At 30.9% G+C, this 288358-nt stretch overlaps 8 protein-coding genes across 35 annotated transcripts; 4 read left to right on the top strand and 4 right to left on the bottom strand.

Annotated features, from left to right (window-relative positions):
- Positions 1–389: 389 nt before the first annotated feature.
- Positions 390–11438, bottom strand: LOC134705204 (uncharacterized). The gene is made up of 7 exons (XM_063563967.1): positions 11332–11438; positions 9901–9943; positions 7055–7247; positions 3325–3478; positions 2057–2271; positions 1092–1249; positions 390–554 (listed from the first exon to the last, which is right to left on the bottom strand). Exons 1-7 carry the CDS (start codon positions 11372–11374, stop codon positions 410–412), a joined length of 951 nt encoding a protein of 316 aa, XP_063420037.1. The 5' UTR covers positions 11375–11438; the 3' UTR covers positions 390–409.
- A 7007-nt stretch (positions 11439–18445) lies between these two features.
- LOC134705830 (perlucin-like) lies at positions 18446–24997 on the top strand. Its single transcript, XM_063564546.1, has 5 exons — positions 18446–18497; positions 18627–18721; positions 22969–23061; positions 23463–23480; positions 24749–24997. Exons 1-5 carry the CDS (start codon positions 18446–18448, stop codon positions 24965–24967), a joined length of 477 nt encoding a protein of 158 aa, XP_063420616.1. The 3' UTR covers positions 24968–24997.
- Positions 24998–49847: 24850 nt separating this feature from the next.
- On the bottom strand, positions 49848–213203 carry LOC134707504 (thrombospondin type-1 domain-containing protein 7B-like). Of its 23 annotated transcripts, none has more exons than XM_063567304.1 (32): positions 203458–203753; positions 194121–194216; positions 180862–180936; positions 159298–159366; positions 156625–156696; positions 152768–152838; positions 129608–129662; positions 99422–99583; positions 91049–91724; positions 89830–90099; positions 87794–87900; positions 85648–85830; positions 82341–82558; positions 78206–78413; positions 77266–77467; positions 76613–76728; positions 73618–73827; positions 72633–72827; positions 70601–70909; positions 70155–70333; positions 69675–69799; positions 67909–68062; positions 66911–67168; positions 66410–66524; positions 66080–66225; positions 64978–65091; positions 64522–64621; positions 63325–63534; positions 62801–62998; positions 61968–62058; positions 60161–60362; positions 49848–52939 (listed from the first exon to the last, which is right to left on the bottom strand). In XM_063567304.1, the coding sequence occupies exons 8-32, from the start codon at positions 99525–99527 to the stop codon at positions 52913–52915; spliced, it is 4719 nt and encodes a 1572-aa protein (XP_063423374.1). In that variant the 5' UTR covers positions 99528–99583; positions 129608–129662; positions 152768–152838; positions 156625–156696; positions 159298–159366; positions 180862–180936; positions 194121–194216; positions 203458–203753; the 3' UTR covers positions 49848–52912. The 23 variants fall into 23 exon arrangements, with proteins under 23 accessions (XP_063423374.1, XP_063423377.1, XP_063423376.1 ...); XM_063567307.1 differs by having other exon boundaries at positions 60239–60362; XM_063567287.1 differs by lacking the exon at positions 49848–52939 and adding an exon at positions 165060–165139 and having other exon boundaries at positions 58015–60362.
- Positions 55001–57228, top strand: LOC134707506 (uncharacterized). Its single transcript, XM_063567308.1, has 2 exons — positions 55001–55135; positions 56801–57228. The coding sequence occupies exons 1-2, from the start codon at positions 55060–55062 to the stop codon at positions 57202–57204; spliced, it is 480 nt and encodes a 159-aa protein (XP_063423378.1). The 5' UTR covers positions 55001–55059; the 3' UTR covers positions 57205–57228.
- Positions 213204–220718: 7515 nt separating the features above from the next.
- Positions 220719–226615, bottom strand: LOC134707503 (uncharacterized). Its single transcript, XM_063567283.1, has 3 exons — positions 226447–226615; positions 224713–224828; positions 220719–223458 (listed from the first exon to the last, which is right to left on the bottom strand). The coding sequence occupies exons 2-3, from the start codon at positions 224822–224824 to the stop codon at positions 222653–222655; spliced, it is 918 nt and encodes a 305-aa protein (XP_063423353.1). The 5' UTR covers positions 224825–224828; positions 226447–226615; the 3' UTR covers positions 220719–222652.
- Positions 226616–230134: 3519 nt separating this feature from the next.
- LOC134707502 (succinate dehydrogenase assembly factor 3, mitochondrial-like) lies at positions 230135–234308 on the top strand. The gene is made up of 3 exons (XM_063567282.1): positions 230135–230214; positions 232476–232682; positions 234088–234308. The coding sequence occupies exons 2-3, from the start codon at positions 232500–232502 to the stop codon at positions 234253–234255; spliced, it is 351 nt and encodes a 116-aa protein (XP_063423352.1). The 5' UTR covers positions 230135–230214; positions 232476–232499; the 3' UTR covers positions 234256–234308.
- A 2180-nt stretch (positions 234309–236488) lies between these two features.
- LOC134707494 (ataxin-7-like protein 3) lies at positions 236489–251078 on the bottom strand. Its single transcript, XM_063567275.1, has 12 exons — positions 250909–251078; positions 248730–248845; positions 248375–248391; positions 247596–247800; positions 245240–245328; positions 244486–244551; positions 242950–243009; positions 242570–242595; positions 240291–240334; positions 238824–238883; positions 238463–238593; positions 236489–237784 (listed from the first exon to the last, which is right to left on the bottom strand). Exons 1-12 carry the CDS (start codon positions 250945–250947, stop codon positions 237645–237647), a joined length of 993 nt encoding a protein of 330 aa, XP_063423345.1. The 5' UTR covers positions 250948–251078; the 3' UTR covers positions 236489–237644.
- A 1-nt stretch (position 251079) lies between these two features.
- LOC134707483 (cytoplasmic dynein 1 intermediate chain 2-like) lies at positions 251080–286135 on the top strand. 6 transcript variants are annotated; one of them, XM_063567246.1, is made up of 18 exons: positions 251080–251268; positions 255139–255226; positions 257827–257911; positions 263235–263356; positions 265300–265323; positions 271272–271304; positions 271954–272049; positions 275408–275536; positions 276285–276441; positions 276821–276917; positions 277631–277756; positions 278619–278765; positions 279495–279608; positions 280174–280307; positions 281422–281566; positions 283485–283625; positions 283970–284095; positions 284978–286135. In XM_063567246.1, exons 1-18 carry the CDS (start codon positions 251170–251172, stop codon positions 285104–285106), a joined length of 1992 nt encoding a protein of 663 aa, XP_063423316.1. In that variant the 5' UTR covers positions 251080–251169; the 3' UTR covers positions 285107–286135. The 6 variants fall into 6 exon arrangements, with proteins under 6 accessions (XP_063423316.1, XP_063423317.1, XP_063423318.1 ...); XM_063567247.1 differs by lacking the exon at positions 271272–271304; XM_063567248.1 differs by lacking the exon at positions 271954–272049 and having other exon boundaries at positions 275375–275536.
- The last annotated feature ends 2223 nt before the right edge of the window (positions 286136–288358 follow it).

Below are 288358 nucleotides of genomic sequence, written 5' to 3'. Positions count from 1 at the left end.
TGATTGTTACCTCCCGTTTAGTATAAAACTTTCAAAGTAGGATAAACCGTCCTTGGGAAGTAAATAGTTTTAAATTGTTCATAACCTTATCATATGTCTATATATGTCACAACATACAAATATAGCTTAACATTTAAAGGATGATTCTGTCAGCATTATATGAGACGTTATAGTAAAAAAAATATATTCAGATTAAGAAAGATAGTAATAGATTAAAGTGAAACACATTTAAATAATAATAAAAAATTAAGTACAATTGGTAAACATCGACAGTCTGTTGAAATATCATTACACCAAACTTTTGTTAATGAAGCTGTGCATGAACGATTTAACTTCTTAAGGTATAAGTTCTTTGCTTTTAAGTCCTATAAATGAGAGTAAAAATAATGTTAACTGATCCTTTCAATTTTTATTGACACACTTTTAATCCACTGAGAACTGAAGGTCTATTATTTGTGTAAATCTTTGCTAATAAGTTGTATAAAGATGGGTCGTGCTTTTTAATCCATTCCCTATTTTCCTGCTCGGTCCTACATACATGGGTAAGGTCACAGCTAAAACAGAAAAAAACTTTTTTTTAGAAAATTGTCAATTATATTAGAAATAATTTTTGAATAATAATATGTCAAAAAACATAATTCTGATTTTTCACTGACACGTCAACGAAAACATATACATATATATATATAAATTTGATTTTTACCATGACATGAGCTTAACCTTACAGCTATTAATAATTTGAACTGTTTTATCCAGATACAATTTTCCCAAATATCAAAGCCTTTTATAAAAAGCCACACCAGGAATTGAAAGATACAGAAGAGCCATAATATTAGTTGATTATGTCACATCTTTAAGTTATCCGGGTTAGCACTTTATGTTATATATCCATTCGTTTTCAAAGTAAAGCATTAACGGTACCAAGAGAGAAGTTGGTATACATAAGTCAGGAACGTATGTTAATAATCCATTCAGCGCTACAGTGTAAAATTCGTTATAGAAATAAATGTGAAACGTTCTTTAAAGATGAGGTTAAGTCATATGTACACATAAAAACAAGATCATATTTAAGAATTAAAGTAAGAATTTACATATTCAATCCACCAGTTGCACTAGTCGTTCTTGGTCGTATGACTACACGGAAGAAACTTGCAGAAGCTTCCGCCCAAAACTCTCTTGCATTTGAGGTAGCATAAGTATTGTCATGCCATGTATGATGTTGCTTGTCTTTGTTATAGATATATGTAACCTACAGAAATATTAGTAGTATTAACCTTGAATCATATCATATTTCTTCTTTTAAAACATTGGTTATGAACATAAAAGATACAGGTTATTCCTAAAACACGTGTTTTACTTCCACTTGGTCGAACTCGCTGGGTTTTTTGTTATCTTCTCTGTTTCTCAGCCATCAAGTTTTGACACATTTTTGGTTTTGTAAACTTTTTTTTTTTAACGTCAATTTGTACTAACATGTACCTTCTGAAGATTATTCAAGCAAAATTGTATTTCACGAGTAAGTTTGATATATAAGACTAGTATTTACCTTGACCTATAATGGTTTACTTTAATAGATTGTTACTTGGATGGAGAGTTGTCTCATAGGCACTCATACCACATCTTCCTATATATATGTGTGTTCTGGAAAAGTTGCCCTATAAAGATCTCCATAACGAGGCTCAAACGATCAATACCTTATTTCACTAAGCTTGTAATGCTTAAATAAATGGAAGAGATTTTTCAATAATGATTTAGTATGCACGAGATTTCCTTTCAATTAAATCTTAAAGTTTTTTTTACTAGCTGTATTCAATAAACATTCATGAATGCTTACAGAAAATCAAAGGAACAAAGTGGAGTTATTACTGTTTTCCCAGACGCCAGTGTTAACTGATAACTTTTGTGAGAGAATTCAGTTGTTTTGTAAGTAAACTGCATGTAGCTATAGCCTAAACCAATCTAGTATGATGTTACCAGCCTTGCATTACTAATGCACCGTCTCTTTTTTTAAATAGGATATATATTATATACTGAAACATATAATCCACAGTCTTACCTGGTGTCTATCACTGGATGGCATGTAGTTATAAACTTGATGTGCAAATTCGTGTACCAAAATATTCTCTAGACCATGATGTGGGTCGTGTGAATTACACAAAATGTTATCGTCAACAATGCCCGATATACTGTTTGTAAGACCGTGCATATCTTCGTACTTTCTTCCGTCACTGTAACACGACTTTGAACATACAGAACCAGAACATGAGCCACCTTCAATATGAAAACGAAGATTGTTTTTTAATAAATAGTTAAAAATACAATATGGCAGTTGGTAGAGATAAACAAATGTACTTATCAGACAGCATGCATTTTTTAAACAAGGAATTTGCAAATATCTGGAAAATATACAAACAAAGCTAAAAAATAACAAGAACAAAATTTGATACCGAAAAATGACAAACTAATCGATTTAAGAATGAAAAAAATAATGTATCACTTTACGGAGTTATCACACCAAGTGACCAACACAATATAAAAGAGGATAAGACAAAAAGAGCATAAGAAAAACTATCAATTCTATAAATACTTTTAAAAAAAATTGAAATACTATTGCTTTTCTACCTTAGGAATTATAGATTACTTAAGCTGTATTTGGCAAAACCTTTTTTCCTTATGTCAGGAATTTTCAGTCCTAATACTCTACAACTTCTTACTTTCTTTGGCCTTTTTTTATTCGAGCGCCACTGGTTAGTCTTTTGTAGACAAAACGCGCGACTGGCACAAAAACAAAATTTCAATCTGGTATATATGGTGAGTTTATTTAGTGTAATCAAATATAAGACGCTCAAAATAAATACAGGTTGAACCTAAATGTTGACACCGCCTACAATTGAATAAAGGATTGGGTCTCATTTCGCGGCATTAATGTTGCATGCCCGACAAATATATCCTCAGATCTGCCCTTTGTTTTCCTTAAAGAGTTCATGTCAATTTCCCCAGTACAGGATAAACAGTAGAAGGTTACTCAACGTTGATGCTATTCGAATTATAAAACTAAGCCTAAATGATATAAATTAATGCCTATTTCAAAACATATTGTTCAAATTAAATCGGCATTTGAATTAAATAAATTACTGTCAATATAAACATAATTATAATGCTTTCATTTTTGTTTCAGTGACATGCTACATGTATTATAAATCTCCAGTTGTATGAATAATGAGACATAAGTTGGACATGCTATCATTATTGGCTCCCACATTATTTCATCAATATGTAACAGAAAATCGTAAAATAGTATACCCATGATAAACACAAACTTACTACATCCAGAGGGAGACTTAAGATAATTAAATTCAGGAAACACCGTAATTTTTTCAGGGTCAGTAAATACACCAACGCCATGTCCTTTGGATGCAACACTGGTAAAAACTGAACTTGGCATGTGACGTGTCATTAGTCCAATTATTGTGGCTGCCTATAATTGGAAATTTATGTTTACTGTTATTTTACTGTATTTTATGTAAGTGTCGCATTAGATGGCAGAAAAGAGAAACAACTCGAACTTGAATTATGTCATATCGAAACCTATCTACCGTATATCTGTGTTTGATAATTGATCATATCAAACTGTTTTCATTTTATGCGAAAGAATCAGGGGTGGGGTGATGTTATTTTGAAGTCCTTTTTATTATTATCTATAATGATCAACACTATATATAGAGAAAAGAAATATTTGTTCGACCATGTACATGTACTAGGTCAAATTTTCGAAATTTTCTTTAACCTGTGATACAGACGATTCGTTCATTACAACCTTCAATTTAAGAATCTACTAAGCTCTCCATCAGAGTATTTATATTAAAAATTATATTAAAAACATGCTTTAATTAATCATGGAAAGGTTTTAAATATCAGTCACAATAGTTTTTTTATCTCAAGTTTTGGAATCATTTTTTCTAAATTTTCCTATGATCGATACATTGTACGTCGATGCAGACGATTCGCACACTTTACACCCCTCAATTTCAGAATCGACTAAGATATCTAGCGTATTTATATTAAAAACATGTTTCAAATAATGATAGAAATGTCTTAAATATCAGTCACAATAGGTTTCTTTCCAGTTCGGTAATACATTAGTATCATTTAATTTATAATAGTTATGATATTTGTATTTTTTCTAAATATCATAACTATAATAAATAAAACCTATTGCGATCTTCTGCTTCTTTAATGAAATCTCTCCAAGGTTGTGGCTCACTCAGCTAGCTGTGTTCCATTAACGGATCATTTTAAAAAATGATATATATATATTCAAAAAGAAGCTTTTCCAAAGTTAAGATGTTGAAAAGAAAATCCACAATGGAACGTTGCGCATGCACAAAATTTAATTACAGAAACGTGCATATTTATATACACGAAGCAAATTGGACAATATGTGGATTTGATATAAAAAGCAATGTCTAACTAAAAACATTCTATGATCGGTTCGCACTGATTTGAATTAGCATTTTCTCCATGACAATCTTGAATATTAAAATTAAATATTAAATAAAAGACACTGCTATAGTTAGTATTTGGTACAGGTTTAATGTCACTGTGCAACACAGTTCAACATAGAACCCTATGGGAGAAAAATATATACTCTGTTATGTCAGAAAACACTATCAAACATTCAAACATTATATCTACACTGATCTTCACTTGTCAAATAAACAATTCAATTAATAGATTTTACACGAATGCGTTTCTAATTTTTCCGTGATACAATCCAAGAAGGTCAACATAAAAAAAGAAAAGACAGCAATCGTTAGCTTGTACTCAGGCTAGCGAACAGTAACCTAACCTTGGACATTAGACATAAGTGTAACAGTACAACATGAAAACAAACCATAATTACCAGTTAAAAAGGATTTAACTCAACAGATCAATAAAAAGCAGAAAACATCTATAAAAAAACGCGTGGCACTCTGGCAGGGTACTAATACATCACCACAACAAAATGAAACCAAGTACAGATATAAGATTACTCGCAATTACTGACAGCTAGGTCAATCCAATATCAAATAATTATAAAAACCAAGCATCTTAGACTATATTATCACTCACTTACTTACTAATCTCACACTCGTCTCAATACTCTTCTCACTTCCTCACTATTATCACACTCTCTTCATACTCGTCTCACTTCCTCAATCTGCTCTCACTTTTCTCTTACTTATCTCCTCTCACTCGTCTCATTTCATTTCTCTCGTCTCAATCTCCTCTCACTCGTCTTAGTATTCTACTCTCACTCGTCTCACACTCCTCTCCTTTCCTTTCACTGGTCTCGCACTCTCCTCTCCTCTTACTCGTCTCACAGTCGTCTCATACTCATCTGTCACTGATCACTCACTTGTCTCATACTCATCTGTCACTGATCACTCACTCATCTGACACTCGTCCGCTCACTCATCTGACACTCGTCCGCTCACCGCTCACTCATCTGACACTCGTCCGCTCACTCATCTTACACTTCCCTCTACCGTCCCAGTGAAATTTCTGTACAATTTACCCGGATTAACCTATCCGGGTGTTATACGAAACATTTCAAATGGTTGTAGCAGTACATTGGTTCATGTCCTCAAGGGCTGCGATTGTCACAGTCTATTAGATTGAACACGTCTCTGTCTACGTTTACCATTGTCTGGCATGGTTAGGTACTCATACCTTCAGTTTACCTTCATTAGGTATGAGTACAATAGTTTAAATAAAAAACATATTCACTTTATTGCTTTATAAATTACATTGGGTGGCGGTATTCTAACATTTTATGTTTTACAATTATATTTGTTATGAAGAACCAACTTTATATTGTTTTCAGTTGCATTTCAACTGTTTGATATTCCTATTCATTTTTATTGTAAAGTTATTTATAAAATTACTCATATTTGTGTATCCTTAAAAAACATTTATCGCGATGAACTAATGGGTGCTAACTGTGATGATCCGTTATATTTCATTGTGTATGTATGATACTCATTTATAAATTCAGTTCACTTGTAATCAGTGAAGGGAAAAATATTAACTGGGATTAAATAATAACGATTTTTTATACCGAATTAAAGGAGACAATTTCAAGGAGAAAACATATTTTATATCACAACATCTTAACGGAAAATAAGTACTCAAATGAAAGTGTCTAGGATGGAATTCTTGTCAACAAAATTGGGTAATATTTTTTTTTATCTTATTGAAAACATAATAACTCCATATTGTTTAACCTCCCCCACCTTTATTACCTGTGTTATAACCCCCTTATAAAAATGGCTAGACCCGCACTTGTTTTCGACATAAGTAAATGCCTGTACCAAATCAGGAATATGACAGTTATTTTCCATTCTGGGGTATTTGAGCTTTAGCTTTTGCCATTTGGGAAGGGTCTCTCCGTTTTTAATTTTCCGTGGAGAAAGATTGAATTGCAAAATACGACCCTTTAATTTTGCAAGCCATTAAAAATTCTTATATCAAGTACACGTCAACTTTGAAAATAACCATACAGACACTAATTTTGTACAAGAAAAGTAAATTGTCCTTAAAGTGTATTTATATGTAATACTTATACCGTAAACAGTAGGACTGCAGTATCAATTTAATATCTGTTATTGAAACATGAACACACTTTATAGTGCATTAAAATATTTTACATTTTAGATATGACATTAACAAAAATTCAAAATATTCGTGACTCTCTTTGCATGAGTAATATAATTCCATAGCTTCCCAAAAGTTCTCTTGTGTAATCAACTATAAATTTAAAAAATCAATAGAAATGACTTTCTGAGAAAACAAATAAGGAAAAGGTTCATTTATTTAACAAATGTAAGAATATAATTTATTACAACCAATACTGAGTCTTCAATCCAGAATGCTTTAAGAGCACTTATTTTGTCTCTTCAGTTTACAAATCAGAACTTTGATGATATTTTCGTTTTAAAAAAAGGTTTTAAAAATTCTGTATGATCTTTGAAATTCTGTCTTTTGAAAATTTTGTAATGTATATTTTTGTTACCTTATGGAATGCTAAAGATCCGACAGCTTGAGTTGCAGCAATAGTGATACTCGGTGAGCTAATATGAGAAGAATGGGTTCGCCCACTACTGTCCACATATAGGTGTTTAAAACCGGCACGAGATCCATGTAAGAATAACGACTTTGGGGGCACGTAGGGCTTCAGTTCTACCCTCCCATCATCAAAAATTTCACTGAAAATGAAATAAAGTTGAATTTTGAAATAAAGAAATATAATGCTTAATAGTTTTACAGTGTATTGCGTTAATATCAATTATATCCTATATGCATATTTGTGATAGGCAAAACTATCCATTTTTATGTATGGTAACGCATTACGGCAATCATGGTGTGTTGAAATAAAATAATTTATCTTTCTGGGTGATTTTTTCATCGTACGATACCAACACGCCATAGAATGGAGTAAAGACATATCGCACTCGGTTAGGGTAAATAGAACAAAATCATCCTTATCCGGTCGAAATGGTGATTTTCAAGTTGCTTGTTGTCAAGCAAAATGTCTACCCCCAATACAAAATACCCTTTTTTCCGGTTGCAGCCTAAGTTTCATACCCTTCATGCTGGTAGACCGTCTATGTAATTTGTTCTTGTCCTGAATAAGCATGAAATATTTGCCACTGTAAGTTTAAAAACAAAACAGTAACCAGTTAATCAACGAGTTTTAACTCTATCTTATGTTATAAATAAGCCGATGTGGTATATTAGCCAATGAAACAATAGGGTGAAAACATCACCAAGTGCATTTGAATAACTATATATAAGGTCATCTTTCTAAATCAAACGTGTGTTTCTGTCCAATTCAAAAACCTGGTCAGTGCATGGTATACATTGAGTATTTTCGTAGGTTTTTTTTTATGGAATAGTATCGGTCTGTTAAGATTAATATCTTATTTGAACTCAGGGGAGAGGTTTATAAATATACAAGTATATTGGTACAGATACATGTAGAATATTGAATTCTGAATGTATTCAAGTGGTGTCGTCAGTTTGCTGTTTCCTTTACCTTTGCTCCACATCTCCTTTTATCTGGTTGTTTATTCTTTTTACACAATAGCGCCCAATGGTGGTGCCAATACGTTAATACTATAGTAAATACTATGGTTTATCAATATTCATGATGCATCATAAAAAAATTAACATAGAAGACAAAAGTGACATACTTAACCCCTCGTCAGTAATACTACTGCATACTTTTGTAGTTGATTACCGAATACATCTATAATACTAAAATTACGAGGTCAAATTTGTCAGCCGTCATCACGTAAAAACGACGAATCAAAGAATTCAACTTTATATAGAACTAATATAGTACAAAGGTGTAGATTAAAAATTACACCACTCCAGGCCCTTTTGTTTTCCACGTAATTAATATTGCCAATAATTAAGAAGTTCCGGGTCGAGTCCGATACCGATACCAATAGTATATTCACCTGTTACCTATTACCTTATCTGTACGTTCCGCATCTGACAGGCGCACCAACAAACGGTGTATTCAGAATAAATATGCTATATACACGGGTCATTATCACAGGATTGACACTACTAAATTGTCAAATTGTTACCTATTGTAAATCTGGACTAAAAATAAGGCGTATAGGTACAGTTTTCAATTTGTTAGCGGGCATGACGTAAAACAGTGAATCAAAGAATTCAACTTTATTTATAACTAATATAGGACAATGCTGATGATTAAAAAATACTCCATTCCAGGACCTTTTGTTTTCCAAATAATTAATATTACCAAAAATTGATAAGTTCCAGTTCGACGGGTTCAAACAGAAAGATTTGAAAGCAGATAAAACTGTGTATCTTATAATCGGCATGATTTTATCAGATGACAATACTAATACTAAAATAAGGCTTGCGCATAGTTGTATACTTTAATTCAGTCACGGACCCCCGATATCACGGGTGTGTTCTAGTTTTTTCTAAAGTTTCCACATCTCAATTATAATATTGTTACATTAGTTACTTTGGATAAGATTGTATTGTTTTTCAATTTCGTTTAAGTTTTATATATTATATATGTTCTCTATTAGTGGAGATGAATTTCATTTTATTCTTCAATGTAGAAGATATAGTACTGATTTGCGAAAAAAATATATATAAATATATAAAAAAAAATATAACTGGTCTAGGCCATCAACTTTTAAATTAATAGAATTATTATCAGGTGAACACACATCACAGATTTGTAACTTGGGAAAGTATATACATTTCTCTTTTAAATTAAGAAACAGTTTATTGTAATAAAAGATATTTTGTATTGATGAAACTTCTGACGTCACCTATTGTTTATTATGCATATTGTTTATAGTGTTTGTAATATGCTATATGTATATCCGGTACAAGTACTGGATTACACTGATGAGCCGTAAGGCTCAAAGTTAATAAAGAATTTGAATTTAGTGGGTTGGTTTCAGATTCGCAATTATCTTGTTCATTTATATAGTGCGACTTCTTTTTCGTTTATCATTTTAATCAGCAAACATTTATGGTATCAATAAACTCATCATAGATACAAACTGTAACATGAATAAAATTGTGTACGTCAGCCACTCATTTTGTCTTCAAAAGACTCATTAGTAACACTCGAATCAAAAAACGGTTCAAAAGGCCAAGTACAAAGTTGAAGAACGTTGAAAACTTAAAATGACTCAATAAGTTTACATGATTTTTTGAAGTTGATAAAAAAGAGAGATAATACAATATATTATAAAGATAAGGATTTGTGATAAATATTTGATTCAATAAGACATCTTTTTAATTCAGAATGTGCACCAGATTTAACGACTGCCTTGATAATGAATTAAGATATAACAATACCGCAATTCTTCTTCAGTAATTGGAGGTGATATCCCATACGTGCCTGAAAAAAAAGGAATATGCAATTTTAGAATTATGTGTTTAAGGCAGACCTCTCACAGTCTTTCTTCAGAGATTGAATATCTCATAGGTTTCTTTCGTCCCTCTTTTTTATATGAATTATCAAATAAAATTGTCTAGATCGTTGAGAGTTATTTATAATATTGCCTTATCTTTAACTAGATTATAACAGTTTTTAAAAGAAAAATTAGAGAATTACTTTTTGCTAACTAGCTTTGAAACTGGTCCATTAAAAAAAAATACACTGACAAATCAAAACAAAGGCCATGAACTGGATGTAGGAATCTTAAAATTGACCTGGTGTTTTGATTAAAGAGTTATTTAGTTTCTTTGCCTGCAAATAAGCATGATTATCAATCATTCATATGGTGTGATTGATTGATATTTGCTTTACGCCACCACGGCACAGAACAGATAAGTTACACCGCGGCTATTATTTATATGTAGTAATAGTAAGTACACTTCACTTAAGGTAGCTATACATATATGGAAGTTTTTAACGACCTTAACTGGCTGGTAGTCGGTTGACTTCCAACATATTGGAGTTGTAAAAAATACCAGATAACAATCGGTCTAGATCTTTTATGCAATGTGCAAATTTCGAGAGTAGAAGGTGATTCATATGTTAAACTTTTTAATTTGATACAGAAAATGACATGTTTTATCATATTTGCGGATGTTTTTCTCTGAAAAACATAATATTTCTGTTTGAGTTAGTGTCATTTAACTAAACTACATAAGGATAGACAACTCAAATGTAGGGGGAGATAATTAAGTTAGAGTAACTTTTACAATAGATTGTGTAAGGAAAAAACCTATTGTATTATGTAGCAAAAAAACAAGTTCCGTGACCCCATTTTCTTTTTCTTTTTAGAAAACATAGTATTAGATCTATCTTCTCATATTTTATCTTAAAATTCTATGGCGTACTTTTAAGTTTTATGAGACAAAATTAGGGTTAACTTTCCTTGCATTGTCTACACAAAATATTACAATTTTGCACAACCTGCAGCGTGAAAAAAAACAAACCTGGAACCATATTTTTTATTATCTTTGAAAAAAAGAATGATATAAACTACATTTTGACAAATTAATTTAAAAAAAATATGAATTTTAATTTAATCCCCAAGCTAAAGACTTAATTTAGATTCCAACAACAACTCCCTTCTAAAGCAATACTAATATTCATCTAACAATTATATGTTAAATTATTCTTAAATACAAATGTCCAACTTGATAGAACAAATCGTTCGAATTTGTTAGATAAGAAATTATGTTCAGTTGTGTAAGGTTTGCGGTTGAAAAATATAACGCAGTTTGCATTGTATTCTTAAAAACAAAAATATATGACTGAACAAAATAAAACCTTACCAAGAAACAACAATGTTACCAGAAACCATATAGAGGTAAACATTGCTGTGTACGTCTACGTTTACAGATACTCCTGGTTCTTTATCATAACTTCACTAGTTTCTTATCAATAAGCTAAAATTAGGTTAAGATATGCACCTTTTATTAACCAAGTTCAGGTGTCAGACAACCATTTCGAAATCTCTATATATTCAATAATTTATTTTTTTACGTAATCAGAGATCAATATTTTAATTAGATTGACGTCGTTCTATTGTTGTATTGTACCTGTACCATCATTTACCCGTGAGAAACCATAATGTTACCTTTAACTTCCAATATTTTTAAGAAGAGTCCTCTTCTTTCTTAAAAATATTGGACAGCTGGAGGTAGCATGACTGATTCTTACAAGTAAACAATACTTCAAGAACTGGAAAAAAACCAATTCCAACAATAATTTTCTTTATGTGAAAAAATACCACCATTGAAAGAAAAAGTGACAATTGCACAAAAATAACATATAATTAAAGTCACCTTCAATAAAATAACTTTTCACTCATTAAGTTGTTGAGAGAAAACAATCCCTTTCAAATTAATTATAATAACCAATACCATGTTTCTTATCATTTGAGTTGTTTCCTTTAGCACCAATTTGGTTGATACTGATCGTTGTAATTCCCGTTTTTATTGCCTTTAGGTAATTCTTTTTTTCAGAAGATTTATTCAGACCTCGCCTGTATGGATATCAAAATCGACCTCTTGTATTGCTGTTATTCGTCCTAACATCATTTTCAGCTGCAATTTAAAAACATTTACTTCAGAGGAACAGTTATCTTTCATTTCTTTTCATTACTATTAACCGATCAATTTACTTATGGTCCTTGTATTGCGGCATGATCTATCAAACATCAGTAGCATCATTTATTTAATGATGCTACTGATGTTTGATAGATCATGCCGCAATACAAGGACCATAAGTAAATTGATTGGTTAATAGTAATGAAAAGAAATGAAAGATAACTGCTCATCTGAAGTAAATGTTTTTACAAGGTGTCGATGTGGAAGCCACATATTGTTCCTTGGACAAAAATAGATAATCATGAATTTGATTAACAACCTATACCTCACACTGTGCACATCGAGAATTTGATTAACAACCTAGACCTCACATTGTGCACAGAGTGCAAATCGAGAATCTACGAGACTACAATAGCTCTTATAATATTTAGGTGTCTGTGTCGTTCATTTACAAGTTTTGTTTTTATTTTTATCTGATAGTATTTGAATAGGAATGAATATTACACTTCGCTTATCAACGACGCTAAATATGGGAAGCAGAATAAAAGAACTCGTCACCGCAGGTTATCTGTTAAATAAATCAATAATATGTCCGATTCGCACTTCGTTCGTAGTGATCTCTTGAATTTTTGAAATTAAATGAACGTAGGTGCTAGATTTAATCATACTATGGTAGTATGTAATTAAACCACTAATACAAAGTGTATATAGTTTAAATAAAATGTAGTGTTAATATACAGTCCGCCAAAAGTTATGCACCACCTAAATATACATCGCAATATTTTTTTAACTATTGCAAAACAAATATTTATGTTTGGTGTTAATAATTGCCTATAAAAGAGGGACGAAAGATACCAAAGGGACAGTCAAACTCATAAATCTAAAATAAACTGACAACGCCATGGCTAAAAATGAAAAAGACAAACAGACAAACAATAGTACGCATGACACAACATAGAAAACTAAAGAATAAACAACACGAACCCCACCAAATACTAGGGGTGATCTCAGGTGCTCCGGAAGGGAATTATTTAGTGAAAGAACATCATCTATATAGCGGAATTATTAAGAGTTAAAATATTGCTAACTTCTTATCTTTCTTCCTAAGAAGTTCCTGCATGAAGTCAGCCCCATAATAATAAAGAAACGAGTCTGCAAGTAGAGGGGCACAGTTTGTTCCCTTTAAAATGCCGACAGTCTGTTGAAAAACACGTCCTCCGAACGTAATAAATATGTTGTCAATCAAGAAATCAAGCATCTTGACAATATCAGTTTCAGAGATTTTTTTGTTTGAATAAGAGTGATCCTTTACAAAGTAGGATGTATCCCTCCCTAAGACAAGATGCTTGTATCTACGTTGGTCATTCTTTTTTATGAATCAAAGCAATACCAACTCTTTCAATTTGTCTTTTAGTTTGGAATGTGGAATACTCAGAGTAGAACAGTCAAATGTTTTAATACTGTTACAAGATGAAAGAGAGTTAGATTTTATGTACTCTAAAAGATCTTTGTAATTTTTAAGTATCCACATCTGATTCACGCCACCTCTAGAATAGGCAGTATCACAATAACTTTGAAGGTGGTCGCGTTAGTGTTCGAACATTTCTCTGACGACTTCATAGAGGCTAAGAGCACGGTTTGTTTATGGTATATGTTAAGCAATATTGCTACATGAATATCTTCTATTTTTCGAGGATATACTGATTTTTTTAAATGAAAAAAAATCGATACAATAAAAATAGGTTGTGCTTAACTTTTGGCGGACTGTATATATAACAAAACAATACAGTTTAGATACAGTCATGTACGTTTTTTCTACTGTTTGTCACATCAAAATAGGAACTCAATTGTTTCTTTCCACTGTAGATTGTTTGCACAACTGTTTGTCACATCAAAATAGGAACTCAATTGTTTCTTTCCACTGTAGATTGTTTGCACATCGTCTAAAAATCGTTAGGGAAACAGATTACACCACAAAATCTTGTGTAATACGATATGTATCCACTCTCGGCGAACCTCGCGTTTTAAGTTTAAAAATTAAACTGTCTCAGGTGGAAAAATGTAGTATCCAACTCGATGTAGTGGCAGAATCTATCTATATATATACATCCTTTACTTAACTTCATGGAAATCAGGTATATCATGAATTGTATATGTATCAATTCCAATGTTCAACCAATGATTTAAGTCTTTCAAAGTTGTAGTGAAATGCCATCGTTCGGAAGACAATAATATATTTTCTTGAATTATTAAATAAGACTAAGTATTCAATGGAGCGCACCAATCCTCAATTTCTAACTGTAAGCTCGTGGACAATTGGCTCAACATGGTCCAAAATATTTCTCTTTCAACAAAAGTTTCATTTCCGCAAATATTTTGGTTAGTAAAATAAACAATGACATTTAAAGCATTACCTTTTGTCTGTTGAAGGCTAATTTTAGATTTATATGATCTAAATTGGAATATTTCAGTTTCTACTTGTCAAATGTTTCTGTACACAGACTGTGCTCTAAAATTGTCTTCGTCCGTACTCAGAAATACAACTATAGGTATTGGTGAATTTGATGGTGTAAATGTTCATAGTATCGTTCTGAAGTCAACAATGAACGATAAGGTGTGTATTGTTTTGTAATTGATTGAAGAGTTCTGTCATCGAGGTTGATATATATGTAATAGCACATTTAATAAAAGAATTATCTGCTAATTATGGTGGCGGCTTAAGACCATTTCGCGTTTTCGCGGTTTTCGCCCTCCATATTATCTATAGGGCGAAAACGCGAAATTGCGAAGTTGAAAACGCGAAAACGCGAAGTCAAAAACGCATTTTCGCAATTTCACCTTTCGCGTTTTTACGATATACATGTTATTATAACATCACATTTTAAATATAATTGGAGACAAGACTACAACAAAAGTCGGGAAAGGAAATGGGGAATGTGTAAAAGCGACAACAACCTGACCATAGAGCAAACGACAGCCGAAGGCCACCAATAGGTCTTTAATGTAGCGAGAAATTCCCGCAACCGGAAGCGTCCTTCAGCTGGCCCCTTAAAAAATGTTCAGTGATAATGGACGTCATACTAAACTCCGAATTATACACAAGAAACTAAAATTAAATAGCATACAAGACTAACAAAGGCCAGAGACTCCTGACTTGTGACAGGCGCAAATTTGCGGCGGGGTTAAACATGTTTATGAGATCTCAATCCTCCCCCTATACCTCTAACCAATTTAGAAAAGTAAACGTATAGCAATATGCACATTAAAATTCAGTTCAAGAGAAGTCCGAGTCTGATGTCAGAAGTACTGTGGTTTACTTTAAATATCTTCATAAATTAGATAATTTCTTTACATTCTTTGTTGACAATTACTGAACAAATTTCGCGCTTTCGACTTCGCGTTTTCGACTTTTCAACTCCGTGTTTTCGAGTTTTCGACTTCGCTTTTTCGCGTTTTCGCATTTTCGACTTCGCGATATAATAATAATAATAATAATAATAATAATAATAGCTTTATTTAAAGAGAGTAACTTATTTGGATTAAACCAATTTTCAATAAGGCTCTCTATAATATACATACAATGTTAACAATATGAATAAAACATAATTAATCTACTATTACACACATGTTAAGAATAGATGTATAGAAAGTAATATAACAACAACAACAACAACAAAAACACCTATGGTATACATTGTGGCTTAACTTAAAAATTTAACACTTTTCAAAATAAAATGACTTGTAAGAGTTTTTAAATGCAGATATACTTTTTGATTTTTTAATTTCACTGGACAATGAATTCCACACTTTTGGACCACTAAAAGAAAAACTTGATTTGTATAATTCTGTATTTGATTTAGGGACAATAAAATTATCCGATGATGAAAGTCGAGTATTGTATGATTGTTTACTACTTGTAGGCACAATAAGACTTGATAAATATTTTGGTGCCAGTTGGTGTTTTGATTTAAACATTAATAATGATTTGTGGTAAAATATTCTCTTAGTAACAGGAATAATTCCAGATTCCTTAAATAGTTCACTGGATGGTTTACGAATATCGTGTTCGTTTAAAATAATTCTAGCTGCCCTTTTTTGCAATTTTAGTAAACTGTCAACTAAAAACTTGTTACAGTTTCCCCATACTGAACAACAGTAATCCAAATGTGAAAGAATATACGCATTGTAAAATAGAATTCGTGCATTGTGATTCAAGAATTTCTTGATTCTTTTTAATAAAGCTAATGAAGAATTAACTTTTTTGATTATATGATTAATTTGATCATACCAAGAAAGAGTTTTGTCAACAAAAATACCTAGGACTTTCTCACAGTGACTTTCATTAATCTTTTGGCCATTAATGGATACATTTAATGTGTCATTACACATCACAGACAGTTTTTGTTTTGAACCTATACACATTGTCTTAGTTTTTGACACATTAACTAACATTTTGTTTTCATCAACCCATTGACAAATATTTTCTAATACAACATTAAGTGTCTGACTTATATACATTTTGTCTTTTCCAATTACAGAAATAGTGCTATCATCAGCAAAAAGATCAAGATTATGATTAGGATTACACAAATGCAAATCATTAATAAATATCAAGAATAATATAGGACCTAAAACGGACCCTTGAGGTACACCTGCTTTTAATGTAGATACATCTGAAAAAGTATTTGAAATTGATACGACTTGATGTCTATCAGCTAAATACGAAGTAAACCAATGAATAGAATTATAAGAACATTTATATTTTTGTAATTTTTGAAGGAGCAGTTTGTGATTTAGAAGATCAAAAGCTTTACACAGATCTAAAAATACTGCTCCTACTAAATTTCCTTCATCAATGGCTTTTAACCATTTATCTAACAAAGAAGTCATAGCAGTTTGACAGGAATGGTTTGCACGAAAGCCTGATTGCATGACATACAATAGATTATATTTGTTTAGAAAATTCATCAAATGAGTTTTTACGTGTCGCTCAAGGATCTTAGATAGTAATGGTAAAATTGCGATAGGTCTGTAGTTAAAAACATCATTTTTTGAACCTTTATTTTTAAATACTGGTAGAACTTTAGCCAGTTTGAATAACGATGGATATACTGATTTTCTGATGCTTAAATTAAAAATGTGGCATAATGGAACTGAAATTAGGTGTGATGACATTTTTCAAAACTTTGCACTGATATTATCAAGACCTGTTGCTTTTTTCTCATCAAGTGTGATTAATTGATGGAGAACAAATTCACTAGTTATTTGTGGTATGGTAAAAAAGACATTTTCTGGTACACGAAATGAAATATAATTATCAAGTTTTCCAGAACAACTGGTGCTTGAGTTTGAATTAAGATTAACATTTTCAGTAATATTTGTAAAATAATTATTGAAAGTATCAGCAATGCTTTTAGGGTCTGTAATTGGTTTATTGCTACAGTTATTTAAGATTGCATGGTTATGATGATTTTCACTACCATTTACATTATGCAAGTGCTTCCATAATTTGCTGCTATTTCCTTTTTCTTGTTCTAATACTTCAGTATAAAAGTTTTGTTTTGAATTTTCTATGAGGTATTTAACCTTGTTTCTCCAAAATTTATAGTTATATGCGTCTTTTTTCTTATGATAATAATCACGTTTTTTCATGCCCTCCATAATTTCATCATTTATCCACTGATTTTGATAAACATGCTTAACTCGCTTTTTAATGAGAGGAGCATGATGATTTAACACTTCAGTAAAAATATTTATAAAACTTAGTAGCGCTTCATCAGGGTCATCAATTTCTAGTATACTGTCAAAGGGACACTGAGATAAATGGTGAATAAAATCAGTCTCGTTGAAATATTTTTTAGATCTATAAGTTATATAATCATGGATTTGCTTTTTCGTTTTAAACCCTCTTTTATGAGAAATACATACTGGATAGTGATCACTGATTGAATATTTTCGCGTTTCCGCCCTATAGAATATGAAAGGCGAAAACGCGAATTGGCCTTAACCGGCCACCATAGATAATCGATAAATTATTATACAATAAATTGTATTAGGAGGATCATGGATGGATGTGATAAAGACAGTATAATACTTCCATGATAGGCTTACAATTAAGCTTCTTGTTTATCTTTAACCTTTCAACAATCGCTATGCGGTACCATTCCTTGATCTACTTTGGTCTCCATACCAGTTTTTAAACTTGACCAAACACTTCATTAACTAGAACGGTATGCTTCATCTGTTTTTGGAGTAATCTGAAGAAATAAAATTTGTTGTTATATAAACGACAGTCAATCTATGTTTGGTTACATAACATAACTTAATATACAATACAATGGAAAAACTATGTTTAGCCATTGGTTTGATTTTAACATTAGGATTAATAGGTAAACATTTCCATAATGTTTTGTAAAGAACCGCTCGCTCGCTCGTAACTGCCTGAATAGTGATCCCAATAGGACAAACTGATAAACGTTTTCTTCTTACAAGACTAATTGATTGTTTGTTTATTCCAGATAGTATAAATGCAGCATGTCCTCAGGGCTGGACCAACATGGGTGGCTCATGTTATATCTTTAATGACGAGAAAATGACATGGCATGATGCTATGGTATGTACGTTTTCAAGTTATATATAGTGTTTACTTATAGCGGAGGAATACTGTATCCTTTAAACGGGACGACATTGTCTTCATTTCACTTTGGTATTTTGTTTCGTTTTTACGTGTGTATAAACAGGCAATTTATGTTGTCTGTCATAGCAAATGTGACCGATACATTTATTAAAGATTTGAAAGGTTTGAAGCAAATAAACAAGTTAAATCTTGTTTCAATTTCATGAATAATGTTGAATATTGAAGTCATGTTTCTTTAGAAGTTAAAATTGTACAAATAATCGTTTTATTGTTTTTTCATTTGTCGCTATTTCCATTCTACAATTTTTGTGCTCTTTTCTTATTTTTGATCGGTGTGAGAAAAACATTTCTAATCACTTCTGAGGTATCTGTTGGTAAATGATTGGTCAAAATCTAATTAAGTCTACAAATTTAAGTTTCTTCTGAATAATCCTATTGAGACGTCATAAAAAAAGGCGACCATGCCTGAAGACATCACATGTGAAGAACACAACTTTCAGCTAATCTTTCATAAGGAAGGATAAATAGTAATCAAAGGAACCAGGATTATAGTTTTTTTACGCCAGACGCGCGTTTCGTCTACATAAAACTCATTAGTGACGCTCAGATCAAAAAAGTTATAAAGTCAAACAAGTACAAAGTTGAAGAGCATTGAGGACCCAAAATTCCCAAAAAGTTGTGCCAAATACGGCTAAGGTAATCTATGCCTGCCTGGGGTACGAAAATAATTATTTTTTCGAAAAATTAAAAGTTTTGTAAACAGGAAATTTATTAAAAAATTACCATATAATTGATATTCATATCAACACCTACATGTAAGTGCTGACTTCTGGGCCGGTGATACCCTCGGGGACGAAATATCCACTAGCAGTGGCATCGACCCAGTAATGTGAATAGTTATCAAAGGTATCAGGATTATAATTCATTATTATTTTATGAACATCATAACATTAGAAATGTAGATTCCATAACTGCAACAAGTATGTTACGATATTTCTCCATTCGAGACAGTTAAATTTTGATATTTAAAGCACGAGGCTTGCCGAGCTTTTAAAATAATCAAAATTTAAAACTATCGACATTGGAGAAATATCGTAATACACGAGTTAAAGTTGTGGAATCTGTTTCTCTAATGATTTTATCCTTCTGTTTCAAAGATTTGAAGAAAGCTGTGTACTTTTTATGTGACGTCATCAGGCATGGTCGCCTTTTTTCATGACGTCACAATATAAAAATTATGAAGAAACCAAGAAAATTTATCGTCAGTGAATTAGATTTCGACCAATCACTTGCTGAGAATAGATTGTTCACTAGTGAGGAGAAATATTTTTCTGACACCGATCAAGAAATTTGAAAATATCGCAAACATTAGATAATATTTATTACTCAGCATAGTACAATGATACAAAAAAAATCGCTAGAAACCATGGGCGCACGTGCCACATTGTCAATGTAGGCCACAACGTCGTAATGGGCAAAATAGCGATAAAGCTGTTACCGACTTTAGCGAGAAAATCTATTTCGATGGTTAACAATAATCTATAAATATGTCAATTTTATTTGTGTTAAAATCATTGACAATACTGTTCAGACATTGTAGTTGGTTTAAATCAAATACTGTCAGTCACTTTTCAGACACGTTAGTCTTATTGTATTTCACACATTAATAACTGTTACTATACATTCTGATATTATAGTGCTCGGTGTTCGAATATGTCATAATTCGACAACATGATAACAATGTGCTCAATAACGTGCCTTAATAAGACCTTCAACAATGAATAAAATCAATACCTATTGTAAGCCATAAAAGGTTACGGAATGACGTCACGAAGTGTGAGAAAAGTCAAAAGAGAGAAAAATACAACGGCCAGATTTTACCTAAATTAATATAAAAGACACACTAACCTAAACAATAACGAAAAAATAAATAATGCAGACAACAACTAACAGCAACTGTGTGACTCCATGTCCATATAGAATAGGCTAGTTATGTTACAACACAACCTAAGAACAAACAAATAAAATAGGGAGCAAAAGTTTTACCTCGGAAATAAACACAGAAAACAAACAGTAATAATAAAAGATTAAAAGTATCGATCTACGAGCACTTGGTGCTACTAAAGTTACTTTAATGCCTAATTTCAACTTTAAGGTGGTATGGGTGTCTTTCGCCATCTTGGATTGTAAAAAACAGAGAAACTAAGGTCCATATTTTCTATCAAGTTAGCAAAATTTGATGCTGGAATGCAGATATTTAATGTGAATTTTTATTTAAAAGAACCAATTTATAAGAATATAACTTATAAATATTAATATTTTTACAAGTATAGATTATTTTTGATTGTTTTGAATATTTTCAAATTGGCAATTTAAGGGAAAGTAACTCTATAACAGTGCATTTTCTGAAGGACTCTACATGAAATTTTTCTATTTTGTCTTTTAGCCTGAAAAAACGTACGGTGACCCTATCTTTTCTTTTGATATTCCCAAAGCATTGTTTGAAAGCAATCTTTTCCTAATTTATTTTACAATTCTATCATTTTGTTTAGTTTCTATTCACAAAATGTTGTTTTTTCCTGTATAATCAATACAAAATTTGTCATTTTGTCACAACCTGTAGCTTGAGAAAATGCGCGGTGACCTATCATTTTTATAATATTTTTGAACATGTATCAATAGATACTAACTTTTGATAAAGTATGAACAAATTATATCATTTTTATTTTAGACTCCCATACCCCCTTAACACCGGCAACCTATTATGTGTCATCGCACAGAAAAGGGACACTGGCTAAAGAAAATGAAAACGATTGAAAAGAATATAAGATAGAATTAAAAACCAATTCTTCAGAGAACAATTAAAGGTTTTTCCATCTCGATAATAAGAATGAAATTTTTTTTTAAATGTTAGAAAATGTCGTCCCTTGTTGATGTAACTTGGTACTTCAAACTGATATAAAAAAAAATAGATTAATAGGTATATGCAGAAGACTTAATTGTCATATAATGATCAAGGAAGGATTGAAGTTGCGCCTTACACAGCTGCTTTTGCACAGGTACTTTTTCTATACTAAAAAAATGCAGTACTTGAAATTTACTTTAAATATTTAGTACTATTTATTTACTTTAAAATATTGTAATATTTAGGTACTTGTATTTCACAGTACTTGATTTGTACTAAATAATTTGGTACATAAATAATGCAATATTTCATGTTTGAAAATCATAACTTTAAGAGATTTGAAATAGAAAAACTTTCAAAATGCTGAAAATGTAACGATAGTACTAACCAAAAATCTGTAGTACCTAAAATTCAAGTACAAATAAATACTGTAAAATACAGGTACCTAAATGTCACAATAGTTTTAGAGTAACAAAATAGTACTAAATATTAAAAGTAGATTTCCAGTACTACATTTTTTAAGTACAGAAATAGAACCTATGCAAAAGTAGCTGTGTATTGAAAACAGTTATTTGGAAAACACATCATATCATTGACTGTTACAGTTTCTTTTGAATAACGATAACAAGAAAAAATTCAAAATTGAGAACATGACCTTGACCGTTTAACCTTGACCTCAATTTTCTTCAAATGGACCTAGGACTCTATATCAAAAGACTTTAGGCCTCCATGACTTATAATGTGTGAATTCATCCAGCATATCCCCTATCTTAAATAATAAACCAAATCCTTCTTAAGAGTAGACGAACAATTTGGTGAAAACAGTTTGTTAAAATCTTTTACCGTTTAAGAGATATATCGATAACAAGAAAAAGGGGACGCGGGGAGATAACTCCTATAAGAATAAGTGTTCGGTCACATCGGGTGAGTACATTACTGTACAACATCATTGGCCAAACATCTATTTGATATGTTGTAAAACAAAAACACATCTCAGACGGCAGAAAAAAGAATAATCAGAAGAAAAACAAAAGGTCTTTCCACGAAAAGTCATACAAATTCACTAATTCATCAAAGAAAATGACCAAACCTACTTTGATGTTCACAAAGATTATACTTATAGAAAATCGCAGATTGATTACTTTATTTGAGTTTATTAACCTAGTCATTATAGTTAATGGCTTTCATAACTTTCTTTTCCAAACATGATGGTTTACTTTTATTAATTGTTACTTGGAAGGAGATTTGTCTCATTGGCACTCATACCGCATCTTCCTATATCTAAATATGATCCATGTATATGAAACTCTACTTTCAGGATTGGTGTAAATCTAAGGGAGGATACCTGGCTGAAATAAACGACAAACAAGAAAGCGATCAGCTCGAAAAAGTAGCAGCTGGTTTGCATGTGGTAACTAACTTTCAATCGTACTTAAACATGCTGTGTACCTTACTTCTAGTTGCTTACCGAATATAAATATGTGAGGGTACCGTGGTTTTTTTTTTATTATTATCTAATTTATTTCCTTTTACTATCAGTATATATTGTATTTAGTTTAACCATTATTATTATTAATAGAAGTAGTAGTATATATCGAGTCAGTATGAATCCCTAAACATCGACATTTGTCGGGGTTTGTTTGTTGTTGTTTTGTTTGTTAAGGTTGGGGTTTTTTTTGGAAGGGGGTTGTATTGTTGGTTTTTATTTGTATACAGAAAGTAGTGTTCTCACGTCAATGTATATTTGCTACCATCTTGTCAGTTTGTAAATCGTTGAACATTACTTAGCTTAATATTTCATTTGTTTTACAGAGAAATATCACACAATTTGTAAGTAAAATTATACAAACTAGTCTAATATAGAAAAGATATTTGCAAAAACGGGACAATTTCTAAATATTTTTCTTTTTTTTTTCTTTTTGCTTATTTTATCTATAAATGCATCGAAAGGGTTTTTATTTTGGGTATTTGAAAAATCAACTGAACGATGTTTTGTTTGATGATTATTCATTTTCAAATACAATTTTAAAAGTTTTATCCCATTTCCTCTTTTATAAAAGAGGGACGAAAGATACCAAAGGGACAGTCAAACTCATAAATCTAAAACAAACTGACAACGCCATGGCTAAAAATGAAAAAGACAAACAGAAAAAAAAATAGTACATATATAACTATATATAATTGCTATATTGTAAATAGGTGTATATAATTTGATTGATAATTTATGTACATATTTGAGTATTCATTTTACTATCAAACTATTATAACTGTTGGTGTTATGCTTGTTTTACTATTTTTAACAAATACCGTCAGATGAAAGAATGTGTTCATTTTGTCAATATGCAATAGAATTAAGAAAAGATACTCGTTATAATTATCTGTGACATTTACAGTGACTTGGGGTCACAGAGTTATTGACTTGGATAATTATTTTTTTTACAAAGTCAGATGTTTGTCAATTTGTATTTCAAATACAGTATGCTGAATAACAATACGAGTTTTCTAACTTATTTTTTTATATGATAAGAAGACGCCTCGCATTGAAACCAATTTGCACTCTTGATTGTATACTTCCGTATAAGTAAAAGTTACATTTTATTTTATTTTTATGATTTTTTTTCTCCATTTTGTATTTTAATTGAGAGGCTATTTAAAAAAAGATGCATTTTTTATTCGCAAACTGTTGATATAACCTCTTTTTTCTTCATACTCAATTGTGTCGCGTTTGTTTTTAAAGTTTATTTGTTTATGTTTTCGTTTATGTTAACAATTTAGATAATATAAAACATTTTGACTTTTTACTTTTTTTCCCAATTTGTATTTTAGATTTTTATTAACAATTTATGTAGTTGTAAACCTATTTAAGCTGTGTATGATTTATTTTTTTATCATTGTCAAACTTCTTTTATATATCTGTAGATACAATGTAAGTATGTGACACTTTGATGAAGTAAATTAATTATTATTATAGAATATTCACGTCTTCACAACTATGCAGGTATCGTTTTAGTACACATTTCACTCCCACTATTGTTTGAATTCCAGTCATATAGAATTTAGGTTTTTACATGTATTGAACACACGTGTTTCTACTTTAGGAATTCTTTTGGTTAGGAGCTCATGATGAACAAACAGAAGGCGTTTGGGTTTGGGAAACAAGTCAGAAAAGACTTACGTATACCGACTGGTATCCTGGTGAACCAAATAGTTATGCTGGACACGAAGAAGATTGTTTAGCACTATTCAGTCTCACAAGTTTTCAATGGGTGGATTATGAATGTCAAAAATTGACAAATTTTATTTGTGAAAGTCCGTAAGTCATACATTATATTAACCATGGTTGTTTCCAATTAACCATAATTTTCTTGAGATTTAAGAAACTGGACACGGTTTAATTGCAGGAACTATTTTAGTTAAATGAATTAAAAGAACTATAATACACCTAATTGGTTGATTGTCTGATATTTCACGGCCAATTAGTACACATAAAATTTTGTCTAGAAATGACCAAGTAAATGTCAAAATGAAATTATATTAATCAAAATAAAGATTTACCAGAATTCTACATTCCTTTATTATTATTTTTTTGAATTGTAAAAGAAAAAAGAATAAACGACCATATGATGATAACGGTGAGATGCTTGATTAAAACGCTACTGATTAGTCTTATGTAGGCAAAACACACATCTTACGTACTAGATTCTAAACCTGGGCCCGTATGCATAAAAACGCTTAGGATAAGAACTCCAATTTTACTAGTACTAATTTATCATTAGACATGTAGAAAAATTCGTCCTTTCGGAATAAATCTTAACTAGAGTATATGTTTGCCTTCTTTGATTGAAACCTTGCAATATTTTTTTTATAAAAAAAAAACACATTAAAAGTACAGAAATTAATTCAATGTGTACTTATCAACTCAAAGATTATTGAAAAAAAGCATCAAGTATTGAAATTAACCATTTCTACCGTTCAGAAATTTAAATTATTAATGATTGTCATGAATATATTATAAAATGATGCAGGGAATTGCCTGATAGAAACTTCAGTATTAGGTGCTTAAGATGTTTTCAATAAAGATTTAATTAATATACAAGTTCTTTTTTTTATATTTCAGCTCTACGGTGACATCAACAGCGGCGTCGACTGAAGGGAATTAAGATAAAATGCATTCGTTTGGTTCTGTCTTTAGTTGTTTCTGGTGTTGCTTTTTTATTTTTTCTTGGGGGGGGGGGTGGCTTTCTTATCAAATTTCTCTCCTATATTTATAGTTTCGATGATAAATAGAACACGTTTATTATAGCATCTTAATTTCACCTTTTGTATGGAAATGCTGAGATCTCTATTTTGATTACAAAATTTAACTTAAAAAAAGTATATTGAAAAAAAAAATCGTATATGAGTACACTTTGGAGAAGTACTCAGTTCGTTTATCCAATGAAATAACAATAAGAGGATTAAAAGAAATCGCAATAAACGTCAATCGAACCGCAACCTAACGAAAAAAATGAAATTTTTAACAAGTCCATGTCAAGCTCTGATTCGTACTGATTGTGGATAGCCTTAAAAAATATACCAGAACTATCAAATAAAGGCAACAGTAGTATACCGCTGTTCGAAAATATTAAATCGATTGAAAGATAACAAATCCGGGTTACAAACTAGAATTGAGGGAACCACATCAAATATAATAGGAAAACAACGAAACAACAGAAACACTACAGCGAAAAACAAAGGACAATGCAACACACTCGAACTATAAGATAACAATTGCCATTTTTCTGACTTGGTACGTTTGAAGAAAAACATATAAGTCAAAGCTCTGACATCGACTCAAAATGCCAAAGAGAATGAATACAATTAGATATAAACACAGTCAAGTAAAATTGACAAAGGAAATGGGGAATATGCCAAAGAGACAACAACCCGACCAAAGAGCAGATTACAGCCGATTGCCACGAATGGGTCTTCAACGTAATTCATTATCATCTAACATGTTTATTTTAATTTGTCAATTTTCATACTTATACCCTGCCATATATCCAGTATTTTTCAGACAGTTCGCTTGCAGTCAATTATGAACTGTCAAATCTGTGTTCATATTATTTAGTAGTTGTTTTCTTTACATGTAGACATCAACATTATACTAAATTGTCTAAACCAGCTAATGAACAGAACTGAATTTACTGCAGTAATAATCGCAGACGTTGATTGACAGGCTGACCACAACTAAATAACTAGTTGTTCAAACTTATATACCTTAAAGTTATTTATTAGCTGTGAGTAACTAAGTCAATCTAAATAGAGCCACTGAAGACGTTCCTTATTTGGGTAACGGTATGACCATATGGTAGAAACATGTGTTGTTATTTCAGATAGTCATGTTCGCAGAGATGAATTTCGTCCGTTTGATTTATCAATTGTTTGAAACCATTGCTAGCAAATTCTATTGAGTTGTATTTATAGCAATAATACCACATTTTCTTTTTTCATTTGGACTAATTGATGTTTTAAAATTAAATGTGGTGGTAGCACAGAATATAAATTACAATCTTTTGAATGTTATGATAAACGTTAGAATGAACAAGAAAGATTCTTTATTTAAGACTCAAAATGTCCTTATATATACATGACACAAAATATTCTGTCTAAAAAGGATACAATGTTAAAATATTAACAGTGTGAACAAAAGTTTAAAAAAAACTAGATATACCTCATTATATCATAATCTTAATATGTTGAATACAATAAATCACTTCTGAGAATTGTAAAAAAAAATCATTTTCAGATATGTTCAAGCTTCTTTAAGAACTAAACGTTGACTTTCGCATAACTTCATTCCAGTATAACTTCATCTACGATACATACATTACTAACACTTCATTTATATAGAGATCCCATTATAATTCTAAATGCATAAATAATACATTAATCGCACTTAACTTAAATTAAGACCATATAAATTTACAACATACAATCTTAAAATAAGACTGAAATAGTTGCATCATAACGCTAGTAGATTATTTGCTAAATTTTCCTGGATATACTTTGATATTGTCTCATTATGTTACAATCATTATTTAAAATCATTATACAACATATGTCCAAAACATCTAAATTAATCAACGAATTCTAATAAATTGTCACTTACCGGTAAATAAGTTTTGGACACATATATTTGACTTTAGATTAATTTCATTTTCATAAGCAAATTCTTCTCCAATAAATAACAAAATCCTCAAACCAGGAACTAACGGACTTGTTATACAATGTACAAATATCATTAGCATACCTATAGTTATTTATTGGTGTTTTATTTTAATAACAACCCAATTTTGCAATGTCCACTCATTTGTATGAAAATTAAACAAGGTGATGCAGCAACATACTGTACCGTTGTTTAATTTCTCTTTAATATTTAATAAAAATTAATATACTGGAATTTTAAACGAATGCACTAGAAAACGAATAACATAGTTTGGAAAGTCTCATTTGAACATTTTTTTAAGGATTGTTCAATGAATTACTCTGACTAAGCTTTTACTTATAACTGAAAAGAAAAGCATGCAAAACCTGGACTTCAGTGATTAACATTAAAAGTTACAATTACTTCTATTGTAAGTAAACACTTGTGAGTAGAGTGACTACCTATTAACCCAAACTGCGGATAATATTATGCTAATTTATGATTTAATAAATTTGAGAATAGAAATGGAGGATATGTCAAAGTGACAACAACCCGACCAAAGAGCCAAACAACATCCTTTACTCGTTTCGTGTGGAACAAATATATATAAAGTATACAGATAATGCAACACCAAAAAGAACATACGAAATAATGAGGAACATTATGTCTATTATTTTGACTAAATCTTGTACTGATACGTCGTCAATTGCTTCTGGTTTATCCTCATCCGATAGTTGAATACATTTTTTCTGACGAAAACAAACAGCTAAGTATTCTACAAATACATTTATATCATTTACGTCTTTAATGTAATAGTTGTTGATGCTGCAGATAACGCCTATAACAATTCCTCCGCTGATCATCATTACTATAACTAATATCAACAAAAGTAAGCAAATTGGATTAGACGAAGCAGGAACCGAATTAGAAACAAGTGTCAGAAATATCTCATAAGACAATAAAATTGTCATTCCAAGAGATACACGCTCACCAGATTCAACCGGCAGTAGGAAAACGAGTGGATTCATTAGCGCAAACACAAATGTTGGAAGAATCACGACTACAACATTATACAAGGGTTGTCTTTTGATTGATATTTCAAAAATAAACTCGACTGTGATGTTTTTATAACGTACAAACTGACGATTTGCCGTTACAGTCCAGTCAGAATTTTTGGTGAAATAAGTCATTATAGCCTCATCTGCAACCGGAATATATCTTACATCATTAACTTCAACACCCCACATTGCAAAAATAAATTGACATGTTTGTGTGTCAAAGGGAAATCTACGAATGTCTGATGGACATTTTGCTCTTAGTATTCCACCGGGTGTCCATTTAACCCTTCCATTGTGAGTAATATGGGCATAGAACTGAGAGCCATGACCGATTGCTTTTAATTCATCTACACTATTTTCCATGTGTATGTATGGTAGCCATATATCGTTCGTCGTAATTGTTATACTTTTCTTATTTCCGTAAAGGAGAGGATCCCATGTTAATCTCAAATCATCCCACATAAAATATATTGCCGTTGTCAAAGAAATCGTTTCCTCAGTTGCATAAAATGAATTTAGAACCAATGGAGCAAGAGTAAAATATATATCCAGTGGCTGTGTTTGATTCCACGTCGGTAATACCTCCTTTTGATAACCATTTGTGATGTTTTTGTATAGACTTGCAATGTCCGGTAAAATGTTGCATGTTGCATGAACCACTATAAACATAAAAATATACAACAAAACATGTGAATTCTTCGGCGTCATTTCTAAATCTATACCAATTAAGATACTGAATTAGGTTGAGTTGTCCTTATTATTTCTTAATTTTTCAACTTATTCTTGTAGAAGCAAAATGATTGTGGTGTAAATGTAACCATGGAACTGATTTTAAATGATGCGTTCTGTAAAAACGTAACATTAATTTGTGATCGACATGGTCTCTTCTTGGCCATAAAAAGGGTTATTTTAGTTTTGAGTTCTTGATTAATTTGCATGTTTTGATTACTATCAAAATAGAGTGTATAGGAATGTAATTGTTCTATAAAAACGTATGTTATTCACATTAATATTCGTTTATTCAAACATTTAATTAATGAATTTTTCCGAATGCTCCCAATTGCTATATTATTTCAATAATGATGTTTTTGAAAATTTCGTTTAGGGATTAAATCTGATTATCTTCGTTTATTTGGTTCTAACCGACTGGAACCATTTTCAAATAAAAACCTTAGCAAGACGTCAGCATCTAATTCCACAATCATATTTGTTTAGTTATTTTTGTGCTCGCTGATATAAATAAAAATTTGTAAGGTAGCAAAATTACTGTATTAAACTATTGGTACCTGATCAAATAAAGGTCAATACCCTAACAAATCAAAATAGTTGAATTGTAGTATTGTATTAATCTTTCTGAAAGTATTTAGCCTATTGTTATCTAGAAACCGATTGAAAGTCATGTATGCCACTCAGTCTGTTTTGTTTTCATAAGGTTGTTATATTAGTTTGAGAAGTACTGACCGCCTCTTGACTTATGACCGATACAACGGGTAAGTTTTAACTTAGAGCGTAAAACCAGCCAAGATGTCAAATTACACATAACATGTATAAATCTGGTGTTGATATGAACTCTATCATTGAGAACGTCATTTCTGTGAATTTACTGTTCGGAAAATCCTCATAGAAATATCATATATTGCTGTAGCCAGATTTGTTTTTTATTCTCTTAAATGCATTGATTTTAGCGCAATGGTTGCCTCTTATATCGACAAATCACGTGTCTGGTCATCCATAGAACATTGGTCTTATGTTTGTGTTTACAAAGTTTTCGTCTACACAACAGTTGATCTAAGCTTACGCCATAGCCTTGCTAATGATTATTGTTGTCTTTTCAAATCAATATCTGTATTTAAATAATATTACTGTCTCTACATCCCCTCACACCAATCGAAAGGGTATATCGGGAGTTTTAATGAAATGATATGACAAAAAGACAGATTCAAAGAACTACCCCTATGCTTGTTAGCTTTACCAATTTATAAAATCTTTATCATCCGCCATGAATATCTATACTCAGTCCAAATGTAACGATCAGTTGAGTAATAAATCAAAGAGTCACTCTGGTAACTTAAGATCTCAGGAGAAAAAGAAAAAAAACACATTTTGAACATTTCATACGTCAAACGCCATTTTCTGTACTAACTGTCTCAAACATGCTCTATGTTTGAAGGTTTTGAGATAAAAATTTAAAACAGCATATAGCTTAAAATCAATAATGCTAGCTTATATATAGAACATTCTAAAAGATCATCTAATAGAAAAGGAACGAATGCGAAGCATTGAAAATAATTCCTTCCCATTCATGGACTATAAAACTAAAAAGTGTCTGGCGTATATATAAAATTTAGTCCTGGTTTCTATGATGAGTTTATTTACAACCACTGGGTCGATGCCACTGCTGGTGGAGATTTATTACCCCGAGGGTATCACAGGCCCAGTAGTCTGCTGACATTGAATTATCATTGATATTGTTATATTTATAAATTAACTGTTTACAAAATTTAGAACTTTTTGAAATACTAAGGCTTTTCTACCTAAAGCATAGATTACCTTAGCTGTATTTGGCAAAAATTTTAGGAATTTTGGTCCTCAATGCTCTTCAACTTCGTACTTTATTTGGCCTTTTTAACTTATTTGGATTCGAGCGTCAATTAAGTAGACGAAACACGCGTCTGGCGTATATATAAAATTTAGTCCTGGTATATATGATGAGTTTATTCACAATTCTATACTCATACCTGAAAATCTTAATCATTGTGGAAATTGTCGAATTTTTCATTGAAACCACTATAAAACCTATTTTATAGTGTATTATACGCATACTACAACACTTATAAATGCTCTTGGAACTAAAGGGAATTTCAGAAGAAATAAAAAAAATAACATTATAAGTATAAAATTGCTAAAACAAATGAGCTCATCTTATTCAAAACATAAAAGTTGACTTCGTGGTATAAAACTTATAATTACAAAAAAATCTATCTTCTTTTCCTAAAGTTCCTTGGTAAACCTCTACTTAATTGGAAATTACAGACATATATGAATATATCTATTTGTCTTTATATCCAGGTGATGCAAGATGTTTTATTTACTGTGGAGTCACTCTTTGCATGAAAAGAGATGATATTTTGATTGACATTACAATTTTCTAGTCGTGCTTAGTATTCATGAATACAATTTTGTAATCAGTCTTTTGGTTTTTTAACAAGCGAACTTATTAATCTTTTTCTAAATATTCTATTATTTATGAAAAATATACCCTTCAAGGAGAAATTCGTGCAACTTTTAATAAACTCTTCTTTTATAACATTGTTTTAGTCACTCGTTAAGGATTAATCCTTTTTCTTGAAACTGCAAACAGTATAACCAGAGGCACATCCTTTCAATTTACTATAAAACTTAGGTGAGTTATTATTTTACGAGTATTTCGTAAGCTTAATCAATACCTCAACACTGTAATGATATTTATTGTAATCCATAGAAAGTAAACCATCCTTTTTGTGAAACCAAACTTCGTCATTTACAATAAGGATATTCTTATTGATAATAGATAGTCCACCACTATTAATTTAGTAATGCTGAAATAAATCAAATCCACATAGAATTCCTAGAAATTATTCTTTTTGTTCTAAATGTCAATATTCCATCAACACTAAAATTTTACAAACATTTACATACATTTTTGTTAATTGATTTCTTCAGCATTTCAACCAATATCACTTAAATCCTGTAAATATTTATTTAATCTGTCATTCTATAACAATGTATTCAGAGATGATATTATCACCAACTTTGGTATTTGAATAGATACATTTAGAACATATTTCAATGTTAGTTCGAATTCAATTTTATATGTTTCGATCATTCATCTTTTTGAAGTTACTTGTGTGATATTGTCTGTGTTCTAAAAAAAATTCATGTTTGTAATGTAATTCTTAGAACTTTAAGATAGTCATCGAACCTGTAAGTTTACCAATTGTATCTTTTTTCCGATTGGATTTTTTTTACAGGGAGTTTTTTTTATCCCTTCGTTTGATGTGTTTGAGCATTTGATTTTGCCATTTCATAATGAACTTTCCGTTTTGAGCATTCCTCCTAAGTTCGGTATTCTTGTTATTTAATTTTTCATTCACAATGAAAGTGACGCATATATAGCAGGGACCATTTACCATCTCGACGAAACCGTACACGCTCGTTTTTGTGTTTATGGATTCAACCTCCCAGTTTTGAATTGTATCTTACAACTGGTTTTGTAAGACTTGAAAATTAGTAAACTTCTACGGCTTTAAATCTGTATCTAAAATTAGGTACCGACGGGAAACAAAATTGTTTTTCTTGATTTGATTTTTGTGTTAATGCAGATTTATAATGGAGTTTATATTGTTGCCAATCAACACACTCACACTTCTTGTTAAATTGTTGATAGGTTAGTGTATAATGTAAACTACTTGACAGATTATGAAGTGAATGCTGTATCCTTATTCCTTTAAAACGTCATGTCGCACAACATATTTTCTTTCCAAATTTAGCAATCCACAAGTTTAATTTAAAACCAAACTCCCATTGCAAAAGAAGTTATCTCGTTACTTATACATATTTATGCCGGTCTCGGTACAGTTTTACGAAGTTAACTGTAACTGATGTTGTAAGTTTAAAACATGTCTCTATCTTACAAAGAGCAAATGTACATTCCAAACAAAAAAAAATAATTACAAAAAAAAAATCCTACAAATAATAATAATAATTTTACTGATAAGAAATACAGCTCTAAGAATAAACACATCAACATATTCAAATCACAATACTATCAGTGTCCAGCCAGTAAATAATTAATAGTAATATGAATTCACAACAAAAAAAATATACAATACAATCGACAAGTCCGGATTTTTTTCTGCAAGATATAAATATTTTCCTTACTTATCTATATTTTACATTATAGACATACTAAAGTTGTACAGATCGGAATCTGGATGGTCTTTTCCAATAATAGTTTATAATAAATCTTTTAAGCGTGGCATCTGTTTCACAACCTAAAGATAAAATTATCCACTTCCAGTTATAAGCTTTAAAAATATTAACGGCTTTAGCAAATGAACATGTGTACATATAATTCAAAGGACGATCTCAATAAAATTGCAATCCATATGGTCCCTTAACTGATATGTTAAAGCGGCATATCAAGGAATTTAAAAACAAACATTCGTTTCAGTCACACAATTATTCTTAGCACTTTCATGCTGTCATTATGTTTGAAAATACACCTTTCAAACAGTTTCTTTTTATAGGAACACTTAAAATACAATCATCAATACACAAAAGTGTAATTCAATAGTCTTGCATTTTATAATATATATTGGCAAAAAAGGAATTTTCAAAACTCACAATGAAGTTTATAGGTTACAGTTGCTGTTTTAATTTTTTTAACAACTTTTACAAAAAACAGACTGCATGCATTGTTTTATTGGCCTACATTTTGTTGTGTGCACACAAATAACTGAACAATACACCAATATACACAAATAAATTAATCACATATATATAACTTTTTATATGTTAACTATTTAAAAACTACTTCTAATTGACCCTAAATAAGCCCTCTATTTCTAAAAAAACAACTAAGAACAGTGAAATAAAACATTACACATGAAATCGAAAATTTAAAAATTACAACATTTCGTCAAATGACCTCCGCGAATGACATCAAACAAACTTGTATAGTGGGAAGCATTTGTAAATAAAAAAAATGTATCCTCTTTACATATTTAAATTTTGACGGAGTATGGTTTAATATTTATAATCGCACGAAAAATGAGGCTGGAGGTAGAAATACGACAACGCTGTGGAAAAACGAATAGTTCAAGAAGTCTATAGACATACAACAGACTTCACAACACACCAGAAAAAAATGACTGAGGCACCGCACTACCAGGAAGGTGTGTGTGTGTATGTGTTTGTGTGTGGTTTAAACAGATATTGAAGGGTAAGTAGAAGCTGTTCCACATGTGTTGTGGCACACGTCGTGTTGTGTTGCTCATTAATGTACACATTCGTTGAAAATGATATTCAACAAAGTCACGTTCAAGGAAAAGTGGACGAAATTGTAATAACGACAGAGCGTGACATAAAAGTTTTGTTTTTATATTATAGAGATTATTCTACTTTTTCTCGGAGTTTTCTCTTTGTTTGTCGTATCCAATGTCATATTCATGACATCACATATATAAAATATGTTGATAGAATTACTACCAATAAAAAGTAGGATAAAACTGCAAAAATAATATCAAGACCTTTTGATACACTTTTCCCTGATAAACGTTGCGTATTTCGTCCATTACATTCATATGTATTGCTTTTCGATTGGCAACATACGCTTAACCATTTTAAGCAGGAATTAACCTCGTTTATATTCTCCTTATGATAAAAATGGGCAGTTATGATAACAAAAATAACTATCATGGCACTTACTAACATAATTAAAACTAACACAAAAATAAGCACACATATCGGGTTGGATTTTGCAGGGATCGAGGCAGCAACTATAGTAAGAAATATTGTGTACGCTAACAAAATTGTCATTCCAAGAGAAATTCGTTCTCCAGATTCCACGGGTAGACAAAATACAAGTGGATTCATCAAAGAAAACATCAATGTTGGTAAAATGACGGTTACTACATAATATAATGGTTGTCGTTCAAAGGATATTTCAACTATGTAAATAGGAAAATCCATTTGTGAAATACTTTGACGTATTTTTTTTACACTCCAATCTGAATTTGGAGAAAAATATTTCATTATAGGGTATTCCGATTCAACAGTAAGTTCAACTATACCTGGTACTGATATCCACATCATGAACATAAATTTACAAGTGTGTGAATCAAACGGAAATTTTGAAACATCAGTGTTACATTTGGATTGAAAAATGTCGCCTGGTGACCAATATACTTGCCCTTGTGCAGTTATAACAGCATAAAAATCTGAGTTATATCCAACTGGTTTTATTCCATCTACACTGTCCATATGGTAAACATAGGGAAGGCATATTTCCTTCGTTGTTACAATAATGAAGTTATCATACTTATCCTTAGGTATCCACGTCAATCGTGGATCTGTCCAATTCATCATTAGTGTCATTGTGATGCCAATTTTCTCCTCTACTTCAACAAAAGAAATTAAAGCACCTGGTGCAGAATCGAAATGTATCTCCAGTGGTATTGATAGATTCCAAGTCGGAAGCAATTCCTTTTCATAATTTTCTAAAATATCCTGAAAGAATTTGGCTGAGACAAAAATGTTCGATCCGATAACTAAAACTGAAGTACACAGTATGCAAAACTGCATCATTGTTTCAAATTTACGCCAAGTTAACGTAAAATAAAAAGTACAGGTTATCAAATATATGTGCTAATAGTAAATATTGTTTTCATGTATCGCTCAACAATTATGTCATTCCTAATGTAAATATGTTAAAGCAAATATTTGCAATAGAGAACGCACAGATATGATTTGAATTAAAACAAATTGCTTTTTGCATAACGCAACTACACTTCTAGAAACGTTCAACATTTTATCCTTTGTGTCGTCTCTGTGCGTTTTCCGATTGCACCGTGTGTTCATCATGTGCTACATTTGCAAACTCTTTGCGTGTTACTTGTACAGTTATGTTCATTGAGTGTACTATTTACCTTTTATGTATTTGTCTATGGTGAACTGTGTACACGTGTGCCTTGTGATACTAAATAGTAACATGACGTCAATATCATTTCTCAAAATAGTAAGGTCGAGTCCGTATGTCAAAATGGTTACTTACGATGGAAACACTTGGTTGAAATCCCCGGACTTTATCATCAGTCAATATGATCGAAACATGTCCATTTATGACGTATTGACCTAAGTTAATAAAATTAATAAAAGTCCACAGTTGATAAATTTAAGTACATTGGAATCAAGGACAACCCTACGACAGATTTTATCAATCAGATTGGCAGTGTTGGTGAAACGATGCTGAAAACTAATCCTGTATATATAATTCATCTATATATATATTAGCCCAGCAATATAAGGTCTGTATATTTGCGAAAGCAAATTTTCTCTTTCTCTGGCGGGGATTCGAACACATGCTACTGAAATATCGTTTATTATTATAGTTTATAGTGCAACCTGACTATATACTATATGAAGTACATTGAGAATTAACGTAATGATTCACACTCACGTTAAGCACGTTATTGCGTCAATGTCGTGAAATGCGACAGAGCAATTTCATAAATAGCTCTTCTATGAAAACTTAATAGCTTTATCAAATTTATATCCATAGATTATGCAGGTATTACTGTTTCCAAAAACATAATTAAATATTCTTTAACTTTTTATAATAGTTTCAAATAATGATACAAATATTACCAAAACGTCAAAAATATCCGTGTCAGACGTAACAAATTATTTGCAAAATAACTTTTGCGGGAATTTTTGTGGTCTAATAAAAAGTTTAAAATCCGCGAAAATTCGCATGAATGATAAATGTCTAATATTATTTAAGACGGCATTGCTGTTTTTTGTGTTGATCGAACGGTAAAAGCTGATTTTTTTAAAAAATGAATAATCCTCGCCATGGTCAGGTTTCTGAAAATGGTAAGTTATCAAAATTCATCGCTTTTTAAAATATCAGATGATATAAAATTTTGTTTTCATAAATTATTCCTTCAAATGTGCTGAGATAGACCATTTCAAATCCGGAATTTTACAGCACTCGCACCACAAATAAAAACGCATTGGTTTCGGGAAAATGTCTTGCAAGTTTGTCCAACGTCGAATTTCGCCGCTTTTTACAAAAACACTGTCAGTGTCAACGTCATTACATTAAATATTCAATTTGTAGCATGTAAATCAGTGCTTTTTCGTAATTGTGCTTTCACCCCACAATACATACTTTTTGATAAGCTGTTAAGTCGAAATGACTTCGTTTTTTCACAAATCAAATGTCTTGCAAGTTTCTCCACTGTGCAATTTCTTACGTTTTGAACGTTTTCGAATCGGGACGCTATACATATGTGTATTTTCAAATTATTTCTTAAGGTTTGTTCTTTGTTTTTGGTGTTTAACACCACTACATGTATTTATAAGCGACATTTGTTGTATTTTATTGACCTGTCGTCAAAGGTAGGAGAAGCAGGACATCAGGCGACCTTAAGTTAAAATAGTTGCAATAACTGTCGACTAGGATCGGAGTCGAACAAATCTCGCCGAGAGCGTATCTTAAAATTACCATGCTTTTTATCACTTTATATGAACTCATTAGGCCAATCATCCCCCTAGGCCATCGAATTTGAAAGCAGTTCATATTATCATATGATATCTGAACGATATTTCATTGTTTTTAAATAACAAGTACGGTTCGATTTCATGTTTTAAGATCAGAGGACGAAACAAAATAACCACATTACAAATTTCGAAAATAGATAGAATCATAGAAACCACGATAAGAACTGCAATAGATAAAAGTATTTATAATCAATGGTTTGAAATAATTATCTAAAATGAAAAAAAAAACATATGGTAATTTGTCAATAAATAGGTAAAATATTAATTACAGAAAAGAAGAATTTCAAATTCGAGACAGAGAGAATTAAATATTGTAGAGAGATAAAGAAACTAAAAAGAAAAGAGCAAAAAAAATAAAAGTTGCAATAAATATAAAGAAAAATACAACACAAGCCGAATCAGAAGTCCGAAAAGTTCATTTGCTTGCGTATCTACCAGTAGAAATATCTCATACATATTCAAGACTTTGAAGTATCCATATCGATCAAAAATGATTACAAACAAAACGAACAAAGTATACTCAATTACCGACGTAAAACGGCAAATTTTGACGTTACCAATTGGACGCAATATCGTGCGGAACGTCACTATAAATAAATGTAGACATATGATGCACTATATAAAACCAATATATCTAAACTCAAAATGCAATCAACCGGTTCCTCTACCAAGTCAGGAATATTACATTGTTGTCTAATAGTTCGTTTCTATGTATGTTTCGTTGATATTTCTTTTGTTGTTGCACTTCTGTTTCTGTTATTCCGTTGTTTTCCTATCATAATTTATGTGTTTATCTCTGTTTATGTTTATAGCCCGGATTTGTTATCTCTTAATCGATTTATGACTTTTTAACATCTGTACACTACTGTTGTCTTTATTTACAACTTCTATAACCAGTTTTAAATATATTCAACTATATTTAAAACAGGAGATATCCTAAATTCAAACGAACAGTAATATTTTGGGTTATTCTCTTTCCATTATGTTTACCTTTATGTTTGAATAGGTGAACAAATTCATACATTCTCTTTTAAAACATCAAAACAAAGTGGATTCAATAAAGTGCTATATTTCTTTTATTTCTCAAATAACTAACTTCATCTCTTTATTTGTATTTGTTCACTCAACCTTCTATTTAGGTACACAATACTATTTAACCCAATAATTGGATCAAGTAATTCATCAAACCGCGTTCAATTTACAGGGTTAGAACGATTATGTTTTGTTAAAATAAAGTTAGAAGGCCGCTCACCATTCATACATTGTAACTTGATCTAGGAACTTCTTAACAGTAAAACTGATATGATTATTCATAATTTTAACCAACGAGGCGGTACTTATTAAACTATTTTTGACTGGATTATTAAACCTAGGAATTTCTGAACAGTAAAAATCATATGATTACATCATAATTTTAACCAACGAGTGGATGCTTACTATACTATTTTTGATCGAATTATTAAAACTCATTCTAGTATAATGGAAGTTAACCGGAAACAGTTTTATATTCTTTGAATTCAGTTTAAGGCTACCGTTTTACCCAAAAGTATCACGTTCATCATGTGTTGTACTTTCCTTTATGTCGTGTGCCTAATTGTCGTTTCAATTGACGTAGAATGTCAAACTGTTCATGATATTGCAAATCTTTATAACAACTTAACAGGTTCATACCAGAAGGAAGTAATACCTACATGGAATCAGTCGCTGCCGCTTGAGATTAATTTTGGGGTAGCACCGCTGGTCATGAATTCATTTCATGAAACGGAGGAGACTATTTCTCTCACAGCAGCAATCAACTTCGTCTGGAATGATAGAAGGCTTACATGGGACCCTAAGATATATGGAAATAAAGAACACATCACAATAACGACAAACGACATATGGGTACCTTATGTTTATTTGGAGAACGGTGTTGATGAGTTAAAACCTATTGGAGACGATTCTCAATTCTATGCTATACTGGCATACAGTGGAAACGTAAGTTGGACACCTGGGGGAATATTCAAAGCAAAATGTCCTTCGAATATGCTGAAATTCCCATTTGATTCTCAAACTTGTGAATTCGTATTTGCCATGTGGGGTGTACAGGTTACTGACACCATGTATGTACCAATGGGAGACACCGGCATAATGACATACTTCACTCAAAATTCTAATTGGTATATAACAAATAATCGACAATATATCAGATATAAAGAAGTCATCACTGAAATTATTTTCGAACTGTCAATTAAACGACAACCGGTTTATTATATTGTAGTTATTATTGTTCCTACTATCTTGTTTGCGTTGATGAACCCATTAGTGTTTCTACTTCCGGTTGACTCTGGTGAGCGAGTCTCACTTGGAATGACAATTTTGTTATCATATGCTATATTTCTTACGATAGTTGCAAGCTCTCTCCCAGCTTCGTCAAATCCAATGTGTCTCTTGCTTTTCGTAATGATTCTGATAATGGTACTCAGTGGTGTAATTGTAATCGGTGTCATTATGACTGTGTATTGTCACCATGAGGGTGATATAGGGTCAATCAACTCGTATCTTGTTCGATTTGTGTCATGTTGTTGTTGTGTATTTTATTCTAGTGAAGTTGTAGGTACGGATGAGGAATATCCGGAAAAGAAACAGAAATTGACTGTTAAACACATAGTGAAAACTCTTGACATTTTATTTATGATAATTTCATATATACTTCTCATTGCATTGCTTTTAGCGTATTTGATTTATGTTATTGTGAAATAAACATAATACTGTGGATTAGTTATTATTCGTGGTATTCAAATTTATGTGGATTGCGTAGGAACACCCGAATTTAAATATTATTTCTGTTAAAGTTATCTGAAGGCTTGCATAAAGACTTCAGATAACTGAAGTTTTGGGATTATTCCCTTTTACTAATGCACGCAATATTTTTTTATCAATTGCGCGCAGTTATTTACAGGAAACCCGAAATCTGTAAATATATATTTATATGTGTGATAACGAATATTACGTTGTTTTAAAATTATGAATATAAAACAGAATGTACTCAATATTTTTATATTTTGAACGTAAACGATTTTAAGGAAAGATAAGTTCCCGAACGGCCTTCGTCAATGAGAACAACCATACCGTATATTCAGCTATAAAATGTACTGACAAGAAATTTGAAACTATTCAAATCAAAAAGCAGCTTGACTTATAAAACAATAATAATCAATAAACGAGAAAAAAATTTGATAGACAGCAACCACTGCATAAAATGCCTCTACCTAGGGAATATATAGTATACAACAAATGCATAAACTTTAAAAATCATTTAGAAATGACTTGAGCCATGTGATGAGCGGAAAGCACGACATAAAATATTATCAGCAAGGCAAAATCCACAAAATATCGACCCAAGAGTACTTGCAATTACTGTAATAAAAAAAGTCAATGAGACAACTCTCCACAAGAGACATAATGAAACAAAAATTTATGATTATAGGTCACCATACTGCATTCTGTTCGTTGTTATCCTCTCATATGTAATGCTTTTCCCTCAGTTTTAGTTTGTAACCCGGATTTTTTTTTTTCTATCGATATGCGAGTTTCGAACAGCGGTATACTACTGTTGCCTTTATTCACCAATGAACAAAGTTCATACAGCATAGTAAGCTATTAAAGGCCCCGAAATGACAATGTTAAACAACTCAAACAAGAAAACTACCGGTCTAAGTTATGTACAAAAAATGAATGAACGAAAACAAACATGTAACACATTAAAAAACGACAACAACTGAATTACAGGCTCCTGACTTGGGACAGGCACATACAGAATGGGGCGGAGTTAAACATGTTAGCAGGATCACAACTCTCCCCCTAACTTGGGCCAGTGTTGTAACAGTACAAAATAAGAACGACCTATAAAAATCATTTGAAAAAGGCTTACGTCGCTTACATCAGACGTGAGTATAGATAATAATACTCCCTTAACTTGAAACTGTGAATCGTCGAAGTTTAGATATGTTCCCTATGGCCATGTTATATCAGGGTCCTCAATATCGTTCAAGAAAGAGAGGTTAAAAACTTTTTGAAAAAAGGACCAAACTATCGTCCTTCATCTAGAACAGATTGTAAAGAGTGTCGTCAAGTCACCAAAGATGCTCTTTTTTCGTTTTGTAAAAAGTGGTGTAAACAGGAAAAATCTGATAAAAAAATCACTTGATTCTTATTTAAATAAATGTAGGAATGTAGTAGATAAGAGAATATCACATTATGAAAATAATTTAGAACTAAACAAGAGTACATGATACACCTATTTCCAGAATAAGAAATAAACTTAAAGAACTTCCAAAGCGGTTTGTTTTTGTACCAGCCGACAAAGCAGCTAACAATGTGGTGGCGGTATGCCGTAAATACACTTTTCTGTCAGAGCTTTTAACAAGTTTATTAACTACTATTAAACATGTTAAAGAACTTATCATAACTATTGTGATAAAATATATGAACATAGTGGTATAAACATTTTTTGGAGTGTAAAAAAATCTTTGGATGTTTTAGATAAATTACGTGCTTTAGATGGTCCTTTTGATTCTATGGACAGTTTTGATTTTTCTACTCTTTATATTACACTTTCACACTATCTTATTTAATAAAAGTTTTCCTATTTAATTAAATGGTCGTTTGGTAAAGCTGAATGCAAATATATTTGCTGCAACTCATTTAAAGCCTTCTTCTCTAATGAGAAAGGTAAATACGCTAGATATACTTACTGGAGGTGTGATGAGATGATTGAAGCTGTTAATTTTCTCCTTGATAATATGTATGTACGTTTCGGCAACAAAGTTTATCGACAGGTTGTAGGTATCCCCATGGGCACTAATTGTGACCTTTTAATAGCAAACTTGTTGTTGTACCGTTACGAATCACACTTTATGACTAAACTCAGTAAAGACCCGTCGAGATTGCACTTAATTGATAAATTCAACAACACTTACCGTTATCTTGATGATACTTTTTCTTTAAATGATCAAGATTTTTTTCAATATACTGCTGAAACTTACCACACGGAACTCACTTTAAATAAATTAAATTTATACGGAAATAACTGTCCTTTCCTGGATTTAGATATTTCGGTTTTAAACGGGAAACTCCATACTAAAATTTACGACAAAAGGGACGAATTTTCGTTCCCTATTGCTATTTTCCATGTTTAGATGGTGATGTTCCTTTGGCACTATCTTACGGTGTTTACATTTCACAGCTCGTTCGCTATGCCCGTGTCTGTTGTGACGTTTTTGATTTTAACGAAATTACTGGTAAATTATTAAACCAGGGATATCGTTACCATAAATTACTTAAAACCTTTACGAATTTTTTTCATAGATATAAAGATTTGGTTTTGAAGTTTGGTTGTACCAAAATGACACAGAAAATAACAATTATAAGTCACCGTACGGCCTTCAACAATGAGCAAAGCCCATACCGCATAGTCAGCTATGAAAGTCCCCGAAATAATGTAAAACAATTCAAACGAGAAAACTAACGACTTTATTTATATAATTTTTTTTTTACTAAATTGTCAATCAGTAAAACCCAACACCCAATGGATGTAGTGTAAAAACGTCATTTACAGTCAGAAAAAAACATGACCTTGTACAATGCCAAGATACATGTATCGACAGAGTGTAGATCAATGAATGAGAACATGTATATAACAATAACCTTAGTGTGCTTTCAATTAACTGAAAACAAAATCAATCTTAAACTACTTAGTAGTTTAAAACCCATAAAAGTTAATTAAAAGCAAAAATTCCCATTCTAAAGTATTAATCAGTACACATTCAACAAATTTAGTACAAAGGGATCATAATCAGTCTTAGAAAAATAATGATTTTGTGCATAACCAAAATATGAGTAAAAACAATATTCAAAAGATCTATTTACTGTCGAATTTGTATCCTCTTAGAACAGGTTTATTCAAACGCTTAATGAGTTAACAGGTTTAGTTTCTAAATGTATACTATTACGGACTACATAAACAACATTTCTGTAATAGAAGATATTATATCATGTTGTAATAAAACTATCTACAAGTATTGAAATCTATAGTTCAGTCAAAAAAAATTCTAAGTCATATTTGTATAGAATTTTTGCAGTCAGTTTAATTTTCAGGACGCAGTTTTGATATTCATCATGAACTGAACTACTCAATCCCCTTTCTGTTTTACATGTTTTCAATAGGTTTTGATTGTTTATTGATGATAAACAGAAAAATCACTATATAAGTACTCCATGACCCGGTCAAACATCAATAGCTACAAAAACAAACAGTGCTCATCGTACGAACTATTCGAAACGTGAGTATTCAACATCAAAATTAAGCATACTTTTAGAAGCTTTATTTCCCGTAAATTGATTACGTTATTTTTTTGAAAAATCACTGAAAGCCTTTAATTGTATATAACTTTTTTATTACATGTATGTTATGTTCAATATTTAAATGTAAAATTTAATTAAAGATCGACATCTAAAAACTAAATGTATGGTAAACATTTATGCATTTGAAATAATCAAGAGCTGTAACAGAAACAATATTATTTAAACACCCAATTTAGTATATTACGGAAGTTTGCCAATCATATATATGATCTATGTTATTTTGGAATATCCATAATAGATGAAATAGTGGATTTTCGTTTATTGTACTGGAAAACCGAAGGTATATACATATGGGTCCTAATAACAAACAACGTTGTTTTTATTCATTTTTTTTTTTTTTTGGGGGGGGGGGGGGGGGGATATCAAACGCTCTATGAGACCCTTTTCATATCATTGTACAATATTTGTTTTATCACCAATCAAATTCAAAGTAGTTATAGACGTCTTTCTTAGGAGAGGTGTCGATTTTCAAAAGTGGATATTCAAAAACTCCTTATAAATGCTAGAAAACATACAAACTAAGTTGTTTTAATCGTGCAGTAGCATTTGTGAAAAAAACGTTTGAGATCCGTACAATATACACTAGTAATTCTCAACTTGAACCCGGATTGAAGGACTTAGTCTAATGATAATTAAAAAAAGGTTGCATTATACACTAACTTGACGTTCTGCTATATCGGTTACGATCTTAATATTATGACCAAAATAGAGAATTTTTAGATTTCCTGTTTTGATTATTTTAGTTCTGTGTACATTGTACCAGTATTCCAGCAATGTCTTTATATGGCGTGTATATATTTATACGATATTACAATGTTTGGGTTTCTACTAAAGATTTCCTGCATAGAGGATTATTCCTCATTAGGAAGCTGTTGAACCAAAGGTTACTAGTGATTAATAAGTTGAAATGGTTCCCCACGCCATAAAACTATTCATAATTGATGTAGCCATAATCAATTAATTTTTACCTATATGCAACAAGTGAGTGTTTTCTCCGAATCAGTTCATGCAATGAGGAACACGCATAAGTAATCTATAAGGAACATGGTCTTTTAAATCTTCAGGAGCACCTGCGATTCCTTATTATGGTGAGGTTTCCTGTTACTAAGTTTTTAATTGTCTAGGTAGTGGTTTTTTTTAACGATTTGATTGCCTTTTGTAGTTTATTGTCCCTTTAGTGTCGTCAGATTTCTTTCTGTAAAATGTTAAAAAGTTTAATCACATGTTAACTTCTAACACATACACAATACATCATTTCGCTTAAAACCATAAACAATACACAAATCTCCTTTCCTTACTAGAAAATGATGCACTTTCGTTCCATTCAAAGTTAGCAAATATTCCAATGTTTATTTAGCCGATAGATGTTTAAAGTATCGTGAAAATAATGAAAACATGAATGAATGTGTTTCTATATGATATATTAGATATTGTTTTCATAAGAGTATGTGGTATTTGAATTCAATGTTTTATTTATAATATAACACAAACATGATATTTAAGTTAACAGAACCTCAATTGAAGATACTTCAACTTGTATTAAGATTTGACCATACACTTTATCGCGATTTGGGAATATGTGCCGGCTGAAACGAAATCTGCGCCGGTTGAACTATTAACGTCATACATCTATCACTTTTCAAGTGTGGCGTCAAATATTTGTAATTATGACGTAAAAAAAATACGGGACTTTTATGAGGTCCAGTAGTGGTGGATAAATAGCGATAAGTTGTATTGAATTAAAGTTGTTAAACCATAAACTTATACAACAGTAAATACTGATGTTCAAATGTCATAAAATTCAACAAGGATAAAAGCAAGGTAACAAACGAACAATAAGGAACACCTGGTTCGTTGAGAAGGTAAACATATCCTGAAATGCATCTATAATCCGCCATGTGAATCCACGTTTAGGCGATTCTTGTATCCCAAGATAGATTGCAATATATGGCGGTAGAGAGTTGCTACAGGTACATCGTATTGGTCAACAAATTATAATTTGACCATAAAACTTATATAGTGTCGATTTCAGTCGTTCTTCTCCTCTTGTTGAATTCTTGTGTAAGCAGTTCATCCCTGTTTATGAAGTCAGTTTAAGGTGACTATGCGTAGCGTAACGTATTTGGTGAAACATGTGAACACCATACGATTAGGCAAACTGCAGGTTACTGCTTAGAAAAATGTTTTGTTGGGAAGTTGAAATAGTTACGTTTGTCATAGATTCTTGTTAGCATTTGTCAATCTATATCGTTATCAAGGTTGTTCCAAAATAAGAATCAGACCTTCTTATTTCCAAAGTATCCTTTATTATAAATTTACTAGTTACGAGATTCGAGCATTGAAATGTGGGTTATTGAGTGACAGGACATGCTCAATATATCAGAAACGCTTATTAAAGAAATTGGCAAGAATTTTGTTCTGCTTGTCTTTGAGAATTGAATTCTGCTTCACATGAGTACAACAGTCTTTAAGCTGGGAGCACATTTATAATCATTGGAATTTCGTGGTGCATAAAAAAAATCCAGCCGTTGATGCTATTGTCGTCAATGTTTTTGTTGATATAATAACATGCACGAAAATAAGGAATGAACATGTTCCACTTCTGTAGAAAAAGCTCCATTTAATGTGACGATGAGTCAATCACTAAATTGAGTATGGGTACGTGTAAAGCGTACACAATCAAAACTTTTGTTTAATGCTTATCGTAAAGATTATACATCTTTAAAATACACCTAATCGCTATTTGAAAATATGTCCCGCTTGAACATTTAACGTCATACAACAATCACTTGTCCATTTAACGTCACACAACAATCACTTGTCCATTTAACGTCATACAACAATCATTTGTCCATTGTGGCGTAAGATATTTTCTATTACGTCAAAATTTTACGGGAACTTTTGTGTGTTATTTTTGTCTAGTAATTGGGGACCTGGTACCTTTGTCGAGTGTTTGTTACCAATTTGTTGAGTCCAAATGTTCAAATATTCATATCACTAAGGTTTTTCTACCGCATATATAGATTGCCTTTGTCGTTTTTGGCACTTCATTATTTTTCGGTAAACCAGTCTTCATATATCTCAACTTGTACGGTGTTTATATATCTCAACGTGTACGATTCGCTCGTGTGTGTAACAATGTTTTAGGTTTTAACGACAGAAATTTGTGTATTACTGAAAAATTATTACACCAGGGTTTTCGATATCACAAACTGGTCAAAACATTTACTAAATTTTATCATCGGTATAAGGACATCATTTGTAAATATAGCTCAACATGCAGACTTCTTATACGTTCAGGTATTTCACATCCAATTATTTATGGAAATATTCTTTATAAAGCACAAAGGTGTCAGTATTCAACTCAGAAACTAACAAAACCTTTGAATAGACTTATTAAGAAGGGATATAGTTACGATACTGTTGTCAGGTCGTTAAAGATTGCATATTTTGGCGTTAATATTGATTCACTTATAGGGTCTTTGCATCGGAACTAAACACATTTATTCAAAAAACAGTTATTGGCATGACACGGGTTATGTTCTTCTCATATATGTTATGATGGTATGATACTAAACCTCTAACGGGAAGGATTGTGACTGATGTACATATGATGAAATCATAATCTTTCAGTAAGTTTAATTGAAGTCTGGAGCTGGCATGTCAGTTAACTGCTAGTAGTCTGTTGTTATTTATGTATTATTGTCATTTTGTTTATTTTCTTTGGTTACATCTTCTGACATCAGACTCGGACTTCTCTTGAACTGAAATTTTAATGTATGTATTGTTATTCGTTTACTTTTCTACATTGGCTAGAGGTATAGGGGGAGGGTTGAGATCTCACAAACATGTTTAACCCCGCCGCATTTTTGCGCCTGTCCCAAGTCAGGAGCCTCTGGCCTTTGTTAGTCTTGTATTATTTTAATTTTAGTTTCTTGTGTACAATTTGGAAATTAGTATGGCGTTCATTATCACTGAACTAGTATATATTTGTTTAGGGGCCAGCTGAAGGACGCCTCCGGGTGCGGGAATTTCTCGCTACATTGAAGACCTGTTGGTGACCTTCTGCTGTTGATTTTTTCTATAGTCGGGTTGTTGTCTCTTTGACACATTCCCCATTTCCATTCTCAATTTTATTCAACTCTGTATTTGATTAATGTATACCAGCTCTTCTGAATCGAACATCACTGATGAGTTTCCGGTAGATGAAACGCAAGGATTGTGAACCAAATTATAAGCCTTCAATCTTTGATGAGATTTGCAAACTTCTGATTGAAATTTAAAAAATATATATTCCAATTCATTTGGAAGCCATCTATTTAAGTATCAGAAAAAGAATGTCACTGGTACGAAGGATGCCCAACTCGCATTATCATTTTTCTATGTTTAGTCGACCATGAAATCAAGGTAAAAACTCAGATTTTGCATAACGATCATGTCATAGGGAACAGGTTTTCTAAGTTTCAAGTTGATTGGACTTAATCTTCATCATCAACTTCCTTCACCGCTAACTTTAACATTAAGCGGGACAGACGGACAAACGTACGTATGGACGAATATATCAAAATAATAATGCACCTAGGTGGGGCAACAATGGAGGTAAACACTTTTAAAAGATGTTTTAATTAGTTGAACACCTTGCAATTGACGACCCGGCTATTTATCGATATGTATATAGATTTTTGTGAAATATAGGTATCAAGCATAAAGGAACGATTTCTTTCGTCCTTTTTTATGTAAATGAAAAACTAGAAAAAGAACTGATATGCGATAGAACAATAGAGAAAAAAGTTTGCTCACATCCTAAATGGGGAGAGACGCCGAAGCATATTCGAATAAACTTTCATTCGTAATTTTAACATGGCTAGAGACTGAAAAGACAAACTACCACAATGTGACAAGTATGACGACCATTACGTCGAGTGGGAGATAAAGTAAGTCTGTAATCATTTTGCTGTAACATGAATTCTACACAATTAAATAATTTATAGCTAGCTATAAAAACAGATTTGATCCACTATTTAGAAAATGCCTGTACCAAGTCAGGAATATGACAGTTGTTATTTATCCATTCGTTTGATGTGTTTGAGCTTTTCATTTTGCCATTTTATTAGGGACTTTCCGTTTTTGGATTTTCTTTGTTCAGTATTTTTGTGATTTTACATTTTTCCTGAAATATCTTCAATCATCTCTATAATAAGTCAAAAGTACAAATTGAAACTATTGATAATAATTTTTTTATAACAAAACAATGAATTATTTTGAGAATGATTTGATGATAATGTACATTGCATGATAACTATGAACAATAAATAAAAATGAAAAATATATTCATCCATTTTAAATTTGTACAAACAATAAATGCCATTACTGATAACATATAAAATCACACATTACCATTTCAAATACAGTATTTTTCAGAGAAGGCAATCTTTAAAAGACAAGCGCATTACATTTGTGCGAACTTGGCTAGTATTATTTTTTTTACAATACATGTAGCAACAAGATTTTTATCGGATTTGTGCGTATCTATTATTCAGCTAAAACAGGGGAAAATACATATACAATTGAGGATAAATACGTGGGGGGAAAAAGAGAACTTATGTTATATATTTTTCATATTTATGATTATGATTCCAAAAGATGCTTATCATTTAATAAACTACATTTTCCATTCGCTTCGCTTTAATTTCCATGTTTAAAAGTAGAAATTTGTTTGAGGCATCCCTATACTCAACAAAAGTATTATGATCTTCCAAAGACCGGGAATAATTTATCCTTCGTATTAAGCCATTAAGTTTATACTCTTGAAATTATCTTGAAAATTCAAATAAACAACATACCAAGTTTAAAAGATTTAACAAATTAGCTGTTTTACGCCGAAATTGGAAAGGGAAAAAACATTTATACATTGATATATTAAATTCATACTTTATATTCTGATATATAATAAATTTTAACTTTATTAACCTTTGAAATGAATGCACTCACATATAATTAAAGCTTCGTGTAAATGTGTTGCTTTTTATGCCCAATATAATAGTAATACATGCTCATATTCTGCACCGTACAAGATGATAAACAAATGTTCTAGTTCAAAGTCAAATATTCATGGTTACATGGTTTAGTATATATAAAATAAACCTCAACAAACAATATTCCATGTAAAGTCTAGTAAACGTTTCACAGAGGTCAGTTAAAAATTTAAGTGTATAGTATTAAAAATATATATGTGCGCTTTAGTCATTTGACTCGGGTTTCTGGTTTATATAATGTTTAGGAAATTATTAAACAATACATGCATTATACTAAATTGAGTCATCTATGCACTTTACTTCACATTTATTTCGAATCAATAAAGTATAACCACCGAAATAAATTCCATTTTGTGATTATTGGAGGAGAACTTCAGATACTTATTTACTTTCGGGTTTTTCTGGTCGTAGTTCATCAAACCACGACCTTGATAAACAATTAAAGCAGATTGTGGCAAAAATATGGAGCATGTGAGAAACAAATCAATGAAAGAGGGATGTTCAGATGCTTTTTCTTTTCATGCGTTCCCATTTAAAACAAAACAATTATTATATAGGTTGTTTATTGGTTTGGTGTTTTTATATATTTTTTCGTTACAAATTGTAGAAGAAATATATATATATATATTTTTAAATGTTAATTAAAGCTCACGGGAAGTCAATAGTCCAATATGAGTAGAACTTGATAAATTGATCTACGTAAAAGTAAAACCTTTTTAATTTTAAAGTATTATGTAACTTAAATGTGGAAAACCTACAGATCTCTATTGTGATATTGTCTTTAGAATCACCCAAAAAACCCAACTAAAAGTAGCAAGAAAAAAGAAATGCCGTAACCCCAATACTCCAATTAAGAAATCACATGATGGCGATACATCGATTGCAAGAAGACAATATGTTAGCATTCAACAAGTATAGGAGTCTCCAATTCATCATTCTATAAAATGCTTAACATAAATCTAAAAACAAATCGTTCTTTTTTCTCACCTTCGAAAAAATTACAACGTATTAATGTCGACAACAACACACAAGGTCGAACCCTATATGTTATTGTACACCAAATGTACATAGAATTTGTTTTACCTTTTCTATGTATGTCCTTCTAAACGATTAAAGCTGACTGTATTTGAAAGAGAGAGTATTTCAATATCAAATATTTTGTCTGAAAACATTTCCAAAGTTTACACGTTTAACCTTTTGAGTAAAACAGCTTATGCATTTTATTTTAGTTTATATTCGACATAGAAATACAACTTCTAATGGTACATTAGACTGTTAAGATAAACGTGAACTCACGTATACCGAGACATATTTGTTTAAAGCAACTTTGTCTTCGAAGGTTTACTTGTATATACGAACAGTTCCAAAACATGTGTAAACAGTCAATGAACAAACCTTATGAATAAAAGAGCAATATAATTAATGCATGATTTGAATCATAATAAGTGATCACCTTTTACAGATATTCACATCTTATTGTAAAGATGAGTTTTGTGGTTAAATGCATTTTTTTTACAAATGGGGAAATAAGTTACAATCAAATATTCTAATAAAGAAATATACATTGTATTTAAATTCGAAATAACCGTATAACGTTTTCAATTATTCAATGAAAATAAAAATATACTAAATGAAACAAATAGAAATGTTTCGATCTAAATAGATAAATGTATGATAACACTTCCTGTTGATGACATAATCGAGGGAGATGCCTCGGATCACAAGTATGTCGAGTGTGAGACAAGATCCAAGGCTAATATTATTATAATTCTTCACTCTTTTCAGCGTAAATGCACGCTGGTGACTCATTAATTACGACAAACATGAACGCTTGAATATGTTCAGATGTATTCGTTTTTTCTTAAAACTTATACGAAATCACATGTAAAAGTACATTTTTCATATGTTATAAATCAGATCACAAAATTACATCAAATTACAGTAAATCATTTTGAAGACTCCAACAAGACTATCATGCTGCCCCGCAGTAAAATTATTGATGTTAAGTTGAAAAGCTATAGTATTTTCATACTTTTTCACTTCACTTGAGATTATATCATATTATAATGTTTGCTTGTGTATTATATTACACTTTGTTTCCCAGTGAACATTGAACCCTTTTCAAAATCCGAATCAATGTATGTAGTTGTCACGAGTTTGTCACCGGAAACATGGCCATTTTGGTCCTTACTTGATCTATTATCCCCTAAAGAATCAAGTGATCCTGACCGTTTTACTACCATTCTTTTCGACTTAGCTCTCTCCTTCCGTAAGTTCCGACTGAAATAAAGAATGTCTTAAAAATTATAACAAATTCATTTGTACAAAACTCTAGGGCTCTCAAAATAGTACAGAAATTGGGGAGTATCCGTTAAATATATTCATAACTATTCAGAATAGGGACATGTTATAGTTTTCCATATTGGAAAGACCCGTCTAATTTGGAAGACTGAATTATGACTCTCGCTGTATCGTTTGGTTGTTGTGTCATTGGTGTCAAATCCAATACTACCTTCATCACAGATTTTGCATGGACTGATTCAATTTTTTGTCTTTAAAATAGCAGTTGAAACCACTCCCGGTTGTGGTTGGAGTTGTGTTTCTCATTCTTATATGGTGTACTAAGTCTGCCTTAAAATATCCAATAGACACCATAAAGGCTTCGGTTTTATGTTGTGGTGTGTACTGTTCTTGTCTTTTCGTCGTGTTTTTTGTGTTTTGCAACGACGTTATCCATTTGATTTGGACTTGTGAGTTTGAATAGTCCTTTGGTGTCTTTCACGTGTCTTATAAAAAACTGAACGTCAATAAAAAGGATGAAGGTGTTTCATTTGAAGTTTGTAGGAATAATGTTTAGTTGTTTTCGAGATAAATAGCTGTACCAATGTAAAGCTTAGCATTACTGACTATGAGGCACAATTAAGTTTGGTTTTTATACACAATAATTAAAATTTAATCAGAATCATTAAAATTCGATGACATATCTGAACATTTGAGAGAAAATAAAACTGGTGCAGTTTATTTACATCACTTGTAACAAGCGACGATCGATGTTTAGAATGCGTTTTTAACTTACTCATTTTTTATGAGATGTGTTGTTTCACATGGCACATGACAACACGTTGATTCAAGTAAAATACCTACCAACGACTGAATCAGCTGTTATTCTTTATCAGTTTTAAAATACAACGTTATTTGGGGTACTCATCATTTTCAAGAAGTCCCTAATCAATATTTTGCGATACCACTAGTTTAACTAAATGTTTTCTTTGCTATCTGCGATTATTTTTCCCCATATAGATTCATATCTTAGAGCTTCGATGTTTTTTTCAATTTTAGTTAAAATAACCCTTTTAAAACAAAATCTGTGAAAGTCGGAATTAAATACTGAAAATCTTCGGATATGACCACTTACACTGTGACATATTTTGTAACATACTTAATTAAGATATTCAAATGATTGTCGCGAAAGCAAATGTGTTCTCTTCATTGAAGCGACTTGACAATGTTTAAAACCATATTTCTATTCACATTTCACATACATGTAAAGCTAACGTCTGATACATAATTAGCAGGGAATCATAGGCATGTGCATACCTTTTTGGAAGCCTTATTTTCCAATTTGCTTTTTTATGGTATTCTACATAACAATTCCTATATTGTCATGTGTTTCGGGAAAGCTATTTCACCCAAGTTTGTTTAATCTGCAGCAAATGACATATTAAGGGTCACGAAAACTGACAAGTCAGAAGTATGACAATTTTAATTCATTTGTTTGATGTTTGAGCTTCTGATTTGGCAATTAATTTGATTAGAGACTTCCCGTTTTGAATTTTCCTTGGAGTTCGGTATATTTGTGATTTTAATTATCGCTACACACCAACTGTGATGACGTTGTTGTTTCGGTCAGTTGTGCAGTTATAATTAGGGTCAACAACTTAAAGCTGTACTTGAGTTTACACTGTCCCAAAAGTTATCAATTTAATACATCTACACGAGCTGTTTTCAATATCTATTTTGCATTGAAAATTTGCTCGATAATCGTGATACTATACTTTTACAAACCCAATTGTATTATGGCAATGGTCATAGAAATGTAAAATAATATTTGCTCGGATTTAAGTATGTACCAATGGTTGTGTATAAAAGTCCTTTGTATGACTGATAAAACCGAGGTCTTAAGTTAAGCATTGGAAATTTAACGGCAGACTCAGTACAACAATATTCACAGGGAGCACGTATAAAAACAAAACCAGTATTGTCAAGAAAAGGTAACATCGAAAATATTTTTTATGAAAATCCAAAATCATTGACGACATTTGATCTATGATTTATCTCCATTCTTATCACTAGTTTTGCGTCATAACTTATCAAGGTAAATAAGTTCGGCGTCTTAAAGCATGGCTTCAAATTGTTTAGGATTCACTTTTTTCAAAGCCTCCATTAGTCTTTTGATATTGTTAATAGAAACAAACGGTAAGTAAAAGTATTCATTGAAAATAAAAATACTTTTAATTAAAAGTAAAACATGTATTTGTTCGTTATTTCCTGCTATCGTCTGGGGGAGCAGCTGTGGTAAAATGTAAAATGTAATTCTATTGTATAGACATTGTTTCATTTAAACAAAACAAAATTCAATGGAGTTAATATCATGCTTTGGACTATCTAATATGTATTTGTGATGCTACATGCAGAAGTACATTGCAATAATATTAACACAGGAACATCCATTTTGACATTTGTCAGATAAAGTGTTCCAAGATAACGGATTGTTCTGCATCAGATGCGCATTTCGGCAATTAATGTATCTAAATGTGAAGTTCAAACGTAAAATATAAAACAGCCATAAAAAGAAGGACAACAATAAATGGGTTTATAAATCACAGGTGACACAAAATATTTCCTTTTTTCTCAAATAAAAAGGAATTACAAGCTTGAATTGGTAGAAAAATTGGTCTTCGGTTATTATTTTCAATTTTCCTCAAAACTGAACTGTATAAAGGATATTTCTACAATAATTTTATGCGATCTCCGACTTCATTATCAAGGCTTAAGGCTGTAAGTGTTCCATAAACGTCTGTTTTAAAATGCAGATGGCTTCCACATTCAAAGGAGATGTATGGATGCACCGGTAATCTTAACTAAAAAAAATCTGTAATGTCCATTTTGTTTTTACAGAACATCAATAATTTTAGAATTTATATATTTTTTTTCTACTGTTTATTTTCACTGCAATCATATTGGAAGGAAACATGCCTTAAAAAGTTGGGTATAAAATTTTGAAATCAAACCGTTATATATACCATGCGTCCGATTTGCTTTTCTTGATTTACCTTCATCAGGAATGTTCAAAACCAAATATTTCAAAGCCCAAGGTTTTATAAGAATCTTAACAGTTGAAGAGTTATATAATCAAAACAGATCTTATATAATAGCCAAATCCATCTAAGGTCAATTGGGATATCGATACAACTCTGCCTGTACTGTGTCCAGAGCTCTAGAACTATATGTGTATATATGAATCAAGAACATGTGCACAGCTATACTTTTGCTTTGGTACTATGTCTGTACTAAAAATCTGTAGTACTGGACATCTCATTTTAATATTCAGTACTATTTTGTTCCTATAAAATAATTGTAATAATTAGGTACCTGTATTTTACAGTACTTTATTTGTACTTGGAATTTAAGTACTAGATTTGTGGTAACACTGTTGCCTTTTCAGCATTTTGAAAGTTTGTCTATTTCAAATCTCTTAAAGCTATGATTTTTAAACATGGATAATATTTTGATTTCTGTTGGTATTATTTTTGTACTAAAATTTTTAGTAAAAATAAAGTACTGTTAAATAAAGGTATCTTAATATTACAATAGTTTTAAAGTAAAGAAATAGTACTAAATATTAAAAGTAAATGTCCAGTACTTCATATGTTTAGTAAAGAAAAAGTACCAATGCAAAAGTAGCAGTGTATAAGACAAAACAAGAATTCTAAAGATCACATACAACAATTACAAATTGCTAAGCATATAATAAGTTGATTTTTTTTTCATTTTAAGTTTCCAATGCTGTTCTGTGAAAAAAAAGTTGGGTTCATGAATATAAATGCTGTAACTTAAATTTCAATAACATTAATGTTTTAGGGATTCCACTGATCAATAGAGAACTTCCAACACCCAGGCCAGCTATAAAATGCCAATACAAAGGAACAACATATCTTGAAGGAGCAACAATAAAGAGTGGTGTTACAGTGGACGGTTGCAAATATGCATTGGTTTGCAACCCTGGTACTGGAACAGTATCAACTCTGCATGAGCCAGACTATCCTAGGCCAACAACAACTACAACAACTCTTGGTGGACCTATTGGTTATTGCTTCTTCAATGGACATCATTATAGTCCTGGACAAGAGATTAGTCATGGTCAGTCAGGGAACTGGTGTTATTCCACATACTGTAGTTACGATGGGCAAATTTTAAATGCTGACAACTTTAACTGTTCTCCCAAACCAACACAGACCACTATAGCAGTGATCCAAGTTGGTTAATTTTAGATTAAAATGTTATATTACCTTTTTGTCACTTACTTGTCATAATAATTCACAATTTCTAAGAAAATTGGTCCATTAATATATGAATTGAAGTTACTTGGTTCTGCAACCTGACTTCAAATTAAAAACTAGAATGCTATCATTCGTGTGTGTTTACATTTAGAACTGGTGCGATAAATGCCTTCGATATAATGAGAATTACTAAGTTAGATGACCCAATTTGAATACGACATTGGTATCACTTATCCAATTGTAGGGAAAAAATAGTTAATTTCAAGTAGCTTTTATTTAAATTGATAGAGAGCACCAGCACCATAGAAATAAGTTTTGTAGACAAGTAAATAAAAAGTTTGAAGTTTCAGAGTGAATATATTTGAAAATTGGCACTTCAGAATCTTAAACTATGCAGCATGTCTTTCATCTCTTCATAACAAAATGAGATTTGATTAAAGACAATATGCTGTTTGGCTACGATTTGTCAAGTGGTCAACAGATAATGATGAAAATGAATTTCCAAAGGAATATATTTTCCACCCTATCACCATAAAATTGCTTTTGTAAAGGGTCCCAAGGTTATTAATGTGGTGAACACTATTACTGTATAAACAAGAATTGTGAAGATACAATTGTCACCAAAAAAATGGTGCCCCATTCAGGTTGCCAAGATTTACTGAAATACATTTCCAACTTAAATGTAAGCCTACTATAACAAATTTTGATCAGATTTCATTGAAAATGGGAAAAATACACTGAAAAACATCTGTCTTGTCTGTAAACACTATGGAAAAAAGACTAATAAAAAAAATATCTGTACCACAAAATGCATGTTAATTTATTCTACCACATGAAATACTCAACAAACATATAATGCTTATTTCAATGCATATAGTATATGGTAATTACAAATACGATGTAAATATAAACAAAAAAAACTAAATGTAATCAATAACTGATTGCATTCATAAACAAAACATAAGTGATAAATAATGTGCCAGTTCAAGTAATCAAAATATAAAAGTGCAATAACCCAGTTTTGTTTGTTGTTTGAGTATATGAACTGATTCCTAGTAGTCCGACACAATTTCAACACAGACAAAAAACTCTGGGCATTTAAATCAAATAGTCAATTTTGATAGTCAATCACAGTACATTTGTACAACTCAAAATCAGATGAACACGGATATAATATTTGATAAGTAAATAACTCACCATCTATAAAACATAAGAACTTCATCTTGCACTTTTAAAAAACTTTGATAACTTGTTTTTGCAACATGAAAATAAAAGACTGGCTTTCAAATTAAAACATAAATATATATAGTGAAACATTTCATGCAAACATCTACCAACATGCAAACATTAACCTATCAAATCTATGTATCTAAAAAATATATAATTATCTAATACTTATATTACATACTCCTTTCTAATGCTGTTTATTTTTTCTAGAACATTAGTATTTTGTAAAATACATGCTGTTAAGGTTCAACCTAATAAAGCATTTGGTTTAAGAAATGACAACACTTGTTCAAAATGTAGTGTTCAATGAAAATAATAACCATTATCATTTCTTTACATTTGCTTGAAATTTCATGATTTTAAAAGAATACAATTCATGAAAATTCCATTAACAAACAATGAAATGCTCATGTAAAATCAAAGTTTGATGAGCGAATTTTTATAAAATTGAAAATGAGTTTAATGAATGAATTTATAAAAATCAATGAGTCAACATACTATGAAGATGATAGTATATAACTTATTTTACAATTCAAGTATCTGCATACAACTAAATATTCTACACGGTTGTATTCTTAGACAATTTATTCTTCTTACGCCCATTGATGCATTTATGACTTATCAAATCTTTAAAGGTATCATATGAATCAGTTCGTCCTTCAAGAGATAATGCACTTACGTCATTTCTTCCAAAGTTATCACTTTGACCTTCACTTTTTGATCTATTTCCTTTTTTATTTCTTGCTTCAGATTCATTCTCATTTATATCCAAGTCATTCAAATTAATTTTTGATATACTACCTTCATCAGTTTCATCAAGGTTACCCAACAACCTTTGTTTATTTTGACTTTCATCACTGTCACTTATTTTAGTTTGTCTTTGAAGTTTAGGTTTTTTGCTCAGTAAAGGCTTTTCTTCCTGTATAACTTCATCATTATAGTCTTTCGAATCTGAGTCTTCTGAATTATACTGCTTAGAAAAAAGCAACTTTGACAAGTTGTTCATTTCACTAAACAAACTGAGATCAGATTCACTTTTATGAGCAGATGGTCGTCTGCTGTCTTGATCTGAGTCAGTATGGTGTACAGAGAAGAGCCCACTTCCACTGTCTAGGAATAGACATTGTTGACAGTCGTCCTCTGTGTCGTTAATATCTGGTTCTCCTCCAAAACTAAAAAAGTTGGTTTTGGAATCATTGGAGAGTGCAGATTTAGGCGTGTATATCTCTGAGCTTGTAGGTACATGCTCTAACTGTACAAATTGGATAATATTATTTCCATCTTCTGTCTCGTGACCATCACATTCAGCAATAGTATAACTATCAAATGACCTTTGTTTGTCAAAGGAATTTTTATTTTTTAAACGTTTATTTGACGTAGGAACAGCTGAAGTATAAGACTCAATTGTTCTGCCACTGTCATTAGAACTATTTTGAACAGATATAGCAGAATCTGACCCATTACCTGTAAATTTCTTTGGTAGTTCTATTAATTCAATATCAACAGAACTTCCATTGCTTATTGTAGGTTTATCACTATAGTCAACTTCAGGGACACGTTTGAATGAACCATTATCTATATTGTTATCTACATAAGCAGTATATGTTTCCTTGCAATCCGTTTCATGCACATGCTTACTACACCCACAAAAATACAACATAGAATAAAACTTTCTAACTACACGACTGCGAACACTTTTGGAAGATGCCCTCACCCATAACGCATTAGTTGTGCTATTTTCATACAGGTAATTAGTATTGGTTGGTGTGGGAGCAGAAAGATGGGTGTTTACATTTGGACAATGTTCTCTCTCTATCCCATTTTCTCGTCTACTTTCTATAGTCCCAGTATTCAGTTTCTCTGCAGCTTCCTCATCTTCAGCCTCTCGAGGACGAGGGCCTGAACGAAAGTGTTCGCTGTGCAGAAAAGATAAACATAAAAACGTGAGAAAAATAAATTTAACTAAAATTATAAAAAAAAAGTAAAGCAAGTATTTTTTCCTTAGAACATTTCAAGTCATCCATAAAAATTTCCCTTCAATGAATTTTCAATTTCTTTCAATATTGCTTCTATGAAGATTTCTTTATCCCTTCAACAATTTTTTAGATGTTTTCAGTTTAAATACCTGCTTTACTACAGTTTACAACAAATTTACAATATGAACCGAATAATATTTTAACATTTTAGTTTCAATCAAGATAAGAGTATGCCCTTCCAAAGATTTTAAGCATTGAATTTTAAGGAGTGAACAGTATTATATTGTTTGCCCTGTACAAAGCTGTCACCATTGATTTTTAAGGAATGACCATTACTATGTTACTAAGTTTGCCATCTTCATGTATCCAGTGTTGATTAGGTTATCAATACTGCCCCAGCATGGAAATTTTAGATTACAGTTGAGCAGATAGAGTTTGCTACATATATAAAAGCAAAAGCAGTCATGTATAACATGGACAATTTCAAGATCAATGACTACCCTCTGTACAATTTCCATAACAGTTAAAATCCAGATACTTTAATACTATGCAAATTAGTGGTTTGAATATTTGATTAGGTAAAATTATTTTTCTTCTCTTGATCAGCTAACAAAAATTCATTCTGACAATTTGCACATTCCAATACCAGAAAAAAAGAGTTCAGCCAAAAAATACTTTTATAGATAAAAATTTCTGAAAAGACAAATTGTGTTCCTGTTCAGTTTAAAGAAGGAAGATTGGCAAATACAAGGACACACAGACAGGTACAACACAATACTCCCCTCCAAACTTTGTGTGACATACAAGGGTGCATTATAATAACATTTATCTGTTTAACATAATATTTTCTAGCTGAAAATGAAACTGTATGATATGGCTAAAGTGCTTTGTGACTTACAACAGTAAACAAATAAATATTCAAAATAATAAACATTAAATGTTATCTCTCTGTACAATGCAAGGGGCTTAACTCTAATTCCATTTTAATGTCATATTATCAAAATACAAAATATCCTGAACTTTCTCTCACTGTCTGATTATTAGATACAATGTTATCCCATTATAGGTTGTAAAAGCAAATGTTGAAATGTTAAACTGCAGCCTGAACAATGATATTAAACAGCCTTCAATACAGATCTAAAGTTGAATATTGCATGGCCATATGACAAGTCTGCAGTAGTTTAATTAAATAACTATTTTAGTAATTACCGTATGTAAGGTCAATGTATGGACCAAATTTTGTACAGACTATTCATATATTTCTGTCGGTCCATTCAATCACATTTCAACCTCATACAAAAACTGTAGTTTGACTTTTAATAAATCTTTTATCTTGAGCCAAAAGTGTAATACAGACAGGCAGATGATTGTAAACTAATACAATGACTTAAAGTTTTTTACTCAAAGAGTATCAAGTAGAGATAAACTTTTTGCCTTGCATTTCAATTTATAGTACAGAGAAATAACACATCTAAACATCTAACATTTATATAAGAGAACATCTTTTTTAACAACAACTTTCACTGAAAAATCCAATTAAATTACCTCATGTTATAGAAAGCTAGAGCCACAAATATAATAAAGACAGTTCCAGCAGCTAACACTGCATACATCCATATGCTGGTCGCTTCTTTTTCTAAAAACCAACAAATAAATTCAATAAAATTTAAAAATGTAACTCCTGACATTAGTGTATATGAATTGCATATGTACCAGTTGGCTGAGAATGCAGGTTGATCTCAGATACCGAGTTTTATCATGTCAATTTATTATGTAAATGTACCAAGGCAGGATCCAGTGATTGTTTCTTGTGCTTTAATGTCACTTGGAGAATTATGAGTAGATGACAGATCTCTGATCGTCTCAGTCTCTGTTAATTAATTCCTTTTTTAAAGACATATGACAATTAGGAGTTTGACATATTGTAAAGTGACCCATCTTTTTTTAAAGAAATTTTGTCAACCTCTATATGTTTTTGGGTTGCTGTGTACCAGATATGAGGTCCAACTCCCAGTATAAAAGATTAAAAGATAATCCAGTGATCAGAATGGAATGATATTGGTATATAGAAATGGGATAAATTCAAATATAATTTCTACATCTGACAGAAGATAACATATTTAATGAGAGTTCTTAACTTTATTTTAAAATGATTGTCAAAATTGAAATAAGCATATCAAGGCTCTGTGTTGAAGATTGTACCTTCACCTATAATGGTTTACTTTTAATAAATTGTGACTTGATTGGAAAGTTGTCTCATTGGCACTCATATCACATCTTCCTTTATCTATATTAATTAAATTAGTTTGAAGAATAATGTGTATTCATTGAATAACAAACACTCCCATACCTTATAATTTTTAAACTGTATAACTTACTTTGGCCTGTTTCTTGAGCATCTTTTTCCACAGTAACATTAGCTTCTAAACAGGCCTGAAGACTACCTCTGTAGTTAGTTTGTGCTACATAACCTTCATGACATATGCAGATATTTGTATCGTTACAATGACTTTGTACCGGACAAACTGGTTCACATCTCAAGTTTGTTGAGGGACGGTTCTCAATGTCACATCCACCTAAAATCATAAATTTACAAAACACTCTTTTTAAATAAATTTTATTTTATGATTCTGTACTTTCACAAAATATGATTCCTATTTTGTATTACTAAAATTCATAAAAGAACATGTCATTTCATCTATATGGATATTCCACTTCAATAAGAATACTTATTTCTAACTTGCCCTCAGTGATTTTGACATAAAAATCCAATAAAAATATGTTTATTTTATACAATCATTATGAAAAAATACTCGTCTAGTAAATAAAACTAGATACATACAAAGACTCTGAACCTGCGAAACCTACAATTATTTTGTCCAAGGCATTAAACATTAAATACCTATGACTACAAGTCCGTCAGATCTTGAACACCAAACAGTTCTCTGTTGGTCGACACTCCATGGAGTTGTTCTCCACTCAAAGTACATTCCTTCTTCAGCAACACAATGACGTTTTTCCCACAACTTGTCTGGACAAGGTGTATTCTTTAATTTAGGATATGCTAACACAGCTCTAGATCTACTCTGAACTCCTAGACTCCTATAACTCTCTGATAACACAAATAAATAACATAGTTTTAATCACAACAGCAGACAATTATGTTTTTGAAACATAAATACATTTTCATTCTATATCAAAATAAAATGGAGAGAGAAAAGAGATTTCACATAAAATGGTTAATTCTTACAGTCTATTATAATTTTATCAAAATTAACATCTTTTATGAAATAAATAGGGAATGTGTCCATTAGACACAGATGGTGTCCATTAGACACAGATGGTGTCCATTAGACACAGATGATGCCCCTGCTTGCGTATCATATAAAGGGACATAACTGAAGACAGTAAAAGTGACCCTACCCAGATGTGTACTCATTTGAGTTTGTGGTAATAACTATTGTGTAAAAGTTTCATAAAATTTAGTTGATGCAAACTAAATTTAGAAAATGGAAACATTAAGCTATTTTTCCATTTGTAAAGGGGCATAACTTTAAAACATTTAGTGGCAACCCCAAAATTCAAATTTGATTTGTATTATGCGGTAATAAGGATTGTGTACAAGTTTCATTGCATTTGTTTGAGGCAAACTAAAGTAAAAGAACATAAACTAAAAATTTAGCATTTTTTTATTTGTAATGGGGCATTACTCTAGAACGATTAAATTGATGCCCCCAAATTCAACCTTGATCTGTATTTTGTGATTAATAAGCACTGTGTATAAGTTTCATAAAATTTGGTTGAGGCAAACTTAAGTTAAAGAACGGAAACCAATTTTTGGGCGTACAAGGGGAAAACTTAATGGCTCCTCAGCTTCAGCAGGACATAAAAATATACAACAGTTCTTACAACTCAAGAAAGATTAATCTTTCACTAATCCACTTTTTATCCATAATCTAACTGGTCGTTCTCCTTTAATATCCAAGGCAGCTCTTTTTACAATAGTTTCTTTCTTCAGAGTATCAATAGCATAAAGCCTTAAATATTTCAAAACACTATTAAACTGTGCAAGAAAGATTGAAAAGAATAAAATTCTTACCAGTTCTAAAGTCCTCTCTTGACAAGTAGCACTTATTCCATTCAGTCCAGTCTGTTAGTACACATTCTCCCGGGCATGGTACTGTACATGGTCTCTCAGTCTTCAAAAATAAAGAGTCAAATGTATGAAGTATATAGAGAGAATCAAATGTATGAAGTATATAGAGAGAATCAAATGTATGAAGTATATAGAGAGAATCAAATGTATGAAGTATATAGAGAGAATCAAATGTATGAAGTATGTAGAGAGAATCATTTCCCACAATATCTTACATCTCAAAAACAAGAACGTGTCTATTTATTATTTTCTTTTTTTCAGTTTCATTATCAATATTCTATCCAATTATTATAGTCTTTTAAAAAGCTTTTTATTCTGAAACAAAGTACTGGTACCGAAAATAGTTTTCAGGAAAGCTTAATAATTCCAGTAATTTAGTGAATGGATGATATAACTCACCTGCATAATAAGTATATGAAGGTCTGGTGAACACTTGGTTGGGGCTAAGGCAATACCATCTTCACTCATACAAGATATATTTCTCTTCTGTATCCCATGTCCACATATTCCAAACTAAAATAGAAAAAACAAATACAAAACTCTTGTCATCACAATAAAAATAAATTGACTTGATGAATAATATGAGGTTGGTAATGGGGGTGTACCTTCATGACAAATAACGGTAAAAATTCTTGCAAAATGACGTTAACTGTAATTTTTGATGCATGACGATAAAATATGCACTTTTGTTTAGACAATAAAAAATCGAATGATTTTGACGAATCACATTAATTTTTTTCCAAAATTAACAGTAATGATATATTTGAGACCTCTGACAAATCAGTATAAGGATATTTTGACGATTCACAGTAAAATTTAAATCAATTTGATGCTAACAGTAGCCAAAAATGGCCGTTTGACGATTGATGGTAAAGGGCATAACTACCCTCTTATTTATACCTCAAATTTTGTGAATTTTATTAATGGTGATTTAAACCGAAAACTTATAACTTGATGAAATTTTTCAGCTGCTAGAAAATAGAAAAATAAATTTAATATCAGCAGCCTCTCTTATTGATTAGCTTAAGAAGAATCAGTCTCTACCATTTACTTTTCCTGATACACTGCTAAAAATTAGCAATAAAATTTAGACTAAATGATAAAAAAGTCAAAGAATGGGTGGGCAACAGATGCAAAGCGACAACCATAACTAGCATATAGCCTTTTTTGCAAGCTGAGTAGTATTTTTTAGGAAATATCTTTATTTCATTTTTTTTTATTGATATATATCAACTTGTATTTCGTAGAATCTTAAAACTTGAGTGGCTGTAAACATGTCTTCATTTAATACAAATTTTGTACAATGTCAAGAAATTTCTTTCACTAGGAAAAGGTCTCTATTGTCACCGTCATATAATTCTAGTGTACAGTATATTACAGAGAAATGTAGGGTAAAATTGAAATAGAGAATTGATGATGCAGGATAACGCATTCAAATCTTACCTGGGATGTACAGATAACGCATACAAATCTTACCTGGAATGTACCATACAAATCTTACCTGGGATGTACAGTTTGACCAGACTGAGACAGTCCAAGAGTAGCAGCCTTGTTGGAAACATGGCTTCTTCTGCTTAACAATATCTGGGCATGGTCTTCCATTTCTGCTGAACTGTTCCACAATGGTTCTTTCCCTTTGACTGACTCCTAAAATTACAATTATAAAATAAAATCGTCTTGGATATATTCTATTTCCAAGAAACTTCAATATTTCTACATATTTAAATGAAATTTCTTTGCCTTGAAACAAAATTCTAATTCTAGGGTAGTGTCAAAATTTGTGTCATATTATTAAGTGAAAATTAATTTTAATTTATATTGAATAAATTACCTAGGCCACATGTTTTGCTGCAGGATGACCATGTTGACCAGTCAGACACTAGACAATCAACATCACAGACTTCTTCACAAGACACAACAGATGGCTCGGAAACTGGATCTGCATCCTGCAATAATATATACAGTATAAAAACAAGGAGATGTGATATGATTGCCAAAAAGATGATTATCCACCAGGTTTTAAATGAAGTGGATGTAAGCAATTACCAGTAACTCTACTGTCTTCAACCAGAAGTAGAGTCAGATGTTTGACAATTTCTACCACTATATAAAGCTGAGACAAAATACCATAAAAAATATGTGTTATTTTTTCTTAACGTGGGTATAACAATCTTTAATTATCATTCTAGTGGATGTAAGCAATTTTATGCAACCATATTGTCAACAATAGATATAACCAATACTGTATAGTTGGTTATAAAATGCTGTGCCATGAAAAATATAAAACAATTGAGAAAAATTATTTGATGCAGTTATTGTCAACTACACTTACCACTTCACAGAATTCACTATCCACAGTGTGGCCAAAGTGGTTTTTGCAGATTAAATATCTTTCTTTATGTCCTACTCCACAGTTGTCCATACCATTGTTTATTAAACAAGTCGTCCAGGATGACCATTCCCAATAGTACTCAATACAATTGTCATTTTTGATGCAGGGTTTTGTTTCACGAACCTCCGGACAGTTGTTGTAATTCAGGTAACGTAAAACTTCTCTTGTCCTCACTTGTCGATCATTATGATTACACGGCTATAAGATAAAAGATAATTTATTCTTCCAAATATTAAAGGTGTCCTGAGGAAGGCATTTACATGTACCAAATATATATAATCTTTAATAATTAAAAATTACACTTATACAATAAATCTTAATACCCTACATTTCTATTAAATGCACTATTTTCAAATACTTATTATTTTTTTCTGATGTTTCTTACATGAAATACTTTACAAGGACATTTGCGATGTCTATTACTTGTATATATCTGCCATCCTATATTCTTGTTCTAATGAGGGTTTGATGAAGGAATGATATACTTCTATTATTCATTTTTCTAAAACATCAGATGTCTCATAAAGATACAAATGATGCAGTTAAAAAACATTGATATTTTCCAGAAACAATATGACTCTGATGCAAAAGTTTCAAAATATTGATGGACTTTATAATCAATTTGTATTAAGCCAGTTCCTACCAAACCAATAACTGTATGATCAATGATTCTTCTCCAGGCACGTAGCTAGGAATTTCCAAAGGGGGGTTCGTTGGACTCACAAACTCGACTTTAACAGTCACAATTCGAGCAGAACATTGACTTTAACAGTGCTTATTTGTTTTCAAGTGGGGTTCGTCCGAACCCCCCGAACCCCCTCTGGCTACGGGTATGTTCTCAAGTTATTAGCTTCTTGCACAATGTACAGTAAGTGATGGGTCAAACTTTCTTATCAATGAACCAAACAGTTTAAACCTTAGAAAGACAATAAGTTTACCTTGCTACACGAAGTCCATGTTGTCCAAACACTGACCACACAATCTGACAAACAGTATAAATAACAATGCTGCATTTTTGGAGGACGTTGATTTACACACACATCATCAGAGGCTGCACTTGTTGTAAATCCATGTCTATTCACAGCATAACATCTGATGATAATAAAACAATAAAGTTTTATTTAAATCATTTAAAATTGATAATACTTTAATCTTAGTATTTTGGATCATTAAGGGACATTGTTGAAACAAGATTATATAATTTTCTATCACCAGCAAATAATGGCCCATGTCAAATATAAACAGATGATCTCCACCAATTTTAGGTCCCTCCCTCCCCCCCCCCCCCCCCAAAAAAAAATATATATATATATATAAAAAAAATGTGGATTTTCAAGTTACCAACCATCCTGACTCATTATTTTTTTCATTGCCAATCTTAAGGAGGCTCGCGGGTATAAGATTTTAAGAAAAAAATTAAACATTTATTTTTCATTACAAATTTTATTAATTACCTTAAGTAGTTGTTACTTTATCATATGGTACAAAAATCATTCCAAAAAATTAATTCGTGTTGACCCCAGGTGACTTTTAAAATGTAGATATCATTGAAAAAGCTCCAAATTATCTCCCTTTGGTGCAAAAATGCCATTTTTTGGCATTAAAATTGGAATATCTTTTTTAAATCATCGGTGACCTATATTTTTTATTGTTGTTTTCGAATAAGCTGTACACAAACTAAATTATTGTTAAATTTAAGCGATTTCTGTAATTTAGTTCTTTTTTTATTTTGATATTACCGTTATTTCTCCTATTAGATCAACAGAAAAAAAGGACATTGACCAAAATGTATGCTTCTTTTGAAGGCAGATTGTGAGCGTAAATGAACGGTGACCCCATTTTTTTATTTCATTTTTCCTTTAAGTATAAGATAAAGTTCATTTATAGAAAAATATAGCGAAATCCTATATTAAATAAAAAAAATCATTCAGACCCGCAAGCACCCTTAAAAGTGAAACATTTTTGATTGCATAATTCAAAATCATAATTAGCCTTTATTTCATACAACTTTGACATGGAATACAATTGTGTTTTGAAATTCCTTTTAAAGTTCAATGACAAGATTTAGTATTCTGACTTTTTCTTTAATACATTTAATTTTATTTACAGTTTGAAAACCTCACTTAGATAATTATCATCAACAGAAATCAATTTCAAAACACTACTTTCAAATTGCTTTCTCAGATTTAATGCATAGTCAAAATTTACAAAAAAATATTGTTTCATTTCAATGCAGCATTTGTGGAATTGAAAAATAAATTCAGAGATATATGCATTCAATTGACTCAAGAACATCTTCTTTTCCTTTTGGTATAAACTTGCATGCATGGACTCAAGAGTAAAAATTGTCAATTAATCAAAAGCATCTTGACCTGAATGACCAAGTTGATTATTCATACTTAAAAGTATATTAATTTCCTAAAAAAAATAAAAGGGATTTATTATAGGAAATTAAAAACATAATAACATGACATAAAGTACATAGTAGAGAAGAAGAACTTTAAATGCTGACAAGTCTTTCTTTTTTGCCTTTTAGAAGTCTTGTTCAAAAACAAGTCAGTGTGTTTATGCTGTAAGGCAAGTTAAAAGACAGACTTTTCTGAACTTATTGTAATCACCAGAATAAAATAGTTAATAAGCAATACAAAACAAACATCATATAGAATACAATCAGAAAGGATTGTGGTAAACTATTTATACCTACCTAACATGTCTTGTCTGAGTTCCATTACCACAGATCTGTTGATTATGAGGGATACAGGTGCCCCAAGCTTTTGTTTTCCATACATATCGTACACACTCTGGATGGCATAGCCTTGTTTGTACTTCCTAAAATAAACAAATCAGAATTATGTGCTTTAAAAGTACAGGGCCAGATTTTATATTGAAATCATGATTCCATATATAATCAACCAAATTTTCCCCACAAAAGGGGGGGCCCAGGCCACCCCCCCCCCCCTGGATCCGCCTATGCAATTGAATACTGTAAATGTTTCTAAAATGTTCTAGTCTTCACATCTTCATTTGCTGAAACACACTTAATTAACATTGCAAGATTTATAGTAGTTTCTATAAATTCTATGAAGTGCAATAGCAGATGAATTAGTTGTTAAAAAACAAAAAACTTTGATTTTTCTATAATCCATTTTAGTGAGAAAGGGATGGCCATGAAATGAATACAAACCTTGCTTGAAGCACCAAGTGATGGACATTGTCTGCCTCCTGCTGATGGGAGTCTTCTGATACTACGATAGCGTGTTTGTACACCAGCACCACATTTAGCAGGACATTCACTCCAAGTCGTCCAATCAGACATCTCACAATCCACTGGACATGGTATCAAACATACCTCTTCTTCATAACCTGTAAGAAAGGTAGAGTTAAATTTAAGCATATTCTTCAATCTTATTGCAATTGTCACTTGCATATCCAAGTGGTCAGGAAAAAATGGACTTTTATACTTTGTTTTTTATTCAACATATGATAGTTACAAGTGTAGACTTCCATCAAATTAAATATATTAGTATTCTATATACTTTTCCTAAAACTTAACTGTGGTAAAATCACAACACAAAGAAAGACCATTCAGCTAAGCTTACGAATATTTATAGAAATATAAGAAACAGTTACCTGCTCCATTACATTTGTCTGCTGACTCTATCCCTAATCCTTGGTTACTACAAGCCACTACTTTAATCCTTTTTCCAGTTCCACAAATGTACCCCATATCAAGGGAGGTTGTGTTACGAGTCCTCTTTCCTCTACTACTGGTCAGTTCTGGTTGATTGGTTATATAGTCATGTCTTACTGGTTCTAGGATACAGTCTGACCATTCACCCATGGATGTAGGTTTTAATGACTCGCATAGCTGACAAGGACGTTTTTGGTAAGTTGGATATAAATTGTTATTATGGCATTGATCTGGTACACCTTGACCACCTTTTTAAAAGGAAAAAAAAGAACATAATAATTGATGACAGCAATAACCTTTTACCATAAATTGGGTTATTTTGGTTGTAGTTTTATTTTGGTTTGTGTGGTGCCTCCAATGAAAGTGCCAAAATTAAACACATGAAATTAAGGCAAACACTAAATATTAAAACACCAAAATAGAGGACCAGTACAAGGATATCGTAATGTAAATTGTTGAGGGAAATATCTTGTGTAATTATCATGTCTTCCGTATAGTTCCCATATACATAGCCAAATCAGCAAATAAATATCTGGTATTATTTGACAACACTTTATATCTTTATTTGATTGTCAATTTTCTAAAATTGTTAAGAAAACACAATATTAATTTGTATATATGTCATAAATATACCTGGATATATCCTTGATCGTTAATCATTAATATTTAGTTGCAATTGAGATAATGATAAAAAATTATTGCAAATGATTTTTGTAAAAAATAAATAATCTTTTTAAAATACCTTTCTTTTAGCGTTCAACCCGACAGACAGGATTTTTTCAATTGCATTCTTATCCGATTCCTTAATTTATTTAGTTAATTGTGTCGTGTTTCTAGTTGGTGTAGGTCATGGTTTTTTTTGACAATTTATATTAACGGGTGAATAAGGGCAAATACGAATGAGCCCACTCATTTCGGTTGAAGACAAAACTTTACGACAAAAGAGATGATTTCAGCTTTCCAATTGTGAACTTTCCATTTCTAAGTAGCAACATTCCAGCAGCACCTGCATACGGGGTATATATTTCCCAATTGATACGATATTCCCGTGCTTGCATTTCCTATCATGATTTTCTTGATAGAGGGTTACTGCTCACAAGGAAGCTATTAAACCAAGAGTTCCAAATGGTGAAGTTGAAATCATCCCTTCGTAAATTTTACAGACGCCATCATGAGTTGGTTGACCATTATAGAATAACCGTTTCACAAATGATATCGGATATGTTCCTTACGTCGTAACTACAATCCCCTTCCCTTTCATGAATTTGACCTACCAAATTAGACTATTTACCAGATTTGTAATCACATAAGCAACACGACGGGTGCCGCATGTGGAGCAGGATCTGCTTACCCTTCCGGAGCACCTGAGATGACCCCTAGTTTTTGGTGGGGTTGGTGTTGTTTATTCTTTAGTTTTCTATGTTGTGTCATGTGTACTATTGTTTTTCTGTTTGTCTTTTTCATTTTTAGCAATGACGTTGTTGGTTTGTTTTAGATTTATGAGTTTGACTGTCCCTTTGGTATCTTTCGTCCCTCTTCTATTGTTCCAAAGTTAAACACATCAATTTGGTGAAGCACCAAAAATACACACACCGAAATAAAACACATGCCTTTTGAGTGAAAACCGCAAAATATCCCAACGCCAAAATTTCCCAATTTACGGTATCATAAAAAAATCAGAATATATTTGACTCAGCATATCATTGAATGAGAACTAATATCAAAACAAATTAAGATTCTGACATTTTATCAAAGTTACCGAAATCTTAAGAATAGATATATTTTCATTTATGGGTGAAAGCATAGGTTGTATTAGAGTGAAAGGCCATAAGTTTTCTGATTATTGAACATTAAAAAGGTTTCAAAAGTAAAAACATTCTAACCTTTCAAAAGTATTGAAGGAAAAAACAAAGCCATAACTATTCACAATGCATGTTAATTGCATGGGGTATAAGTAACCTGTAAATTTACCTTTCAATTCCCTTGATCTGAACTGATGACCGCTACACCCCTGAATACAGTGGCTCCATTCTGACCAATCAGTAAACAGACATTGCCTGTCACATGTCATATAACATGGTTCAGCAATAGGAGGCATTGGACCAAGGAATTTGAGACAGTCTTCTATAGGATGATCTGTTCCATTTTGAGCCATACATGCAATGTCTACAAGGGAAATAACTCATAAATTCCATTATGGAAAAAGCTGAAACATGAATCAATAATTGATGTTTTGTGATAAAAGTTTATTAATTTATACATTTTCTTAACTGTTAAACAGTCACAATGATACAGACGGTTACATCTAGTGACAAAAAAATAACTAGAACAAAAGTAAAATAATTGTTCGGATTTATCAGCAACAAGATTTGATCTATGTCAAGTCTAAAGAATAAATTCATATATTTAAATTTTATGATTCACTGTTTTAGGAATTCATAGTTTTCCAATACAAAATTAATGGAAAGTGTTCATTTTATTGGGTAGTAAAATTCAGGGTTTTAATTATCTGGGAAATCCATCTAAAAATTTATTCCATAAAAAAAAGTAATTTGCTGATATGAAAATCAATATTGTAAATTCAGAAATATTGCACAGTTTTAATTATAGTTTTTTTCGGGGACTAGATGAATATTAGAACAATAAAAAGTTGCATTTTGAAATCTGACACATATATTTGTATGCAACTTTTCCTTAAAAAGCAACAACATTTCTCACATTTTGGCTTGTTGTGTTGAAAATGTAATAATAAATGTAATGTATGCAATAATTTCTAAAATTACAGTTTGTGTTTTCTAATATTATTTTGCAAAAGAATATAAACAAACCAAGGCTCAGTGTTGAAGACAGTACTTTGACATATAATTGTTAACTCTTATAAAATTGTGACTTGGATGAAGAGTTTTCTCATTGGCACTCATACCACATCTTCTTATATCTGTTTGTCCCTTCTTACTTCTAGCTCTGAGCCCTTTCCCACAGTTGTAGATGGTTGGAGCCAGTATGCAGACACTCCAGTTTGAGATTTTCCATTGGAACTGGTGACAGAGGGGCAACTCTATACACTGCTTCACCTCCTGTAATACCTCCGGACATGGAGCACCACCATTGTCAGGTTCCTGAAGAATAAATCGCTGTCGAGCCCTAGTAGGAATGTTGTCTTTATCTGTTAAAGAAAACAATTATTTGAAATTAGAATTGCTGGTACAGTATATAGATATAGATATATAGATTCAAATGTAGGTGACCATTTGTGTAAATTTCTTAACTTACCATTAAATTTTATTTCCATTTTTAAGGCTTATATGCTATTTTTACATTATGTAGACTTATAAAAGAATGTATTTGTAATTAAAATATATGTTTTTTTCACAAGATTCTGTAATATTGTTTGGCTGACAAAAATTGACAGGCATTCAAATATTATATTTTATTTCCTAACATTGAAGACAACACATGCTTTCTATGATAACATCACAACAATGCATTGGAAAATGTAAACATTAGATATTACTGTTATCTCTTATCTCATATCATAAAAATCTAATCATAAGAAATGAATAATTCTTTTTTTTGGTACTTTTATAAGGTTGTAAAAGCCTCGATCAAGGTCCGAGTACACAGTTATCGTCCTTTGATTTTCGTTGTCCACGAATATAGTCCTTAGTGTGGACAGTGTGTTACTTGCCAATTTTTTTTATACCCCTTCCAAATTTAATTCTCCATGTTTTATGCCTCATATAGCAAGTTGGGGGATGAAATGACACTGTAAAAAAATTTGGGTCATAAATATTTAGGCAAAGTAGTGATTAGGTCCAGCTGAAAAAGGTAAAAAATTAGCACTTCGGAAGCTGTCAAAAGATTTCATGGCCCCCTTAACACAAAATTGTCCATATTTTGAGTTAGAGCTGATGAAGTTTTCTATAATTTTGATATAATTTGTCCCAAAAGTAGTACAACACACTGTAAAAATATTATTGAGAAAGCGCAGGTGGGATTTTTTTTATTTACATTTATTGTCTAAAAGAAATGCACTACGAAATAACTGTGTACTCGGACCTAAGAGGTGAAATCAGGAAATATAGAATCTGTACTTTGGAAACTTCCCTGAATGATTTGATGGTGTCAATTTGTCATATAGCATAAAACTAAAGGATTTAAACTTTTATTTGATAGAATTTCTGCAAAAATGACCAATTTTGGCATTATATGGTCAAAATAAGCATTTCATAGCTTTTTCAATTTTGATGCATAAGTGGCATTTTGACTTTCTATCTGACATGTTTTCATGTGTCAATTTTTGTGTTTCTATGCTTTAATCCAGCTGTATTACTCATTTGTGAACTCTGAATCTACAGAAAAGAAGATTATCTCAGACAATATGAGCAAAGTGTGTTGTATAAATGACCCTCATCTAACGCCCTGTTTGGATCAAGTCAAATATGAGGAGCATGGCACATAAAAGTTCAAGTCCATAATAAAGACCTCACTAAATTTGTGTAAAAAGCATTTAACAATGTCTTTTGTACCTGTTTCATTTCACATAATATCTTTCTTTACCTCTGTAGGATACCATGGGGTTCGAATATAAGCCTGATGAGACTAAAATTGCATGCAAGTTTTTCACTAAAAAGTGAAAAATCTTTGTATCAGACCATACTGTCTGCTCAAAAAGTTGAATGTAAGAGCCTTTTTGTGCTCAGATTTATTGTATTATGTCACCTGAGTATAGAAATGATAGAAAAGACACAATATTTTATTTCCTATAGCTTCAATATGCATTTTTAAATGTAAATATGTGCTACGGCCTAAATTAACCCAAAATTTGTTTTAGTCATACTTGGCCTAAGACCCTTTTAAACTAATATGATATGTTATTTGTAAGTTTTCTTTCCATTTAAAGTACATTTAATAAGTACATATGTAAGGATTGTTTATAATCAAAAAGCTTCACAAATTTAAAATTGCTGGAAAATATTACATCTTCATGTAAGGCTCCCCTTCATTGGAAAACCTCCATTTTTAGGCACAGGCTCATATAAATTTGACTTTTGAAAAATTATGCTAAGTCTGATATATCAAATGAGTACTCTATTGCTTTAAATACATGATGTTTTATATATTAAGGCATTTTAAAAGTATTTTTTTGCAATATTTTAATTTTAAAAGCCCCAAATGTTGATAATTGAAATTTCTCAATTTTAACGTCCAAATTTAACACATAAAGTTGAATATAGAATTAATCATAGTGTCTATAATATATATCATATTGCTATGAAACTTTGTAAGCAGTCTTATAATATATTAGGCTTTTGTCATACCAAGTTTTATAAAGATTGGTCAACTTTTTCTATCCTATTAGGTCCGAGTACACAGTTATCGTCCTTTGATTTTCGTTGTCCACGAATATAGTCCTTAGTGTGGACAGTGTGTTACTTGCCAATTTTTGTTATACCCCTTCCAAATTTAATTCTCCATGTTTTATGCCTCATATAGCAAGTTGGGGGATGAAATGACACTGTAAAAAAATTTGGGTCATAAATATTTAGGCAAAGTAGTGATTAGGTCCAGCTGAAAAAGGTAAAAAATTAGCACTTCGGAAGCTGTCAAAAGATTTCATGGCCCCCTTAACACAAAATTGTCCATATTTTGAGTTAGAGCTGATGAAGTTTTCTATAATTTTGATATAATTTGTCCCAAAAGTAGTACAACACACTGTAAAAATATTATTGAGAAAGGGCAGGTGGGATTTTTTTTATTTACATTTATTGTCTAAAAGAAATGCACTATGAAATAACTGTGTACTCGGACCATGTAATCATTTTGAGTATGAGATCAGAAGAATATATGCATATTTTTTTTACAAAAAAAACTTTAAACCAATTCCAATTTTAATTTTTATAGTTTGAGAAATCCTTAACAATCATGTTCCTATGACTAACAAAACTTACTAATAAAACAAGAAGCTGAACAACTAGACCAGTCAGACCATGCAGTAAGAGTACAGTCCCTTGGACATGGTATCATACAAACTCTGGTTCTCTCAGGTTTGACTGACTGTGTACACCTATAATTTAAAAATGTACCTTTACTAATATATATTTTTACATGAAAATTATTTAATAAAAATCTGTAAGGCAAGAAATAATTTCATAAACAATCTTTAAGACGAGAAAATATCATTCCGCCTAAATTTGTCAAATGTGCTGTTGCTTGGACTTATTTCATAAGTGCATACAAGGATTTTGTAACATGATTTAATACAATGCACACAAAATCCATTTTTTACCTTTCTTACTGTTAGAAAGAACAAAGAATAGAGAATCCTTTTTTTCAATCATAAAAACCCCACTCATACAACCAAATAAATGGATAACAATGCATGTTATCTAATTTGGATATGGTCAAATATCATCATTTAGACACAATAAGAATATTTCTTTTTCAGCACTTTTGCTTCACTCACTTGACAAAAAAATACTGCTACACCTATCTGATATTTCAGAGGAATAAATCCTAGCAATAGGTTCCACAATGTCTAAAAATTACATCTACCCTACAAGTGCAACAAACATTGGTGTCATACAATTTTGTGTATCCTTACTTTTCATCCTGTACAAGTTGGTTGTTGCGATTATAACAGTGTACACCCCTAGTCTGTCGTCCACGACCACATTTTCTGCTTCTATCTTCTAGTTCACAACTTCCCCATGGGTCTGCATGCCATATAAATACAGCACACTCTATGACAGTTGGACATGGTTTGTTTTCTATCAGTTCTCTTTCACCTGGACATTCTGTTCCACCTGTAATTAACATTAGAAAATGTATCCCTTGCATCAGTTTTAGTGCAACTTTTCTAGTTACAAAATGTATTGTTAGAAATGTATATTTATACATATGAGCAGGATAATTCAGGCTTATCCTCGGTACATTCATTCCCTTTTTGTTTAAAAAAAAAAGATTTATAAGTCTATCAAATATACTTGCATGTCAAAAATATGCATTTCACTATAATAACAAATATTTTCAAAAGTTTAAGCCATTTATAATTCAAGCACTTTTTTTAATCTGGTTAGAGAAATTTGCTTATCTATACTCTCTTAATTCAAACAAGTTCAAGTATATACATGTCCTTCATACAAACAATTTCTTCAATTTGAGAATGTTACAACAATGTGACATCTCAAATCTTTTTTTAAATAACTTAAACTTGTGTAGAAAAAGGTAGAAATCTTGTGTTATTCTGATATATTTTTAACAAATATCTATTTATAATCATACTATTTATGAAGTTTTGGAACATATAAAATCTAGGCAAACAAAAAACATTCTACTCAACCATTGGCACAACTTGAACAATAAGATCGCTACAAGGATTACACCAATCTCAAGTATTTTTTTATGAATGAGTTTCACTGTTTGACCCATGATACCATTGAACAATCCCTTCTTATTGTTACATAATAACATAAGCATTGAGAGATAAGATATGCACTGTTAAGTGCACAAGTTCAAAATTGCAGATTTTATAAAAGTATTACCTGGTCCATGGCGAGCCAGGATTGTTTTTTGTCTTGACCTCATGTTTGGTCGATAGGAAACATCTTGTTCAGTCTCACAGATGTCTGGACATTCTGACCACTCGCCCCATTCTGATGTTACACAGTCATAGCGACAAGGAATCTCACATAACACTTGGGCCTCTGGTCTGGTTTCCCAGGACGAGCATAAATCATCACTCACTCTCATCTGATAACAAAAAGTGCATTAGTTAATATATTACTTAATATGTTTTTGTAGATTTCCAAGCAAAAAAATTTCAATCTATATATACATTCACGCCAGGGGCACATGCATCTTTCTTTTTCTTCTTCCATCATAACTTCAAAATTATTTAATACAATAATGACATCACTGATCAATCTAAATCAGAAGCACGCCAGACTTCAATTATTATATCATAAAAAATTAATCATTTACAAAAAGTCATAACTTACAATTCAGCTTGGAAACATTTCAGTTTCGGTTTGGGACAGATAATTATAAACTGTTGACAAAGAAATATGTCTCATCTTTGTGTCATTTTAAGAGTACAGTACAAATGTTGAAATCAAAGCAACAATACTTTTACATGTAAACTATGCAAAATATTCAAAGTCAAAGAATCATGACATAGCAAAATAACCTGTGTGAAAATGAAAAACACTAATTCTTATACAACTGCATATCAAAATCTACTGACTTATCACCAGTGGTTCCTTTCAAACTGACCTAAACACAAACTTTAACATACCTGTAGCCCCTTGAAAACAAATAAGCACTGTTAAAGTCAACATTCTGTTTGAATTGTGAATGTTAAAGTCAAGTTCTTGTGTCCAAATACCTTCCCCCCCTGGAAATTCCTGGCTACAGGCCTGTTTAACATGTAAACAAAGCATATTATTGCAAATGCTAATTATGGTAATTACAAATTATCAAAGATAATTTACCTACTACCAGTTAATCACAAACAATTTCATGTAAACAATGCACAAGTTGTCACTTATACGACAAACTAACTTAGACACTAGGAACAAAATTATGGTACATACCCGTAGCCAGGGGGGTTCGGATGAACCTCCCTTGAAAACAAATAAGCACTGTTAAAGTCAATATTCTGTTCGAATTGTGACTGTTAAAGTCGAGTTTGTGAGTCCAACGAACCCCCCCCCCCCCCCCCCCCCCCCCCCCCCTTGGAAATTCCTGGCTACGGGCCTGTGGTATAAAGGTACTATGGTGATCATTGTTTAGCAAGAATCATGAATGCACAGACTGACTGACAGATGGACGTATAAACAGAGGTTAAACAGTAAACCCACACTTTTTTTAAAGCGGGGGTATAACACTTTTCTAAAGCAGGGTTATTATAAGAGATTTTAAACATGCATCTTATTTTATTTGCAATAGTTTAAAGCAATCACCATTCACATATTCATTAGCTGTTTGCAGTTATGACTCAATGAGCAAATTTAAGAGTCTATTGAGACTGAAGCTATTGACAGTGTAAATTGTAAAGATGTATCTATTTTTAATGAATGAACTATGAATGTGCATACAAATATGAATATAACTGTCATTTTATTGCTATGACAAATGTGAAATCCGATATGATTTAACACTGATCATTTCAGTGACATTTAAAAAGCAGTTAATTACTGTCTGAATCATTCCAAATCCAGTTAAAATAAAATATAAATGTATTTTTAGGCTACAATGATTTTAGATAGCAAAATAGTCACAAATATAGGTATATAAAGGTGCATTAGACAATGATACAGACATTACATACAAAGTATATGTTGGTCACATTCAATTGAAGATATTCTTTACTTGTAATTCCATTAGACTAAATCAATCAGAAATGCTATACAACCAAAAATTGGACCACATCTGATTACTTTTTTTATTTTAATTTGGACCTTGATAATTTAATATTTTTAAAACACAAAGATGATTATTGAGTAAACAAAGACTGATGATTAACTTTATGAAACACTTTAATGGTACAAAAACTCAATAAAATTTAGTACAAGTCTCAAGACTTCAAATTATGTTTAAGATTGATATTTGTATTTATTCAAATGAAAGACACGTCTTTGGAAAAGATGTATTTAATATGGAAACATCTTAGATCAGTGCACACAAACAGATTTATCAAATTATGTGAACCAAAATGTTTTGGATTGTTCTCTAATTTCTTGTGTTTTTTTTGTTTTTTTTAATTTCTTTACAATTTTCTTATTGTTTTAAACAAGTCATCTGCAACGTAAAACAAAATGTACTTTATGAAATAAGGAAAATGAAATGAATTTAATTAATTTGTCATTGAAGTGTATTTTTGGATATAATTGACAATTAGATCATTCATCAAGATGATGAGTTAGACGTCTCAGTGGGCTGGTTAATGTTAAAGAAATTTAGTTCTGCAGAATATCAGATGGAACTTTCTGGATATAAAAACAATAACTTGTTATCATTGTAGACAAAAACATGTTTTCTTGGCAAATTGGATTATGTATATTTCTCTAATAAAAGTATGAAGTATACCCTACTCATTTGAAGAACATGCTCAGTTGATAAAATAAAAGTTTTCAGTACTGTAAAAAAAAATTGGCCTTCCCTGCAGATCTGAAAATCGTAATTTTATGTAACAATTTACCATTAAAAAGTTCCAGACCATATACTGCATCTTTCGTAAAAATAAAATGAGTGTGTGTAGAGGGGTTGTAATAATAAGCATGCACCATTTGTTAAATAATGACACTAAAAGAATAGATTCAAGATGCAGATATCTGCCATGCAGAAGACAACACATCCCATTGGGTCTCTTTTTTCTTTCAAACCATATAGATCCATAAAGGCTGCATCAAAAGCATGCCCTATTTCTTTAAAGAAGTTTCAGGGGATTTAACTGTATTATCAAATAACATTAATAAACAACTGCGCCCATGAGCGCATGATACGCCCGACGTCTTATGTGGAAGTTATATGCAATAATCATAAATAGTTTCTAAAAAAGTTTAAAGTAATAACCATATATAGTTTTTGAGACACGGCGGGAAACCTCCAACCCTTTTTTTTTTACAAAAAACTAAATATCACTAAAATAAATTTTGAATCAAAACCAAAATGTATACAGATCTTTAGATTAATATAACAAAGAAGTGTGTAAAGTTTTAAGCAATAATCATAAATTATTTTTGATATACGGCGCGACATGTAAAAAAAAACTCTCCTGTTTAACTAAATACTCAATCACTCAAAAATAAAATTTTGAATCATCACAAAAAAGTATACAGATCTTTAGATCAATATAAAAAAGAAGTGTGTAAAGTTGTAAGCAATAATCATAAATTGTTATAGAGATATGGCACAACATGTAAAAAAAAACTCCCCCTTTTTAAAAAAATACTCAATAACTCAAAAATGAAATTTTGAATCATCATCAAAAAGTATACAGATCTTAAGATCAATATAATAAAGACATGTGTAAAGTTTGTAGCAATAATCATATATCGATTTTGAGATATGGCACGACATGTAAAAAAAACCTCCCCCTTTTTTACAAAATACTCAATAACTCAAAAATGAAATTTTGAATCATCACCAAAAAGTATACAGATATTAAGATTAATATAACTAAGAAGTGTTTAAAGTTTTAAGCCATAATCAAGATTTATTTTTGAGATACAGTGTGACATGTGAAAAAAACACCCCCCTGTTTTAGTTACAAAGTGCCGTAAATCAAAAAGTTTAAATCTAATTTTCACCAAAAAGTATACAGATCATTTAACCATCATAAGAAACAACTATATTAAGTTTCATGAAATTTGGATAAATCGTTCTCAAGTTACGGTGCGACATGTTTACGCCGGACAGACGGACGTACAGACAGACGGATGGACGGACGGACAGAGGACATGTGTATACCATAATACATCCCGTCAAAATTTTGACGGGCGTATAAAAACATTACAAGATGTTTAAGTAGAAGGAAATAACCTTTCATAATGTAAAATAATCTATAATTAGTTTGTTAATATATTTCACGAACAAACAAAACTTTGTTTTATTTCAACTCCAATGAAACACCAACCAAACAACTGTGTGTTATGCTCAGATGTGTGTATTACCTACCCCTTTCTTATCAACACATGTTGCTGTTCTCTGTTTTATACCAACACCACAAGTTTCACTTTCACCATATCTATACTTGGTCAAACTGCAGGGACCAGATGATGTGTTCCAAAAGTAGCAAGGTTCTGGATCACAATTTTGGGTTTCACTAAGATGTGGGCATTGTTCTCCATTTGTTCCTGGTCGTGTTAGTACCTCTCTTGTTCTAAATCTCTGCCCTGTAATTACAGAATCTGAGATCTATAATTTTATCATAGAAATATGTTACTTTGTAAGTTAATTGAGATTTAACTTCAATCAAAAGGATTAAATTATTGAATAAAACTAATTTGTTTATTCAAAAGAACCAATAATCCAGTAAAGTACATTTGCCACAGCGCAATTGCTGCAAAACAATAGACAGAAATAATAAGGATATAAATATTGAAACATCATAAATACCACACAAGGAAGATATAAGTCAATTATTTATAAATCCTGAAATATTCTGCTAATTATTCTGCTGGGAATCCTAAGGCTCCAAGTTAATAGGAAATATAATTGAATCTGGTTTGTTTGTATGTCATATTTGTAATTGACTAAGCTTTCTTTAGACCTATCATAATTATAATATAGTATTATTGCCATGTCAGACCGACATGCATTACAAAACAGGAAACAAATTATTATTTGTAGCTTAATGTAAGGGAAAATTATATGGTTGTCTAATTCTTAAATCCATTATAATTCAATTCTGTTCAACAAATAATGGAGCTGAAAAAAAGTTACCGGCAAGTCATTTATCCTACACACCCACCTGCCCATACACAAAAAATTTCAAATGAAATCCAAATAAAAAAATATAAGATGATACTCTCCACTATGAAAATGGTTTCTTTTGGTCAGTGATGTCATTGGCTTGCAGTCTTATTAAAGTATTACCTAAATCTCCTTTTACTTGTACATATTACAATACTTAAATTTTCATCTAGCTAGGTAAAGATGTTACATATAATAGCAGATCAGAATGGGGAATGTGTCTAAGAGACAACATACCAACCAAACAGCAGAAAAACAACACATGGCCACCATTGGGTTACAGCTTAAAAATCTTGCACCCTGAGGGAGACTTAATAGGCTGGATTATAATCTTTAAAATGAAAAATATTAAGCTACAGACAAAGAGCATATGTTGTAAAAGCTGTCTCAACTGTTTGTCTTATTTAGTGACAAATATTAAGCATCATTTGTCACAGATGAGACAAAAACAAAGAGTCATAAAAAACAGTTAAAGAATCCTAGTTTTCTAACTGTATGTCTTATTTCAGCTATTGATACCACATCAAACTGTGCTACAATAAATACATATTAGAAAAAACCTATTCAGATGCTACATAAGTATCCTTGTATTTTTTGTCATCAATTACAGTTACAAGTGGGTCAGACTAATTTATTTATTTTAAGCCTTTTCATTGACTAAAGTGTCCCTTCATTACTAATATCATAAAAGTGTCTGTAATTTTCTCATCATTATATAACTTAACAACCCATATCATAGCAGATAATGAAGCTTAGTTGCATTCAATTTTGTACATAGTTTCACTAATACAATACATATGCTCTGCTGTATAAACATATTTATTTCAAGGCAACCTGAGATTTCATAACTTTGTTTTCCCTTGATGTTTCATAGTTTAGAATGAATTCCATTAACAGAATCTAAACAAGACATTTTTAAGATTTAAATCATCTTAATTGTAAGAAAGCAATAAAAAACCATGTTAACATGCAATGGAAAGAGAAAAATAAGTCAGTTACCTATTTAAAACAGAAGTTTAATGCTGCATTACTTGGAAGTGTTGAACAAGAACGTATGACCTTAAAATTTGAATTTCAAATATATGTATCAATATACCTATAGATGTTGTTCTATAATTATGAGAAGAGCAGCGTAAAACAGGTAATGGTGTAAAGACAATAAATTCCAACTAAACATGTGCTTGTGTTAACAACATTGATAATTTGAAGTTTGCCAAAACTATTGAGGAAACACAATATTTGGCCTACTCTCATTTTTAACAATGATTTGGAAGAGGCAGTAAGAGCTTAACTAGCTGTTTAATATATGGTGGGTTCATAAATATTTGTTGGATACCAATTTTCAAAGATTTTTGGTTCCTCTGAACCCATAAATTCAAATTTAAGGAATTACAAATTTCTTTCAGGACATTTACTAAAACCACAAAACTAGATACTGTGGATTCATTTATTTTCGTGGATATCAATTTTCGTGGATTGCTGAAAATTTTCATTTTTGAGGATATTTAATTTGGTGGTTTTGCCAATGTCTGTATATAAATCCTATTGAAAATATGTCATTCGTTGGACATTTGAATTCGTGGTTCAACTTTACCCACGAAAAACCACGAAAATTGGTATCCAACGAATAATAATGAATCCACAGTATCCACAAATATTCATATTTTCCTCAACCTTGAAAATTGGTACCCATAAACATAAATCCACAGTATAATATATATTAATGTGTTCAGTTTTCTTTTCTCTTTACAAAGGGAGTATTTTTATTTTTCATTTCTACTGTAAAGATTGGTGACACTTTTGCAACTGTTACTAAAATGATTAGGCAAATGAATTCATAACTAGGTGTACCATCCTAATAATCATTTTGTATAATTTCCATGACACATGTGGCAGACAGAAGTCTCATTAGATTAAAGATTACTATGGAATTATCATATTATTCAATATATCCGTCTGACCTTGTCCACTGGGTCACAGTGCAATTTTACAGAATTACAAACCTAACCTTTTTCATCATCATTATGAGAGATTCCTGTCTGTACAAAAACAGATTTATTTTCTAAGTAATCCAATTACTTCTTGCAAAGTTTTTTTGGCTTGTTGCAATTTTCTCTTATTCAATCATTTCACCTTTTGCAAATTAATATGATGCAATAAGACACTATATATAGTGAAACTGTCAAAAATATTGGATGTATTATTGATAGGAAAGTACTACATGGAAAAAAACCAACAAAATCAACTTTTTGTGAAAAAAAATTATACATGTACCGCCAATAAAAAATCTCCGACTGCAAACGTTTATTTTCTTTTTGTTTCTATAAAAATCATATTCCTTATAAAGTAACTTGTAAATGTAATGTTCTTTTTTTCAAAGATTGACTTGAATATTTTGGTCTAATGGAGATTCTCTATAAATATTTGCTACCATAGTCACTTTTGATTTCCAGTAGCTTAAAAAAACTCTTTGCACTTCAGTTCATATCTTGACACATGAAAAACAAACCTGTTTTCTGATTGTTCCTTCTCTTCCTAGCATATGCTTCACATTCAGTCACAGTACAGTCACTCCACTGTGACCATAGAGAAACTGTACAATCCCAGTCACAGTCTGCTGAACACAACTGTGATATGGTGGGACGAGGACTGGTACACAAAGAATCGTCTACCGGTTTCTGGTCACCACTTTCTATAATACAATATACAATTAACAGGCATGGACTTTTGTATTCAATACATTTATTTGGAGCTGGATTTTACTAGTACAATAAAGTCACGTGTAATGTTCTGTAAATTTTGTCATTTCCATTATAATAACCTAAAAACTTCCTTCAATAACAACAACATAAATTGAATAGAAAATAATAGTGGAAAAATTTGGACTATTTAGTATTAAAAAGAACATAACAGTTGGTCAACTTCTCAAAAATATATTTGAAATGACCACAAATTTATGCTATCAAAACTCAGATAATTTATCCACATAAAAAAATTTAAATGGCAAAACATTCTTCAGTCAAAAAGCCAAACACTTTTAGAACCTGCTGTGAACATAAGAGGGGGAATATAATAAAAATTGATATCCCCACAAATGGCTACATTCCTAATCCTTAGCCTTCTTTAAGACTGCCTTTGTTGTGAAGACAAATATTTTTAGCTATAAAATTTATCTTCCGATTATTGGAAGTCCTAGAACAGAAGGAAGCAGGTGATGTTCAAGGACAAATCCATCAAAAAAGAATCCATTTAAATTGGTAATTCCAGGGTTCAATGATATCTATGTAGCCCTGAAGTTCCTATGTTATAAATGCATCATGTAGCAAAGCATTAATCAGATAAGCAATACCTTAAAATAAGCCCTAGAGCAATAAGGTTTTGGAATAATCAAAGATTCATATGGAAATACTTGTAAATGATGGGCAATTATCTGTAAAACACTTAGAGATCTATAAACCTGCAATAACACAGAAAAAAATATGTACTTGATACAACACCCCTTTCTTCAGGCAACATAATTAGAAGCTTCAAAATCCTAAAACTTATCTTTGATCAGGAACAGTTTAGAATAATTAATGGCCATGCTACAGAGGACTGAACTTATAGTAAAATTAACTGATTATTTAATGGATCTTCTTTACTCATTGTTTATTGTACTGGGTTAAGGTTATGTACCAGATACTATACACCTTATCGCTATTTGTCAGCCATTACTGAATATCACACAGGTTCCCGTAAAATTTTGACATCATAAAACAAAACATCTGATGCCACAATGGAAAAGTGATTGTTGTGTGTGTCAAAAGGTCAAGCGGCCGGGTCGGCCAGCCGAGTAGGCTAATACATGTAGCGATAAGGTGTATTGTCATGGTATACATTTTGTATATATGACACAGTTCCAAAAGAGAACTATTGCAGAACTGTTTACCACCAGTATTTTGTTTTTCTTTAAATGCTAAATGGAAAAAAAATCCTTATTATCAAATCTTCACGTTATTATTTAGATTTGAGCAAACTCCCTATTCAAAAAAACATTTTACTAAAAGATAAATTGCATGTACATGTCCATTTCAACAAGTTTATGACATCACAGTGACATCACAACTGATCTTTACTTTAAGAGTCCGGAATATAAAATCCTGCTATCAAGAAAATGACACAAAGGAGAAGGTTCACCAAGGGTTAAAATGAGCCCTATATTTTTGTTTGTTTTTAAAATCAGGCAAAAAAATTACAACTTTCACATTGAAATACTTGTGATAATACTATTAAGACTAAAACATATTTTTTTGTCACCTTCCAATAAAATTTATAAAGTTATGAGCCCTTTAATAATTATTATCATTATTTTAAGATCAATTTTGGTATTTTTTTCCCATAGTTTAAATTGTTTTTGGCATAATTAACCCTGGCTGCCAACCATTATCCAATATAATTTATTAAACATTAAGGCTTTTGAAATAGACCAATTTACAAACCAAATTGTAATCTTATTAGTATTTTATGTAAAGTTGATATTTTTGGCCATTTTGTGCCATAAGTGAACCTTGTCCTTTGAAGCAATTGTAAAATTTCTGCCATTTACATGAACTCATAAGATAAAATAATTAATAACATTTTCATGAGGTGTGTCCTCAATATTCTATTATGTTTACCATTTTCCTCCACACATATAGTTTTTCTGTGTTGCATTCCTGTTGTACACTGTAACCCTCCATTTACAGAGAGACATTTACTCCAACTTGATGTCAACCACTTATTTCTGGAAAAACAAAATTCAAGTAATCATTAAACATTCCTATGAAGGAACAACACGTTTAGTCAAACCTGTACATAAAAGTTACCGTTGAGTTAGAGAACACTGACCTTAGAATTGGGGATCAAACTGCAAAGGCAATTCTACAGTTGGTTAGGAAGCAGGCCACCTGGCCAGAGATGTCACATTTACAACAGGTTTATAAAAATAATAAGATGTGGTATGATGGCAAATGAGACAACTCTCCACAAGAGACAAGATGACACAGAAATTAACAACTATGGTTCACCAAATGGCCTTCAATGGCTTCGACTGTTTTAGCTTCCATGATTTAAATATACATCCAACTTTTGATATGACTTAAAGCAAGCAACAAGAATGGACTATTGCTGTTAAGGTTAAGTAAGAGGGAGTACCAAAGTTAAAAATTCACCAATAACCAAAAAGAAAATTCCTTCTAGTTCATCTAGTAAAAAGATACTCTAAAAACTCTTCATTTGATCAAAATAAAGTAATTTTTTAATGTTAACGGAAGGCTTCAGTTTTGTATGTTTATTGCTAATATTATTAAGTTGCTAGCTATACTTTCAAATTATCATTTATCCCACGAATATGGTGTTTGGTAATTTATACAAATAAATTTGATTAAAAAATATCAAAGATATAGTAAAAGAGGCTGTTTTAAGTATAATAATTCCTTGTTATGGGACATTAAAGAAGTAAAAATAATGTAAAAATTTTTTCATGTTAAATTAATCTGAAAGTTACATATTTCATTAAATACTTGTAGCTGTAAAGTACCTAATAACTTAACATAAACATCTTTTACAAAAACATATAGTAATTAGAAAGATCAAAACTAATAGGATATCTATGTCACAATATGTCAAATGTTCTTATCAAAGGAAATTTTTGTTTTAAGTGTTAAGTGCAACATAAAAAATCTGTCTATGTCCTACACAGGAATGCATTGATTAAAGATGCATGAATTCTTGTATCATTAGCGAACAGTCTCCTGTAACTAATGTTAGGATTTCAAAGATGTACCCCTGACTGTTAAACGAGTTCTTCTGTTTTTCGTCTCATGCAATATTAATCTACACTATGCAAGCTGAAGTTAGCTGAACAGTTATTATTTTTCAGAAAAAATTTCAGTAATTTTCAGACCACAACAAATGAAACCACTGCTGACTAGAACCTAATAAAGAACTAAAATTATATCAGTCATGTTTAGTTGTCAAACAAATCAATCCGACATTTTACCTGATGGTATATATCATTCTAATAACAAAATAAAAGTACAAAATATTTAACCAAGAACATGATTAAGTATCTTTTTAAATTAACTTTAAAACATCAAACTGTGAACCAAATGACCTAATCATAAAATATATTGAAATGAATTTTAAAACTTCAAATATAGTTTGTATATCTGAATAAAGTATTTCTTTTGTAGAAATTATCTTATTATGACTGGCTTCTTATAATAATGTGACATTAATTGGACATTTATAAATTGAATGTGAGACAAGTTCTTGAAATACTTGCAAACAGAAACATACATGTATTGAAGGAACAACACTGTAACTGGCGTTTTTCATCTAGATACTGACTAAAAGGTCTTCAACAATCTGCAGAAGTGCTCACTGCACTATGAATGTCTTGGTATTTTTTATGTATTTCTTCAATTTTTTTTAGCTTTTATTATCTGTTAAATTTTACAATTTTTACCCAACACTGATCTAGAGATTCAATGTAAAGAGTCAAACAAAAGAGAGTTTGATAAAGATCTGTTGAAGATTCAAACATGTTTGTACTGATACTAAATTGTATATAAGGAAGAGCAACTGATCTGGATGAAAAAATTAGCATATGCACTAAGTCATTACTGAATCCCTGTTGTAACTGGCTGCCTATATGATGTTATAGACATACCTGGGACAATATCTTGATTTATCAGATGTTCCATGAACCGCTGTGGTCTCTACTAATGGTGGACAAGAAGCTCCAAGTCCACGAGGTAATTTTCTCACTGATCTTTCTCGCTTCATAAGTCCAGGTTTAGTCCATCCAGACTCCAACAGACAGCTACTATTAACCAACTGCCATGGGGACCACTCAGAAATTTCACAATCTTGGGGAATGATGCATGACTGTCTATCAGTTATGATTTGACCTTGAAGATTTATGTGTTCTTTACATCTTCTGTAAAATAGAATTTATGATAGATTAAACAACTGATTCAAATTTGCGACAGCTCCTTTATACTAGAAGTTTGTATAACAATTGTTCAATATACATCAAATACACCATAACAGTATACTGTTCATGCAATAACTTAAATGTGTTTTAGAGGCTTTGTTATTTCATTATTTTTTTTGTTTGACAGGGGAGGGCATGCAGGGTCAGGAGTTCATTCAACAGCATCTGTTCATAATATGAACTTAATACTGTGTTAGCTATATATTTGTTTGCTACTTGTGTCACTGATATTATCACTATACCATCCTTACTATATTATGGGTTTGGTATTATTTTAGTTCCTACTTTATTAACTCTTCTGCTTAATAGTTGCCATCATTTTTATTCCTCAGTTTTAGAAATGAGAAATAAAAGTACAGTATAGTGATTGAAGTGTTCACAGAGGCCACACAGCATGTAAATAAGACAATTGCTATGTAATCAGGGTTATTCAATGTAAATTTATATGCACAGGGATGTCTAAATTCATCTAACTTATTTACCAGGATCATCAACAAATGCTTTTTCTCAATGTATGCGAGTATAATGAGACACATCATAAAGTATTAGTGATTAATCAAGCCAAGAACTCCAAGGGTTAAAAGTGAAAGAACACAACTTTATCTGTAGGGTTTTCTTCTGTGTATGCAACACACTTTCTTGTAGAGGTAAATGCCAAGTTTCATCTAGAGTGAAGATTTTTCTACATGTGCTCTGATTGCAAGTCTTATAAAACTAAGTTTGTGATTATGACTTTCAGTGTACGATTCCTCTGATGCTATATGTGGTAGCAGTAAATAATCATGCCATGTTAAAATAAAGCATATTCATGAAACAGACTCAGGTGCTTTGGAAAGATAATGCAAATTTAACTTTAAATTTAAAATTAAACATACTGAGACAATAAACTTACGTATATGGAACGGTAGCACCAATGGAATCAATACAGCTAACTCTACGTTCTTCACGACCTATTAATGAATGTGTGGGAAAATTTTCGGGAATGTCCATGGTATGACAGGGTGACCATCGTCCTAAATAAATATAATATACATTTGAACAATTATTACAGGGTTCAATTTGTGAAAATGGTGGACAATCCTTTCCACCATGATCATCTGGAATGACTACTATCCTAGTTCGAGTCTGTGCAATTTTTTCACACTTATCACAGCTTGACCAAGGACCATATGGGGTCACAATACAGTCTTGTTTACATTGCAAATCACAGTTTTCACTTGTAGCAGGCTTTGTTTCATATCCTGCACAAATGCTGTCATCCTGCAGCTTGCCATCTGATTTGATAACACAGGTGACATTACGATATCTGATGCCCATTCCACGGGCACATGTTTGAACACTCGGTAAAAGCTGACAACGACCCCATGTGTCTGCTGCCCAAGTGACCTGATATTGATCTGTGCACTGTTTGTTGCACATTTGTTGTGAAATGGGACGTGGTAAATACCGACAGTTTTCTTCCTCGGCATAACTGAGTTGTCCATTTCGATCTTGGAACATACAACTGACATATCGATCTTGTTTTCCATTAAGGCCACATTCACTTGCATCACATGTGCTCCATTCACCTGTAAATTATAAAAAAAGGTTTTGATTAATATGCTAGACTAAGTGTTTATATGTTGGAAATAAAAAAGATTGAGATAAAATTCTGATATGGTAGTCCTTTAATTGATGGATGCAAATTTCAATTGATAATTGTCCCATCATCTGTTTATTTCCAAAAACGACACAAAATGTTTACACTTGATATTTGTACAAACAATGAAACTGGCACCATACTAAAAGCCTTGAAATCTGTGACAACTGTGGTAACCCACCAATAGAGAAAACAAGTGAAACTGTGAGCTACTGCTCACTGATGATACTCCAACCCAAATACTAGAGACAGTTAACAGGAGTTGTTGAGTGATGAATCTGAAAACAAATCACAGGGTATAGCTGATTTATATAAACCCTGAAACCAAATTTCAGAAATCCTTGTAATGTAGTTTCTGAAAAAAATGTGACTTAAAATTTTCAACTTGGATGTCATGTGTAAAATGATGTAAGTGTTTGGTTTACATGAAGTTGTTGAGTGATGAATCTGAAAGGGCATCACAAAGTAATAACTGACTTATATAAACCCTGAAACGAAATTCTAGAAATCCTTGAAATGCAGTTTCTGAGAAAATTGTGATGAAAAATTTCAACTTGGATAAGTTAAAATAAATAAGAACAAAAACCCTTTCAAATAACTACTGATGAACCCCAATGCTCCACAAGGGTAGGCAATTCTAGTGGAAAATGTCTCACTTATCTAAAAAATTCAAAAGATGCTTGAGATGAGTATTCAGTCAGATCAAAAGCAGCTGCAGTGGGAGGAGCATCCAGGTTCTTCTCTGTTTATCCTAATAGTATAGATACAATGTGTCATCCAGAACTAATCAGATCAAAGCCACACCACTTAGGTAAGCTGGCAATTGATGTAACACGATTCATATAATATGATAATGAACTAAGAGGATACTTGATTAAAAGAAATGGAGAACAATTCTATTGATGGTTCATTTGTAATAATGACTTCTTCTATGATAACAATTATTATTATATAGCAATATAATATTTCCAACAGAAAGTAACCAAAAGTTAGCGTGCAATAATATACAATTACTGTCTTTTGGTGAGGTAAATGTGTGGTTTTATAAAACCACATATTTACCGAAACAAAAGACAGTAAATGTTTTATTCCATATTCCGAGAGAAATTAATGTAATGGAAAATATTTACTAAAACCAATTGTACATCAAACGTTTTTTTACCAAAAATATACATCTAAAAGCACGTGACGTTTTGCGCGGTGAATATCCTTTTTCCCCAGGTGAATATGCTTATTTATTCAAAATCCCATTCATATAGAAAACCCTACTAATATTTTATCAATATGGAATAAATTATATTATTGCACTAGTGCAATAAATCTTCAAAATTCATGACGTCATCAACGACAAAACGTCAGTTTATACCAATTTATACCTTCAAATATTATATTGCTATACAATAAAAGGGTTATTGCATGAATATCGTAGAACATATATTGCACTCGCAAACTCGTGCAATATAAAATTCTACTCGGGACAATATTTCCCAATATTAATGCAATAACCCTATAGTACTGATCATACTGTTGAGAGTGCCAGGAGCAGAGTACTAACATTCAATGTTATGACTTCAAAGATGTCGGTAAACCGTTATTTACATGCATCATGTTTTGCCATTTTTATTTCACGTGCAACTGAGAAAAAAGTTCGTTATTCACCGTGTTTCGTGAAATCGGTAAAAGAATCAACATGCAAGAAATTTTCAATTGTTTGTTCATCATGAAATGGCAATCTTCCATGCAGATACCCCTCTTTACACCCCTCTTCAAAGTATATATCTAAATGTTATGACTGTACTGTGTGACATTATATAATAACTTCAGTATTAGAGTTTATTCTTTTATTTATTAAACAAGAATGTGTCCATAAGACACCATGCCATGCTTGTTAGAACAGATATCTTAAGGAAATTTGATCAAAAACAGACGTGGGGATCAAGACTAATTGTATAAGCTGATAATATTAGCAACCCTTATAAAACTGTCATAGTAACTACCATCACATTGTCTACAGTCAAACCTCTAGAGTACAGTTATATAATTCTTGTCTGAGCTACACTCTTTAAACATCATGCACAGTCAGAATAATATCACTATGTTATTCAATAAAGCATATAAATTTTAACCTCTCTAATTGAATCTGATTTTGATAGTTTTCAAAGGCAATAGTTTCTTGAAAACTGAATCTCAGTAAAGCTTCAATATTTGTTATTTAACTGTAAATTCAGAAGCTATAGGTGAATTTATTATTGTGATTTTTGAAGAATGGACACAAACTTGAGGCTAATTATTGGGATTTCATGATAAACTCCATACAGATATAATGTACCAGATATCAAAGTGAAAGTTCCTATTATTTTAAAACTCTCCCAGTCGCACAATTTCCATAATCAAAAGCCTCAAAATAATTTTTGAATATACAGTAGTATGATTACTATCTCTGATACAATATAAAAATTAAAGGAGATGTGGTTTGATTGCCAATGAAACAGATGTGGTATGATTGCCAATGAAACAACTACATGTATCCACCAAAGTTGATATAAGCAATTATATGATATTATATTCAACAATGAGAAAAAACACATTCAGCATCTTTGCAACTTTGAAGAGTCTGTAATATAGAAATAACTTCAGATTAAGAAACAATGATACTAGGTTGTTCCCATTCACAAAAATTATCCAGCTAATCATTCTTTGAACTGAAAAATAACTTGCTTCCATACTCTTAATTTTGTATTATACAAACAGATTAATAAAGGGGGGAAAACTGTAAATGACATTGAAAAATTATAAAAGTGTCAACTTATTATAGATTAAGTCTAAACCCCACCAGTAACAGAGTTAATATGTAACTAATTAAATGCACTAATTAAAAAAAACATAAGCATAAAGTCAATTAAGAATCATGTTTTCTGCCAAAATATTATTGTTTTTGATATATATGATCTAGAAAGGTTCATTAGAGAAAATAGAGACAATTCTGCTCTAACTCATAATTGCTACACAATTCTTTTTTAACTTGGCATTTCTATGTTCACAAAATCAAGGCCTATTTCTGTCTTCCTAAAAGGGGAAGAGAACGGTAATTTTTATGAAAGAAAATATGTGATTTGCTACTTTATATCAGTTTTTCATTGTATAAATTCCAATTAATATTCCAAATCAATTTTGATTTCCTATTGGAACATCATAAAAATAGGCCTCTGTATGACTGACAACATTTCACAGATTGGAACACAAACTGAAGATAATGAAAAATGAATGGTTTTGACTGCTTACTCCTCTAAAACTTGGAAACATTATTGAACACTTCATTTTGACCTCTAGAAGTCTTATCTGGTTTTATTGTGTTGTTGATATATATATTCGCCAGCCTTCATCTAATTAATAACCAATTAATGCATTAATTTTAGAACTAAAAAACTGCATGTCCGTAGAATAAAACTGTCACAATTTAATGATCTAACATATAAACCTGTATCTCAGCACATTTTTAATGACCCTAATAATTGGGCCCTCATATCAACCATATGTTTTACCAAGGTTGGGCAAATGATTAAATCTGTCCATCAGCTTTTGCAAGCACTTAAAATCTTCAAGTAATTTCTAGGAAAATAATATGACAGGAGATTATTGATAAGACCTCTTTTTATGGGTCTTTAGAAATAACCAAGAATAACAAAACTATTTGGACTACACATCATGAACATGTCTGAAATCCTTAGTATCTTTATCAAAGACATAAAATACAGCTATGGAAATGGAAAATGCTTTACATCAAAGTCAACCATATTAATGTCACCATTAAATAGGTATCAATGCAGCATCCCCTCCTTCAAAAGAATTTATTATGTACCTTACACAAATTTCACTGGGAGTAAAAGAGTATGTATGTATGTATATCTGTATGGAACCACTTCAGAAGTAGAAAAGATTGATTCCAAGAAAAACCGTTGATCAGCTGTAACCTTGTGCACTGTTCCCCCAAAAAATGTGCATGTTTTTTTCAAAGCTGTTTATCATCTATGTCATGCAATATCAATTTGTGATATTAGTCAATTTGCGTCAGTGCACGTCATTTCTCAAAGCAATAGGAGGATCCATGTCATTAATCAGAAGCAACTACTTTTATTCATTGAAACATTTACTCAGTATGCTTTTGTCATTGGTAATAAAATTCCAGCAGCATGTAATTTTATATAATAAGAGATTATAACTGCCGATTGTACGAATAATATACCAGATTTTTACAATTCTGTTTTGTTTTTCAGCCAAAAATATTTATGTAACAACAGAATAGTGCACTCCTACTAATGCAACATTAACTAGGGGTATTATCAACTTATTGGGATACATTTCAAGAAATGTGTTTAGAAGAACAGATTCCAATTTTATAGTGTAAAAAACATGATTTCATCATTAATAAATGACATCTCTTGATAAAATATCATGAACTTTCTTCCATTAACTGTTAGCACACTTTGATATAGTATCAAATAAAATATGGTTTCAGAGTATCAGAATGTTGGTCTTATACTTACAAATGAAATACAAATGCAATCAAAAATTTCCTAAGTTATGGTATTCATTGTGTGTTTTACTTTGTATGTTTTAATTGTTATTTCACTATAAATTGAGACTTACTTTGTTACATATTCCTCGAGCAAAGCTATTTAAAGTCAACTTCGTCCAAAAAAGTTCATTTAACAAAAGATTGTGCCATCACCAAAATGATTAACACATTCATGTGAGTCAAAAGTATCAAAATTTGTTTCAAAGTCAACTTTGCCAAAAAAGAAATTAAAAGACTTCACTTTGACTAAGATCCCGTTTACACTGACAAAAAAAATCCATCTTTAATCGGACTTAAAAAGTCTACCTCTAGAGGTGGTTTTAAAAAGATCGATCTTGTTTGAATCGATCTTTTTTTTGGTGTAAACACTTAGTCGATCGGGATCAATCTTTTTTCAGTTGTTTGATATATTTAGATAGGAAAATAAAGGTCAGACCAGTTCTTTTTATGTTGTAGTGTAAACACACTGGATTAAATAAGATCGATGATCTTGCTTGTGTAATGTAAACGCGGACTGGTCTTTTTAAGATCGATTCAATTTTGTTGCCAGTGTAAAAGGGGTCTTTTTTTTTGTCTATCTGATGAGTTCAGCCTTTTTCAACTGATTTTATAGTTCGTTCTTATGTTGTACTGTTATACCTCTGTCCTAGTATTGGGGAGGGTTGGGATCCCAATAACATATTTAACCCCGCCACATTATTTATGTATGTGCCTGTCCCAAGTCAGGAGCCTGTAATTCAGTGGTTGTCGTTTGTTTATGTGTTACATATTTGTTTTTCGTTCATTTTTTTTACATAAAGAAGGCCGTTAGTTTTCTGGTTTGAATTGTTTTACATTGTCTTATCAGGGCCTTTTATAGCTGACTATGCGGTATGGGCTTTGTTCATTGATGAAGGCTGTACGGTAACCTATAGTCGTTAATGTTTGTGTCATTTTGGTCTTTTGTGGATAGTTGTCTCATTGGCAATCATACCACATCTTCTTTTTTTTATATTAGATTGTGTCATTACTAAAATGAGGACAGTTTTAAGAAGTCTCACAAAAAGATAAGACTTTCTGTGCCAGAATCAAGGCACCTTAATTTAATAAAAATGTGTAAGGGTTCCGTGGAACCCAGTGTCTCGCCTACTTTTGCTGTTAATCACACACTCATCAAAAATGATGAAAAAAAGCAATAAAATTATTCCTCTCGATACTATCTTTTGATTGTCAGAAGCTTCTGTCCAAGTTTGGTAAAAATCCAGGCTAGTTTAAGAATCTTAAAAATGTTTTAAATACTTTAACTGCAGACTGTATGTAATGTTAACTGTAGAAAAACTAAGTCCATTTATAAGTAAAATACGGGAAAAATGGAATTTTATTTTTACAAAATTTACTTCTGGATACTATCTTCTGATCATAAACAAGCTTCTGGCCAAGTTTCTTACAATTCCAGGATAGTTTAAGAAAGTTATTAACATTTTAAAAACTTTAACCACAGAGTAAATGTAATGTTTCCTGGCAGAAAAAACTAAGTCCATTTATAAGTAAAATACGGAAAAAATGGAATTTTATTTTTACAAAATTTACTTCTGGATACTATCTCCTGATCATAAACATGCTTCTGGCCAAGTTTTGTACATTTCCAGGATAGTTTAAGAAAGTTATTAAAATTTTAAAAACTTTAACCACAGAGTGAATGTAATGTTTCCTGGCAGAAAAAACTAAGTCCATTTATAAGTAAAATACGAAAAAAAAGGAATTTTATTTTTACAAAATTTACTTCGGGATACTATCTTATGAACATAAACAAGCTTCTGTCCAAGTTTCGTACAATTCAAGGATAGTTTAAGAAAGTTATTAAAATTTCAAAAACTTTAACCAGATAGTGAATATTTGTGGACGCCGCCGACGACGACGCCGACGGAATGTAGGATCGCTATGTCTCGCTTTTTCGACTAAAGTCGAAGGCTCGACAAAAAAGGAAGAAAGTGTTACTGTTATGTAAATAGTGTTTCTGGCATATCAGACAGATATGATATAGATATGTGCAATCTTTGGTAGATTTCCAACACAAATATTTACAATAAATAACATACAACAAATAAACCACAGTGAATGTACAGCATCTATATTGTTTGGGTGACTGGTCCTACATATCAAACAAATAATTATAGAATATAATTGCATGATTCTTTCATTTATTTCCTAAAACTAACATGAAAAACCTTGAAACACATATTACATTAGATGTAATAATTAATTATTAAAATGTTTGATGATAATTAAAGAAATAAAAGAACAGATTAAGTTGTTTATAATCAAATAATAACACTAACACATACAATAAAATTAAGTTTGGTAAGTTTTTGTAACTTTTCCATTCATATCAAAAACAGATACCACAAGATTATATTTGCATTAACTGCAAGGCTTATTGAAATTTTCTGATTGTACTCAAGATATTCCTGATTAATATCACTAAACTACTAACATATCTGACAGAGAAATCGTGTAAACTAATTAGTAAATAAATCAATCTACATAGAATAATAACAAACTTGTTCACAGCTCTTGCAGTGATACCTTACACATTATAAAGCATCAGCTCCGTTTAAATTACTAGGTCTTCTAAAGACAAAACCTTCCTTGATATAAAAGTGAGGCTGCATGATAATGGCACTGATTTTATACCCATCCATTAATCATTCAAATACAATACAAATAAGGAAGAGTTTACAGACACCCAAGAACATGTTTAAACCCAACACATTCATTTTGTGCTTGTCCCAAGTTAGGAGCCTGTAATTTAGTGTTGTGTTGCTGTATATTACACTTGCTATGCTTGTTGTCTTGTACATAAATTTGGCTGTTAGTTTTCCCATTTGAATTGTTATACATTTTGATATGTTGGACCTTTTATAGATTGCTTTCTAGAAATGGATTTGCTCATTGTTAAAGGTCATGCAGTGACTTATAGTTGCTGACAACTACATCATTACAGCAATACAAATGATAGTTATGTCAGTTCTTGGATTTTAAGAAGCAAATGAATATATGAATAAGATTACCTGGTCTCCAGCTATACTGTGCAGCAGATAAAGAAACAAGGCATGTGACAACAAGGAAGAAGTGACGAATGTCAGATGCTGTTCCAGTTAGGATACCATATTCCATACTGGGTTTTACATTCTATAGTCTTCTCAACAACAATCGTCACCATTTATATTGGTCTGAAAATAGAAATACAAAACTCTTGTAATCTCCTTGAAAAATGACAGGCTTATTAAAGCACTTCAACAAGACAAGTATATTAAAGTTGAAGTTAAAGAAAGGCTTCTCCTCCTACATGGAAACATTATCTGTTTCTCTCTTTGTCAAGGATTATAGTTAAGTTACAACAAGAGGAATATTTATAAGTTCATTAAGTGTACATGTATTTGTTTTTGAGAACAAACACAAAATCAGTGTATGTTGCTTGCATCATAATGCTTAAATTTCTCCAAATATTGGCAACATGTGATTTAATACTGTAAATTTACTTTACTATACAGTTTTGGGTTTTCTCTTCGTTGAAAGCCAAGCGTTAACCTAAAATTGCTTTTATCATCTTCGTTATTTAAACTTTGGTAGAAAGTTGACTCATTGGCAATCATACCACATCTCCTTTCTTTTACATATTTCATATAAGTGTTGATGTCCAACATAAAGAATTCGCCTGACAATGAGCAATCATAGCAAGATGTGTTTTTCTAAAACAAACAAAGCAATTTGTAATGAACAGAGATATTCAAAAAAATATCCTATTCATAAGGTAATCAGAAAAATATGGACCTATAATTTTGCCATACTTTATATAGAATCAATAATACATCATCTGTAAAGCAGTGGTCATAAATTGTCTGACACATTTATCTATTTCTCTAAGATGTAATCTATATGACACAAACTATCCAGGAAATTAGCCAATGGATTATGTGTGATTTGATTTATTTACTTGTACAAGTTTAAGTTGTTGACCGGAAAAAGCTAATGTTAATGTAAGAGATATATCGGACACTATTAGTAAAGACAATGAAAGCATCACAATCTAAATTACGTCTTATTACTTACTCCTACGGGGTCATCATCAGTTTATCTGTCTTATTTAAAGAAGCTATAGATGGGTACCCATAACTATTATGGAGGCTTTTTTAGCAATGTGTGACTTGTGTTTTGTATACTGTTGTTTGTAGCAATGTGTGACTTGTGTTTTGTACACTGTTGTTTTTTACTTAGCAATGTGTGACTTGTGTTTTGTACACTGTTGTTTTTAGCAATGTGTGACTTGTGTTTTGTACACTGTTGTTTTTAGCAATGTGTGACTTGTGTTTTGTATACTGTTGTTTTTAGCAATGTGTGACTTGTGTTTTGTATACTGTTGTTTTTAGCAATGTGTGACTTGTGTTTTGTATACTGTTGTTTTTAGCAATGTGTGACTTGTGTTTTGTATACTGTTGTTTGACTTGTGTTTTGTATACTGTTGTTTTTAGCAATGTGTGACTTGTGTTTTGTATACTGTTGTTTTTAGCAATGTGTGACTTGTGTTTTGTATACTGTTGTTTTTAGCAATGTGTGACTTGTGTTTTGTATACTGTTGTTTTTAGCAATGTGTGACTTGTGTTTTGTATACTGTTGTTTTTAGCAATGTGTGACTTGTGTTTTGTATACTGTTGTTTTTAGCAATGTGTGACTTGTGTTTTGTATACTGTTGTTTTTAGCAATGTGTGACTTGTGTTTTGTATACTGTTGTTTTTAGCAATGTGTGACTTGTGTTTTGTATACTGTTGTTTTTAGCAATGTGTGACTTGAGTTTTGTACACTCACTGTTGTTTTTAGCAATGTGTGACTTGTGTTTTGTATACTGTTGTTTTTAGCAATGTGTGACTTGTGTTTTGTACACTGTTGTTTTTAGCAATGTGTGACTTGTGTTTTGTACACTGTTGTTTTTAGCAATGTGTGACTTGTGTTTTGTATACTGTTGTTTGTCTTTTGATATTTTTTTTAATTTGGCATTACATAATAATGTCAGTTTTGTTTACTTATGAGTTTGAATTTCATTTTGGTATCTTTTGCCTCCATTAGTAAATTGATGCAACAAAAATGATACCCGCTTTCAGACCACCAAAGTCAAAAGATATAACTACTCTGGAACAGTTCCCAGGAACAGTTACGTAAAAAATTGAAACATGATCATGACAATAGGAATAATCCTTTCTCAAAAGACTGACATTTTAAGTTTTCAACTCCACAACTTGAAGTCAATAAATCATGAGTCATTAACCCTGCACCATAAAACCATAATTAAACTATCCAAAATTTTCCGATAATTTTGATAAAAATTACTTTTCAACAATTATGAGAGCTAAATATGATATGCTTGTCATCAAGAACCTATTCATATTGGGTGCCAGTAAGCCCAACAGTTTTCACATTTAACCAAGATGTGTTATTTGTTATTTTCTAAGCCTCAATTGATTCAATTTAAATGACTTTCTACTTCTCTAACAGCACAGTCATTAACTAGAGATCAACAAATCAAACTAATGTTAGCCTCTAAAAGAGTCTTCCCAATCTAACTTGCATTAACACACTGCAACACATAAACACATTAAACTATCAAATGCAATATTGATTTCAAATTTTCTGCAGAGCAAATGAGTATTTTATCAATATACAATCTATGTCAAAATCATCATTTTCAAATTGTTAATTTATAACATAAATGTATCACTTCAAATGGTAATTTGTCCCTCTAATTATACTATACAAGGAATTGCTAGCTTTAATTGATCTGTTCCCCTGTTCACTGGTTTATCTACAAATATTACCCATAATTCATTTAGGTGTCAAAAGTCCATCATCAATCACCATGTGATATGAGCAGTAATTGCATCTGAATGCCAAGAGAAAGTATTAGTTTTCTTGACCTATAAAAGTTCCACTTCCTCTTGGAAAGTTTCATATGAACTGTCTTCTAGCAAAAACTTCTGCTGTAAGTGATTGATCAATTTAATTCAAATCCTAAATGACAAAAAAAAATATTGTAACAAAACTGTATCAAAATTGTGAGAAGGTCATCGTGAAATATAATTGTCCATATGCTACAAAACTCAATAGCTCAGATAAGCAATCAATATTAAACATTAAATATTTGATCATTTGAACTTCTTTGGAGTGATGATGCATGTAACAGTTATAACCTTCAAAGATTTCTGCATTAACCTTACTCTGTACCATCAAGTTGTCTGTCATTAAAAAAATGAAAAATGAACATTACATAATGTAACCTAATGTAACCTGAGTTAAGCAGTACTGCAACTAGCAAATTATTGTATTTTGGGAATAAAAGAACCATCATTCAATGTAATTTTTGTTAAAATTGTCATGTTTCTGACCAAATAATACATCCTTTTCATTAGAACAAACTATTACAAAAGTGAATGTTCCCACTGGCATTATTTGATCACAATTTGGAAAAGGCTATGATTTATCCCTTGTTCTGAAAACAACAATCAGCTGCTATCAAGTATCACATTACTGACATTTTTCCATTCTTCCTGTCTTCCAGGTTATTGACTGTTAGTAATTATCCATTTTTTTTTAAAATATACAAACTGACGTAATTAGAAAGTCTGACATTTAGAATAGTTTGATCAAACTGAAATTTCTTGATATCTGATCTTATAGAAAGCTCTAGGCTTGGCTAAATATAAGATGTAGAAACCTGTTTCAAAATCAGTTGATCATTTGACCATTTTGACTGCAGTTCAGTTGGTGAATTGTTTATAACTCCTTTCAAATTTGTACAGACAAGTCAGGAATCTGACAGTTGTTGTCCATTCGTTTAAATGTCTTTTATCATTTGATTTTGCCATTTGTTTTGGGACTTTTCATTTTAAATTTCCTCAGAGTTCAGTATTTTTGTGATTTTACTTTTTACATCATTTTAAGAATCAATTATGAATGCTTGTTTCTCAGTAAGAAAACGAGATGGTTTTTGAAGATTATAATAGAACATGTCTTTTAAAAGTAAACCATTAATTAGAAATGACAAATGCATAACCATCAACTCAAAAAGACCCTTGACAATAAAGTGGAAACAAATTACTAATAAATAAAGTAAAAAATCGGAAACTGATGGTTATTTGTCACAAAGAACTGAAAAGTCATTCTTTTAATTTGAATTGGGAAAATCAAGGCGATATTTAGTTCCAGCAGATGAGTGCAGTAATGTCAATAAAATGTTTAGCCCCTGTTATTTAGTGAAAGAAATTATCTTTAAATTTATTGAAGTGCTCCAGTTAGTTAAACTCATATAAATTTGACACAATGCTTTAACTTTCTTAATTCAACAATCTTAAATTGCTATTGGAGGCAATAACATTACTGAGCATAGGCTGGAGCTGCATTATACATGCAGCATTTTATTCATTTTCTGTATGAACCACAGGTGGTTGTTTTGTATCTTAGACACTGAGCTGAAGACAGATTGATTGCTCACCTAGACCAAGGTAATAAAAGGTACAGACATGACCACAGTCAGATAACAGTCAAAGATAAGCTGGTGCATACATGCAGTGTTTTCATTTTCAGTATATACCACAGGTGGTTGTTTTGTCATCTGATGACTGATTGGATAATTACATAGACCAAGGTAACAGAAGGTACAGACAGCCAGCCAGATAACAGTAAAGATAGGTCTTTTATTAAATGTAACACTCACAATAGTGTAAGCCACTAAAAGATCCAACAGAGTTTGGCTTTATCAATTGCGACTTTCAATACTTCAGTGCTGATGTTTACCAATAAGATACAATCTGACAATGTTAATGAAACAATTGATTCATTTACTTATTCATATCGATCTTAGTAAATACGGTGAAAATTAAAATGAAACGATTTAACTTTGAATTTCACTAAAAAGATAAATCTTTAGATCTCTAAGAACGCATAGCAACTGAATACAGGTTAACAGAAGTTCTGTATTTTTCATAGAAGAAATATAACATTTTGTTGCTTTCTGCATACACTTATTGATCATTTTTAGTAAAATTTCAGTTAAAGTTTTGTTTGCCATTTATATATCTTTTAACAAACTTTCCTATAGTCTAAAACTATTATTGAATTTTCTAGAGATAAGCACCCACAAAACTTTCCAGTTTGATTGTTTGAATTTTCAAATTACCACTGACATTGCTGTATTTAACAACAGACATTTACTCCAATGTTTGATGGAATTACAACATGTTTTATGTAACAAAAAAACCGCACTGTATTAGAGTGTAAGAGAATTCAGTTATAAAAAACAAAACCTTTCAAGTCATTCAATAATTCTCCCTAAACGTGTCCGTAATATCCAATATTCCCCAAACGTGTCTGATTTTATAACCCCCAAACGTGTCCGATAATTGTTATTCGCCAAAACGTGTCCACTATTTAACGCCAGGACGTCTCACGTCTTTTAGCGCTAATACATGAATAAAATCAATAACGTTTACGGCAATTCTATAATGGGGGACACAGTTGATGAAATGATCATTTATAAGTATTGCACATACATGTACAAACAATTCTAGTTCAGTTGGATTAAGCGTTTACCATAGAATAACACCAAATTGAATTCAAATATAATATATCCAGGTTAAACTAAGCCTATACATATTGTTTAAAGATGTCAGTCTTATTTACAAAGCTTGTTCAATGTTTACTGATATGTTTATATGTTCAAGCCATTTGCAGGTGTTTATACTGATTGACCACAAAGGCAGATGAACAAAGCAGATAATAATTTGTCTACCATGTATTTACTCTGTTAAGCATAATGCAAAGTTAAGTTTAACCTAATCATTTTATTGATTGATTGTTGATGGTCAATACCATGTGGCATGGCTATATATAAGTTAGTATAATCATATTTAGCAATACTACAAAAGAAAATATACAGTCCTGTCTGATAGGAAATGCAATATATATCAAATTATGAATGACAAAAGATATTTATAAAACTGCTTCCTTGCTGTTGTTTATTAACAGAACCAGCAGGAAATTATTATTTTTGATCAAGAAAATAAGAAAATGACAAACCCATTATTAATTTTTCCATTCTATCCACAGCTATATAATTGGTATCTTTGAAGTCTTAAAAGGACTACTTTTTTTAAGACAAAAAACTCATTGGAATTTATCTTTGACGAAGGCAATAAACTGATAGGATTTGACTATTCTGTGTATACATTAGAAACAAGCAGTTGAACAAACAGTACACTTATTCATTCTTCCAAGAAAGGAACCCAATTGGATGTGTATGCATTCACGAATCTGACAGAAGTCATATCTAGAGGTCTATTATTCATTTAAGATCAGTGATGAATTATAAGAATACTGAAACTTTCAAAGGGACCCTTTTTTTGATAATCCATGCATTTGAATGGGAACATGTAGTTGGAACCCCTTTTGTCCTGGGTTAGGACCCCTCCCTTTTTAAAATGGCTGGATCCACCCCTGCATAAGATATCTTTCAGTATAGGTCTATTTCCAACTAATATAACTATCTTTTTTCCAGTTTTCAAACCTATTATTCACCAATCATAAATCAAGCAACAAACTTGTCAAATGCAGAATGTCATAACTCAGTAAATATTTAAATAAGGAGATGTGGTATGATTGCCAATGATACAACTTATAATACACCAGAGTTCATATGACAAAGATATGATCAATTATAGGTCACTGTACAGCTTTCTTAATTGCTTCTTCTGTATAAAATCTCTTTTCAATGTTATCTACTTGTTGTTCTAGCATTTTTGCAAGGGTGAAGAAAAAATCTCATGTTTATCCATCAGTGTATTTCAACAGTAGCTAATCACTTATCAGACAGGTATCATAACAAGAAGCAGGTATAAATCATTAACAATATAGATGTACTCAGGAAACAGGGAACACACAAGCTTCAGGTATTTGTATTCTTTACATCAAATAGCTTTAAAATATGTAGAACCCCCCCAAAAAAGCTTTAAAACATGTAGACCCCAAAAATAGCTTTAAAACATGGAGACCCCGAAAATAGCTTTAAAGCATGGAGACACCGAAAATAGCTTTAAAAAATGGAGACCCCGAAAATAGCTTTAAAACATGGAGACCCCGAAAAATATACTTCTTATAGAATTGAGAACTGCTTTGCTCTGAAGTGGACGAATCATGTTCATACTAAGTTTTCTTTGGTATTATTACCATGCATAATTTACAAAATAGATGTTTGATTGTTTTTAAAAAAAAAAGACCAAAAGACAAATAACAATTATCTCTATCTATAATGAACTTGGCCCAGTATCTACAGTGGAAAATATTTTCTAGATACCCCAATGAAGATTGTGGCCAAGTTTTGGTTAAATTTGGCACAGTAGTTTCAGAGAAGAAGATTTTCTAAAAGAATACTAAAATTTTAGAAAAAAGGTTAAAAATTGACTATAAAGGGCAATAACTCCTTAATGGGTCACTTGACAAATTTGGTCATGTTGACTTATTTGTAGATCTTACTTTGCTGAACATTATTGCTGTTTAAAGTTTATCTCTATCTATAATAATATTCAAGATAATAACCAAAAACTGCAAAATTTCCTTAAAATTACTAATTTGGGGGCAGCATGAACCCAACAACGGGTTGTTCGATTTGTCTGAAATTTTCAGGGCAGATAGATCTTGACCTAATTGACGCTTTTTCTCGTATCACATTTGCTCAAAATGCTTTGGTTTCAGAGTTATACGCACAAAATCTACATTTTACTCCTATGTTCTATTTTTAGCCATGGTGGCCATCTTGGTTGGTTGGCAGTGTCACGCCACACACTTTTTAAACTAGATACCCTAATGCTGATTGTGGCCAAGTTTGGTTAAATTTGGCCCAGTAGTTTCAGAGGAGAAGATTTTTGTAAAAGTTTATGGACGACGAACACAGACGCCATGTGATGAGAAAAGCTCACTTAACCTTTCAGGTCAGGTGAGCTAAAAACAGCATAAAAATCCAAAAGATGAAACAAAAGTGTAGAGGAAAAAACATGTGAAAAAGTTAAATAAACTGATTGTTGTATGACTTTACTTGGTAAACTTTGACATGTATATCCACAATAGGTTAAAATTAGAGGTTCAAAATGGATGCTTGATAATGTCAGTAACATCAACACAAAGTCACAAACATAAGTTACAATGTGAAGACTGCATGGTATCTAAACTTATATCAACCTTATAATCATTATATCATGAAAAATATTAAATTGCAAAGAACTACCTGTTATGATCTCAATTTTAAACAAAATGTGTCCATAAAAAGAAAATTATTGATGATAATTATCTTTCATGCTGCCTATAGACTCTTGACATAAACCAGATATACAATGAGAAAGCTTTCATCAAAGGTTTTGCTCACCATAAACATCAATCATTTTGTATTGACATGTCAGCAATCTAAGATGAAAAAAGTAGCATATTACAAAATCAGCTGCACATGACATTCCGAGTACAAAGGAGTTGGGAGTCAGTTTACTCTTTTAACATTCAAACACTAATCTCAGGAGTATTTAAAGCAATACAAATAACAGAACAATATGGTTCTATAATATTTCTTTCAAACGACTGTAATCCAAAACAAAAGCCTTTGTATCGGACTTTCCCATGGGTGTAATTCAGCATAGAAATTCAAACAATAAGCAAATGATGTAATGATATACCATTTGTAAATAATTCAATTATTATACAAAATGAACACTGTTCATTTTTACTCTGCCAACTTAGAATTAGTTATTTGGTAAACTTACAAATGCCAAATTTTCTATTAATACGATCAAAAATTCAGTTAATATTAATATTTGTATGTAACACTCAGCTGATATCATTTATGGAGTGGAAAGTAATGAAAAATGATGCAATAATGGTTTGGAAGCTTAAATGACGGGTTTTCCAAAAATTTTATACAAAACTTTCTATTATCTGTAGTGAAAAGGGCAAAGGACAGTCAGTTTAAACCTGCAGGGACAATACATGCACAAAGCAATATTGTTTGCAGTTCCCTTATGTAGCAAATCTATATACATGTCAAAATCTCTTTTTTTTAAATTACTTAAAGTGCACCAAACATGCTGTAATTTAGTGATTTGTTTTCACACAAATAAAACACGAAATTATTATTATAAATGATACTGAAATGTACTCCAGCTCTAATTTCTTCCTTACTACATATTTTTCAGATCTTTTTTCAAAAGCATTCTTCTGACTATTTTGATGCTAAAAAATAAGTTAAGTTGTAAAAAGAGAGCAAACATAATACGCCTGCCAAATTGAAATGATTAGCACTATTCCTTGATCAACATAAACTGTTAATATCTTTATGTTGTTTATCTCTGTGTTTTATGTTCACGAATTCTAGCTCATTATTAAAGAGTAAGTAACATAAACTGGCTATTAAACTGTAAAAAAACCTTGAACCTCAGTAGTAACTTGGATTATCGATAATGAGCATCATTATTTTTTTCCATTCACATAATTACAATAAAAACATATAAACTGATTTCATTGCTAAAAGTGTTTTACAGTCGCCATATAGTTGGAGAATAACAACTACATGACTATGTCACAAATGATGGTAAATACTGTCATTTCCCTGATTGACTCAGATTCTGCTTTTCCCTCAGATTTTGACCTTTAGAGAGCATTTTTCAATACTAAGCTTTGACTACTGGGCAAATGAACTATTGAGGCTGTCATAGGATGATCATGCTTACCCTTTCAATTCAACTGATAATATTTCCAGTTTGTAACCGAAGTTGCTATATAACTAAGTGTGATATACCAGTATATAGAATAATGGCATTTTTGGTTTTGATACTGACTTTATGAGCAAGAATTTCTAACAAGCCACCTAACATTGTGATAGCTGTAAGGTAAATGTATGAATGAAATAATGTGCATTTTATTGATAAATTGACATGGATGGACATGCAAATGTGATGTCACAGATAATCTTTTCAAGTATCAGGTCCTGTCCATGACATAGAAAAATATAAGGCAGTAAGAACAAAGGGAAAATGAAAAAAATGTTGATAATTAAGTGAATCATACATTTAAATAAAAAGAATTATATATGTAGTATGATTTCAATGAGACAACTGTCCATAAAAGACCAAAGGACAAGGATGGAAACAGCTGTAACCCTATGGAATGAAAAAAACCCATACCATACCGCAATCTAAGCAAGCTATAAAAAGGCACTGATATAATGACATTATATATGAGGAATAATTCAAAAAAGAATTCAGAAAGTCTGGTTTATGCTTTAAAAACAATTAACGATTATTCTTATTATCAAAGTGTCCATCGGTTTTGTCTGTTATCAATGGCGGCTATTGCTTTAAAAGGTTACTGCATTTACTTCAATGAAACCACATCCAAACAACAGTCAGTATATATTTTCAAGCACTGAAGTCTATTTTAAAACTTACATTCTCCAAAGATAAAAATTACAATAAACTTAGTACTGAGTTTACTTTACTGCCTCCAAAATAAATCAAATTCAATTTATAACCTTTCACAATCAAGTACAAAAAGCTATCAATTTCGGTAATGTAATACAAAATTATTTTTCTTTTGAAATATACTATTTTCAATGTATATATGTTTTTATTATATAAAATAATGTAATCAAATATATATAAAGGATGCAAAATCAATCAATGTGTTTCCTTTATTCTTTATGTATAATTATTGTGTTGAATCAATACAAGGAATGTGTGAAATTATTTATATTTCTCCTTTTTTTTTCTTTCAAACAAACAGCTTGGAAATACATTAAAAGAAACCAAAGTGTAAAATATATTTATTTTGGAAAGAATTATTAGTATGCTGAATTGGTGGAAAAATCAATTGTTAAATATCAGATTCATATTGGCTCAAATTATTTCAAATTCCTGTTCCTTAGGTTTCTTGATTCAAGTTAAAGTTATTCCCAAGGAATTCAGGTTCTACCACAATATAGAATTTTTATTCACTGATATACTACAGTGATGATGATGTTTATGGTTAATTTTTACGCCTACTTTTAGTAAGATAGAGCCCTTTCCTTAAAAAAAAGGTTAACATTTACATGTTCAATGAGCTTTTCTAATGCTTACCCTGGTATAGATCATTTCCTAACAGTGACGCCCAGGCCAAATGAAGATCGTGGTTGACCATTAATACTAGGGTATTTAACTGTTGTCCATTAACTACCATGTCAGAACAGCAATGTTTATAATATTCCATGATTTCACATGTGAGTCAAGTTACCATGGTCAACCGCAATAGCATAATTATTAACCATGGTCATAATCAAGGATAAACAAGGTCAGCATCAAGGATTAACATGGTCAACCATGGTCAAGCTGCCATGGTCATAACTATTAACCATGGTCATAACTATTAATCATGGTCATAATTATTAACCATGGTCATAATTAAGAATAAACATGGTCAATCATGGTCATACCTATTAACCATGGTCATAATTAAGAATAAAAATGGTCAATCATTGTCATAAATATTAACAATGGTCATGATTAAGGATAAACATTGTCAACTCATGGTCAAAAATATTAACCATGGTCATGATTAAGAATAAACATTCTCCTGGTATAAACCACCCATCAATGTAGACATAAAACCAATACTTGCACCAAATAAACAAGTATAATCAATACTTGTACCAAATATCCAAGTATAATAATACTTGTACCAAATATCCAAGTATAACCAATACTTGTACCAAATATCCAAGTATATATATGTACACACTCTGCATATAAACGCCATAAAAGGCTATAATAAATACCAAAGACTTTGTAAAGTGGATAGTCGCACGACAACGCCGATGCTCTATATTTAATGATAAATAATCTCAATACATACATATATATCTACACATATAATATATAACTCAAACATCAGTATCGACACAAAAAAAACTCTCCAAATAAAAAGCTTAATAAACTTTAACCAGAATTAAAATTTACCAAGAAAATTCGACTGCTCAGATTGACGATGTCGTGCTGAATGATAACATACTTGTTACATAGGCAATAAAATACCGCGAAAATAATTTTGAAGCGGGAAAACATAACGCCCTCTATGCTACATATGATGAAACACCCAGGAGAAATTAATTTCACTCTAATGCACTGCCCGTTTAAACGAATGAAATTATAATGGTCAACCCATTGTCAAAAATATTAACAATGGTCATGATTAAGAATAAACATGGTCAACCCATGGTCAAAAATATTAACAATGGTTATGATTAAGAATAAACAAGGTCAACCATGGTCATAAATATCAAACATAGTCATGATTAAGAATAAACATGGTCAACCATGGTCATAAATATTAACAATGGTCATGATAAAGATAAACATGGTCAACCATGGTCATAAATATTTACAATGGTCATGATAAAGAATAAACATGGTCAACCCATGGTCAAAAATATTAACAATGGTTATGATTAAGAATAAACAAGGTCAACCATGGTCATAAATATCAAACATAGTCATGATTAAGAATAAACATGGTCAACCATGGTCATAAATATTAACAATGGTCATGATAAAGATAAACATGGTCAACCATGGTCATAAATATTAACCATGGTCATAAATATTAACCATGGTCATGATTAAGAATAAACATGGTCGACCATGGTCATAAATATTAACAATGGTCATGATTAAGAATAAACATGGTCAACCCATAGAATAAGCATGGTCAACCCATGGTCATACATATTAACAATGGTCATGATTAAGAATAAACATGGTCAATCATGGTCATAAATATTAACAATGGTCATGATAAAGAATAAGCATGGTCAACCCATTGTCAAAAATATTAACAATGGTCATGATTAAGGATAAAAATGGTCAACTCATGGTCATAAATATTAACAATGGTCATGATAAAGAATAAGCATGGTCAACCCATGGTCATAAATATTAACCATGGTCATGATTAAGGATAAAAATGGTCAACCCATGTTCATGATTAAGAATAAAACATGGTCAACAATGATCATAGATTTATATTAACCATGGTCATGATTTAGAATAAACATGGCCAACCATGGTCATGATTAAGAATGAACATATTCATAAATTATATAGCCATGATCATAGTCAACCATGGTCTTGAACATTTAACCATGGTTGTAATTATTCATGACATGATTGAGGCATTTTGTCTTTCTAAGAATCCAGCAGGGATGACTTTTAAAGTTACATACAGTTCTGAATATGATCTTGTTTTAAAAACAAACAGTAATACATAAATTTATTTCTATGCAAAAGTTATACATAAGTTTTATGAGGTGTTTTTTTCTCTCTTTTAATTTAAAATCTGTCTGTGGGCTCCAGTGAGTATATCGTAACTTGTTGTCTAAAACAATGAGTTGTAGCTATTCAAGTGTTTCGCCATATTTGGTTTTGCATTATTATATAATTTGTATGAATGAACTATTTCTTTAAATCCTGAAGTTTTACGCTCATTCCTGACAACAAGTAGATATCAGAAAACGTTAACAGAATGTGACAGAGTAATGGACTAATGAACTCTTCTGAGATTTCAGACAATGCAGTGTTATCAAGTTTACCAGAGGACTACTATATTAAAACTGACAGTTTCCAAGGACAATTTACAAGTTTCACAAATGATATCGGATATGTTCAAGTTTCGTCGTAACTTCAATCGCCTTCCCTTTCATGAATGTGACCTACCGAATTAAACTATTTACCGGATTTGTAATCACATAAGCAACACGACGGGTGCCACATGTGGAGCAGGATCTGCTTACCCTTCCGGAGCACCTGAGATCACCCCTAGTTTTTGGTGGGTTTCATGTTGTTTATTCTTTAGTTTTCTATGTTGTGTCATATGTACTATTGTTTTTCTGTTTGTCTTTTTCATTTTTACCCATGGCGTTGTTTGTTTTAGATTTATGAGTTTGACTGTCCCTCCTTTGGTATCTTTCGTCCCTCTTTTAAACTGGACAACCAACTTATACTTTAATGAAGGAAAAATATGTATTTTGATAATACAAGCAACAAGTAAAATGTCCAATAAGTTTTCCTTTGTTCTGAAAATCTTAGCTTATGTCTCAGCACTCAACTTTCTGAATTTCAAACCATTTTTTATAGTTTTATCTTTATATATGTGTTAAGTTGGTTGACATGAGATCAGTCATTGTAAGGGACAACATTGAACATTGACTCTAACTGTGATATTATAGCATAAGCATTATGACATCAGAAATCTACGGGCAAATGCACAAATGTGTAAATCATCAATTTAAATAACTACATTACATAGGATTTTTATATGAAACTGTTGGATTCAAACTCTCTTATATTCTAAAACGGCACCAGGTCTTATATCTGTGTACCTTCCTTGCCAGGATCCAACAAGATCGAGTTATTAGATTTTATTAAATATATATTTCTGACAATCATATTATTCAAATATTTATGTTTTTGGGGTTGTAATTGGAATGAAATGGGTTATCAAATTCAATTACTAGTAGGTTACAACACAAAAACACCTGTACGTTGTCACTATATAGAATTCAACATTTGACAAGTTTCACAACCAAATTGTTAAAAGTTACATCACAAAAATCAATGAATCATTAAAAACATTTTATTTTAATTCATGCATAGTGCAACAACTTAAAATTAGGCAAAGTTAAAACTTTCACATTGTAGTTTCAATAAATTATAATCTCTCTCACTTTTACCAATTCAATTGCTTTCACTTTTATTCTTGAAAATTAGCAGCATCACAGGAATTGCTTTCAAAACCATTCACACTCACTAAAGTTTCCTGTCAAGCTTAAAATCAGCATTTTATTGAATTTAAACACTATCATTTTCAATTGAAACTGCCATGATGTTAATTTGAGTGAAAGGATGTGATTTGAACTTATTGGCAGCTTACAACACTACTCAATAATAGTTTCTGCTCCGTATCAATGTAAATTTCAGACCATTCATTAGTCCTTTGTTAATATCAGACAACATACAGATACCATATCTTTTTTTTAATGGACAAAATCCTCTGGGTACTAAAGCAATCTGCTGGAAAATTACTCTTAAATTTAAATCAGACTCAATTCCAAGAGATATTTAATTTTTACGGCTCAGTAACATGGAAGGTGAAACTAGTCTAGAGGAAAAAGGAAATCAGGTTTGAATTTCAAATTCCCGAGGGAGGAAACTTAGACCCATTTGTATAACATTTCTAAAAAAAAAATCTTCCTTAAAAAAATATTAAACAATAACATTTAATTGTCTTCCTGAATATAATGGATGGATTCACAAATTCTATCTAAAGTCATTATTACACTTTTATTGCATGCAATATTTAACAGAAATGATTTTTGTGTCTGTGAAAAACCTACATCATCTCAGCCAACTGTGTTAAAATCATGGGTCTTCAGGGAATTTGTAGCCGTTTATCTCCAAATCAGCACAGTCTGGAATTTTAATTTCGTTTTTAATATACATTTTTGTTTCGTTTCATCAGTTATTCAGTGTCACTTGTTATCAAGCTGTCTTATATAATAATCATCTTCTATAAAGATGAAAACAGAAGGAATTATTCCTATAATAATTGCTCTAAACTTCTGGTTAAAGTACAACCAATAGGTATATCTGTACTGTTCTTCTTATAGTTTTCAAAAGTAGAATCTATACTTAAAAATCATGTTGAAGCTTAATATTAAAGCAATTAGGTCACATTGTCCCATGCATGCATGAGAAATTAGAATTTAAATAAGCAATACTTTTTATTTTTTTGACCTAGTTCAATACCAATGTTTCACCTAACCATAAAGAAACAATGTCAAAATTTGGCATAAAAAAAAATCAGCCAATATTCTTATTAATTTATACATTGTACATCAATAATATTTGAAAGAGGTGTAAATGGTCCATCAAAATAATGTTATCAGAACTTAAATTAGCTTTAATTACTGCACGAACAGCAGAGTTTCTTATTTCAATGTCTGTATATAAGAACTGTTGTACGGTACATGCTTATCTTATAAATATTACAAAACAACAGTAATATTTTGAAAATTGAAGTTGAAATTGGTTTTACATTAGGGAATATTTAAATCTATTATAAGTAAGATTGCAAATGTCCTTTAGAGCTTGCATTATTTAGTCGGACAACATTATGTATTTCTTAAATCTTCTATTGGCAAACAAAGTTGTTTTTCAGAAATAATATTTCTCCTGGGATTTAATAGTCTTTTTTAAGCAAAATTTTTAAAAGGAAAAAAAATGATCTATGAATCAAACTTAAGTCTTCAGGAAACAGAAAGCACATAAATAAATTCCATATTTCAAAATTTTATCTACAGAAAAGCTACAAACAGGACTTTATACTTTTGATTAACAGTACCACAATTATTTTTTTTAAAAAGAAGATATTTTTTTTAAAAATTATCCAAATTGTTAGGAGCATTGCTCTTTATATATGACTGAATTTCTGTTTTTCTGCAATAGAAATCATTTATCTTGTAGTCCCTTTTAAGTTTCCTCAAATAGCCTAAACTACTTGTAATCAAAGTTGCATGTCAAAATCTCTTTACATTAAATCAAACATCTGAGAATCAAAACACCAACTAGTCTTTTGGTAAATCCAAATGAAGTTTCATATACTTTAATAAGATCATTAAATGAAAATCATAGTACTAATGATGTTATGATGTCTTCTTTACACCTGTAACGCTAAAAAGTATATATACTTCCAGTTTATTTTTGAACCAGATGACATTGCCACAGTGATTACGATCTTGTTGGGGAAAAAAAGGTAAATTACATAAGAAATTGATTCCCCATTCACTGACCTGACTTACTCTGTAAAGATAATCCAAAAACCACAGATATAAAACAGATCTTCTAAGTGTATCCTCAATAGACACAAGTTACTGTAATAGTAGGCACAATATCTAAAACAAGTAAATATTCAAAGTATATTTTTGCATTTCGTTTCTCAATTAAATTTTCATAACTCCAAGTTCTTGTCTTTGATATCCACAATTAAATTTCCTCAACAGCTAAGTTCTTATTTTCAAATGTTCAGTATTGCGGTTTCTCCTCCTGTTTACTGTTATAACAATTAAGTAAATGTGATGCTTCGTTTCTTATTGCATCTACACCAGCACATAACAATAGCACAACTAATTAGATATGTTGTCCATCAGAGAGTCAACAATCCAAATATATAAACCATTATCATTACTGAGGTGTGGAGTCCTTATTCTTTGATTATAGCTTTATGAATGTGTGTGAAATCTCTTTGCTTTAATACACTTCAATGATAGCATGATTGAGGATATTGAAAATAGATTGGTTTTAATTGACCTCTGATCTTTATAAAATGAAATGTCATGTAAAAACTGTTTCAAGACCAAAAACATTGAACATTTAAGTCATCTACAGATATGTTCATAAAATTGATGCTAAATCAAAGAAAATAGGGAAAAAAGTATAACCTCTGTAAAACATCAACCCTCAGAAAGTTCCACGCGAAAAAGACTGATCAATACTTTGAAATGCTTATTTGTGGTAAAATTTCAAATTAAGAACAATATATATAAAGAAACAAATATACAATAGATGTGTTTACTAAATCAAACTTTTAAATCACTAAAAATTGAATAAAGACACAGAAAACAAAGAACTGAGGGATCAGTTATGTCATTTTTAAATAGTTTTTTCTGATAATAATGAAACTCATGTAATTCCTAACAAAATGCCCAACAGACAACCAAGAACAAGAAAACAATATTGAAATCTTATTTTGTCAATCATTGCATGTGTGTGAATGTTAAAAGACTTATCACAGGAGGAGCATAAATAAAAACAGGTGAGTTTCAGATATCAAAGTAAAATACCTTTGAGATATCTTCTTATTTCTGTATGAAATAATTTACCAGGATGAACTTGTATTTCTACAGGTCAGCTGTTGTGGACCATGTTACCCAAGATAAGATGTTCTAACATTAGAAATAATGAGCATTCTATACATTACAATGTTTATATTGAACTTAATAACCTTGTTAACACTTAAAACAACTTCCATCACTTGTTTTCAAGAGGATAAGCATCTTTCAATGAATTGGAATGTGCATATTGACTGAAGTGAAATGGTAACTCTGCTGTCTATTAAATACTGCTATTCTGGGACAATGGAACACCTTTTAATACAATATATCTGCTATTTAAAAAGTTTGAAAAAATACAGAACTTCAAGGCAAATTAAAAATTGGAAAGTCCATAAAAAGTAACAAAAATCAAATGCTATCAATCATAGAAACAAGGGAAAAACAACTGACATCATCGGGACATGGTACAGGCATTTTACAAAGAAAATGGTGGGTTAAACTTCAAGTTTGGCTGCAAAAAAGCTGAAGGAACATTAGACACCTATGATCTTAATGTGTACAAATCATGTTCTGGTTTCAGAAACACTTATTCATCCAAAAATTGTTGGACCATGTTGGACCATCTGTCTGCACTATTGTAGTGACTCAATGTTTATACTAGAGATAAGATTAAATGAAGCAACAGAGACTAATCTAGAGAGCTATCTAAATGGAAGGGATAATATGGAAATTAACCTGTAGATTTTCCTAATGAGGTCTCTGAGGAAATCAGCAATTAGTTTACAATCTGTTAATTAAGTGCTAAAAATCTTAGCCTCAGATTAAAAAATGTGATAATATCATTCTGGGAATAAAGAAGTGGTTTATGTCCATTCCAGTAATAAATTTAAATTCTGTGACTATGACATGCTGAAGAAGATTGCCAATGAGAATTGGAAACAAAGCTCTAAGTTTGATTGACTGTAACTAAGTTACCTGAGAAAAGATCTACTGAAAATCATTCTGAAGTTATAGGGGATAAGGATCCATCTTTATGTTAGGTGTGAAAGGTGTTCAAAAACGATGTGGCAATGAATACATAATTATACAGAACACGCTTCAATTAAGTTCTCTGTTCAAAAGTTTTGTTTCCTTAGCTCAATGGTAATCTAGATAAAAGGCTTTTACAGAAGCTATATTATCAAGATTATTTTTTTAAGGTTCTCTTATTTAATCCCAGAAATCTGCGTCTGGCAATATGAAGAAAAGGTCAAAGAATCAAAGATTACTGGTTTAAAAATATTACTACATGAATCATACAACTAAACCTCAATAAATCATATAGTCTTAAAAATACTCTATACTCTTCTTATCAAATCTATAAACAAAGCTTTCAAATAACAAATGGTATTTCATGAAATTAGTTAACTTTGTTACTGCATCAGCGATAAATAATCCCTGTCCTAGACAGTTTTGTCATTATTAAACTGCCATTGTCATTTCATTATAACCACTGAAAAGATTTCTTCTATAATTAATATGTCTACTGTCTCTTGATGGATATAGAAGCTTTATTGGAGTGTAGATTGTTGACCAAGGAAGTGGTACATACTAAAAATGTTTGAAGTCATAATTTGTATACCACCTATAAAACTTTTAATTCTTATTATCCAATTTTTTTTCTTCAGATATACTGTATGGGAAGAAATTAACATTAACCTCAAAAGTACAAGCTGGAACTGGAATATAAGAGGGGACACGGTGTACATAACAATTAGTTAGTATTCAACAAGATTTGTTTAAACCAAAATGAACCTAAGGCAATCACCATACATACAGTCTTAGTATGACTAAAAGAAAATTTAATGCCATGATCATTTTTTTTTTAAGTTAGACAGGCATCAGAATATGTATAATACGGCTGAAACTGTTTTTGTGTCAGGTCTCAATCCTTTTCCTATTTTATTAGTTATCATTATTCATTTTATTAATACAGAAATGACTTTAAAATTACATTTCAATATGAGTTATTTCCCTTTTTAAGGAGGCTCGCGGGTATAAAATTTTAAGAAAAAAATCAAATTTTTTTTTTTTTCATTGCAAATTTTATTAATTACCTTAAGAAGTTGTTACTTTATCATATGGTACAAAAATCATTCCAAAAAATCAGTACATGTCGGCCCCAGGTGACTTTTAAAATGTACATATCATTGAAAAAGCTCCAAATTATCTCCCTTTGGTGCAAAAATGCCATTTTTTGGCACTAAAATTGAAATATCTTTTTAAACTCATCCGTGACCTACATTTTTTATTGTTGTTTTCGAATAAGCTGCACATAAACTAAATAATTGTAAAATTTTAGCGATTTTTGTAATTGAGTTCTTTTTTTATTTCGATATTACCGCTATTTCTCCAATTAGTTCAACAGAAAAAAAGGACATTAACAAAAATGTATGCTTTTTTGGAAGGCAGATTGTGAGCGTAAATGTATGGTGACCCCATTTTATTATTTCATTTTCCTTTTAGGTTTAAGATAAAGTTCATTTATAGAAAAATATAGCGAAATCTTATAAAAAAAAATGATTTAGACCCACAAGCCCCCTTAAGAGATTTTATAAATGGTATGCTATTGCTTGACATGTTCACAAGACTAAGAAAGGTTCAATCATGTTGCAACTCTCCTGATGACAAAAATACAGATGGGGTTAATTCTCTCCTGCATGTGGTATTACTTATATACAGTATAATTAGTACAGATTTAATGATGATGTCATGTTTAATGAGAAGATTTGTTGAGTATATGTCGCTACTGCTAAAGAGTTCATTATTATAAAATTAAGAAGATATGATATGATTCCCTGAATGAGACAATTCTTCACCACAGAACAAAAAACATAGACTGATAGAAGTTAACAAATATAGGTTGCCATATGGACTTCAATAATGAGCAAGTTATGGTCTTTGTTTGTCTTGTATTTTAGTTTCTTGTGTACAATTTGGAGTTTAGTATGGCATTCATTATCACTGAACTCGTATGTATTTGTTTAGGGGCCAGCTGAAGGACGCCTCCGGGTATGGGAATTTCTCTAATATAAAAGTTTAGAACTCTTAAAATGCCATTATGACATCATATTTGTACTCTCTTTGTATTAAATGAAAAAAATATAACTTTGAAAACTGGTTGGCTATATAAATTTTAGGTCTTCAATGCATTTGATATTACAAAATTCCATTTTTATGTCTTAATTACAGGGTCCAACTCCTTAAAACATAAAAATTACAGCTCATTTGCTCAAATTCAAAAAGTTTTAAAAAGCTTGGACAAGGAATTACACACATTTAAAATGATTGTCAGATTATCAATGAATCCTATATTATTTCTTCTCTAAGTTATATAAATGAATTACAACTCTCCACAAGAGACCGCAAATGAATTACAACTCTCCACAAGAGACGGCAAATGATGTAGACTAGTTAACAACTATAGGTCACACTACAGCCTTTCCTATATTTTACTTTCTTCCTTTACTTCCTTTTTCAGATGTAAGTAATTAATATCTGTTGAAACAGATATACAAATGCAATGTCAGAGAGTTCCAGTTTATCAACACTATGTACCCTGCAAAGTTCTAATTAGTAAAAGCTGATCATACAAACAAATCGTTAATTAAGACGAATCCACAAAGTGCTGGGTCAACCTCCGCACATTCTCATCGGTCCTGTCATTGTTAATTTCCTATAGCTGTAAATTATACACGAGAACTTCTGTCAGTATAATGGTTACAGTCCATTTTTTACAGCCTCCAATGATATATTATGGCCACACAACTACTGGACATTACTGGGTAAAACAATTTATATCACATAAAACCAATCAGGTGTAATTATCAACAAATTGTCAGAATTGTTACTTATAGTGTCAGAGACAAACATTATCTACATCACTATCAATAATTGGTATTATTAACAGATATATAAAAAAACTTATCAATTTCAATCTTTACTTTTCTTTGTAGTCTATGAATGTAACCTTGTATGAAATATGAATGTCTAGTTCAAGGTGGTACTGATCACATTATTCAGAGTCGATAAAAGCATCTTACAAACACAATTAAAATTTAGCTGATTACCAAAAAAGTTTGTCTTTTTTAGAACAAAACTAAAAACATATCTTTCTTAACCTGCTATGGTTGTTGTCTGAGTTAAATGGTGACAATGCAAAAAAAAATCTTTTTAATTTCTTTTGATTTAAAGAAGGTCTTCCAAAGTGATTAATGTCTAAGTTAATGTCCAGTTGCAATTGTTTTGTGCATTGCACTTGTCCACTGATGCCCACAAGCTCAACCAAGAATTTCTATTTAGACCAATAGAATCTATACAAAATTTTCCAAAAAGTTCCATCAGGGCTATGGCTGCAAGTTTCTTGTGAAATTAAAAGTCTGACTTTATGATGTATTGCAAAAATTTAGAGTTATATTAGGGTCTTGAATAAAAAAATAACTGATACTTTTATGAAAACAACAGAAATACTTCAAATGTGAATAGTCGGGCAATTTTACCCAGGAGGAAAATAGACGATAAAAATTATATTAAAAATCATCCTTATCAATCTTGGTCTTTTATTTCTAAGAAAAAATTACCAAAGGCACAAACAAATATATATCCATTCTTAGTCTGGACTTTTTTTAATAGTTGTACTTTTCAAGTAATATTTTTTTTCCAAATTTTAGAGATTTGGCAAAATTTCCATTGTTCAATATAAAAGCTTAAAATTATATACAGAATGTTGTACAAAATTTACTGTCATAATGAAAAAAATACATACATATCCTGTTAATAATTAAAGAAATAATACATCATAATTCTAACTAATTACAACTTACATCAGTGGATATAAAATTCCTTTGATTGGTAATCAATTTCACCTTTAACTATGCCATGTTTTCATAATTAGACGGCATAATTAACATAAACTCTCTATATAATTAAGTAAGAAATAATTTCTAATACAGGTAATCCCCCACCTATTTAATAAGATCTACTATAATAATTTAGAATAATATCAACATTTATCATAATCCATAACTTAAGTCTCTATTTATGAAAGGCTACTCATATTTTCATAATAACTTAGTTTATCAAAACACTTCTGTCAAATGTAAATAAAATAAAATGAGTACTTTCTGACAACATAAGATTTAGTACATTATCATATAGTAATTAAAAGGTTCGGCTCCTATTGAGCTCATAAGCAATTCGTCAAGTTTAAAGAATACTAATCCTTTCACAGAAGTAACTGGGAACATAAAGTTTTCTTTAGTTCTTATATATTTATATCAGATACTTGACTTCTATAAGATTTTCTTTTGAAGTTAATTTATCCAAATTTTAAAGTGTTTATATATGGGTTATATTCAAAAACATGCTTCAAGCAGAATCTTTCTATAAGTTCAAACTTAACAGCACTATAACATAACGAAGAAAACTAAAACAAGAATGTGTCTGAGAACATAAATGCCCCTGCTCAAGTTTTCCAATTTTACAAGTTATAAAGGGGCACCACTCTGGAAGAGTCTGCTACTCACTGTCCACATTCAGACGCTTGTTTTTTGCATGAATTAAACTCTAGTAAGAGTGAAAAACAAATAAAAATGCAATCTTTCAAATTATAAGGGGCCATAACTTTAGAGCAGTAAGTGACTAAGTGAAATGCTTACTGTCCCTTTTGCATATCAGCATGAAAATATATTTTAATGGCTTAACATTATTTAATTATTTAATCATCTATATATTTTTTTAACTTTACAAAAACTTTACAAAGGTAACAATACATTTATGTGTAACGACTTAAATCCCTTCCATCTTATTTCTATGTACATTTTGAGATGACTATACTTGAATTACCACATTAATGCAACTTATACACAAAAATGTGAAATACCTAAATTACAAAATTTTTTTTACAAGGTATCAAATTAAAGATTATAACTGCAGCCATATAATAAACATCACCTACCTCTCATAATAGCAAAAGAAAGTAATTCCTGAGAAGAATGAAATCTCAATTAAAGTTTACTTCTTGTTTCAAGTCTGATATAATTATTCTTAATATCATAAACTGATCAGAAACGTGTTTTGTCATAGCCACAAAAATCTGTGATACAAAAAACTTACAACATTAAGACAATCAAATTTCATACCAAAAAAAGAATAAGTTATAATATATTTATACAATGAATTCACACTGTATAATTAGAAAATTTATTCAATAAATCATGTACAATCAAATACTTTAATGTCATCAATGCAGTGTATCTTATCAAATACTTTAATGTCATCAATGCAGTGTATCTTATCAAATACTTTAATGTCATCAATGCAGTGTATCTTATCAAATAGTTTAATGTCATCAATGCAGTGTATCTTTCTATATAGCTGTAATTACAATGGTACAAATAATGCACGGAATACATCCATTTACTTCATCAAATAATCTATTTTCACAGTTACTATTATTGTGATTATGCAACAAAGAAGACTCTAATGGGAAAAAGATTGTCTTATATATTCTGTGAACCCAACCCTTGCATTTCTAATCTATAAATTGTAAATTTGCCTATTTATTTAATACAGTGGTCCTGAATGCTAAAGTGATTCATGCACATTAGTCCTGAAACTGTCAACTATAAATATCATACCTAGAAAACAATGTAGGCAAATATTACTAATAGGAAACTGTTATACCACAATAAAGATAAGAGAAAATGAATGTAACATATTGCAGATATGTACAGAACAACAACTCTTTTTGCATTTTAACTCTTTAATACATGTAACAAATTTGAGGTCCCATACACTGTTGACATAGAGATATGTCCATCTTTTTAAATATTGATAGTAAATATGTATAATGCAAATGGTGAAATCAAAATGGTAAAACTTTAACATGTACATTATGCAAAAAGGTTTAAAGTCATCAGTCAGATACTATTAACCTGCTTGGAAATGAGAAATTTTTATGGTTGAAAATAAACATTTACTTATCATAAGTTAAGTTCCAAATAAACTGACCAAACTCCTAGAACATGTCAATTATGCAAAAGTTTCAAAGTCAAAGAACCACGATTAATGGACAGGGCCATATAATCACCATATAACTGAGACATGCAAATGCTTATACAACTGTTTAACTATCATTCACCATTTTTGTTTTATCTTTTAACTGATCTAGCTGGGGAATTCAGCAGCTCTTAAATTAGATCCTTATGATATATTTTGACTATTTTGGAACCCAAGAGATAATAAGGTTCTGCATCTATAACTGATTTCCGCAAATTTTAAAATGTAAAGTATGCCATAGTTTCTAAGTTAAAAAATAAAGACTGAGAAGAGCACGGTCAAATAATCTCCATGGAAATGAGATGTGACAATGCTTAAACGGTACTGCATACCAAATATCATTAACCTCTAAGTCCCTAGTGGAGTAAAAAGAACCAGTAAAAAAAAAAACATCATTCCCAGAAGCTGTTATATATTACATGTGGTAGCAGCTAAATGATAGTACTTTTGTACCTGTTACTGCAATGGTTGTTTTATTTGTACCTGTTAGAGCAATGATTGTTTTAATTGTACCTGCAATAGCTATGGTTGTTTTATTTGCACCTTAAACAGCTATGGTTGTTTTATTTTTACCTGCAATAGCTATGGTTGTTTTATTTGTACCTGCAATAGCTATAGTTGTTTTATTTGTACCTTAAACAGCTATGGTTGTTTTATTTTTACCTGCAATAGGTATGGTTGTTTTTTTTTGTACATGCAATAGCTATGGTTGTTTATTTGTTTCATGCAACTGCTATGATTGATGATTTGTACATGTCATAGTTATGGTTGTTGATTTATACATGGGATGTTGTTGATTTGTAAATGTAACAGCTATGGTTGTTGTTGATTTGTAAATGTGACAGATATGGTTATTGTTCTGTAAATGTAACAGCTAATAGCTATGGTTGTTGTTCTGTAAATATTACAGCTATGGTTGTTGTTCTGTAAATGTAACAGCTATGGTTTTTTTATTTGTATATGTAACAACTATGGTAGTTGACTGAAGATGTAGTAGCATAATGGTTAATGTAATAGCTATGGTTGTTGTTTTGTACATGTAATGCTGTTATAGTTGTTATTTTGTACATGTATTTATAGCTATGGTTTTTGATTTGTACATGTGTTTATAGCTATGGTTTTTGATTTGTACATGTGTTTATAGCTATGGTTTTTGATTTGTACATGTGTTTATAGCTATGGTTTTTGATTTGTACATGTATTTATAGCTATGGTTTTTTGATTTGTACATGTGTTTATAGCTATGGTTTTTGCTATGGTTTTTTGATTTGTACAAGTATTTATAGCTATGGTTTTTGCTATGGTTTTTGATTTGTACATGTATTTATAGCTATGGTTTTTTATGTGTACATGTATTTATAGCTATGGTTTTTTATGTGTACATGTATTTATAGCTATGGTTTTTGATGTGTACATGCATTTATAGCTATGGTTTTTGATTTGTACATGTATTTATAGCTATGGTTTTTGCTATGGTTTTTTTATTTGTACATGTATTTATAGCTATGGTTATAGATTTGTACATGCATTTATAGCTATGGTTTTTGCTATGGTTTTTTATGTGTACATGTATTTATAGCTATGGTTTTTGATGTGTACATGTATTTATAGCTATGGTTTTTGATGTGTACATGCATTTATAGCTATGGGTTTTGATGTGTCCATGTATTTATAGCTATGGTTTTTGATGTGTACATGTCACAACTATGGTTGTAGTTTGTAGATGTAATTACTATGGTTGTTGTTGGGTTTTCCAAGTAGTAAGTTATAATAATTTGTTTTTTTTTTTTGTTTTTTTTTAATCTGAACTCATAACTAACTTTACATTGTAACTCTATAGACCTGTAGAGAATTTGGTATGAAAGCAATTACATTGTATTAGGACAATCAATTTGTTCACACATTCTTTTCCTTGATCCTCCCAAGGCATTACTATGTAGAACAGAAAGTCATCAAGGGAATACATCATAGCTTTTGCACAATTAATTACAACATGAGTCACTAAAAATACATTTAATTATTGTCTGAATAAACATTTTTTTCAACATAATTTCACATGTATTTCTTATTAATCTGTATCCATAAAACTGTTACTGAGTTATGGCAAAGGAATCTGACAATGATAACAAATATTTTTAACAGTCTTTTGCAATGCAAACACAATCAGCTGACTGCTCTTACATACTATGGGTACTAAAACTATGTACAACAGCTACACCAATTATAATGAAATGGACCTCTCTGATCATGTAACACTTCTGTCAATCTTACAAGGATTTCACATCAGTAATATACTGTAAATTCAGAAATTATTGCGTGCATTTATTATTGCGATTTTGTCATTTTACACTTGAATGCGATTTTAATTTTTACGATTTTGAAAAAAGTCATGCTTAATTCAGTTAAATTATTACAAAATGCGAGTTTTAATTATTGCGTTTACAACTCAGTCTCATTATTCGCAATAATAAAAACCTCGCAATAATTTCTGAATTTACAGTATTAGGAAGCATCATTTGGAAAAATATACTTGCTTCAACTAATTTACATCAGTAACTCTTTGTAGGTCTCTTATTGAGAAACAAAATAGCACTTCTGGATGAGGATGTACAATAAAGAAACTTATATACCCTCGGAAGTAAAAAGGTTAAAAAATAGTTTCCGCAGCCACTTCAAGATTGTAATCACTTATAATGTCTTGCATTTTAAACTTTCGTCACAGACAATTAAGACAAACAACCAACAAAAACATTTGCTGATAAAAATGACCTGCACAAACTATCTGACACATTTCCATGGTCTGATTGAACCCCATATTAAAAGCATATATTTTAAAAATTCAAATCATACTGAACATGTGTGGCTTAAGTTTCAGGAAATTTGTTAAAGCTAGAAGTGAATTAAATTCTAAGCCTCATAACTAAAATTTCAGTATAAGTGCTCTCTTTGAAGAAGACAATGTAATCTGATTGAGCGTGATTTAATAGTGCAGCACTGTATTCACAATTATTGTCTTAGTTCCAAGGATGAAGAAGACGGGACCAGATATCAAAAATATACTGTAGAATATATTGAAGAAGGGATACAAAAACCAGAAAATATATATTGTGCCCCTTACTAACCTAGGTGGGGAATAATACATATTTTCCTGATTTCTTGTACATTAATTTAAGTTATGTTTGTGAGGAATCTAGAGTTAAGAGAGAAACTGTCATAAAATAGCTGTGTATTTTATTACAACCATAATTCAAATGGTGTTTCAATCAAGTTTTTCAGGTTTAGAAAGATTTTATGGAAATCAATGGATGTGCAAGTTGAGCTCTATGCATTAACTTTGGTAAGATCATATGTGAACCAACTGTGAATAATCCTAATTTCTATGTTAATTACTGCCATAACATAATGAGATCATCAACTGTTAGTGCTCTTAATGGGAAAATTCCATACTATATATACAACTCCCTTGTTTTTGTGGATTATTACTAAGTTAGTTTTTTATATGCACTTTTGGGGGAAAATTTATTCTTTTATTCAAATCCTTCAAACATACGTCATATCCCATAAATGACTACATAAGTTATAAAATGATCAATCCTTAAATTCATAAAATAGTCATAATTTAAGTCTATAACTTATATTGTTTTTTTCACTTAACAAGCACTGTTTTACTGGGAAAACATTCTTTGTCCAATTACACAAGAGAAAGAGAGGACACACCTGATATTTTTTACTCATTTTAACTGCTTTGTATACCATGTTCATACCTAAGTCAATACATCAATCTTCTCTTTTACAGAAAGAAATTTGTGTTTAATCCATACCTATCTGGACACAAATTGCTACCATTCAATTTACTTTTGAAGGACTGTAATTATGAGCTCTTATATTTCACAGCAAACAAGATGTTACAACTAATCTGATAGCCATCTAGAGCCATTGATAAATCAGTTTCATATATCATCAATTATAAACAAATTTATTTATTTACCTGATGATCACCTGAAAATTAGCTTGAAATGATTTGATTGATTTAAATTCATGGAAGATTATAACTCATTCAGACTCAATAGAAAATTTTCTTTCCTTTGCTAATTCATTTGAGGGTTGATGCAAGCTATTAAGGGGATCATTCCTAACATGTTAATAAATATGATTCACATATTGTCCATCAAATCAAAGAATCAGGTGCGAAAGCATTAAATTGTAAACAATCATGTATATGATGAATTTAATAATACTCTAATCATGTTTATTACCATATAATACACATTAGTTCCGACTTCATTTCCAATTTTTGTAAATATTTTGTACATTATTCCTTCAATTTCAAATCTTCACTGCATAAATTTCTAATAAAACTTATTATTTAGAACTAACCTTACTTAATTTTGAATAACAACATAATGTACTTAACTGAATCTAATTACCTTAAAAGTATATTAATTCTATAAATTGACAATAACATGACAATCATTTGTCTTCTTACATTCAGTTTGCTTCACTTACCGTATGACGTCACGTATAGTACGCAGTTATGACATTTTCATCCCCCCCCCCCAAAATCGTAAAAAAAAAGTTGAAAAAAATGTAAAAAGTCTAGTTTACTGTAAAGATCCTTTGATACCTATCATTCCATGTATTTATTCCCCATTTCAAGTCTATTCTAAGATAATAAATAACATAAAAAATTGTATGTTAATTGTTCCCTAGATTTTGATTTATGATCCCCATTGTAAATTAGTACAGTTTTTGAAACTGAGGTAAGTAATCCACAACGTTTGCAAAGGCAATAAATGCTTATGTCCATTTATGTATAATAGTGTTTCAAATCAATCTACAGTATTTCATGAAACAGGTATTAAAATTAAAAGATGAAGTTTGATTTCAAATGATGTAGAAGCAACTATATGTCTCTGTATCAGGCCTTTAACACTGATCAAAATCCATACATGACATAGCAAGTCAAAAAAGACCCCAAAATGATTGATGGATCTATAATTTAAGGTAGCTGACCTGATGGTATATACATATGTAATACATGTATCATCAGCCTTCTAATTGTCTTCCAATATTAAGGCTGATCCAAAATATGAGGGAATATAATCAACATCATTATGCATAATTTCCAGAGTTGTACTAATTTTGAAATACTTACAATTTCCATGTAATAAAAACTCATCAACCATCACATTTCAGAAGTGAAACCATAACTGCAAATAAAAACAAACAACATAAAAACATAAGACAAAAACCAAAAGGCAGAACCGTAATATTCTGTAAGTAAAATCACATTAATCAGTATAAAGATTGTTACATAAACACTCAGAATCTATCATTGTGGCAATTATTGACTAGAAATGTAATAAATATATCTAGTATATCAATGAATACAAAAACATATTTTTCAATTACAGTATGACTGAGTAAACTAGACAATTCTGCTTGATATATATGAAGACAATATCTACAGAGACTACAGAATTATCACCATAGATAAATTCAATATTCACAAACACATCATATATAAGAATGATATTTCCCATAGTATTTTGTCATAATAAAAGAGCGTCAAAATTATGATTGCTATCTGAACGGACAAACATTTCTTCACAAATAGACAACATAAATTTGCTTGCATATTTAGACCTGGGTGTGTATGTGATTAATTGAATGATTGTTTCTTGCTTATTAAATGATTTAATTACAATGGGAAATATTTCTTGCATTGCATTCATGCTAATGTATATTAGCATAATTAAGCATTTGAGGTACTTATATAAATGACATATCTGCCAAAGTATAAATCATTAACGCTTGGGCATATGAAATTCCTCTGTTATTGCTCATGATTGATTGATTGATTGTTGTTGTTTTAACTGCACTTTCAAGGGAGGCTCCAGTCATGCTTCAGTTAGATTCCCTATATAATCAACCAATTTTCCCCACAAAACGTGGCCCCCCTTAATCCCCTCCTTGGATCTGCCTATGCCAATTCATATTTTGTAACTACCAGTACTTTTGCTTTTGTTGACCATTGACCTTTGCTAAAGGAGTATGTTCGATAAGGTCCTAAAATGGCCCCCTTTTTAGCGTTAATTTCAAATTCGGATCTATTGACCAATATCACGATAAATTAAAGCTAATATATTGACTAGATAGGATATAAGCCATTTTGTTGAAAATTTTATGTTTCTGCGTTTTATTATGACGTCACAAATTGTACTCATATTTATTTTTCACGAAAAAATCAATGAAAATGGGTAAATTTCCGAAGATTATAAGACAGGAAACATAGAGCGCATACGTCGACAACAAAGATCTTTTAAAATAATGTTTGTGAAGACATTTAACTTGTCTTATTTGAATATTAAGCTTGTCGACGTCTGCGCTCTATGTTTCCTGGTCCTTTATTTGGTTAAAATCCAGCTGATTTTGTCAAATTTCACCAAAATCCTGTATCTTGACCTTTTTGGGATGTAAAAATCAACGTGTTAAAATTAAAATTTGACAAAAACAGCTCTGTTTAACTTTCTCACATTTCTTTAAGGCAACTTAAAACAATTATTGTCTTGTTACCGTGAACTTTATAATTGGGGCCAAATATGGCACTTACCGAACTTACTCCTTTTGCTAATAGATCATCTAAACAGAATGAGCTTAATATGAACTATAAGGTGGTTTGCACTGTGAAATAACAATCAGTAGACAGAAATTAAATGTAATGTCCTATAAGCCAAAGCAGACTTGTCAATAAACACAATTGCTCTGTCATTTACAGTACAATAGACAACAGAATAACAACTGAGACATGTATTGTATTGTTTTAGTCTATAAGGTTTAAGTCTAACTGATACAGGTAGTCATGCAAAGTATATAGTATAGATCCCTTTGTAGAAAACAGACTGAACCCTCATTAAGATTCAGCTCTTCTTAGTAAACATTCATCCCTATTCTAAAAAAGTACTGATTTATTCATGTAGGATTTCAAGTTTAATTCCTGTAGGCTGTCTTTCACTCTATTGTACTAGGAGCACAATGACAATATGACATGCAAACAAAAGCACATTGTCTGACAGTTCACAAAGGGAAAAGAATTATATTAAATTCAGCACACAATTTGGAACCATTTTAATTCAAACTATGATCTTCTTAAAAAAAAACTTTTTTAAACATAGTATGACTGGCACATCACTGTGGTAATATATAATACAGCTTCTTGATGAAAAAACAGTGGAGCTAATATTATGATTTTAAGTTTTATTCCCTTAAAGTCAATAGCTGACTTATAGTGGGATGAAATCTCACTACAAAGATAGCAGATTGCTTTTTGTAGTTTTCCAAGCTAAATTTGTGTACTCATTTTGTATATTTTAGAAAACCAACAAAAGCATAATATAAAAATAAAAAGATGTGATATTATTACCAATGAGACAACTATTTACCAAATACTAACAAAATGATGTTGATGTTAAGTTACTACATACTAATTTTGAATGCAAATACAAAATCAGACATTTTTCCAATGTTAGTCAATTCAAAAATTATGTCATTTTTCCAAAGGTAATTTAAACAATAAAGGAATGAGTCAATCTCTGTAAGCTTTTAATAATGTTACTCAAATAATTGTTGTTTATGTAATCAAAAGTAATAACACGCGAGAACAAGAATGAATCTAGATCTAGTTCAAGATCTTTAAGTAATATAATGCATTTCATTTATGTGGCTACAACGATATTTTCAGGAGGAAAAATTTTACATACCAAAGTTGTTTTTCAACTTTTGATTCCTATCCATTAACTTTCTGGTTGATTAAAGCCAAACCAGACATGTAGAAAACTCTATTTACATTGTGTCGCCCAATCTCAGCTTTTGCCGATACCAAGTTTTTTACCAATAACCGATTACCTCGATTAGCTAGATCAATACATTTCTATCTGTATCATTAATCAGATTATTACAATATCACTTCCTTTCAAGGAACCCATTTGAATATAAAAGTCAGACGTTTTTCTAACGTTAAACCAAAGTCTTTCTAATTTTTCCGAGAGAATTTACACAATAAAGAAATGAGTAAAGCTCTGTTAGCTTTTAATAATAAAATCAAACTGTAATAAAACCATCAATTGAACATAATAGAAAAGCATGTTGATGGTGAGATTCAAAAGAAAACTTTTTAACATAAACTTTTACATCAAATTTACAAATCAATTTTTCTTTTATAAATATTCTTACAAATAAGACATCTTGGGGTATATACATTGATTTATTATATATTTTACTACAGATAAAACTGGAATAACATACAATGATACTAGAAAAGTACAAAATGAACTTGGTGATCTGAAACAGCCTATTATTGATGTAGAGGACAATGTACCGTGAGTACCTTCAGACAAACACCACAGAGGTATATCAATTGACAGTGTGATACAGGAAACTTTAAAGCAATGCTTACAAACATTTCAATTTCACATGCTAAAATACTAAGATATTTTATGAGAATCAATGAAGATTGGTTTCCTCTGCCATCTTGGAAAGAAAATTAATAAAAAGAAATGTCTTCATCTTGAAATATACAAATTTGGAGAGAAGAATGCCAAAATGTTCTGACTATAAAAGAATCATACAAGGTTAGCTAAAAATATAAAGAAAACCACTGATTTTATTCTTTTTTTGTTAAAAATACAGTACAAATAAATTTCAAATTATTGTCTCAATTTTTGAGCCATCATTGCTTCTTTAAAGTAAACAATGCATTTATAATAGAAATCAGCCATTAGATCCCCATTGTTCAATGTGAAAAACTGCAAGTTCTGATTTTATAATATTTTTTTATACCAAACTTCTAACTTGAAGTGACAGTAAGACATTAAGTCCCTGAGGATATCATTACCACAGTAATCATTGGTTTGCCGTTGACATGATTTATAGCATGCATTTCTTGAAGTTTCCATTGATAAATTTAGAAATAAGAAAATTGAGGTTCCTAAGCTCCCACATGCTGCAGATGAAAGTTTATCATGAATTGTTTTGGCTATTTGTTATCAAGAAGCTCTTGAAGTATTAAAATATCTTAATAGCTTTCAAATTTTTTTTCCTTGTTCCCAGATGTAAGAATTTCAGAAAATTGCATGCACACAAAATTAAATTTATTTCTCCCAATAAGTTACAAAATTTATAGTCTAGAATCTTTATTCAACCTTCATTAAGGAAAATAATGTAAAAGTATACGTTTTTATTCCTACATTAAAAATGAAAAAAAGAGGTATATTGAAGAAAGTATGATGTTTTAAGATTGAAACAATACCAATTAAACTGCATCACAAGTGCATTTCGATAATTAATGTCTCTTCAGTGATCAAAACCACAATATTTGAAAACCAAAACCTAATGGAAATATGAAGTAATTTGCAAAATCCTGAAGCCAAGAAATCAGATCTGTAAATGTGGGAGATACATTCCTTAGTTTCAAATGATTTCCTGAGTTCTTCAGTAACAAATTGCAATCAAATAAATTGAATGTCTAACTTAAGCAATAACAGTTTCAATGAATGTTTGGGCTATAAAAGTACCAATGAATGTTTAACTTGGACAATAACAGTACTTATAAATGTTAACTTGGACAATAACAGTAAAAATAAATGTTAAACTTGGACTATAACAGTTCAAATGATTGTTAAACTTGGACAATAACAGTACAAATGCATGTTCAACTTGGACAATAACAGTACAAATGAATGTTAAACTTGGACAAAAACAGTACAACTGGAACAATAACAGTACCAATGAATGTTTATCTTGGAAAATAACAGTACCAATAAATGTTTAACTTGGACAATAACAGTAAAAATAAATGTTAAACTTGGACAATTACAGTACAAATAAATGTTAAACTTGGACAATTACAGTACCAATGATTGTTTAACTTGGACAATAACAGTACAAATGAATGTTAAACTAGAACAGTAACAGTACAAATTAATGTTTAACTTGGACAATAACAGTACAAATGCATGTTTAACTTGGACAATAACAGTACAAATGAATGTTAAACTTGGACAAAAACAGTACAACTAGAACAATAACAGTACCAATGAATTTTTATCTTGGAAAATAACAGTACCAATAAATGTTTAACTTGGACAATAACAGTACAAATGAATGTTAAACTTGGACAAACACAGTACAACTAGAACAATAACAGTACCAATGAATGTTTATCTTGGAAAATAACAGTACCAATAAATGTTTAACTTGGACAATAACAGTAAAAATGAATGTTAAACTTGGACAAAATAGTACAACTAGAACAATAACAGTACCAATGAATGTTTATCTTGGAAAATAACAGTACCAATAAATGTTTAACTTGGACAATAACAGTATAAATAAATGTTAAACTTGGACAATTACAGTACAAATAAATGTTAAACTTGGACAATTACAGTACCAATGATTGTTTAAGTTGGGCAATAACAGTACAAATGAATGTTAAACTAGAACAGTAACAGTACAAATGAATGTTTAACTTGGACAATAACAGTACAAATAAATGATTAACTTGGACAATAAAAGTACAAATTAATGTAACTTGGACAATAACAGTACCAATAAATGAATGTTTAACTTGGACAATAACAGAACAAATGAATGTTAAACTTGGAAAATAACAGTACAAATGAATGTTTAACTTGGACAATAACAGTACAAATGATTGTTTAACTTGGACAATTACAGTACAAATGAATGTTAAACTTGGACAATAACAGTACAAATGCATGTTTAACTTGGACAATAACAGTACAAATGAATGTTTAACTTGGACAATAAAAGTACAAATAAATGTTTAACTTGGACAATAAAAGTACAAATACATGTTTAACTTGGACAATAAAAGTACAAATTAATTTTAAATTTGGACAAAAACAGTTCAAATTAATGTTCAACTTGGACATTAACAATTTCAATGAATATTTAATTTGGGCAATATCAGTACAAATGATTGTTTAACTTGGACAATAAAAATACAAATGAATGTTTAATTTGGACAATAACAGTCCAACTAGAACAATAACAGTACAAATGAATGTTTAACTTGGACAATTACAATACAAATGAATGTTAAACTTGAACAATAACAGTACAAATGAATGTTAAACTTGAACATTAACAGTACCAATGAATGTTTAACTTGTGCAATAACAGTACAAATGCATGTTTAACCTGGGCAATAACAGTACCAATGAAGGTTTAACTTGTGCAATAACAGTACCAATTAATGAATGTCTAACTTGTACAATTACAGTACCAATGATTGTTTAACTTGTACAATTAAAGTACCAATTCATATTTTACTTAGGCAATAACTGTATATCAATGAATGTTTAACTTTGGCAATGTAACATACCAATGAATTTCAACTTTTGTAATAACAGCATTGATGAAAATTAAATAGACCTGAATTTGATTGATTTTTTCTTTTGTTTCCAGCTTTCACATTTCTGGATATATGTTTTTCACGAGTCATGAAATGTCAAATCATTTGTTTCATTCAAAATACTGGTCAAAATATGTTGAAATTTTTATAACTATAATTGTATAACAATTGTATTAGAGCCAATTAATTTGAATAAAAATCTCATCACTGATCAATTATTTTCATTGTTGACAGTGTTTTAATCATCCTAGTAAGACAGTGTAAAGTTAAATACTGTAGATTCATTAGTAGTAGTGGGATTTCAGTGTGAATGGATGATACGTTGATGGTTATTGGAAATTACAAATTTATAAATACTTTGATAAGATCAGATGATGAAACCTTAAAATGTGTTCCCTTAAAATAACTTGTTTTTCTCCAACCACACAAAATGAAACTAACAAAATTAATTAAAATGCAGTAGTCTCAATGTCTATATATTTTTTCTAATCTGAAGAACAAAGGAAAATCTAATCCCAAAGAAAACGCTTCCATATCCATATCATAGCCAAAAAAATAATAACAAATATATTTTGTTGATAAAAGAAATCCAAAAATCTAAAGTCAATAAAGTATGACATTTTTTCAATACAAAACATATTTACTATAGATAGGCAGCAGTTTGATTCCATTATAACCTTCAGGAAGATTCAGTAGTTAACTTAAACGTCAGCCTCCAAAAGTTATTGACAAGTTAAACATAGAAATATTAAATAATTGTCTCGACAATCAAACTTGTCTGGCAATCGGTAACTAGATCCAGTGTTAGAAAGGAATCATATGGCGTACACTATTGAATCATTGGAAATTCAATGTATACAATTTACCATAGACCAACCAGTATTAAAAACTCAATGTTTAACAAATAAAGATATAAAAAATTATCAGGTTTATAAAGAACAGATCTATTATATAGGATCTATAATAGCTGATGTATGACAAAAATATTAAATTACTGAAGTTTTTATTGCTATTTTCAAATTGCATTAACTGTACCATCTTGATAGTAAATCAAACAATAGACCATGCTATTGTGGGAATTGATGAACTTGTTATGACTAGAAGTATCTTTATCTTCACAGACCTGTCTGTCAAATTTATTTTTTCTCTCAACCAAGCAAGTGTTTTTGAAATAGCTTTCAAAGATTCTGTGTATAGATTATCAACTGCCTCACTTTCTTTAACTGCTCATCAAAATAAATAAGAACTACAGTTGGTCCTTGATTAGTTGTATTGAGTGATTGCTGACAAATGTTTGTTGTATTGTGATATGTTTAACCGAATTTTAATAAATCTTTTAATTTGCTTTAAAATATACATAGTTTTGATCATCAACCTGCATGTCTTTGATTGTGAATCTATTTGAAAACTTCAGGTATTTTCCACTGCTGGATTCAATGTTCAGGTGAATATATAATGTCAAAATTATGATGGTATTTTCAGATGGCTAACAAAACCATTTTATTATGTGTCATAATTAATGATTCAATTAAAAATAGATCAAATTGTATAAATGATATGACTTTATCAAGGGAAAAAACAAATTTGTAACACTCTGAGAAATCAGAAGACTGAGGCTCTATTCTTGTAAATACTGTTTTTAAAAAAGTAATTAAAACTAATAGGCATGGCTTAATGGAGTTTAAAATAAGACCCTGTTGGATTGAAGACTGGCAACTCAGCAACATAGCAACTATTTTTAAGGAAGAAGTTATTTATGGTGGTCAGAAATATCTAAGAGTCTGCCTCACATCCTGTCCATACCATAAATTCTCAAATAAACAATATTCTACATTAGAAAATGAGATAGTTATAATTAAGTTAACAATGAGAGGTCAAAATGACAACGTGACAATCATTTCTTGTCTATAAGACAAATTGTCTCTTTAAAATTCAATATAACCAACTTTTCCAATATCTTCATGTAACTAATAATTAAAAGTTATCTTAATGCACTTGTAACAGTACTGCCAGTGAACAGACTTGGCTGAGACATTATAGATTATTACCCATACTATTAACACTTAATTTAGATCAGGACGTCAGTGTGGTCACTTGCAGATAGATTGCTATTATAGACAAGTTTATTGTTTACAAGTAGAAGTATTAATAGCAGGTCTGTGAACAAGTGACTCATAGATACCATGCTCAAAATTCTCAATGTCAGACACTCATTTAGTCTACAAAAGACTCATCAACCAAGCTCGAATCTAATAAGTTGAAGAGTATAATTTGAGACCCAGATCTAGTCCAACAAATTCATAAGGGTCACTTTTCATGAAATTCATGTACTTGCAAACAGAAAGAAAATAAGGGGTTTCCAAAACTTATAAATTCTGTAAATTTGGTTTCTTCTAATATGCCCATATATACATTGTAACTCTCAACCAAACTTGATTTGTTGATTTATCCCAGTACCTTTTGTTTACTTTGTTTCATATCAAAATGAAGGTGTAGTATTGATTGCCAATGAGACCATTATCCACAAGAGCTAAATCATATGCAGATAACAACTATAGGTCACTGTATGTCCATCAACACTGAGCAAAGCCCATACCACATTTGCTATAAAAGGCCCTGTAATGTCTACCAGAACCCTAGCCCACAACAGATTATTCACTCATACTGTATCATTCCATCAATAAGACTGATATTTTTCTATTCACTCTTCTTTTATTTTCAGTCTCCATTCACTCTTCTTTTATTTTCGGTCCTAATGGAATAAGTTACAAAATCTTCTAAATTCATAAAAACTTGGAAACATGAAAATTTCCTAATTCTAACTGCATTTAACTGTATCAAAAAATAATTTTTAACAATCTTCTTACTTGTCAGGAAACCAATGAAGTTTACAAATAACTTGTTACAATCGACATTGCTTCCACAAACATTAATTTGTACTTTCTGGTAGATCAAACATGAAATAGAGTCATCATTTGAGAAGAACCTCCAAAAGTTAGAAATAACAACAGAACAGTATTTAATTTACTTATTGTGTAACTTTTACCACTGCTATATCTGTTTAATAAAAACAATTAAAAACTCATCAATTAGAGAGAAACTTACAAGACATTTTCTCCAGAAGAAAAAATAATTTGTTACACAATCTTCTGGTATCTCAACAACTGTAAAATAAAACAACTGTCCCAATTTGATGACTGTGAGCAGACAGATTATATTATGTTGAAGAAAAGGGGCTAAATAAAGTTTACAAACAAGCTAAACATGGATGTACAGTCGTTAAGCTATTGATGGAGGTAGCTTTAATTTGTCTCCTCTTGCATTGAGTTTATTATAGGCACATTAACACATGTATTAAACTCACCTCACATATTTGAGTTAGGTGGTACAATGTACTCATACCTACTCTTTAGAGAAGAAATTTTACAATTTCATTTATGAAAAATTGTTAAGTCATTTTCATACTACCAAAACCAAATCACTAATGGCATTCAATGACTGTAATAAAAATAAACTGATGGTGTCAACCAGAAATAATGTTGAAGGAGTAAATTATGCAGAGAGACCTCCTAATTCGTCTGTTACACAATGATTGTCACAAGTTGATAAGTTATTGGCACTTATATTTGACAGTTGACATTCTGTTGGCTGATGGTAACAGTCAGAAAATGAGACGGTTGTTCTCTTTTACCACTGTTGAGATGAGAGAAGTTTGCATGCAACAAATTCTTGCTAAGTTCTTCTCTAGAAAACGTCAATCTCTCAACAAAACTTTTATCTGAGAACTTTTAAGCAGGCTCACCAATACAATGGGTTAACTTACTTATTGGGTAGACATCCTGCAAAGCCAAACAGTAAACCTAATGTCAACGATCTTAAAATCACAAAATGAATTTCTGGCAATCATATTTTCATACATGGGCCTAAAATTTGGGGTTTTGATTTATCACAATTTCATCTTAAAATGTGAATTTATCAGAATGAGACTTAGCATTTAGTTATATAAAATTTGTAAAACAAGGTTAATATTTTAGAAATTTCCAAAATGGAAAAAAGATTCTATGGTGTTTGTTTTTTTAATAAAAAAATGTCTGTAGTAATGTTTATTCACCTTTCAGTAATCTTGTGTCTGGATGTTGATTGTCTTTTAGATATAACAATGAAATTGATAGCAATGTGATCAGTTCCAAGTTTATCATCGATTAACAATAGAAGCAAAAAGTGATTATTCTATAAAAGGCTTTAACTCCAATTTTCATTTGTAGGCTTTCATAGATGGTTACATCTTCTGACATCAGACTCGGACTTCTCTTGAACTGAATTTTAATGTGCGTATTGTTATGCTTTTACTTTTCTACACTGGTTAGAGGTATAGGGGGAGGGTTGAGATCTCACAAACATGTTTAACCCCGCCGCATTTTTGCGCCTGTCCCAAGTCAGGAGCCTCTGGCCTTTGTTAGTCTTGTATTATTTAAATTTTAGTTTCTTGTGTACAATTTGGAAATTAGTATGGCGTTCATTATCACTGAACTAGTATATATTTGTTTAGGGGCCAGCTGAAGGACGCCTCCGGGTGCGGGAATTTCTCGCTACATTGAAGACCTGTTGGTGACCTTCTGCTGTTGTGTTTTTTTATTTTGGTCGGGTTGTTGTCTCTTTGACACATTCCCCATTTCCATTCTCAATTTTATTTATAAATAGTTGCTGAACAACATATCAAATGATTTAAAGTATGTATCATCTTTTTCTTGAATATCCCAAAAGAGCAAAAACAATATCTTTAAGCGGATTTGTGGATAATTTTTTTCAAAAGCCCAGAATCATATAAAACTCATTGATTCCAGACTAGAAGTATGATTTGTTGTTTCTGTTGGTTCTTTTTTTTTTTTAAATAATTATGTTATGTAGTTCTTGCAAGTCATGCAAAAGAGTGAAATTTACATGGAAAATATTTGCCCAAGGAGTTTTTTTCTTCACATACTCAATTCTACAGCTATTATAAAGTAATTGAAGTTCAAAGCGCTGATACTCTAATGCCTTTCTCCTGAAGTAGAAGACAATTAGCTGTAATTTAACCTTTCTGTCAGCTACTTCATCTTTTTAGAAGGCTGAAAAAAAACTGATATTGAAAGAAAACATTCTTTGAAGTTGCCAATGGCTATATATTAAAAAGATTAAAAAAATGACTGTTTTTCCAGACTTGTGTTTATAACATATCAATTTTCTTTGTCACTGTAAGTAATTGATTTAGTTAATTGGCTGTAAAAAAAAATAAAGAAAATAACATTTGTCCGTAAAAAAAATCCTTTAAACCTTGTAAGAATCTACCAGAAGAAAATATCTCAATCCTGAAAAATAGCCACTCTAGACAAAATAAAAGTTCCTCAGACAAATATCTTTGACATAGTTACCTTTAATCCAATACTAATTTCAATATATATTGAATGATGGTCAGTTATGGCCAACAGATTCTTGCTTTATTAACAATGACCTTTCAAACTTTGCGATGGAGCATAAATTTACAATTGGCCCTAATTTAACCTCTGATTCCATTTGATTGCCTTAGTTGGTTTATTAATTTCTATTTTCTGTCAAATTCACAAGACAAATGCAGAAGATTTTCCCTTGGTTAATTCCAATCTCCCCAAGATATTTGTCCACAGTATAAACAACAGAATTTGTCATCGTCATGTCAATTGATATGCAATCTAATAGAATCTAAGGACAAGGAAAAGTCAAGTCTAACAACTGAGACCATTCACAGCTACTGTCAAGAGTATACAAAAACAAAATTATGAGTGGGCAGGATAGTCAGTAAATCCAACATTGTTTTTAAAAGTGGAATAAGGTTTCATGAGAATTTTTGTAAAGGAGAAAAAGAAAAAATACTGCATATGTACATGTATAATTATATAATTCAAAATCTGACCATTATCATCATCCCCTAAAAAAAAGACATCTTTTCCACTCTGTGATAATATTGTGTACATATACTACTTAACTCAAAGTTGTTTTTTCTATAATGGATGTGATGCTGCTTCTGGTGCATGGTCAATAATCACTAAACATACAGTTTTTGATATGTGACTACATATATTATTAATTCAATTTATATTTCATGTTTTTTGTCAAACCTATTTCCATTTTTTTTTGTTTATTGTCCCTTGCATTTGTGTGATAAAATATCAATGTACTGATTATGCCCGTAATGGGTCCACTATTGGAAATAAAAAATATCTCATCTTATCTTATCTTACTACTAGTAAAGTTATCCACATTATGAATATGAAAACAAAAATATTTTCTCACGCAAAAGTCTTTTAGAGTTATGAAAAAAATTGGATGTTGAGGTATCAGTTACAATACAATCTCTATACAAAAAGGATTTCTAGTACATGTATGACAGTTTGTGTCAAATACTTTTTGCAAAGGACAGTAAAATTATTCATTTTCTGAAATAATTCAAAATACATGTTGTTCACATATATTTGTGCTTTGGTCTTTGTTTTTGTCTCGTTGCAAATTATACCAATTCTCCTAATTTTCATATCATACAATATATTTGGTTGAAGTCTTCAGACAAAAAGCATTTATACTACAAGATATTCATACCTTCGCTTATGAAATTAAACTAATTCAATAATAACTTTAATCAACCCTGCAAAATTTTCAGACTGCACTGTTATTTCCATTATTTACAAGAATTTTCATGCCAAACAGAAATATACCATTAATCCTACATGTTTATACAGGTTAGCATGCGATGTCACATGCTGGTATCATAACTAAACATTCAGTACTTAGACAGGAAAGTACAAGTTTAATAAGGTGCAGATTACAAAATAAACAGCATGCATAAAATGTATTACAATGTGATTAGAAATTACCACCAGAGAGTATCATATGTTAATCAATATAATTTATAAGACTGATTTTTTTCAAAGATAGGAAATACATCAGTGGTTAAGTACTTTGAAAAAAAAAAAAAAACAGCTTTAATCAATCTTGAAAATTAAGTTACACAATTGTTAAAACTCTTAATTTTGTCTTTTGAACAAACAACTTTTGCATCATACAATTGTCTTTTAATGTCTGACAAAAGAAAACTGCTGCCATAAAGGTTATCCAAATTATATATTTCCTTTTTATATCGATGATTAATGACAATTCTAAATGATGTTTTGCCTTTGCTTATATTTCCCCCTTACTCTGAGAACTCTGTCCTCAGAATTTGTGCTTGTTTAAATCTAGACCCTCACGATACTGGACACAAGAAATAAGTGAAGTAAATGCTCAATTGTATTTCTGATTAATTAGCCATGCCAATGGACAGAAAACAAATGAGCTCTCGTGACACCAAATTACACTTCCATGGTGACATCTAATTCCACTGCAGGAAAGGAATGACAAATTATTTGTTAAAGAAAAACAGTGAAGTGATTTCAGTGTTCTCGCGATAAGTTTTTATTCAGTGCATTTTTTGTAGTACAATAGGAAAACATTGTCATTTTCAGAAATATTTCTTATCATGTGATATGAAGGTTTCAAGGCTGATACATATTTCCTTTTCTATTAAAGGAAAACAGCTTTTGTTATATATTATCAAACAAAGCAAACTACAAATATTTAAAATTCAATCACAATCATGTATGATCTGATAATATCTACTTCTTCAGGGAACACTTAGTTCCATGTGCTAATGAGAACAATGAATTGTAGACTATCAAAAACAGTTAATTTATTCATAACTTGCATAATTCACTATGTTAAAGTGTTAAAGTAATTGTCCGTTGCATGTAATTGGATGCGTTATCATATAAATCTAAAATGTTCAATTAAATTTGAATGTAGCACAATATTTAAAGTTGTTTTCGGGAACAATTGCAAGCATGTAGAAAATTTTCTACAATGTTGTCAAAACAGTTGAATATTAGCTGCATTGCATAATTATGGTTATACGGTTAAGATTTCAATCAACCATGTAGCAGAAGCAAACTCAGACATTCTCATGGAAAGCCAAAACAAAGTGACCTGGATTTTAGTATGAAATAAACTTGTCTTCTTCTTTAGGGAACTATTATACCAAGTTTGATCTAGATCAGATTGTCTTAGGACATCTCTAGATCACTATAGTGCATTTAAGGTCCAACAAGCACATGTTTAACAGACATACAGATCCATATTATCTTCATTCCCATCTTCTCGGATTATATGTAAGATTTGCATGCACATTTCTTCTAAAGGGAATCATACATCAATTTCAAAGGAAATAATAACAGCATATTACATAATATTTAATGTTTCTGAACATGAAATATGAAAATAAGGAGATGTGGTATGATGATTTGTTGTAAAAAATAAAAAGTTAATGTCACAAACTAAATTGCTTCATTTAAGATATTTACCTTTTTTGCAGTACTTTAATTGGGATTCAAGAGACAGAAGAACTGTTAATTTTGACTATTTCATCTATTCCTCTATCTTTTTTAAATCCTTTTTTTTTACCTCTGATTTTGTGAAAAAAATTATGTGTGGCTTACGATAAATCTGTTTCCGTCTTATCTATCAAAAATACATTCATTTTCTAATGACACATTCATAGCTTCTTTGTTTTTTTAAACCGTATCCCCTGGTGGTGAAATCAAATTGCCTCAAACATACAAATGATGAAATGCTCCTCTAAAAGAAAAGATGGATTGATCTCCAGGAGCAATTTGCCTAGAAAAATTAGATGTGACAAAGTTTTGCAAGATAGATGTGGTCTCTATAAAGCTCATCTCAGTTTGATGGATTCTCAATTATATGAGAAATGATTTTTCTACATTACCAATCATTTATATTCCATGTTGATTTAGTAAAATTAAATACAATTGTGACTAAATATGTACTCTAAGATTATTAGCTCGTCTAAGATAAATCTAATATAGTTATTTGATATTTGTTTGCACTTTTCAAAATATTTAAGCCTGAATATTAAATTAAAAAATCATTTCATACATATACACATTTTAAGGCCGTACTTTAACCTATAATGATTTACTTTTTTAATTGTTATTTGGATGGAGAGTTGTCTCATTGGCACTCACACCACATCTTCCTATATCTATATTTGCAAATAACAATTTTTCGCCAAGATTCAAAACTCTAAAATATCTTTTCTACATCTGAAATAGCATCTCTTTTTAGAACAATGATTTGGAAATAGTTCCAATCTGTACAAGAATGCAAGTGTAGTAATTTCTGTATGCCCTATTTTCTCATGAAAATGAAAGTGATGTGTGTTTTGGTTTGTGTTGTCCTTACTTATTTAACCTCAAGAAATCTGTAAAGATGCATCCAAAATTAAGACCAGGATGGGAAAATATTCATGGCATAAAATGAAGTTTTCTTTAGCATTCTAAACTAAATGTTCAAGACAGTTATCCTCAAATGACCTTTCCCTTTTGTTATGTTAACTAATTAGTAGCACATGATGGGTAATTAGTAGAATCCATTGACATCCTAATGTTTCTGAAGATGATGCCAATTTTCGTTCAGTGGTTAATGTACAAACTGTTGAATTCTTTCCTGAACTCAGTATGAAGTTACCAAAATATTTCAGAATCCCCCCTTGAATACTTTTGTTTATGTTTTTATTGGTTTTAATGCTGATTTTGCATGTGCATGTGTTTCTAAATATTTGACTAATTTCATTCCAATATTTATAAACAATTTAATTACAGAAACATATTGCGGCATCATTCTGACTATTCCTGTAATTTCATGAAGTGCCAAAATTTACATTGAAAAAGTTGAAGTTTTTTATAAAGTGACAAATTTTCTCAGCAAAATAATTGCCTTTTCATTTCAAATGTATAAATCCAAAATCAAAACAGCAGACACTAATGTCAAAATTGTTACCACTAATAACTTTTTCTTGATAATTCTCACATCTTGAGAATTGCACTATCTTCTGATTTAAAAACTAGCAAGTCTCAGGAGCCTGATTTGCTCACCTTGGTAAAGAAATATGTAACATTCAAATCAATAGAAACAATGGTAGACATCTTTCACACACTAAGTTATATTGAAATCCAGTATGATTTCAGATCCAAAGAGATTTTTTAAGGATTTATCTAAATGGTAAAAAACATTTAAGGACATTAATAGTTTAGTAAAGAGTCAATTGACAATTGCAACACTTTTAATTTCTTGTAAATCTTGTGTTGTTGATCAGTTTTGATGTTTACAGTTTCTTTCTTATCTAGCTTAAAGAGTTCTCAGCATAGTTGCAAAAAACAGTAAAATTGTTCAAAATTGTCATTTATTGGCAGTTACTCCTATAAAAAGTAGATACTGATTATGTACACCTTTTTGCAGATCTTATTTTGCTTTTCATTTATGATGTTCTCAGGTTCTCTCTATCTAATAATATAGATCTCAAGATACCGGTAATAGTCACAAAAACTAAAAATGAATGACAAAATGGTCATTAAAGGGCAATAACTCCTACAAGGAGTTAATTGCAATAACAATTGTGTGACTTATCTGAAATATTGTTGATTTTGATAAAAAAAAAAATATAGTTGTTATAGTTTTCAAGAGAGGAATAAAAAATGCAACAACAAATATTAAATCTTCAATTTAGGGAATAACTCTGATATGGAGTCAAGGCAATCATTTGAGCTACTCTTTTACTTATTTGTAGACCAAATAAGATTTTTTTAAAGTTTTTCCTCTATTGTGTATAGTTTTTTCTCTATTGTGTATAGTTTTTACCAAGATTATACAAATTTGGTAAAAGTCATCTTTGAAGGGTACTAACTAATACTAAAGAATTAAACTGATGATGTCAATCATGTCATCCAATTTGAATTATTTGCAGATCTTGTATAGCTAATCCTTTCTCTTTATCTGTTACAGTCTTCAAGATGTGACTACAATCTAAAAACAAATCTTGAAAATTGCAATTGAAGGACATTTATATATAACTCCAATAACAAGATGACAATTTTGGTTTTGTCACTTTTTGGATGTGTGTCTCTCTATCTATTAATTTTTTTTTTAAATTGTAAAATTCATACGATTTGTGCCTTGTAACTGAGTGAGACCTACACAGTTAATTTAAAGTACTGTTTTCACATGGACATATAATATGGCAAAAAATAAAATTCTATAAAAACATGCCAAAAATACCACAATGGTTCTACGGTTCTTTAAGTTACAACTCCTACAAAGTAATTATATATCTCATCTTAAACCAGCCTGGAGGTTTTGTCAGTATCAAATGTCCTATACCAAACCTTAGAATAGAAAACCTGATAGTTGTACTAATAACAAACTGTTAATTCAACCCATGCAAATGTGACAGGATAAAATGTACATTTCAATATATTGCTAGTAATATTCTACTACAACATACACAAGAATCTCAAAAAGTTGTCAACTTTTCCCAGTAAAATATACTTTAGTTTTGGTGCAACATGCATTAACAGAAAATTTTCTTTCTATGCCATGATTTCTAATAACCCACAGCAAACTAATTTCTGAAACTGTCATTTCCATGTTAAAATTGAAGTAATTTTTGTGACAGTTTGGTTATATTATATCTATTCATTCATGCTCTAGCATTGGTTTTTAGAAATAATCAATCTGTTTGTTACATACTGTTTTTAAATTTGGTCATTGGCAGCTATACTTTTAGATTTATTTCAAACATGGTGTCCAAGTTTTGTATAAAGATCAGGAAAGGTTAATTACAATAATCCCAGCATGACCTACCTAACTACTGCCAGAAGGAATTTGTCTTTCGAAGAGGAAGAAAGATGACACATATAAATGTTATTATTTTTTTAACTTAATCATTAAAAGCAGTCAAGATGTAAAAGAGGGTCATAACATCATTGTTCAGGATTCTGTGCAATCAGTTGAGTAACAAATTTCATAAGTGAAAGTCATAACAAATTATAACATTTGACAAAGTAACATTCATTGGTACTAATAGCAGAAAAAAGAAAACAACAAAATAAAGCTTTTGACAAAGTATCAATTTTCTACTGGCATGTGCAGACTATGGCATTCCAAGAAATTAAATACAGAATTTTAGTACCCAGACATAAACAAAAAAATCCATGGTATTTGTCCTTACTGTAATAAATGACTGCACAATCTGTAGATTTCACAAAAATTGACTGCAATTGTCATTTTATTGAATTTGATTTTTTTGTAGGTGTATTACTCTCTATATCACATTGTGCAATAGCTGATGGTTGCTTAGCAGGGAATTCAATACAACTTTCAAAGTAGTTTTGTAGGATTAGATTTGTTTTAGAAGTATAAAAACTTTAAAAACTGACAATGTTCATAGAAAATGACTACAACAACAGCTCAAATTGGCTATGGAAACTCAAAAGTAGAAGTAATTTTCCTTTAATCAACCATAAGACTTTCATAAAATAAAACCAACAAAATTCTTCAAAAAATCCAAGATGATTATCCTATCAAACATCAATTAGAAAAGAGTATTGGAAATACTCTGTCCATACTTTACAGTAGTCAAACACTGGGTTTAAAATTCACCATTCTCAGGCTGAAATCCAATGCAAATGTCAATTACAAGAAGAAATGAAGAAGCTTTAATGAAGCATACTATTTACAGTGTGAGGTATAGATTTTTGTCTGGCATATGTCATATAAACACTTATACTATGTCAATCTTTATGCTTATTTATTTAATTAAAACTGGATTGTTCTATAAATTGTACCACAGTAGAGTTTCTGTTATTCTACATTACTTTTAGAACTAAACGGAAGTCTTCCTAAAATGGCACCTATTACCGTCTCCTACAAAATTACAGCAAAAACCATAAAAGTATGAACCAACCATATAATTTCTTCCTCCACTTTAGATATTTATCTACTGTTTAAGCAGAGAAGATCAAATATATTTTGGATAATTTCATTGTCACTGACTTATGTAACTTTTTTATAAAATAAATCCAATCAACTGAACTCCCACAATAAATGCAAGCTTCTCATTCCTGTCAATCCATCAAGGTTCCTTACATTGCAAGACTTGATATCTTTTTTGTAATCCTATATTTGAGTAAAAATATTATTAATTCATTAACATAAGTAAGAATCAATGACATCATTCTTCTGAACTGAAAGCATTTCTAAAATTTTAACAAGTTCTACATTTTTGTGGATCATATATTATCGATGTGAACATGTATACTGTTCACCAATTTTCTGTTTTAAATAAATAGCTTAGAAATACATGTTCTTACACTGGATTACCCTCTTAACAATATCATACTGATGTCTAGGGATATACTATTCTCAGTTTACACTCTAATTTACCTCATTATTACTTATTACCTAAAAGCAGCCAACTTTTGTTGTTGCTACCTTTGATGTAAAATGAAGTGCAATGAGATGAAGAAAATAACATTTATTACGCCAATAGAAGAAAGCTGAATTCCTAACCTGTAAAAAAACTTTTCTTGCCTGTAAAATCATGTGATCAGAAAAAATTGAAAAAAGTCAGGTTCTACAAGTTCAGGTGATCATTTCAGCCTTAGTGAATGTTTGATAAAATTATCTCCCTTTAGTTTAAAATCATTTTGCCTGTGTGAAACCTCATTTCTAGCTTTTAACAACATATGACAGATTGAGAGCAAGAAACAGCGTGCCTTATTATCCATTCCAAGACTGTCATTGCAGGCCAGACACAAACAATTAAAATCTACAAATCAAAGAAAACAGGCAGGTTTCCATATACTTTTGATAAAGACTATGTTCGTTGGTTAGTATATATGTAAAGTTTTAAAGGTGTTGTAGATAAAAGGGTCTAAAAAAGAAATTACATGATGAGACAAAGTGATTCTTGTGCGCCGACTCCAATAAAACTTTTTAAGTATAGACATGTGGATGGATAGACAAAAAGTATACAATATATAAGACTTTTTCACATTCAACCTTCCAAGTGAGACTTATAATTTCAAGCAACAGGTAGCATGGCCAAGGACACACTTCTTTTAATGACTTTCAACCCAATTACTGGAAACTGCTAATTGAATAAGTAAAAAGTAAATTAGATGCACCAGATTTACTGCTGTCAACCACTTAGATAAGTTCCTGACAAATGTATTACACAGATCTTTACTCACTCAACTTGATCATCTTACACAGATCTTTACTCACTCAACTTGATCATCTTTAATTCTTTGGATTTGCGCATGCCATTTTTTAACAGATGAAGTTTTCATATAAATGTACCAAGCATGAAAAAACTTTCAAAGTTCAACAAGGTCACACCTTCTAACTTATACTGTACATTATAAAAACTCAAATTTAAGATTGGTCTCACTTTTTTAACTTCATTGTTGAACATGTTATTGCTGTACTAACTAATTCATCTAAACACAAAATTTGTTTTATCAGTTCATAAAGCACACCAATATTTGGATCTAACTTTCAAAATGAAGACAGCTACATATAAATTGGTAAATGTCCATAAGAAATCTATTGAAAATACTTCTCTTTATTTGACAGTAAGAGGTTTAATTAATCAAGAACAAGAACTCTTGCGTCAATCAAATTCAAGCTTCTTACAATGCCATATCGCACAACTGTGTCAATGCCAATCCAAAGAACCATACCTCAATTAAATTTAATTTAGCGTTTCTTGTATTGCCTCTTTTTGTTAATAGTTAAAATCTGATGCAGTCTGTGCTATTCTATTAAACAGGCAATGTATGAAGACTTCATTAGTTACATAAGATCCTTTAATTATCATCAACATGCAAAGCAAACATTTTTCTGCAGTTTAATACAGCGAGTGATAAACGAGGGGGAATAGGAACGTAGGCCTAATAACTCTTTATTAGACCGACATTTCCTTGTAATGTTCATGAAATAAAAATTAAAGTCAGATTATGAAAGTCACTAAGGAGCAGTGTAATCATGTAGTAGAATAGAAAAAGGATATTTGATTTAAAGGTGTGTAGTATATATTTCCCTAAAGCATACCAATAAAAAGTCATTGAAATAGATAGGAAATTATTATGTCAACTTAACGCTTAAAAAAATACACATAAAATAAGTTTGATGAAATACCTAAAACTGAAATTTACCTTAAGAGAGAAGAAAGATACCGAAAGGGATATTCATAACTCATACGTTGGAAAAAAACTGACATTGTGTTGACTTAAAAAAAAAAATACCAAAAGAAAAACAATAGTACACAAAACACAACATAACAAAGTAAAAATTAAGCTACACCCAACCAAAAAAAAGACGTGATCTCTAGTGCTTCCGAAGGATAAGCAGATTCTGCTTCACATGCAATATTTACTGAAATTTCATTAAAAAAATAATAACAAGACAAAGGTCTTCATGAGGGAATTAGTTGTGTAAAACTGATAAAAGGCAATACTCCAAGATACAGAGCAAGAACAAAGAACTTAAAAGTCAATACAATGTCTTTAATCAGCCATTTAAAGAAAAATGAAGAAAACCACATCAATGTAAGTACAAAAGAGTAGATCATAAGGACAAATACCATTGACTTCATTTTTGACAAATAATCATATCTGCAATGCAATTACAAAATAAATATAGCAAGCAACAAGTAATTGTTTGATTCCTTGCTTTAGACAGGCACAAAATAGCAATGATGTTGTGTGTAACATATAGCTGCCAGTTGTGGAAACTCAGAAAGCCATCTTTTGGTTTTTAAGTGGTTTGTTACAACAATGGTACAGTGGTGTAATATTTGGGGTGGCAGTTAGGAACCTTGATTTATGTTGTTATTATGGCACATTTTTCAAAGCTTAGTGTGCAGGTTTCATGTTCCAGTTTACACAGGAGGTCAGAGGAATTGTAGTTTTAAATATTTTACAATGGTGTCAATTCTCAAATGTTATTATTATTATTTGTGTTTAGACTTTGATAAACCTCTCACTTCTCTCTTTATTCGAGATTTGTTTTTACTCTTTCATCCTAAAAGGGTAATACTTTTATTATTCGCAATTACTGCAACCGTACATTTTGTCTCGGAATATATTTCTATTACAGACTGGTATTAAAATAAAAGTCTATTATGCTCTATACTCAATAGAATATAGTAAAATTCAATAATATCTAAATTCATCATGATAGCTTTGTTCAAACTGAGTTTCCATTAAATAGTGATTTTAAAAGTCATTGTAGCTGGGAAATGTAAGAGAATAAATTGGAATGTCAGACGTCTTCCAAGAATAGATTTTACAATCATTACAGCATACATGTAACTACACCCTGATATATACCAGGGGTTACAGTATGATTATCAGATTCAAAATAACAAAATTAAATACTAAAGTGGCTGCCTGTCGAGTCAAGTTTTGTGACAGAAATGTCTAAAACCCTATTAAATTAGCAGTTTTGTATGTTATTTGGTTTACTGGCATTTGTAGAAATTTTGGTGTAAAACAAGTGGCAAGTAAAATTTTTAAAATTAGTTTAAATCATTCATCTTATTTTAAAAATATATTACTTATCTTAATGATATGTTGAACATTTGTCATTATAATACTAGATATGATAAGTTATTTGAATCCAACAAACGACAAGGCAAAAAAAGTTATCTAAGCCAAAACCATCAAAATATTGTATCTTTTTTTTTAAAAAATGCCTATAAATTTGCTCTTTCTAATCTTTTAATTAACGTAAAACATATTCCCATTTTCTTGATAGTTTGTACTCACAGAAAGTGTTCACTTTCCAATAACAAGCTCAAAAGCTTCTTTAAATGAACATGAAATCTGAGTCTGCTGATGTATATCCTCCATAGATAAGAAGACAGAATGTCAATTTATTTCACGGCTCTTCACAATCATTTTATTTGTGACTTACCTCATAATCTGTTGAATGCTCCTCAATTATGTAAATATTTCCATAAAATAATCCAACACTTAACGCAAAATCTGTAAGAAAACAATAAGCATTTAATGTACAGTTCCTTCTATTGATTCCGTAATTTTGTATGTTCTGAGCAGAAATGGAATTAAAGACAATAATAAGTCAAGCTGCCAATTAGGACTCGTTGTTATCACGTTATAAAGGCAACCAATTTCTTACATAGATCTTAAAACTAATGATCTTTTCAAATTTTACGCAACACACTTCAGCCAATAAAATTACTGATTGAGTTTCTTTGAATCCTTTTGTAATGATTTGTTTCAAATTTTATCAACTATAAAAGACATTTTGTGTTTCAGATAGTAGATTTCAATCTTTTATGTTTCATGCTGCAAAATATCTATGAAATTGAAAATAAGATATGACTATATATAAACATATGACAGCATGTATGACAGTTTTATAATGTTATTCTCAATGCAACAATGCCTGTGATTGAGGACAACTTTTATTATATTTAAATAAATCTGACATCTATGGCACAACTTCAAGGAACTGTCCTATACAAAAGAACTATCTACTTTTCATACTAATATTCTCTAAGGAAAAGATAAACACAAACTTAAAATCACTTCTTTGTAATAGCAACAGCACAAATATCAATAAAAGTACAACATTGTGTTATCAAATAGAGGTTAAGAAAAGAGAAGGTTTGTCCAAAAACTGTTGATGTCACATTCTACCATGTTCTACCATCCTCCCTTTATCAAATTTAATATGGAAAAAGATTGATTTCTTGGTGTTATTAGTTCAGAATGAACTCTTTTGCAATCATGTAATATATTACAAGTTTCAAATAGAAATATTTATTAATAACAGAAAATCATTTTCACATCAACTACTTTCTGTATTAGTGATTAACTTTGGCAGAAGAATTATAATGGTAGGATTTTTTTTTCAACCTTAATAAAAAAAAAAACAACAAGGCATTCCTTTTTTGTTAATATTTCCGAAATTCATGAGTTGTCACAAACATTGAAAGGAGAAAGTATGATAAGGTTACAATTTGTTTGGCCCTTAAATTTGAAAATTAAAAAGTACTAATATTACATCAGATGTTCATTGAACAATAATCTGGCAGACATTAGATATTTGTATCTTTTTATATATCCATTGCATATTATTATTTGTGTATTTGACAGCTTGCATTTTCTAGCTCTCATGTGTGTTGTCATTAATAAATGTGTCTGATAAATAAAACTGAATTTCATAATGAAAATCCAAAATGTACTATGCAATGGATATCCATTCAGAATTAGGGTAGTATGAAATACGCCTCTAGGAATGAGCAATCATATGCAACAAATATACTTTTGGCAAATAAACCAATTATGAAATTCTTGTATCATGTATACATGTTCATGTAGATTGTATAATTATAACTACTGCTCATGTTCATAATTTAATGCAGTCCCAGACCTGAAGTCAGATGTTCACACCAGGAATAGTTTGTAATTAATGACACATCATTACTGAGACTGCACTGATAACATTAGATAAATCAATAGGCTGTATGAAGGATGTCTTCCCACCTCTGGAGATAAGGAAACATGAAATTCACAATGGAACCTCCAAAAAAGGACAAAGCTATAATTGTCTCATGCTAAAATAGTTAATAGAAGAAATGACACTTTTGCAATAAAATTGAGAATGGAAATAGGGAATGTGTCAAAGAGACAACCCAACCTGAAAGAGCAAAAAACAACTGAAGGCCGCCAATGAGTCTTCAACATAGCGAGAAAATCCAACAACCCAGGGCTTGCTACAGCCAGCCTCTAAAATAAATGTGTACAAAAATTTTGGAAAACTGATTTTGTCTATAAATACTTCATTTCATATACATTTTCAAATTGAGGCTAAATTTGAATGTAAAGAATAGATAGCTTTTGTATTGCAGATAGAGTTAAAACTTTTGTTTAAGTTTGTTGTTTGGTTGCTGTCTTATTGATGTATATTCCACATCTCCTGTTATCATATTATAACAAGGAACTGCTTGAATTCTTGAAAACTGTTAAGAACTGTATGTTGAAAGCTAAGCAAAAATAATACCAGATATCAATCCATAAAGGACATTTAAATGTTCTAAAACTGTGAGACCTACCAGTTATAATTCAACCTGCACACAGAGTGATTATGTATAGAATGAGAGGGGAGCTATATTATACTGCAGTCTGCAGATCAACTTGGTCACAAGATGTAGTTGTTGAAGACAATTATGATGACACTGCAAACAGTGTCAAATAAAGCTTTTCCTTCAATAACCAAAACGAAGTCAGTAAAAATCAGGTAAAGTATTATTTGTAACTTATCACTTTGATAAACAGCTATATAACTCATTCCATACTTTCATAGAATATTCTATACCAGCCCAACCCTGTCTGATAATGTTAAATGTATTTGTTGAAAAAAATCTAATTCTAAATGATTTCATGGGATGGGAAAATAAATTGCACCTGAAAAACAATGCAATTTGTTAATACGTTTCATTATCCTGTGAAATAAAAGTCTGAATCGCCAGCATTGATTTCCTTTTTAACAGATGTTTTTGATTTGATGTGGGTTTTACAGAAATAAACTGACCCTCGTAAAATGTTTTACCAAGCCAAACTATGTATAAACAGTGTAACAAACAGGGAATGGTCAGATCTAATATAAACGTCCCACAGAAATAGAATATAAGCAAAACAATCATAATCCAAGGTTACATATCCAATTTCAGCTTCAGTGAATTCCTGGAACATTTGGCAAAATTTAAAAAGGCATGAATTTAATTCAGTATTTTATGTAAACTGATTTTGATTCCCTTATCAAATTTTTATATCAAATTAAAAACCAGTAATGTTTGTGAAACACATGCAATTATTGATACATGGTAGTTAACACCAGATAAAACCCATAAAATTAAAGATGTGCTGTTTTAATTGATTACCATATTTTTTTCATATTTGCCTTCTTTCAGGAAACATGACAACTGATGGCAGTTTTGGGTGTTTTAAGCAAAATATGAGAATATTACAGGACTGTGGTGAATTGTGATGGCCAAACTATCCATCAAGTCCAAATGATGTGGATGTTAGTAACATAAGTTGGTACATTTTAACTTATAATACATGTATAACCCATAACATACTGTTAGCCAAAATTCCTATGCCACCTGATTTCATATAGGATTAAATTCCAGTTAATTCATAAAGTTTGCTTTTTTTTTTATTATTGCGGGGGAAAAAATGGTTAGATCAAGCGATATCATGTTTCCCAGTTTAAATTTTGATAGCATTATTTTTCTTAAAATCGTTATTTGCATGCAAAATTCCCTGAAATCTTAAAAAAATAATCTCAAATATCTATAATACTAAAATAACATGGTCCATTTGTCAGCCGTCATGGGGTAAAAACGACAAATCAAAGAATTCAACTTTATATATAGCTAATATAAGACAATGGTGTTGATTAAAAATTACACCACTCCAGACCCTTTTGTTTCCCCCATAATTAATATTGCCAATAATTAACATTTAGTTTCCATGTGGAATCGGAACAGAAACAGAAAGATTTTGAGAGTAGAGAAAACTGTGCATCTTATTATCAGCATGACTTTATCAGATGACAATATCAATACTAAATATCCAGGCTAAAATAAGGCTTATACATATTTATATACTTTAATTCAGTCACGGACCAGCGATTTCACGATTTCACGGGTGACTGTTCTAGTTGAAAGTTAAATTTTCTGAACTAACAGTATACATTTTTTTCTAAGAACATTTGCAATTGTGTATATGGTACCATACCTTTGAGATTTGATTAACTAAAAATCCAGCACCTTTATAAGAATAATCCTCTAAATATGGGTTTCAGGCAATCTGAAATTAACAAATAAATGTATAATACCTTATATATTTTCAAAACTATAATTGAGATGCCAAGAAGCTCAATCTATTGTTCAAATAACACTTTTATGATCTCTTTAAATCCAAATTACAAAGCGTTTTTCATTGATCACAAACCAATTTCTTCTTTTAAAACGCAATATATATCTCAAACGCATATATTAGAATGCTGTACACAAAATGACAATCACAAGAACTTCTGTGCAGTACACAATAACACCAATACAAATGTCTATTTGATTGCTGTTTTTAGTTCACAAAGACCTATATTTTTGTGTGATGATGAAAAAGCTATTTACCCCACAGTTACACAATGATGCTTGTCTACCTAGCATATGTCATTAATTAGCCTTAATCACTTTCCCTTGCTCTCATGTCCTAAGAAATATTCCACCACTAGTTGCATACAGCCAAAAAAGTTTCTTCTTTTCTCTGCATGGCTGCAATGCCATTCAGAAAATTTCATCCTGATGCAGTACATGGGATTTCTTAATAACACAGCAAGTGGTTTTTCACCCCTGTATCTACCCTTCATTGAGGCAACTTAACCTCTTGATTGTCGTTTCCTTAACACCAAGAGTTACAAATATACCTTATAAAAAACTGAATTTTTAGTGTAAAAAGATCACTTAATATCAATGTTACCGTTTCAACAGCATTAAAATTTTAAAAGACTACATTCTTGTAATTTACTTGTGAATGCATGTGTTTTTATAACATCATATCATCAACAGGCACTTCAAATAAACATAAACTGCAATTCTACTTATTATCTACTTAAATATCTACATGATAAGAAGCCATTTATATTTATTTATTTCACAGCTTATCTGCAGTTTATGCAATATATTACCAGGTAAAAAGATATCTAACAATATATCTACCAAATATACAATTTTTATAGTACTCTGTAAAAATAATGATTAAAAAGGTAAAAGAGTTGTCTCCCTTACATGGTCATAAAAATATATGTCTATGTTCTTTTTATATTTGACTTGTTTACGATTATAGTATGTAATCAGGGACTTTCTATAATGTAGAAAGTCCCTAATGTAATGCAGTAAATATTATAGGTATTTTTTTTTGTAATAACTTAAATAAAGCAGTTTGATTAAATTAGATTGCTTACATACTACACATTTTTGGAGTAACCTCAAACATATCATTGCTATGTTGAATAAGAAAAACATAAGACTTGATATTTTGTGGTGAAACAATCACATGGACAAGAAGCAACTCGAAGTCTTATTATCTATAACTAAAGTGTGAATAAATGTATCTGAACTATTTAAACATTAAAGTACAAGGGGTGGATCCAGAGGATCCCTTTATAATAGCAGAAAGAAATTGCTTTTAGTACATTTATTTGAATTGCACTGAACATTTAATGTTAATACACCGAAAGAACCACATTAATGTAAGTGCAAAAATCAGAACAACCCAGGTTTACAGATTTACAATTTTAGAAAAAATATATTGCAGTATTTTTTAAACTGACCAGACATGTACTGTGTGCAATGTCACTTTATGGAATACAAGATTTTCATTCTGCATGTACTAAACCTTCACTTTTAACTTTTCGTGTTGTGCAAAGTAATTGCAAGTTTGTAACTAAAATTGTAAATGTAAGTATTTGCTCTTGCATCTACAATGCACAGAACCAGATAAGATGTGAACATCAATAAAGTCACAGATTCTTAACAGCACAATATAAACAAAAACATCAAAAAAAACAATTGCTTAATTTTCTCAATCAAAGAATACATGTATATAGATGTTTTTAGAACAATTTTTCAACATAAAATAAAAACATTCCATGTGTCTGTCTAAGTCAGTTAAACAGTATCTTTCATCTTGAGTTATTTTTTTGTGTTTTTGTCTTGGCTTTGAAATACAACATATTTAAAGATACATGTAACAGGGTAACTAATTAATAAAGGTCATAAATTATCACTACTTCTGTATAGGTAGTCAATCAGATTTGATGGTGTATGTTATAACAATCAAGTTTTCAAAATATTCAGAACCAAAAAAAAATCCATTTAATTTAAGGGCTAAAACGGATAAATATATATATGAATCAATTAATTCTATGATTGAGTTAAACCTTTTTCTTTAAATATTGTATTGATGATCCTCAAATTACTGTCTTCATTTATTGCCCATCTATTGTGAAATTGAGAATGGAAATGGGGAATGTGTCAAAGAGACAACAACCCGACCAAATAAAAAAACAACAGCAGAAGGTCACCAGCTTTCTGGATAAGACAAAAACACTACAATATGTTTTGTTTTTTTTAAATGTGACCGTTTCAAATGGTTCAGTGTATGCAGAGAAAATAGCCCTCTATAAGTGTTCACTGATTACAGTTGTGACATTACAAAAAGGGTATAGTGGCCTTTAGCCAAACGAGGTTAAACAGGAACATATATATTGTTAGATATTCTGTTCCCAGGTTAAAAGAAGTTAGAGAAAAGTCAGACTTTAAACAACCTGTAATATTTTTTTTATTTATCAATCACAAAATAATTTCATGACATATTTCTTTTGGAATTTATGGTGTACTGTCTTACCTGAATTAGTAAGTTAATATCCTTTTAATGTCCCAATCAAATCTTTATAAATCCAAACACTTCTCATCACTGTAAATATAAAATATTTTACATGCAATATAATCACTTCTGATATTGATTATAAAACTGATGATGCCTTGTTGCTTTCCTACCTTAAAATCAACATTAAGTAAGATGCCAGTTACCAATGTGGCTTTAATTAAGCAAATTATTATTTTTACCAGAAAACATATATAATCAACAGGCATTAAGTCCCCCTACAGACATACATAAGATATGAAAAATGATGATAATAATTTAACAAGATACAGTAATATAAATCTTTATTGATATCTCCCGAGACTACATGAAATATGAATACTTTTCTTAACAGGACATGGTCTTTATCATTAAAGAATTCTCTAAAGACTTAAATAGGTAAAGCTCTTCTTATTTTCTAGCAATAAAATGGTTTTAAGACAGAGACAAAAACAAAAGATAAATAAATATGTCATTTTTTTCTAAAAATAATCGCAGATAGTCACGATTACCTAAGGGAAAAATTAGTTTAATAAAAAAAATGATATTGAACAACAATAAAAAGCTTTAATGTTATAGAGTTTTGAATTTGAGTGGGTGTATAGAAATTTTGGTGTTTCCAATTAAATATATAACCCCACCTAAAGTAATAATTGTAAGAGCAAAACAACTGTTAGAATCACTCTTCGTCTCTGAGGTAAAACTATAGAAAACCAGAGGCAATTCCAGGGCACCCTGAGGAAAGGGGGAGGGGTCCACCCCTTTAGTGGGAAAAAATTTAGTTGATTATGTAGGGAATCACAGAAGTGTGACTTATATGCAATATATTTTTATAACAAGTCCTTAATCATTTTTACTTCTGGTCCAATCAATGTTTTGAGATCAATTCACATTTTTTTCTAAATCATAAACATTTATTACAGCTTAGGAAATTAAAAATAGAACAATATACTATTTATAACGGGAATTACTTATTAGCGCTTATTCCCTAAGGTTGATTTGATAAATACATCATCCGCTTTTCTAAGAATCCATAAGAAGATTTCTAGGCATCAAATCCTGAATGTCAAAAACAAGGACAATTGTTCTCATCTTCCATAAAATTCTCTGGAGAGCTTATAAAGCACCTGTTTTGTCTCGAAAAACATTTAAGAAGACTACAAAAGCTGAAGATTAATAGGTTTTTCATGTTTCTATGTTGATGATTAAAAAATCTTTAGCTTGTCTAAGAAAATTGTTTAGATAATATGTTTTATGACAGTATAATTGATAACTGCAACTTTGACCTGTGGACACAGACATAGAAAGTTGAATGTTATTTCTGATCACTGATATATAAGGCACATCTTTCAAATTTTAAAAGTCTGAACATTCTCCATGAAGCATACTAAGCAGTGGCAAGCGCAATCATTTACATTTTAAGTTACTCATCTCTTATAGAACCCTTATAGTAAACACCAAGATAAAGAACAGCAATAATAAAACAGTCTTTGCTTTTAAATTCTGATTGTGATGATTGCTGTAAATTGAGAAATTTTACAATGTTCGTATGTAATATATAATCTGATTGCATATCCAGTATCCTTAATTCATAATTTACTTTTATTCATCAATAGCCCAGTGGTTGTAGTTTGTTGCAGCTTGCTGTACATCATATTTGTTCGTTTAATTTTTGTACATAAATCAGGCCTTTTAATTATATACGTTATCTTGTTTCTCAATGGTGTTTTGCATTTGTCATTTCAGGGCCTTTTATAGCTTACATAATGCAGGAAAGGCTTTCGCTCAATGTTGATGTCCGTAAGTGACCTATAGTTGTTAACTTTACATCAATTGATTCCTGGTGGAGAGTTATCTCATTGACAATCATTTACACATCTCTTTTTTTCTTTATATAATCACCAAAATATTTGAAGGTTATTTAAAACATTTTAATTATTTATGAATGAAAAATTAATAGAAAAGTATAACAACAATACCTAACCTGTGAGAATCCAGAGAATTTTAAAAAATACTTTTGTCAGTAATTCAAAATGACCACAGGTCTGAATATTTTATTTTAAAAGAAACAAAATAACTTACATGACTTTAATAATACAAAAGTAGCTTCCAGTGAAAAAATTACCTCTCTTATTCAAATTAATGCCTATAATGAACTACTTTTCATTATATTTAACTCATCTTTATCTTGACAGCTATCTCCATACAACTCATCACAGATAACATGCAGACTGAAATATTCATCCCATGTAACAAGCTACGCTTCAATAGTTTAATTAATAAAACATATTTTCATGCTGCAATCATGAAGTTTTTATAGACATTTTTCTCTATACAATTGATCAGTCTGCAGATATTTCTATTTCTTAAAACTGGTATTTTTATCAAAAATCTCAAATGCTCTCACAAATTTTTCTTTAAAATCAGAAATCTGCAGAGGAAAATCAATTGTTTTAAACTGAAAACTTGAAACAGCTTGAAAAATTAATTTGTTTTTGAATATTTCTTTGCAGAATTTATGAAATATTGTATTCATTATAAATTGTTTTAATATGAGAAAAAATATTGATTGATCCGTGTATTAATTCATTAACAACAGCTTGAAACTTATTAATTTCCAATTATCAATGCATTTTCATCAAATCATTTTTTTTTTACTGTTATTGTAGAGAAACAATACAATACGGAGCAGTCAACAGGACAAGTAAACTATTGGATTCAAAAAGTACAACTAAATAGGAAAAAAATGAAAAACCTATTTTCTAGAAAAAGACAAAGTTCAATAAATGGGAGCAGAGTTACTGAGTTATATTAAGTGATTTATCAAAATACATGTATACATAAACTATAGCTATAATGGTTTACTTTTACCAATTGTGACTTGAATGCAGTGTTGCCTCATTGATCGTACTCATACCACATCTTCTTATATCTATTAGTACTTTTATTTTTTTTAAACTGTTGTTAATAAGTACATGTATTACAATAATGCTTTGCAATTTTCCATGGTACTATTTTTAACAACTGTTTGTCCAGAGTAATTAAGTTTTAGCAAGTCAGAATATTTAAAAAATCTATCTGTCAAAGATATTCAAAGACATTATATGAATATTGCATCAATTATTCTTTAAAAAAAAACATATGATTTATTGTTTATACAGAAGTATAGATTTACATATGAGGCAATGAAGAATTCTTTCATGAAAAAGCTCTTTATTGTTCTTCCTTATTTCAATATTCCAAGGTCTTTGCGCCACAGCATTTTCTGAATTCCTAATTTCCAAGAGACAGACTTGTAAATTACTCACTATAATTATATTTTCAAATGTAATCTATTTATTTATTGACTTCATTTATTTTGGAATAAATTCACTCAGAAAAGTCAAAAGTCAAGCAGAAAATGAACCATTTAAAAACATTGCTTTTTCGTTTCATAGCAGACTAATGTTTTATGCTTTTTGATGATGTTAAATATTCAATTTATGAGAATATCAACTTTTCATCCAGAACTTTGATGATTAAATGGATTAAATCAGCTCAAATTTAAGAAATCATGTATAGTTTTCAAATGCGTCGAAGAACAAAATTTATTTTACCAATGACAGAATCTTGCAGAATCCATTAAAATTTATTCCTATCCCAAGATGTCTTTTAAGATCTTGTGTTGGTAGGTTGATGTATTAATTGTCCTCATACTCATGATCAGATGTACAAGAACTGTCAAGAAGCTTATATGACAAAAACTATCCTCAAACTTCAAAATAATTCCATAACTTTTTTCTTCACGGAACAACAGAAACAATGTGATGGCAAAAAAGGTCAAAAAGTTGCAATTTTAAAATACATCTAACACCTACAAAAAAGGCTCCTAACACAATTTGAAAATGGGCTCCAACACCTTTTAAAAAGGGACTACAATACCTTTTCAATGAGTGCCCAATACCTTGTGAAATTGTGTGGGGGGGGGGGGGGGAATAATTTAACATATAATATAAGAAAAGTTGAAAAAATAAATGCTTTTCAAACATGAGAAATTATTTTTTCCCATGAACATCATCTGAAACATGATATAGAAGAAAATGATCATCCCTGTATTTGGATTAATATAACCTTTATGTATACAAATATGAGACAATAATTAATCTTTATATTTCATACTTATGTCATAACATATAAATCAATCAAATATAAGTTTGGTAGATAATTGATTTTATGCAAAGTTATTTCTACATGATTCTTTTATTGAACCCTATTAAAATCATATTATTTTACAAATTACATTCTGTTCATACAATATATGTCTTGTAATATTTTCAATAGGTAACTGTACTAGTTTAGTAAAGGGCTATATTGGATATCGTACAGGTAATAGATTGCATTGGTGACACCTTGTGTACAATAAATGCTCAGCTTCAAATACAAATTTTGTGTCTCAATGGGAATAAAATCTAATGAAAACTTTAATGAAATGGTATTACTATTTTTTAACCTGTATCATCAATGTTAAATAAAAATACCAACAACAAGCCTAACAGAAGACTGAGAAATTTTATTCATTTACATTCTCATGATATGATGCTTCCCCTTCTAGTGCAAAATTTTGGGCAAAAAAGGTATGTGGACAGTGACAACTTACATGTTACTATCTTATTATAGTGTCTATCTAACACACACAACATCCATGCAAAGGCCCAAAATGTAAACTTCTCTAAAAGAGTAGGCCCAGTAAGACCAGTTTTTGGCCCCAAAATATAGAAGTTTTATGAAATTGTTAAAATGTACATTTTTAGTTTTTATTGGAAAGAAGAATGCTTCTGCTACATAAATATCGGCTATTTTAGACAATACAATGCACATATATCAGGTACTAGCATCATTAAGTCATGATAAATTACTGAAATCTTCACAATTTTAGCATTTTAGTTAAATTTTAGATGGTTTTTGTCTTAAATGAAAGTGACAGCAAGTGTTCATTCTTAATATCGAGATGTAAGTTGTATTTGATGATAATACATAACCTATATAAAGGTCAAGGATGAACACGGATACGGCCACTTTCAATTTTGAAAAAAAACCATCTGAAAAGTGACAATTGTTCAAAATCTTTAGATGAACCTGAAATTTGAGGCCAAAATTGGCCCTCACCGGACATACTCCTTTTCCCCAAAATGGTTGCCCTTAATATCATTCTTATGTGAGGATTATATGAGTAAGTTGATTTGTTTTTTACCCTCTTCAAAATCATTTTTAATTTCAGAGATGAGATATAAAATCAAATAAAATACTTCCAAAATTTTGTAAGAATTAGCTGTTACATTTAAAACAATGATAAATAATCAATATACCACCAATATGTTGAAAAATAGTATCAAAGCTTTCATTACTCCGTCTAGGACACAAAAAAATCTAAATTTTTTTCTTCAGATTTAATCTGAAAACTTTGATCCTAAAGCTGGTTTTTTTTTAACACAGATTTACGATCAAGTGAAGCAAGCAGCTCTGTTTGTGAACTCTAATCAGACTACTGTAACTTAAACTCTTTTCAACAAGATTTACAAAACATCCAAAGCAATAAAAAATGTCAAAGGCCAGAAACTACAAAAGTGATCAAAAGTGACCACACATAGGATTAACAAAAGAAATACATGCAATTAGTACATTACTTTCAGATCACAGGATTTTCACACAGAAATTACAAACTAAAAATGACTGTAATTACAGGCTAGGTTTTCAATTCAATTCACCTTTTCTGTTTTCATTCCTTTTTATTGACTTAATTGATAGGTTTATTCCATTACTGCTTTGTTCTTTCTTTGCTATAATACTTCAAGATCAAACACATGGTTATGAGGATATTTTTGTTTTTTATCAAAGGAATTGGTAGTTTACATACCAAAACAAACTACATCAAATTAACAGATTCTACCCCTTAATTAAACAGAAAATTCATTTCAAAGTTTACCAATTACTTCTTTAATAAAATCTTTATGACATGACTGTTATAAAAATCAGTACAAAACTAAGAAGATTTAAATGAAAAAATCATAAATCTTCTGGTTTGTTGAAATCTATAACATTTAGTTATAAGTACATAATGGGAAATTAATGTCTCCCAAATTCCAAAGAATAAAAGAGTTAAGTTGTATTTTGCATCTGCTTAGCAAAATTTATGAGGATCCCTTTCATGTAAAAAAAGAAAAACTTTTCATCTTGAAAAACAAAAGCTTAATAACAATTTCAAGCATTTCAAGTATTCCGGTATCCAAACATTATAAGGAGCAATTGAGGGCTTGCCATATGGTGTCACTGACATTGTCAATGAATGTCCATTGCTGTATTGTCACTGCAATATTCAGTGTCATTTTACTAAACTTGTTTTATTAGATTTTCATGACCTGAAGTTTACCCCATATGCTTTATTCAAATTTCTACATTCGACTTTTGATTGCCTTTTTAAAATTTACAGCTGTTTTCCCTACAGAAAACCACTTCATGACACTCTAAAAATACATTTTTACGAAGATCCTAACATTGGGGTTTAGAAAGTAATATTACAAACTTGACAAACAGGAACATGACAGGTGATATCAGGAGGCAGTTATAATCTCAATCCTTCAGATGTTGTAGGAAGTTCTTGTTCATTTGATTATTTTGTCTTTGAATTAAGCTAATTAAAGGGAAATAGCTGATGATTTTTGCAGATTATTTGGAGTATCAAAAGTTTGTTAATTTTGCAGTTAAACAAGTCGGGTAACATTAAAGACCTATGTTTTACTGCATGGTCTACATTTTTCTTTAATATGTCATACAAGTTCCTCAAATGTTTGAGTATTTGACTCAATATGAATATAATAACGTTTCTATTTAAGTTCTCATAGTACCAGTATTAAGTCAATTCTTGCATAAAGCTATAATCAATAGAATCACTAAGATGATAAGATCTATATTTTTCTAATGGCTATCAAAATGATTCTGTGACTTATTTTAAGTGCTTCGGTACTTAAGCTTGCATAAGCACATGGTTATTGGACTTCCAGTATTAAAAAAAAATTCTGTGATTATTTAAAGTACGATTGAACAGTACTTTAAATCTTGAATTAGCAGTCATGGTATTTGGACTTCAAGGATTTAAAAATGAGATTTTATGAGTATTTGAAGTACATCAGTACTAAGGCCTTCCCAGGTCTTCCAAGAATAGAAAAAAACCTTAGCTGCATGCTCACATGTCAACAGTTTCCATAAATTATCATTAACTGTTTTAAATACATTCTTTGGCAGAATATGCTGTAATATTACTACACGATGTCTTTGATCTTTGTTTATACACATACCAAAATCACCTGCATCAACTGACATAATTATTTTCTTATTTTCATATTTATTTTCATTTTCTAATATAATTAATTTACTTTTCAGAGGATTTCTAGATGTTCTGATCTGTCAAATGATTTTGTGTTTAATATTTTAAAGTTATTTACTTAGTTTTATGTGGATTTAGTTAAATATACCAACCAGATATATTTTTAAATTTCAAATTGAAACGACTCATAAAAAATACATTTCTTATTTTCTACTAGAAATCACCTTCTTAAAATTGTTTATAGTATTGTGAGTACTTAAAAGCTTAATGAAAATAGATATGGTACATAAAATTAAATATTTTTTTTTTAATAAAATCCACCTTAGAAATTTATTTCAAAATTATGGTAAATACAGAAATAATATAACAGAAGAATTGTAAGTGAAAAATACCAAACTGAAATGTTGCCAGCCAATATATAAATGTGAAATCAGTAAATGCTGGAGAACAGCTATCAAAATGATAAAATATACAATATTTATACACTGTAGAAAATGTGAAAAACAATTGTGGGAGCTTTAGAAACAGAGAGAAAAGCCAGGCTCACTGAGCTTGTTCCTGTTTCATAGCAACTCTGCTTAAAATAAAATCTTTGTGTTTTTCCAACTAATGTTTATAGTTTGTTTTTATATTGTGCTGTAAGACAACTGTAAGGAAAGGATTGAGCTCAAAATCATCTCAAACCTATTATCTAATGTGCCTACACTAAATCAAGATACTCAAGTAGTTCAGTGATTGTTGTTGAACTTGAAGTACTGTGGATTCATTTATTTTCGTGGGTACCAATTTTCATGGATTGAGGAAAACTTGCATGTTCGTGGATATTTAATTTCATGGTTCTATCAAAGTCGACATACAAGCCTACGGAAAGATTGTCATTCGTGGAACATTTAATTTCGTGGTTAACCTGTACCCACGAAATCCACGAAAATTGGTATCCAACGAATAATAATGAATCCACAGTATTTGTTTTTTGTTCATTGTCTTCATTAACTAGGCTGCCTGTGTTCTCTTTTGAATCGTTACATATATGGTATGCTGTGGTCGTTTGTAGCTTGCTAATACGGTATGGCTTTCGCTCATTGTTGAAGGTATACAGTGAACTTTATCTTTTTTATAAACTTTATCTTTTTGGTCTATGGTGCAAAGTTGTCTGATTGGCATTCATTTCACATATGTATCAACAACCATTATTCATCACATGTATGTTTATAAAAGATCAACTTTTGCACCTCGTGCAATCATGCTTACATACTACTACAAAGTTTATGTTATTATGACCTCTAGTTGTCTTTTAGTTTTTTGTCCTTGTGTTGCTGTCTTGTTGACATCTACCCCACACCTCTGTTTTTATTCCTACTTATTGACCTCTAGACTTTTAGGCTTAAACTTCCTCTTGTTTTGCTCAGTAATAATAATTGGTGTTATTCCCATAAATTTTGTATCACTGATTTTAATTCTAAATTTACTTTTTTATTTTCAAAAATATCTTAATCCAAGAACTAATCTAGCATCATACACGTAAAAGATAAAAAAAAAAGTATGTGATAAATTGTGTATATTTTTGTAAAAATAAATCCCATTAATAGTCTATCAGCAGTTTCCTACTGTCACAAATAATTACGAAGCACAATAAATAATTTACTTTTAACAAATTTCCACATGACCTCATGATCAGTTTACAATCCATTAGGTTTTGTCTTTCCAGCAAAGCTAAATATGGTAACAGTATTTATGTTTTAATGTACAAATTATTCCACAAAAATTAAAACTATAAACAAGGCTTATAGGGAATATAAACTCATTTGCTTTTGCATTTCTATCTTAATTTTCAATTTTATTTTGTATCTTAAAAGCATACCTCATCAAACACTATCAAATTTTTACATCAAAATTCTAGTAAATTTCATTTGAATAATTTTGTTAATATTTTACTTGTGGCAGACAGTTTAATCAAACAAAAAGGAAAACAGACAATGTCTCATCGCCAATCATTGGCAATCATACCAAGTTTTCTTGTTTAGAACAATATCAAGACTGGACCCTAAGCAAACAACCAATCATTTTGCAGCAGACATTTTAAGGTAAAACAGAGGTAAAAAAAACAATTGTTTACTGCACATGTGAATACTCAAATAAATCAACCAGTTAAAAGCTTTTTGTTTTTATTTACTACCAAAACTAACTATAATTCCCTACCAAATGTCTCTTAATATTTCCTTAATCCATTATTTCTAGGCTACTGGCTCTAAAGATTGCAGACTATGGTATCCCTTGATAATTTTAAATAGTGAAATAAATAGTTATTTTATAACTTCTAGGTGTTGAAAGCCTGGTCAAGTTAACCAAATATAAATCAATTGCTAACTTTCTCCCTAGGATACGGTGTTAATGTGTACTTTATGGTAAGATATACTACTCAGTCCCATCACTTTAAATTTATAACCTACTAAAGGATGCTTTTCATTACTGCCTTGTATGGTTTGTATCAAAGCAATACATTTGCAGCTGGCCACACACACTTATTTTAGTGTTTGGATCCCTGTTGATAATTGTTCTTATTTGAATGAGATTATCTGGCTACTTTCTGCTCTACTTAAGGTGGTACCCAACACTTTCACTAAAATTAATTTGGCTTGTTTAATTTTCATAAAATTTTGACAAAGTATTTACTTTGACCCTTTTACAAAAATATAAAAAATTCAAAAAATTTGAACCAAGCCTTTTGTCAGAAAAATTACACTGGTTATATAGCAGTTTGACAAACACTTGTTTTGGTCATTGAGAAGCTTTATATTGCCTTCACAACGCAATGTATTAAAACGTTTAGCTGATATTATAGAGTTATCTCCCTGTAGTGTTAGATACCACCTTAAAGAGGTCTGCTTTAGCTAGATTTCCACATTCTAATTCTAAGATCTAATACAAAGCTCATATTTCAATACTTAAAGAATGCTCCTACCCTTCTCAGAAAAAAACATTTTCAAAGTCCCAACAAAAATGGAATATCATTATTATGATTGATAGTTTAACTTCCTATGAAGCCAGGTGACAATTTTTCTTACCAAAGGTTTTAACTCCAATGCAAAAGTTAACAAATCCAATTCTTACCCTAATACAATGTTTGGTTTCCCTATGCAAATGAAAAAAGTTAATTATTCACTTATCGACTTCCAACCTCTTGAATTCCTCTGAGTGATATCAAAGTTAACTAACAACACTCTTTGGAGTTCCCATATAACCTGAGACTTTACTTTGTGGTCCTTCAGGTTGAATATCATTATCAGGATTTGAACTTACATTTTTACATGGTAGTACATGTACTCTTCAAAGATAAGAATTTCTTTAGAAATTAGAAGAGCCCTGAATGTCTGTCAAACATAGGAAATCTACCTAAGACTTGTTGATTGAATAACTGTAGTATTTCCAAATATAAACCATCGACACAGATAAATATGTCTCAATTATCTGTTTTTCAATAGTACAGGTACAATTCAAATGTTGAAATTCAAATAGAAGAACTTTGAACAGGAAAACGATGCAAAACTTTCAAAAGCAGTTAAGGTCAAGGAACAGTAAATGGGCTATGTCGCAGATTTTGCTTAAAAATTGCATACAACCTTGGCTGGTTGAACTACAACTGAAAATTGAAAAAAAGGATACATTTATCTCTTTTATTATCTGAAAAGTTGCAGGTTGATTTCTTTTAATATGGGTGAATATTGTATAGAAAGCACATAAAATCGGCGAAAAACATTCTAAAATTTGTCTTAAAATCGCCACATCTCTTATTCTACTCAATAGATTTTTCTTAAAAAAACTATATATAATTGTTGACACATAAATTTCTGTTTTAATGATATAAAATAATCATAGGGTCACCAACTTCGTTTTTTGTCGAGCCTGCGACTTTAGTTGCAGAAAGCTCGACATAGGGATAGTGTTCCGGCAGCGGTGTTAGCTCACTTCTTAAAAGCTATATATTTTAGAAGGTGGAAGACCTAGATGCTTCATACTTTGTATATAGATGTCTCATGTTACGAACTTTCCGTCAGTCACATGTCCAATGTCCTTGACCTCATTTTCATGGTTCAGTGACTACTTGAAAAAAAAGTTAAGATTTTTTGTAATGTTAAATTCTCTCTTATTATAAGTAATAGGATAACTATATTTGGTATGTGCGTACCTTGCAAGGTCCTCATGTCCGTCAGACAGTTTTCACTTGACCTCGACCTCATTTCATGGATCAGTGAACAAGGTTAAGTTTTGGTGGTCAAGTCCATATCTCAGATACTATAAGCAATAGGGCTAGTATATTCGGTGTATGGAAGGACTGTAAGGTGTACATGTCCAACTGGCAGGTGTCATCTGACCTTGACCTCATTTTCATGGTTCAGTGGTTATAGTTAAGTTTTTGTGTTTTGATCTGTTTTTCTTATACTGTATGCAATAGGTTTACTATATTTGGTGTATGGAATGATTTTAAGGTGTACATGTCTATCTGGCAGATGTCATCTGACCTTGACCTCATTTTCATGGTTCAGTGGTCAAAGTCAAGTTTTTGAGTTTTGGTCTTTTATTTTAATTCTATATGCAATAGGTCAACTATATTCTATGTATGGAAATATTGTATGATCTTTATTTCAGTCGCACAAGTTTTATTTGATCTTGACCTTCTTTTCATGGTTCATTGCACAGTGTTAAGTTTGTGTGTTTTGGTCTGGTTTTTTTAATCTATAAGCAATAGGTCAACTGTAATTGTTGTATTGAAGAATTGTTAGCTGTATATGTCTGCCTGCCATTGTCCATCTGACCTTGACTTCATTTTTATATGGTTCATTGCTCAATAAAATTGAGAATGGAAATGGGGAATGTGTCAAAGAGACAACAACCCGACCAATGTTTAGTTTTCTTGGTAAATGTTAAGTTTATGTGATAATTGTAATAAAGCTATATAGTTAGCACTATCAACATAATATCAATGATAAGTAAAGAAGGCGAGACATTTCAGCGTGTGTACTCTTGTTGTCTATTAATCAGTTTATAACCTTGTTAGTAGTGAAAAACGTCAAAAATCAACGTTTTACGGCTTGCAACGTGATAACGTTTCGATTATTTCAACGTTTTGTTGAATTTTTTCACAAAGAACGCAACTTTGAATGATGTATACCGTAAACACGAAGTAGGTGACCCTATCTTTATTTTGCATCATAATAACGGAAATTTATGTATCAACAACATATAGTTTTTTAAGAAAAATCTATGGAGTAGAATTAGAGATTTGGCGATTTTAAGACAAAGGAGTAGGTCCGGTAAGGGCAGATTTTGGCCTCAAATTTCAGGTTCATCTAACGAAAGATTTTGACCATTTTTTAAACACTTCAGTGATTATTACAATTGATTCAATTAGTTTATGTGAATGATTTAAACTACTGTTGTCAGTAAAAACGATCCGATTCAAGCTCAAATGTGAAAAAATCTACCCAATATGCCGAAAAATGTCACTTTTCAGGTGTTTTTTGTCAAAAATGAAAGTGGCCGCATCCGTGTTCATCCTCAACCTTTATATATGTTATGTATCATCATCAAATAAAACTTACATTTCAATATTAAGGATGAACACGAATGTGGCCACTTTCGTTTTACACCGAAACCGTCTAAAATTTAACTAAAATGCTAGAATTGTGAAGATTTCAGTATTTTAGCATGATTTAATGGTGCTAGTACCCGTTATATGTGCATTGTTTTGTCAAAAATTGCCCATATGTATGTAGAAGAAGCATTCTTCTGTTCAATAAATAACTAAAAGTTTACATTTTAACAATTTTGTAAAACTGCTATATTTTCAGGCCAAAAAATGGTCTTACTGGACCTACTCCTTTTAGAAGGGTTTTCGCCGATTTTATGTGCTTTCTATACAAATGTTCACCCATTTTGTAAGAATTCAATCAGTAATATTTCAAATGATAATTGAGATAAATGCATTATTATTTCGATTTTCAGTTGAAATTCATCAAGCCAGAGTTGTATGCCAAATTTTACTGAAATCTAAGACATAGCCCATTTACTGTAACTTGACCTTAAGTGACAGTTTGAGAAAATACTTTCAACATCCTAAGTCTCACATTTGTTACATTGTAATAACAATTATCTCTATCTAATGAACCTATGAATCTATCCAACTCACTCACTGTAGTTAAAATCTTTTGTAAAAATTTACAAAATTTATGAAAATTGTTAAAAATTTACTATGAAGGGCAATAACTCCTTAAGTGGTCAATTGACCATTTTGATTATGTTGACTTATTTGTAGGTTTCACTTTGCTGTACATTATTGCTGTTTACAGTTTATCTCTATCTATAATAATAAGATAAAAACTGAAAGCTGCAAAAATTTTTCTTAAAATTACCAATTCAGGGGCAGCGACCCAACAACAGGTTGACTGATTGGTCTGAAACTTTCAGGGTAGATAGACCTTGACCTAATGAACATTTTGTTTCTGTCAGATTTGCTATAAATGCTTTAATTTCTGAGATTTTAGCCAAAAACTGCATTTTACCCTATGTACTATTTTTAGCCATATCCGTCATCTTTGTTCACAAGCTGGGTCATCAAACATTTTTTTTAAACTTGACACCCTAATGATGATTGTGGACAAGTTTAGTTAAATTTGTCTCAATTGTTTTTCAGAAAGGAAGATTTTTGTAAAGGATTACAAAAATTGACAAAAAAATGACAAAAATTTACTATAAAGGGCCGTTACTTGTTCAGAGGTCAACTGACCATCTTGGTTGATTGGCCAGGTCACTGGACTCATTTTTTAAACTAGATACCCTAATAATGATTGTAGCCAAGTATGGTTAAATATGGCCCAGTAGTTTCAGGAGAAGATTTTGTAAAGATTACAAAAATTTACGAAAAATTGACAAAAATGTCTAAAAAGGTCAATAACTAGTTTAGGGGTCAACTGACCATTTTGGTCATGTTAACTCTTTTGTAGATCTTACTTTGCTGAATATTATTGCTAGATACAGTGTGTGTCTTTCTATAATATTAATAGTCACGATAATAACCAAAAACGGCAAAATTTCCTTAAAATTACCAATTCAGGGGCAACAACCCTACAACATATTGTCTGATTCATCTGAAAATTTCAGGGCAGATAGATCTTGACATAATAAACAAATTTTCAACCATGTCAAATTTGCACTAAATGCTTTGGTTTCAGAGATATCAGCCAAAATCTTCATTTTACCCCTATGTTCTATTTTTAGCCATGGCGGCCATCTTGGTTGATTGGCCGGGTCATCGGACACATTTTGTAAACTAGATATCCCAATGATGATTGTGGCCAAGTATGGTTAAATATGGCCCAGTAGTTTCGGAGAAGATTTTTGTAAAGTTAATGACGACGGACACCAAGTGATGAGAAAAGCTCACTTGGCCTGAAGAGCTAAAAGGCACAAGCATGAGTAAAAATCTGTTGTTAAAGTGTCAAACCCTGATTTATCTTGTGCCACAAGTATGAAGTTCTTTTTTAATCAAAGTTTATATTATTCTACCAAACCTAAATTTCCCAGCCAAAACAATGAATGTGATTGATAAAAATTGACAAAGAGCGAGTCCTGAAGGTTTACTAATTGTAAAAACAGAAGCTGTATAAAAGATGCTCCTAATTCAATTGTCTTTCTGAATTTATATGCAAATTTCTAACTTCCGAAATCTGTATCCAAAATTGTATTATATAATGACATCAAGTGTCTCTTGCTCAGCAAAAATAACTTGAATATAAAGCATATTAACACTTGGAAAAAAATATAAAGCTCTTCTAACAGTTCAGTGTAATTAATTTATTAATTCAAAATAATCAAGACCACTTTGGAATTTTGAAAAAAAGTACCAAAACAATATAAAATTTCATTAAGAGTCAAACAATATCCCAAAATGGCAATTATCTCCATTAAAGCATTTCCATACCATGCTCTTATTAAATTATCTATCCATTCTACTGATTGACATCTGATTTGATCATACTTGACATTTTAAACCCATCTTTTTTGTCTACATAGCGGAAATTAAGGTGAAACATGAAATTTTTCACTCCGACTTTTTGTAATATTAGAATTCCCACCTCGAACAAAAGCTTCCTCTTTGGGTTTCTATTATCCTATAATCAACTGAGCCAAGATGAATGTGTCTAAGGCTATTTAGGGTTTCATCAGAATTAAACAGTATCTCTCTCGCCAATTTACTATCATACATGATGGGTTTTAAGTTCAGAAATGGACATTGACGCAACAACTGGCTACTTAAAGATATTCCTAGTTAAAGATTAATAAGGAATTTCATCAAATACTCTTAATTCACTGCCAATGTCTGACTTTCGTTATTGATAGAGCTAATTTTTTGTCATTTACTAAGCCATAAATCTTAAAAAATACTAAAACACAGACTACAGTGACTGGACATGTGCATAAAATTGACATAATCGGGATACTATCAAGGCTACAGCCTTGTTGCAGCAGTTTTCATGTAAATCTCAAACAGTGGAGTGATTTTCATTCTTTGGATAACAATTTTCATAAATCTAAATTGTGTCAAGGTTAACTATGAATTTTGACTTTCAACTATGAAAAAATTATCTATAGCATCATTATGTCTGACATTAAAGCCAGGCAAAAAATAATATGGACATCTAACTTTAATGAAGCATAAAATTTAGGTCAGATGGACCTGTTCTCATCTTCTTAAAGCAAACTTACATAAAATCCATAACTCTGTCCCACCAAGATCCTCCCTTATTATGCTGTATATATGTCAGTTGTACCAATCATCATAACCAGTATGCTATATCTTTGGTGCCCTGACTGAATGCTGAAGAGTTACAGTGCATATAACGGCACCTGATTTACACTTACCAAACTGTATGATTGGGGGTTAATTAATATTCAAGTTTCGAGTGAGCTCCAAAATTGAATTTACTAGTACTAAATAGTAAGATGGTTAGAATGTTCACCATACTCATTATGTATTCTGGATTTGACCGCAACTTAAACTTATCAGGATAATTGAAGCAGTAAAAGTGCTCCATGATTACACTTTTTTGGTCACGTTGGATGTTTTATTACTGCAAGTGCACTGTTAAAGTTATTTACTCTAAACAAGTAAGTATGAAATTTTGGTCAAGCAGCCTATTGTTTATGAAAATTGTGATCCAAATAATGCTCATTACAACTCATAGAAAAAAAAGCTTGTATATAAATACAAATTACATAATGCTTTATTTGGCTAGACAAAAAAGATAAATAGATATTACTAATTATAGATTCATTCTTCAGGCAGTTCAGAATTATTTTAGTTCTTTGATGACACTTCATCCAAATCATAATATTTACAAAATATTTATAGGCATTTAGTACCCACTAAATGCATAGTCATGTCACAGTCAATTTACTACTTTAGAGTTATTTACATTGATAAAGAACTAAAAGTTCCGCTAAATGAATATTTATATTTTTTATGGCCACTGTTTATTTTGATCCATTTGAGGTCAATAGTTATTTAGACAAGATATTAAACTTGTTTGAAAAAAAAATTGTCCCTGATTTTTTTCTGCTATTTATTCAATTATGGTGTTTAAATTATTTGAAGTTGTTTACTGAAAAAACTGTCACTGAGAAAATTAAATCAGCTACTAAAAAATGTCAATTAGTTTTATTTATACTTCAAAGCAAACTAGTTTTGCAACATAGAAAACTTTGACCCAAAAAAATTAGTAAACATTGTCATTCAGGGGGGGGGGGGGATCAGATATAGAGTGGTTATAATTATCAATCCCTGGATAGACTTTTATCAAACAAGATGCCATAAGAAATATCATGTATTATCATCTTAGCTGCGGTATCATCTAAGCTTGGTTTACACAGTGACTGATGGAGATGATTTTTTAAGCAAATAATGGAAATAGGCTCCTTTTTGGTTCAGAGGGGTCAACATACTTCAACTAAATTAAGCATATCTGATATTATAACAAAGTTACTTCTGGTCTTTCGATAAACAACTTTAATCAGTACTTGGAGTTTACTTGGAGTTTTGGAGTACAAAATGTGTGATTGAAACACCCAATGCAGTACTTTAGTTGGATAACTTCTTGGTCTGAGTACAAAAATTCTACAAGAACATTCTTGAGTAACTTTGATTTTCATGTTACAGTCATCCAAACTCTCTTTTTTTCAATATATACATATTGGTCCGAGACCATAATTGTCGTCCCTTGATTTTCGTTGTTCACGAATATAGTCCCTAGTGTTAACAGTGGGTTACTTGCCATTAATTTTTATACCCCTTTCAAATTTATTTCTCCATGTTTAATGGCTCAAATTGTAAGTAGGGGGGTGAAATTACACTGTAAAAAATTTGGGTCCAGAATTTTAAAGGAAAGTAGTGATTTGGTCCAGGTGAAAAAGGTTGAAAAATAGTACTTCGGAAGCTGTCAAAAGATTTCAAGACGCCCTAAAGATAAAATTGTCCATATTTTGAGTTAGAGACGATGAAGTTTCCTATAATTTTGATATAATTTGTCCCAAAAGTAGTACAACACACTGTAAAAGTTTCATTTAGAAAGCGCATGTGGGATTTTTTTAATTTTCATTTATGTTCTAAAAGAAATGCACTACGAATTAATTGTGTTCTCGGACCTAAGAGGTGAAGTCTGTAAATACAGAATCTGTACTTTGGCAACTTCCCTAAATGATTTGGTGGGGTGAATTTGTCAAATAGCATGAAACTAAAGGATTTAAACTTTTATTCTATAAAATTTCTGCAAAAATGACCAATTTTGGCATTTTATGGTCAAAATAGTCATTTAAAGGCTTTTTCAATATTGATGCATACATGGCATTCTGACTTTCTATCTGACAGGTTTTCATGTGTCAATACTTGTGTTTCTATGCCTTTATCTAGTTCTTTTACTTGTTTATGAACTCAGAATCTACAGAAAAGAAGATTATCTCAGACAATATGTGCAAAATGTGTTGTATAAATGACCCTTGTCTAACGCCCTGTTTGGATGAAGTCAAAAGTGGGGTTCTTGGTTAATAAAATTTGAAGTCCACAATAAAGACCTCACTAAATTTGTACCAAAAGCACTTTACAATGTCTATTGTACCTGTTCCATTTCACATAATATCTTTCTTTTCTTCTGTAGGATAGCAAGTGGTTTAAATATAAGCCTGTTGAGACTAAAATTGCATTCACGTTTTTCACTAAAAAGCCAAAAATCTTTGTTTCAGACCATACTGTCTGCAAGAAAAGTTAATTGCAAGAGCCTTTTTGTGCTCAGGTTTGTTGTATCATGTCACATGAGTATAGAAATGATAAAAAAAGACATAATTTTTTATTTCTTATAGCCTCAATATGCATTTTTTAATGTAAATATGTGGCACGGCCTAAATTTACCCTTATTTTTTTCCAGTCTTACTTGGCTTAAGACCCTTTTAAACTAATATGATATGTTATTTGTAACTTTTCTTTCCATTTAAAGTACATTTAATACATATGTAAGGACTATTTATAACCAAAAAGCTTCACAAATTTAAAATTGCTGGAAAATATTACATCTTCATGTAAGGCACCCTTTCATTGAAAAACCTCAATTTTTAGGCCCAGGCTGATATAAATTTGACTTTTGAATAATTATGCTAAGTCTGATAAATCAAATGAGTACTCTATTGCTTTAAGTACATAATAAATGATATATTAAGGCATTTAAAAGGAAGTTTTTTGCAATATTTTAATTTTTAAAGCCCAACATATAGATAGTTGAATTTTTTCAATTTTAACGTCAAAATTTAACACGCAAAGATGAGTATAGAATTTAACATATTGTCTATAATATATATCCTATTGTTATAAAACTTTGCAAGCAGTGTTATAATTTATTAAGCTTTGGTCATACCAAGTTTTTTTAAGATTTGTCAACTCTTTCTATCCTATTAGGTCCGAGACCACAATTGTCGTCCCTTGATTTTCGTTGTTCACGAATATAGTCCCTAGTGTTAACAGTGGGTTCCTTGCCATTAATTTTTATACCCCTTTCAAATTTATTTCTCCATGTTTAATGGCTCAAATTGTAATTAGGGGGGTGAAATTACACTGTAAAAAAATTTGGGTCCAGAATTTTAAAGGAAAGTAGTGATTTGGTCCAGGTGAAAAAGGTTGAAAAATAGTACTTCGGAAGCTGTCAAAAGATTTCAAGACGCCCTAAAGATAAAATTGTCCATATTTTGAGTTAGAGACCATGAAGTTTTCTATAATTTTGATATAATTTGTCCCAAAAGTAGTACAACACACTGTAAAAGTTTCATTTAGAAAGCGCAGGTGGGATTTTTTTAATTTTCATTTATGTTCTAAAAGAAATGCACTACGAATTAATTGTGTTCTCGGACCTATTGTATTGAGCCTTCCATTGATGATCAAATGCAGTCAAGTTATTTTTTTAAACTTCTATAATTAGAAGCAGTATTAAACCATGGGAGTAAACTTGACATTATGAGAGAAATAAAAATGCACAGAAAAATATCATTTTCAAAATAAGCAGATAAATAAATTATATAACCACAAAACCCTTAGGATGACAACATTCTACTTGTGTTGTAGGTAAGTAGTTACTAGAATTACTAATTAATTGAACTACTCAAATATTAAATTAGCATCAGGTAAGTCAAGTCCTTCTGAATTCAATGTAATTGCACAACCATATTTGAACAATAGGAATAATTTGAATATTATTTGGGTTATTAAACAGTAAAATACAATCCATACACATAATTACACTGAATTCATCAAATATATTTAAATTTTGTTCTAAATCATATAATTCAGCACAAAATTTCAGTATTGAAAACTAATGACTGGCCTGCCCTGACTTTATATTAATGACTATCTATTTTATTGATGGATCATAAAGTACTGGTAAGAGATAAGCAATAAAAAAAACAGGAAAATCTCTAGAGACCATTAAAATACCATTATCAGATATTCTACCTTGGTAAAGTTAAAATAACCCAAAAAGTCAATTATAGGAACATTAACTAAAACATTGTGCAGTTTTGTACAAGAAGATGGATCTCATGAAAAGGAAAACAAACAAACAAACAAACATCATTGTTCACATATTTAACTTCTAGAAAAAAAATACACCATGCATTTTCAGGAAAAAATATGAAAATGTAATATTACGATAAATTGCTTAACATTAGACCTGTAGACACTGAGGTTCTAATGTCTAATGTTTTTATCTAACTCAATGGGAAGCAGTCTTTTCTTTTATGAAACCTGTTTGGCAGATTAAAGCATCAAACACAAATTTGATTTGACCTGCCTAGGGATTATAAAAACCCATGACCAACTGCACTAACCATATAACAAGTTCACAGAAAATTGAGGTATGATCCAATCTGAAAGAAATCAATCAGACACTACAAAGAAAAAAATCAAACTCAAAACAAAAATTGTTTTTAGCAAGTATATAATTTGAGATATAATTATGTCTTTTAAAAAAAAGTATCAACTTTATTTTGCATATTATATGGTATAAAAAGGTTTTATTTTAAAACTATTTTAAACTACTTTTATATTTTTTTCAATCTATTTTAGATTTTATGAATCTATGTTGTACCTAAATGTCACCAGATAACATACATATATATATTGAAGACATTTGTCAATCTACCATTTTCAATTTTCGTAATGACAGCAAAGAAAACTTTATTGTAGATAATGAATATAAAGTCTTTTCAAATGGTATTAAGTCTGGTGAGATTCCCAAAGTATAATTATGGAAAATATGAAATAATTTCTCTGAAGACATAAAAACATAGTAACATTGATGTCGCCATAATTTAGTCCAATGTTAAGTTCCAGCTATATGGCGTGAGCCAAGTCTCCGTGTTGAAGGTCATACCTTGACCTATAATAGTTTACCTTTATAAATTTTTACTTTGATGGAGAGTTGTCTAATTGGCACTCATACCACATCTTCCTATATTTATATATGATGTTTACTTTATTCAGTCAAAGTACTGGTAATCACTGTACAACCTATCACCATCATTATAAGCAACAGACAGTCATTTCCAATTGTTTGCTGTCTATCTTTGTATCATAACAATAATATCATACTTACAGCTCGTAATGTTTTGTCTTCTAATTTTTTTATTGTATACAATAATGATGTTGATGATGGATTGGTTTTAATTATCTGAAACCAAAAATATTAAAAGCATGTCAGAATGAAAGCATGTTAATGAGATAAAATATGAACCCTGCTTTGTACTAAAAGGCTGAGCTAGTTCTAGTTCACATAAGGTAACTGCTAAGTAGACATATCTCCTTACCTGGATACATAAGTCTGATTCTGAGCTGAATATAGTCTTTGCTCTTACTTTAAGGTGTCTTGAGAATTAGAGTTATTTGTCAGTCTGACACTAATGCACAAGTCTGTAATTCTAACGCAAAGTCAAAATACAAGTGACTTCTTTTAACAATACTCAAATTAGTGGTGTTACACCAGGCACTCATAGGAGGATCCCCTTTTGTTGGAAAAATTTGGTTGCTTATATAAGGAATCACTGAAGCATGACTGGAGTAGGCCCCACTTAGGTCAGTCAGCAGGCCCCCCCCCCCCCCCCCCCCCCACACCTTACAAGAAGTTCTGGATTCGCCACTGGCACTAGAAACTTCTTCCCATTTAAAAAAAAAACAGTTATCTTTCTTGTTGTAAAAGTCCCATATGATATGAACAAGTAAATAATGTGGCTGTGTTTGATGACATATAACTGAACAAGAAGACAAGCAAAATATAACATTATATTGCAGAAATGTCAAGTTATATAAGTCTGCTGTAAGTTTAAATGATAATTTTCGCACAATCTTTTTCCATAGATTATGTCACAATCATATATTCAATAGAAAAGAAAAAAGAAAAAAAACATGACCGAAAAAAAACATTAACATTATTATTAAATTAAACTTACGCTAAATTTGTTACGGAAGTGACTGAAATTAAACTGATTTGTCCTATGGTTCTTTGATTGGTTTATTACATAATATTTTTAATTGCCAGATCTCTACAAAATCCACTGATCATTTTACAACTATATATACCAAAAAAATAAGTCAATATCTGCACGCACATTGCAACAATTGCGAGAAAAAAAACATTCAGACAACATAAATTGAAAAGCAGGAATAACAAATGGTTGAAGAAGCACTTGTTGCAAAGAATTTAGTTACAACAAATAATATTCTTAATTCCGGAAATTTCCCTGAAATATGGGTTAACAGTATTATTGTACCTGTTTTTAAAAAAGGAGACGTGAATGACCCTAAAAATTACCGTGGAATATCTTTAGTATCGCATGTTGGGAAATTCTTCACCTCGCTGCTGAATACAAGGTTGCTACAATGGAGTGAAAAGAACAATGTGTTGACAGACGCACAATTTGGTTTCCGTCCTGGATTTGGAACAGTCGATGCCGTCTTTGCCCTTTATTCCCTTATCACTAATTCTTTGAGTAAAGGTAAACGTTTATACTGTTGCTTTGTAGATTACACTAGAGCTTTTGATAGTGTCACACATTACAAATTGTGGCAAAGATTAGTCAGATGTGGAGTAACTGGTAGACTTTTAAATGTCATTAAATCTATGTATAGCAAATTAAAAACCTGTGTAAAACTTAATGGAAAATTTTCTGAATTTTTTGAATGTACAGTTGGTCTAATGCAAGGGGAATCCTTATCTCCTCTGTTGTACTCATTATATGTCAATGATATGGAGATAGAACTTATTACACAAAATTGTAAATCATATGAACTTAAAATGTTAAATTTGTATTTGTTAATGTACGCTGACGATATGGTTTTATTTAGTGAAAGTATTACTGATCTACAAAAGATGATCGATGCTGTAAATGTTTATTCAAATAAGTATGATTTGTACATAAATTTTTCAAAAACCAAAATTGTAATTTTTAGAAACAGAGGGAAAATTAGACCAGAAGAGCAATGGTATATTAATGGAAAGGCTATTGATGTATGTAACGAGTTCATGTATTTGGGAATTTTATTTTATTATACTGGTAACTTTGCAAATACTCAAAAGAAACTATCAGAACAGGGTAAAAAGGCTGTGTTTAGTATATTCAATAAAATACATGATGATTATTATAATCCTGAAACTTTGTTGTCATTATTTGATACTTATGTAGCAAGTATACTGAATTATTGCTCGGAAATATGGGGATTTCATATGGCACCAAATATTGAAAAAGTTCATTTGTATTTTTTAAAACGTATTCTTAAAGTCAAAATGAGTGCTGTAACTAATATGGTTTATTGTGAATTAGGTAGATTGCCAATGTACATTGAAAGGCAGTATAGAATGGTCAAATATTGGATTAAGATTTTGAGTACAGAAAATTGTATATTAAAGAATAGCTATGATGAGATGTATGACAGAAGTTTTATTAAAAAGAACGATAAACACAACTGGTGTTGTAAAATTAGAGATATTTTGTTAAGATATGGATTTAATTATGTTTGGTTGAACCAAAGTGTAGATTGTAAAGATATTTTTCTATCGCAATTAAAAGAAAGAATGCTTGGTGCATTCATTAGTGAAGCAACTATGTTTTTTGAGAATTCAAATAAATGTCATTTGTATAGATACATGTATTGTACACACACATTGCAATTTTATTTAGATAGACCTGTAAATTATATATACAAACCATACATTTGTAAATATCGTATATCAGCTCATATATTAAGTATAGAAACAGGTAGATATTATAATGTTGATAAAAATAATAGACTATGTACAAATTGTAATACTAGCTCTATTGAAGATGAATACCATTTTATACTTGAATGTAAAAAATATAGTCAGATTCGAGAAAAGTATATAAAAAAGTATTATTGGAGAAATCCTTCTACATTCAAACTTATCCAGTTGTTATCTGTCAGAAATATTAAAGAATTGAATAACTTAGGTATATTTCTAAAATCTGCTGAAAAACTTAGAATTTAATTGCAGTAAATAATATTTTTGTTCTCACTTTATTTAAGTATCATATCATTCTCCGCTCGTATTTTGTATTTTGTATTATGTATTATATGTTCTTTCATGCACACCTTATATTTATATTTACTATATATCTCTTGTGAAATTCTTATATTGGTGTAAAATTGTGTATATGTATCCTATAAGCTGTATTGCTTTCGGAATAAAGTATTATTACAACATTTCAATATTTATTTGATATGTCATAGACTTAGAGGATTATTAGTATTTCTGTTGTCTTAAATGGGAGTAAATCATTCCATGGGACAAGAAACTTTCAAAGAAGTGTCATAGTTGAGACCTTAAGCATTAATTCAATCTTTTTTATTCAATATTTAAAATATTTTTTAAATTCGGTCATATTTGTACATGTACCACTTTTAAAAAACCATACATCCTTTCTAGCAAAATAATCATTACATTATACCTAAACGGATAAATTATGATTGATAACAAAATATATATTCTGGTACAAAATTACAAAAACAGATTGATATCAGGAGATATATAAGTAAAAAAACTACTTAATTGGAAAATGAAAAATGTCAAAAAATGTCAAGGTATTTTAAAAAAATAATATTCATAAAATACTCCTACAATAGTTTTGCAAAAGAATATTGCATCATTGGCTTGTTTTTAAAGACCAACACTGCAAAAGGTCACAAAAGGGTGGGAAATGGGAGTCAGTGGGGTTGGAACTGGGGAAAGGGGGATAAAAAATAAGGATATTCATGGGTAAACACTTCTTTACTGTTAAACAAGATTCTGGTTACAGGTATGAATCCCGATTCAATCAAATACAGAAAACTTTTAAATGTGACTTTCATACTCAGCAAGATGCTACAGATGCCACACTGAAAATTTTAATCTTATTTTCATAAAAGAAAATTTACATACAACCTGTTAACTACCAATCTGGTGTATATCATAAACTCTAATGTTAAACAGACAATCTTTGTTTATAAACACATATTTTTTTCTGTGGTAAAGATTAACCTTCAAATAATATGAATACAAGGTGATGTAGGTGTCAATGAGTGAGCTACATCTTAAAAACAGATAAATATCTGAGGCAAATGGCTATTAATCTCTAAATTGAGTCAAGTTGTGACTCATTAAAGACTGACAACAGTGGCGGATCCTGATTTTTTTCATAAAGGGTGAGGGAGGGGCACTAACTGCTTTAAGAGTACCCCCTCTAGTCACGCTTCAGTGATTCCCTATAAAATCAAACAATTCCTCCCCCTGGATCCACCTATGGACAACCAAAAATCTGCCATGCATATTTACGTGTGATGGGTTCAATTTCAACTATTTTTTTCAAATCTTTTTTGGAAAACTGAGTCCATACTTCATCTTGTCGTGATTGCTAATTCCAAAAAAACATATAAAAAAGCTAAAATATAATTACTACACCTCATGGCAGCAGTAAACATCTAAGACACAGATTATAACACACAAAGCTGCCTGTTTGTTAAATCTTGTCAACTTTTCAGATGAATGATGAATTCCTTGTTCTCCACTTACAGACATCTTCCTGTTCACCAAACCTACTTTGTCCAAACAGCATAGTGAAGTGTTTTAATTTTCTATAATGATGTTAATGAAGAGTTTGGGCAAATGGATTACCCCTCCACCATTTGATGTTACTTTTGCTTTTTAGATATTCTGCAATTTATTTCAAGAGCTTTTCCATGCAAGAAATTTTTCTCTTTTGTCTAATGAAATTGTTCAAAGGGATCAAAGATTTTTCTTCCTGTTTGTGAAAACATTTCCATTTGATAGAAAGATGTAAATTAGGAGAATTTAAATTGACAATATTTTACATTTCAAACTCCTCTCAAATGGAAAATGCAGTCATGTTTAAGGTCCAATTATCCGGAAGTTAAAACTCAACCTTATCGTACTTTCAATGATGTATGGTATCTTTTGTATGCGTTTACATTTCTCGTTTGCCTTAAATAAAATTCAAGATGACGACACTTTAAACAGTGCATGCTAATGGTACTTCTTGAATAACCAATAATAAAATATGGAAAGTGAAATGTTCATTTAATTATGGCTAACCTTTATCCAAATCCATTCTTTTATAATTCAGGAATGACAAAATTTCAGAGTAACAAAAGCAACCATTACATCAGATAGCTATAATATCTTTTATTTCATTTTTTTTAGCAATTATCAAAAAACAATTAGTAACCTTTCTTTATTCCTTCAATACAATTTTTTACATCAAAGTTCTAGTTGATCAATATATGAAATTAGACCTACACCATATAAAATTAGGAATTATTGTATAATTATGAACAATCTGATCCTATCTGGGGTGGCAATTGGTTAAAAAATTCTAATGAGACATCTAAGAGGATTTACAGCTTAAATTGAAACCAACACGAATATTAAAGAGACTACACAGGGGTTTTAAAATCTCAAATTTCCACAATGCTTTTGTCATTTTTGAAAAATAAACGTACCACACAAATGTAAATGTCATAACTTGGATCACTTTTCAAATTAGTGAGTTGAATTGCCTTCAATAAACAACTTACACCAAGCTTTCCACAGTATAAATGTTTAATGTGCTTTTGATTACATAATGGCTCTGGAACTGCTGTTTTAAAAGTAACATGGCTACTTAATTACTGATTTAGAGAGTTAAGGCAATGTAACTAGATCTTCCCATTCTCACTTTGTTTTTTATGACTATGTAAGAGTAATAAAGATTATAAATCCTATGTATGACAACTCTGCTACATCATGTATTCATTTTTCAACAAAAAAGCTTCAGTATAAAACAACTCTACAGGGAAAAAAGATGAATAATTCATTATACTGTCTATAAATAACTACCTTATCATATGAATATTGTAATATATAAGGCCTATTAAGTTTAATTTTTTTTTTAATAGACCAATTCTGAGCACAGCTAGAAAAATCACTCATATATCTTTAATGAGACATTAACTATTTATCATCTCAGCTGAGGCTAGAATTATGTTGTAAAGTTAACACACAGTTAGGAGTTTTAAAAGGAATAAAGAGAACACATTTTTTATATTATAAATATATATATGATGACAACACAAATTCAAATAATTCTAACCCCATATGTCATACAGTTAAGCCCTTGTGCTTATTGTGTAGCCCAATCTATCTTAACAGTCTCAGTAGTCTGTTAACACTACTGGTTCTTTATGTGCTGGTCACAAGTCAGGAACCTGATACTCATTGTGCTGTGTGTCATTATCTGTTTTTTCTTTAATATTTTAAAATAAATGAGACAGTTGTTTTTCTCTTTAGTTTTACATCTTGTCATGCTGGGTTACTAAGAGCCTGTTATAGTTTTCTATACAGTTAGGATTTTGCTTATTGTTGAGGCCTGTTTGATGTTGTCTCTGGTGGATAGTTGTCTCATTGGTAATCATACCACATCGCCTTATTTCTTTATTATCAGGTTAATAGTTTCCCAGAGGTCAAGAAAAAGTATGTGAAATCATAGAAATAGCAAAACGCTTTTTTCTTAGTTATTGGTTCATCACTTGGTGCTTTGTATTATAATCTAAAACCAAAGTGACATACATTTCATTTGTACAACTGTACCAATCAAAAAATATCTCAAAAAACAAGTTTTGAAAATATACAAAAATTAACATGTGACATTTATAAATATTAAAATCCAAAATATCAATCCAGCTAGTACCTTATTGTTGCCCACACAAAAAAAATGAAATATGTAGGTAGAATTGTCCTAGTCATCATAAGTTAATTATTTTGTCTGAAAAATCTTGTTTTATTTGTTGTAAGAAGACTAATTTTTTTACAACGACAATTTGTTGTAAGAAGAATAAAATTAAATATTTCATTTTTTTAACTTACAGCTGTTAAATGTATAACATAAATCCAATTTAAAAAAAAAATAAACACTTAAGATTAATCCAGACATCTATAATTAATTACAATACTTGATAATTTCAAAAATACTCAATCTTTTTCAAAGTATTATTAAAAGTCCGAACACAATGAAAATCCATTTAAATTTCCACATAAACCTTCTGTATTTGTTTTTCTAATTGGAATTAAAGTTCTCTACAATGGTTCCTTTTGTAAGGGTTATATATGCTAATTATTGACAGAAAATCATTTTCTTAAAAGCACACATGTAAAGTAAATAGAATACCATCCATTTACTAACTTTATATGTTTGTATAGCATTGCTTTGACTTTGTGTGTGATATTTGTACATACTTACGAGTTTGTTTCGTGTGGTAATAATATAATTTTCTTAAAAAAAGACCAGATTTTTAATTGTCTGACTGATAAGTAAATAGCAGGTTGCTTGGTAACATGATAAACTTATAGTTGACATGAAAGTAAGAAAGTAAATTCAGTTAGACCCATTTTTTCACTCTTTTTGTTATAAATAACAAAATTCCATTACATCAAACATTAAAAGAAGAATTCTGATATAAGAAAAAATCATTTTGAATTAAGTCTCAGCATTATTAAAAATGATGCCATGAATCATAAGAGACATACTAAATAAAAATGTTCCCATTCTTCAACATCTTTCTGAACAATGTTGTGTTTAGATTACCTCCCTTACACTGCTTTTAATTGTCTTAAATAATTGTCCATTAACCAGGAACCCTTTTTTCCCTCCTTTCTTTCCCCTTATTCTGAAACAGTTTGAGCCATAATCCCTCCAAGCTAATCATTACCATCTCTTTGTGAAATGGAAACTTGTGGAATAATTTTCCAAGAGATCCATTATATACACTGTTCCACAAGTTATTGTCTGGAAACTAGAAAAATGCTTATTTTGATACCTATTTGGCCCCTAATTCCTAACCTGTTGGAACCATTACCACCATATGTTTTCATTATTTTTCTGTGACACAACTCTGGTCAGCATGCACCAAGAATGATTTAGAGAAAATGACCACCAGAGATTGTCACAAGTTGGACTTCATGTAAGGCAACCATTCCATGGTCCATTCTTAATGCATGCACACAGATATGACCTATGGCATGGGGAAATGCACCTCCTGTCAACTGCATATATAACCAATGCTGTACTCTTCAATTCATTGTACAAAACATTCACAAAACAGGTGTTGCTTTCTTTTGATGGTCAGTATGAATCTTTTGTATGGTAAAGAAATGTAAATTTATCCAAAAAGATTGAACGAGCTGATCATGGAGCCCAAGTCCAATTTTGAAACCAATTTGTTTTTAATTCAATGACGTTTTGTAAAACTGCACTAAAAATGTAGCATTGTATGATATCAATTTTTCAGACCTTGTATGTTTAAAACAATTAACATACATTCTTATAAAACATGGCTTATAAAAACATCTACAAAATAAATATAAAATATATTTAAATCCTATTCAACAAAGCATTCCTTTAAGTTCAAATTTCTTAATCCATTATAATTTGACAATATCCCAAATCACTTTATGTTTGAGAGAAAGCAAATAAAAACTAATAAATTCTCACATATGGTTAATAGAAATCTGACTATAATAATAGACCCATATATCTTCTGAGTGGGTTTATTTCATGCAAGTGATGAAAATAATATCTCATAATTGAAAGTACTGACATATAGTTTACACCAATAGATATTTTAATGATTTAAGTGAAAGAGACTTTAATTTCATTGTAAAATTTAATATAAAAAAGGAATATGAAGCTTAGGTTTATGAAACTAAAACACATTTGCTTTTTTTAAAAGTATATTCTGTTCAAAAAGGGCACAGTGGTTTATAGCATGTTGTTTTCAAAACATTTTTTTTTTCAAGTAACCAGAATAATGATTCTGCCTATAAATTTCTATCTCCTACTACAAATAAAAACACCACATTAAAATATAATTACATCTGTTTACCGGTACTTTGCAATTATTTGAATTCTCTGAAAATTTGCTCTTTGCTAGGTTTCCTTCCATTTATATAGAGGTCTTGTCCTCCTGTGTAGAACTAACAAATGCTATAGGAAAAAATTGAGAATGGAAATGGGAAATATATCAAATAGACAACAACCCGACCAAAGAGCAGATAACAGCTAAAGACCACCAAGGGTTTTTAATGAAGCAACAAAATCACTCCTGCAGTGGTGGGCCTCAGCTGGTCCCTAAATAAAAATGTGGACTAGTTCAGTGAAATGGGATGTCAAGTAACCTTTCTTAATTTTTATAATAAATGAAATATAAGTGTGCACCATCCTATTACGAACAAAATATTCTCTTTTTTTTTTTTTTTTTTTTTTTTTTTCTTTTTTTTTTTTCAAAATATTCTCTGCATGTTTACAAGAAATCAACAAAACCGCTTACAATTGGAATTGATACACCAAAATAGGACAGCGGCATAACATGGTCATCTGTTCATTCCCCTTCACTTTACAACTTGAAGTAAAAAAGAAGAACCTAAAATTATGTAGGTAACAATTACTATTTATTTCTCCCTTTACTGATATCAACAGTTTAGTGATTTCAAATGAAACTGAATCTTTAATAGCCCTATATGCCCAATTAAACAACAATGAAGTCTTTTTTGTATTTATCTATACAACATATCTGTTTCTTTACATTTTTTTTTATGTTACTGGATTCATTTACATTTCTACAATTAAATTTCAATCTCAGGTAAACAGATCAGAAGTATATTGTTTATGTAAATAGAAGATGGATTACAACATCTGTAAATCTACCAATACTTCAAACAGAAAGATACAATGTAGGAGGATCAGTCTTGTATCTAAATCCCATCACTACTCCTCTTTGTAAGTTATAGAAATATTTAATATCTATTTTATAAAACATATTTCTTGACATAAGCTTTGACATAGCTTTTTAATGTTAGAATTCTAATGTGACCAAAGTAATAAAATGTCATTGAATCATCATTAAAACCAGGAATTTGGTCATTTGTAACATATTTTGCAGAATATATAAATGGAATGAAAAAAATATTTCTATATTAAGGTGGTACCCAACACTTTCACTAAAATTAATTTGGCTTGTTTAATTTTCATAAAATTTGTCAAAGTATTTGCTTTGACCCTTTAACAAAAATATAAAAAATTCAAAAATTTGAACCAATCGTTTTGTCAGAAAAATTACACTGGTTATAGCAGTTTGACAAAGACCAATTTTGATCATTCCATCAAGAAAAATGACAGTCTTAATTCCATCCCTCTTTCCATCAAAAAAAATGTTTTAAGTTCAATTTCCATCAAACTTTTTTCATTTCCATCCTTTTTACCATCAGATGGAATAAGTGCCATCATATTTTACATCAGGGGGTAAAAATTCCATCAAATTTTCCATCGAATGGTAAAATTGCCATCTAATTTTCCATCAGGGGTTAAAGATGCCATCAAATTTTCCATCAAAAAGAAGGCTGATGGAAAAAATATTCCTAATTTCCATCATCCTTTCATGATTTTTTTTGGTTTGTGATGGAATTCCATCAAGAACCATAAAATTTCCATCAAGTGTTGATGGAAAATGAAGAAATTGATGGAAGATCTAGGGAAGGGTGAGAAGCTTAATATTCCTTTTACATCACAACGTAATTAAAACGTTTAGCTGACTTTACAGAGTTATCTCCCTTTAGTGTTAGATACCACCTTTAATAATATTGTCAGTTATACTTTGGTATATGTGAAAGTACATTATCAAAAGATATAGTCTACATTTGTCGTGAGATTGTTATTTAAGAATTGAATGCTTCAAATTTTTTAGTAACTTCATTGGGGTGTAAAAGTGTTGACGGAAGTACATTTTGTATGAAGCGCAGAAGTGCTTCATTCTAAAAACGTGGGCACAGTCAACGCTTTTACAACCCTATGAAGTTACAAAAAGCATTCAAAACTAAAATTGTTATTTGGATGGAGAGTTGTCTCATTGGCACTCACCACATCTTCCTATATCTATTATAATAACATTTTTTAGCTAGGATCATGAAAATACCAATTTTATCAATTTTTTTATTTAATTCACCTGTGCACTTTATTGTGGGACCTCATGTTATCATAAATGAAAAGTATTTTTGAGTAATGCAATTGCTTAAAGAATAACACAAGATGTGCAGTTAACCAATCAGTGCATTATAGTGAAACAAATATCTAATGAAATTATTGTCATTTGGAAAAACTCAGCTTTCTTTTTACATCTTATGTCTTCATGTATGTGATATAACTCAATGTTTCAACGATATGATCACAATTCACATGCAAATAAGGTATAACCAATATTACCAGAAATAAGTTATGGTAATATCACAACCATATAAAATCAATAAAATGTACAGTGACTGAAAATGAGACAACTTTACAACAGAGACCAAAAGATGAAGAGGATGCAATTATAGGTCATTGAACTGCCTTCAACAATAAGCAAAAACAATTCAAAACAGAAAACTAACAACCTGGTTTATGTAGTGCAAAGTCTTTGTACATGTTCCAGACCATATGAGTATTTGGACCATATGAGTATTTGGACCATACGCGTATGGTCATAACCATATGGGTATATACTCATATGGTCAGACCATACGTGTATGTTTGGGGTAATTAACACTCTGTAACAGTTTACTCTTAATACTTCTAAACTCTTCATATGGTATGACCGTTCATAAAAAATACGCCATCATATAGGTAATTCTATTATTATATTATGATAAAAATATAAGCTAAATAAAAATTAGTAGTTTCATATAGTTAATCTTGTCAAAACTATAAAAAAACATATTTTATACCGTTGGTTATTACGGATTTGTTATTAAGCGTGAATGGCAATATGTCGACTTAAAAAAATAAATTCCAAACATTTCTTACTGAACTGTTACACAAGAAGTCACTGGAAAGTAATACAGTTTATTCTAGTTGTCTTGCTAATATCTGTATTGCAGTCATGTTACGATATTTGAGATCTAGAGCTTCTTAAAAACACCATAGACATATCGGAATGTCACCCCAAGCCTACATGCAAGAATGTAATTAGCGATGAAAACTAGAATATTTAATTTTAGGTAGTATTTGAATTATAAAATAATACATTGTCATGTAACCATCTTTGGTTTTTTAGATAAAGTTTTTGTATTATTGCAACTTTTATAATGTCATTTTAAAAAATACCTATATGGTCCAAATACTCATATGGTCCGGCCCGTTAATAACCAAACGAGTATTATACTCATATGGTCCGGAACATACACACAATCAAGCATTCAATTATATTGAGTCTGTTTGGCAGACTAATTAATTACTAATCTCCTCTTCAATTTATAAAGTTCAAGAACTTTTACACTTTTTGACTGCCTATGATACTCACAAGAAGTATTTAGAAAGTATCATATCATATTCTATACATGACATTAGAGGAGTTTTTAAATTAAATTTAGATCTGCCATATGTGCATGGGCTTGTCCCAACTTCTCAGTTCATATCTTACATGTTATTTTTTTTATATTTGGAGATCTAGGGTGTTTATAGCGAATCTTTCATTATGGTCTCTGTAATGTAAATTTGAAACTTTTGAAGTGATAATTTAGCAGAGGCAGATTAAGGCTTGGGGCCCCCCTTTTGTGGTAAAATTTTGGTTGGTTATTTATGGAATCACTGAAGCGTGATGTGAGCAGAAGTCAATGGTCCCCACTTATCAAAATTTTCGGGTCTGCCACTGATTAGAGCACAAACATGACAGCCACTGCCTATTGTAGAGAGGCTGTATGCGGTTGCTACTGTATCATATTCCAAAGCTATTATGTTATAATAACCAAAAGACAATTCTACGATGGTTTCACAGCAGTAAGAGTGGCCAAACATGTATCTATAACACTAAAGTTTGCACAGTTTACCAAGTTTTCAATTCAAGAGAAAATTAATCAAATATTTTCATACTGCAACTTCTTATTTCCTAAAAATAGAAACACAGCTATATTTTGTGTAATGTCAATTTCACCATGGATCACTTTTTCCACAATTAGGTGTTCAGTTTTGAAGAAATGAAAATAAGTTTGAAATTTGTACAATGAATTATAATTTTTAAAAATAGCTATCAATGTCTTTAAATTTCAGTTGCAGTATAAAAACAGTATTGGGCCAATGTCATAAAAATATTAACTTTTTTGTATTCGGCACACATAACTGAGGAAAGGCTTAATTGGTAAAACCTAGCCCTTTCCAAGTTTCTCAGACTCATTCAAAAAAGTTTATATTTTTTCTGACATTGACCTAATATTTTATATTTCTTTCATTTTATACCTCATGAATTTCCTGCACAAAAAACTTTCAATATCAAAACAGTTTTACTTACAAATCTTCTATTTGTTGATGGTTACTTGGCTGTATTCTGGTGTTCTGAAATGTTAACTTCAGTCTGCTTTATTTCAGTCTGGTTATCCTATGGCACCTGTCAATCAAAACAAAAGAAGAACATTCATTGGATGGACATTTCAGTGACATCAGCATCATCATTGGACATGCTTTTCACATAGTCAGGGGCGGGTCCAGGTAAGGGCGTAATGGGCGTACGCCCCCCCTTAAAAAAAAAAAAAAAAAAATACCCTATAATCTGCTAGTATTGTATTGAATAATGGCAATTTATCATATTCATTAATAAAACACATACTCTGATTTCTCTGAAGGAGGATCGCCTAAATGCTCTGCTTTTTTTATATGTTCACAGAGACATTAAACTTGATTTTGATAAAATTATTGACGATTACGCCATGATAAATCCACGTAAAATGGTTCTAATGAACCCACTCTAGTAATTGAAAATGAGAGTCCGTCAGTATTTTTCTGTGTTCATTTTAGGTTTTGCATCAAGGTACATGTATACTAGAAATTTGTATATTTCCACATTAAAGCAATACTCAGAACGAAAGAACTTTATTCTTCAGTGTTTATTTGTCTTGTATCATGTGTGTCGCTCAACGAAACCCGAACTTAATCAAACATAGAGGGATAACTTCATAATTTGATGCTAAATTGTTGAAATTCAGGAGCTTCTGAGCTTCCCCATGGACCCTCAACCGTAATCACGCCTCTCGTTCATAAAATCCTGGCCTAGGAATTGAAATGTTAAGTAACTCCTTATAACCTTGAGATTGGAATTTCTCGTTATTGGTCTACTGCTGTTAAGATCCATCCAATCATTTTAATATACCATAGACAATTAATGGAGAGAACTCGGCATAAAAAATGTCACACCCTGACACTTTTACTATAAAATATACATGCTTCAAGTCAGGAACCGTTACATTAGTGCAATTCTCTATTATTTTATGTTTTTAAGCCAAAAAAAGGTCCAAAAAAAATTTCGCCTCGCTTCGCTCGGCGAAATATTTTATTCTACGCCCCCCCTTTCAAATATCCTGGACACGCCCCTGATAGTGACAATAACATGCTTTTCACATAGTGATATTAACATGCTTTTCACATGCTTATGACACCAGTGTTTCTATTTTTATCAGAAAATGTACATTTCAGTGTGCAAGATTTCAGGAACTTTGTTCCATTTATAGAACATTTGTACTTTTGTTAGCTAGGTCAAATGTACTTTTACAGATTTATACAGATGTCTTTTCCCTTAACAATAATGAAACATGTCAATTTCAAATGAAAGTATAATATGTCATCAATATAGTTAAATGTTGGTTTATCTTTAAAATAAAATAATTAAAAAAAATCTCTCATTACTGTTTTTCAGTACCCAGATGAATTTTTTTAATATAGATAACAAATGTTTAGACTCCAAAATTACTAGCGGCAACAAAACTATGGGAATTAATATTTTTGAAATTAATTACAGACTGCAGGCTAAGAATGGGAATTATAAAATGTGGATTATGAATTTTTTAGTCTTGATGAATGATAGAAAAACTAGACTATATATATCTTTTTTGGTCTTTTGGAAAATGTTGTTTGTGCTGTTTTTAGACCCTTCTACAACGAAATTTGTTTGACATGCACATGTATAAAAATTGCGGTTTTTATCCAACGCAATAATAGGTTTGAACGTAGTTTTCAATTTAGACTCGTTTATATATATATAACTAAATTTTCAATATATGCATGTTCATGTTCTTTTAAAAGTGGTGGTTGCTTGTAAAATTTTACTTTTTATCCACATTTTGAAAATATGTTCTCTAACAGCATTTCATAAACAATGATTACAGTAAATCCTATCAAAATATTAAAATCCTTTTACTAAGACATCCTTTGGGTTATTTATGAAGATATAAGCTTCACATTCATCTATTCATACATTCTTACTCAAACATTTTGCTCAGTGTTGAATGCAATGACTTGTGGTTGCCACTTCTACCTCATTTGGTCTCTGGTGGAGAGTTGTCTCATTGGCAATCATACCACATCTCATTATTTGTTTATACACATATGCATGACTTACAAGAATGTTGAAATCAGTAGTATAAAAGATAAAAAAAAAAAAAAACAATTTTGAATAAAATGTTCATGTATGAAAAAAATATATATTTAAATAAGTATATGAACATGTTTAAACCCAACACATTCGTTATGCTCCTGTTCAAAGTCAGGAGCCTGTTGTTGAGTTCATGTCTGTAATGTTTGTTTTTAGTACACTGGTTTGCTATGAATTAAAAGGCCATTAGTTTTCTCAATTGAATTATTTTACATTATCGATGTAGTGGCCTTTTATAGCCAACCACAAGTCAAGGTATGGGTATTTCTCAGTGTTGAAGGCTGTACCTTTGCTTATAATTGCTTATATCCTCTTCATTGAACTTTGGTGGATAGTTATTTCATTGGCAATCATACCTCATCTTCTTATTTTTATATAAACATTTGATGAAAATTGTGATACAAACCTGTGAATAGTCGCATTTAAACAATATTTAAAATATGGACATCAATATACTAATAATATAATGATCACTGTAATAGTTCTGATTATTTTACAAAATCTGTTCATATAAACACAAATATAATTGCATTAAACTGGGTGTCTTAAAGGTAATGTAATAATTTCATTTTATGTTATTTGAAACTTTATTCAATAAAATGATTTTACTAAGAAACAAATTGAATTTATATTCCCATATTGTATATCAAATTTACGTGATTCACACAAAAGAGTCTTAAATGAAACCTAAACATTGAACTCTTCCTAACATTGTCATATGGCCGGGTTACATACCTCTTATGATATAACCCAAACTGTCTCTCTACCCTAAAGATATTTACAAACAATAGAAAGGTGATGAAATTCACCCATAAATAAACACATTCTGAAATAAACACACTTTAGCTGATGTGAAGGATGTTAAAATTCAATTAAATTCCATTATAATACAGTAAATTAATAGGTTGATATGCACCTCCATTTCAGAGATGGAGTCGTAATGTAAATTCTAAAGAATTTATTGTTTTTTTACACACTTCATCTGTTAAAATCAGTAATTTATATGACCTACATTTTCTCCAGTGTCAAAGGTTTAACCAGAAACCCAACCTTTTCTGGAAGCTGAGAATATAAAATGGACTTAATTTAACTTCCTTCAAACATGGGGAAAGTCATAAATAAGCAAATAATTTTGCCATAAATGGAAAAGTTGACTTCCCTCAACTCTTGTAGTAAGATGTCTATAAAAGTGCACATAATAAGGATTAATTAAAACCTATTTTATATGTTCATTGAATGTTAAAATGTTTGAATGAATAGCTAATTCTAATAATCCTAAGCATTAACCTTATTATTGGTAATTTGTACATTTTCCTTTTGATCCTCCTGCCTAATGATTTTTAAGAACACAGACAGGATGTGATACTAAGACTATACAAGACAATGACGTCAATTACAATGAACCAACATCACACATGACAATTGGCGTAAATGAAATGCCGGCAATGTCATTCATACAACTGAACAACTATCACAAGTCTTCGTCTTGTTGGTGTGAAAAATAACTTTGTTTTCTGCTTCATGTTATTTCTATAATCTATATCTAAAGAAACATGCTGCAGATTTAAAGAATAATGGTATTGTTTTTTATACAGACTTCATCAGCTTGTATATATCAGCTTGTACTAGCAAGGTCTTTTGAGATTATCAAAAAATAAATTATTCATTAAATGATATAATAACTAGGCTAACAATCATATTTCTTTGACAATTAGTTACATGGAATAGTATTATAGTTTGGTAAATTCTGTCAAGGCCCATTTGGTAAATGTGCTTTCAAACATTTTGTATTCTGCTTTATACTTTGGACCCAACAACTGACAGTCATACATTAAGATACATATATTTTGTGGATATATGATTTTGTGGTTTTGCAAAAGTTTTGTCTTCAAACTTATAAACAATTATTCTTCATTGAAATTAGAATTCCAGGTTGATTTTACCCATGCAATAAAATAAATGGTACCCCACAAAAAATAATGAATCAACAGTAGGCAAGATCTTTTACCTTATAATAAAACAAAATTGACATATCTAATACTCCATAAAAAAAGAAAGACGAAAATACCAAAATTTTGGATAAAACCAACTGCACCAACTCCTAAAAAAAGACTTTCAGTAAAAATAGTTGTACATACAAGTGAAATCAACAGCCTATAATAAATGATAGATAGATAAAAAAAGAGGATGTGGTATCAATGATTGCCAATTTGACAAGAGACCAAATGACACAGAAATTAACAACTAAAGGTTTCACTATGGCTTTCAACAATGAGCAAAGTCCATACCACATCTTCAGCCATAAAAGGCTCTGATAAGACAAATGTAAAACACTTGATAGCCTGACTTGGTACAGACACAGTGTAAGAAATTGAAACAAGAAAAAATGGCATTTAGAAAAAGTAATCCATAAGAATCAAAGCTCAATATTGACTATAAATGACTCTGTACAGCACAAACCAATTCAATTTCTGACATTTTTACAACAATCTTGGCTAATAATTGCTCATTTCTTTTAACTTCTATCTCAGCTTCTATCATAAATAAAAGTATTCCATGGTCACATCTGTGTTTGTCCATTGGGTGACAGAATTATTTGCATACAAGGTCAATCAAAGGGCAGATAATTAGTTTAATTTACATCATTATACTGGCGGTCTACTTCTACTACTGTCATTAGCACGGATTGTTTACTATATCTTGTGTGTAAATATTGGACTAGAAAATCAGTAAATCTAGATATAACAAGTTTCAAAAGGCAATGTTTACCATTCATAATTGTTACTTTCTCAGGAGTAATCTCATGTCTTTACTTTTTCCAAGGTATCTTTGTCATTAGAAGTAGGAGGCGGGTTCATTTTCTTTTAAAAATAACTTTGTCTTGCTCTTCAAAGAATATTGACTTTGTCAATATAGAAATTTCAACTACAAATTAAACTGTTACAACGTAGCCCTATAGAGAAAATTAGCCATATTACTGGAATTCTATACCACATCATGTAATCAAATCCCAGTCAATATTTGACTATAATGCTGTATATTCTCCAACTGGCAAAATGATTGGAATATTCAATATATAATTAGAAAAGAAAGTTTTGGGTTCTATTGCTGTATATCTTATCATAACAGTATCAACTTATATAATGTTATTTGTATAACAGAGGTGAAAGATACCTAAGTAATACAAAACTGACAATGACATGGCAACAAAAAAACACAATACTAGTAAGTTGTATAGTGCAAATACATTATCAATATAATTCTTCATAAAACAGTACATTTTTACTGGAGAATGGGTGTCTCATCATCAAAATTGGATACAGACATCTGGGTGGAGTATAAATAGATTAATGAAAAAATCCCTACCCATACATATATTTCATAGCCCATTCATATCATGCATATAGTTCCTAGTTATCTATGGTTATCATCTTATTTAGATGTGAACAACATACAGTATCATTAATAGAAAATAAGGTCAAGACACAGTTTTTTCAGGCTTCTTTACAGAAAATGAACAAAATGAACCATTGACATATAAATTCCGACCCATTGTTATTTTAATACCTCAATGAAATCCCATCCCACTGATATATTTGACATCCAAAAAGAGTGACCCATACTAGTGGCAACTCTGTGTTTGCCTTTAATAAGGAAGAGTTACATATTCCATATGTCACCTTGCACAAATTTATTTTCCCATTGTTCTAACTTTCTTTAAAGGGGGTCTCATTGGGGGGTTCCGATCCCGGATCCCGCTTACTTTTGTCAGATTCCCGTATCCCGCTTACACTATGGACGTAAGCAATTGTAATATTATTGTCATTTCCCGGGTCCCTCTAGACCTCATTTCCCGTTTTCATGACACAGTTATTTGATTTTCACGTGTCGCGCTTACATAAAATCGGCAATCCTGCGTCACCATTAGACCCCAATGAGACCCACTTTAAATATGGATCAATATGAGGCAAGATTCAAGTTTTATATATTTAAGACTATATATGTGTTCTTTTTTCTACTCATTAAAGTAATTGGAAATAAAACATTCACAAAAGTGAGTTAATTTACAATTGATATTTTTAAACTCAAAAATGTTTTAAAATTTTGTGCTGCCCATTCTAGATTAGACACACAGATTAAACAAGAAAAAACACATTAGTATTGAAAAGAGATTTATAACACAATAAAATTGGTATAATCAGTCTCTGATGATGTTTTATGGTGTTGTTGCAGATGAAAAAGTTATAATTCAACACTTTCACATGAACATTAATTTAGAAGTATCTTCAGCATAAAAAGTCAAGGAAATTGTTTAAAAAGGTGATAACAAATAAATGTGCTCTTGTTCATTAGAGCATTAAAGACAATGCACATTTCAAATCCCATAAAATATAAACAATGGGCATTTGCTATATTGAAACAAACAAGTAATTATATCTGCAATAAGACTGAGTTATATGTTCTGGAGGAAATTCTTGGAAAGTTCAATGTGCTATAGGAATCCTTCTTGTTCTAAATTGTTATTTGTATTTTTATACTTGTATTATAATGTATGATATTGTTCAGTATTGGTATGTGACACTATAATACAATATTCTGTCTTCTGTTTGTCTGTCGAAATTTAAGTTAAACTTAAGCTTTTGATTTAAAATTTTCATTTGTTTCAAAAACATTAGTTTTTTTTTTAATCAATGACATCAAAACTAATGCTGATATGTCATCATGAAAAGGTCCTTCTTATTTTTGAGAAAAATGCATAGAATTTTGTCAATTTTTAATAATCAATTCAAAATTGTGAAAGTTAATAGTTGTACAACATATTTTAAAAAGAAATATGTTTAGATTCTTATTTTTCTTGATCTTGGGAGTGCTAATGAAATTATTGACCTTTTAATCGGCAAAAGGACTACAAAAAGACCAAGAAGACTTACCAGGTTAAATACAATATCAGACATTACCCTGTTGACCTAAAAAGAAGGGTAAGCTTTTTTCAAAAATAAGATTTCAATGAAATATAATCCAAACAAAATATTGATATTTTACATACAAGCATATTCCATCCATTTCTTTACATAAAATTAAGCAAACTGATTTAAATCGCAATTTGTTTAATCAGCAAACATGGTCCAATATTTTTTATTTAACAAGCATGACCTAAAATAATTTTAAATCTATATTTAAAAAGTGTCCTTCTTAATAATTTGTTTTAACTTTGGATTCACTTTATTTTGTGGGTACTAATTTACCTGGATTGAGAAAATATTGTATGTTCGTAGATATTTGATTTCATGCTTTTTCCAAAGTCTGCATACAAGCCTGAAGAGAATTTGTTATACTTTATTGAATTTAATTTTTGGTTAATAATTAACCACGAAATCCACAAAAATTGGTATTCAATGAATAATAATGAGTCCACAGTATATAGTTATAAAATATTAGTTTTTATTCATTCAAATGTTCAGTGTTCTTTCATTTTGTATTGATTTTAATTCTAATACAATCATATAAAATTCACAAGTGACATAAAACTTCATACTGTAAATCAGGCTTCTTGTTTTGTTTTTGTTGTTGTTTTTTTACATATTTTTTTACTGAGTCTGTCATACAGAGTTTGTCTATACTAAAATGGACTTACTTACTTACTTACACCTTTCCCTAAACCCTTAACAAAAGATGCTACAATCATGTTTTTAATCTAGTAAAAGTTTACCATATAAACCTGTATGTTTAAAATGACTAGAAAATTTTCAAAAGAACTAATTGAATAAAAACACTAACTTTTTAGGATAATAAATATAATTTAATTTGTAAATTTTTCAAAACAAATGTGAGAGATAATTTACAAGTTCTGTTACAAGACAAACAAACACCTGTACCATCAGAAGATCCTCATATGTTTTTTGAATGGTTACAGATGTTTCAAATAGAATTTCAGCTGTAATCATCACTTTATATGTGTTTGAAGTAATTTTTCAAAAAACTTTTAATTATTCTATGATTTTCTTCAATGATCTATATAATCAATCTTAAAGCAATAGATATGTTTGAACTATACAGGTGTACTTTTGATATTGAGGTGCACCTGAAAATGTCCAACCCACAACACTAAAAAGTTAAAGAAACTAATGTAAAACTCTTGGCATCAAGCAACATTGAAGAGGCTGATTCAGAGGGGAACCAGGGGGTCCCCCCTTTTTGGGGAATAAATTAGATGATTATATAGGGAATCAATGAAGCATGACTGGAGCAGGCCCTTCTCAGGCAGGCAGTGGGCACCCACTTATGAAAATTTCTGGATCTGCTACTGCATTGAGTTTGAGTTGAGGAAAAAAATGTACGGCAATGAATTTACAGAATTTCTCAAATGCATCTTTTTGAAGATTTTAATACCATAAATGAAACTAACATTATTATTATATGGTTTTGAGTCTATGTTTCTTTGCATATTAAAGTTACAAATCAAGACTTCACAGTCTACCTTTTTATATTCATTGAAATAAAAATCAAGAAACCTAACTGATATTTGATCAATGCAAATTGAGAAATTAATAAATCCTGCTCCAAGCAATTTTACCAATCTAAATTGAAGACTAAGCATCTTACCTATAATTGGCCGTAACATTTCACAAAAATTAAATTCAGGAAATTTTCAATTCTTGCTCAATACAAATCATTTTGAATATGAATCAATTTTTCTATAACGTTTTAGTAAGGCAAAGAGAATTGAAGAGTGAGTATATTTCAAACTCATTCTTCATTCGAACACCCTAAAGTTTGAATCCATATATCAAAACATGATTTTCATTTTAGTGCAAAATTGCATGAATTATAAAATTAATGGTTTGAGATATAATACATGTACCTGTAAAGATCATGTAACACAATTACAACTCTACATCAATTTTTGAAACAGAGTCTTATACTGAATAAAATTTGACAAAAGTTTTCAATATAAAATGCCTTTTGTCCAATAATTCTGCAACAGTTAGTATGACAAAAAAGATTTTAAAATGATAAATTTCAAACAAACAATTTCAATTATAAAATCTAAAGATAATGTTATCAGTCATAAACTACCAACAACCCATGTTTTCTGTAATAGAAATGCATATTCTATTAGCTCACAAGAAGAAAATCACTGAAGCAGTATTTTAAAGTTAGAAAAAATATGTGAATTCTCAAATGTTTGAAAACAAAAACTTACAATCAATAACAGTAACGTACATTTCCAATTTTGCTTTTGTAATCCTACAAATATTATATAATTGAACTATTAAATGAAATCTACAACGGCTGTTCTGTTATGCATCCGTGGATGATCAAAAATACTTTTTTTCAAATGTCAACAGCCTGAATTGTGTCATCACTGTAAATCCCGGGTATTGATATACCTATTAAAGGGGAATCACTCAAGCATTAACTGATATTCGACTCTCAACAGCACTTCTTTTATCACAGAATAACAGTAAGGCATTAGACATTCATTATGATGCTAATTCCTCGGTCATTTAAACAAGTATAAAAGAGCACGACATAGAAAAATGTAAATAAATCTGTAAATGGACAGGTTACCTTTACATGGAAGCTAATCTCCTTAATACTTTTGAAGTGTACATTCTATTAAAATCGTCAGGTAAAATAAAAGAGATTGGCCTTTTGTTACAACTAGATTTAGGCAATATTGAATTATTGTATGACAACAATACATTAATGTAAGTTTAACAGATGATTATGTAATGATCTAAATCAAATGTGCTATGATAGGGAAATACATTCTCACGCATTCTTAATGAAAATCACACTATCAAATTATTTCTATTTAAGATTTATTTAAATTTTATACAATTCATTTTTATTTTAAATGCTGTGATCAAATAAACTTTAACACCTTCCCCCCTAACACTACATAATAGTTAGAAAAATACTTTTGCCACTTTTGAAATAAATCAATGGTCCTTTTTAAATGTTTTATTTCCCTTTTCAAAGGCCTTTTCATACCAGTTCAACAATGGGTCAACATGACTTAAATTTCCTGTATCTGTGTTTTTATTGTCCATTTTACCCTCATTATTTCAGAGTTAAAAGTGGGTTTTTTTCTGAAGTAATTTTTTGTATGTCCTTCTGAGTAACTTTTGTAATTCCAATAGTCAAGAAAAAAGTGTATGTCTTAAAAGTGACAAAAAAAATACATTGAGTCCGTCAAATTTTCATCCGGTAATCTGTCCTTTAAGGAGTTTGGTGTTTTGGTAGATATTTATATTTTAATACTAACAATGTTTTTGGAATCAGGGATATTTAAAGCTTGACTAATTGTGTAGACATTGGTCTGAAGTGGAAGACCTTTAGTTGACCTGTACGGTTACAGTTTCTTATTGACATTTACCTAACATATATACTTTTATTCATATCTTAAATTCCTGTAAATTCAGAAAGTTTTTTTTTTTAATGCAAATAATGCGATTGTGTGAGTATCACAATAATAAGAACTCGCATTTTCGAATACAATCTGTATGAAAATTTTCCTGAAATTACATATAATTTAAATCTCAATTTTTTGTTCATTCTTTAATATAGCAATAATTTCTGAACTCACAATTTATACTTAAAATACATAAATTTGAAATGTTTTATCATGTATATATAAATATATATTATTTTCTCAAAATTCAAAGTATTTGTACACTTATCAACAAAAATAATTTTCTTAAAATGTAACTCTTATCAATTAAGGTTGATTAATTGATTGTTAGTTTTTTAACGCCACTTTTAAGCTCCACTTATGGGCTTTTTCTTGGCAGCCAGTTTTCGTTGGTGGGGGAAGCCGGATTGCCCAGAGAAAACAATTGACCTTAATGTTATGATAGGCAAGTTTAAAACTAATCTAAATTGCCAAAGCAGGCTATATTCTTGACTTTAAATGGAAAATAAAGAGATGTGGTATGATTCCCAATGAAATCCATCAGAGCTTGCCAATTAGTCAACTATCAACCAGAGACCTTTTAATGACTTTAGGGTACTGCATGGCCTTTAAGAGAGAGCAAAAGCCATACAGCATAGCATGCAATCAAAAAACCCTGACATCATAAAATGTAAAATAATTCAAACAAGAAAAGTAACAGCCTGCAAAGCAATAAACAGAAAACAAACATGATATAAAGCAGCAAATAACAACAACAAATTACAAGCACCAGACATGAGACAGTCATATACAGAATGTGGCTAATGGTTAAACATGTTTACAAGCAACCAACCCCCTCCCTGTTCAAACATGGGACAGTAATGTTACAGCACAACACAAGACAAAACTATAAAAGCATTGAAAAGGGCTTGAATTAACTCATCAGATGAACCTACATAAACACTAGAATGTCAATCTGAGTTTCTACAGATTTGTGGTACATATATTTCTTACTAAATGTGCATTTTTATGATGGTAATTTGTTTAAAAACAAACACAAGGACATATATAAACCATTTCCTACATAGACAATCGAGCAAACTTACCCCAATTTTCTAAAACTATTTTGAATATAACACACAAAGTAGTGTATTTAACAACACTTATCATGCTTATTACATTCTATTATTTCATATAATGTCATAATCTGTTGTATTGTTATTTCTGTTTCACACATTTGGTATTAGTATATCACAATACTGTGTAATAAGTAATGCTTATGTCAGGATTACCCATTTTCTTTAAACATATTATATCCCCTTTATGAAACATAGAACAACTTTCAGAAATAGATTTTCAAATATGTGTGTCAAATGAAAACAAAAATTTGGCATTTATAGACATTTGATCTTTGCCTCTTATTCAAAAGGAAAACTAATTTGTAGGCTAATGACAAAAATTTCCAATAAAAATATTTTCATAACTAGATAAAGCAATGAAAGTTTATTGTAGAAGTATAAAAATAATGTTGTACAACATTCCAAAAGTGATTGATTCAACATGTCATGACTTAGGGATTTTAAGAACTTACATAATAAACATATATATATGTGTAGAACCTTTTAAATACATTGATTGAAGATTTAATGTCCCCAATAGACATGTAGTGGGGGGGGGGGGGGTGATCATGAGGGTCTGTGAGTTGCAACCCTCCTTATTTGGGACTAATAATGCATTTGAAAAGAGACATATAGTTGGACCCCCCTTTTTTTTCTATCTTGGGAACCCCTTTTAAAATTGGCTTGATCCACTCCTGGACATGGGCAGATGGGTTTTTCTTCTTTAAATGTGTTGTTGGGTAACACTTAACTAACTACATCACATCCCATTTTATGAACCACAGTACTGTTTGGAAATATGATGATACTTAAGGTCAAATAAGTCAATACTACATACTGTTGTTATCTAAGGCAAAATCATATCAAGTAAGAAATGCAATAATCTAGAACTATTTCATGTATTTAAAACCTTGCTAGGAGTGCTAGCTTGTATAAGGGGATGTTTAGAATACATTTCCAACCAGAGTTCATCAGTTCATGGTTATGTATTGAAATTGGATACCAAAATGACCACATAATTTATAGTAGAGTATTTCAATCAACATTGGATGTTGTCCAAAAAACTTTAAATCAATTAATTTCCTATATATATACAATGGAAATCTATAATACATTGTTGAATATGAGTGGTCAAGAAATGTTTTTACACAATGCTCATCATTTATTGTCATTTGTACTCAGCATGCTTAAAACCCATTATAGACAATTGTCCATTCAAACGATAAATATTTGATGTATATTTATATATAAAACAAACATCAATATGAGAAATATGTTACATTAAGTCTGAACAAATATGAAACAACTTTGTCTATTATTGTATTTTAATCTTGATTTTTTTAACCCTTGTTACAATTATCATAAATAATAAAATTGGAACCCCCTTTTTTTGGACGATCAATGCCTTTGAATGGGGACAATTAGTTGGACCTCCCCCCTTTGTCCTGGGTAAGGAACACCACCACCCACCCCCTTTGAAAATGTCTGGATCTGCCCCTGTCCTGAAGAGTGAGTAACATATGTCTTGCAAGAGTGTTTGGTTATTAAATCTAAATAGCAAGAACAGACAAATATATAACTCTCAATCTAACAGAGAGAGACATGAATTAAGGAGACATGGAGTATGTACCATTGAATGAGACAGCAACCCAGCAACTCCAAAACTATAAGACATTTACTCCTTTTTCAATGTAGACCCTTGTAATTGTATGAACAATATCGCACGTTCAAAGCCTCCATTAAAGCACATCATACTAAATTAGCTGTCAATCATAGCAATTGAAATAACTGTGGGAAATACCTTCCAACTTACATCATGTACATACAACATAGCTACTGTATCTATTATTTATATAACATTTTTTTTAATTTATTTTTTTAAACCTGAACTCCATTTACACTTGATATTCTAATATAAAACAATTCAACAAACATTAGTCATTTTCATGAATGAAATTCTAATCAAGTTTGTGATCTATAATTGCTCATTACATATTAAATGACAAATTTAAGTCTATTTTATGCAAGGGAGGATGATAAAAGGACAGGAAGTTTCTATTTCCCATGACCTTATGTAGTGCATATTCTGTAAAGTCAACCAGAACACACCATAACGATAATAAATTTACACAACATGTACGAGTATGTACCAAAGATCCTCCCAATATTTGCTAGACTGTTTGACAGTTAAATTAAAGAAGACACTGTTTTTTTCACTGATGGTTATTAGTTTACAAGTACATGAGAATTAACTTAAATAAAATATAAATGGGGAATGTGTCCATTGGACACTGATAAACCCCCCCCCCCCCCCCCCAGGCCCCTTTGCATATCATATTAAATTATAAAGGGAAAAAACTGAAGAAAATTAATCAAAGTGCTTATTAGCACCAAACCGTAAAGATAGTTATAATGTTTTCAGTGAACATTGAATTATATATAAAAAGCATTGATTGAAGTTGATTCAACTACAATTATGGACAATTATGGACAATGGAAGATAACTCCAATTTTAAAAATTACTTTTAACAATTACATCATTGATATTTTTGGAACAGATATTAAATTTCTATTTTTCCATTTGTAAAGGGGCATTACTCTAGAACAGTTGAAGTGACACCATCAAAATTCAAACTTGATCTGTATTTTGTGGTAATAAGCATTGTGTATAAGTTTAATAACATTTGGTTGAGGCAAACTAAAGTTAGGGAATGGAAACCAAAAATTCAGCATTTTTTTCATTTGTAAAAGAGCATGATGCAATCAAAATTCAAACTTGATCTAAATTTTGTGGAAATAAGCATTTTGTATCAGTTTCATAACATTTGGTTGAAGCAAACTAAAGTTATGAGAACAGAAACCAATTTGGGATCTACGCATGTACAGATGGACAAGGTTATAACTTAATGCCCCCTCCATTACGGCATGGGCATAAAAACCAAGAATAGAAGTATACAAAGAAACATGTCCATTTTGGTGGAAATTAGGAATGTGTCAACAACATGACCAAAGAACTGAACATGGCAAAAAGACACCAATAGGTCTTCAACACAGCAAGAAAATCCAACACCCAGAGGTGGGCTTCAGCTGGCCCCTAAAGTACAATATGCTAAAAAGACGTATACTAGTTCAGTGAAAATGGAGGTCATGTTTTGTAACTTCGAGGATTGAGGTCAGTTCTCAATTTCTCTACCGTAAGTTATTTAGGGCTTGATCTATTGCATAGGCTCTTGTCAATTTTTAAATCTATTTTTTTTACCTCAAAGATTCTTTTTGGTTGTATGTGGCACTTGGTTTTTGAAATTGTCCCATTACAATGTAATATTTATTAATAACAAGAATGTGTCCACAGTACATGGATGCCCCACTCGCACTATCATTTTCTTTGTTTAGTGGACCGTGAAATTGGAATAAATTCTCTAATTTGGTTTTCAAAATTAGAATGATCTTATCAAAGGGAACAAGTATACTAAGTTTCAAGTTGATTGGACTTCTACTTTATCAAAAACTACCTTGACCAAAAACTTTAACCTGAAATTTGCACTATCATTTTCTATGTTCAGTGAATCGTAAAATTGGGGTCAAAACTCTAATTTGGCAATTAAATTAGAAAGATCATATCATAGGGCACATGTATACTAAGTTTCAAGTTGATTGGACTTCAACTTCATCAAAAACTACCTTGACCAAAAACTTTTAACCTGAAGAGGGACAGACGGACGGACAAACGGTCGGACGAACAGACGAACGGATGAACGGACGCACAGACCAGAAAACATAATGCCCCTCTACTATCGTAGGTGGGGCATAAAAAGTATGTATGTAGATATCACACACCATAAAAGCAATAAAAATTATTGTTTTAATTTTAATGTTTGTTAACCTTCATGTTTTATTTAGAGAGGACAGGTTGTTCTAAGATTTAAATTATAAGCAATTTAGATTAGCAGTCCACTAATTCTTTCTTTAAAAAATCTTTCAGTTAATCCATCCATATCAAAGCATTTTTTCAGATCCAACATGCAAAAAATGTTGTAGATCAGATTGAACCTATGACCAACATAAAATAAATCAAAAAATTAGTACAATTCCATCTTTTTATTTTTCAGTCCTCATTGCCAATATATGGTTTTGTCATCTATCATATGTAAGACTTAAATGTGATTTATTTTTTTGTGATATTGAGAAAAATACTGTTTAATTCATATAAAAAATTTCAAAATGAGAGTTTGAATTATTGTGTTCATACATGTACCCCTGTCACATTTTTAGCAATAATAAAAACCTAGCAATAATATCTGAATTTACAGTAAGAGAATTATTTATGATACTATATAATTTCATGACAAGGTCTGGAAAAATTCCAAATATTTCAATCATAAAAATAAGAGAATTACATGGATCATGTATTTTAATGAGGTTATCAGAGCATCTATTGTTAAACACAGACAATTTTGATACTAGTTTTCAGGATCAATTGAGCGTTTAATTAAGTTGTCTTAAAGGACAAAGATCCAAACTCATCATGTCATTAGTTGCTTATCCAACTATTCCATCTCTCTTATTTGTGACAAGACAATACCTCCAGAATTATGGTAAATTGCCATTTACATGAAAAATTTAGATTCATTGACAGTTTAAGGTTACTGGAACTAAAATCAGGACAAACAGCTGAAGTACAAAAAAATAAATTATTGCAAGTTAATAGACTTTTATATACACTTATTGACTAAAAATATACATGAACCAATCATCAAGCAATTTTTTTACAAAATTAAAAAGCCTTCCACTTTTGATTTGTATATAGCTGGCAGATGTGCTAGGTTTTTTCTTTTTGTAAATTTTAGTCAACTATTTAGGGAAGTCTATCGTCCAATCTGATTGCATGGACATTCTCAGGTAGAAAATTCTAAAACTATGGAAAGTTTCATCAATTTCATTCACACAATTAAGGAAGTGTAGAAGTGACAAAGCACATGAATAGAAACACAGATGGCCAAAAAAAAAAAAGGGATACCTTTGTACACCAACTCAAAGTTTGTTTGAAGGAGGACTTATCAATAAAAAGGTTTATAAATCATTAATTTTTTAAAAATATATTCACTCCTTTAGGTGTTGTAATTTTGTTCAGTAAGTATGAATTGGAATTCTAGTCATTCATTGTACCAAATTCATAATTCGAGGATAGTTTATTTTCCTTAAGAATAAAAGGTCAAAAAGGGGGATGTTGGGTATGTCAATGTCAAGAAGAGCCACCCAATCAATATGTTAAATTCAAATTCATTGTATATCTTTGTACCAAATCAAAAGAATTGGTATTTATTCTGTATATAATGTCAAAGCAATAATAGGCCATACTTTCCATGAGATTTAAAAGATTACTAGACATGATTAATGAATGACATCCAAAGTGGTGATAAATGATGAATTGTATAATTATAATATTTTCTAATAAGTAAGTAATTTCATTCAAGTGTAATAGCTTAAGATGAACTCCAACTCATTTTGATCAGTATAATCATTTTTAACCAGAAACTACAAAAACTTAAAATAATTTGAATTAAACAAGTAAGACTCTTGTCAACTTTTTTCTATAGGTTACGAGACACTGCTTACAATTTGAGCAGTTTTAGTATATACTTTTTTACAATGTGTGTTATCTAAGGGTACAAGCACCTATAACTTTAATCAATCCACTGTGATTGAGATCAATTTTCATGCCAGCGGTAGGTCGCAGTATTTACACTAAGTTCTGTCTGCAGAGTATTGTGTTTGTGAAATTGTGCATCAATGTTTTACTTACAGCTGACTGCACTCAAATCAAATATGTCTGACAGACAGCTGTTGTTATGTCAATAATGGCAATTATTTACATCAATAAAGTCAATGTTTAAGTAAATATTCACCTTTGAATTTAAATAAGTTTCAGGTAAATAAATAAACATGTAAGTTTGCAGAGTGAAATGGATTTGCCATGTTTATTTCTACTGCCCTTTCAACATCCTAATCAATTAATGATGATTAAATTGAACAAGTTTTGTTAATTCAATATCAATATGAATAGGATTTCATTTGCATTTATCCTAAATTATCTCAGGATCCCTCCAAGTATTTGTATACAAATCCTTGATTCCTCCAAAAAATGGACATATATGTGTTCAAGCCATTTTATTTAATTTTGTCTCCCCAAGATTTTTTCAAGAAAACTTGATTTACAGAAAACTGTCTAGAAGTTTGGCTAGTACACAATTATACTTTTAGTAGCTTATTTTCAAACCATTTAAAATTTAAAAAAAAATAACATTTCTTGGCACAGTTTTCTTCATTTTACCTTTGAATTAATCACATCTATATGGTCATAGACCAATCACAAGTACATCATCAGTACATGGTCATAGACAGTGGGTTTTTTTTATTTTGAGTGGTCAGTTTTTCTTTTTATAAAATTTCGTTTCAAAGAAATATAAAATATTCTTTATATGAAGCTTACTTTTCAAAACTTTACAGAAATTTATAAATGTTAATATGAGAACATTTTAATCATTTTTTAAAGTTAAATAGACTTCAATCTTACAGGGACACACATATCAAATAAATTAGAAAATTATTATGTGTGATCCTCTAACATGTCCAAGACCAAGCACAGCTACCAGACTTTTATCTATGTATCTGTAGGTTTTTTTGTGTGTGTGGTTTTTTTTTTTAGGGGGGGGGGGAGGGGGGATCTAGTCCGTTCATCAGGTTAATAAATTGTTGATATTTATAGTCTTTTTCTTCTTAGCTGTGATTACCACTGTCACTCTAATATAATTAAAATCAATTTAACTATTGAGTATTGTCAATTTATTGTCTTAATTTTGTATGCCATAACAAGGACTCTATATACGTCCCTGGCCATAACCATTAATGTAAATGTGTTTATGCTAATAAATATTGTCTATTGTATATTGTGACATATCGAAAGGGAACATTAGACTTATATTCAAAAGACCTTGAGGTTTTCTTCTCTGCAATTTAGTAGCGTAAAATGAGCAAAGGTTTTCCAGTGGGTTTTCAGCATCTTTCTGTTCTTGTTCTTGAGTTTTGTGTAAAATAGCAAAAAAACAATTGCGGGATAGTTTCCGGACATAACTTGTCTCCCAAAAAAATACCTCTCTATCAAGACTGTACAAATTCTTGTTAATATTACGGTAGTATGAGAGATATAAATCAGTGACAAGACGTCCTTGTTTTTTTTCAATAATCTTTAGTGACATACCAGTTTTTCAAATACAGTTGTAAAATCCAGAAAAAAATTAATTCCCAAATATTCTAGGCTACACCACGTTTATTTAAGTCCTATATGTTTTGTCTTCACGTTAATCCACACGAATATTCGTATATAAGTACTAACAGACGTCTCATTTTCCATGTGCTTTTGTATTATTTCTTAAATGTTTATCGCATGTAAATTACTGAATTATTACACATAACTATTTTAATAATAGGTTTAAATATTTTATATATGACAAACCATGCATGGAACAAATTAAAACCTGTAGCATAACATACTTATATACTTACAAGAACATATGATCATCCTTATTATGGAAAAGCATACATTCAACGCCTTTGTATATTTTATTCAAAGGTTCAATGATGCATATGTCAACCACTTTTAAGATTCTTTAATTTAGTATTATCTTTTAAACAGAAAAATATTACTGACTTCTTATTGAAATGTGATATGCTTTATTCGCCAATGGGGCACAAACCTAATAACACAATACACTTTTTAAAAAATGTGACCAAGCTCGCATACCCCCATCCCCAAACCAACAAACCAACCACCCTTCACCACCACCACAACCACTTTAAGGGAAAAGGCCGGTTAGTGTGACCTCCCATATTTTCATCTATTTACTTATGATAAAAGTAAGGAGATGTGGTATCATTGCTAATGAGATCATGATTGGAACAAATTTAAAACAAATAGCATAACAAACAAACAAAAAACGTTATATGAAATGTATTCATGTAAATAGTTCCAGATTGTTTTTTTAAAAAGTTCCCTGATCACGTACCTTCTTGCATTCTTCAACATATTAAAGTTAAAAAGGTACAAATGAAGTGAATGTAATCAAATATAAGCAACCGTACGGCCTTCGACAATGAGAAAAATCCAACACTTTATAGTCGGCTATATAAAAGGCCCCGTCAACTCATCAACACTATATACATATTCAATTGAGAAAACTAACGGTGTAATTTATTACAAAACAATTTACGAAAAACAAATATGACAGACATGAACCAACGACAACCATGCACTGACCTACAGTCTTCTGACTTGACGTAGATGTACATGTAAGCAATTATAGGCAACCGAACGACATTCAGCAATGAAAAAAAACACTGCTGTAAAAGGCCCCGACATCAAAAATACTTAACAGTTCACTTGAGTAAACTAATATCAAGGTCATATTTATAACAAAACAGTTTATGAAAAACAGATATGACAGATATACACCAAAAACAACCAGTTCAGTAGTGAAAAAAATAAGAATCATACGAGTGATACAGATATTCGTTAAATTGATTTCTCTGGGCTTTATATGTTGATAGAAAACTAACAAAAAAAATAACAGTAACATTTGTGTTGTACATTTGGTTGCTATGGTTACGATGACACCATAACAACCCTTTAATTTCAGTCCTAAACTTTGTGACCTCAAATTTTCGTTTTTCATCAGACTTTTTCATAAACTGCTAGTAAATTTCGATAAAATATATATATATATTATCATAGTTCCAAATTTGTTCAAAAAATTAAGTTGATAAACAGTAGTTGCAACTATCGCAACTCTTGTTTCCATGGCAACCAATTGTTGTAGTTTTTCATTTTCTTAAAAAGGAGTGAAACTAACGTTTTTCAAATTATTTTGCTTCCATGAACAGGCCCCTACCAATAATCTGTATATTTGCATTTGTTTTTTTGGACATTTGTCTATAACGTATAAAAAATAATCGTTTGTAGATTTCTTTAGATTTTGGGGAAAATAAAGTTTTTTCTGTCTTATTTTTTTTACAGTAAGCTAAATTATTTTCATGTATTGAAAGCACAATTCATTTGAATATGTATTTCGAACTTGTATTACACCTAAACATTGTAACAAAGTAAAGAAAACAGTTACTTATTTATCATTATCCTCAAATCAAACTACCAGTTTCCATGAAAACAGAACTTACCGATTTTGAAAATTACACATTTTTGTTTGAGGAGAGTAAACAGCAATACCAAACTGCAAGTAAATTTCACAAATCGAAGTCTATAAACTGGCCGTGGCAAAATAAAACCGCTACCAACCACCGGAACGAGTGAAAACACATATCATATTCCTGGCTTGGTACAATGAAACATTTTCCGGAGAAAAACACGGGTTTATAGCTAGCTGAACCCCACTTGTAAGATAGTCGTTTATATTTCCGCAATATTGACCAAATTTGGTGAACACAAAAACACATAAGAGGTAAATGTGGCAATAATTGGAATCCAGTCGCCAAATTTTTGTTAACAATTATAATACTAAACATACATCAGATCTGATTAAAGAATTCAAACAAACATAAAACATATCTAACAAAGAGGTCAACAAAAAAGGTGTTGCAGTTGATAGCATAATTTGACAGTGACACCAACCAAAAGGTTTTTGTAGTTGATAGTATGTTGACAAAGACGCCGATTTAATAATTCATTGTACATATTTAATCTCGTTACTACAGGAAAGCCAGATAACGAACTGTAGCAAATCCATATTGAAATTACAACCTGGTAACCCTTAGAAAAATAAAAATGGAAACATTCATCAAATCCAATACGCAAGTTGGGAAAACAAAAATAAAGATAAATTAAACTGCTAGTACTAGCAGCGAGGTGCAACTATCGAAACAATTTAATATGATAATTGTAACACAACTGAACTATGGCTGACCTTTTTAAAATAACACCTTATGTAAACCATCATTGAAAATATACCACAATACAAATAATGAATGATTTAAAAGAAACCTCACAGTACAGAAGTTCAACGATGTTCAAATCTCATAAATCTATTAAAGGTAACAAACACACACACACACACACACACACACACACACACCTGAAATAACCACATGAACTCCAGAAGGATGGAGAAGGAGCAACAACGAATGCGTCGACAGGGAGACCGTAAAAAAATTTTGGTGTTGATTTCGGTCGGAGATTTATGTGTGTCATTAGCACATTACATGAAATTGCTTTGGATCACAGACCAAATAAATATTGAATAAAAAGTGAAGGGGGTCCATAGAACTATGTGTCTTCATTGCAATAACGAAATATTTTTTAGCTTGATAGTGAAAAAAAGGTGTAGTGTTCTGCAGAACCCTGTTTCTTGCTTGCAATGCCGACTGTTATATATTTTTACTATCACAGACGTCATAGGACAATTTCAAAGTCAGAGTGACCTTACTTTTGTAAATGATACACCCCAATCTCATGTGTCAGCATAACAACATTGGTCTACATAAGTTCTATGGTACAACCATTATAAGTGACCTGACTTTTGGATATGACACATCATTGAAGCCCATGATGCAACTGCATACCAAGTTTGGATAACGTGAGTTCAATAGTATAAAAATAACTTGACACAGACGGACAGACACATATTACTATATTAGGTACGTGTAAGCTGTTCACAGTCGAGACATAATGATCCATTATAATATCTATTAATCTGTTATGCTGGACCGTAATCAGTTCCTTGAATAGTTATTTCCAATAAAGAAACAAAGTTGTTATTCGTTTATACCACAATTCTAAGTTCAAAGGGAGCATAACTCTAACATGTCTAAGAAGAATAAAAATTGAATCATAATTTCCTGTCATTTTGCACATCCTTAACAGTAACCTATAAAATTTGATTTTGATATGGTTTCAGAGGGGTGGGATGGCAAGAACAGGGCTGATGAATAGACAGACAGACACACAGACAGATCTACTTTCAATATTATTATTTTAATTACTCTTACATCTCAGCATCACTTGTACATATGTGTTTGAGGCAATATATGTCAAGAATGAAAATTCTAAAACAGAATATCAAAGTTAATTTTACTAGCTAAAATTACATAGTATTTCGTCTAGATGATTTTAAGTTTAAAGCAGCTATATGCGCAAGTTTGTTTTTTGTTAAGGCACAGTTCTGTTTTTGAAGAGAAACCGAATCGGTTAGAAAATTGTAAACACTCTTCCATAACAAAGTTATTTTTCATTTACCTGACTGTATATTTTATGAAACCGTTTTTTTTTTTTTCAAGAGTGACGATTTTCAAAGGATTGTTAAATATTTCGTGGTGGTGTCTTGTAATGGCTTTGTTTGGACTTGTTTGTTTGCTTATGGCCTTGAATGTTTGTCTCTTATAATTTTTGTCAAGCCTGCAACTTTTGTTGCAGAAAGCTCGACATAGGGTAGTGATCCGGAGGCGGCTACGGCGGCGTTAGTTAACTTCTTAAAAGCTTTGTATTTTAGAAGGTAGAAGACCTGGATGCTTCATACTTTGTATATAGATGCCTTATATGACGAACTTTCCGTCAGTCACATGTCCAAAGTCCTTGACCTCATTTTCAAGGTTCAGTGACTACTTGAAAAAAAAAAGTTAACATTTTTTGTAATGTTAATTTTTCTCTTATTATAAGTAATAGGATAACTATATTTGGTATGTGCGTACCTTGCAAGGTCCTCATGCCCGTCAGACAGTTTTCACTTGACCTCGACCTCATTTCATGGATCAGTGAACAAGGTTAAGTTTTGGTGGTCAAGTCCATATCGCAGATACTATAAGCAAATTATTCGGGTATGGAAGGACTGTAAGATGTGCATGTCTAGCTGACAGGTGTCATCTGACCTTGACCTCATTTTCATTGTTCATAGGGCAAAGTTAATTTTTGGAGTTTTGGCCAATTTTTCTAATACTATATGCAATAGGTCTACTATATTTGCTGTATGGAATGCTCGTTAGGTGTACATGTCTAGCTGATAGGTGTCATATGACCTTGACCTCATTTTCATGGTTCAGTGGTCAAAGTTAAATTTTTAAGTTTTGGTCTATTTTTCTAATACTTTATGCAAGAGGTCTACTATATTTGGTGTATGGTATGATTGTAAGGTCTACATGTCTAGCTGACATCTGACCTTGACCTCATTTTCATAGTTCAGAGGTCAAAGTTAATTTTTTTAGTTTTGGTCTATTTTTTAATACTATATGCAATAGGTCTACTATATTTGCTGTATGTAATGCTCGTAAGGTGTACATGTCTAGCTGATAGGTGTCATCTGATCTTGACTTCATTTCCATGGTTCAGTGGTCAAATTATTTTTTTTAGTTTTGGTCTTTTTTTTCTTATACTTTATGCAATAGGTCTACTATATTTGGTGTATGGTATGATTGTAATGTGTACATGTCTAGCTGATAGGTGTCATCTGACCTTGACCTCATTTTCATAGTTCAGAGGTTAAAGTTAAATTTTTGAGTTTTGGTCTATTTTTCTAATACTATATGCAATAGGTCTACTATATTTACTGTATCGAATGATCGTAAGGTGTACAGGTCTAGCTGATAGGTGTCATCAGACCTTGACCTCATTTTCATGGTTCAGTGGTCAAAGTTAAGTTTTTTAAGTTTTGGTCTATTTTTCTAATACTGTAAACCAACTTATTTTCGCGGATACTTTATTTCGTGTTTTACCCTTTCTTGACCACTTCACGGCTATTTTATTTCGCGATTATCTGATTTACTTGATGAAGTTTATTAAGGAAAGATCAAATATTGACATATTCGCCACGATTTATATTTGCGTTATTTTTCTACTCGCGAAAGTCGCGAAAATAAATTGCTTGCGAAAATAAGTTGGTTTACAGTACTATATGCATTATAGGTCAACTATATTTGGTGTATGGAAATATTTTATGAGCTATATATGTCAGTTGCGCAGGTTTTATTTGACCTTGACCTCATTTTCATGGTTCATTGATAATTGTTTCATTTTCCTGGCTAATATTGAGTCTATGTGACAGTTGTAATTAAGCTTTATATTTAGGACTATCAACATTATATCAATGATTAGTAAAGAAGGCAAGACATTCAGCGTGTGCACTCTTGTATTATCTATGTTTTTGCATTTATATATCGCAGATCAAATTTATTCGTTCATAGTGTGCTAATAAACGTTTATTGATTGATATAAGCCTATCAATTGTAATTTTATCGTGTTTTTCTATGTTGTGATGTAATAATATTGTTTCAGAAAAAGGGAGAAGGTTTGGTACCATTAAAAAATTTAATCCCGCTGCAAATGTTTTCACCTGTCCTTAATCAGGAATCTAATGTACAGTAGTTGTCATTTGTTTATGTAATTAAAAATGTTTCTCGTTTCATGTTTTTTTTTATATAGATTATACCGTTGGTTTTCCCGATTGATTGGTTTTACACTAGTAATTCTGGGGACCTTTATGTTCTAGATTCAATCCTTCTTCCCCAGAATGTGACCTCCCGAATAAGATTTATCAGCAGGTTTGTACTAACTTGAGTGCTAAGATGGGTGCCACATGTGTAGCACCTGAGAACATTCCCAGTTTTTGGTGGGGGTGTGTTGATCAGTCTTTTAATAGTGTGTTGTGCTGTTTTGTGTTTTGTCCCACGGCCCCAGCTTTGGTGGGGGTGTGTTGATCAGTCTTTTAATAGTGTGTTGTGCTGTTTTGTGTTTTGTCCCACGGCCCCAGCTTTGGTGGGGGTGTGTTGATCAGTCTTTTAATAGTGTGTTGTGCTGTTTTGTGTTTTGTCCCACGGCCCCAGCTTTGGTGGGGGTGTGTTGATCAGTCTTTTAATAGTGTGTTGTGCTGTTTTGTGTTTTGTCCCACGGCCCCAGCTTGTCTGGCAAAACAACTGTTGGATGTCAGGGCAGAGTAATCTCGGACTACATTGTTTGCTAGTTGGTCATTTTCTTTCTTAGTCGTGGAGTTGTCATTTCACTTCCGAATTATGATATTGAAGTTCCCTTTTTGATATATTTATCCTCTCTTTAGCTTGCCTATCATGTTTGCTTTTTTGTTCCTATTAATCTTCTCTAGTTTATTTTCATCACATTAAAATGGGAGAATGTTGTCCCCTAATCAAAATAACTGATAACTCACTTGTCAATTTTGTCTTGCTCTTCATTTTGCTGCTCATGGTTGCTGTTGCAAATGGTAAAAGGACAAATACAAAGACAGATGCAAAGGGATGTGAATAGCTCACTTAACCATGTGGGTTTGTAACATCATTCAAGGGAAATACCTCATATAAGGGAAGTCTATATGATTTCAGCCATGCAGACCACCATGTAAATATTTTTGTGGTTGGCAGTTTCTATCTACTGCCACAAAATAGACAGGATTGGACTCAAAATCATCATTCAAGAATTATGAATCCTGTAAAAAGACATCTGACTGTTAGGATTTATAAAACTTATTATCAAGTTGCCAAATTGTGAATTTCATGCAGGATGGATAACACATTTGTTTTAACAAAGGATGCTTGTGATCAATTTTGATGTTTAAGTTTATGGAAGACTAACACCAAGTGATGTTAATAGCTCTTTAGACTCTTTGGGCTAGCTGAGTTAAAAAACGCAATATTTTCAAGTAAAGATCTTATCTACATGTAAATTATGCTAGGCAATAAACAGTTGACTTATTATTCTGTTTCTGAGTAGACAAGTCTTATCTCATAGTTTATATATCACTTGTTAATTGTGCAAGCAATCACGTTGTAAGATTCATGTTGGTTTGACCTGTAATTCAAGGGATGAAATAGAAATTCAAGGATGTAAATCACACACCATGTTTCTTGTCTTCTTTCAAAATTAAAAAAAAAATAATCAAACATGAAAACTTTATAAAAGTTTATTATCTGAATATAAATGTAAATCATGTTTTGCTACAGGTACATACAAGGCTATTTTGTCAAGTAAAAAATGCAAAATAAAAAAATAAACATATTCCTGTAAACCAACTGGCAAATTTTTTTTTTTAAATGATACCCAATTTCTTTTTTCACTGAGATTTATTCTTATACGATTTTCTAATTTTCTTGATGTAGTTTCACATGTTCATGATTATTTATATGTACTTTATTTTCATACTTGTAAAATAATTCGCTCACAAAAATAAGTTGGTTTACAGTATTTATCTTATCTTTAATATATAAAAATATAATTGGCAGGTAACATTTTTCCCCATCAGAATTGACATTACAAAAATATGTCATTAGAGATTCTTAGCCACTGGGTTGACTTTTAATATTTTTTGAAAAACAATAGTATCAAAAGGTTCTAACTGTGTAGAAAATTCCCACATAATGTTGGATTAAACAAAATCAAATACAATACATGTATCACAAATAAAATGGCAATATGAATTGTATCAATCAGTTACTGAGTTCATTTCAAGCAAAAACTGACTAAATACAGTATACATATGATGGTGAATTTAAAAATTACTCTTTTTATTAATTTCGCACAGAGATATAAAGCAAGCAGGAGATAGCAGGGTAGTTGTCCTGATAAATACATTCTCTAATTGTATTCTAGCTAGGTCTTAAAGGCGGAGGGACATTGCTTGAATTTATTAGTCTTTTTCAGCAGTCAAACTGATATTTTTAAATTGAAAAGTATTTATATTCCATCATCTTGTGTATACTGCACTTTAAAAAAATAACTATGTACAATATTATATGTTGTTCATAATAAAAACCAAAAGTATATTTCAGCACCAAAGTTAATGTAACTTTTTGTTAAACAAATTCTATAACCCTACTGACTCAAGTCTTTTATAAGAGGTAGCTTTATTCATCATCATGGCTAACTAGATACAAGGTATACATTTATATTACATTAATACATAAAATTCGATAAAACTTCCAAGCCCCCAAAAACGGACCAAATAAACAGAAGAAATGAATTATATTCAGATCATATAATATATAATATTAAAATTATATTCAGATCATTAGCTTGTAAATAATGCTTGTATAGCTTATATCTATACGTGACTGTAAGTTTACTGGTGGAAATTTGAATACCCTAATAGTAAATGTTACAATACCCTGGATTATGCATGATGGTGAGTCACTGATTATTTTTATCTCAGAACTTTTCTCTTTCAAAATACTTTTGATAATAAGCTATAAAGGAAGAGAATCTTACACAACAACAAAATGAAAAGATCAAGTTTATTTTGCTGTTTGAAACTTTAAAGAAAAATAATAATTTCCTTAAGCATATACATGTACCAGCAATGACTATCATATTAGCAAAACAAGGATGTGATGAAAATATACATGCACATATGTGTTAGTGCAGTGTACATGTACTGTAAAATACACATGCAATTTTCATCTGATCACAAAATTAAAATTTCTCTTTCATTATGAAACTAAATGACAGATATTTTTTTTTATATAAATTACTCGAGTAATTTTTTTTCTTCAATTTTCTTTTTTTTCAAAAGATTATTAAGTAAAGAATATACATGTATAACAAATTGAAAGAAAATTTAAACTGAATATCAAGTAAAATAAAATTTGTGTATGAGTATGTATAATTACTATAATCCAGAAATACAAAAATTGTATATTCATGGCATTATATAATTAAATTGAAAAAAAAAACGATGTAATATGTAGAACACAGTATACATTTGCACCTTATAAAAGCAATTAATATTTTATCATACATGTCATAAGTCATGCTATAGTTATCAAAAATCAACTCTGCCATGCACTCTCTGGTTGATTTGGATTCATTTCCGTAATATTTTTTCCTTTTAGAAAGTAGCTTCATATTCTACATTAGACCTAATTGGATATCTATAATAGCGAATAATTATAGTGATAATCTTAACAATAAGGAGAACTCCTGCAGTGCACATCAATACAAGCAAGAAGATAGAAATTCTATATCTTGCATCTAAATCATAATTCTTGGTAAAAGATCCAATTAAGGCAACAAAAAAGACTATATATGGACTGAAAGTGTAACGTACATATTTGTCAATAATAAAATTATCGATAATAAACCATGCAACAATTTCGAAAGAGAGGATTCCAAGTGTAATGGTACAAGCCAATTCCTGCTCCACATCAGCATCATAAACAAGAACAACAACAAGATTTATCAGTGATGCCACTGTTACCCAAGCAGCATAAAAAGCTAAACTATTCTGGATGAAAAATCGAATAAACCATATTTCTTTGGTGGCATCATTTTTAGATAAGTAGGCCAAGTTTCTGTAGAGCTGTCGAAATGAAAGAAACAAACACACATATAATGTGAATGGTGTGATCAAAATGACACAGAGTGCTGCAATTGTATATTGTCTATCCCATATAATGATCCAAGCAATGTTTGCCAAGTTGTTGACGATATAAATGCCATACACAGCCACTGGAAGTACCGACATCGTGTAAAGATAGTGGTTACGGACTTTTCTACAAATGGTTGTCAATACATATACCATGAAGATCCCCTGCCATGTGTAGATGACTCCCCAGATACTGAATGTCCATCCAGCTGGTGTTATTTGAGTGTAGTATTTGTCTGCTATGTCACCAGTAGTGTTCTTAAATAAACCTAAAAGTAGAATTTAAAGCAAACATTTAAACTTTGAATCAAACAACATTTGACTTCAAAACTGTATAAATATATATATGTTCCGGACCATATGCGTATGGTCATGACCATATGGGTATATACTCATATGGTCCCGACCGTACGCGTATGGTCTTGGTAATTAACACTCTGTTACAGTTTAGTTTAAATACGTCTCAACTGTTCATATTGTATGAATGTTCATTAAAAAGACGCTATCATATAGGTAATTTTATATTAATCTGTATAATCATAACAAAAAGATTGGCTAAAAAAAAAAAGTTTCAAATAGTTAATTTTATTAACTTGCCAAAACTATAATAAACACATTTTATACCAATGGTCATTGTCGATGGTCATTACCGATGGTTATTACCGATTTGTTATAACGAGTGAATGACAATATGTCGACTTAAAAGTATATTTAAAAAAATGTCTTAATGAACTGTTACACGAGAAGTCAATTGAAAGTAACACATTTTATTTAAGTTGTCTTGTGAATATGGTGTATTGCAGTCGTGTTACCATATTTGAGATCTAGAGCTTCTTAAAACATGGTAGATATATCGGAATGGCCCATGCAAGACCTCGGTATCACTGTACGCAGCTGCAAAAAAGCTAACTTTTCATTCGCAAACAAAAGATGCAAATGAAAAGGATCGTGCACAACAAGGACTAGTAAATGCAAAAAAGCTGTGATACCGTGTGGAAGTAACTGTCACATCAAGCAAGAATGAAATTAGCGATGCAAACTAACTAGGGCATCAATATTTAATTTTTACGTAGTCTTTGAATTATAAAATTAATACATTGTCGTGTAACCATCATTGCTTTTTGAGATAGTTTTTGTATTGTTACGTTTATAATGTAATTTGAAAAAAAAATACCTATATGGTCCGGCCTGTTAATAACCAAACGAGTATTATACTCATATGGTCCGACCATACACGTACAATTTAATTGACTTTATTGCATACCATATACAAATGTATATACAATGTACAGTACAATACAATACTAGGGCCGACTTTCAATTTATAGTCTAATTTATATACATCAAATAATGTGTGCTAATAATCCACAAGTAGTCAAATGTTGTGTGTTGTGTGTGTGTCACTGTCTTTTAATATGATAGATTACATTGATCATAATACTATATACATGTCAACCTACATTTATGGTTAACTTGTGAGGGATTGTAAAGGTATTTACCCAACAACATAAGTAAAATCTTACCTATATCTCTACCAACTTTAACTGTTGCTAAAGCATTTACAACAATCATCACAGCCCACACAAATATCATACATCCTATAGTCAACAGCTTGGTTGCACTGTGGCCCGACATCTTCCTACAAATCAAATAAAATTCAACGATAAAAAAGCTATATACATGTATATGCACATATTTTTATCTGAGTTCACATTCCTGAAAAAGGAAACATGTACAGCAAGATACTAATAAGTAATTTACAATGTACCACATGGGCCTCTATCATGATTATGGGATATGTAAAATAATCATCATCATCAGTGATAAACTGATTCAAATAAACTATGCATTTAACTACATATAGCAGCTACTCCAAATGCAGAAATGTTCATGTCAATTTTGTTAGCTTTTCGTGCTTGTTTTAATACATTTGCTTTTATTATATATTCACGAAATATGAATCCTATTTATTGATAAGACATGCTAATAAGTGCACTAAAATCGGGGAAAAAATGACCTACTGAAGAGTTGCAACCGTTAATTGGCAATTCAACAAAGACTGGTTGCAAATTGTTTTACTGGTGACGCATATTGAAGACAGTTAAACAGAAATATATATATATGTGTCCGTCAAATCAAAATTAACAAAAAGCCATTGTCTCTGACATATTCATTAAGTGTAACACATGCACATGTAATACCAGATAGATGTATAGTTCTCTTTAAATAACATATATATATATATATATATAAGTGCCATCTTGTAATAAGAAGTGGTTTTTAACAAAAATATTTTTATCACTTAAAATATATATACCCCTCATAAATTAAAATAAAGGGATAGTCATTACATCATACATTGAGGGGATATGTCTCATTTGTGGGATTGTTCTCAACCTGTTAATGATGAATATTCAAGTGATGTTCATTTCATTGACAATTAGCATTGATACATTTATGTTTGTCACAAACATAAATTGTATTTATACAAAAGTAAAGATTCTGGGAGTTGGAACCCGCCTTTTTTGGACGATCAATGCATCTGAATGGTGACATAGTGTTGGAACCCCTTTTATCCTGGGTTGGAACCCCCTTTATAAAATGTCTGGATCTGCCCCTGAACTCCTTTTTTACTCAATAAACATGTATCATGTGTATGGACCTTATTAATATTCCTTTAATATCAAGTATTTGTATAGTAATTTATAAGATCTTATTAAGTTTTTTTTAACACTTTTAGAAGTTTTTTCAGTATAAAAATTGATCTTTTAAATCAGGTTACATGTAATTCAAGATGTTTTGATTATATTTCAGGAATTTGTCACACAAAGGATTTGTATATATACTATACAAAGCCTAGATAGGTCACACCCATATTTATTGACATTGATAGTCCACATTTTCCCTTCAGGCATCATATCAAAAATGTCATCAGGTTAAAGTTATGTGTTTTTTTAAATTTCAATGTATTTATCAAATGTCAATGTATTTATTAAATTTAAATGTATATTTTTAATTTCAATGTATATTTTTTATTTAAATGACAATGTGTAATTTTAAAACATTATACATTGTCGTAAATTTCAATATAAAACAACAAAATATTGTTAATTTATGTACATCAAGGATTTGTAAGTATAAGACCCTTGTTTACATGAGAGACAATGTCTATTTACATCAACGATTCAAACCAGTGTTTGCTATTTTCAAAATATAAAATTCTTTGAAAAGTATCCATTATGATTATGTATACTTACTGAGATACTCGTTTCTCTGACCCAGTTGCGTAATATATTTTAAAAACGTTATAAAAATGCGTTTACAACTTCTCTTCGTATGAACTGAGGTTACGTAATGTTTACAATTTGAAACGTGGGCAAAAACGTGATGTGTCACGTGACACAAAGATCGTACGTAGTGTGGATAATAACATACTAATGACGTTGATGATGATATAAAAAATGTTTTGATCGGTCACTAATATGTGTCATATCATAATAAAAACATGAATAATCTTTTGTTTGTCCACTCAAATTGTTTTAGTGTGCGATATATCATATTTAAGATTTTTTTAGTTCTGAATGCATTGCTGTACCACAGTTCAATAAAATACACCTTAAAAAATTGGCACTGGCTACGGTTACATGGAAATGTAACAATAATAAAAATACTATTGTTACATTGAAGTCTAATTGCTGGAATGGAAAGTTGGGTAAGGAACCGATTAATTGCGAATGTATCAATAATTATCAGTGAGGCTAGTACGGTTACATTGAGTTATTGTTACATGAATAACAGCAGAGACATATTATATTATGTATTATATGTCTCTGATAACAGCAATGTACGTATGCTAGATTAATTAAACTAAAATCTATAGTTTTATTGCTTAATTCGTTCATATGTACTAAATAATACTAGTAATAATGATACATAATAAATCATGTAAATATTATTGTTCAACAATTGGTGTGTAAATAGTTTTACGTATTCATGTTTTTGATGTTCCTTTAAAAACTATACTACTCCAGATTAGGACTGGGTACTCCAAAGGCGAAAAATATAGTTCAATGGTTTCACTTTTTTCATACTCTTTCTTATTACTGTCATTATACTTTTAACAATGGGATGAGATCGTTGATACAAATCAGACTGATTAAGAAACTGAATTGTTCTATCAATTTCCATTCTACGTCAATCTTTAAAGACCCAAATCATTTGTTGCAACACTCGTTATCCTACCTCTATGACAAATATGGTGTTGTTCCCGCAGATAAAGCCCCAAACAACATCGTTTTTGTGTGTAAAACTCATTACAGTAACTGCTTGATAAACGAATTAGGTATTGACAACTGATTCACTTGCATGGAAACTCAACATATAACCTCACGACACTTACCAAAGAGGAAACACTGGATAATCATTGGTCTGTTCTATGTTCCTTTGGAATTTCAACCAAAGATGAAGAACTGGATCTTCCATCATTGTATTGGATACCTAAACTACATAAGTGTCCTTTACAACCAACGGTATATTGCTGAGTTTCCAAGTGCTCAACGAAACCTCTTTCTAAATTATTAACATCTATTTTATCAGCAATCAAAGACGGGCTAAAAGTTATTTTGAAACTACCTATTCTAGAGGTGGCGTGAATCAGATGTGGATACTTAAAAATTCCAAAGATCTTTTAGAGTACATACAATCTAACTCTCTTTCGTCTTGCAATAGTATTAACACATTTGACTTTTCTACACTTTACACAAGTATTCCACATTCCAAACTAAAAGACAAATTGAAAGATTTGGTATTGTGTTGTTTCATAAAAAAAGAATGGCCAACGTAGATACAAGTATCTTGTCTTAGGGAGGGATAAATCCTACTTTGTAAAGGATCACTCTGATTCAAACCAAAAATTCTCTGAAACTGACATTATCAAGATGCTTGACTTTTTTGATTGATAACAATTTTTTTACTTTCGGAGGACATGTTTTTCAACAGACTGTCGGCACTCCAATGGGGACCAATTGTGCCCCCCTTCTTGCCGACTTGTTTCTTTATTATTACGAGACTGACTTCATACATGAACTTCTTAGAAAGGCATATAACAGGGGCGGGGGCGTGGCGGGCGTGCGCCCCCCCCCCTAAAATTTGCAAAGCATGGGTTGTCTTTAACTTTTTTAATATCAGAGGAGACCATTACTTCTTAACATTCAAAGTATATAAAACATCGTGTATGAAACAGCCAATTTAACCAGGGACTCTCTATACTAAGTAACTAAGAATCAACGTGTTTACTTATCAACTATAACTACTGTATACTTCAAAGGAAGGTGATTGAAAAAAAAAATGTTTTTAGCAGTAAAAGTACAAAAATTGTTTCGTTGTATTTGCCGTTTTTATAATCAATTTCTTTGATAATCGAAGTACCGAATTGTGTATACCGTATAACATGTATGGCCGGGATCCCCACAAAATAAAAATAACTTCGCAAAAGCATCTCATTCTGATTTAAGTGGTTTATGGCGAAGACAGTATATATGTCTGGTACAACCTCCGAAAATCCAAAAAATAAAAACAGATATTATGAAAGAACAATTGAAAATCACGGCGAAAAGTAGAAATTTTCGTTTGCAAAATCTAATACTAGTTTCTAGTATTGGTCATGTGAACTGATGTGATCTGTCTTGTCTCACTTTGCTTCGGTCAACTAATCCTTGAAAGACATTGGTGCTGGTAGTTGTGTTAAACAGAAAAACAGAAACACCCCAACAATAAGAAGCCCTTGTTTGCAGATCGTCAATGTGTTTAAGCCATTCAAATAGGTTTTAATTATGTGAAATTAAACCGGTTCACTTAAGAATTACTATCCCCGACAAACTTGGTTAGGACGATGGAAATGTAAAGAGTTCTTTATATTTATTACCTGATATTGATTTATAGATTATTTAAGAAGTGCTGGTGTCTTGATGTAGATTGGTTTGCATAGGAACACAGAATCAAAATAAAATGTTCGCATGATCTTCAGCTTCTGTTTTGGGCTGCAGCTTCATAACTGTAGCTTTTTAAACTCGATCATTGATATGCAATATGAATCTCAGACTCTTACATGTAGTGCATAAGTTATTGGTGTTAAGAGATTGTTGAAGATTTTTCAAGTTTGTAGGAGACTTTGTCATCATAACTTAAAGGTTTTTCGCGGAACAGGAACATGTTGTTTTACATCTGTCCATGATCTTTCAGTCAGTCACTAGTTATTGTAGATTGTTGTCAGGTTAGATTTAGGCGGTTTCTACTTGAAACTTTAATTTCTTGCTTATTGTACCTCACAATAGTTCGAAATACCTACATTGCACCCCTTTAAAAGAATATTTTAAAAAAAATAACCTCAAAAAATTTTTCGCCTCGCTCCGCTCGGCCAATTTAAAAATTGCGCCCCCCCCCTAATCTGAAATCCTGGACCCGCCCCTGAATAAGAAGTAAGCAATATCCTTTAACTTTACTTTCCGCTATATAGATGACGTTCTTTCACTGTAAAATAATTCAAAATTTAGTGATCATGTTGAACCAGAGACATATAATACAATGCATTATATGTCTCTGGTTCAACACAATCCATCGAACTATAGATAAAGAATACAACAGACCAAATTTTCAAACTATTTTTTTATCTGTACAGAATGAAGATGCCCGAAATTAATGTATTTTTTCATCTTCTATTGATGTACTTATTTATTCAAGTTATAACTGCATTATGTATTATTGTATTTTATTTTATTTGTATTTTTTCCCTTTTCTTTTTGTATTAATAGTTTTTGAAGGCCTCATGGAAGTTAAACATGTCATTTTTAAATGTGTTAAATCATTTCATTATTATTATTATCATAACAAGAGGTGTGCCTTCAATGGGAGAAATTCTTTTACAGATAATATTTTTTGGTTATTTACCGTACATTACCCTCCCCTCTATATGTTTTACCCTTGAGTTTTTACATAATTTTGTTTGTGGATAATAACAGGGGAAATCGGTAAACACAATTTGATAAATCTTTCTATTGATATGAAACTAGTAAAACGGTTAAATTTCCTGCCCATCAGACTTCCATTACATTTTTGGTTTATTTGGCCAACAAAAATCCCAAAAAAAACAAACCCAACTTTTGGATGAAATCATACAGTTGGATGTAAAATAATGTTTATAATCAGGTTTTGACAATTTCCAATAATGAATCACTACTGATTGAGTTCCATTCCCATGCAATATAAATTGAATAACACAGTGCAAAGGAGTAAGTTCAGTAAGTAGATATAGGAAGATGTGGTGTGAGTGCCAATGAGACAACTCTCCATCCAAAGCCCATATTTGGCCCTGATTCAGTGATTATAAAGTTAATTATAACAGTATGATGAAAAATGTTTTAAGTTGACTTTAAGACATGTTAGAAACTTAAATAGAACTTTTTTTGTCTAATTTTAATTTTAAAACGTTGATATTTACATCCAAAATAGGTCTAGATAAGAGTTATTTGGCAAATTTAGGACCAGGACACATGGAGTGCAGGCGTTGACAAAGTAAACATTCAAGTCCTACAAACATTATTTTAAAAGATCTTTGTTGCGCTCTATGTTTCCTGTTCAATAATCGGAGAAAGGAGTAAGTTCGGTAAGGGCCATATTTGGCCCCAATTATAAAGTTCATAGTTAAAAGACAACAAATGTTTTAAGTTGCCTTAAAGACATGTTAGAAAGTTAAACAGAACTGTTTTTGTCAAAGTTTAATTCTAACACGTTGATTTTTACATCCAAAAAAGGTCAAGATAAGGGATTTTGGTGAAATTTGACAAAATCAGCTAGATTTCAAACAAATAAAGGACCAGGAAACATAGAGTGCAGGCGTTGACAAGCTTAAGATTCAAATAAGACATGTGAAATGTCTTCACAAACACCAGTTTAAAAGATCTTTGTTGTCGACGTATGCGCTCTATGTTTCCTGTCCAATAATCTATGGAAATTCACCCATTTTCATTGATTTTTTCATGAAAAATCAATATCAGTACAACTTGTGACGTCATAATGAAACGCAGAAACGTAAAAATTTCAACAAAGTGGTTTATATCCAAGCTAGTCAATGTATTAGCTATAATTTATCATGATATTAATCGATTAATCCGAATTTGAAATTTACGCTAAAAAAGGGGGCCATTTTAGCACAATATCGAACATACTCCTTTGCTATTTTCACTTACATTTTCATCGAAATCAAAATAAGTACTATTTGTGATGTCATCGAGTAAACACAGGCACGTAACTTTTCAACAAACAGTGCTTATTATCTATCTAGTCACTATATTAGCTATGATTCATTGTAATATTGGTCAATAAATTCTAATTTGAAATTTTAGCTAAAAAGAGAGGCCATTTTAGGACCTTACCCAAATTACTCCTTACCTTGGCTTTTTCTAGTAAATTACGTCCTTTTAACCTTTCTTACATTATTATATTTATAAGGGCATACACTACAGTTTTGATCCCATGGTGAATTTGAAAAATTTCATAGGTGATTTGTTAATAAAAAGTGGTACAAGGAAGCTTCATACATAATCGAGCCAAATGTAATTTTCTGAAAGAGGGGTCTTGAACTATTTTCCAAGTTAAATTTTTGTGTTATCAACATCATACGCTCATTACTTGTAAATGTATCATTTCCTGAACCAGTTATAAACAAATTTTTACTATTTGATGCATTCATTTGTACATGCAGGGAAATGATAAACGCACAACCCTACTTTATTGACTTTAAATATGTTAAAAAATGTTCACACAATCATTGTATTATTCATGTGATATGATTACCTTAAACAAATATTTTATGTGACACTAGTGCTCTATGTTAATTTTGGATAACTGTTTTAATGATAACACATCATTGTCATCATGTTTGTAACCATATTTATTTTACAATTGCTCACAAGTTTTTATTCTGAGTCTGACATTACAGATTTGTGGTCAATAGTCATTAGTGGTTGTGTAAAGTGTTTTTGGTGGTAAATCTACAAGGTTGAATAGACCCCTAAACAACTAAACAAACCTCAATATCCTTTTACCGGTATATTATGTACACAAGCCTAAGGATTCTTTGATAGATTGCCATTCAAAAGTTAAGGAAGTTTATTAATTTAAATCATAAAATAAAATTGAGAATGGAAATGGGGAATGTGTCAAAGAGACAACAACCCGACATCATGTACAATGTATATATACACATGAAAATGAACTTTTTCTTTTGCAGGTTTAGTCTGAAGAAAAATGAAGAATGTCAGCACCTAGTATAAGTCAAGTTTCAAGGGTGAGGGCACTCTACAAAGCAATCCTCCGGATACATAGAGGACTACCCCTACAGATGAAAGCTATGGGAGACCAGTATGTCAAAGATGAATTCAAAAGACACAAAGATGCTCCTCCACTAGAAACAGGAATTTTCATGGATGAATGGACTGTAAGTCTTTTAGTGAAGCCAGCTTTGAGTGTGTAAGCTTAAGGAGAAGAAAAAAGATTTTAGCCCTAAATTTGATATGTATTTTAACTGTCTTTGATTTGCAGAATGATTGGTCTGACTTGCAGAATCAAATGTTAAAACATAGTTTCCAGGGTTATACAGCAATTCAGTAACCTAACAAAATTATTTTTTTACTTGCTTGCTTAGAAACAAAAAAGAGTGCAACTGTCACTAATAAGGTGTCAGACCACCAATTAAAAGTCCCTATCTGTTCAACCAAATTTTGCAATTTTTATAGCTTTCTAATTTTTTTTATCTTAAGTTTAACCTCTAACAAACCAGGTATGTCCTGAATCGTACAGGTATCACTTTTCTTCATGCCAATTTTGAACATACCTTTAAAGCCATAAAAGAAAGAAGAGTCCTTCCGAACTGATGTACAACTAAAAAAAAAACCTGGTTTTCTTGACATCTTAAATTAGTATACTATGAAGGGCATTAATCCTCTATTTTTTATGTCAACTCATAGACAAGTTAATTTGGGCTCAAAATGGTCTTAATATATTTCTCTTTCACCAAAAGTTTCATTTCTGTAATTTGTTGGGTAGTTTAAGTAAACAATGACAGCAAATGCACTATTTTTTGTCCAAGTACGCCTACTTTCACATACATGTATGTTCTAAACACTGGTGTGACACCTAAAAGACATCCACACAATATATCTATTCACTGGACAACATATGAACTGTACGTTAGTTGCTATTAAAAGATTAGCTTTTTTGTTCTAAACATATGAATCTGCCATATTGTTTCAACCAAGCTTCACTTATATTCACTATCTGAAGTCCTTTCTTTAAAAGGACTTAAAAATGTATCTCTTTTTTTATCTAAGAATTTAAATTAAAGAAGAAGTAAGATAAATATTTAAAATTAGACAGCAAATCAATGGTTCACCCACTGTATCACTAGTTTATCAACACTGAGGTTGTCTTAATTGTGGGTCTCCTTGGGGTCTAAGCTTGACGTGTGATTGCTGATTTTTTGTAAGCGTGACACGTGAAAGTCAAATTATTGTTGCGTGAAAGCGGGAAATGAGGTCTTGCAGGACCGGGAAATGACAATAAAATGAGAATTGCTTACGTACATAGTGTAAGCGGGATACAGGAATCTGACAAAACAGTAAGCGGGATCTGGGATCGGAACCCCCCAATGAGACCCCTTAATTGAATAGCATTGTCAGTTTTATCAATAAGCCAGGCTTTCATCTTCCTCCACCAATAAAAACTGAAAATCATATTGTACTATCCAATAATAATGTAAAATGTGTTTTAACACCAAAAAATCAATAAATCTTATCATTTTACATAACCTTTCTTGTTAACATTGATATTTTTTATTATTACAGAAGTATTATTTAACCATTGGCAAGCAGCTGGCTGCTAGAAAGAAGGTTCAGACTATTGGAGTTGACCTTTCTCCTGAACTCTTAGACTGTTTCCAGAATGATCAAGTGGCTCAGTTATTTGAACTTTTCAAAGAAACCAATAAACCTTTAAACGATGAAGACATTTAATGTGTATAAAATAGATATGTAAATAATTTGTTAATAAAATGTTATGAACATTCTGTACCATTGACAATTCTTCTGCCAACTAATTGGTGACTGAGGTTTTATAATTAAGTCAATTTTTATGGGTAAACTAAGTGCAATTTGAAGTAAAACCCATAGTAGAGTAAATGTCGGGTAAAACATTATTTGTGTTATTCAATGTTTTAAATCCAGTGCAACCAACTTGTTTTTACATATACATGTACATTCAAAATGTGAACATCACTGTTGCTAACATATGTAGAACTTTTTGATTTTTGTCTTTCATGTTACTTCTGTTGCAGAAAACAATACACAGGGAGTAATCTTGATTTTTGTCTTGCATGTTACTTCTATTGCAGAAAACAATACACAGGGAGTAATCTAGGTGGTTCAAATACATGTGTAAATACGTACAAGCTAAACAACATTTGTTTGAGGAAATGAAAATTATATATTTGGCTATATGCAGACTTTGGAAAAACCATGAAATCAGATATCTAGGAAAACGCAAGATTACCTTAATCCACAAAAATAAAATGAATCCACAGTAAGCAAATACTCTTACAGAGGCTTCTTATTTTCTAGATATCTGATGAAGATGTAAAAAATGATGGTCCAAAAAAACGCTGCTAAAGTGGTTTAGGTGTGTATAGTAACTGTTTGATCAAGTTGTTTTCTGTTTAATTACTGTACATATTTATAAAGGACTTGAATGAAATTCACCAAAATATAAAACAAGTAGACAATTATCTATCAGAGTCATAGGCGGATGCAGCTGGGGGCCTTTCAAGGGGAAAATCTGGTTGATTATATAGGGAATCATTGAACCATGACTGGAGTAGGCCACCCTTAGGTCAGTCAGCGGGCCCCCTTAGGAAAAGTTCTGGATCCACCACTGAGAGTGCAAATGTAATCATATTAGATATAAGAGTGCACACACTACAATGTCTTGCCTGTGTTACTTATCATTAAATTTATGTTGAAAGAATGTAACATGAAGTTTTACCATAAGTAACACATAAACTTAACATTTATATCATGGTTCTATGATAATGAGGGCATGGTCAGATGAACCAGGAAAGACAGACATATACATCTTAAAATCATTCAATACACCAACTATAGTTGATCTGTTGCTTGTAGTATCTGATAGGCTGACAGAATTAAGAAAATGTATCATGACCACTAAACTATGAAATTTGGTAAAAGTCAAATAGTGCATGTCAGACAGACTTGTACAACTTAACATTGATCACTGATCCATGAAATGAGGTCTAGGTCAGGTGATTCCTGTCTGACAGACAAGTGTAGGTTGCAAGGAACCCATAAACCAAATATAGTTATCCTATTACTCATAATAAGTGAGAAACTCACATTACGAAAAAAAACTCGTGTTTTGATCAAGAAGTCACTGAACCATGAAGATGAGGTCAAGGACATCAAACATATGACAGACGTAAATTTCATAACTGCATACAAGATATGAAGCATCAAGAACTTCTAACTTCATTAAGCATGATACTAATAGTTTATGCCGCTGCCGTCTCAGGCAAACCAAAAAACTGTAAATATATTAAGAACATCCAAGAGAAGGTTGTTCCCCTTAGGTTAGAACTGTTTTAGATCAATTATAGGTATCCATTCTGCCTTCAAATATGAGAAAACCAATATTGTATAGTCGGCTATAAAGGCCACAATATGATAATGCATTGTTAAAGGATGAAGAATGTTGATCAACAAATCACAATAATTTAATTTTGGATGTAACACGTCTTCTGATTGGCTGACGTTATTTTGTTATGAGCCCATAGAAATAATTTAGTCATGTGACCGTGACGTCATCAACGTTTTTTCATGGTTTTCTACGGTTTAAAATGGAATTTGGGATTTAATTATAAGAAATGACTGTAATATATTTTCTGGCTATTCGAAATAACAGAAAAAAATGTGGTGCACACTGTTAAATAACCCGCTACGCACGTTATTCAGTGTGCACCAAATTTTTTATGTTATTTCTTCATAGACAGAAAAAATATTACAGTCATTCCTTAAATAAACCAATAAGTTTTAAATAAAATGTTAACCAACATCTGCATGAGCTGCATGTTGTTGATCAACAAATCACAATAAACCAATTAGTTTTAAATGAAATGTTAACTTACATCTGCATGAGCTGCATGTTGTTGTGGCAATAAAGAAAACAACACAACTTACAATAATTTTATAATGTAATAAATCGAATGAGCATTACAACAAAGTAACATTAAATAACAAGACATTTTAACCATTAATATAAAACAAGAAATTGCACACTTTGTTGTGCTATGCCTACCCCACTCATAATATAAAGCAATGATTACAGGAAATAAGAGTCTGATAGATCAGAAAAGTGTTTTACAAATTATTCCTGGCATGCTACACATAAGAAATGTAGTCATTCTGTTAAGTAGTACAAAAGGAAAATATTAAGTTCTATCAACGTTTTGAATATTTTGGTTAAACAAGTGGAGGTCTGACAAATCCAAGATGCACACTTGTTTTACAGGTCTACTGACCTAAAAAGGAAGTCATTCTGTTCAATAGTAGTGGAGAATTGTGTGATGAAAATATGAAGTTAATAAAACATATTGAAAATTCATAGTATCAGCAACTTGCACTGTTAAGATGCTAACCAAATATATATATTTTTTTGATAAACAGACAGATGGTCAGACAAAATGATTGCAGTATAGCCCCCACTCCTAGAATAGGGTATCTTAGATCAAATTAACAATAATGTATTAGCATTTCATATGTTCAATTCCTCTCATTTATTGATATATAAAAAGGTAGTGATCATTAAAAAAGTTATAGAAAGTACTTTTAAAAATTGCTATTTTTATAGAAATCAACATGGTAGTCTCTGGGTTTCTCGTTGTAAAACAAAAAAACTGTAATTTGATTACACATTGTATACACTCCCTCATAAACAAGATTACAATTACACACAGAAAGACTTTGGAATAATACAACAAATTCTAAATTATAGTCACTGGGACTTTAAATGTTGTGTCTGTAATACAGTGAATCTATTAATATGTAAAAGCTGTATTGCTTTGAATAAAAGACTATTATCAACATATGGGGACACTAAGTACAAAATAAAGTAAGTTTCAGTTTCTTTTTAGGGGCATAAATTCAACATAACTTCATTTACTGAGTGGACATATTGGTATCCAAATGACAGCTGCTTATAATATTTTTTAAAACACCACACAAATGCAAAAGCTAGGTTGATAGTTTTTAAAAGAACTGTATCATAGAATAATTTATTTTTTCAAAGATTCACTGCATTAAAGACACAATTCAGCTGAACAAATAACTATTATAAATCATTCAAAGTCATATAAATTACTGTTAGCTAATAATTCATCATTATTATGTATAGATTCTATTGGTCGATTTGGTTTCTTCTTCTTCACTTTACTTTTTGAACTTGCCTTTTGAGCTGGACGTTTTTTAATGGCTAAACCTGAAGAAAATTTGATACAAATAGGTAAATATATGTTGGCATATAAATAAATACATTGTATAATAAATCTATGAAGTAATTGGTGTCAAAGGTACTTCTGTCATGATTAATCATTACATAGGCTTTCCTGTATAAAACAAATGCTTTCAGACGCAGTGCAATTTGAGCTATTTCATTCAGATAAAAACAATAATAAAACATTTTCTATTTTTTTTTAAACAGCAAACTAATTCCTCTATTTATTCACTTTATAATGTTTCAGCTGAAATTAAAAAGGTAGGTGCAAATCTCTTAAATGGCATTTTCATTGCAAATTTTAAAATTTGAAAAGGGCATTATGATTTAGCATACTGACATAAGAAAAGGCATAAAACTAAGTTAATGCATTCTCTAAGATGGGATTTTTTTTCTCATGATGTTTATTGAATGTTTACACTTAATCAGTTTCTTGCTGCATTGAAGACCTATTGATGACCTTCTGCTGTTGTCTGTGCTATAATCGGGTTGTTGTCTCTTTGACACATTCCCCATTTCTATTGTCAATTTTATGAATGTGCACTGATTGATATTTTGGTCTGGGAAATATGTTTTATTTCTTGGTTATAATTGGCTTTGAACTAGGTTTCAGTACCTGTGGATACTCTAAGATTAATACTTTGTGTCTTTAGTTTTACTTACTTGTAGAAGATACAATAGAACCAGCAGGAGAAGATGACGTTGAGTTTTCTTCCCATAATGCATCTCTGACAGATTCACTATCTGGGTCATCTAATGTATCAATATCTATATGTACATCATCATCCCCTGATCTAAAATATTTTAAAGTTAAAAATGAAGATGTGATCAACAGGATTATATGTCACAAATGAACAAAAAAAAGAATACACTCTGTCATAGATATTGTATATTCATTTTTTTTATGGAAAAATAAAAAATGCTGTGTTTGTCTTTTATCATTTTACATCTTTCTTGAGAAGTCTGATTATGATTTGTCCTTACTTGTGAACCATATACTGAATGAATCCTGAATGTTACTTACATTAGAAATTGTCTAACTTGTATTCTTTGTTCATCAGAATGTTGAGGGCATCTATGTGATCTGTCAAAACAAAACATTTCTTTTTAGTCATGATCAAATCTGAAAAGGACTATGAGTAATTAAAAGATTTCTTGGTTCAAAAACATAAATAAGTATTTGCTAATAAAAGAATGAAATTTTCTTAACTGCAGTTTTTCCTGGAGTAACAATCTTCTAAATATTTAAAAAATTTACCAGTTTTTCTAATGGAATTCATTGATCAATAAAATGAAAACATAATTGTAAGAGATTGAAAAAGTTTACCATTTCAAGGGTTAAATAATAAAGCAACCCTAATCATTATCTCCTTCTTTGGAAAACATAAGATATTTTCTATAGATCATTTGAATGCCAAACAGTTTGTTATGTGTTACATATATGTTTTTCATTTATTTTTGTGCCCCACCTACAATAGTAGAGGGGCATTATGTTTCCTGGTCTGTTTGTCAATCTGTCCCACTTCGGGTTAAAGTTTTTGGTCAAGGTAGTTTTTATATTAAGTTGAAGTCCAATTAACTTGAAACTTAGTACACATGTTCTCTATGATATGATCTTTCTAATTTTAATGCCAAATTTGAGTTATTACCCTGATTTCACAGTCCACTGAACATAAGTGGGGCATCCCTGTCCTGGAGACACATTCTTGTTTGTACATAAATTAGGCCGTTACTTTTCTCATTTGAATTGTTTAACATTGTCATTTCCAGGACTTTTATAGCAGACTATGTGGTATGGGCTTTGCTCATTGTTGAAGGCCAAACTGTGACCAATAGTTGTTAATTTCTGTGTAATTTGATCTCTTGTGGAGAGTTGTCGTATTGGCAATCATGCCACATCTTTTTTTTATATGGCTGCGCATTTGGATGAAATTAATCTTCATTGGCCATCTACACAACCAACTAAAACAAGTGAAACTGCGAGCTACTGCTCACTGATGATACCCCCGCTGCAAGTGGATAATATTAATAGTGTTAAAATATGCAAGTGTTCGATAAACAGGAAGTTGTCGAGTGATGAATCTGAAAACGCATCACACGGTATAGCTGACTTATATAAATCCTGAAACCAAATTTCAGAAATCCTTGTATTGTAGTTCCTGAGAAAAATGTGACCAAAATTTTCAACTTGGCTATCATGTGTAAAATCATACAAGTGTTCGGTAAACAGGAAGTTGTCAAGTGATCAATCTGAAAACGCATCACACGGTATAGCTGACTTAAATAAACCCTGAAATTAAATTTCAAAAATCCTTGTACTGTAGTTCCTGAGAAAGCACAGACAGAGGTAAAACAATATACCCCCACTTTTTTAAAGCGGAGGTATGACAAAATAATAAAGCAATGAGTCCCATAAAGATGACTGAAACTACCAATATTGTGATTTTACCACCCTTCTGACTTATAGTTGTATGACTATTAATGATCCTACCTTGTACACATTTTCTTTGTATGTTCTGATATCACACCACAAGTCTGTAAACATAAACACATATACTTATCATCTATATAAAGGATTGAAATATAGAGTTATTTCGCGAATTATCTGATTAAGAGGTTTCTTTAGTAATTGCAAAGCAAAACTAGTGAATGTATGTCCATTCTTTAGAATGTACTTAGGTGAGGTTTTGGAATAAATGTCAAATGTTTGGACTCCTCAGTGTTTTTCCTACAACACAAGGTAAAATATTTTGCCCCATAACACCTATTTGTCTTTTAACATAAGACTAAATAGCTCATAAAAGGTCATTTAACAAAATTTAAGCAGATTCTTGATTTTCTTTCTTTAGATTTGAGACCCAAATAATGCCAATGCAAATATAAGGTAAAAGTCAGAGTCAGCCTTTTCCCTCCATATTTTGTAAATCCAATATTTTGATTTTAACTAGTGCTTTTCCAGCTCAAAGTATCAATTTTGAATTCTTGATTAATTTAATTTCATCTTAGACAGGGGTCAAAATTGGCGCTGGTCTGGTGGTATGAGACCAGTAGAATTTGTGTTGGACCAGTAGATTTTGTCAGCTGGTGGTCAGACGGACCGGTAGACATTTTTTGTTAAAATCACTGACTGCATCTCTATCTCTATTATTTACAACAACAAAAACTGAGAAATTATTTTAGGGTACTGGGGGTACTATTTTAAAAGTATTTATTAAGATCTCATGTGAGTGCACTTCACAACAACACAAAATGTGGATATTTTTGGATGAAGTTAAAACGCCAGGCAAAACAAATTAATTAATTAAGCGACATTTAAAAGGAAGATTTTTCAAACTGACAAAAAGGAAACGTAAATATAAAATATCCTGGTAAAAAGATCTCCCATGGTTAAATTGTAAAGTTGATCGTAATGTAATACATTGTAAAACATGACAACAATTTGCAGTGACAGACCTAGATCACTGTGCTTAAACGGCCGTGGGTAACTTAAGTTACCCACAGCCCAAGATGGAGACGCCTGGCTTCGGTTAGGAAGTTTGCTCCTATATAATTACAATACCATGAATGCAAAAGAAATGTTCAGTAATTAAAAAGTTACATAAATCTTTTAGGAAAACTCTGCAATGTAAAACGTGGTTTGTTACTACAAAATAAACGATTACAGCACGATTTGCCAAAACACTTATGATGTCCGTAACTTCAAAACAACTTGTCCGTAACTTTTTTCCTTATACCAATAGGGATGTTAAAAAATCCTATCAATATTTACATAGATCATGAAAAACGTTGCAAAAAGTAGATTTCGTATCAACTATCATGTCAATGAGTTTAGAGTCCGCCATCTTGGGCTGTGGGTAACTTAAGTTACCCACGGCCGTTAAAGCACAGTGTAGATGAGAAATGGTTTTTTTTGTAACGGGATTTTCAAATGTTAAGTAAGATTTTGTACTTGCTCATGAACAAACAGAACAGCATAACAATCTACTGGAATAAAGAAGAGGGAAGCAGCTAAGGAAAATAAAACTAAACATCTGTAATATTGTTTAGTGGTTATCATATGAATGTCATTTTTGCAGGACCATTAAATTTTGAGCCAGACCAGTTGATTTCAAGTTCACTGGTCCGGCTGATCATTATACTATAAAGCTTAAATTCGACTCCTGATCTTAGATCACTTAAGTACATCCTTAAAAGGGTTATTTTGAAGAATATTTTAATAGAATGCAAACCTTTTTAACTACAATATTATGAATAAGTTAACTAGTTAACATTTATCTTGTAATAGGCATGTCTAATTGGGAGATAATTGTTTTGTATTACAGGATGTGCCAGCATGTATCATACATTTCATGAATACAAAATGAAACATTCTGAGCAATGATTACAAAATGATACAATCAGCTCCTTGGAAAGACAATGATTTGCTAATTGAAACGCCAAAACTAATTTTGGATATGACAAAGTGAAGAATATAGACCTGAAAACTGTTTAACAATCACGTTTAAAGCAGCTAGCAATTTTATGAATGAAATGCCGAAATCTTTCTAATAATTCCATTTTAGTTTAAAAAAAACATTTACTCAAAGTAAACTAAATTGGACAGAAGTAAATCATACATCTGAGGTCTGCTTTGAATAACAGTTCAAAAGAAAGCATTATAATATTGCTTAAATTATAAAATAGTACACAATCATGATGCTTTAAATACAAAATAGTTTTAAAAACTAATATTTACTGAAACAATACTTTCAAACATGATAGAGAACTTACATGTGTCAGGAGATTCTTTCTTTCATCTGAAAATAGAACCAAAATATCAATCATAAAATGTTCACGACATCACATTCATCTATAGAGCAAGTTGTTACTTATAAATTGTTAAGATTCATCTATATTCATTTTCATTATTTTGCTGAGTACGTCTTTTTGTAACATACATATTTAAAACACTTAACATTCTGATTTCTAAATATTTTTTTTGTAAATTTTACTTGTGTTGCCTTCTCATTGGTGTATATTCTCCATCTGCTTTTATTCAGAAAAAAAATATAAATTTATTTCAATTCTTTGTTATCTATTAACTGATCTATTTGAAGTACTATCTTTTATAAACCAAACTCGTAGTACAAACTCGTAGTACATGTACAAACCTATTGTCATCATTTCATAATTAGGTTCAGGAGTTACTGATCTTTCAAGAAAACTGTCTCCTGCAAAATTGCAAACAATAAATACAGAGGTGCAAAAAAATTCTAATCATAAATTAACTGATTGACAACTGCAAATATTACACATATATTCAGGAGGATAACATGTATATATAAACTAGACTGCTATCTGACTTGCATTTGAGGAAAAATAGAGAATACAAATTTTACAGAATTTGATTTGTTTCTTTTATTGAAACCATCTTTACTTCTTCCATTTAAGGAACATAAGTGTCTATATATAAGTTTGTGGTATAACATCTTTGCTGCAAGTTTATTGTTTTTCTGTTTAGTATAAAATTCATATTAAGATCCATTTGGTTACATCTTGTGATCAATTTATTTGGCAATCGCCAATGGCAGTCAGTAGGGTTTAAGAACATCAGTTGTTCGACCTGTTAGTCAAATGTGTTTTGTTAAAATATACTTTTTCACTTTTTTGGTCTTTTGGAAAATGTATTTTGTGCTGTATTTAGACACCTCTACAACGAAATTTGTTTTACATGCACACGTATAAAAATTGCGGTTTTTATCCATCGCAATCATAGGTTTGATATGTAGTTTACAATTTAGACTTGTATATATAAATATATACATATTTGCATATTTTCAATGAGAAACTGTAAAATTTCAAAGACTTAACAGAGTGGGCATGTCAATTTTCAATACCTTACCATAAGTTTTTCTAAAATCACAGAAATGGACATAGATAAAGTCCAAAAATGTAAGATAAAAGTTGAAAAACTGCTTGCAAGTTTTTCATATCCATTTCCTCTTGTAGTCTGTCAGATATTCAAATCTTATTCTAGATTATCAAAGTTACCAAGATTTTCATGTGATGCAACATTATAAAATGTTATCTGATAGAAATGTTCGCAACAAGCTGCAAATATCAATTGATAATCAGGGTGGGAATTTTTTAATGTGATATGATTAATTATTGACAAACATGCTGAACATGATTATACAAAGTGCAAGATCACAAGATAACAAGACAACAATCTGAAGGAAGCTGTGTCACATAACCTCCCATACAATTTAACTTGGGAGTCCATGTGTCTTATTTTCTTTTTAAATACTACTACCATATGTTTACAGCAGTAAATATCATGTTTAGGTGTATAGTTTAAATAAGTAAGGGATTTGACTCAGGACCTTCTGTTCTTTTGGCTAGCATAGTGCCATTTAACAATAAAGGTGGTTTCTTCATATATAAGTCGAGGGTTTCTAAATTTTGTTAAGGTTACTGGTGTGCATTTACTGTGGATTCATTATTATTCGTTGGGTACCAATTTTTATACAATTGGGTACAGGTAAACCACTAATTCAAAAGTTCAACGAATATCACGTTTTCAATATGCTTTGTAAACAGAAATTGGCAAAACCATGAAATCAAATATTCACGAATATGCAAGTTTTCAGCAATCCACGAAAATTGACACCTAACGAAAATAAATGAACCCACAGTATTATAAATACCATTTCTAATCTTGTTTTTGTTTCTTCTTGGTGAATTTGTCATCTTGTCTTTCTTTAATTTTTTCACTGGAAAAATGATTAAGAATATATCTATTTCATCAGCTATATCATATCACTATTTTCCTCAAATTATGTCTTCATACACTGTAGACGTCTTTTTGAATTGTGAAAAATTGATAAAAATATTGTGATATTGAATTTAACTTGCAACAAATTTGTGAAACTGACTATGTTTTATGAACATTATAACTGATGAATACGAAAAAGGGTGAAAAAAATGGAAGAGAAAGAAAGAATTCAAAAGGGCAAAACTCAAGTGGTGAGAAACCTAGTAAAACAAAACAGAAAACTACTCACACTGTTGATAAAGGTAACAAAAATGTAAACAATGAGACCTGTAATAACCCTTTCCTCCATTGAATTTTTTTTTTTGCATACTTGATTCGCATAGGATTTTTTTAATAAAATGCTGAACATATGCTTTAAAGTATCAAGGCATTGCGTAAAATAACTATTTCATCAAATAAATTTAAGTCGGACATTCCTATGATATTCCTCTTCATATTGGATACAAATTTTATTTAGTCAACTGCAGACACTTTGTAGTCAAAGTGTTTCAACTGAGTTACTATACAGGCGTCAAAAGGCGTCATTATGGAGTAAGGGGGGTGGCGTCAAAAGGCGTCATTATGGAGGAAAGGGTTAAAGGAGTAGCGAAAAATAACAATGTTAAAACAGCATTTCTATAACTTACATTTTTTATCAACATGATAGCTCCAGTCTACATCATTATCATCATCAGGACTTTCATCGCTGTCACGTTTACCTTGAGCACTCGATGGTCTGAAATACAAATATACCATACACATAAAATCTGTGTTCAAATTCAACCTCTAACTTTTACTGGTATAAAGTGTCAAGAGAAAATAAAAAATATACTGTGACATGTGGGCTGGTATACACATTTTCATCAATAGAACAGCAATCCAATCAGATAAAAATCAAGAATGTGTCCATAGTACACGGATGCCCCACTCGCACTATCATTTTACATGTTCACTGGACCGTGAAATTGGGGTCAATACTTTAATTCGGCATTAAAATTAGAAAGATCATATCATAAATAACATGTGTACTAAGTTTCAAGTTGATTGGACTTCAACTTCATCAAAAACTACCTTGAACAAAAACTTTAACCTGAGCTTCACACTATCTTTTTCTTTGTTCAGTGGACCATGAAATTAGGGTCAATACTTTAATTTGACATTAAAATTAGAAAGATCATATCATAGGGAACATGTGTACTAAGTTTCAAATTGATTGGACTTTAAGTTCATCAAAAACTACCTTGACCAAAAACTTTAACCTGAGCTTCACACTATCTTTTTCTTTGTTCAGTGGACCATGAATTTGGGGTCAATACTTTAATTTGACATTACAGAGCTCCAGATAAGAATTCATAAATTGGGGTTTTTACCCACCATTTTCTTATATAATTGGGTGATAAAGTTTTTTAATTGCATTATCATTTCCAATTCACCCCTCAGGTTAATATCAAATTGGGTTTTTCACCACCAAGCTCCTTAATGTATTGGGTTTTTTCTTCGACACAATATTGAATATTTAGGCAATATCAACCCCAATTTTTTTCCATCTTAAATTTATATTGTTTCTGTCTTTCTTTAGCTCTTTTATTTGGTTTAGGGTTATGGTTAGGGTTATTTGCTAGCTGTTTTATTTGGTTTATTCACCGAGTAGCAATTGTAGGTTTAATTTGTGTCCCGTTTCAAACCTTTTGCCAGTTTGGTATTTTCTCACAAAAAAGGATATGTGTATTCACAGGCACTCGTCTTATACCTTTATATAATAAATCCTGAGACCAGTGCCTGATCAGTGGCTGTGTGCATGGTGTGTGTATTCATTAATTAACCGTAAAATGAATAAAAAATAGTATATAAACTCTAATTATACTTGAATGATTTTCTTTTATTCAATTTACATAAATTTGGGTTTAGTTGTCATTTATTAGAACTTTTGATTTCTGATGCTTTATAATTTCATAATTGATTGGGCCTTTCACTTTTTCCAACTGAATTTGTTTTTGATGAAACCCCATTTTTATTAGCAATGTGTTCGTTATGGCACGCACACACGCCCGTGCGTTCGATGGACACTTCCTAAAGACACTGGCTGAGTCTTGTTATCATTATAACTTTCCCTCAGTTTTCCAAAATAAGCCGAAAACATGCTTCTATTCAATATTTTAACCGGACATTCACTTTCGTTTTAATTCGATGTATGTTATGAAAAATCCCGAGCAATGCGAAAAAAACATGACTACATGACACACGCTAATTGGACAAACACCGAGAAAATCGAAATATTTACAAAAACACGTGTACCTATTGAGCAACGGAAAACTCAAACAGGGACCCATTTCTGCTACTTGATGCAGGGATCTATTTTTAGAACAACACGAAATTTCCAATTATAAATATTATAAAAATAGTTTACGCGACGACTGTAAACAGATAAGGGTAAATAACACAAACGGTAGCCAATTAAAGGGTTGAGAACTCATGGTTTTGGCATATAATTGGGTTTTCCGTTGAATTAATTGGGTTGTTGAACCCTTCAATGGACAATTGCATTGGGTTTTCTATTATTTGTATTGCATGATCACGCAAATACGCAGCTTAGCTTGATTGGACTTCAAGTTCATCAAAAACTACCTCGACCAAAAACTTTAACCTGAAGTGGGACGAACGAAGGGAAAACATAATGTCCCTCTACTATCGTAGGTGGGGCATAAAAAGTAGCTTAGAGGTTAACAGAGGTAGTATTCAACAATAGAAAGGTGTCTATTTTATATGTCAACCTCTGAGTTGCCTCTGGTATAACATAGTTAAATTCATACTTCAAGTTAAATTACAAGATTATGATTGGTTAATAACAGGTAGAAATTCTTCTTTTCTTTTTTTTGTTTCATAAGTAAGTTTTTTTATATATGATATCGAGAGTTATATGTAAACAGAACACATGTGTAATGAAGTTACATTCAGAGTATTTTGGCAACATGTTACAATGATTGTATTACTATTATCAATTACCTGTCATTTGATTCTCTGGCAAGTTGTGCAGCCTGTCGTCTGCTGGCAATCCTAGAACTGTTTCTGCCCATGCCCATACACTTTTCAAGATGGGGAGCAAATCTAGATGCAGCCATGTTTCTGTGACAACTTGGACAGATGCATTCAAACTGTTTCTTTGTAGGCAGTTGTCCAAATACATCAACACCAAATCTGTCGACAATTTCTATTAAAGGGACAAAACATTTATTTGGCACAAAAAATTAATTACATTGACTGGAAAATGAAGAATATATTAAATATGTGTGCAACATATGACATCAAATCTTTTTTTCCTTCATAAAGTGGAAAATCTTAAAACATATTAACAGGGTCTTTGTTAGTACATCCTCACACTCCCTGAAAGAAAATCTTTACAAAACTAATGGAAGAAAACACATATAACTTGTTAATAGTTACTCCTTCAAATTTGATATTGTAAAAATCATATGCATGCATGGCTAACCCTCCTAAATTGGGTTTATTTTCATCATACATTTCTTATCAATTTTTCAAAATTATTCCAAAAATAAATTATTCCTTGTTTCAATATTTTGGTGGGATTGTGTTGAATATCAGTAATTTTTCTGTGTATTGATATTTGAAACAATATTTGCTGTCTGGTTGTTGTTGGTTTTTTTTTTGGACAATGGTGTGTCTGTTTTCTTTTGGACAATGGTGTGTCTAATTTCTTTAACTTATTTCTTTTGTTTTTTCCTTTTTTTCATCTTCCATTTCTAGTACTTATAAGAAAGGCTTACCAAAGTCTTTTTGTGATCTGGAAAACAAAATCAGTTCAGTTTTTAATTTCAGACAGTTAAAAAAGTGTACGCTAAGTAAAAGACTAAATTACCTTTGTATTTTATCTATATGGCCATTTGAAAACCTATTAAATAATGGAAAGTGAAACTATATATGATTTACCATGTTTCATTGTTATATATTGTATTTATGCAACATTGAAAAAACAATTTATCAGTTTTGATATATTATACATAAATGGAATAATGCTAATTTGAACTTCTGAAAAATAATGAAATTAAACTATCTTGCACTTTTTTATTTAATAATTCTATCTATACTACTCTGTATGTGGTTGTATTATATCTTACTTACTTTGGGTCTGTATCAGCTAAGAATAAAGTTCCCTTTTTATATGCTCTGTGGACTTCAAAACATAATCCTAATGTAACTTCATCTATAACTTCATTCATAACCTCTTTCAGTAGTTCCTAAAATGGAGTATAAAAATAATAATACATATACATGTGTGACGTGTCTATAGAACACCAAGCACTATCATTATTTTGTTGTTCAGTAAACAATTTGAACATGGTGAAGCTATGAGGATAGATTATTTGGGATATAATTTATGAGTTTGCAGTCATCATAGTGCACCTGAATATTAAGTTTAAAGAAGTTGTTACAAAAACTGTATGGTTATCTACAAATTTTAAAATTATACAAATGTATAAACCTGTTTGTAATTTTATTATGTGGATCATCAGTATTTGTCGTTTCTCGTTTTTTATATAGATTAGTTCGTTGGTTTTTCTGTTTGAATGGTTTTAAATTCATCATTTTGGGGTCCTATATAGCTTGTTGTTTGGTATGAGCCAATGCTCTGTGTTGAAAGCTGTACTGTGACCTATAATGGTTTACTTTTACAAACTGTTACTTGGATGGAGATTTGTCTCATTGGCACTCATACCACATCTTCTTATATCTACATGTACAAATATTGAAATACAGTAAAAAAAATCTATAGACATGTTTTTTTGGCAGAAACTCACATTTCTCTATAAACAGTGATTTTTCTTAAAAATACAAATTATAAAAATATTTCATCACCATAAGATGAACTGCAGTCTTTTGGAATGGAAAATAATTCAGACAAGAAATAAGTTAAAAAGAAAATTTAGAACAAAAATTTTTAAATGCTTTTATATTCTGTAGTATATTTTTGTAGATCTATATGACCTGTATGATATTAATTTTATATGTGCTTATTACAAAATATTTATTAGATTGTAGCTTTGCTGACTTTAATACATGTATGTTTTATTTCTGCTATTATTGCTTTGCTTGGCATTGCATGTTTTGTTAAGCTTTTATATCTGTGTTCTTGCATGTTTGTCTGATTTTAATTGACATGTTTTTACTTTTAGAATGTCAGTTATAAGAGCTCTAAAGAGCTTATGTTTAACTGTATAGTATGCTTTTTAATAACTTTATATAAATTTTATTTGTATGCTTTGATTTAATATTTGTAGTGAAATTTTCAAATGGTTAAACACTTGCATGACTTGGCTGCACATGTATGTAACAGTATGTCTACAAAATGAAATTAGAATAATGGATGGCAGCTTAACCTCCAGTGGCAATTTGAATGCTTATATTTAGTATGAGAACATGGTTTTAATTTTGATATGAATTTGAACCCTTCTTTGTTCACATCGAGGTTCACAATCAGGGCTCACACTACTTCAGAATTATAGGGAGAAGTGACTTGTGACAATGTGTCAAATTTTTTGTGTGCTTTTCACAAGGTAACAGTTTGCAGGAAGACATTTTGAACCCATGACCTCCAGCCCTGAATGCATGCATGCTACCAGGTGACTACTGAGGTGAGCCTGCTATAAGAAGACCACCTTTGCAGGCACACTTCCAAGAGAACCCAGTAGTGGTACCCAATGCAAGAAACATGATGAATTTAATTATCAGACTATATACAAGAACCGTTACAGAACATTACACAGCTGTTACACTGTTATGCCACTTAGTTTTTTGTTAAGAATGATTAACATTCATTCTAATGCAACAACGTTTGTAATGTAAATTTTGATTGGATAACGTCACTAATTTTCATGGCATCAATTGATAATTGCATGATGCTATGGAATGTACGTGCAAGCGCAGAAGATATATGACAGATTTTAAATACATGTTTTAACGTTATTTTTTTGTCAGTTTCATCAGAATAGAGATAACGAAATTGTATTCTTAGCTCTGACGGCATCAATCGCTGATTTGATGGTCACAAATATCTGTTTACTGTCTCCGCTAACGCGTCACCAGTAAACTTAATTTGCGACCATCAAATCACCAATTGATGCTGTCTGAGCTTAACATAGACTACATTTATCTCCTAAAAGACAGAGGTATGAAACTCTTTGCTTATATGTTTAGTCTTTGGCATAGTGCAGACACTGAGCATTATGTTATAATTTTGTACATATTGGTGGAAAGGGCGACACTACCCTTAATTGAGAGGGTAATATTAAGAATGCATTACTGGGTTTACATCCTGGAAAGACGATTTCTCTTCTCCCATAATTAAGGAGCTAAGGACAACTAAATTTTGACACAGACAGCAATATTCCAAGAGCTCAACTGCAGTTACTGCTCATCAGACGTTCTGGGTTTATTATTTACGTGTCCGTTCCGGTTTCAACAAATATTTATTTTATTTGTGATTTCACTTCCGGTTTGTCTGCAAAAATTATCATAATTCGATCCTCTGATTGTGCTACATTGGAGTGTCTAATCTGTCAATATGTCTGACAGAAAGGCAGAATTAGAAAGAAAGAAGCAGCGTCTGGAACAGATGCGAAAAGAGAGACAAGAAAAGGAACGTGCACGAAGTACAAGACAGGTGTGAACAAATATTGTCATTGATTTTTTTTTACAATTTACAAGTATGAGTCATGGATCATGATATCTTTTATCGTTTTAATTTTGTATCAAGTTATTCATCAACATTAATGATGTCAAACTGTTTAGCTATCAACAAATTATCTAATCAAGCTTGCTCCTACAATACATCTGGCACTGCCAAATCGCCCTACACCAAATAGTGATCTAAACATCAGCAAGAAACTTAACGCCACCTTGGGCTTTCTTCGTAGGAACTTGAGGAACGTACCAGAGGCATGTTGGAAAGAAGCATATATATCCCTAGTAAGATCAACAATGGAATATGGCGCAACAATCTGGAACCCATATATGAAAGGGGATATTGACAAACTAGAATGTACATGTATCCAAACCAGAGGCTTACGATTCATCAAGAAAAACTACAGGAGTCGAGAAACAGGGTCCATAACTAATATAAGACACTAGAGGAAAGAAGACACAGCCTCTGTCTTATCCTGATTTACAAGGTGGTTGAGGGTCTGGTGCCGGCTCTACCAGCCAGCAATTTTGTCATACCAGCAAGACCTTAACGAACAATAAAAGCCAAAACTTATTCAAACTGTGAAACTGACAATATCATCGGACGTCAAGTTATCAATAACACCAGAGGACTTAAAGTACCAAATAGCAACAAACCACAGTACAAACATTCATTTATTGTGGAAACAACTATTCAATGGAACCAACTACCAGATAAAGTTGTGCATGCAGGTTCTGTAGAGGCATTTAAGACCGCTCTACAAGAACACTGCCCATAACAACGGTGCTCTTCTCCACCGTGTATAAAAGTCTAAACAGGATTCTACACGTACCAAACTTATGAATTGGGGTTCAATCCTGTCAAATTTAGTCCTTCCAACTTGCACCTCTTATAAAAAGTTATATAATCCTTATGAATAAAGGTCTGCCATTGAACTGGTCCCTCTTATTTGAATCTTATTTGAAAAAGTAAAATCTGGACGAAAATATTAAAATCCTGATGGATAACCAACGGGAAAAAAATTAAATAAAAAACAAAAATGCATTTCTAAGATTTACTTCAGAATTCATTTAATTGTGTGGACAGCTGGTAGGCCAGGCCTAACATGCCTGAATTCAGTATGGTTTAAAAAAAAATCCATTAATAGTGGGGTGAGTTGGTAGTCATTCTTTTAATTAAATAAAATCCTTTTCATTAGAAGGCAAATTTATGCAGTGCCAGTTGACAGACATGGCAGAGCTTTAGTTATCACGGTTTTACACTTGTTCTTAAGTAGCATGGATTGGAAGTCGTAAATAAAGTGCTGTAAGAGTTTAATATAATTCTTTTGTTTTTCATTATTGGACTAGTTTACATACCAATTTATAAATTTAGATTTTACTCTTTTTAATAAATGGGACTAGTTGGTAGGACCAAATTCATCAGAATTTTACTATTTTTATACGACCGCAAATTTTGAAAAATTTTTCGTCGTATATTGCTATCACTTTGGCGTCGTCGTTGTCGTCGTCGTCCGAATACGGTACTTTTAGTTTTCGCACTCTAACTTTAGTAAAAGTGAATATAAATCTATAAAATTTTATCACAAGGTTTATGACCACAAAAGGAAGGTTGGTATTGATTTTGGAAGTTTTGGTCCCAACGTTTTAGGAATTAGGGGCCAAAAAGGGCCCAAATAAGCATTTTCTTGGTTTTCGCACTATAACTTTAGTTTAAGTTAATAGAAATCTATGAAATTTTGACACAAGGTTTATGACCACAAAAGAAAGGTTGGGATTTATTTTGGGAGTTTTTGTTTCAACAGTGTAGGAATTAGGGGCCAAAAAAGGGCCCAAATAAGCATTATTCTTGGTTTTCGCACAATAACTTTAGTTTAAGTAAATAGAAAATAATGAAATTTAAACACAATGTTTATGACCACAAAAGGAAGGTTGGTAATGATTTTGGGAGTTTAGGTCCCAACAGTTTAGGAATTAGGGGCCAAAAAGGGACCCAAATAAACATTTTCTTGGTTTTCGCACCATAACTTTAGTATAAGTAAAAAGAAATCTATGAAATTTAAACACAAGGTTTATGACCATAAAAGGAAGGTTGGTAATGATTTTGGGAGTTTTGGTCCCAACAGTTTAGGAATAAGGGGCCCAAAAGGTCCAAAATTGAACTTTGTTTGATTTCATCAAAATTGAATAATTGGGGTTATTTGATATGCCGAATCTAACTGTGTATGTAGATTTTTAACTTTTGGTCCCGTTTTCAAATTGGTCCAAAGGGTCCAAAATTAAACTTCGTTTGATTTTGACAAAAAATTAATCAGATGGGTTCTTTGATATGCTGAATCTAAAAATGTACTTAGATTCTTGATTATCGGCCCAGTTTTCAAGTTGGTCCAAATCAGGGTCCAAAATTAAACTTTGTTTGATTTCATCAAAAATTGAATAAATGGGGTTCTTTGATATGCCAAATCTAACTGTGTATGTAGATTCCTCATTTTTGGTCTTGTTTTCAAATTGGTCTACATTAAAGTCCAAAGGGTCCAAAATTAAACTTAGTTTGATTTTAACAAAAATTGAAATCTTGGGGTTCTTTGATATGCTGAATCCAAACATGTACTTAGATTTTTGATTATGGGCCCAGTTTTCAAGTTGGTCCAAATCAGGATCTAAAATTATTATATTAAGTTTTGTGCAATAGCAAGTCTTTTCAATAGCACAGTATTGCGCAATGGCAAGAAATATCTTATTGCAAAATATTGTGAAATAGCAATTTTGTTTTTAATTAGAGTTATCTTTCTTTGTCCAGAATAGTAAGCAAGAAATATCTAATTGTAAGATTATTATTTTTTTGGAGTTATCTTTCTTTGTCCAGAATCAACTTAAATCTTTGTTATATATACACTTTTTACTACCAACTGATAAATTAAAATAATCTTTAGCATTCAGTGATAACAAGCAGTTTTTTTACATCTTAATATTTTATGATGTATTTAAATGAGTAGTAATTGTTGCAAACTCCATTAGAAATTTTAATTGAGATTAGTTTTGGAATAAGGGAAAGGGGGATGTGATTAAAAAAAATGGGTTCAATTTTCTCATTTGAAATTTCATAAATAAAAAGAAAATTTCTTCAAACATTTTTTTGAGAGGAATAATATTCAACAGCATAGTGAATTGCTCTAAGAGAAAACAAAAATTTTAATTTCATTAGAACACATTCATTCTGTGTCAGAAACCTATGCTGTGTCAAATATTTAAAGAAAACAAAAATTTTAATTTCATGAGAACACATTCATTCTGTGTCAGAAACCTATGCTGTGTCAACTATTTAATCACAATCCAAATTTAGAGCTGAATCCAGCTTGAATGTTATGTCCATACTTGCCCCAACCGTTCAGGGTTCAACCTCTGCGGTCGTATAAAGCTACGCCCTGCGGAGCATCTGGTTCACAAGTGAAATGAGTTTGCAAGGATAAATTCACAGTATAATATATGACTTACATGTATAATTGTGATGTGCATTTAAAAAAAATAATGCCTCTCCATTGATGGCCAATGTCAAAATATTTGAATGTCCAAAATCGATCACAAATGTTGAAAACCAGTTGAAACCAAAGACAGCCTAAAGTATAGACAAATACAGACGATGATTCATAGCTTTGTAACTGATAGCAATAGATCTGATTTTATTCGATTCAACAACCCTCAGTCTAAAAATGTATTATTTAAGTATTTGTTCAGTCAACAGTAAACAAAGAGGGGGGTTTGTCTGGTAACCAGAAACACATTTATTTTCTTTTGTCTCTATTTAGTGTGTATAAAAAAATACATCTTATAGATTTCTTATTTTTGACAGACTGATGAAGCACCAAAGCCTGCTCAATCACAAGATCTTAGAGCGGAAACAGATGAATTATTGAAGGACCTTGGCATTCCTCCTTCTGGTAATAGTTGTTAAGAATTTTACTTTCAGTTCATTTAAAGCAGAGAAGAGAAATGAATATCAATGTACATGTACATGTATGTAACTCCACCATTATTTCAAATTTGAATTTATTGTATTTTAAATAGATTTAAACCAGTTAAAGTGTATTAATTACATTTGGTTATCTACTTGCAGTAGAATATGCATTTTGTTTTTACCTGACCTAAATGGTTTTTGTCGAGCCTGCAACTTTTGTTGCAGAAAGCTCGACATAGGGATAGTGATCTGGCGGCGGCGGTGTTAGCTCACTTCTTAAAAGCTTTATATTTTAGAAGGTAGAAGACCTGGATGCTTCATACTTTCTATATATATGCCTCATGTTACGAACTTTCCGTCAGTCACATGTCCAATGTCCTTGACCTCATTTTCATGGTTCAGTGACTACTTGAAAAAAAAGTTAAGATTTTTTGTTATGTTAAATTCTCTCTTATTATAAGTAATTGGATAACTATATTTGGTATGTGCGTACCTTGCAAGGTCCTTATGCCTGTCAGACACTTTTCAGTTGACCTCGACCTCATTTCATGGATCAGTGAACAAGGTTAAGTTTTCGTGGTCAAGTCCATATCTCAGATACTATAAGCAATAGGTTTATTATATTCGGTGTATGGAAGGACTGTAAGGTGTGCATGTCTAGCTGACAGGTGTCATCTGACCTTGACCTCATTTTCATGGTTCAGTGGTCAAAGTTAAGTTTTTTAGTTTTGGTCTATTTTTCTAATACTTTATGCATTAGGTCAACTATATTTGGTGTATGGAAATATTTTATGATCTATATGTCGGTTACGCAGGTTTGATTTGACCTTGACCTCATTTTCACGGTCCATTGCTAAGTTTTAAGTGTTTGTGTTTTGGTCTGTTTTTCTTTATTTATAAGCAATAAGTCAACTATATTTGTTGTATTGATTTATTGTTAGCTGTACATGTCTGCCTGGCATGGTTCATCTGACCTTGCCCTCATTTTCATGGTTCATTGATCAATGTTTCATTTTTGTCGAGCCTGCAACTTTTGTTGCAGAAAGCTCGACATAGGGATAGTGATCCGGGGGCGGCGTTAGCTAACTTCTTAAAAGCTTTATATTTTAGAAGCTGGAAGACCTGGATGCTTCATACTTTGTATATAGATGCCTCATGTTACGAACTTTCCGTCAGTCACATGTCCAATGTCCTTGACCTCATTTTCATGGTTCATTGACCACTTGAAAAAAAAGTTCAGATGTTTTGTAATGTTGAATTCTCTCCTATTATAAGTAATAGGATTATTATATTTGGTATGTGCGTACCTTGCAAGGTCCTCATACCCGTCAGACAGTTTTCACTTGACCTCGACCTCATTTCATGGATCAGTGAACAAGGTTAAGTTTTGGTGGTCAAGTCCATATCTCAGATACTATAAGCAATAGGGCTAGTATATTCGGCATATGGAAGGACTGTAAGGTGATCATGTCCAACTGTCAGGTGTCATCTGACCTTGACCTCATTTTCATGGTTCAGTGGTTATAGTTAAGTTTTTGTGTTTTGATCTGTTTCTCTTATACTTTATGCAATAGCTCTACTACAAATGTATATTTGTTGTATGGAATGATTGTAAGGTGTATATGTCTAGCGGGCAGGTGTCATTTGACCTTGACCTCATCTTCATGGTTCAGTGGTTATAGTTGAGTTTTTGTGTTTTGGTCTATTCTTCTTATACTTTATGCAATAGGTCTACTATATTTGTTGTATGGAATGATTGTAAGGTGTATATATGCCTAGGGGGCATATGTCATTTGACCTTGACCTCATTTTCATGGTTCAGTGGATATAGTTAAGTTTTTGAGTTTTGGTCTTTTTATCTAATATTATATGCCATAGGTCAACTATATTTGGTGTATGGAAATATTTTATGATCTATATGTCAGTCCCGCACATTTTATTTGACCATGACCTTTATTTCACGGTTCAATGCACAATGTTAAGTTTTTGTGTTTTGGTATATTTTTCTTAAACTATAAGTAATAGGTCAACTATATTTAATGTGTGGAAGCATTGTTAGCTGTACATGTCTGCCTGGCATGGTTCATCTGACCTTGACCTCATTTTCATGGTTCATTGGTCTTTGTTTATCTATCTTGGTTAATGTTAAGTTTATGTGACAGTTGTAATAAAGCTTTATACTTAGGACTATCAACATAATATCAATGATTAGTAAAGAAGGCGAGACATTTCAGTGTGTGCACTCTTGTCTTAACTAATTTGTACAGTTAGGGAATTTAAAACATGATCAGAATGATATAATGAATCCTGTCATAAAAAAAGCATTAGAGGCACATTATAGTGGAAAGCATGTCCAATGGCCTACACAGTATACAACATTTTCTAAATCATCCATATTATTGAAAGTGACTTTAATATTTTGAAAGCCCAAGAGGCAACAGAGAATATGATTACATGTAATAACATATATTTTCAATTAATCTCACCTTCAATGTACTTCACATGTATTTTAAATTGAAAATTAAAGAACAGATATAATTAAACATGTTAAAGTAAAACATTTGTTGTGATATGTTGTTGTAGGACCAAAGAGTGGCAGTCCAAGTCCTACACATTCCAATAAATCTGCTTCAGACACAGAGGCCAAACAAGTTATTGTCACCACTAGGTATGTAATCAAATATGGATCACTTAAGACAATGAATCTGCTTCAGACACAGAGGCCAAACAAGTTATTGTCACCACTAGGTATGTAATCAAATATGGATCACTTAAGACAATAAATCTGCTTCAGACACAGAGGCCAAACAAGTCATTGTCACCACTAGGTATGTAATCAAATATGGATCACTTAAGACAATAAATCTGCTTCAGACACAGAGGCCAAACAAGTTATTGTCACCACTAGGTATGTAATCAAATATGGATCACTTAAGACAATAATCTGCTTCAGACACAGAGGCCAAACAAGTTATTGTCACCACTAGGTATGTAATCAAATATGGATCACTTAAGACAATAAATCTGCTTCAGACACAGAGGCCAAACAAGTTATTGTCACCACTAGGTATGTAATCAAATATGGATCTCTTAAGACAATAAATCTGCTTCAGACACAGAGGCCAAACAAGTTATTGTCACCACTAGGTATGTAATCAAATATGGATCACTTAAGACAATAAATCTGCTTCAGACACAGAGGCCAAACAAGTTATTGTCACCGCTAGGTATGTAATCAAATATGGATCACTTAAGACAATAAATCTGCTTCAGACACAGAGGCCAAACAAGTTAATGTCACCACTAGGTATGTAATCAAATATGGATCACTTAAGACAATAAATCTGCTTCAGACACAGAGGCCAAACAAGTTATTGTCACCACCAGGTATGTAATCAAATATGGATCACTTAAGACAATAAATCTGCTTCAGACACAGAGGCCAAACAAGTTATTGTTACCACTAGGTATGTAATCAAATATGGATCACTTAAGACAATAATCTGCTTCAGACACAGAGGCCAAACAAGTTATTGTCACCACTAGGTATGTAATCAAATATGGATTACTTAAGACAATAAATCTGCTTCAGACACAGAGGCCAAACAAGTTATTGTCACCGCTAGGTATGTAATCAAATATGGATCACTTAAGACAATAATCTGCTTCAGACACAGAGGCCAAACAAGTTATTGTCACTACTAGGTATGTAATCAAATATGGATTACTTAAGACAATAAATCTGCTTCAGACATAGAGGCCAAACAAGTTATTGTCACCGCTAGGTATGTAATCAAATATGGATCACTTAAGACAATAAATCTGCTTCAGACACAGAGGCCAAACAAGTTATTGTCACCACTAGGTATGTAATCAAATATGGATCACTTAAGACAATAAATCTGCTTCAGACACAGAGGCCAAACAAGTTATTGTCACCACTAGGTATGTAATCAAATATGGATTACTTAAGACAATAAATCTGCTTCAGACACAGAGTCCAAACAAGTTATTGTCACCACTAGGTATGTAATCAAATATCGATCACTTAAGACAATAAATCTGCTTCAGACATAGAGGCCAAACAAGTTATTGTCACCACTAGGTATGTAATCAAATATGGATCACTTAAGACAATAATCTGCTTCAGACACAGAGGCCAAACAAGTTATTGTCACCACTAGGTATGTAATCAAATATGGATCACTAAAGACAATAAATCTGCTTCAGACACAGAGGCCAAACAAGTTATTGTCACCACTAGGTATGTAATAAAATATGGATCACTTTAATTTTTTAAGACAATAAATCTGCTTCAGACACAGAGGCCAAACAACTTATTGTCACCACCAGGTATGTAATCAAATATGGATTACTTAAGACAATAAATCTGCTTCAGACACAGAGGCCAAACAAGTTATTGTCACCACTAGGTATGTAATCAAATATGGATCACTTAAGACAATAAATCTGCTTCAGACACAGAGGCCAAACAAGTTATTGTCACCGCTAGGTATGTAATCAAATATGGATCACTTAAGACAATAAATCTGCTTCAGACACAGAGGCCAAACAAGTTATTGTCACCACCAGGTATGTAATCAAATATGGATCACTTAAGACAATAATCTGCTTCAGACACAGAGGCCAAACAAGTTATTGTCACCACTAGGTATGTAATCAAATATGGATCACTTAAGACAATAAATCTGCTTCAGACACAGAGGCCAAACAAGTTATTGTCACTGCTAGGTATGTAATCAAATATGGATCACTTAAGACAATAAATCTGCTTCAGACATAGAGGCCAAGCAAGTTATTGTCACCACCAGGTATGTAATCAAATATGGATCTCTTAAGACAATAAATCTGCTTCAGACACAGAGGCCAAACAAGTTATTGTCACCACCAGGTATGTAATCAAATATGGATCACTTAAGACAATAAATCTGCTTCAGACACAGAGGCCAAACAAGTCATTGTCACCACTAGGTATGTAATCAAATATGGATTACTTTAGACAATAAATCTGCTTCAGACACAGAGGCCAAACAAGTTATTGTCACCGCTAGGTATGTAATCAAATATGGATTACTTAAGACAATAAATCTGCTTCAGACACAGAGGCCAAACAAGTTATTGTCACCACTAGGTATGTAATCAAATATGGATCACTTAAGACAATAAATCTGCTTCAGACACAGAGGCCAAACAAGTTATTGTCACCACTAGGTATGTAATCAAATATGGATCACTTAAGACAATAAATCTGCTTCAGACACAGAGGCCAAACAAGTTATTGTCACCACTAGGTATGTTATCAAATATGGATCACTTAAGACAATAAATCTGCTTCAGACATAGAGGCCAAACAAGTTATTGTCACCACTAGGTATGTAATCAAATATGGATCACTTAAGACAATAATCTGCTTCAGACACAGAGGCCAAACAAGTTATTGTCACCACTAGGTATGTAATCAAATATGGATCACTTAAGACAATAAATCTGCTTCAGACACAGAGGCCAAACAAGTTATTGTCACCGCTAGGTATGTAATCAAATATGGATCTCTTAAGACAATAAATCTGCTTCAGACACAGAGGCCAAACAAGTTATTGTCACCACTAGGTATGTAATCAAATATGGATTACTTTAGACAATAAATCTGCTTCAGACACAGAGGCCAAACAAGTTATTGTCACCACTAGGTATGTAATCAAATATGGATTACTTTAGACAATAAATCTGCTTCAGACACAGAGGCCAAACAAGTTATTGTCACCACTAGGTATGTAATCAATTATGGATCACTTAAGGCAATAAATCTGCTTCAGACACAGAAGCCAAACAAGTTATTGTCACCACTAATAATGTAATCAAATATGGATTACTTAAGACAATAAATCTGCTTCAGACACAGAGGCCAAACAAGTTATTGTCACCACTAGGTATGTAATCAAATATGGATCACTTAAGACAATAAATCTGCTTCAGACACAGAGGCCAAACAAGTTATTGTCACCACTAGGTATGTAATCAAATATGGATTACTTAAGACAATAAATCTGCTTCAGACACAGAGGCCAAACAAGTTATTGTCACCACTAGGTATGTAATCAAATATGGATTACTTTAGACAATAAATCTGCTTCAGACACAGAGGCCAAACAAGTTATTGTCACCACTAGGTATGTAATCAAATATGGATCACTTAAGACAATAAATCTGCTTCAGACACAGAGGCCAAACAAGTTATTGTCACCACTAGGTATGTAATCAAATATGGATCACTTAAGACAATAAATCTGCTTCAGACACAGAGGCCAAACAAGTTATTGTCACCACTAGGTATGTAATCAAATATGGATCACTTTAGACAATAAATCTGCTTCAGACACAGAGGCCAAGCAATTTATTGTCACCACTAGGTATGTAATCAAATATGGATTACTTTAGACAATAAATCTGCTTCAGACACAGAGGCCAAACAAGTTATTGTCACCGCTAGGTATGTAATCAAATATGGATTACTTAAGACAATAAATCTGCTTCAGACACAGAGGCCAAACAAGTTATTGTCACCACTAGGTATGTAATCAAATATGGATTACTTTAGACAATAAATCTGCTTCAGACACAGAGGCCAAACAAGTTATTGTCACCACTAGGTATGTAATCAAATATGGATCACTTAAGACAATAAATCTGCTTCAGACACAGAGGCCAAACAAGTTATTGTCACCACTAGGTATGTAATCAAATATGGATCACTTAAGACAATAAATCTGCTTCAGACACAGAGGCCAAACAAGTTATTGTCACCACTAGGTATGTAATCAAATATGGATCACTTTAGACAATAAATCTGCTTCAGACACAGAGGCCAAGCAATTTATTGTCACCACTAGGTATGTAATCAAATATGGATTACTTTAGACAATAAATCTGCTTCAGACACAGAGGCCAAACAAGTTATTGTCACCGCTAGGTATGTAATCAAATATGGATTACTTAAGACAATAAATCTGCTTCAGACACAGAGGCCAAACAATTTATTGTCACCACTAGGTATGTAATCAAATATGGATTATTTTAGACAATAAATCTGCTTCAGACACAGAGGCCAAACAGATATTGTCACCACTAGGTATGTAATCAAATATGGATCACTTAAGACAAAAAATCTGCTTCAGACACAGAGGCCAAACAATTTATTGTCACCACTAGGTATGTAATCAAATATGGATTACTCAAGACAATAAATCTGCTTCAGACACAGAGGCCAAACAAGTTATTGTCACCACTAGGTATGTAATCAAATATGGATTACTTTAGACAATAAATCTGCTTCAGACACAGAGGCCAAACAATTTATTGTCACCACTAGGTATGTAATCTGCTTCAGACACAATCAAATATCCACATGTTTTTTTCATAATTGGACCTTTCTGGACTTGTCACTTGGTTGTTTTTTGCATGTTATCAGAAAAAAAAGAAATATTCTTAAGTTATATTGTTAAGGACTTTTTTTTATCATGAAATTAGACTGACTTAAGGTAATTTAAACAAAAAATGTTGAAGAAAGAAAAACAATTCATTGAAGTGAAATGTTGATTTGTATAATTGTGATATCTTTTGAAAACAAGAATGTGCCCCCAGTACTTAGATGCCTCATCTGCACTATCATTTTCTATATTCTGTGGACCGTGGAAATGGGGGATCATATCATAGGGAACATGTTTACTAAGTTACAAGCTCATTGGACTTTGACTTCATCAAAAACTACCTCTACCAAAAACTTTAACCTGAAGCGGGACAGATGGACGAATAGACACACAGACCAGAAAAATGGGGCATAAAAAATCATAAATAAGTGTAAAGTACTCTCAAAATATATCAGTGAAAAAGTGTATTCTTCAACATGTGTTTTTTTCTGCTACAGATCACATCAAAGCTAAAGTTAACTAACATATTATTACATATTGCAGTAGAAAACCAAAAGTTAAACTCTCAGTGACAAAGGTATCTGAAACTAGCATACCACCTAAAGAAAATGTATCATACAGTAAAGAAACACAGACTGCCATATTAGAACCATTAGATAAGGAAGGCAAGTATATAATTATGACATAGGAATATGGTGCTTGTGTTGTTTTTTAATCATGTTAATGCATGTGTTAGTATGACATATTGTAAATCATTGGGTGAAGAGCAGCATGCTGACCAAAAAATGTTAAATTATGTGTTTCAAATGCACTTTGTATATAGGCATGGTAGTTTGATATACATTTACTTTAAAAAGCAAAATAACTAAATGGCTATTATTATTGCTTATTTAGGTAAAGACCATGCTAATGCATAAAAAAGATATTGCAATTTTCCATGTTGGAAGTTGTATCTTAAATTCTGCAATTAATCTATAATGTGAAATAGACAAAACTGATAGCGTATTTGAGATATTATTAAAAACTGAAGTTTTATATAAGCTTTATAAGTATATATTATATATTTTTAGCTCACCTGGCCCAAAGGGCCAAGTGAGCTTTTCTCATCACTTGGCGTCCGGTGTCCGTCGTCGTCGTCCTGCGTCCTGTGTTAACTTTTACAAAAATCTTCTCCTCTGAAACTACTGGGCCAAATTTAACCAAACTTGGCCACAATCATCTTTGGGGTATCTAGTTTAAAAATTGACCCGGCCAACCAACCAAGATGGCCGCCATGGCTAAAAATAGAACATAGGGGTAAAATGCAGTTTTTGGCTTATATCTCAAAAACCAAAGCATTTAGAGCAAATCTGACGGGGTAAAATTGTTTATCAGGTTAAGATCTATCTGCCCTGAAATTTTCAGCTGAATCCGACATTTCGTTGTTAGGTTGCTGCCCCTGAATCGGTAATTTTATGGAATTTTTGCTGTTTTTGTTTATTATCTTGAATATTATTATAGATAGAGATAAACTGTAAACATCAATAATGTTCAGCAAAGTAAGATCTACAAATAAGTCAACATGACCAAAATGGTCAGTTGACCACTTTAGGAGTAATGGCCCTTTATAGTCCATTTTTAACCATTTTTCGTAAATCTTAGTAATCTTTTAGAAAAATTTTCTCCTCTGAACCTACTGGGCAAAATTAATTGAAACTTGGCCACAATCATCTTTGGGGTATCTTGTTTAAAAATTGTGTCCGGTGACCGGGCCAACCAACCAAGATGGCCGCAATGGCTAAAAATAGAACATAGGGGTAAAATGCAGTTTTTGGCTTATAACTCAAAAACCAAAGCATTAAGAGCAAATCTGACAGGAAGTAAAATTGTTGATCAGGTCAAGATCTATCTGCCCTGGAATTTTCAGATGAATTGGATCATCGGTCATTAGGTTCCTGCCCCTGAATTGGTAATTTTGAGGACATTTTGCTGTTTTTTTGTTATTATCTTGAATATTGGTATAGATAGAGATAAACTGTAAACAGCAATAATGTACAGCAAAGTAAGAACGAAAAATAATTCAACATGACCAAAATAGTCAATTGACCCCCATAAGGAGTTATTGCCCTTCATAGTTAATTTTTTACATTTTTCACAAAATTTGTAGATTTTCACTAACATTTTCCACAAAAACTACTGTTATATAGAGATTATTGTAAGCAGCAAAAATGTTTAGTAAAGTAAGATCTACAAACACATCACCATCACCAAAACACAATTTTGTCATGAATTCATTTGTGTACAATGTTTAATATAAACATAGACCAAGGTGAGCGACACAGGCTCTTTAGAGCCTCTAGTTTTAATACTTCATTATTTTCCACAATGAAACTTGAATAAAATGTGCTCTGTCCATTTTGGGGTTATTTTTTGTGGTATTTTGTTTATGATCTTCTATATTATGTTGTTGAACACTACTACTGTTTTAGAAATTGCATGACCTATGGGTTTGTTTGTATAGTTTATGAAATTTTTTACCATGTTTTTGTTTTTTTGTGATCACCTCAACTTATTTATATGACATAGCACCTAGTAGTAAATATTATATTTTCATTAATGCAAACATTAGGAAGAAACCCTTGGGATTACTACGGTGAGTTGATTGTCCGTAACAATTTAAATATCTTATGTTGTCTATTTCAGTTGTCAAGCGTATGTATTTTATAGATGTAAAAATATTCTATAAGCTTTCTACAATTGATACATAAATATTGCTCATCACATATCAAAGATAATCTTGAACTTACTTCAGATATTATTCTACAACTAACTTTATGTATTTTACAAATTTATTCAGATGAACCATATACCAGTAATTGACTATCTTATGTTACTCATAAGCAAAATATATTATTTTTATATTTATAAAAAAAGAATATATCAAATACATATATATGATGACAGATGTATGGGTGAAGGTCATCTGGAATATTCCGAGTTTTTAACAGTGTTTTGCTCCTAAACAATGCATAAAAAGCTAAAAAAAAAATGTTTTTTTCTCAATGACTGGTGTACCTTTAATTAAAAAATTTAGTATTCATAGACAGTGACATGAAGCACTTTACATAATGTTCACATAGGTTAGGTTTAGATTAGACACATTTCACATTTGTCAATGTAGAGTTAAGTCCCTTTGAAATTAGGAAAAATAGACAAATTTGAGAATTCTCCTGAGTTATCTTAGTGTACTCCAACAAAATCATCTGGTAGTTAAATGCTAAGAAAACTATAAACTTTAAATTTGAAGTAGACAAGATCTCAAATAATTTCCTCAAAAGAGGGAAAAATTCAGAAACAATTTGACTTTATAACACAATTCTATAAACTGCTTAAACAGCTGTAGTTTTATATTTAACCCATTATTGACTAGTGGTTCAATGTTATGCTCTTAAAAATTGTTAAAAAAACCTTAATCCTAAATGTTTTATTTTACACATTTTAGGCCTAAATTAAAATATTGTTTGTTTGCTGTCAGCCGACCGACCAAAAAAAATCGCCGCGACCCAAATAATTTTATTGACGTTTTTGAAAACATTTTTTTTTTATTCCGGAATTTTGCCTGTTGCGGTTTAGAATCGAGTGCTGATTTCCGTGTTACATGCGATTTTGATTTCCGGTAGTCTTTGCAGTGTTTATCAGGCTATTTGATAAAACTACATCTTTTTATCACTTCATGCATTTCCGCAAGTTCCGGTGATTGTTACTAGAAAACGTACATCAACCTAAGTTTCGCCGGCAATATAAGTTTGTTACTTCATTTAAACGTGTTAAAAGTTGCCTCCAGTAAATGTTTAATCCATTAATTGCATTAAAAACGTCATTATCCTTTCCAAATAACCAGATAACTTATCAAACATCGTTTATTTTTGTAAATTTTCTTGCAAGAGTCCGCCATTGACCGATTTATATACTACGGATCTGAACCGGACCAGCTATGACCGAAATCCGTACTTTTACAATAATTACTACGGACGCACAGATGGAACAGCTGACAGAAAAATATTGATCCCAAAGGGGAAAATTACGTATTCCACACGCATTAAGTGACTTTTGGTTTCATCTAATTGATTGGTGTATATAATTCCCTATTTTTGTTATGGATTGTTTCATACTATTGATTAAAGTTGCTTAACTTTGAGACTATTTTACTACATGTATCAATATCAATATATTTTGGCCCAGCTTAATAACTTTTATATTTTTTTTATGAGAAACACAGATTTTCATACACAAGATAGTTCTGAATTAAATTGTAATTGATATATTATAATTTCTTTACATTTATTAAATAAGAAATATTTTTTTTAGTGCTAGATATTAAATATTTAGTTGGTAGTTTCTCACAAGAACCTTAGTAAAACTTAAACAACTTTTAATATGAAATGTTACTTTAATTGTATACTCAGATATGAATTGAACAATATAAAAAGAACATTATTTACATATGACCCTTTATATTATAGTAAAATCCAAACATTGTAGCGCACCGCGCGAATGAGCAGTTCTTCTTCAAATCTCACCACTTCTCCCTATCAGTTTCAAAAAGAGATTTCACCTCCCCCATATAATTCTGAAGTAGTATGAGCCCTGTGGCGGTAGTGCATTGAAATGTTTCGAAGGTATACAAGTTTAATATTAATTTACAAATAGAACAGCATGACACGTGCAGTTGTATTACTAAGCCAGAAAGCACACTACAGAGGGTGATTAAGGATTAAAAAGTGCATATATAATAGCAGTGAATATATCTAGCAGAACACAATAGAGAAAAAAAAAAGAGCAGATATACACATATAAAAGAATATATAAGAGGTGAAGGTAATAGCAAGTGACACATAAATGCATGCATATGCAGAGATAAAAGATGAACGCGGCTCCTTTCATTCATACTATTATATAAACATCCAAAATATTTTTCCAGAAAAAAAATAAAATAATTTACCTACCTACCTACCCACATAAAAAATTCTGGGTAGGAGAATGGCAAACAAACAATATTTTAATTTAGGCCTTACATATAACTTTCAATTGATGTGCATATAATTAATTGGAAAGATATATCAATTTCATTCAATTGATTTTGACATGATTTTTGCTTTTAAGCTAGAAATATAGATGTGTAAAACACATTATTTTTCATTGTTTGATGTGTAATTCTTGTTTCTCTTCTAACTAATGCAGGGGATCTAAAACAGAACAGTTGTTACGATACATAAACAAACATTTAAATCCATAAACAAAGATGTTTTTATATCTTAATTATCTAAACTAATTGATACACAATATGCATGTTTATAATCTGTATTTGAACATTTTGGACCATTGCATTTAAGAAAAAGGCTAAGATCGCATGCTTAACTGCTTGAATTATAAACACAAAATTAAAAAATAATACATTTATAAGAACTTGCTTATACATGTAGTAATAATATATCTGAAAGTTTATAATGTACCATATTATTTACAATTAGTATGTGTTTGTTTATATACTGTCATATACATGTACTTTGTGACAATTTTTTTCAAACGTCATGTATAAGAAATACACATAGTAAGTCAAACTGTCATTTTTAGCTCACCTGGCCCGAAGGGCCAAGTGAGCTTTTCTCATCACTTGGCGTCCGTCGTCCGTCGTCCGTCGTCGTCCGTCGTCGTCCGTCGTCGTCGTCGTCCGTCGTCGTTAACTTTTACAAAAATCTTCTCCTCTGAAACTACTGGGCCAAATCAAACCAAACTTGGCCACAATCATCATTGGGGTATCTAGTTTAAAAAATGTGTGGCGTGACCCGGTCAACCAACCAAGATGGCCGCCACGGCTAAAAATAGAACATAGGGGTAAAATGCAGTTTTTGGCTTATAACTCAAAAACCAAAGCATTTAGAGCAAATCTGACATGGGGTAAAAATGTTTATCAGGTCAAGATCTATCTGCCCTGAAATTTTCAGATGAATCGGTCAATCGATTGTTGGGTTGCTGCCCCTGAATTGGTAATTTTGAAGAAATTTTGCTGTTTTTGGTTATTATCTTGAATATTATTATAGTTAGAGATAAACTGTAAACAGCAATAATGTTCAGCAAAGTAAGATCTACAAATAAGTCAACATGACCAAAATGGTCAGTTGACCCGTTTAGGAGTTATTGCCCTTTATAGTCAATTTTTAACCATTTTTCGTTAATTAAAGTAATCTTTTGCAAAAATCTTCTCCTCTGAAACTACTTGGTTAAATTAATCCAAACTTGGCCACAATCATCTTTGGGGTATCTAGTTTAAAAAATGTGTGGCGTGACCTGGTCAACCAACCAAGATGGCCGCCACGGCAAAAATAGAACAAAGGGGTAAAATGCAGTTTTTGGCTTATAACTCAAAAACCAAAGCATTTTGAGGAAATCTGACATGGGATAAAAATGTTTATCAGGTCAAGATCTATCTGCTCTAAAATTTTCAGATGAATCGGTCAATCGGTTGTTGGGTTGCTGCCCCTGAATTGGTAATTTTGAGGAAATTTTGCTGTTTTTGGTTATTATCTTGAATATTATTATAGATAGAGATAAACTGTAAACAGCAATAATGTTCAGTAAAGTAAGATCTACAAATAAGTCAACATGACCAAAATGGTCAGTTGACCCGTTTAGGAGTTATTGCCCTTTATAGTCAATTTTTAACCATTTTTGGTAAATTAAAGTAATCTTTTACAAAAATCTTCTCCTCTGAAACTACTTGGCCAAATTAATCCAAACTTGGCCACAATCATCTTTGGGGTATCTAGTTTAAAAAATGTGTGGCGTGACCTGGTCAACCAACCAAGATGGCCGCCACCCCTAAAAATAGAACATAGGGGTAAAATGCAGTTTTTGGCTTATAACTCAAAAACCAAAGCATTTTGAGGAAATCTGACATGGGATAAAAATGTTTATCAGGTCAAGAACTATCTGCCCTGAAATTTTCAGATGAATCGGTCAATTGGTTGTTGGGTTGCTGCCTCTGAATTGGTAATTTTGAGGAAATTTTGCTGTTTTTGGTTATTATCTTGAATATTATTATAGATAGAGATAAATTGTAAACAGCAATAATGTTAAGTAAAGTAAGATCTACAAATAAGGCAACATGACCAAAAATGGTCAGTTGACCCCTTTAGGAGTTATTGCCCTTTATAGTCAATCTTTAACCATTTTTCATAAATCTAAGTAATCTTTTACAAAATCTCCACTGAAACTATAGCTACTAGGCCACAATCATCTTTGGGGTATCTAGTTTGAAAAATGTGTCCGATGACCTGGCCATTCAACCAAGATGGCCGCCACGGCTAAAAATAGAACATAGGGGTAAAATGCAGTTTTTTGCTTATAACTATGAAACCAAAGCATCTAGAGCAAATCTGACAAGAAGTTAAATTGTTAATCAAGTCAATATCTATCTGCCCTGAATTTTTCAGATGAATTGGACAACTGGTTGTTGGGTTGCTGCCCTCCAATTGGTAATTTTTAAAGAAATTTTGCTGTTTTTGGTTATCTTGAATACTTTTATAGATAGCGATAAACTGTAAACAGCAATAATGTTCAGCAAAGTAAGATCTACAAATAAGTCAACATGACCTAAATGGTCAATTGACCCCTTAAGGAGTTATTGCCCTTTATAGTCAATTTTTAACAATTTTCATTATTTTGGTAAATTTATGTAAATTTTTACCAAATATAGTTCTCTGTTACTAATGGGCAAAGTTCATGATAGATATAATTGTAAGAAGCAAAATCGTTCAGTAAAGTAAGAACTTCAAACACATCACCATCACCAAAATACAATTTTGTCATGAATCCATTTGTGTCCTTTGTTTAATATGCACATAGACCAAGGTGAGCGACACAGGCTCTTTAGAGCCTCTAGTTTATTTTGCTTTGATGATATTTGTAGTTGGGTTACATTACAATTATTCCAATCGTTTTGACAGTGAAAAAATGTGAAAAATAGTTGTGAAACAGAATGTAAATGCACCTTCCATCCTACCTCATGTTTTGTTGTTGCTTTTCAGTGTTGTAATTTTCTGTTGTTCAGCTTTATATTTTTTTCATATAGAATAGATATGATTTTACATACAATACATTTTTGGTTTAGAGTTTAGTGAGAAGTGATTAATCTTGCATTATGAAGGGAAAAAAATCTACTTAAAAGTACTATCTTAGACACACCGGTAAAATAAGTAAGTTTGTGAATCCAATTAAAAATAATATCAACTTAACCTAACACAGATTTTTTTTCTGGGTATATGAATCTATCAACTGTACTTTTTTTTTTTAGAAAATGTAGCTTTTAAGTTCGGTTGTTTTCATTTTCTATTTTATTTACTATTTGACAAATAAATAATTCTCTGATACTGGAATGGTATCACAATTTAAATGATTTTCATCTGTGAAATTGTTACTGGAGAATGAATCTTTGTTATTTCAAATCATAGAAGAAGAAAAAAGAAAAATCAAATGTCATATGTCTTTGAAATAAATGTATTAAGTTATTGGGGAAGTATATTTTTTGTCAATATTTTGTAGAAAACTTGTCTGACGGAGACAGTTCCAGGCGGGGTAGGTCAAATGCTCTGCTGTCATTTTTTTCAGTTCTATTTTTAGTTTTTCAGTGTAATGTGAATCGTGGAAGGTGCCTTTGCATCAGATTTTTACTCTTATTCAGTAGTGAACTATTAAACCAAACAAAAAATATCTTATTAAATAATATCATAAGCATCTAATTTTTGGTGTTAAGATTTTTATGATTAATACAAAATAATAATTTATTTTATTAAAGTGTCACAATACTTGGTAGTATGGCACTGAAAAACCAAGAGAGCATATATAAAGCATATAAGATTTTTTTTAATTCTTATATTGCCTTATCAATAACAAATATATTTAAGTCTAAGACAAGAGGAAAGAACAAAAAAAAAAGGAATCAATTTAAGAGTGTAATTTATTTTTTCCAGTAACCTTGAAAAATATTAACTTATCTATATTTGCTTGCTGGTCAAAAGATGTTAAATTACATATATATATTGCCTTCAAAAACCTTTTTTTTGTGTGTGTGTGTAAAACTGACTGTGTAAAAAATATTTCAGTCAGACACATCAATTTACATCTGTCTTAGTACTGTAAGAAAAATTTGTAATCTGAAACACATAATACACATTGGATGCAAAGATTTCTTCCCATTTTCTTTTCATTGCGGCTTTATGTTCAGGGGGATCACAATACAGTTCCCCGCTTCACGGATCTCATGGATCTCCGCGCTTTATACATCATGATTTTGAATGGGAGGATGAATTTGATGATGAAGGTACATTGTTGTTTGTGGTTGTCATGTGATTGTTTTGTAGGTGTTAGATATCTCTTCTTAAAGCTAAGTTTTACTTGAAGAGATCTTTTTATTCTTTGAAAGAAGTATTTTGATGAGGATAATGCATATTTTGATTGATATGATCTGTATATTCCAATATTTCAGTACTCTTTTCTCACTGTTGTATGCTTTAGCTGTAGTCATGTATGATATTGAATGTTTGTATTATTTTGTATAGTGTTGTTTTTTATTATTTGAGAAAAAAAAGTGAAAAAGTAAGATGCAATTTTTTTTCTTTTTTATGGGAAAACATAATTTCGAGTTCAAAAACCAATATAAGTGAGATTTCCCCAAAGGAAGGCATGGCAGGTAAAAAATATAGTACAGGTTCTGCAAAACCTTTTGGAGAACCTAAGATCACCCCTAGTTTTGGTATGGTTCCTGTTGCTCAGTCTGTAGTGTTTCTATATTGTGTTTTGTAGACTGTTGGTTGTTTTCCCTCTTTTTGCCATTACATTGACATATGTTTTTATGTTCCATTTATGGGCATTATGTTTTCTGGTCTGTGGGTCTGTTCATCCGTCCGTTTGTCCTGCTTTAGGTTAAAGTTTTTGGTCGAGGTAGTTTTTAAAGAAGTTGAAGTCCAATTAATTTGAAACTTAGAACACATGTTCCTTACAATATGAGCTTTCTAATTTTAATGCCAAATCAGAAATTTTCCACCATTTGTATGGTCCATTGAACATAGAAAATGATAGAGCGAATGGGGCATCAGTGATCTGTGTACTATGAACAAATTCTTCTTGATTTATGAGTTGGAATATCACTGTGGTATCTTCTTCCTCTCTTCTAAAAGTTATGTCACTAGGAATCATACTTCATATCCTTAGTTATATAAAATGAATTGATTGTCTTGAGATACAGTGATGTGAACTAGCTTCCAGTAGATACTATCTTGTATTGTTCTTACATGCCACTGTGGTTTGTTATCTGTAATACATGTATTGTTCTTACATGCCACTGTGGTTTGTTATCTGTAATACATGTATTGTTCTTACATGCCACTGTGGTTTGTTATCTGTAATACATGTATTGTTCTTACATGCCACTGTGGTTTGTTATCTGTAATACATGTATTGTTCTTACATGCCACTGTGGTTTGTTATCTGTAAAACATGTATTGTTCTTACATGCCACTGTGGTTTGTTATTGGTAATACATGTATTGTTCTTACATGCCACTGTGGTTTGTTATTGGTAATACATGTATTGTTCTTACATGCCACTGTGGTTTGTTATCGGTAATACATGTACTGTTCTTACATGCCACTGTGGTTTGTTATCGGTAATACATGTATTGTTCTTACATGCCACTGTGGTTTGTTATCGGTAATACATGTACTGTTCTTACATGCCACTGTGGTTTGTTATCGGTAATACATGTATTGTTCTTACATGCCACTGTGGTTTGTTATCGGTAATACATGTACTGTTCTTACATGCCACTGTGGTTTGTTATCTGTAATACATGTATTGTTCTTACATGCCACTGTGGTTTGTTATCTGTAATACATGTATTGTTCGTACATGCCACTGTGGTTTGTTATCTGTAATACATGTATTGTTATTACATGCCACTGTGGTTTGTTATCTGTAATACATGTATTATTTTATCTCTCACTGTGTTTCTGTACACAATTTGGTGCTTATGTTAAGATGTTACCTGTGACTTCATTTCTCAGCTCTTTCTGGTTGACTTTATCCATATGTGACTAATTTTCCCTCGGTTTCCACACTTTGGAACTGTGTTTTACAAGAAATTTATTAAATAGGGTTAAAGTTTTGTATAATCAACTTTTCTTACAGTTTTCTACACAGATTCTTGAAACTTCACAGAAAGATTACACATATGTGCTAATGCGGCGTAAACCAACTAACAATCAATCAATCAATGCATCTGTTATTATGGAAGTGTTTGAGAAATTTGCTCTCATTTTTCCAGACTAAGTTAAGAAATATTCTGTGCCACCTGGCCATTGAGTCTTTTATCTTTATTTTATCTGTTGTATTCTAAATTTCATTAGAATTAATGAAAAAAGAAGAAAACATGAAATATTTAAGTATTTTATTAGAAGAAATCTATTACTATTGAATTCTCAAAGACTACAGAGTGATGCCTTACAACTTTAGTATATTTTTACACAGGCAGCAGACAAACTTCAGATTTGTTTTATCAATTTTTCAAAAGACAATAAAGATTAAGTCTAAAAATACATTAATAACATGATAACTGATCTAGTAAAGATATTTTTTTTCTTGTACAGGAATAACTGAAAATCTGCTTTTATAGTACAGACTTTTGGTCTACTGTAAATTATTTGCTGCTCAATTTTTGTGTATATTAGCATCTTGTTTATTGTGGCTTTTTAAAATGAATTTTATTTAGTGATCGAGGTCTCTAAATCTGCACTTATTTATTCACTTAATTCATGTATGTTGAGTTTTGAATGGAGGGTGCATTTACATGAATGATTGTTGTATATTTGTAAAAAATATAGTCAGTCAAAACTTTTATGACAGTCAGATACTATTAGCGTATAATTAATTTTTATATTTTACTTAATTCATTATGTGTGGCTTAAGTGCTTATAGGTAGTTCCCACATGCTCTTTTAAGCATACTCAAAATGTTGAAGCCTATTTTTGATGCTTTGAAAATTTTCATTTAAAATATTCTCATAATAGCTTCAAGTTATGTAGTTTAAAGAATTACATAAAAACATGATTATTATAAAAAGGTACAAAGTTTTTTTTTTAGGTATTCATACCCATTCTTTCCTTTAGCGTATTTACACATTAAAACATGTTTTTCTAATGTGTACTAAGGTAAACCATAGTACATCTGAAAATTATAACATTTACCAATTTTCTTTGTTTTTAAGTCCTGACCTTTGATCATTGAATTTGTGCATTGGGATGTTTAGCAATAGTTTTCAGCTTATGTTCATCTTTAGCATTCTTCAGGTCTCTTTCAGTCAAATTAGAAGACACTTCTTCATTTAAGATTCCAATTATCTTGATGTGTTTGAAAGGAACATTTAAAAAAGTTTTAATGCTTTTATGAATTTTATGTAGAGGGAAGTAGATATATCTTTGAATTTGATTTTTAAGAACAACATGTCAAAATTTATTTTTATGCCTCTTTCAACCGAGAAAATAAAAAAAAGTCTATTATATAATTAGCCAAAGTACAAATATAGCACTATTAGTTTATGATGATACTGACAAAATTGTTATTGGACAGCAACATTAAATACTAACACATAGTTCTTACTTATGACGACCCAATGGGTCATACAGATGAGGACGGAGAAACAGATTCCATGGCAGCACAGCCACAGACACCAACATCATCTAAGATGCCACATGTGGAAATGGTGGCACCAAAACAGACACAAGAAGATTTGGACAAGAAGGAAGAAAAACCAGGTAAGTTATGCTTGTAGAAAAAGATATGTTAAATAAAGGTGAATTTTTCTTTATTAATTGTCATAGAAATACCGCTACAGATACACACTGTAATTGAAGTATAAAAATTAATTATACTTATGTAATAGAATTGTCTGATAGACAAAATATAATTTGAAGGAATTTTGCTTGCAATTTATGAGGTCTAAAGAAAAAATCTTCTGCATTGTTTGTCATTCCATTCTAGAATTATCATTCAATAGATAAGAGATGTCTTTTCTACCTTTATTGTTATAAACAAGCAAAGAACTATTAAGAAATAAATGTGCCTCCTAGCAACATAAGTAACCTCATATTCCCCATTTCTATTCTCAATTTTATCATGCTATAATAAACAAACAATAGAAAAAGCTAATGCATGGGCCAAGTTTATGGCAAATGAACAGTAAAATATATCTCTTATATATATATTAATGGAATTATAGATTATCGTTGATTATCTCAACGAGATTGATTTTCTCGCTTGAGCTGGTACAGTGAAAGTGAGAAAAGCGATCGAGTTGAGATGACCAATGATAATCTGTTAATCGCTATTTTACCTATGACGACGTTGTCAATTTCAATGTCAATTTCGTTAGTAACGCCACGTGGCCTCCTTAGTTTCTAGCAATAATTTTTCCATCTCAAGCGAGAAGCATGATATGAAAATTATCACAAAAACAGATCAAAGGAAAAATGCACAAAATAGCGATAATATTATTTATTTTAGTGCCAGAGCTGAGTGAGGAAGAAAAACTTCAGATTCTGAATTCTGAGGATTTCCAGACGTTCTTCAGTAAATCTGCTCGACTTGTTGAGAGAATGCTAACAGAGGAAGTAGATATCTACACGGATTACTCAGGGGGAGATAATGAGGGCAAAGATGAGTAAGTTATAGAAATATATGGTATTTCCTTCAACAATGAGCAAAACTCATATAGTAAGAACTAAAAAAACATTGGATATCAAAATTTAAAACACATCTAAAAAGAAAACTGCCTGATTTAGCTAATAACATTACACAATAAACTATTATGGCAAAACCCCACCACAGGTTTCCAATTCTTCTTTAAGAACATAGAAAAAATAATGCAATTTTTAAACATCAGTTACTTTATTTGTAAAGAAACAATAATGTGACATTAGGGTTGACTTTTGGCAGATTTTTTTTATATATATTTTACTTGTAAACTTCCATAAGCTAAATTACTGAATTGTCTGTAACTTACTTCTGATGAATGTTTTAGAATTATGTTTCTTTTGTAGTGAGTCAGCCGGAGATAGACTGAAGTTGAACAGAATATTTTATGATGAGAGGTGGTCCAAGCACAGAACAAATACTAGTTTAGATTGGTCAAAACAGGTACATTGTATACACTACTGTTTAAAAATATTATGCAAAAAGCACATTAAAGAAGCTATCAACAAAATTAACTTGTAATATATTGCAGCTTCAAATTTGTGATCAAAATAAATTGATCCACTTGTAAATTTTCCTGTATGGAACCATGTAAAAAAATGTTTGAGTTGTCTCCCATACTCTATCATTTAAATCTTAGGACTTAAGATTGAAATAAACAATTAATTTCCCCATAGGCGACAATGGTAGCCTTTTTCGAGATACAGACTTTAGAAAGTTGATTTTTTTAACGAAACCTTGCTAGAATCAAAGAAAAGTTATTAGGACAGTATTTTTCGGTCCCAAAAATATAGGTTTGCGTTGCTTTTCTTAGCGTATTTTGTACTTATCTCCTATGCCTATCAATTTCGCCCTTAAAAATACGTGTCTTGTCCTAGCGTTGAAAAGTCATCTCAGTGCCTTTAGGGCTACGGAATAATTTTTATTTTGCCTTTTGTATAAAGCAGAGTGCACGAAGTCTCTCACAATAAAAAATAACGGACGCACATATCGACCAATCAGGATTCACCATACTCTTAATTCTGAATACCATGTTATGCTCATAAAATGGCTGCGCCCATGAAATCTAATGGTGTATTGTAACCTTAATCATCTTAGAATACTTTGAATGTTTGTATGTTATTTAGAATATGTGATGTGATTTCCATTTATTTCAGCATCCAGAATTACTGTTAGCATCTTACAATACCAATGAAGATTCTCCACATGACCCAGATGGTGTGGCATTGATTTGGAACATGAAATTTAAAAAGCAAACACCAGAATATGTCTTCCACTGTCAGGTTAGTTCAAAATACATTTTATTTCTTGGAATGAATTAATTAGTTTGATGCAACTGATATTTACTATACAAAATCATTTTATGATCAAAGCAATTAATAAGATTCACTTTTATAGAGTAATCTATATAGAATATTGTAGCTCCATAGCATACCTTTAATAATTAGCTCAGCAATGCAATTTGAGATGGCACATTAAAACATTTTACCTCTGAAATTTAAATCAATTTGAGATGGCACAACATCTATGAACTTTGTAATTGATGGCTCAACTTATAATGTTAAATATATTATAACATATTTTTTGTAACATAAGCATAATATTTTAATTGATAATTTTAAAGAGGAGGCATGCTGTCAAAAATAGTATTATAATTAATACTAATAATCTATGTTTTTGTTTTTCTTTCAATGCTACATGTTTGTAGTGTTTAATGACTATCGTTTTGTAATTAATATGCCACTGTCTGTTTGTTTGTTTTTGTTGTGTATTTTAGTAACAATCCTATTGTTTGGATTTTAGACTAATAAAATTCTCATTCTTATTCTTATTCTCGACAAAACATTTTACCTCTAAAATTTATATTTAAACTTTGTTTGACTACAGGTATTTTAGCTTATGATCAAAGTTTTGTACAAAATCATGTAGAATAGACTTTCCATTTAAATCCACAACTTCAAGAAAATTATAAGAGAAATTTAATAGTTTTACAGATAGTATTGCTATAAGATACTGTTAAATAAGACAAAACTTCAATCCAAATACAAGTAAAAACTGCTGGGAGAGCCTTATACACCAAAATCATGGTGAATCCTTCCTTTCTAAGAAGAAACTAACTGTAATCAATGATCTTTTGTATTTCAGTCGGCCATTATGTCGTCTTGTTTTGCTGAATTCCACCCTAACTTGATAGTAGGTGGTACATATTCAGGACAGATTGTGTTATGGGACAACAGAGTAAACAAACGCACCCCAATACAGAGAACTCCTTTGTCTGCTGCTGCCCACACAGTTAGTATAAGCATTTTTACAGTGAATCCAAAACCTGAGTATTCCAACATTTTACTTTAACTGACACATTTTCATGGTCCCAAAATATACCCTGTACTTCTTAATAACAGACAAATACTTCACCATGATATGAGCTTTTGACAGGAAAGTTAGATGTCAAAGAAAAAAAAATACAGAAACAAATTTTTTATTTACAATTTTCAATATGCATATTATTTTCTTAACATAATATAGGACCAATTAATGTGACAGTTTGTCAACAAGACTTTGGTTAGATCTATAAAAGTTATATTGGCTTATATGAAAGAGGATATAATTTTTAATTTGTTCTGGAGCTTGATAATGTTGAAATGTAGAGATTAAGCATTTTTTACATCTGACAAGCAGCCACTAAGGCATTTTCTGTATGCTGATTGCTTCAAATTTCTTCACTTACTCAATCAAATTTCTTTGCTTACTCAATCAAATGCAAGGAGTCAGAGACAAAGATGCTGACATTGATCTCATTTAATGAACAAATTATTGGTAAGTAAATATGTGTTTATTTTATCAAATTATATTCTACATCTCACCAAGGACTTATATACGTCCCTGATCTCACCAATTATTCTGAATAAAAACATTGCTACAACTTTTGAATAGTAACAAAGTGACATATATTGAACAAGAAAACGTAATATCAGTAACTTACATCTGATCTCTAATCTATAATCTATAACATTCTTTCAGCATCCAGTTTACTGTGTAAATGTAGTGGGAACACAGAATGCTCACAATTTGATAAGTGTATCTACAGATGGAAAGATGTGTTCATGGAGTCTGGATATGTTGGCTCAACCACAAGTAAGTGGTTCTACCTATTTATCAATGTCTTGAAAATTATGCAGTGCAAATATAAAAAAGAAGATGTGGTATGATTGCCAATGAGACAATTATCTACTAAAGACCAAAATGACACAAACATTAACTACTATTGGTCACCGTAAGTTTTGTATAGTATAAACATAATAAATGCATTAATTTTAATACATGCAAACTACCTGTTTGATATTTGTGGGAATACAATTTTTGTCCTGGCATGCTGCATTGTATATAGAAAATGTCAAGATCAAGTTATTTAGGAAAAAAAAATGAAGTGAAAAAAACGGTCTTCTTTCATAGAAAAGGAGACAATTAGAAAAAATCACCAAAAAGTGAGATGAACTGCTGCTTTGAAAAATTTTACTTGTTCAGACTAAAATCATTCAACATGTGAAGTGATTTTATGTCCTGAATTAGGACACCATATCATTTCATTTCTAATTTTGATACTTTTTACACAGCATCATAATTATTTATATAATTTGAATAATATTTAATTTTTATGTAATTTGTTATTTTATTGACTGAAAATCTCTCTTGGTTTCAGGACAGCATGGAGCTGCATTTCAAACAAAGTAAATCTGTAGCTGTAACATGTTTCTCCTTCTTGTCTGGTGATGTCAACAATTTTGTAGTAGGCAGTGAGGAATGTACAGTATATACTGCATGTAGACATGGCAGGTAAGGGGAGACAATTTAGTGATTCAGTAATGGTAAGGGGAGATAATCTGTTGCTTTACATAAATAATTAGTGAATCATATAATTTTTGTAACTGTTGAGCATTTCTTAGAATTAACATATAAATTAAACACAAAATGTAAATTAATTTGCTAACATAACCATATAATCATCAACATTTGTTTATAACTTTAGAGGCATAAAAAGGGAGATAATTTATCACTTTTATTGATGCTCATGATTTCTACTTAGGTCTGTCGATTTAGGCAGAGGTGAGAGGTAAGGGACAAAAATAGTTTGGGTTACAGATGTTATCGTAGTTTGATGGACATTTTTTGTTTTGAAGGTTATAGTCTTTAGTTTAAAATTAGTAAATTAGGAATTTTGTTTATAATAGTTTTTAGTTTTGGTTTGAAATCTAAATATATTAATTAATCTCCTGATGGTTTCCATTATAAACTTTAAATATTACAGACAGAAATATATCATATATTATTGCATATGTGCCTTTGTGGGATAGAATTTTCATTTGGCCAGCTTGTATTATCATAAGGGCTGATCCAGAAAAAAAAATATGGAGGCGTTTGAAGGCATTTTTTTATGGTATGACCCATGTAATAGACTATTTTCATAATACTGACTTTTGACTCCCTATTATATATTTTATTAACAGGTTACTTTTTTCTGAGGTCAGACATCCTGGTACTCAGTTCTGTATGAACATCCAAAATAAGTAAAATCAAACATATAAAGCAGTTAATTCCCCCCCTCCCCCCCCCCCTGCCCCCAAAAAAAAAAATTGTTCTGATTTAAAGCTTGGTTTTACTTCTTTACCTTCCTCTTAATTGATTTTGTACCAGGATGTCCTACCACAGAAAAGGTTACCTGTTTAAAAATTATATAATCCGAAGTCAAAAGTCAGTAATTTGAAAATAGTTAATATCATTTTACTTTGCATTCATTATCACACAATTTGATTTTTGTGACATGATTCCACCAATATAAAAATAAGTCAAATGCCATTCTACCCCCTACCATATATTATTTTCTGGAATAGCCTTAACTTAATTTATTTAATTGATTCCCACTTATTTGGTTATTTTTTTTGTATTACAGTAAGGCTGGTATAAGTGAAGGATTTGAAGGACATCATGGTCCTATTACTGGTATAGACTGCCACAAAGTTCCAGGACAGATTGACTTCTCACCTTATTTTTTGACATCTTCATTTGATTGGACAATCAAACTTTGGAGCATAAAAGTAGGCTATTATAGATTCTAGTGTTTAAAACAGTTGCATTTTCAAAATTTTGAAGTTAGATGAATGAGAATTGTTTCATGTACATTGTAGATCTAGATGAAATGTATATTTTTTTAATTTTTTTTGCTCTCTTTATAACTTTGCATAATATATAAGATATTTATTTATCTGCAATTTATAACATGATTACGTAGGATTTAAAATAGTAAATTTTTGCAAATTGAAAAATCAGCCATTTCATTATACAAATATCCAGTTACATATACTATATGCATAATCAAGGATATGATGATAACATGATGATTTCATTTGGATAGTCCCTGCTTTGTACTAGAGGATCAGATTAAGTCAAATATGTTTTGTGCTATCTCAAACAATGAAAGTCTGTAATAAAGCATAGGTCATAAAGGTAAATACTTATAGAACTTGTGGATGCACCTATGTACAGTTTTTATTCAATTTGTGCTTTTTGGGATACGATTGCCTTCAAGCAATCTGTAGACTTATACCATTGACTCAGGGCCATGCCCTCACGTCAACCGTTTTATTCTAAAAATTAAGGAACATCTCAGATTCTTATGATTGTCTTGCTTTAAAAGGTAAAAACAAGCAAAATGAGTGAACTTACACAACTTTCCTATTATGTTCTTCTCGTAATCTTCTTGTTTGATATTTCCCTTGACTAATATACGTGCTTTTAACAACACGGAGAATCAAAATTAAGCAGTATTTATATTTAGTGTTTGTATAATTTAGAAACACGTCAGAGGGAATTCCCCAGTTTTGATCAAATGCAAGAGATCTCTGAATTCCGATAAATCTATTTTTGTCGTATAAGAACTATAGTGGAGTTTTTCTTAAATATGTCACCGTTATGAAACTGATACTTGATATTGTACTTCCATAAAGAAATAGGAAACCATCTAGGTTGTTTAATTAACATTTAATATCCGTTCTTGCTCCAGGGTTTGTTTATGTAATTATGTGCATGCATAAAGTTTTCTTGCCTTCAAGGGGTATCAGATTGAATGGTTGCTCTGACTTCCCCACTCTATTGATTAATTTGAAACTCATGAGATCCTGTCTATGTATGTCTGCTATTGATCGTTATTGTTTTTGCATAGTTTTAAATCGTATGCATCATTTAAATTTAAATGAATGTAGTCCACATGGTAAAGGTGTAACTACAACACCCCTTCAGCCGAAATGGAGTCTTCCATACTATCGTTTCGAGTTGTTTCCCTTCCTGAAATAACTTCTACCAATTCTGTTTCACGATACACATTGATAAAAAATTAACTCATTCTGTCTTATATTAAAAACGATCGCATCTTAAACTAAGAAATGTGTATGGAAAGGAGTCATACCCATTGACTCAATGGAAAATTGGAAATTAGATATTTTTAAAGAGTTAGGAATCGGGTTCCTCCTAGAATTAACGTAGGAAAATAAGTGATAAGATACGAAGTGAAAGTTATACCTTCTCTCACTCTCAGTAACTGCTGTCGAAGGTAGACTTGGAATTGATAGTACATGTACAAAAATAAAACACAATAAGTACATTGTTTATACACTTGTATCCGTGATTGGCTATTTTGTAACTATTCAGATTACGTAAATAAGATTTTACATGTGCATTTGAATTAGTTTTTATAAAATAATACAATCCAGCTAAAAATACATGTGTCAATGAAAACAATGGCAATGCTATCCCTCTGAGCAATCTGCTCTTTGATTGTTTTATATTATCTTACTATGCTCATAAATGTATATTTCAGTAAGAACTTGACCATGAAATAAATTATATCATGTAGCCCTGTTATTTATGGTTTGAATAATATAATTAAAATATGTGGCATTGTATTTATTCCTTAGTCAGTTGAGTGTTATTGATAATCTCTTTATATTTTTTCTCCAGGAACAAAAGTTTTTGCATTCATTTGAAGATAACAGTGACTATATTTATGATGTGAAATGGTCGCCTACACATCCTGCCTTGTTTGCCAGTGCCGATGGTAATGGTAAATTAGACCTATGGAATCTAAACAATGATACAGAGGTAATTATCACATCACCATAGTAACAATAAACTAATGACACAAACAATGACACAGAAGTAAGTAACTCATCACTGTTGTAAGTTGTAACCATTAACCAAAATCATGAAATCATAACAAAGATACAAAGTGAGTATCTCATGTCCACCAAACCTATGATGAAAAGCATACTTTGATTTGCAGAAATTTTATTAGATTAAAAAAAAAATTATGTGTTTTCTCATTGTTATATTAGCAAAGTTTAAGCATGTAATTGTTTCAATATATTAATTTTAAATACATTGATTAATGGATGGTTCATGAAAATAGAACTTTTACTGATAAAGATTATTATTTCTTTATTAAGGTGCCAACAACATCAATAACCATAGATAATAATGCCTGTCTAAACCATGTACGATGGCATGAAACAGGAAGTCACATAGCTGCTGGAGATGATATAGGAAGGATACATTTATATGATGTAGCAGAGGTAAAATAAAACCCACCAATCATAGTGTGTTGTTCATTTTGACCTAAAGTATTTTTTCAAATAAGTGCCTCCTTTTTATATGAAAATAATCTGGTAATGTCAAAAGAAACAACAAATACTGTAAATTCAGAAATTATTGCGTGCATTAATTATTGCGATTTTGACAGTTTAGACTTAAATGCGATTTTAATTTTTACGATTTTGTGAAAAATTCTGTTTAATTCATATAAAATATTTCAAAATGCGAGTTTAAATTATTGCGTTTACAACTCTGTCGCATTTTTCGCAATAATAAAAACCTCGCATTAATTTCTGAATTTACAGTACTATATATCAAGGGTTATTGATCAATAGACAAATAGGCAAAGATTGTAGAAATAATAAGTTGTAGTACAATTGCCAATGAGACAACTTTCTAAAAGAGACCAAATGAAATAGAAATTAACAACTATTGTTCACCACACCACCTTCAACAACCATCAACACTCTTACAACAACTCATCGAAGATAACAGGCTTATAACTTTTACATCAATCTTATACATAATGCTTATCACCACACAACACAGATCAAGTTTGAATGGTGTTGGCGCTGTTTTTACCATTCCATAGTTATGCCCCTTTACAATTGGAATAATTGCAAAAAAAAAATTCCATTCTCTAACTTTAGTTTGGCTCATCTAAATATTATGAAATTTCTACATTTTCTTATTTCCACAAAACTCTGATCAAATACAAATTTGGGTAGTGTCATTTTTACAGTCTTTATATCTCTTTATAACATTATATGCAAGCAAGTCATCATCATCTGTGTCCCATAGACACATTTATTTTTATTAAATCACTTTAAGCTTTTTTATATGTTAACATAAATCTGTTACAGACTGTAGCCGCACCTAAAGGAAATGAATGGTCCAAGTTTGCCAAAACATTACAAGAAATGAAACAACAAGCCACAGAAAGAGAAGAAGAAGCCATGTCACTATCAACAATGACATCACCATTACGATGATTTCAGCTTATTGTACATTTGACATTTATATGGAATTCAACAAACTTTAATGGATGTATTGCTAACACATTTGTTTGAAGAGAATTTTTATTTATCAAGTATCAGAAACAATATTATATACCTATCTGTTATCGTTGATTTTTCATGCATCAGACTTTTATGTTGTCTACATTGTCAGGCAAGGTTAAAATACATTAATATATTCACATCTGGACAGAAAAAAGAATTTGGGAGGATTTTATTTTTCATTTCCTCTGTGACCACGTTTGTTTGCGTAGAATATAAAAATAAGTACATGTGGTATGTTCTCATAAAGATTGCTTTCGTCAGTTTCCTTTCACTCTCTGAACACTTGTTAGTAATGCCATAAAAATTAATCAATGCTTATCATGAAACAACTTGTTCTTTTGATTGAGTTTATGTTTCAGTTTGGGTGAATAATTAGCTTTATTTGACTTTACAAAGGAATCTTAATAGCATCAAGCTTAGTGCTTTTAACAGAGATTTTATCTTCATCTATGTTCGTTTCCTACATAATATATAGTTCTGAAAATATATCAGTTGTTTATTCAATCCTGCAAGTTCATTATTTTATATTTCAAATAACAAACATCAGTATGAAATTTGAATAAAAATGCATCTTTCTAATAAGTTTCTAGATTTCTAGTTTTATACACTTTGTTTAAGTTATTACTTGGACTTTATTTAGTTGATTGAGTAGTACTGGCAATGGGGTTTTATTAAGATAGTGAGTTCATTCTTTTTAATGTATGATAGAGTCTTATACTTATATCAATATGAGGTGGAAGTTGATAGTATTATCTGAAGTTTCTAAAATAAAAAGAAATTACCAATAAGATTTTCAAGGTTATTCCCATAGACATTTTAATGGTGCTGACTTATAATAGCTTCAGTGTATGTTAATGAATTGTTTAAATGGTTATGTGATGGAATTTTGTATAGAAATACTTGCAATATTTATTGACCTGTTATAAATCATGCAAATAAAATATGCTTATAAATACTCAATTTAGACTTGAACAATTTTTGTGTTTTAGAATTCTATTGATTTATAAGATGATTTACCCCACACAAGAAATATCCATCCAACTTGTATGCACTTCTTATGACAGTTTACAGTTATATTGTTTAGACTCAACGAAAAGATTTAAAAATTTGATTGAAATTTCTTTTAAATTTTATAATTTAAAAATATAGATAGGTGATAGGAGAAAAAAATATACAACTAAATAGTGTTTAGTTAGTTGACTCTTTGAAGGCCTGGTTATTTGGACTTCCAACTGAAAAAAATATGTAGTAGCTGGGCTTAAATTCTGCCTTGCAAAACGCTACATGTAGCAGACTTGCTGATAGAACTCTCATGTATAGAGAGGTAAGCAATATCTTTAAACTTTTCATACATACTGCATAACCGTAGAATAGTTGTATGATCTGAAAATTTATTGAATGTTTCATATACATTGTCTAGATTTACATGGCAGGTGATGCTTGTATATAAGGAGAATAACTATCAATTTATGGTACCTCCCCTGTTAAGTTCTATTGATCATTTTCGTTTTATTCACTCAATTTGCCTATTCAAAATAGAGATTCTAACATGTGTGATTCATACTAGTGGACATAAAAAGTCCAGGTGAACATATTTCTTCTCTTTACCCAAAAGACATTTAGAACCTGGATTTCAAGGAAAAGGTAAAATTTGTGGCTAAACCAAATATATTAGAATACATTTATCCACTTTTCATTTTCCAGCTATTAGATGACAGTAAATTTAGTTAAATGGTGAAATTATGCAGGGTATCAATCATTTGACATGTACATGCTCAGAAAATAATAAAGAGAACAATGTCACTAAAAAGGTATTTCATTCCTTCACTGAAATAATGTTATTTGTGGGACATTTGTGCTCCTCATGAAATTTTGCTCTTAAAATTAGCCTATTTTTTGCACACACAAAAATCTGAACAAGAATGTGTCCATAGTACATAGATGCCCCACTTTTACTATCCTTTCGTATGTTTAGATGACTGTGAAATTGGCACCAAAACTCTTAATTTGACATTGAAATTAGAAAGCCATACCATATGGTACATGTGTACTAAGTTTTAAGTTGATTGCACTTCAACTTCATCAAAAACTTCCTTGACCAAAAACTTTACCCTTAAGATTGAAAAATGAATGATCAAACAACCCTCAGACCGGAAAATATAATGGCAGAAAAATCCTGTTTATGAGATTACTTTAATGATATCCCATATAGTCTGGCTAATACTATTATTCTATTTTACAAAAATGCGACTTTCTGACACTATCATTTGTCCTTGACCTCATTTTCATGTTTCAAAAGTTCAGATTTGTAGTAAGTCCTCTTCTCAGATATTGTAAGAAAAAGTTGAACTGTATTTGGTACATGGAATGATTGTAAGGTGTACATGTTTATCTGGGATGTATCATATCGGACATTAACGTCATTTCTATTGTTTATTTGTCAGTTTTCATGATTAGGTCCGTTTCTCCGATTCTGCAATGTCTTGTATGGTATTTCATATTAGTACTTTGTCTTGACCATATTGGCACGGATTATTGATAATATTAAATTTATGTGAAACTTGTAGTAAAACTTTATTTTCATGACTTTCAACATTAAATCAATTATGGTCGTCAAAGTTGGCAAACTTTCAGCCTGTGTACTCGTGTACCTCAATGTTATTTTTTTGTGATTATGTGGGTTTTTTTTCAGATACTATATGCAATAGGTCAAATCTATTTGGCGTATAGACTACTCACAAATTGAGGGCTCATAATGGACATCAACATCAGTTGCAATTGGTTAACATAATTGATAATTGAAACAGTAAACAACACAATGTACATGTATATTTGGTATAATTAGCATCGGTCATGTCTGTCTTAAAAGATTTGCCATACATTAAAGGGGCACTAGCTGTCCAATTTTTGTTCACCGATTTGACTCAAATTTTCATATTCGACATATAACATACTCAAATGTAGATCCAAACACAAAAATGAGTCTAAAATAAACAATTTACAATGCAGAAACTCGAAATTATATTTAAGCATTTGTTATTTGAATGTGTATTTTAATCTTGACGCCTTTTTATTAACCATTGAGGTGACATTCCGAAGAATGCTGACGGTAATATGACCCGTTGTAATCATTAACATTGATATAAATAGATTGTGAACTCATGCAAAAGATACATATAAAAA

This window comes from Mytilus trossulus, chromosome 2 (assembly GCF_036588685.1).
Source record: "Mytilus trossulus isolate FHL-02 chromosome 2, PNRI_Mtr1.1.1.hap1, whole genome shotgun sequence".
NCBI lineage: Eukaryota > Metazoa > Mollusca > Bivalvia > Mytilida > Mytilidae > Mytilus > Mytilus trossulus.
This window is presented reverse-complemented; position numbering and strand designations above follow the sequence as displayed.

Coding starts and splice junctions, on each gene's coding strand:
- LOC134707504 (XM_063567288.1), bottom strand. CDS start 99,527: ATGGAATATGGTATCCTAACTGGAACAGCATCTGACATTCGTCACTTC. Junction 85,831..87,793: donor TATATGTGTGGAGGAAAATG/GTAAACATAATA, acceptor ATTGTATTATAG/AAAGTGGTGACCAGAAACCG. Junction 70,910..72,632: donor CAGATCAAGGGAATTGAAAG/GTAAATTTACAG, acceptor CCTTTTAAAAAG/GTGGTCAAGGTGTACCAGAT.
- LOC134707503 (XM_063567283.1), bottom strand. CDS start 224,824: ATGTCGGGCCACAGTGCAACCAAGCTGTTGACTATAGGATGTATGATA. Junction 223,459..224,712: donor TAAAGTTGGTAGAGATATAG/GTAAGATTTTAC, acceptor TTCTACTTTTAG/GTTTATTTAAGAACACTACT.
- LOC134707483 (XM_063567246.1), top strand. CDS start 251,170: ATGTCTGACAGAAAGGCAGAATTAGAAAGAAAGAAGCAGCGTCTGGAA. Junction 257,912..263,234: donor CAAGTTATTGTCACCACTAG/GTATGTAATCAA, acceptor TACATATTGCAG/TAGAAAACCAAAAGTTAAAC. Junction 280,308..281,421: donor ACTGCATGTAGACATGGCAG/GTAAGGGGAGAC, acceptor TTTGTATTACAG/TAAGGCTGGTATAAGTGAAG.
- LOC134707506 (XM_063567308.1), top strand. CDS start 55,060: ATGGCTTCAAATTGTTTAGGATTCACTTTTTTCAAAGCCTCCATTAGT. Junction 55,136..56,800: donor ATTGTTAATAGAAACAAACG/GTAAGTAAAAGT, acceptor TTAATGTTTTAG/GGATTCCACTGATCAATAGA.
- LOC134705204 (XM_063563967.1), bottom strand. CDS start 11,374: ATGTTTACCTCTATATGGTTTCTGGTAACATTGTTGTTTCTTG. Junction 7,248..9,900: donor ATTACTGAAGAAGAATTGCG/GTATTGTTATAT, acceptor TTTCATTTTCAG/TGAAATTTTTGATGATGGGA. Junction 555..1,091: donor GCAACTGGTGGATTGAATAT/GTAAATTCTTAC, acceptor TTTCTGTTTTAG/CTGTGACCTTACCCATGTAT.
- LOC134705830 (XM_063564546.1), top strand. CDS start 18,446: ATGGAAAAACTATGTTTAGCCATTGGTTTGATTTTAACATTAGGATTA. Junction 18,498..18,626: donor TTTAACATTAGGATTAATAG/GTAAACATTTCC, acceptor TGTTTATTCCAG/ATAGTATAAATGCAGCATGT. Junction 18,722..22,968: donor TGACATGGCATGATGCTATG/GTATGTACGTTT, acceptor CTCTACTTTCAG/GATTGGTGTAAATCTAAGGG.
- LOC134707494 (XM_063567275.1), bottom strand. CDS start 250,947: ATGGGAGAAGAGAAATCGTCTTTCCAGGATGTAAACCCA. Junction 238,594..238,823: donor CAAGTTAGACAATTTCTAAT/GTAAGTAACATT, acceptor AAAATATTTTAG/ATCAGGGGATGATGATGTAC. Junction 237,785..238,462: donor TTCTATTGTATCTTCTACAA/GTAAGTAAAACT, acceptor AATTTTCTTCAG/GTTTAGCCATTAAAAAACGT.
- LOC134707502 (XM_063567282.1), top strand. CDS start 232,500: ATGTCAGCACCTAGTATAAGTCAAGTTTCAAGGGTGAGGGCACTCTAC. Junction 232,683..234,087: donor TTTTCATGGATGAATGGACT/GTAAGTCTTTTA, acceptor TTATTATTACAG/AAGTATTATTTAACCATTGG.